The sequence below is a fragment of the Pleurodeles waltl genome, chromosome 8 (genome assembly GCF_031143425.1).
Source record: "Pleurodeles waltl isolate 20211129_DDA chromosome 8, aPleWal1.hap1.20221129, whole genome shotgun sequence".
In the NCBI taxonomy this organism is placed as follows: domain Eukaryota; kingdom Metazoa; phylum Chordata; class Amphibia; order Caudata; family Salamandridae; genus Pleurodeles; species Pleurodeles waltl.
Window position 1 is genome coordinate 186042474 of NC_090447.1, and position 288358 is coordinate 186330831.

Below are 288358 nucleotides of genomic sequence, written 5' to 3' on the forward strand. Positions count from 1 at the left end.
CTGGCGGAACCCCACCGATGTCATGGCGGCAGATGGCGGTAAGGTGGCGCTGCTGACATCAGCACCGCCACGCCAGCAAAACACTGCAGACCGTATAATGAGCAATGATACGGCTTGGCAGTGTTTTGCTGGCAGATGCTGTTGCTGACAGCAGCGCCGCGGACCGTCTCCAGCCGGAGGACCCCCTGCAAGCAGGTAAGTCGGGTTCTCCATCCCCAGACCTCAGAGACACTCAGTTTAGTGTGGCCGAAGACTTTCACCATCTTGGATGTGCCCTGACACAATTAATTTTGGGCATGTTTGCAGCAAGACAAACAGGAACTACTACAAAAGTAAGTAGGTGAAGGCTGGGAACTTTTACCCCCTTGTTAAGTCTTACCCACCCACTAGCTCATGCCCAGCATAAATGTGGCATCTCCAGGTACCCACTTCAGAACACTTTCTGGTCCTGACCAGTGGCAACTGGACTGGACCATGCTGTTGTCTTCTGCTTGACACCCTGTGAGTCTTTCAGTGCCTCACTTGAGTTCCTGGGGGCTTTAAAAGTGTACTCCTGTGGTGGGATGGGACTATAGTGCAAGGGTGCCTGGGTTGCAGGGAATGATTGCTTATGTACAGGAAGGTGTCCCTTCCAGCACCTAAACAATCAATAATGGCTATTTGTTACTCCTATGTGTGCTGCACAATGCAGCACACATAGAAGTGACTTTCAATGACTTTGGCTGCGTAGGGGAGCATGGAGATGGGTCTGAAGTTCTTGAGGTATGTTGGGTCGGCAGAGGGCTTTTTCAGCAGGAGGTTCATTTCAGTATGTTTCCAGTCTTCAGGGAAGGTGGCCATCTCGATGGAGCAGTTGATGGTGTGGTGAAGCTCGGGGGCGATGGTGGTGGCGACTGTGTGGAAGATGTGGGACAGGCAGGGGTCTGAGGGGGATCTGGAGTGGATGCCATTCATGATCTTGAGGGTGTCGTCTGTGGTGAGGGGGGCACAACTGAGCAGGAACTTGTGGGGTCCAGCATTGTTGGGTGCGTTGGTGGTGGGTGGAATAAGGAATAATAACAATGAGGAATGATCACAACCCTTGTCAGGGTGAACCCTCAAAGTCACTAAACTAAACTGATCTAAACTCCCTGGTCGCTATGACACAGAGCAGACTGGTTTAACATAAGGGCAAAGTGTAAAATATTTATACTGTACCAAAGCAGTAATAAAGTGTAAATGCAAAACAGTAAAAATCCCAAACCGAATTAGAAACATAGAGTAAAATTCAATTAACAAAATAAAGCCAAAATGACAAAAATCCAATAAGGAGGATCGGATATATTCATTAATACATTTGAAGTACAAAATAGTGCCACAAAGCACCAATGATAGTCAAGGGTCACTGTAGACCAGGACTGACAGCGATGGAGCATGGGTCAGACACATCAACCAGGTTTGCCCTGGTCAAAGTTTTTTTCCTTGTGACTGAGGGCATGATTTAGAGCTCAACGGATGGGTTACATGTCTATCCTGTCTGCCTTATTAAAGGTGTCATTGGATATAATGCACTTGTAATACAGCAGACGGGGTAGCCGTTACCTTTGTGATAGATTAACCCGTCTGTCAAACACTATGGGGCATATTTACAAGCCCCTAGCACCACCGGAGCATTACTTTTTGTGACGCTCCAGGGGCGCTGTGCCCTTCTCCATATTTACAAAATGGCGTTAAGCCAGTTTGTGTAGCTTAAAGCCGCTTTGTTAATATGACCCCCCCAACGCAGTTTTCTGCAGCAGAGTGACGTGCAATGGGTGTTGCTGTGGGCGTATCCGCGCAACACCCATTGCTTTTTGACACTGCCCCACATTTACATGGAAACATAAATCTGAGGCAGTGCCAAAAACTAATGCCACCTCAGGGGTGGCGTTAGCATGGCGCAATGAGGAGAAATACTTTTATTTCTCCTCGTTTTTGCTTTTTTTTATAAGTGCTGCATTCTGCACCACACATAGAAAGAGCAAAAGGCCATGAATGATTGTTTATGTGCAGAAAGGTATCCCTTCCTGCACATAAACAATCATTAAATAATGACGATTTGCTCCTCAAGAACTTCAGAGCCATCTCCATGCTCCCCTTCCAGCCAAAGTCATTGAGAAGGCCATCAAAGCCCAGCTCCTCAATTTCATCAAAGACAACCACACTCTGGACCTCTCCCAATCTGGCTTCCGAAGCAACCACAGCACCAAGACCACCCTCCTCGCCGCTACAGACAATTTCCGCTCCCTCCTCAACTGAGGCAAAACAGCATACCTCATTCTCTTGGACCTTTCGGTCGCCTTCAACACTGTCTCCCATCGCACCCTATGCTCAAGACTCCACGACACCGGCATCCACAACAAAGCCCTGGAATGGATCCGCTACTTCTCACCAGCCAAACACAGAGAGTCAGACTACCACCATTCTTTTCAGAACCCACCTCCCTGAGCCCCAACCTCTACAACATCTACATGGCCCGCTCGCAGCCATCGTCCGGAACCAGACTCAACATTGTCTCCTACGTCAAGGACACTCAGCTAACCCTCTTCCTCGCCAACTAACCCAAAGTCACCAGGAGCAATTTCCGCAATGGGATGAAGGCTGTCGCCACCTGGATGAGGGACCGCTGCCTCAAGCTCAACTCAGACAAGACCGAAGTCCTCATCCTGGGCTCCACCCCATCCGCTTGGGACGACTCCTGCTGGTCCACCATTCTGGGTGTCCCTCCAAACCCACGGACCATACACGAAACCTCAGCATCGTACTGGACTCCTCGCTCACCATGAACTGTCAGATCAACACCGTCTCATCATCCTGCTCCCACACACTGTGTCTGCTCTGAAAAATCTTCAGGTGGATCCCCACAGAATTCAGAAAGAGTTTGACTACAGCAATGCACTCTACGCCAGCGTCGCCCAGAAACTTGTCAGGAAACTTCAGACCATCCAAAATGTCACTGCCAGACTTGTCCTAAATGTTCCTCCCACAGACACATCCCAGAGCACCTGACAGAACTCCACTAGCTTCCTGTCAATACAAGAGTCACTTTCAAGCTCCTCAAACACACCTACAAAGCCCTCCATGACGCTGGACCTGCATACCTCAACTACCACCTCTCATTCCACGCACCCACCAGACACATCCGCTCTGCCTAGCTGGCCCTGGCATCTGTCCATGGATCCGTAAGACCAGCACCGGAGGAAAATATTTTTCCAACTGGGCCGCAAAGACCTGGAACACCCTGCCTCTCCACCTCAGGCAATCTCCGTCGCTGCCCCAATTCAGGAAGGACCACAAGACCTGGTTCTTCGACTGAACTACAGCTCCCAGTACGATCAGCAGCCCCCCTCCAGCACCTTAAGACCCTTACGGGTGAATAGTAGTGCTCTACAAACCCCTGATTGATTGATTGAGGTGGGTAGTCACCCACCACAAACAATGTTCCAATTGTTTCCTCCCCTGTTCCCAGTTCGTGTTACTTTGAGGTTTCCTGATATTACCTGGCCTGGCTTCATCCTTCTTTCTGACATGCTGATTCCTCTTGGCAGTGAGAAATGTATTACCTCAATGCTCCCTCATCCCAGAGGTACTGTCTAAGTCTTGTGAACTGCTGCAGCTATGGAGTACTAAGTCTTGTGAACTGCTACAGCTGTGGAGTACCAGAAGAGATTTCATGGTAGCGAAGACTGAGACTCTTTACTCCGTTGTGCATACTTCCTTATTGATCACTCTTGTGTATGTGTAAAACAGTAGACATTTTGCTTGCTACACCCTATAGAGGTATTGTTGACAAATCCAAGCCAGCTTCCTCAAAATTGTCACACCTGATCTGTTGTGGAAGTCATTTAATGACCTGACCTCCTCAAGACCATAGGGCAATTATAGGAAGCCGTCATTACCAAAGCCTGGAGGTCGCAACCAAATCCAGTGTTTTTGCTCCTTAACTCTCCTACCTTTTTACCTTTGTTTTCCCATGGAGGAAATGAGCAGACCAGCGGTACCATTCCTGCTTTGTGTGGATCCCATAGTACAGAGGATCAGCATCTGGGTTCCTGCCCCAAATTCACCCCATCCTGCAAATCCTGATAAAAGGCTGAGCACAAGGGGACCTTTCTGGGGCACTGCGATGAGAAGATAGAGCTTTTCTACTGAAGTAAATGTGATGCGTGTCTGTACTGAGGATAGTGACATCTAATCACAGGAAAGAGCTATGTTCTGTTGACAATTTGATATCACTCAAAACCATTTGTCGAAAACCATCCCCATTATTCAGAGTTATCCATCTATAATTCTATGTTACATAGTTATGTCATAATGCTGTTTTCTGGGCATAGTGAATCTGCATATCATTGATACAAGAATTGAACTTCCATATTGTGGAAGGACCCCTTACCTTATTTTCTCTGTATACAGCAAGATGGAGTAACGATCTACCAATGGAAATTGAATGTTTTCATGCACATTTCATTCTCAGCAGAGAGAACTGAGGCTGGGGACAGTGAGTAGGTAATAACCTTTAAGGCAGATATAGAGACACCTCCCACAAATAAATAAATGTTTTTAGGAGATGGGACAAAATGCTGCTTCTTAAAGCACATTTATCAAATATATTCCACAATATCCAGCATCAGTATTCCAATGTGTAAAAAATATAGTCAATTTCCCATCAAAAGAATTCTGTATTAGGTATTAAAAATGTTGCAGCTTCTATTATAACTTTGTAGAGTGCAATACGCTACACATATACAAGGAGAAACATGCTTTGCTCTCCTATCGTTTTAGGAGAACAAAAATGTTTCTCCTGGTATATGCCCAACTGAAATATATTTTCGCAGCAGAAATATTTGCCATTCGGGATATTAATCATGGACGAGGAGAATTACAACCATCTTATATTAAGTGAAAGAAGATACAAAGCTAGGCTGTTTGTAAACAGAGAGAGGTTCGGCCTGTGGTCGTGTCTAAAGAATCCTATGGGAATTTTTCTCAGACCCCACTTGAGGGATCACCCCGAAACTCTCCATGCGCAACACGAATCACTGCAACACTTTTTTGGGAAAATATTGTGAAGATTCTTCAAACGGCGACAAAGATATAGGCAAGTCAAAAAACGCTTTTTCTATGGAAACATGGTCCTAACTATAACTACCTAGTGACGACCGCCACTAGGTAATTTATATATATATTATATATATATATATACATATATATATATATAAAAACACACTTGAACATTTTGTAAAAAATTATATCAAATGGTAAAGTCGCCATACAACTCCCACAATGACTGATATGGAGTAGGTTTAGATTTAAATCTTTGCATTAAATTCGCACACAAGAAAATAAAAAGCATCCAGAAATATTTCTTACTGTAACTACCCATTGGGGAGTTTGTTGTGTCAGACATGGGCAGCAGCAGAAGATGTATGCTTCTTGAGTTGGAGTTATTGACTGTGAGAGCCTGTTATGTATCTCCCCAGGGTGTGCTAAGAAATAACTTAGATTTACTGTAATAACACACATGATGGTTTTTTCAGCAACTTTCCAAACTAAAATGTGCCACATAAGGGAAATAACCTTCAAAGTCAGTAAAATAAATATACTGAAGCCCTACGGGACAAGAAAAGAACGCGTCCTATTTAAAAACACAGGTTTTCAGTTTATAAAGGACACAAAAAGTGATTAGTCTGTGCAGGGCTGGCGGAATGAACGGACTTCAGAGGTGAGTGAATACCGCACGAGGAATCCCTCAATATACCTAGAACTCAGGTCTGGATTACAACCGAGATGGAGTTGTGCGGCTCTCCCTTCAGAGAAAATGCTCCCGTCTGAGATTTATAGTGGCTTTCAAGAGCCAGATTATCATTTTGTTTTTTATTTGTGCATCTTCATGGTGCAGAGCTACCCCGAGGGAGAGACAGCAGCGTTCTGAGGCATAGAGGAGCGCCCGCTGTGCAGCTGTGTGAGCTGGACTGATGTGTGGTGCATCTGAAGAATGTGGATTACAAGTCTTGTACATAAAAGAGATTTCAAAATTGCCAGGGAACATTATGGAGCGATAGGGGCAGCATGGCGCTGTACCTTACAATGTCGTGTTTATGACCAAAAGTCACGAGAGAAGGCCTATCTGTGAGGTGTTGGTGGAGACATGTGGAACTAAAAATAGAGATGCATATTTAATAGAAAGTGCCCCACTAAAGTCACCACTGTAGCGCTGTATTTAAAATACGGTGCACCATGGCGCATGTTAGCACAACAGCATAAAACGTTTTGATGCTATTGTGGCACCAGCACCAAAAATGATGGGGCTAGTCCAGCAATGCATGGGGCGGCCCATTGGAAACTATGGGAGCGTCACTTTAACGCCTGCCTTGGGCAGCCATTAAAAATGACAAGAATAATGATGCAGTGAAATCTCATAAATTTCACTGTCCCATTTTTCTGGGCCTCCTAACAGGGAACACCCCCCTTGCATACATTGTGCCTGGTACATTCATAATGTGGCACAAGGGGTTACAAATTGGCACAATGGTTGCATTGCGCGACTCTAAATGTGGTGCGGGGAAAAGGCCTCCTTGAGGCCGCCTTAGCGTAAAAAATATTACGCTAGGGTGGCGCAAGGAGGCACTAGGGGCTTGTAAAAATGCCCCAAAGAATTCAAAATGTACTGGAGAGAAAGAAATGGCAACCAGCCTAGATGTAAATCTAGGGTAGCATTGATATCCAAGCTATATAATATAGACGAGTGTCCTCTAATTACAGCTGGCTAAAATTAGTAGACACACTGTGAGGAAGCAAATATGAAAGGGTGGGTACAACACCAGGCTCATTTATAAAAAGAGCATCAGACCCACAGGGTACCCCAACCACAATGCCCAACTATACTTTCTAACGCAAAGACAAGTGATGGCCAAAAGCAGACTAGCAAACAGCCCAATATGACATGAGACACCCTTCCTCCAACACAAACATGAAAGACCCGTGCATACATGAAAATCAAACACACAATTAGCATGACACAGATGAATGAGGACTTTAATTTTCCTGCACAATTATCAGATGTGGTTGTGCATTATCTCCTTAGGTGCACAAAAAGCTCAGATGGCATTTTCTGTGTCTAAAACAGAACATACGCTCACCTAAAGAATGAAGACAAACACACAGGTTGCTGAACTCTACTCCGGTTCTGAACACAGCTTACATAACAGGATGATGACTTTAATGTACATAGCAGCAAAACTGTGTAGCCTAATATGGACCCAGTAAAACAAAAAAGTGATGGGAGGAGTGCTTGAATTAAACCCAAGCCCTGACCCATCAAGTTTTTGACCACCATTCCATCTGAGACAGAAACCAGCTACATGCAAATTAGCCTCAGTTATTCTCCAAAAGAAACAGTACAGCATGAAACGCCACCCCACATCCACCCTGAAGGGCAACAAGTCTAAGGGCCTGATAGCGTCTGATAGTCTGTCAGTCAGAAAGCCCAACCACCAAACTTGCGGAGAGGAGACCGCCGCAGAGCGGGCAGTCTCCCCACCAGACCCATTACAAGCTTTCCTCCGGGTTGACCTGCGGAAACCAGGTTTCCGCCAGTCAGCCCAGTGGGAACATGGAGCCAAGACCTATGCCGTCGCACAGGGTGGCGGTCCAGCACCCTCGGAAAGCGAACTGTCTGCAAAGCAGACAGTGCACATTCCAATGTTGCAGGGCTATATTGTTCTATTGGAGCAGGTTCAGGACTGAAATGTGTATGGCTAGTTGTCTACACTAACACAGTGGGTGACAAAATGACAGACGGAAATGTGGCCCTGAGAGGTCACTAGTGGATAATTCAAGCATTACTTTGATCAATTTGTTGTTTGTTGCAGTAGATTTAGATGGGCCAACAACACCTTTTAGTTGCCAAGTCTGTTTATCATTGCAAATCCCAATGCTAAACACAACAAAGCACTGTCACTAACTTGGCCTTGCATTCCACAGAACCACAAAAGTCACTAAATAAACCTGTGCTTAAACCTCTGGTAGTTTGGAACACAATCAGGCAGGCTTAACTTTGAGGCAATATGTAAAGTATTATGTAGCAGTAATACAGTGAAAAGACATCACAAAAAAATCCCACACTGATTTCGAAAAATTGAATAAAATGTAATAAATGATTTGACACCAAAAGGATACAAATCCAATCAGTATAACCAGAGTTATGCATTTTTAAAGTTTTTTGTAAAAACTAGCACCTAAAAGATATAAGCGCCAACTGCCAACACCCAGTTACGCAAGACCAGGGCAAAGTCCAAAGTTATGGATGACCACGACGTTATGAACTACCAAGATAGAGCATGGTTCAGGTTCCCGCCAGCTCTCCCGCTGCAGCCAGCCGCCCGACAGCCTCGCTGACATCCTCTTGGCCCCACTCTCCTTTCCAGCCCATTATTTCCCTTCTGAGCTTTATTTTTCTTTTGACAGCCCCCACCAGCGCACGCTAGGTTCCCGCTCCCTGGGTCCGTTTTTTTCCCCACCTCCTGCGCTTCCCCATGCCCTGCTCCCTCCCAGGTCTATATCATGGAGGGCAAAAGACGGCCACACAGCGATCGTGCACAGCAGACACATGCAGCACGCGCCCCACTGGTGCAGCAAAGGCAAGCCCATCTGAGCCCGTCCACACTCAGCTCGCGCCCGGCGCCAAGACATCCCCCAGGGCTCATCCATCAGCCCCACACTCTTCAACATCTACATGACCACTCACAGACATCATAAGAGCACGCAACATAAACATCATCTCCTACACCAACGAGACAAAGTTAGTCCTATCGCTCTCCGCCGATCCCTCAATAGCAAAGATCAACTTCCACAACTGCATGAAAGACGCTTCAGCATGGATGAGGGACAACAGCCTAAAACTCAACACTGAAAAGACGAAAGTCCCATCTTCAACAAACACATCACACTCTGGAACAACTCCTGGTAGCCGGAACTCAGACCCACCCCCACACCGAAAGACTCCTCTGGCAACCTCTGCATCACCCTAGGCAGCAAGCTCCCCATGAAACGACAGGTCAACGCCTTATCCTCAGCCTGCTTCAATATGCTCTGCAAAATCTTCAAGTTGATCCCCTTCGGCACAAGGAAGATAGTGATGCATACCCTGATCACCAGCCAACGCACTCTTTGTCGGCACCTCCACCACACTCATGCAAAGACTCCAGTCGATCCAGAATTCAACCTACCCAAAAGTACCCACATCCCAGCATGTGAAAGACCTCCAGTGGCTCCCCGTCCAGAGGTAATGCCTTTTCAAGGTCCTGACCCATGCCTACAAAGCCCTCAACGACCAAGGTCCTGCCTACCTGTATCATTGGCTACATTTCCACCACCCCTCCTGGAACCCCAGCTCCGCACACCTCACCCTTGCACAGATCCCCCACGAACGCCACTGCCGTACCAGAGGACATTCCTTCTCCCATCTTGCCACCAAAGCCTGGACCAACCTCCCCCTCCTCCGTACCTTGCCCATGCTATCAGACTTCAGAAAGGGGTTGAAGACTTGGTTCTTCAAATGAGACCCGGAGCAAGCGCCTGGAGCTATATAAAAAACACTTGATTGATTGATTGTGATACACGATTTGGACTGAGCCTGATCTCCACTTACCTTTAAGACTCAGAAGATTTTTTTTTTTTTAATTCTGAGAAAGAAAAGGTGATTGGGGCAAGGCAGTTGGATGTGCTTGCTGCAGATAAGAACGCAGCAGGAACTACCAACCAGTCAGGCCAAATGGCGAGCAGGTAGGTCTCGTCTACGTTCTCAGGGCACTTCTTGGCTGAACATTTTCTAAGTACCAAGTTTTGGTCTTAGGTTACTTGTGCACCTGTAGCACCTCTTCCAAGGATCCAGGTATGGGTGGGCATAACCTGGAGGGAAGGACTCACTTCAGGGAGGGTCCAATTGCAGGCTACAAGCTATTGGAGCTTGTGTCCCTGTAGCTCTTAACAGGAGGCCAGCCAACTAGTCCTTGGAGTCACTCTGGTAGTCCTGGTTTGAAGCAGCAAAGCAGTTGTCCAGCAGCACTGCAGTTATGAGGGTTCAAGGCAGGCTTCCAGCAGCAGGGCAGTCCACTGAAGTACAGGGCAGGCCTTCTGAGTGCTCTCCACAAGTCCAGGAGTGAACTGAAGAGTGAGACAGAGGGTCCTTTTTTAGGGTCGAGCCTGCGTTGCATGCGCTCGCGCATGCGTATCGCAGCAAGACGCTTTAGTTATTAGAAAAGGGCTCGGAGCCCTGTCGACATCACGTCAGTGTTAACCATTGGTTCATGGGCTTGACTATTAAAATCCGCTTGATTTCATTAGTCGAAGGCATGCTCACGTAATGCCTTTTCCGGTGGCTAGCCCTCCTCGAGCGCATCGACCAAGTACAGAAAACTTGGGAGGCTCGTGGACTACTTTTTTTCTCTATTTTACTAGCGCGATTTCGCTTGGCAGAAGTCGAGCGCTTTACACAGTTAATTTCACTTTTTCGGGTTACGTACATAAAAGCAATTTTGCCGATAGATGAAAAGTCCGGTTAGGAGTTTACAACGCGATCAGCTCTAACATGAGCAAACGTGAGACCCGTTGCATTGCAAATGCTTGTTATACCTGGTACCCGCTTTGAAATAAAAGAGACTTCTGGAGTTTTCTCTCCACAGATGATTCTGCAGTTTACTTCCTACCCTGTAGGGGTCTAGGGTGACAAAATGCATGTGAGAAGTTCTACGTGAGTGTGCTGGGAAAGCTCCCTTGAAAGGTAAGTGCGGCAGGGAACAGCTTCAGCCCAGAATTCTTGGCAGGATAGTCTGTCCTACCAGCACCTAGCCTACCTTTGTCTCACTGTCTGGGAAGAAAAGACAAAGGAATATTGCCATGCTAATCACAGTCATGTGACCCAGAATACAGGTTGCAGTCACCAAATGGTTAAGACAAGGAAATGCCAATTTTATAAAACTGGCTTAAAAACTCAACTTTCCCATTAAAGAGGATTTAAAATAACAATTCTTTAGAAACCAAACATGACATTTCTATCTGTTCCCAAACAAACGTTATCACTTATCAAATGTAATAAAGTAACCCAATATTATCCTATGGAAGAGGTTGGCCTTACAGTTGTGAAAACAAATGCAGGTGTTTTTCACCACCAGGACATATCCAGCTCTTAAAATACAATGCACTCTGTTTAAGGTCTACCGTAATTGTGACTTATATGTATTTAAGAGCAAGGTTTAGGCCTAGTAAAGAGATTTATATTGCCAAGGCAAATTGGCAGTTTACAACTGCACACAGATTGCAATGTTGGGCCTGAGCATGTTTTATAAGGCTACTTAAGTGGGTGGAAATAGGTGCTGCAGGCAAATTGTAGCATTTAATTTACATGCCCTGGGTACATGTTGCAAATTTACTACGCACTCATAGGTGAATAAATGTATCAATGAGGTGTAGACCACTTTTTACCATGTTATAAGGAGTGAACACAATCACTTTAACACTGTTAGCAGTGGTTAACTCAAGAGTGCTTAAGCCAACAAACATGAATACTAGCAAACACGAGGGGAGTTGGTAAAATGTTTGGGGAAGACCACCCTAAGGCTGACAGTGGCTTGATGTTTTTGTTTGCTGAAAAAAAGGACTAAACATCACAATGGATACAAGTGCTTATTTGAAATTATAAAGGGGATGTGATTAGCAATTGTGTTGTGCAGAGCAGACAGGTAATAATGGAAGATAATGTTCTGAAAACACCTGGTATATTGTGTGAGTCTACATTTTCAATGTTGTTTTTAGGTAATTTAAAAATAACATTTACTTACAAAAATAAACAGTTATTTCAACACACAAACTGGGGTAGAAGGTCCCACTACTAGCTGATAGCTCATAGCAGGGGTGCCCAATATATGCCTAGGAGGCTTAGATCCATAACAAACTATATCCACAGCTCTTTCAGTAGGAGAAGTGTAGAATAGCACTTGCTACTCAATCTATGCTCAGACAATTCAAAATAAATTCGGGTATAAAGGCAAAAGTACCATGAATATATGGTAATACACAACAATCTAACGTAATATAATATTATCAGGTGACAAAACAGACACAAGGTGCAGCAATGTATTGATCAGTGTAAAGTGCGAACTGATGTGAAAAGAGTCAATCAACTGAAATAAAAAAACTAATATTGAACATGAGGACTTAAATTTGTATATGACAACAATTCTTTGACAATCAATAGCTAAAGTATCCAATCCATTTTGACCTAAAGAGCGGAAATGGGGCGTGTCTCCCTTTGTATTAGAATGGCTTGGTAGCGATGTAGATTCTGCCTGTCCAATGATTTAGCAAAGTATGAAAGAAACATCTCACCGGTACATTGGGAACATTGATAAATGGATTTGAAGAAAGGAGTCAGTCAAAGGCATAGTGAAAATTCACCCGTTAATACAGTTGAAGAGTCAGTTAAGGTGACTCCAACTATGTACCGAAGACGGCAAGTGCAGCAGGACTATCTTGGATCAATGCTGAACATCCCTGATGAAGAAACTACTTAAAAAACACTGGTCCACCAAAGTAGGCCTACTCCGCCCCGGCCAAATGATGTGCACAAGTCTTGAGGGTTTCCAGGTGCCTTAGATGTCTCAGATGAGCATTGTATACACTATTAGCTGCGTAAAAGAGTTAGCAACAAGCCAAATATAGATTGACCAAAGATATTTCCTGAGGGTGATTGTTAATGACTAAATTTTAGCAGAAATGTAAATTGTATGGAACAAAATGTTTTCATGCAAAGCATTCATGTTTTTAATATAAATGTTTGAAATAGCTTGCATTGATCCTGGATAATAATCCCATTTTTCCCCCTGCAAATGCATTCTGAAAGCCAAAATAACTAGATTTACAGCTATTGGGTATCCAAGTAGGATAGTGAGTAGGCCTATTGCTCTGTAATTGTAGGCCACAACTACATACAATGATACAGGAGTAAACCCATGAAAGTGGTAGGGAAAGCAGGGCTTTAATTGGGCCAGCAGTAATTAAAAACAGACATCGAAACGGGTCACTATTGGGCCCTCTTTTCATGCCCTTAGAAATGGAAAAGCAGTGATTGAATACTAAATAATGAAGGTAAAAATGCTAACATAAGGTCAGAGAATTAGTTATAATTTATATTTCACATTTTACTTAGTCTTGCATGTACTAATTGTGAGAAAGGGCCTCTTTTGACGTGGTAGCCCCCCCTTTTTGACAAGAAAATTGTGTGATTTCAAACTATAAGTGCCGTGGGCCCCAGCTAAACAGGTTTCAAAGGCCAGATCTCTTTCCGCAAAACTGTACTATATATTGGTACTTCTGCCACCCTTGTAAGTCCCTAGTAATTGGTATACCTAGTACCTAGGGCATGGGTACTGAAGAGGGCCCCCCAGAGCTCCAGCACCAATTGTGCCACTTTGAGAGGCTCCACACCAGCCTCTATAGTTCTTGTATACTCAGCTATGCATTGTGCATAAGGGGCACAGGTCGAGCCCATGGAGTATTTTGGGCATCGCCATGCACAGCTAAGAGGTGCTCTGGGATAGTGAGCATCTGCATTTTTGTAATTTATTTCAAGCACTAATTGGGGATTTACTCATGCCAACAATGGAAGTAAATCTTTTTTAGGACTGGACCATGCAAGAAAACTCCCTAAAGATGTATTGGGATTTAGAGAAGGGGGTTTTCCACATCGAAAATAATTTCCACAAGGATCAAAAAATACATGCTCTCCTAGAGAGCATTTACACGTTTACATGTATGCGTATGAAGCTGCTTATAATTGTGAGCACTCCTGAAAAACTGAAACTGTCAAAGGCTCTGATGAGTGCTCCTGGGATTCTAGGAGTATGACACAAATGCATCAATCTATATCCAAACGTTGGTGTAACCCTACGGGGGTAGATATTTGATTTTGTGAGTCGATCCCACAATGAAAAATTCGATGGTTATTTTGTGTGTCATCTTACCTTCTCCACTTATCTGCTTGGACATAAACTTTCCTCCTATCGCAGACTGTTATCATGCTGTGATGCTGCAACATTGCTATCAAGCAGGAGCTGTAAATACCTACCCCCACTTGTGTTCTTTCTACACTAAAGTTCACATTCCAGGTCCCAACTCCTAATTTCACCCTGGGTAAATCCATTACCGCCCCTTGCGGAATTACCCTGGGCCAAAATTACCAGCCGATTCCACATTCCAAGGGCTGGAATGTGGAACAACCTCCACAATCGGACTTTGTACTCCCAATTACTGTAGAAGTTCATTATTTTCAATCTTTTTTCCCACATGTAATTTTTTCCAGTATTTACCTGATGAAGCGTGCATGGTGATGTTGCTTATGTAGTAAATTCGTACATCTGTGTGACTCAAGCACAGTTTGCACACAATCCTGGTATTTCCTTGAAACTTCTACTCAGGATTAAGAATCTTGTGAAGCATGTGTATTAACACACAAGGGAGTGTGATCAATGCGCTGTAGATCCTGAACTTAAAGTCATGTTACCTCCATTTCATAGTAACTTTCTTTCAGACAGCGCTTCATGCTACACTTTCTAAACACTCCCGCTCTTAATCGAACTGTGATGACTGCTTTAATGTCAGCAATATATCCTTCCTGTACATTCAGCACATTGTTCTTCCATTTTGGGTTCTAATTAAAAAGAAATCTACTCATTGCAAGCTTACGCTTAAAGTTAGCATAAATGTATACATTTCGATGACAGAGAATGCATTACAAGAGTATGTATGGAAATCTAGAAGATGAGAGACTTCCGGGCATAGCCCTTCATGGACACTCAGGCCCTCATTTGGGCTTTGGCGGTCAATTACCCTGACCGCCAAAGCCCAACCCCCCCAGACGACCGCCAGTGCTGGTGTTCAGCAGACTGCCATATTACGAGTGCTGGGGGCTTTCCGCCATCATTGAGGCGGAAAGCAGCCAGCAGTCGTGCTAGCGGTTGGCTCTGCAGAGGCGGGTCCCTCTCTGGCACCGCCACGCTGCAGCACTCTTCCCACCATATTACAAGCTGTAATACGGCTTGGCTGAGTCCTGCAGGCGTGGTGGTGGGGCGCGGGAAGACCGCCAGGACCCATCCCCTCCCAGACGCCCCCCTTGACTAAGGAGGTAAGTGGGTGTCCGATGGGAAGGGGGGAGGGGGCCTGTGTGTTTGGGTGTGTGTGTGCATGTTTGCGAAGGGGGTGCTGAATGCTTGCATGTATGTGTGCGTGAATGGGGGTGTCTGTGTGGATGAATGTGAGTGAAAGGGTGTCTCTGAGTGCATGTATGCGTATGCTGAATGGGTGTTTTTGTGTATGCATGCGTGCATGAAGCGGTACGGGGTGAGTGTGAGTGTGTGGACGTGTGGGAAGGATTTGTGCATGTGTACGGACATGTGTGTATGTGTGTGTTGGCAACAGGAACAGGTAGGCAGTTTGCAGCCTTGTAATCCGGAGGGCAGGTTAGGGCCTGTCCCCGGATTGGAGGTGCTCACCGCTGGCTGCGGCGGTGTGACCGCACCGGTGGGCCAGGTGGAGTTGTGGAGGCTTGGCATCTGCCAAGCCTCACAACTCGTAATGTGGCAGTCCTTACCGCCGGCTCCACAGCGAAAGGACAGCTACGGCAAGGCTGGCGGTCTCATGACCGCTAGCCTCGTAATGAGGGCCTCATTGGTTTTGTTTCATGGCAGAAAGCACACACGTGTACCTAGTTCATTGTAAAAGCAGAAACTAAATAAATGAGGAATAAACCACCTAAAATCAAAAAGCATCAGATGGAGAAAGTGATCATTGTGATGATTGAATTTTCCCTGTATTCAAGGATCAGCGTGCACAGGTCATAACAGCTCAAAGTAAGTAAGTAATATGTTTATTGCGTGATTACTTAAAATCATTGTACAGACAAGCATTAAAAAAATTATAAAAAGACAAAAAAAAACAGCATCAAAACTCATATCTGTCTATGTATCTCACACTATATTGCACAGATAGGACAAAATAAAATCACCATTTGCCTGTGTGCGAACAGATGGAGAAATTGTAAGAGCTGCATAACAAGTTTCGCTTGTTATGATATGTACATTTCTCCTGGGCGTTTCGTGGGTTCCAGGGAGGATATACATGAATGAGGCATGTTTCTCACTTCCTGCACTACAACGTCACCGATTCCTGAGCGTGTGAGCCCTGCCAGGGCGCGCGGTGAAACTTTTCACCACACACCCTGTTATGCAGAAGTGCTTATATAAGGAGAACTGAAGGGGTGCGATGAGTAACATCATTTATGACAATAAATATCTGAGCGCCCTGTATATTTTTAACCACTGATTTGACCGGAAAGAATGTGCCTGCTTGAAATAAACCAGATTGTGCATTCCCAGGGCAGGGCACTTGTGACAAGGTGTTTAATTCTGCCTGTCAAGGCATCTTAAATCAGAAAGATAAGGGGGTTCTCAGACACGTCTGCAGGAGGCCTCCTTCTCCAAACGTGGCATCTCCCAGCAAACAATGGGTGCTTGAGAACAAGGGCACCTTATGCTATTGTTCAAAGACAATGCTCTTAAAGGGGGAGGTGGCTTACTTGAGGTTCACATGACAGCTACATTTCTATTTATTTATTTATCAGCAATTTTATGCAGATAGCCAAGACCCAATTGAGACAGGGCGCTTTACATAGAAGCAGCTTCACAAGATCTAATATATATATATAAAACAGTTACATTGCAGAACATGATATGGTACTGTTATACAGAATCACTGTTTAGCAACTCGTAATTAAAAGGTGTATTTTTATATCGAACATAAATTTACAAAAAGCGTAGCAATGATTCGCTAAGATAAACTTAAACTGACATTTTTGTGTGAGTTCATACATTTTTTGCAATTCACAAAGCAATTTTACGAGTAGTATCTTTACGGCTGCCTGCAGCGTCTCCCCCATCAGTGCGGACACTCTGCGGTCCTAAATATACTGCTCGTAAAATTGCTTAGTGAATTGCAAAACATCGTAAACTTACAAAAAATGCAAGTTTATCTTTGTGAATCAGACCCTTATAGAGGGGGAGCATTGTAATGTTCTGCTGCATATCATAAAAACTAAGGCCCATATTTAAAGGAAAATCCCGGAGCGTGATGCAGTGTCAAAATTGGCAGCACCGCACGCCGTCATTTTTACAACACAGGGATGCGCCATATTTCTTTGAATACGGCGCACCCATGTATTATTCCCTGCGCTGGCGCTCAATTTAGCTGCCAGCGTCAACACAGGCATGCTTGCACAATCGTGCAAGGATGTCTGCGTTGAGGGGTTTGATTGTTTATGTGCAGGAAGGTGTCCCTTCCTACACATAAACAATCATTAATGGTGATTTGGCACTTCTGTGTGTGCTGCAGAATGCAGCACACACAGAAGTAACAAAGCGTCATTTTGAAATGATTGTTTATGAGCAGGAAGACATGCCTTCCCACACATAAACAATCATGTCTGGCATTTTGCTCTTTCTATGGGTGCTGCAGAATGCAGAACACATAGAAAAAGCAGAAAACGAGGAGGAATAAAAGTATTCCTTCTCTCTGCATCTTGGTAAAGCCACCCCTAGGCTGGCATTAGATTTTGACGCTGCCTCAGGTTTCGAAAACAGGTAAATCTGAGACAGCGTCAAAATGCAATGGGTGCTGCTGTGGCACACCCAGAGCAACACTCATTGCACGCCTCTTCCACGCAAAGGTCTGCGCGTGAATGGGTCGTATTTACAAGTTACCTTGCTGCGCTGCCCTCCGCCACAGGGACAGAGCAGAAATGCATCGTATTTACAAGATATGGTGCAGTTCTGTCTTTTCCCCCTGCGCTGGTGCACAAATTCGTGCCTAGTGCCAACGCAGGCTGTCTGCATTGTCAGCAGGATTGTTCTTGTGCAGGATGGGACACCTTCATGCACAAAACAAACCTGGGAGGCAGTTTCCTCTTTCTATGTGTTCTACAGAATAAAGCACACATAGAAAGAGGAAACAACGAGGAGAAATAAAGATATTTCTCCCTGTTGTCCCTGTCCTGGGGAGGAGTAGAGTTTTGATGCATTTCTAGGTTTGCAGACTCTTATAAATCTGGGAATGCGTCAAAACCCATGGGTGTTGCGTGGGAACACCCACTGCAACACTCATGGTATGCCTCCTTGAGGCAGTGTACAGCAACGCAGCAACTTGTGATGCGTTTTCTTACACCGTATTTACAAGGTAAGAAAAAGCCACCCAAAGTGGTTTTGCATGGCCTTGTAGATATGGGCCTGTACTATGCGCTGCCAGTGCGTCACAAATAGTGATGCACCGGCGGCGCACGAGGCTTGTAAATAAGCCCAGAGTCTTCAAATTTACTGGTGTAGTAGCAGAGGTTATCACTAAGAGTAGTGGGGATACTGGCAATCCCTAAACTCGAAACATCGAAACTCTTGCCCTTTACATATGGCAACTCTCTTGTAAAAGTTGCATAGAATGCACTTGCCCTATAGTTAGATGAATAGGGTCCACACTCTAAGATGCACTTACGGAACGGATTGCTTCCAGTTTATGTTTTACTGAAAGGCTGGAGTTTCAAGAAGAAGGGTGTTGGAGCTGTGGAGTTGGCATTGACCTCCTAGGGTGGCCGAATTTGGGCCAAATAGTTCTGCATTTTTTGGAAAATTGTTTGGGATTCCCACGTGTTGTGCCTTATGAGTGATACATTCTAGTTTAAAGATGCTTCCTGCTTTGACCGGATGCCAAGTCAGTGAGAACAAAATAGATAAGATGTGGTCAAACCTTCTGAAACCAGTTACTAGTCTGACTGCTCTATGAGGTGCTGGTTTGATGGGAGAAATCGTATGGGAGTTACTTTGAGTGAAGAGTTACCACAGTCCAAGTTCAAAAGCCCTAGGGACTGAACTACTTGTTTCAAATCAAGATTTGAGACTAAATATTTGATTCCTCAAGGGATCTGTAGCTTAATTTGTGGCCTCTTGCCCAGTGCATTTCTGTGAGCTTCTAAGTTGATGTCCTTGTCCAGAATGAAGCCCATAGATTTAGGACAATCTACAATAGTACGGCTACAGTTCTGCACTGTAAACTCATTAAGCTCATTTTACAATTATATGAAGCAATTGGAGGAGACCAGTATGAAATCTGTTTTCAGTAGGTTTAGCTTTAGATGGTTGAGAGCCACGGCAAATGCTGGGCCATGAATTCCACATCTTTCAAGGAGAAGATTTTCACATATAGCTTGATGTCGTCACCATAAAAGTGATATTTGATGTAAGAGCGTCTTAGAATGGAAGTACAAGATTTAATGTAAACGTTGAAAAAATTAGGAGAGTAAGGAGCCTTAAGGAACCCCATGCTACATAACATGGTTAGATATCGAGCTGTACATTTTAATGCATTGACCCTAGTTTTTTGTTTAGGTGATGCGAACCAGCTCAGGGCCGTCCCAATGACACCCTTTAACTCCTTGACTATCTTTAGGAGAGTGGAGTGGTCAAAGGCAACTGATATGTCAAGAAGGAAGAGAAGGCATGAATCTTGCATGTCCAGGATGTATGTGCCGTTAACTATTCTTAAAGTTTTAATCAAAAGCACTCTAATATGAAGACTAACTGGAGCTTGTGTGGAGGCTGTTTTCTTCTAAGAAGAGTTTGATCTTGCTTTCTACACAGTTCTCTACGACTTTGAAAAGGAATGGTGCATTAGATACTTGGTGAAATGTATTTGGCTCTATAGGATCCTCCTCTGTTTTTTTTAATGAGCGTAAGACATGTTCAGGGAATTATCCTGGAAAAATAACTACTTAACACGTATTAATATTTAGGTTTTGCCTGAACAGCGTGCATGTGCTGCCAATAAAATGTATTGTTAACAACTATATTGCTCTCCCAGGTATTCGGTTTCTGCAGTGGAGCACGGACTTAGTACAGCTTCTGGTTTATGAGTAGTGTACTTCCACTGGCCGTGCACATCTCCAAATACGTTTTTTTAACTTTCTGCCTTGCACCCTATAACAGTGCATGGCACTCTGCGGTCTCCCTCGCCCTCCTCCCTCTGTACATTATTGCTTCTGCCTCCCCTGCAGTTCCCTTGTGTTGCTTTCCTTCAATGCTTTCCTCCTGCTGTCCTTTGCTGCTCTCTTGCTCCTCCCATTTACTTCCCTGGTGTTGCCCCCCTACCCACTGTCTGTTATTTCTCTATGCTCCCTCCTTATCTGCACTTCCCTCTTGCTGCTTGTCCTCTGCTCTTTTTTAGACATATTGCTGCACAACATGGCTTAAAGAAAAAGCGACACAAAGCTGTCAAAGCTGACTGCCACATAGGGCTTTGTTTTCTTCACATTGAGCCGCGTTTCACAGCAGCGCATGCTGCTGCGCAATATGTCTAAAAAACATAGATTTTTAATTACTCCAGCATAATTGGCATAATTTAGTAATTCCACGTTACTCTTGTGACACGGGATTACTGATTATAATGCCATGACGTTTCATAACTGATTCTCCCGTTCACGGAAAATAAGTCCACTGGGATCGTGAGATGCACTGAAACAATGCATGAATGCAAGTGGTTGTTGTTGAATGCAAACATGCATCGGTCTTTCAAGAACGCGAGCAGCAGTACTTTAATGTGGGCGTTGTTGGGCAGCATTTCAAGTAGAAATTGTTCTCGAGCGACCAGAATGCATTTTCGAGCTGAAATTTTACCCAAACTGACAGTTTGGGTATTTTTTTCAGTGGCAAATGCATTTTTTTTCTTAAACAGGAAGGAAGTGCAATAGAGACTGGGAGGCTACCGTACATACAGTGACAACTTCCTCTTCCCGTCCTGAAGACTCCTCCCTCTGCTTTATCCAGCTATTGGCCACTCTTGATTTGGATTTTGGAGGGAAAGCATTACTCTCCCTCTTTGTCTGCAATTCCTGCTGTATGTATACCGTAGGAATCTTAACGTTTTGTGAGAAACCAAATAAGTTAAACTCAGCTGTTGGACATGACTCTGCAAAGGGCATTTTCCCGAAACGTTTTGTTTTTTTCTCCCAGTCTTTGCTGGCTCTCTGTGTGTGACCTTAGGACTCTGGGCACTTCCCCAGTGTCTGGCAGTGGGAACGTGGGTGTGCCCATCCTACCTATGATAGGAAGGTGCGTTTAAGGACATGGTTGAGGTGCTGTACCCAGATGGTCCCTGTGAAACAGGTATACCACATTACCGGGAGAGTACGCCCCTGGCTACCTAGGGAGACATGCACTCGGTGTGTCACCTCCTAGAAAACCCTGCTAACCATACCCTACACCTATGTAAGAGGCCTGCAGGGGCACTAGTACGCCTGCGCTCAGGTTGGCAGTCCTGATATGGGGACCAACTCTGAGCTGCCTTACGCCTTACCTGGAGGGCCCAAAGGGGGGGCTGGTGCTAGACGAAGGGCAATGGACCTTCGTCCACGTCCTTAAGTGTAGGATAGTCTTCGACTAGTGGCCATGGGCACTGTCCCCTTCTAAGGCGGGGGGAAGTGCGTGTGCATGTCCTCCCCTGGAGGGAAGGTGGCACTGACCAACGTGTATGGGTCCTGCCATTGCAGGGCCCAGGGTGTGCACCACGGTCATGGGGCCTTCTGAGGTACTGAGTCTAGCATACCAATCCAGTGAGTGCACACGTACACAATGGGGGATTTCATGTATGTTGCCCCTGGCACAGCTTGCCAATAGGGGCACCCTTGTGAAAGGGCGATGGATCAGATAGTGAGCCAGGCCCAGGGGAGCCTCTCCGTGCCCTGGTATATGGGGAGCTTGGCATAGCTGGCCTCGAGGTGCCTTTTTGCACCAGGGCATCATACGCTTAAATGAGGCTGACACAACTTATCAGTGTGTACATACGTGCACCCAGGTGTTGCCATGTGTGAGTGGCAACAAGTAGGACTCACCTGGGTGTGCAACTTGCACCCTGGGGATTTTCCTATGATGGTAAGGGAGCTGGCATGGAGTGTGCCAGGGTATATGTGTCAGGGAGTGCAGAACGCCCATGCGTGTTTGCACTACCTATGAGCCTTGCTCTACCAATAAGGTAACGTGGGAGAATAAATCTTGATAAATCTGATTGCAATAGTGGATTACAGGGGAGCAGCCTCATGATGTTTAGTATCGTTGGACTCAGGATGACAAACCCCTTTTGATGGTAAAAGTGGTTTTGTCAACAATGCCCTAGGAATGTCACTTCAAGGAAGTGGGCATTTTTAGGTTCTAAAGTGGTTCTGGTGTCTTATAAATTTGGCTTAATTCTACAGGATTTGGGTGTAGTGCACATCTGGGCACTCCCCAGGAGATAGCTATAAAACTTGGGCACACAGAATGACAGATCCCTGCCATTTGGGGCCTGGATAGATAGATTGGGGGAGAGGTGTTTGCCCCTTGGCCTCAGAGCCAGGGCCTGGCCCCACTAAAGATAAAGATCTGCATTCCAGAGCCTGAGGGTGGGCAGGGAGGAAATTTAGGTTGAGACTTCTGTGGTTCACAGGACAACCCTTCGAGCCACCCACCAACTTCAAAGGAGCCATCTAGTATAACTAAGGGTACTCAAGGTCTGCAAGGCAGAGTAACCCTTACTGCGACACGGGACCAGTGCTGCTAGATTGCGTGGGCACTCTGCCAGAGGAATCTGTTGTGATCAGGAAGATAACTGTCCAAGGAAGGGGATCCCCACTCTCCTTCCTGCTTAGAGAATGGCCTAGGGCTGATTGCCTTCTGCTGTGTAGCATTCCGAAGGGTAACTCTCCAAGGACAGGTTGACTTTCCCCCCATTCTCTGAGGAGGTTTCAGGGACATCAAAAACCTCCTGAGAGGGACTTACATTGACAACCAGTAATATCTGGAGAGCGGTGCCCTCTGCTGTGTCTACATTGTATACTATACTTCACCTGGCAACAGCGGCGTTAGCATGGCCTAAGTGTCTAGAGACCAGCATTGCCTGGTGCAGAGCTTGCCAAGGACTGCCCGCACTTCAGGAGGGTGGCCCTTCATTCTAGGGACCACTGCACCCCAAAACGTCTTGTTGGTGTGAACATGATCACTCGGTGCGGGACCCCGCGGGTCCAGCTATTGTCAAGTATGTAGCATTTCTCTCGTGTGAGCCTCGGCTGCATGCTCATTGTGTGTGGTGCTCTGTTCATTAATTACAACCCTTGGAGGTGGGGTTGCAACCTCAGCTGTGCTGTACTTAGCCTTGTATGGCATGACTGAACTTCGGTCGAAGTGTGTGACCGGGGAGTCCGGCGCGACTACAAGTCATTGTGTATTAGACAGTGTGCCTCATTCCAGAGAGGTACAGAATTCAAGTTCTGAGTGTGACAGGTTGGTCTAGTGTGACTCAAGTCATCGTGTACTAGACGTTGTGCCTCCTAGAGGGGTGCAGGATTTACATCCTTTTTGGGAGAGTCCAGAAGGGACTGGTGTGTTTCAAGCCATCATGCACCCAACAGGTGCCTCTGTCCAAGGAGGTACCATCTTGGGAATAGGCTCGTGAATGATCATACGGTCAGGGTGACTCAGATTAGGGGACCCCTGACATTGTGCCTCCTTTTTGTGGAGGTACAGCACTGACACTTTTCACGTGGAATCGTAACCGTATGGGATCACTCGAGTCTTCGTGCTCCAGATGCGGCATCTCATGGTACAAGAGGTGCAGGCCTATCAATTTGTCGTGTGCAATTCGGAGTGTCGAGGGGAACTCACATCAACAAGCCCCCGACGGCACCCCTCTGTTCCGGAGGTGCTGAAATTGGTAACTATTTGGTAACACTGAACTGTATGGCTGGGCTCGGTGCCTTGGTGTCTAACGGTGGCCCAGTTGACCCTCCACTGCGTTTTGCAGACCTATGAGTCAATCTCCTGTGGGGAGCCTGAACGTCTCCTCCTTGATTATTACCGGCTGTTGTCTTTCCTTTTCCCCACCGTGAGACTTGTAACTTAGCTGCAAGTGGCCCAGTAAGCATGGAAAGATCGATGCAATCTGTGGTTCATGGAGGGGCGGGATAGCTAAAGTTGGGTGGTGGGTGAGGGGTGGTTTGGGATCCAGGGTGCTTGCAAACACAGTGGCATCCACTATCCAGATATCAGGGAACCCCATTAGGGTCCCGGGAGTGAGTCTGTACGAGTGAGTGTGTGCACGTGCCAGCTGATACCCGTGGCACTGCAAAGCAGTGTAGAGTTGATTTTTGGGAGTGAATGCGGCTGAATGTGAAGGCAGTACCATGGGTGGTGCTGCTGGTTACATTTATCCTGTCAGGGAGTTTGTACAGTTGGCATTACATCTTACTAGTGTAGCTTTGGCCACAGTGCTATGCGAAAGTGTTGTAAACCTTTTATGTGCATTTTGCTGCTGCCGTTGAGAACCGGAGTCCTGAATTTATGTGCTACACTGATTGTGGGGAATTCTAGGGTGGGTCGTGTGCTGACAAAGTTTGACACCTTTTGTGGGTGAGGGAAGGGAATGTTTTGTTTTTGCATGTGTACATACAGTAGTAGTGTTTAAAAAAGCTGCACCTCATATTGTGACTTCCACTGCATATTGGGGCATAGGCCCAGAGTTACATTATACCCGTACTGTGCTGACAAGGTGTGTGTAAAGTCTCCTTTGTGCTGCGTAGAGTACTTGTAGTGGGGAAGTGCTGTGGTTTATACTTTACACATTGCCTCTGTGATAAGTCTGATTGCTCTGTGCCAAGCTACCCAAGGGAGAGCACAGGTTATACAGTAAGTGTAATCAGCCACCCTTGATGGGAGTGGCGGGACCTCCCTGTGTAGGGGCTTGCCTCAGACAACCAGAACATGCCACCTCCAGCATTAGCTCTTTGGAAAAAGATTTCTTGTTTGAAGGGGAGCATGCAGCAGTATTGTTTGTTCCGTTTGGTGTTTTTTTTGTACCTTTGTTGGTGGGAGGCCTTGGATTTGGACTGGAGTAAGGAAACCCATGTGGAATTGGATTAACTTTTTTAAGGGGAAATGTAAATGTTTGCACTTTGTTGATAGTAGAAACCTAATGCTTCATTAGAGATACATTTTCTCATTTTTTGTGTTTTTGTTAATGGTAACTGATTTGTTTATCATTTTACAGTAACGTTGTTTTATGATTTAGGTCCTAGTCTGCCCTGCAAAAGTCATTGGGTGTACTTTTGATGTTTGTTATGTTTCACATTCTCATTGCTACAGTGCTTTATTCTTTTGAAAAGAACATTTCAGATACTATGGGTGGCTGTGGATTAAATAGAAAAAGTAGGTTATTTTATTTTTTCTGGATGTGCCTGTTGATGATAATATCCTTGCAATCCTTTCCCTGCAATGCTATCAATCAATTTTTGCAAAGCACGGCTACTCACCCATGAGGGTCTCAAGGCACTGGGGAGTGAGGGAGGAGCCTCATCCGAAGAGCCACGTCTTGAGGTTCTTCCTGAAGATGGTGAGCAACGGGCTTTGTCTGAGGTGCAGGGGGAGGTTGTTCCAGCTCTTTGCTGCAGTGTAGGTGAAGGATCATCATCAGGCAGTGGTTTTGCGGATGCAAGGGATGGTGGCCAGGGCCATCTGGCCGGAGAGGAGGGATCTGGTGGGTGTGTGGAAGGAGACACAGTGGTTCCGGTAGGCTAGTCCTGCGTTGTGTATGGCCTTGTACGTATGGGTGAGAAGCTTGAAGGTAATTCGCTTCTTGAGTAGTAGCCAGTGGAGGGTCCTCAGGTGTTGGGAGATGTGTTCTCAGCGAGGGAGGTCCAGAATGAGTCTTGCTGCAGTTGTCTGGATGAGTTGTTGTTTTTTAATGTTTCTAGTTGAGGTGCTGGCGTAGAGGGCATTGCCATAGTCGAGCTTGCTAGTGACTAAGGCGTGGGTGTCTGCCCTAAGACAGTCTGCTGGGATCCCTCTGAAGATCTTCTGAAGTTTGCAGAGTGTGTGACAGCAGGAGGAGGTGACAGAGTCTATAAGATGTTTTTCTGAGGGGGTGCACTAGGCAGGATAGGGCAACTGTGATCTTTGTCCTCTGTGCTCTTTCTTTGCTGGCCATGTGCAGTGGCCATTTTATAGCCAGTCTGTGTATTTGCCTTAGGCTGCCATGTGTTCTTTGTTCTCCATGGCTCTTTTTTGCTGGCCATTCGGAGGTAGCTATTTTGTGTAGCCAATATGTATGTCTGGTCACGATGGCTATTTTGTCTTTGTTCTCCATGTCTCCTTGTTTGCTTACCATCTCATGACCACTATTTTGTCAAATCAGATAGTGTTTGTGTGAGTTTGGTGGCCATTTTGTCATTTGTCCTCCATGCCTTCTTCTTTAGTGGCCATATCGTGGAAAAGTAACTGCCACCATTTTGTAAAGTACGTGTGTGCTTCAATCCTTTTATTTCCTAGGACTCTTGTTAGAAGAGGGCTATGGATTTTTTTCATGTTTTTTTCTTTTTACCTGATATATTTATTTGTGCTTGTGATTGATAGTAGCATTATGTTGTAGGTTTTCTAATCATTTGTTTCATTTTTTCCCTGCCTCCCGTAGAGTCCCCATGGGTCCTAAGCCAGGTAGGTCACTCACCAGCAATTATTGAATGTATTTTTTTACGTCCCTTAGAATACAGTCCTCATGGGCCCTAAGTCTGGTGGGTCACTCACCAGCAATTTTTTTAATCTATATTTTTCAGTTTTTGCCTGCCTCCTCCTTCCTAACCATAGAGTCCCCATGGTCCCTGATAGGCACCAGCTAGTATTTGATGTTTTTTTTTTTTTTTTTTTGCCAATGTGTATGCTTGCCAATGCCATAAGTTTCCATCATCTTTGTTTTCCATGCCCTTTCTTTGCTGCCTAGAAATGAAAAAAAGAATTTCTTTGGCATCCTGCTTCACTCCCCATATGTCATATGTAAACCTAGTAGACCTATCAAACCGGCTGTGGCACTATAATGTCAAAGAGAGGCCTTCTGTGACTGGGGACGGACTGGCTGGAGGGAGGGAGGAGTGAGGGGAGGTCAAAAGAAGAGTGCAAGTCTGGGTGTTAGCTACATCTACTTTTGATGGAGTAGGCCTCTTGGAAGCTCACCAAGGGCTGGGCACAAGGCCTAGGCTACCCTGCCCTAGAAGCAGTTAACACCTCCCAGTGGGGGAGCCATCACAGCCAGATGTCAGTTGGAAGACATGGAAAGGCATTAGAAGCTTTAGCCAGGGGACATGTTACTTTCATAAAGTACCTTTTCTTTAATAGTTTGTCAGAAATTTGACTTTATCATAAAATTGGATTTCGTTTAACGTTTTAAAAGGCTCCTTGAAATGTTTTCCTAGCTGCTACCATACTGAAATTATCATTATATGGTGTAATCATTTAATTTAGTGCTTTCCTATGGAAGCAGCCAGCCTTACCGCGGTGAAAATAGCATTTAGGTGCTAGTCATTGTTTAACATAAAACATTTACATGTCCTGATTTTAAATATCATGCACCTTGCCCTATGGCCAATAAGGGCCACTTAGGTGTAACTTGTAAATATTTAAACAGAGTTTTTTAGACAGGTCAAATTTGTATTTAAAACCTGCAAAGCCGGTGGCTGGTAGCAGGCTTCCAGGCATATTTACATTGTCACTGTAGAGGATAGCACAATGGGTGCTGCAGGCCACTTGAACCATTTAACTTACAGGTCCTGGGTACACCAGGGTAACATACACCTTGGTACTAGGGACTTATAGGTAAGTTAAATATGCCAGTCAGGTGTATGCCAACGCCATTATGTTGAAAAGATGAGCACAATCACATTACTCCTAATTAGCAGGGATAAAGTGCACATAATTCTATAGCCTGCAAAAAATAGGGTTCCACAAACATGCAAAAAATCCGGTGTGACCCTACAGAAAGGGCAAATTTCCAATATACAGCAAGGCATCAGTAGAAAGTCAGGCATAAGCTCCGAGGTAATGCTTCCAAATTTCTTAAAGCTTCTCACCACTGTTCTCATTACCTAACAAATTCTTCATAAATACTGTGGTCACTAAGTTTGACAATCCAGTCATCAAAATTTCATATTTGAGGATTGTTGTTTCTCAGGGACCTTTTTTTGGTGACCATGATGGATTAAATTTTCATTTTTTTCCATAATTCTCCCTAATTGTAGTGCAAAACAATGTTATTAAATAACTGAGATTGACACTGCATCTCTTAGATGCACAAAGAGTGGTTGTCGTGTTTCAGTGCCTAGGCAGGGAAGAAGCTGTCCTTAATACCAGGTATCTGTTGAGACTGCACCTCCTCCTTCTTGAACAGAGGTAAAGCGCTAGCTTGCGTTCAGTCTCTCAATTCCTCCTCGAACCCCTCCTCTGGTGTCACTGCACTGTTTTGTAGGGTCAAGCCTACGAGTGCATGCGCTAACACATGCATCTTGCATGAGAGACACTGCTGTGTTCAGCAGAGGGCTCGGAGCCCGTCTGTCACTCACCATTTGTTGGTTTGCATGGCACTCTGGTTTACAGCCTTGTAATTCGTCATGGCATGTCTGGCATCATTTCGGTTCCTCTGTATGGAGCAGGGATCAAGAATTAATTGATTTAAACGTAATTAGGGCCAGTCCATGACTCCCAACATGATTGAGGTACTATTTTGTACTAACTACAAGTGCCCCACAAACAGAAGGCTTGTGAATGACAAAAACGTACTCAGCAGGACAAACAAAATTGCAAACTTTTATTTTTTTTAGCTAACTTTATTTTATTTTGTAGTCGCTTTTTCGCAGTTTCAACTCATTTTTTTTCTTTTTGGTTTTGCTCATGGGCGCTGTTGTCAAAAGATGACAATTAACTTGTTTGAAATATGCGAGACCCATTGAATTGCAAATGTTTGTTAATCAAGTGTCTTTATGTCCAAGGCCCTAGCTTGAAAGGCACGCTATAAATAGAGGAGGTCCCTTTAGGCTAAAGGTTCTTCAATGCTGTACCAAGGCAGAATCCAGTTTTATTTTTTGCATTTTTGCATAGCATCAACCTCGCTCAAGAACATAGGAGGGATTCAGATAAGACACAGATTTTATGCCTCACAGATAAAAGACATGCCTGGAGACCCACCTGCCTTGCGCGCCCTCCAAGGCAAATACTGTAGCAGGAGAAGGAGTGGGAAAAGTCTGTCTCTCTGCTGCCTTCAAGGATAACATACCTTACAGCGTAGCAATGGGGTAATATGTACCATGCTCAAGAGGGAAAGAGCTAGGGTGACCAGGCATCCTGGATTTTCCAGGACAGTCCCGGGTTTTCACCAGGTGTCCCAGCAGATTTCGGGGAACATATAGCTCATGTCCCGGTTTTTAGAAATGGTGGGAGATCATTTGTTTGTTTTCCAAAGCAGAGATAGTTAGCAGGTGTTATCAGAAAGAAATGTAATGTAACAGGCATTATACTGGTTTTAAACATTGCATTGTTTTATGTTCTTAGTGCCTCTTCTATAATTCTAATACTGATGAGCTCTGTCAATCTGTGTTCTTGGCTGAATTAAAATTGTAGTCCTTTTTCTATTTTTGTGAAATGTTTTTGGCTTTAAATTTCTGGTCACCCTAGGCAGATCCTCCCATTAATCTTCAATCACAGTGCCTCAGCCAGGCCTTCCTTGGATGGAGTAGCACTATTGGGTTAAATTTGGCCTACTATTTTTTTAATAGACTTTGTTTCCATTGGACCTTCGTTAATCTCGCAACACTTCCTAATAGTGCATATCCATGCTTGCAGCAGCAACCCTTCCTGTCTCATAATTCCCTCTGTCCGTTGTAGGCTGTCGCATCACGGCTGCTGTAAGGAGGGGATTAATTACTGTATTTCTTTTGAATGGACTCCAGCATCAGCCCTAAATAGACAAGGACTGATGACCACTATCCACCCCGGGCGGCTGGGAAAGTGAGTGGTGGCCTGCAAAAGCGGTCCCTAGTAACAAAACCAGACCCGACCTGCAAGCCTCTTGGGGAAACGCCTGGAGCCCAGTACAGCCAGCCCATGCCTGATCCCACCAGGGATACCACCCGTCCAACTCGTAATCATGGCCCAAGTGTGATCAGATTTAACATAGTGAAACTGTATGAGGTTGAAGAGAAGAAAATTATCAGTAACTGTTTAAAAGCTATGCAGCGTTCTAAAAGGCATGCCTTTCTGGTGGAGTCACTAACCGGCATACTGGCATGTTGGGCGAGAGGATACAGCACAGACCACTGACACAATATAGTGTGGAAAAGGCCGCTTTATTGAAACAGGGGCACAGCACCCCATTTTATGCTAGGCAAAAACGCCTTACAGAACTAACATTCTCACTATATATTAACATTCCCCTTATGCTTGTCCTACACCCCATCCCTAAATGTTCCCCCAATCATAATTCCAGTGAGCCTGCCTGTCACTTCACTTACACTCTACTTCCTGAACTAACTTTAACTTGCTATAAATGTAAATCTTTACTTCCTGCCTTCTGCAGGTGTAATCTCACCTCCCTCCCTCAAACTTCTTCACCTACCGCAAAATCAATGAAACCTATTCAGCCATGTAAACATCTCGGCAAACTGCCAAATACACCTGTTCAACAGCAACAACTTAGGTACACAATCCGTTTTACCATGTGCACCTATTCCAACCAATGGACTCTTTAAAGCCCTTTAAGCTTTTATGAAAGAGGGTTGGGCGGGGGTTATAGAATCTTGCCTCCTTTTTATCTGCTACCAACCACTGTGCCACTAACCACAAAATAGTGGCTGGCATCCCAATACACCCATTCATATATGTCTCACCTTCCTTCCGCCTGCCAAAAATAGCCCACTATCACCCACAGTTCTCTGGGCCTTACAACACCCACCCAAAAATCCCAGGGGGGCATACCTCCCCCTGATCAGCTGCCTCCAAACCCCTATTGTCTAATGGAGTGTTAGGTCAAAATTGTCCAGGGAGCACAAAGGTCACTTTCATGTCATGACATTTACTTCTAATATTGGAATTTTTGGTTAGAATTCATATAGAACCTTTTTCCAGTTTATGTGATGTAACTTCAGGTCATATCCTACTTATACTAATTAATGTTTTCCAAATGTGAAAAATTCTACCTCCTTCAAGTCACATAATATTAGAAAGTCTGAATGTACTGTGTTTAGTGTGAAAGATGTATTACATTCATTGATTTCTCTTTGCATTCTTGTATTTGCAGTTTGTTGTTATCATTATAAATGCAGTACTACAAGTGCCAGGATGCAAAAAATACCTGTATTTGCGAAGACAATGCTTTGTTTTTTGTATACCTTATCAAGCAAGCTGTGGGCTACACCAAGAAGCACAACCCCAACCTGGCTTGTTGTATGCTTCAAGAAAAGGTAGTACATGCCATCATTTCATACTAAAATATATCAAGGACAGATACAGCTTGTATATTTAAACATTAATGAACATATATGAGTGAGTAGAGTGAGTAGGGGAAGGATTTTTCCCATAATGCCAGAGCACCAAGGCCTTGAGGGAAGCTCATACTTAGGGACACTAGAACTATGCATTTCTGTGGCTTTGGCATTTTCCACACAATTATGAATGTGGCACATTTGCAACACAATCATCTGCGGCACAATCTGCAGGTTTTAACAAAAAATTATTTGTTTCCAGCTCAAACAGATCAAGTTACTAAAAACGCGGTGGCTCATGTTCCCGCGCAGTGGAGACTCATTCGCAGAGGTTAACTGGTCATCTTTTGATTGCCTATTGCTGTAGTGCAGTGGTTCCCAACCTGTGGTCCGAGGACCCCTACGGGTCCGTAAAGCCTCCTCAGGGGGTCCGTGACTGCTTAGAAAATTAAATAATATTAACAGATTAGGTCTCCAGCTTTCATTAATGACTCTGTAGGGGGTCCCTGGTTTCCAATAATGTTTCATTGGGGGTTCCCGAGGTCCAGTAATGATAAAGAGGGGGTCCACAGAAGTCAAAAGGTTGGGAACCACTGCTGTAGTGGGTGCTAAACCAGTACTGCTGAGGTGAAATCTTTGCCCAGTCTGTGTTACCATGTGTAACAAAGTAATGAAAACATAGTTTGCCAAAATGTGCCGAATTACACCATATAATTTGCCTTTTCTTGCTGCATAATTTAGTCAACCCTGCTGCATAATTCCAATGGCCCTGCTTATACTGCTCAGATAGCAACACCATTAAAAGAGTGAACTGCATGTACCAGTCGTCATGACCAATGCAGAAACTTGGCAAAAAAGAAGCTGGGTGTTATAAAAATGCATCTCAGGCACAGTGAATGTAAGACATCTTAAACTGGACGATCACATATGTTTATGAAAAGGAAAATCATGAATAACTGAACATCAAAGTCGCATCCACATGCAAAAGAAATTAAAGTTACGAAAAAAATGATTCATACCTGATACACAACCAATCCACATGTGGAAATCCTGGCTTCCTATAAAACCTTTCTCAGAGCCCCCATTACACCGGCCACCTTAAGTCAGGCCTTGATTTTTAGCAAACAGCATTTTGAAGGCTGCAACCTTTTGGTCCAAGGCATTGGTATAGTGAAACAATCAAAAAATGACTACAGAAAAGCATGCTACCAAAGTATTTTGTCAAAACATTAAAATACGGAGGGCCAAAAATATTGAGAAGGTAAGTGCACATACATAAGTGGAGATTTACTGTTCATAACTCCACATCTATATTCCATGCAGATATCTAAATCATCAAGGTGCATGGAAGTGGGGTTAAGCAAAGTAAACGTCTACTTACCTACATATACTTACTTTGTTGATATTATGCCTCTCAATATTTTCCATAATATTGTGGTTGCCCGATTTATATTAAGGTGGAGTAAATGTGAATCTACATACCCAGAATGCACTATTGCACATGACATGGGGGTAGCAGGCAGTGGCGGCCGGCAGCTTTAGGAGGGAGGGAGGGGGGCGGGCGGGATACACACATACACACACACACACACACTCATTCTTTCACACACAGATACGCACGCACACACGCACATCCATTAACAACACTCATACCATTCAAACATGCACGCACGCACCAAACATTCATTTAAAAAGATTGCACACACTCATTCTTTCACACACACACGCACGCATGCACATCCATTAACAACACTCATAACACTCAAACATGCACGCGCGCACCAAACATTCAATATAAAACATCACACACATACACACACACACACACACACACACACAGACTTACCTTCTGCCTCCAGGTCCCAGGAGGGTTGGGACTGCTGCCTTCCCTCATTGGCTGACCTCAAGTCAGCCAGTGAGGGAAGGCAGCAGTCCCACCCTCATCAGAGAGTGGGATGGGGTCAGTGAGACTGCTGACCCCACCCCACTCTGTGACGAAGTGTCACTGATTGACACTCGCCCTGGGCACTTCAGGGCTTAAACCTGAAGCGCCCAGGGAGAGTGTCAATTGGTCACGCTTTCCTCGTCACCCAGGGGAGGGCCTCGAGGCACCTTTGCTGAGCCGAGGAGGTCACGCCCATTGGAGCTGTGACCTCCTCAGCCCAGCAAAGTTCAGCTCAGGCAGCCAGGAGTCTGCGCAAATCACGCATGTCTGCTCCTGGATGCCTGAGCTGAACATGGAGAGTGTCTTTCAGGCTGACCTTTGTTCAGCCTGACAAACACTCTTCATGAGGGGCAAAAGGTGGGGGCGTGGCCCCTCTGCCCTAAAGGATGGGTCGCCACTGGTAGCAGGCAACCCTGAAGTCCCTACCCTGTGTGGCTTTGTAGTTGCTACGTAGGGGCCAACTGTTTCCAGGCTATCAGGGTGACCTTCAACCTAGAACTTGCTGTCAATGGAATTAAGCATGGTTGGATATTTAGTAACACTTTTGCCACTGCAAATATGCAATTAAGCTTCTTAGCTTCTTACTTTACCCTCTACTTTAGGGCAAAAGACTTGATGAAAATCACATTTTAGCCTTTCTTCCCCCACTGCTATCCTCTGCATGCCTTTGCTATCTCTGAGCACAAACATCTGTAAATCACTTGCATGTTTCTCTTAGTCTGCCTTAATGTATTTCTGCAAAATGGGCACAACTCGAGGCAAGTTGGATGCTGGAGGGTCAAGGTGAGCTCAGACACATCCATTCTGCAGGACATTGCGTCTGTTCCTGGGGGGCTGGGTGCTATTCTGGTGAGAACAGGGGACAGTACCAGTTAGGTGAATAGGTCACATAAACATTCACTGAATTTACTAAGGATAACTGCTGCTATGTGTATGGCTGTTTACGTAACATATGTTTTATGTTACATGTGTAGTTTATGTATGATGCAAATGATGGGCATAAACTGTACTAATACTTTGTACTACTGAATATATACTGGAATCCTGCATGAAAAATTTACCTGCACTGAAACTTTTACTTACTTTTCCATCCCTCATGCAATTTAAATGCAACCCTGAAATCTCATGCTTGTCTCTCTTAAGCTCCTGTTTTTGAAACCATGACAAGGTCTATTCCAGTAAGCATTTGCTTCCTCTGAGTCCTTTCTAATGATCACACCTATGGCAATCATAATCACAACAAAACTGGAGTAAATGAATGGAATGGTTTTCTTGGAATGCAAGACTATCCCCAATAACCAATGGACTGACCACTAACTTTGTGCTCCTGTGTAGTGTGTTACTATCTGCAAAGTGCTTCGGCACCTCATCATGGGTAATAAGAACTATATAAATGAAATTTCAGTTCAACTCATTTAAAAATCACACTTTCCTTTGTTGAAATCCATAACCCTGCAACCTACCAATTCCTATCTTCCTCTAGCTCATCTACTAATCCCACCAAAAATCTACTTAAACTTACACACCACCCCCACTAACAGTAACACTTACTGCCTATTAATTTAATCTAGCACAAGGAAACTGAAATAAATCCATAGAATGTTTTGGTTGAGCGCACAAGACTAATCTCAATAACACTATACTAATCATGAACCTTAAACCACTATTCTTTTAGGGCCCTCTACCTAGAGGCCAAGGGAGGTTTCTCTAATGAGAATCCCTTGCACCTGGCTCCCCTTCATCCATAAACTGGAATCCTTAATGGGGCTCGCCAGGCATCACCTACAGCTTTGGCAAGAAGCAAAAGGCTCTATAGCTGCACTTATGTATGGAGGTCAGACATCCTGGTGAGAGGGTGCGTGTGCTAGACCAGCATAGCAGCAGATATGGAGAGCATGCGTGATTAGTGTATGTGTACCTGTGACATAGTGCGGCAGTGGGCAATGGGCGCAAAGCCTGAACCAGGCAGTGATCCAGAGCTCAAATAAGGTGAGTGGGTTCCTAAAATGTCACTCACACTACTTCCTAGGCACTCATAGATATACTCAGGATCTCGTCCGAGGCCCTTGAGGGGCGAGGATCTACTTTATCACAGGGGTCAAATTAACCCACTGGAGCTGGGAGAGATTTCAAGGAGGCAAAGCAGGGAGCGCTTCTTCTATCCTGATATCAGTGTGGGAGAACAGGATGTCTGTCGCCCAACAGCCTGGCCCTGGGCAGACCAGGAGGTGAGTGTCTCGAAGTATTCTATATCATCTTACATAAGGTGTCTGTCACCCAAACAGCAGGGAAAGGCTCTTATTACAACCACTACAACTAAGTAGGGGAACTGTGATCATGAGTGCAATGGGGGTGGGTTCAAATAAGTGTGTGGGCGGGGTCAGAGACGTGGCTAAAAAAGAACAGAATATTCTGCAACTATTTTGCTGAACTCTTACTTCCAGGTAAATGCTTATAAAATATAACACGTGGCCCTTAAATACAAAATAAATGTAGTAGCGGGAAATGCACTCTTTTACAATATGGCAGCTCCATTGATTAATGTGATGACGCAGATGCCTGTGTGTATAACCAGACAGACACGGAATTGAATCTGGTTAGCGCAGTGGGGGATGTCACGTGTATTTATAGTGCTATGCACTCCCAGTCTGCGACTGATTGCTTTGTGAATAAGTCATTACAGCTCAAAAGAATAAATCTTTGTCACCATGAAGCCTTAAATGACCTCATCAATTACAGTCATATAGGGGCTCCCAAGCAGCATTTAGATTTTTGATTGTTCAATTTAAAATGTTTTCCGGTAGCAGGTAACCTGGAGAAAAGGCTTCTTCCTTCATTAGCTGCAGGTCCATTCTTTCCATTCCCTTCCAGCATGAGGCTCCTCAAGAACGTTCGTCTGATGTTTAACAAAACATTGGGGAAATGTTTTAGTAAAATTAAATACCCTAGGGTACGTCATTCCCAATAGATAGGGAACTCTGTGTGAGGTTTGAAATCTAAGATAATGGCCCTCTTTACAACCCTGGGGTCAGTGATAAAGCGGCAGTAATATCGCCAACAAGCCAGTGGTAAAAACATTTTTAATTATGACCACAGCGGAAACCGCCAACACAGACAGCCACTTTAACACACCAACTGCCACGGCGGTAGCAAAAAGCACTGTGTGGGTAACCACCAACAGCCCGGCGGAAGACAATATACCTCCCACTGTATTACAATAGGTCTATCCGCCACCTTTTCTGGGGCAGTACCAACAACAACAAAAGCACTGCGGAAACAGATCTCAGAAGTCAATGGACTCACCTCTGGAGACTCAGGGAAGAACCACGCCGCCATGGAGCTCGAACTGCAGGTGTTCTCCATGCTGGTCTACCTCCTCCTACACCAGGAATACCAACACCGGCGACAACGACCACAGTGAGTACTGCCGCCTAGCACACGGGGGAGGGAGGAAAAAGAGAGTGGCACACACATGCAACACACAACACGCAACACGCAACACCCCCACCCCCAACAACATACACACAAACAGATGCAACAACATTACACATCCACCCCGTACTCCTCAGGAATAATGCAAGGACAAAAGGAAGTGATTGAAGTGAGTGTAATAAGATAAAATTCTAGAAATAAGTCCTCAAAATTCAAAACAGTATTTACATATATACAAATGGAGGGACACTGCCCAGTCCATAATGTCCGTGGGCCACAGGGCCACATCACATAGGCTAAGGCCCCACCTTACCCCTGCATCAACACAGAGAGAACACTGCTGGGGCATCAGGTCAAAAATACACAGGCACCTCAGGGGGGCGGGGAATGGGGGGGCACCCCAGTCGGAAAATGGTACAAAACCACTTGTCCTGGAGGGGGCAACATGCCCTGTGAGGTGTCCTGGGGAATGCAAAGCCACAGTCTCTCAAGTGGGTGGTTTGCCCACTTTTTGGCCCTGGGAGTTCAAAGCCACAGTCGCTCTAGTGGGTGGTCTGCCCACTGCTTGGTCCTGGGGAGTGCAAAGCCACAGTCTCTATAGTGGGTGGTCTGCCCACTGCTTGGTCCTGGGGAGTGCAAAGCCACAGTCTCTCAAGTGGGTGGTTTGCCCACTGTTTGGCCCTGGGGAGTTCAAAGCCACAGTCGCTCTAGTGGGTGGTCTGCCCACTGCTTGGTCCTGGGGAGTGCAAAGCCACAGTCTCTCTAGTGGGTGGTCTGCCCACTGCTTGGTCCTGGGGAGTGCAAAGCCACAGTCTCTCTAGTGGGTGGTTTGCCCACTACTTTGTCCTCCAACCCATCCCCTGCAGCCTTGGACGGCTGCCCACTGGGGCTGCTGCTACTGGCAGTGATGCCAGTGCTGATGAGTGTTTCCTTAGAGCCTCTCACACCTGCAGTAGCTGCCGAAACTACATTGGCTGTGGACTGGGTGGCTGAGGTGCTAGCCTGGATTCTGGCAACCCTGGCCCGATGTGAAGGACGGGGGGGAGGGGTAGGGAACAGGTCAACGACTGAGATGAAAAGCTTCTTAGGGACACTGGGTCGGGAAGAGGGTGAAGGTTTGGGAGTGGAGGAAGAGGGAGTGGTTGTAGGAGGTGTCTGTCTGCTGTGTTTGAGTGCAGGTGCATGGGCTGGATGCTGTTGTGAGGTGGATGGCTGTTGGGTGTCTGAGTGCTTGCGTTTGTGTACTTTGGGAGGAGGGGGCACAGACACAGTGGGAGAGGACACAGGGGACGTGTGCAGGGATGTGGGGGTGGTGACTGCCAATGAGGGGCGTGTAGTGATGTTGTTTAGCCATTTTAGTTATAGCTCCATGCACGTTAGTTTAACACACTAGGCCGCTGTGCACTTTGACCTAGATATATTTTATTTGGCTTTGCATTGTTATTTTTACAATAACCAGTTTTACGTTCTTGTTTTATTTTCATTTATCTAACTGTTTTGCTTAGCCCAGCACTGTGTTCTCAAACAAGACATTCTTGATCACTTTGTACTTCAGTCAAGGCTACAGTTTGGTACATTGCCGGTGAACGTGGTAGAAGTTTAGTCTCCAACATTCGTAGAAAATACACATCCTTCTGTAGGGACATTTTCTTAGAACATCAGCTGTGTTATTATAAAAACACTTCCTAGTCCCATTACACATTAAGAGGGAGATTCCAGCCAGGGAACCACGACTGTATGCTATTTGCTGAATGCTTCGCTGCAGATGCTAACACAGACTACAGGCCTTTGCTCAGGTATGAGGGTTGATGTCCTCCTGGGGGAACCTGAAAGGCAGAATTAGAGCTTAACATGCTGTGCTCAGATTATGACGTAGATAGGAAGTAGTCTATAAATCCTAGTGACAATATGATAGCATTATTCTTATGCTTCACTCTCCTCGTCACCATTTTAATTTTGTCATGTTGTGTCATCCTGGTTATTGCAGCTCACGCTTTACTATCTAAAATGAAGTCATTTTATTAAACCAGTCTTTAAAACTCATACTGCTTTTTAATTGTCATTTATCTATGAGACCGAATTGTGAATGAGAGAACCGGATGCGACCTGAGTGACCACGACTTCCCTGAGAAGTATGATATGTCATGCACTCGGCTGCCCAATCATCTCTATCTCATGGTCGAGACTAGGATCTGCTAGATAGCCAGAGCAAAACCCGGATTTGGAGCGACAGGTGTCACCCACAGTGGGTCAGACTCAGTCTCCCACACCGTGGACGATCTTGCTGCTCAAAATCCAGTAGTCTCATTAGAATAATGAGAGCCTACGCGTCATGGCGCCGCCAACGTTTGGTCAGGCTCTAATTTTCGGGTCCTCCGGAGTATCTCTGTCTCATTGTATATAATGACACCTCAATGCCGTATGCGGAGACGTCCGTGGTGCTAAGGATTTCCACCACAGCTGTGTAGGTAATCCTACTACAACTGGCGGTTGTTCAAGCTTGAACTTTAAAAGGAAACCCCATTTTGGTGTGCCTTCTCTGAACTCATAGTGTTACTATCATGGCGAATCCCCTACATGTACAAATAGCTGTTAACATGAGACAACCTCTCACAGCACATTTACTAGCAAATGGCCTAACGGCCCAGGGAGATCCAGTCACATTCATGGTGGACGCCCATGCAGCTTACAGAACAGAACTTTTTTACTCTTGGGTCACATTTCCAGAAGTTGATGGGAAAACAAATACATTTCATCAATATACACCTGCGAACGCACCTGGACAAAACAGAGCGTACGCATAGTTAGAGATACCTCTATCTTATCAAGAACAGAATAATTGGCTTGATGGCGCCCTACCCCATACAATATTACCAATAAGGTTAGGTCCACAAAGTAATGACAGTCCTACCTGGCCTTTATTTGCCAGCTATACACCACATCCTGCGGTTGGAAATTTAGCAGTAGCTGAGGTTCGTCGCATATATATTAAATTAATAGCATTATATAGACGATTAGTACAATTTGTGATGCAAACATTAAATACAAGCCCAGCTCGTGCTACTCCAGCTCATCCACATGCAGTAACGCCAGGTATAAATCCTGCAACTGTACATTCCATTATGGGATTAAATACCTGCCAAACGAGAGGAAACTCCGTTTTGGTTAGCACAGAAAATTAATACGCTGGAGGCAGTATTTCCCCATACGGGACCTCAGGATAAACATAGAATATTAACAATGTGCTTGCCCTTCGGGATGGTCCTTACGGTAGAAAACTGTAATACTTGGGGCATGATATTTGCCACGCTCTACACAACTGCACACAGTACACCGACACTTGCCAATTTACCAGAAGTGTTGAAACCAATTCAAGATGAATATGGGGCTGCCCCGGCCCTAGATATGGGGATGCAATTGATGGGCAATTTTGCCACAGTATTTTCAATCATTTTAAGTAATCTTAAAGGGGAAGCAGTCGCACTTGCAGTGCGCATGCAGCTTCGTGACATTCCACAACAAGATCAAGAACAAGAGCTGCCTTAAATAATAGCAAAGACCTATTCAAGTATCGGTCGAGATAGCCTAGGGGCCACACCACAGAAACCTCAATTTTAGCGTAAATCAAATAAAGATACCCCCAAGCAAGCACCTGAGGGTATTAAGAAACGGTGGGATAAAAAGCAACAAACGCCTAAGAAAGAAAGGGGAGAATCTCCACGTATGGAGACCCCACAGAATAGGTATAATCTCAGAAATAGAGATAATATCAAAATGCCTGACAGATATCAATATACTGACACACGCCAGTCTCGTTCCTTTCAGGACTCATTGGAAAAGAGAAATGAGAGAGGTGGGCGATCAGAGCGAAGAACAGAGTACATGGAACTGAGACAGGAATCACAATGCTCTTCAGAGGTTTCTGTTAAAAAGGAAGAGAAACACTCCCAAGAAAAACAACAATTTAAAAAGAAAAAAGTGGCAGCAGTCGCAGTCCGACATGCCACACAGGAAGAGGGTCCTCTTGAAGAACAAGAATTGGGCTCTAGCCTTGCTAGACTGCACAGCAGGGGTCACAATAGTTTGACGGAATCTTCTAGAGCATCTGGAGGTGAAAGCAACTGATGACTTTATACAAGTGGAAACAGCGGACATGCGTGTCTCCAAGCCTGATAGGGTGTACAAGGTAACGCTACAGTTAGAAGGAGACATTGAACGCACAATAGACGCAATCTTTTGGGATCGCATAGTAAAAGTATATGATGTCTTGTTGGCCGAACAAGATTGCCCGCCTGACTTTGTCCGTACCTGCCCATATGGAGAAGATGTCATTAAGCCTTCCTTCTCGTCCCTTGTTCCAGAGGAACTAGCTGAATCCTATTCCATTGAATGGGCTCTAGCACAAGCACCTGCATTATACAGAAATCACGTAGGATGGGAGAAGGAATCCCCCTACCATGTAATTCCAATTAAAAGTGAACCTCAGCCACAACCGTAGTATCCTATAAAACATGAAGCAAAAGCACCAGTGAGAGAAATACTCACACAATTAGAGTACCAGGGTGTGATTGAACCCTGTGTCTCACCAATGAATACCTCTTTATTCCCCGTAGCTAAACCAGACCATTCATACAGAATAGTCTTAGACTACAGACATTTAAATAGTCATACATGTACCTATGCTATCCAAAACTCACATTTAAGAAGGGTAGCCCGCATTGTTGTAGGGTTTACCGAATTTGGCTACAAATTTAACTTAAAAAAAACAAAAATAGCCTTCCTCAGCGTTCTGTTTCTAGGATGTGAGCTGTCAAGTGAAGGGAAGAGCCTAGCGCCACAATTCTTAGAAAAGTGCGCAGAGTTACAACCACCGAATACGATTAAAAAACTCCAATCTTTATTGGGTTTCTTAAATTTTATCAGAACCTACATTCCAGATTATGCTACACGCATAAAACCTTTATATGACCTAATACATCCCGATTTTTCAAGTAAATTCTGGACAATTGAACATACATGTATTCTTAGAGAATTGCAGACAGACATGCTTGCAGCACAACATTTACACACAAGGGACAACAAAACACATTTGGTCATCAGAGTAATAGCTGGGGCCATCGGTTTCACCTATGTGACATTTAATGAAGGTGAAACAGTCCAGATTGCATACAAATAGCATTTGTACTCAGCAGCTGAACAACGCTTTGCTCCCTCCTTAAAGAAACACCTCTTGCCCAAGGAAAACGCATTATTGTCGTTTCTCCAATCCCAGCCCTAGAGGCTGTTACAAAAGCTAGCATTCCAAATGCAAAAGCATTACATCCACGTTGGACACAATGGGTTACGTCTCTGACAGCCACTGATGTAGACTACATTTTTGACCCAAAGCTACAAACTCAGGAATCTCTACAATATGAAGTAGAATATCCTGTTCCAGCAAATACTTTGCCTATTGATCAGTATCATAGAGTCATGTACACCGATGGCTCTGCACAACCTGCAATTGGAACTAAACATCAGACGCAGACATCATCGTGGCATGTTGCACAACCTTGCCTTACGTCGCCAGGTGACTTTTCTGTAGGAGGATGAGGCTGGAGATGGGCGTGTGGCAGCGGTGGACCCTGTGGACAGTGATGAAGATGAGGCAGAGGATGTGGACAACAGAACAGCAATCATTCGACAGTACTTCCAGTGACACACAGCCAAGATACTGTAACTTCACCTTCCATTGCAGTTTTGTATTGTAAATTTTCACTGGCAGGCTGATATTCCCACCACTATGGCCACTTAATGTACCCTTTGACATGTCTATTTACAGATATCTGTGCCCCACTCTGGCTCCTGGTATATTGACTGCAGCAAACTACAGGTCATACCTAAGTATACATTACTGTACAGTTGTTGAATTGCAATGTCTACAGATTGTGAAACAAATACATAGTTCAATCACTTGACAGACTCAATACTTGTATTTTTTACAAGGACGTTTATTAATGTGCTAATAAGTATTGCTATAGGCTGGGGGGTGGAGGAGAGTCCAGGATAGAGTCCAGTCTATTTGTATCACAGGTGCATTGTCCAAAGGGGAATAGGAAGTGGAGCAATGGCACTTCAAGATGGACAGGGTAACCGAGTGGGACACAAGGGTGACAATCAGGAGAGTCTTATTTCCTGGTGGGGGTCTTGGCAACGCTCTCTGGCTTCTGCCTGGATCACAGGGACCGTTTGAGGGGTGGTTCTCCTTCTGCAGGGGGAGGGGTGCTGGTGGCCTATTGGTCCTGTGGCGGGGCATCCTGTCCTCTAGCGTCAGCAGAAGTGGAGGGCTGTTCATCGGTTTGACTAGTGTCAGGGGCCCGTTGGTGTGCCACTGCATCCCTTATGGTGTTGGCCCAGTCTGCCAGCACCCCTGCAATGGGGACCAGGGTGCTGTGGATGTCCCTCGGGTCCTCCCTGATCCCCAGGAATTGTCTCTCCTGCAGCCGCTGGGTCTCCTGTAACTTGTCCAGTATCTGACCCACCGTCTCCAGGGAATCGTGGTATGCTCCCAGGATGGTGGTCAGTGCCTCGTGGAGAGTCGGTTCCCTGGGCCTGTCCTCCCCCTATCACACAGCAGTCCTCCCAGCTTCCCTGTTGTCCTGTGCCTCTGTCCCCTGAACTGTGTGCCCACTGACACTGACCTCAAGTCCCTGATCATCCTGTGTTTGTGGTGTGGCCTGGGGTCCCTGTACTGGTGGACACACTGCTGATCGACGTGTCCTGGGGACAGAGGTATGGGCCCTCTGGGTGGGTGCTGCGGTGGTATGGGACTGTACCTGGGTAACTGACTGTCCGGAGGTCCCTGATGGGCTGGGTTGGTCATCCTGATCCAGGCAACCAGAGCTGCTGTATTCATTGTGGGCCTCTTCTGGGGGGGACTGGGAGTTGCTGGCACCGCCTCTCCGGTGACGTTGTGTGGGGGAACCTGTGGGGATGTAAATGCAGTGTTATTGTTTCTGTGTGTGACATCGTATGCATGGGTGTGTTGGCCTCCATGGTTGTGAGTGCCCTGTCAGCTTTGCCTTGTGTGAGTAGTTATTTTGTGGGCTAGGTGATTCTCTCTAATCATGCTTTAGTGATGGATGTCCATGCAGGGCTGTGAGTGATGTTGATGCATTGGTGGTGCATGCAGTGCTGGGTACTGGGATGGGTGAGTTGTGATGGTGGGGTGTATGTGAGGTGGTGGGGTGATGGGGGTGAGGGTACGGGTGGGGGTATGTGATGGCATGCAGGTAGGGGGGTGAAAGTAGTAAAGATTTGACTTACCAGAGTCCAGTCCTCCTGCTACTCCTGTCAGGCCCTCAGGATGCAGTATTGCCAAGACTTGCTCCTCCCATGTTGTTAGTTGTGAGGGAGGAGGTGGGGGTCCACCGCCAGTCCATTGTACTGCTATCTGGTGTCATGCTACCACCGAACTCACCTTCCCCAGTAGGTCGTTCCACCTCTTCCTGATGTCATCCATTGTTCTTGGGTGCTGTCCCACGGCGTTGACCCTGTCCACGATTCTCCGCCATAGCTCCATCTTCCTAGCTATGGTGGTGTGCTGCACCTGTGATCCAAATAGCTGTGGCTCTACCCGGATGATTTCCTCCACCATGACCCTGAGCTCCTCCTCTGAGAACCTGGGGTGTCTTTGTGGTGCCATGGGTGTAGTGTGAGTGGTGTGTGGGGTGATGTTTTGAGGTGTGTGCCGTGAGGTGCGTAGATGGTGTATGGGTGATGGTGTTCTGTGGCTCTGGTTCTGTGGGTGCTCTTGCTGTATCTCTCTCTAGTGGCAATTTTTGTGAGTCGTAAAGGGATGTGGTTAATGTGGATGTGTGTTTTATAGTGGTGTGGTGTGTGTATGTGTGCAGGTGTGTGTAGTTTGAATTGTCCAATGTGGTGTTGTTTTGTATGTGTGTGTATTTTGAGTGCGGCGGTATGTACCGCCAATGGTTTACTGCGGTTGAACGTCCGCAGCGGTGATTTGTGGGTCATAATATTGTGGGCGTAGTTCTGTTGGCATAACAGTGTGGGTTTTGGTACCGCCAGTTTATCACTGACCTTTGGGCTGGCAGACTTGTGTGTGTCTTTATAGTGACGGTTTGCTATGTGTGGGTCATAATATGGGTAGCGGTATACCACTGCGGTAGAGGTATGTTGACGATAGTCAGCATGGCGGTAAGCGGGACTTACCGCCAAGGTCATAATGAGGGCCAATGTCTTTTACTGTGATGGCACTTATTGTTTAAATCATACAGAAGGAGGTAGTAAAGGGTGATGGGTGTGTTGCAACGTCTTAATTCCCATGGTTTTAGTCACATTTATTTGCCTCTTGCTTCTATGTTTGTCGCTCCTTACAGTTCCAATCTTCCTGCTGGAAGTCTTGGTTCTTTTCTCTTCTGTGATGTCAAGGACAGATTGGTGCCTTGCTATTTGCTTCAAGAATGGTGATACAAGGTGGTAGTATATCAGTTAAGGGGAAATGAAATAAATCAGGAGGTATGATACACTTACTCAAAGCATAATGGGCCAGATGTAGGTAGATTCCAATTTGCAACTTGCAAATTGCGAATTGCGAGTCAGAGCGAGTCGCAATTTGCGAGTCGCAAATTGGAATGTAAGATGGTGTCCCTGACACCATCTGCGACTCGCAAGGGGGTTGCAAAGGCCCACCTCATTAACATTAATGAGGTGGGTCGCAATTTGCAACCCCCTTGCAAGTGGCGGCATTCACAGGGATGGTGGCCTGCTGCGGACAGCAGACCACCATGTCTGTGACTGCTTTTAAATAAAGCAGGTTTAAAGGAAAACGAGATGCATTACAAAAACGAAAAATGAAACGTTTTAGTTTCATTTTTTCAAAGCAGGCAGTGGTCCATAAGTCCCCTGCCTGCTCTGAAAAAATGTTTGCAGTTCCATTCACAAAGGGAAAGGGGTCCCCTGGGGACCCCTTCCCTTTTGCGAATGGGTTACCACCCATTTCAAATGGGTGCAAACTGCGATTGCTTTGCGACCGCGTTCGCGGTCACAAAGCAATCTGGCATTGCACTGCAACTCGCAATTAGGAAGGGGACTCCCCTTCCTAACTGCGACCTGCAAACCCGTTTTGCGATTCGGTAACCAGGTTACAGAATCGCAAAACGGGTTTTGTGCATTGCAAAGTGCAATTTGCACATCGCAAACAGCTAAATTTGCTGTTTGCGACGTGCAAACTGTTTCCTACATCTGGCCCAATGTCACCTAATGATCAAGAAATAAGCAAGGAACCATGCACATTTCAATATGTCCTTCTTTAGCAGGTGAATTAAATGCATATAGGAAACGTACACATTAATCATAAAGGAAATGCTCAGTGCAAACAGGTGATCACTAGGGGAGAGCACAACTCGCATAATTTGGCGCAGTGAATTACACAATATTATGGAACAATTATGCAAGATTCTTCAGAATTGCCTGAGGAGTGTAACTCAGCATTTATCTCTATTTTCTTAGTGCAAAATACACCCACACATTCAAATAATTAGTAATATGCTGGCCTCACATGTAGGGCAACCAGATAATCTGCCAACAGTGTAAAAGCCCTCTGTTTAAAAAAAAAAACTTTATTTTCAGTTTTAGCATGAACAACAAAACAGCAGTTTTGGGGAAAGGAAGGCATGCAGCGTAGTGGGGTTGGTTGGGGAGTACACAAAAGTGACCATTCAGCCCACAGGTGACCCATGAGATCCACAACATATGACCGCCTAGGGGGGACGTGGCTAACCACTGATGGATTAGGATGCAATGACTCCGCCATTCATGCCCGACATGAGCGACAACCACTGATCTTGCCCCTAATAATATGGCGGGGTGTGTCATGCTGTGCCCTTCATGCTACTGGACCTGTGAAGGGGGGAGATTTGGGAGCTAACAGCAGAGAGAACAGGAAAAACAACCTAGAGCACCACAAAGCTGTCGCTTTCAAGATGGCTTGGTCACCTGTGGCAGGACTGTGGGAGCCGGGGTAGTGCTGCGGCTGTGCTTTCCCCCCACACCCAGGGGACTGCCTGTGACTGGGCTGACCGGGCCCTAGACGTTGTTGGAGCTGCTTTCCCTGCTGGCGGTGGGGACTGAGGAGAGCTGCATGCCCAGCGTGGTGAAGGGACGGCTGCCTCTCCCTCTGGGGCCCTGTAGGTGGTGGTGAGTAAAGCGTCCGCTACTGGCTTTTCCCTTCCCTGGCAACAGGGAACACTGCTGTCCCCCCAACGTCCATTGGAACTGTGTGTAGAGGGGGCTGCCCAGAGGAACTAGATCAGCATCTTTACTTGCGTACATACCATAATTGGCCCGTGAACCACTGCAGTACTGAAAGGGGATGTCCTAGCAGAAAGAGGCCAGCTTTCCAGGGGTGCCTTGTGGAGCACCATCTACCAGAGTATATTAGACCCTAACAACTATGCTGGTAATGCTTGGAAATACTGACCAGACCATATCTGGTTCTGCTTTGCGACATGGGGACTTCCCTGCACCCATGCCGAAAACTAGGGTATCGCCACCAGTGACCCTCCTTATCACAAAGGGCAAATGCAACAGAAAAAGGGATACTAGCCGTCCCTTCCTGCTACCATATCGCCCCCCCTGCCTTCTGAGCAGTGGTGGATGGAGAAAGGGCAACTCAACAAGGGGGGCACGGCGGAGCAATACTGGCTACCATTCTTCAGGCAATTGATGCGTCCAGAGAAGCACTTGAACTCAAAATCGACACTCTGGTCACCGACCTAGGACTGCTTCGAGAAAACCAGAGACGGCTCACAGAGAAGGGTCACCACTACTAAACAAACATAGGACGATCTCAGCCCGGATTTCCATACTTGGCAGGACCAAATGTTAAAAATGGGTGCCAAGGTAAAGACATTAGAACTAACATCTGAAGATGCGGATAACAGAGCAAGACTTAACAACCTTCATATAATTGACATGCCAGAGCGAATAGAGCAGAGATACTCAAAGTACAGCTCGGGAGCCGCATACGGCTCTCTTGACCTTTACATGCAGCACCTAGTTGAACAGCAGCAGCACTTGGCTGTAGTTTACTTTACAAAGCACTAACATTCACAAAGATATTAAATACTTGCAAGCACTTATTAACAGGGGAACTGAAGTGAAAGCAATTATGCACAGAAGGTGTCCTGTGCCACTTAACTATAAGAACACCTTCATTTTTAAAGCTATCATGCAACAAATGTGTAAACATTTATTAAAGTCCTTTCAAAGTTCAAAAAAGTGCATTTCATTTACTTGCAAAAGTGTTTCACCTTAGTGCATCAGATTTAAATCAGAGCATTGAGAAGTTTTCTTAAAAATCAGTTTTCAAACATGCAATAACAAAGATTCATGCCTCCCCCCGCCCTGACTCAATGCCAATAGTGAACTAAGAAGCAAGTCAGTTGTTATGTGCACCCTCTGGCTGGCCTGGGTTGCTATTATATATGGATAGTATAGTTTATTAAATCAAACATAAGAGAAGGTTTTATACAGGGCACATCTTGAAGTAATAATTCCAGGTCCTCTTATATACAGTGCTTAATTTGTGCTGGTGGTTTCCAGTGCGGGCACCGGCTCCTATTTTTGAGGGCCAGCACTTCTTTTTCTGCATCAGGCATTTACTGTGAAAAGACACATATGGGAAGGGCGGAGGAAGAGAGAAATTAAAGGCGTCACAATGACATAAAGCAGAGAGCTGCAAGAGTGAGCCAAAGGGGCAGAGAGTGGCTGTAAATAGATTAAAGGGGCAGGGGATGGCTTTTGGGATGGCTTTTGGATTACACTGCCTCAATATTCTGTGCTAGCACATTTAATTGCAGCAGACGGGTATTTCAGAGGAGAGCTTTTGGGCACCAGCACATTTTTATTTACAAATTAAGCACTGCTTGTATGTGATAATGCGGAATAAAGATGCTTAAAGTGAAATAAAACAGTTGCCAGGATCACACAATTTAGTCAAGTGAGGAAGCAGGGATTGATCCAGGGTGTAATTCAACCACGAGTTATACGTGTGTCGCTTCCCTAAGTCCACCTTACACCCCCCATCAAACCCTGACCGCCACACTTCTGGCATCCATGTGGCCCTTGGTCACCCACAGACTGAGGTTTTTGGCCCCTCGGGAAATGTTTGCGAGTACCTATGGTACAGAGGGACCTATAAATCATTAACTGCATTCTTGGAAGGATAGCCCTGAGGTGGTCCCTGAGGGTCTCTTCCCATTCTTTGCTCTTGAGCGTGCCCAACTGGTGCTCTCTCAACCTCTGCCACTTGACGCGGGTCCCAGGCCAGTTGTGGCTAGAGTACTGCACTTCAAGAACTGAGATCACATCTTCACCCAAGCACAAGTGAAAGGAAATATCACTGTACAAAAAAGAAGGGTCATGAGTTTTCCAGACTTTACCAGGGAAGTGCAGCAGCAAAGGACCTTTTTGATAGATGAAAAAAGAAACTCACTTCAGCTCTGGACACCTTAGTGGTGGTCCCAGCTGAAGTGGTCACTCCTCCTTGTTTCTCCTGAGATTCCCACCGAACTTGCCGCCAAAAGTGGTGCTTTGTCTGGGAGGCAGGCACCTCTACTAGCTGGACTGCCCTGGGGCACTGTAACAGGAGGTCTGAGCCTTTGAGGCTCACCGCCAGGTGTTACAGTTCCTGCAGGGGGGAGGTGTGAAGCACCTCCACCCATTGCAGGCTTTGTTTCAGGCCTCAGATAGCACAAAGGCCCTCACCCCATGGGGTCAGAAACTTGTCTTCTAGTGGCAGGCTGGCACAGACCAGTCAGCCCTACACTGGAGGATTGGGTAAAATACAGGGGGCATCTCTAAGAAGCCCTCTGTATGCTTTTTAGATTAAATCCAACACTGGCATCAGTGTGGGTTTATTGTGCTGAGAAGTTTGATACCAAACTTCCCAGTATTCACTGAAGCCATTATAGAGCTGAGGAGTTTGTAATGACAAACTCCCAGCATATACTTAGTATGGCCACACTGCACTTACAATGTCTAAGAATGGACTTAGACACCTTAGGGGCATATTTCTCAAACCTCTGCCACTTGACGCGAGTCCCAGGCCAGTTGTGGCTAGAGTACTGCACTTCAAGAACTGAGATCACATCTTCACCCAAGCACAAGTGAAAGGAAATATCACTGTACAAAAAAGAAGGGTCATGAGTTTTCCAGACTTTACCAGGGAAGTGCAGCAGCAAAGGACCTTTTTGATAGATGAAAAAAGAAACTCACTTCAGCTCTGGACACCTTAGTGGTGGTCCCAGCTGAAGTGGTCACTCCTCCTTGTTTCTCCTGAGATTCCCACCGAACTTGCCGCCAAAAGTGGTGCTTTGTCTGGGAGGCAGGCACCTCTACTAGCTGGACTGCCCTGGGGCACTGTAACAGGAGGTCTGAGCCTTTGAGGCTCACCGCCAGGTGTTACAGTTCCTGCAGGGGGGAGGTGTGAAGCACCTCCACCCATTGCAGGCTTTGTTTCAGGCCTCAGATAGCACAAAGGCCCTCACCCCATGGGGTCAGAAACTTGTCTTCTAGTGGCAGGCTGGCACAGACCAGTCAGCCCTACACTGGAGGATTGGGTAAAATACAGGGGGCATCTCTAAGAAGCCCTCTGTATGCTTTTTAGATTAAATCCAACACTGGCATCAGTGTGGGTTTATTGTGCTGAGAAGTTTGATACCAAACTTCCCAGTATTCACTGAAGCCATTATAGAGCTGAGGAGTTTGTAATGACAAACTCCCAGCATATACTTAATATGGCCACACTGCACTTACAATGTCTAAGAATGGACTTAGACACCTTAGGGGCATATTTCTCAAACAGGTATGCCCTCACCTGTGGTATAGTGCATCCTGCCTTACGGCTGTAAGGTCTGCTAGATGGGTGACTTACCAATGCCACAGGCAGTGTTTTGTGGGCATGGCACCCTGAGAGGGATGCCATGTTGACTTTGCCTTTTTCTTCCCACGAACACACAATCTGCAATGGCTGTGTGCATGTGTTTGATGAGGGGTCCCTTACACTACAGGCTGCAGCCCTCAGGAACCCTCCCTGGGCACAGGGCCCTTGGTACCACTGATACCCTTTACATGGGACATATCTGTGTGCCAGAGGTGTGCTAATTGTGTAAACAATGGTGCAGTCTTAGGGAAAGAACACTGGTGCTGGGGCCTGGTTAGCAGGATCCCAGTACACTCACAGTCAAGTCAGAATCAATATCAAGCAAAAGGTGTGGGGAGGGGGTAACTGCAACAAGGGCCAGTTTCCTACAATATCCCATAACTGGAATGGGCATCCTCAAGTAACCTGTTAATGAAGTAACAAATGGTTACTTTATGGCTAACGAATGGGGCGAGATTGGCTCATTTATCCTTTTTCACTATTATACCTAGATGGTGGGCGACGTGGCTGGGAGGCATCCACCCAAACTACCCGAACAGCACTAAGTTGTGCCTATGAAAAGAGCGCAAATGTTATTGCACTGTTTGCTAGTTTGGAAGGGGGTGAATGCATTTTTTGTCCTGGGATCGGGGATTTGTGGCATTAACGTTAACTGGTTGATGGAACTGAAAGATTCTGCTGCCTCTGCCAACAATAGTATGTCCTCTATATGGCGGGTAGATATCCTACTCCCTTCCTGGAGTTGGGAAGTCTGGGCAATAGCTCCTGGATATCATTGTAAAGATCAATAATGGCAACCCCCTTAACCTATACATTTTTTAGTTGGAATGTTAGTTGTCAAAAAGAAGGTATATGTGTATTTAAAATGACAAGGTGCCCATATTGTCCTTTTACAAGAGACCCACCTCACTCTCCCGGAGTGGGAGGCTCTCCACAGGAGATGGTGAGGGCAGGTATATGCCACAACTTACTCAGCCTTTACAAGGAGAGTTTTGATTTGGATCCAGCCTTGGGTGCCATTTCAAAAGACAGGGGAACTCATTGGTCCCAATAGCTGGTATGTCTTGGTGCCTAGCAGGCTCGCAGGACAGGATATTACTATTGTTTGGCTTTATGCCCCAAGTTCAGACCAGGGGGAATTCTTTCATGGCTTTCCCACTTGATGGCTCTGCATCTCACATATCCTATCATACATAATAGGTGAGGACTTCAATAGTGTGTCTGATCCCACAGTTGATAGATACCACCCACCCCTGAGGGACTCTCCTGTGATCTGGTTGACACGGACATTCCGGGACTGGCAACAACAATAGGGCCTGGTAGACTCCTGGAGGCAGCTGGGCTGAGGAACCAAGGGCCTATTCCTTTTTCTTGGGACATCATGACTTACATGTTCGATTGGATGCATTTCTCTGGGGGTGCACGTGGGGGTGCGACATGCAGAATATCTCTGCCCCAGGTTTTCGGACCACCACCGAATATAACTATCATCTGACTGGCACAGGGAGTGTCCCGAATCCCAAATACCCACCTACATGTAAAGACACTAGAGGACCCTGTGTTTAAACAAATCATAAGTGGGGCCATTAGCAATTACTTAGCAGAGAATGCCCATTTGACAAACTCAGCACTAACCAAGCGGGACACCTTTAAAGTGGTGATCAGGGGTTGATGTCTTGCTGAAATTATGGGTGTTAGGTGCACACTGCTGAGAGAGGTTAAGGTACAAGAACAAGATTTGAGAGAAATAAAGAGGGCCATCCCTCGGAATCCGGGACGTCAATAGCAGCTGCTGGACGCCAAACAGCAAGTAGCTGCATGCATGGAGACGTTTAGGTGCTTTGACCATCGTGAATATATGATTAAGGCTCACGCAGAGCATCGCAAAGCTGGTACACTGTTGGCATGGCTTACTAACCCCAACTGTAGAAGTTCCCCAATATTGGCATTAGAGTCACCACAAGGTGTGAATTGATATGGCCAGCTGAGATAAACAAGATATTTAAGGACTATTACAGGGACCTATATGCCCCTCCCATTGGGCCACCATGGGAGAGCCTAACTGATTTTTTGGGAGGAGCGGAGATCCCGTGCTTAGATGCGGAAGATACTGACAGCCTGGGAAGCCCCATCACCTTTCAGCTGTAAAATCTATGGCACCAGGCAAAGTGCCTGGAACAGATGGCTTCCCAGTGGAGTTCTACGCCACCTACATTGAAGAACTAACCCATAGGTAGGTGCAGTTATATACAGTGGCCCGGGAGGCAGGTAGACTGCTGACCACTACATGTGAAGCTCTGTTGGTCCCATTGCTCAAACTGGGATGATCCTCTTGGGATGTTCGGGCCTATCAGCCTTTATCCATGCTGAACCCACATGTCCACGCTTATAAATCCCGATCGAACCAGATTCATACCAGGTCTGAATACGGCAATCAACATTCATAGACTTCTCTATCTCTCTCTCTCCCTCTCTCTCTCTCTCTCATGGGCACTGCAAGCTCAGAGGAAGACAACATGGTGGTCGTCTCCATCGACATAGAGAAAGCATTTAATAGCCTATGATGGGATTACGTGTATGACGTAATGGACAGGTTGGGGCTAAGGGTGGGCTTTTTGCAATGGACCCAGCTCCTATACACAGCCCCAACCGCATGGGTCCTCACTGGCAAAGAGATCTCCAATTTCTCTGTGGTGGTGAGGGGTACCAGGCTGGGCTGCCCCCTCTCCCCACATTTGTTTGCCATTGCGGTGGAACCACTGGCCTGCAGGGCATGAACGGGGGGGGGGTCCTATCAGGGGCTAATTAGGAAGGGCCAGCTCCATAACATTGCACTTTGTGCTGATGACATGTTATTGTTCCTAGCTGGGACGGGGGGGCTACCTGGAACTATATCGTTATGGGAGTGGTTTTGCAACAGCTCTGGGCTTCGTATAAACTGGCAAATATCACTCATGTTCCCCCTTACTCACAGAAGGTGACAACTCAGGGACCAACACGGCCTCCTGTGGAAGGAAACCTTTATGAAATACCTTGGGGTCAAAATATATCACAACATGGGAGACATTTTAGATGGCAACATTGAAGCAGACCTGAGGGCACTTCGAGCTAGTGTGACTTTCTGGAGGACCCTCCCCTTGTCTGTGGCGGGACACATAGCAGTTGCTAAAATGGTGGCTCTCCCTTGCCTGCTTTTTTTTCTCCACCCTCCCTGTAATAGTCCCTCACAGATTTTTCAGGGAGATGGACTCTTTATCAGTTTGCACTCACCGAGGGAACTGTCAGGCGGAGGTTAACCATGACCAAACTCTGCAGACCTACAGCTAACTGGAGGGCTGGCGCACCCAATTTTGAAACATATTACTTAGAGGCCCAAATCCAATGGATGAATCACAGTTTACACACCTGAATGTGACCCGGGGGTGAAGCCTAGACGAGATCCCGGGATTACACGATTTGCTCTGAATTCTTTTGACTTCCAGATTACCTGTAATGGGGAGATGTATGGAACTACACACTGTTAGGCATTGCTGGCAATGCTGCTTGCCGCGTACCCGCACCCAGTAACCCTATGCACCGGATCTACCACGGGGGGCATAATGGTGTGGGTGACATTTGGCATAACAAAAGTGGGCAACCTGTTTAGAGACAGGGAGTTATTGTCCTTTGCCGACCTCTCGGAGATGTTTGAGCTACCCCCAGGACAATTGTTGTTACATCATGCACTGGCACTATTGCTGCGGAACCATTGGGGCCCGGGATCAACAGAACTTCTGGTTCATTATAGTAGATGGGTTCTTGGCACGACCACGGGCAGGGCAAGGGTGATCACCCTGCTGTACCAGGCACTCTGGACAGGTATTAATACACCCCTGGAGGAATTGTGCCTGAAATGTGAGGAGTGGCAGTCCCAATCCCAGAGGGGCAGTAGATATCTATCCTGGTGCACATTTATACTATCTCCCGCATTGCCCGGTTTAAGCTCATACCAAGATCATGCAAACATTTGAAGGCCAGGACATAAAGGCCCGTATTTATACTTTTTTTAGCGCCGCATTTGCGCCGCTTTTTGACGCAAAACGGCGCAAACCTACAAAATACAATGGTATTTTGCAAGTTTGTGCCGTTTTTGCGTCAAAAAACGACGCAAATGCGGCGCAAAGAAAGTATAAATACGGGCTAAAGTGCCCCAGTTGTGGGAAAGTGGAGGCGGAGATAATGCATATGGTGTGGAGTAGTCATGATTTGCACGAGTACTAGGAAGGGGTGGTATCACACATAAACAAGATCATAGAGAGGCAGCTCCCCTATGGCATGTTTACTGGGAGCATTTCCTCGCCCAGCTAAATTAAAACAACCATCAAAATTCATAGACTTGGCTTTGGTCCTTGCCAAAAGAGAAATCACACTCAAATGGAAGTCTGCCATAAGCCCTCTGGTACATAAATGAAAGGAGGTCCTCACCCAGTGAGCGACATATGAGGGTGCTGTATTGTTTCAGGAGGAGAGAAGAGGGTGCATCACAATTGATAAGGCAGGGCCTGGGATGTACTTGTTTAGTGCCTGAAAAATCCAGCAGTTGAGACCCTAAACCCTAAAATCACTATCGGCTATACAAGAGAAGGAGGGGAGTTGAAACATGCCCACAATTGAACAATACAGACATCAGCATATAACAGGATAGACAAGACATAAAACATCTTTGCTCTGACACTAATAAGAGGCAGGGAATGGGGTGGGTGGGGATTTAGTTACAGAATAGGTTGGTGTAAGGAACGAGAACAGAAAGGGTTGATTTCATATGTGTGACATATGTGTCATGCAAATTTCAAGGCGAATATGTTTATATACGAGCTACTATACTTGTACTTGACTGGCACAATACTTGAATTGTAATAATGCTGCCAGCCCTCATTTTATGTATTGCTGTTGATAAAACCTAATAAAATGTGTTTGAAAAGAAACATATGACGGGCTATTTTTACACATACACACACTTGTCATGAACCACCCTCTCTACAAGAGGATTCTCCCTGCCTCTCTGCCTCTGCTCCCTCGCTCCCTGCATCATCGGAGCCCTCACTGTCTTTTTAGGCAGTAGCAGCTTCTGGGTCTAAAAACACATCACATAGATCTCTCCAGGTTGCCAGATCTTCCTCCACTTTTTCACCTCTCCTACTGAGCCACATATGTGATTCCTCGGCTACATCTCTATGCACACAATCAAAATCAGGAGCCCTCTGTCTGATTGATGTGATAGTGACTCTGTGCCTGGCTAGAACTAGTGTGTGTTGCAAGAATTTGTATGTCATCTTCTTGACATTTGGTTGTATGACATTACTCAATAGACAGCACCGTGCTGTAAGATCAAGGTAAGTGTACTGTTCTCTGAATTTCCGCTACCACCTGGGTCCAATAAGACTGTACCTCCCAGCGCTGCCAGTGCAAGAAATCTGCTCCTGCAGTGCCACATCAGGGACAATTATTTGGTTGAGAGGTCATATGATGCAGGCCTCTGGGATTAAGGTAGATCCTGTGCAACAAATTATAGACTTACAGTGCACATTACAGGATACTGTGTGTGTGAGGTCGTTGACTCATGTCCAGTCCCCCTCTGCAAGTGGAGCATTCAGGCCAATGTCCCAGAGTATGCACGACCGCAGTGGGGGTCACACAGCATCCAAATGCATGTCCTTATGTAACAGGGTGATCCAATGACAGCCTGCACCGCAGGTCAAGAGTACACCAAGGGTGTGTGTGGATTTGGGGGCAGGTGGATAAAAGGGCCAGGCCACCCTAACTATGTCTGCCAGGCCAGATTGGTGCATGAAATGACCGGGTCCAAGAGTAAAAGTAAGCCGGGGCTCCGCAAATGAAATGGGTACAAATCCCCAAGGAGTTCACAACCACCCTCATGCCATGGCTGAAAGTACATATTGTCCATAATCCTCCAGACAGGTGTCAATATCCAGATTGAAAGTTCTTGGTGAAACGGGGCCCGTTTCAATACTGTCCAAACAAACCAGTGCCAAAGTATGGCCTTGTGTTTAACTATGTGGGGGGGAAATCCAGCAGAAGTACCGCCTTGGGTTCAGGCAGGCATTTAGCAGCAACCCTTCCGGCCAGTATATATATTTTTTTAACTTATTTTATTCGTTTTATTACAAACAAATCAGAAACCAGGTGAGTATAGGCACAAATGATTACATGGTGAATTTGAGACATCACTATGGCCCTCATTACAACCCTGGCAGCAAATCCCGCTTTCAGCCGTGCAGAAGACCACCACATACTGCTGTGGCAGCGGAATTCCGCTACAGGTATTACGACCCACATCATGTAATCCGCCACAATACAGACACCCACACAAGTCTGCCACACCAAAGGTCAGTGATCAACTGGCGATAGCACAACCTACACGTCACCCAATAAGAATACGCCCACACTATCACGACCCATGATTCAACGCGGCAATCATTCAACCACGGTAAACCATTGACGGTACACACCGCCGCGCTCAAAATACACACACATTTACAAAACACAACCACATTGGACAATTCGAAATACACACACCTGACACACATACACACACCACACCCACACACCCAATCCAATATAAAGCACACACCCAAATCACCCACAAACCCTTACAACCAAAAATTTGAAAGAAGGCCAGGGAGAGAGACTACCTAACACAACACCAGTATCCACAGACACACAACACCATCACTTACACAACATCCACGCACCTCAAACAACACACACCAACACATCCCCTCACACATCACAACCGACACCACCTCACACATCACCCACACCACATCATGGCACCTGAAAGATACCCCAGGTTCTCTGAGGAGGAGCTCAGGGTCATGGTGGAGGAAATCGTCCGGGTAGAGCCACAGCTATTCGGAACACAGGTGCAGCAGACATCCATTGCAAGGAAGATGGAGCTATGGCGCAGAATCGTCGACAGGGTTAACGCAGTGGGACAGCATCCAAGAACACTGGATGACATCAGGAAGAGGTGGAACGACCTACGGGGGAAGGTACGTTCCATGGTATCCAGACACCAGATTGCTGTACAGAGGACTGGCGGTGGACCCCCACCTCCTCCCCCACAACTAACAACATGGGAGGAGCAAGGCTTGGCGATCATGCATCCTGAGGGCCTCGCAGGAGTAGCAGGAGGACTGGACTCTGTTAAGTCAAATAATTACTACTTTATCCTCCCCACCCCACCTGCATGCCATCACATACCACCACCCTTACCCTCACAACCATCACCCCAGCAACCCACAGATACCCCACTAATACAACCACACATCCCAAAACCAAGCCCTGCATGTAACACCATTGCATGGACACCCATCACCAAAGCATGTCCAGTAGAGAGACTCACTCATGCCCCAAAATCGCCAATCACACACGGGCCATGGCAATAATGCAAGCACAGGAGTAGAGGGTCCCTCACCCATTGCACAAGATGGCACACACAGATACAATAACTATGCATTTACACCTCAACAGGACCCCTACCCCAAGTCACCGGACAGGAGGTGCCAGACATATCCAGTCCCCCCACAGAAGAGGCCCACAGTGACGAAGGGGGTGCCCATCGAACCCTGACCCCCCTGATGGCCTGCATACTGGCGGTGGCCTATCCAGAGCTGGATGGGTGCTTGAGGGCATCACAGCAGCCACAAGGGGGTGGGTACAGTGCCCATCACTACAACTTACGCCTGATAGTGTGGTATCCGGGTGGTGGATGTGTGTCAGTGGGTGCCCCTAGGCCTGACATAGCAGTGTAGGTCCTCTGGTGGCTAGGGTTCTGAAAGGATAATCCTGCCTACCTAGCTCGTAAGCATCCACTACTGGTCAGGCTGCGTGGGTCCCAGGTGTGCTGCATTTGGTGGTGAGTGCCCCTCCTCCTGCCTTGGTAGCTAGAGATATCAGTGGTGGTGCAATGCATAGTGCGTGGGCCTGTTCCCTGTGTGTGAGGGTGCTGTGTACGCCAACAGTGGTGTTGGTGCTGCCATTGTCCCATTGTATCCTTTGTCTCTCCCCCGCTTTTTTGTTTTGTCATCCTGTCCTTATGTGCATTAGCATCATCTGGCGGAGGAGCAGAGGCACCGGCAACAGGGGGAGCTGCATCCCACAGGACCCAGGAGGCAGAGTCCACTGATGCCGAGGGCACCAGTATGACGGAGGGTGAGGGGAACACCACAGTGGAGACTGGAGGGGACACTTCAGACACAGATACCTCCTCCGATGGAAGCTCCCCGGTGGTGGCGGGCATTCTGTGACCTCCCCAGCTACAGGTACAGCTGCCTCGTACCAGCACTGCCCTCACAGCAGCCCCTCAGCGAGTTTCCCATGCCCGCTCACCCAGGAGGGTGGTCATCTCCTTCGCCCCATTCACCTCAGGCCCTGCCCCAGATAGCCCTGCTGCCTTGAGTGAGGAGGCTATTGACCTCCTGCTATCCCTCTCTGTAGGGCAGTCAGCCATTGTGAATGCCATCCAGGGGCTGGCAACCCAGATGCAACAATCTAATGCATTCCTGGAGAGCATTCACACTGGATTGGCGGCTCAACAGAGATCGATTCAGTCTCTGGCCTCCTCTCTGGGGGCAGCCATTGTCTCTGTTTCTAACATCCCCCCTCCAACTTCCACATCCCAGTCCTATTCTCCTCAACCCCAACCCTTCCCAGGCACACATACAGATGAGCATGTACACAAGACAACACCAAAGAGTGGCAGAGGCAAACACAAGCACCACACTTCATCCCACAGGCACTCACACAAACACCATTCATTTGCATACACTACAACATCCACTATTTCCACTGTCTCCCCCTCCTCCCCCTCCACCACCTCCCTCGCAGCTATGCCCACACTCATACCTGCATGCACTACATCATCATCCACTACCAGCATCATCACCCCACCAAGCAGAACACACACCTCACTGGCAGACAACTCCAAAACATCAATGCACACATTCCCTGTGTCCTCTCCCAATGTGTCTGCCCCCCCTCCTAAAGTACACAAGCACTAAGACACCCAACAGCCATCCACCTCACAACAGCATACAGCCCATGCACCTGCACCCAAATCCAGCAGACAAACACCTCCAACAACCACTCCCTCATCCTCCACTCCCATTCACTCTCCCTCTTCCCACCCCAATGTCCCTAAGAAACTTTTCCTATCCACCATTGACCTCTTCCCTACTCCCCCCGTCCTGCACGTATGGCCAGGGTATGAAGAACCCAGCCAAGCACCTCAGCCACACCATCCATGGGCCCAATTCCATCCACACCTACTCGTGGCGGAAAGGAATCCAGGCCAGATTTACTGAAGGGGAAAGAGCCTGCACAAGCCAGCCTAAAGGGGAAGAAGCCTGCACCCAGCAGGCAAGAAGGGCAAGGAGCATGCACCTGCCACTCGAAAGGGCAAGGAGCCTGCATCTGCCACGCAAAAAAGGAAGGAGCCTGCAACAGCAGGCAAAAAGGGCAAGGAGCCTGCCCAATCAGGCAAGAAGGGCAAGGAGCATGCACCTGCCACCCGAAAGGGCAAGAAGCCTGCACAAGCAGGCAAGAAGTGCCAGGAGCCTGCACCAGCAGCTGTCACGGAGACCCCACCACCAACCATGGTTGTGCATCCATCCTAGGGTGCAGGGGATGTGCAGGAGCCTCCCACTACCACCACAGTGCATCCATCCAAGGGTGCAGGGGATGTGCAGGAGCCTCCCACCACCGCCAACACCACTACAGTGCATCCATCCGAGGGTGCAGGGGATGTGCAGGAGCCTCCCACCACTACCACCACCACAGTGCATCCATCCGAGGATGCAGGGGATGTGCAGGAGCCTCCCACCACCAACACAGTGCAGCCATCACCGCTGGCAGACACAATGTAATCCTGCCTCCATGGACTACTGTGCGGCCTGTCCACTCCAGAACCAGTAGGCAAGACACCCACTCCAGAGACTGTGACCTATCCCTCCCCAGGACCAAGCACAGGGCATGTTACCTCCTCCAGAACCAGTTGGAAAGTCACCCACTCCAGAGACTGTGGCCTTGCACTCCCAGGACCAAGCACAGGGCATGTTGCCCCCTCCAGAACCAGTGGGGTATTCACCCACTCGAGAGACTGTGACCTTGCACTCCCCAGAACCAAGCACAGGGCATGTTGCCCCCTCCAGAACCAGTGGGGAAGACACCCACTCGAGAGACTGTGGCCTTGCATTCCCCAGGACCAAGCACAGGGCATGTTGTCCCCTCCAGAACCAATGGTCTTGTTTCCGCTCCTGGCTGAGGTGCCGCCCCCTCCCCCTGAGGTGCCTGCCTATTTGCAAACTGATGCCCCTGCAGTGTTCTATCCGTGTTGCAGGTGACAAGTGGGGCCTTGGACTTTGACCTGTGGCCATGTGGCCCACGCAATGTGAGGACTGGGCGGTGTCCCTTGTTCTGTACATTTGTAATTATCTGTTACATTGGCTACCTTATTTTTTTTTTACTGTGTTGATATTATTACACTCACTTTGGTAAATTTGTGTTGTTCTTGCATTATTCAGAGGTTTAGGGGGATTAACTTGCTTTCTTGTTCATCTGGTTGTGTGTATGGGGGTGTGTGTTGTGCGTGTGTGTGTCACTTTTATTTTCCTCCTCCACCTCCCTTGTGTGCTAGGCGGCTGTACTCACCGTCATCGTCTTCTCTGGTGTTGGTGTTCGTGGTGGAGCAGAAAGTAGAATATCATCAGAAATACATGCAATTCGGGTTCCAGGGCGGATTGGTTCTTCCCTGTGTCTCCAGTGGTGAGTCCTTTCACTTCTGAGTTCAGTTTCTGCTGGGCTTTAGATGTCGTTGATACCACCCCGGAAAAGGTGGCGGATTGTAATGTTGTAATATAGTGGGTGGAACTTTGACTTCCGTCTGGCTTTAGGTGGCTACCGTTGTGGTGGCTGTTGTTTCTGCCCTGACAGTTGATGTGGAACATTTGCTGTCTTTCGGTGATCTTTCCGTCATGGTCATAATTTGGTGGTAATTACCGCCAGCCTGTTGGCAGTATTACCGCCACTTTATCATCGACCGCCAGGGTCGTAATGAGGGCATATGAATTGACAAGGAGGGTGCATGGCTTGACAGGCATCTGAGTCCTGGCAGAAAAGCACAGCAATATAAGGAGCTATTTACTAGTGATGGATGTATCACAACGCAGTCATTCCCTTATTTTTTCACCCTGTTGCTGCTACTTTGTTCCTGATTTTTGTCCTTGCAGTTGGAATCTTCCTTTGAATATGCTGTTGAATGCCTTTGCTTGGCTGGTTCATCTTTCCTGATGTCACAGCAGAAATTGGTTCTTTGCTATTTACAAGTTGCCCAATAAAGTTTTGCCGTTTGTGTGTTTTCCTTCTAAATGGGACCTACTAGAGAAGGCACTTCACATCTTTAACTATTTTTCACAGGGTAGCACTGTGGCCTCAGGGAGGCATTGCCCTTTCCTCAAGTAACCTTGACAAAACTTAGCAGACCATTTCAGTTTTCAGTCCTTGACATACTACCACTTTCACCATCACTACTTCCAGTAGAATCACCATCCTCGCCACAACTATCAGCAGTACTGCCATCACAACAGCTACCACCATCACCAAAGCTACTATTGTCACAATTGCCATCACCACTAATACCCTGACATCACCCCATTGCTACTACTGCCAGCACCACCACCTCCCAAAGCATTTGTGTGTGTGTGTGCACGCATGTGTGTGTGTTTGTGTGTGAGAGGGAGAGAATTGTGAGAGTGTTGTATGTGTTAGAGAGTGTTGTGAGGTGTGTGACAGACATTGTCTCCTTGCTATCAGTAGTGAAAAATGCCAGATTTACCAGACCTATTGACTTTTCCAGTGCTTATTACCTGTGGTATGACGTGAATTATAACAGATAATACATTGTCACATCTTTCAGAGGAGGAGGAGGAAAGTCAGCAGATTCCTTGTCTGCACCTCCCTGGTCATAACAGCCTGACCTGGGATTCAGGCACATTTTCTGCCTGAGGAAATTATTACAGCTCTTATATTGGTTCCGGAAATGTCAATCGTGATCTCCTCTAGACAATACAGTGGGTTAATCCACAGTGGTGGCTGGACCACTGTCTTGTGGAAGTTGACTCCTTCAACGATCACCATGGAACTGGTGGTGAACTTTTATTAAACGCCAAATATGGTGTTCTTAATGTGCTGGAAAAAAGCAGGAGACATTATTGGTTAATTTCCAGTGCTCAGATTTGGTGGTGTATGTTTGGCAGCAGTTACAGATGAAATGTACAGCGTGCTCTATATATGTTAACACATGACAATGCAGCTTCAAATTTGAAAGCAATATGTGAAATAGTTGCATCTCCCCTACTTTCAAAGCCAGTTATGTGGTTTAAGATAGGTGGCAACACGCTGGACAGTTCTTGCTATCTGTTCTAAATCCCAGCTAGGCTTCAACTCAAGAGGAGGCCATAAATACTTTGGATCGGCTAATGGACCACAAATTATCAGAAGAAGTGAGTTCAGATAACCAGAATCTCAAAAGCCAGTCGTCTGTCTTGAATAGAGATTTGTTGCCAGGAGCTGGTTTCCACACTACTCTTTGTTGTCGCATGTACTGTGAAGTCAGAACTAAATTGTAATCATTTTACTGCATAGTAGTGACATCATGTTCTTTTTACAGGTGAGTACGTGTGTAACAACAAGAATATCATTGGTTACTTATGTACAGTGTTTTCACAGTCTTGCATACACTATGTCCCCGTTCTTCGGTGCAGGTCACTTTAGTACTGTTGCTCCACATCACCTACCCATGAATGTGCAGCTTCCCCAGGGCTACTTTCAGCCCTAATGGGCTGAGGATGCGTCTGAAAAGAAGTGTTTTCTCCCAGCTGGCTGTACCACTGCAAATTGATCCCCTAGAACATCATGGTACAAGAATATTGAGGACAGAATATGAAGGGACAACAATGTTTGTGCAGATAGGGATCTATCTATCTATCTATCTATCTCGCCAAGGTACATATATGTGGATTTAGGTATAGAAAATCTAGACATACTCACCTGTCGATATCTTCGTTTTGAAATTTTGTCCTCAATATTGTGTCTCATTGATATCCTGGTATGGATATCCAGATTGCTCGCCCTCCCAACCCACTGTAAGTTTTCCCTGCTTTTCTTATGACTGGCCAGCCCTGACTGTGGTTTGTAAACATGCAAGATTCTATCATTTTGGTTAATGAGAAGCAAAAAGAGGTATTTCAAGATTGAGACTTCCTCTACAGTTCTGTCATCACTCAAATTTGACTGACCGTTTTTTGGTCAAGTAAGCCTCAGTGTTGTCTTACAGTAGTTCACAAATGAAAACATAGTTGGCAAAGCTAATTGGTCTAGCTTTAATGTGATGCTGTGTGTAAACACTGGCATAGTCAAATTCTGTGTGCACGTGTTGCATGCACAAATGCTGTTCATCACATGAAAGCTACACCTGTTACTTTTGCCAGTACTGGTAAAACAAATAGTAGGCAGGATTGAATTCTGTATAAAGTGCCTGCAGGACATATTGAATTGAATTTGAGAGCATGATATTACGTGATATAGGTTTTAAATGTGTCTTTTTGTATTTGTATATATATTTACAATGGGGGCTATATATTTGTGTTTTAATGTTTCTTCTATAGTTTTAAGGACGATAATAATGTAGTCTACGTTTTTATATGGTTTCATTGCTCTGCTTAAAAGTAGATATTTTTTATTTCTACGTTTTTGTGATGATATTGTGTGGATTCCGAGATTTTGAATGTAGATTTTTTTGTATTCGATATCACTGCATGTTAAAAAATTCAATATTTTTATAGTCAATGTTTTTGCGCTGATATATTGTTGCATGACACTTTTCTTTTTGTTGTCTTTGAATGGAATATGGTTACCGGGTGCACTATAGTTACACTTCTCAGGTGTTTAAAGTTCCTATGAGAGATGTCCAACCTAGGCTCATAAGAACCAGATCTAGAACTGATTTACATTATATACAGTGGTTAGTAAGATAATCGATATTCAACTTAATACAATGTGCATTTCTGTTATGTTGATATCCTTAAAAATCTACAAGGAAACTAATCCTAAATCTTCAGAGGACAACCCTAGTATATTTCGTCTCTCTCCTCTCACCTTTTCCAAGTTGTGCAGCAGTGCTACTGCCTTAATAAGATTTCTAATGCAGCAGTGCGCCATCTTCATATTACTCACGTGACTGTCATTAATCTGTCTTTATGCGTTTCTTGATATGACCCTCAGAACTGCATACAAAATGCATGATGACACATCCTCCGTTTTTGTGCTTGTTCCACCTCTTCAGAGGAGTCCCCGCATGCCACTGACTCCTCCTGCGATCTTGTCACACTGTCTGGGCACTTGAAGGTCATTTGCGAATACATTTTTCCTTTGACACAGAATGGGAAAAACCCTTTGGTACATCTGGCCCTTGGTTCCTCACCTGTATTATGACTTTAAATATCCTCATCACAATCTAAACCCTTTTTTACCAAATGTGTCATATACTTGAGTGAATTTGATGATTGCAGCATCTCCCTGGCTTCATTTTGCTGTTTCCTAATTCCATCATCATTTTAAATCATGCATGATATCCCATGTGTTGCAGATCCTTGCGTCATCAGTGAAGAGGCATAGCTTTAGTTGGAGTTCTTCACCAGTTTTGCTGACAGACATTAACAATGATGGATTCTTGTTACGGTCACACCCCTCTACCCACAGTAAACCAAGTTTATCAAGTTTATCAAGTTACTGATACAACTCACAACACGAATCTACACCCGAGCTAACTGGACAGGGATATCCAAAGATTTGCCAAAATCCAAATGGCTCACATGGTTCAACCTTTGTTGATTCTCACTACTTTACAAAGACTTGGCCTTATTCACAAACTGCACTTTGTAGTACGCTTTCAAGCACTACAAAACATACTACAGATTGCAATTCACAAACTACGTGCAGAGGTTTACTCCTTCATATTACCTGCACTTATGTGCGCGTGGAATCCTCCCTCCCGACTGCACTCACCTTCTGGACAAAGTCAAACATTTAGCACAATTGTAATGTAAAGGTCCAAGGTTGCTAGGCTCCCTGCTGCTTCATCCTCTAGAAAATGGGATTATATATATTTTAGAAACACATCTAAATGCAGCAAGAACAAAAGTACTCATAATATCATCCTTAGGATAGTTTGGCCAAGGCACACCTCTGATACTGTAGTAACTGTCAGGCGTCTGGAGGGAAGCACTTTGGAAAAGCAATCATATCATTTCCCACTGGATGAATAGATACAATGAAAACACAAGGCCAGGTTGCCCAGTGTGCTGATTTACTACTTATATCAGGTTAATCAGCAGATTTGACCTTTGATTTCCATTTGTCTGCAGACGAGTCATTTCCTTTGCAATATCCTGTCGGTTTATAGGGAAATCGTACCAGACTTACAGCCTTGAATTTACTGCAGCTGGTTAGAATAATCAAGCAAACAAGAAAAATTTGATCCGTGTACAAGAATAGGATCTGTTACCTAGTGACAGAGCCTGCAGGGCTGAGAATCTGAGCATCCAGGAGAAGCGCGGATCCTTCTGTCTTTAAAGAGAAACTTCCTACTTTAACAGAGCCAGCTGGCTTGAGCTGGAAAACGGGAGAAATGTATCTTCCACAATTTGGACCCTTTTGTGTATTAAGTACCTGTCATTTACAGGGAAAGCAGGAGGAACTGTATCGGATACACAAAGAAAATCATTTCAAATATGAGCTTTTGAATCTATCAAATATTTGTTGTTTTTTATATGTCCTTCTCCACTCTATAGTCTCCCTTGTCTCTCGTTCTGTAGTTTCCATTAGACTCGAGCAGTGGCGGCCCGTCCTTTAGGGCGGAGGGGCCACGCCCCCCCACCCCATGAAGAGTGTCTGTCAGGCTGAACAAAGGTCAGCCTGACAGACACTCTTCATGCTCAGGTCAGGCAGCCAGGAGCATACATGTGCGATTTGCGCAGACTCCTGTCTGCCTGAGCTGAACTTTGCTGGGCTGAGGAGATCACAGCTCCTATGGGCGTGACCTCCTCGGCCCAGCAAAGGTGCCTCGAGGCCCTCCCCTGGGTGATGAGGAAAGCGTCACCAATTGACACTCTCCCTGGGCGCTTCAGTTTAAGCCCTGAAGTGCCCAGGGCGAGTGTCAATCAGTGACACTTCGTCACAGAGTGGGGTGGGGTCAGCAGTCTCACTGGCCCCATCCCACTCTGTGACAAGGCTGGGACTGCTGCCTTCCCTGATTGGCTGACCTAAGGGAATGAGGGAAGGCAGCAGTCCCAACCCTCCTGGGACCTGGAGGCTAAAGGTAAGTGTGTGTGTGTGTATGTATGTGTGTTATGTTTTACATTGAATGTTTGATGCGCGCGTGCATGTTTGAGTGTTATGAGTGTTGTTAATGGATGTGCGTGCGTGTGTGTGTGAAAGAATGAATGTGTGTGATCTTGTAAAATGAATGTTTGGTACGTGCGTGCATGTTTGAATGGAATGAGTGATGTTAATGGATGAGCGTGCGTGCATGCGTGTCTGTGTGTGAAAGAATGAGTCTGTGTGTGTGTTTGTGTGTGTGTGCCCCGCCCGCCCCCCTCCCAAAGCTGCCGACCGCCACTGGACTCGAGTCTGGTCTAGGGCGGGGGAAGCGGGCAGATAACCTGATGGCCTAATCAACTGTAAAATGTGCTTCAAGCCGAGCTATTTTTTTAATATTGGGAATTCCCTTTAGGTTTGGGATTTGTAAAGTGCATGCATTCAGAGTTACACATCATATGGGCAAACGTGAGCACAAACAGCATGCTCACAGATCAATACACATATCGAGATAGTCATATTTTGTTTTATGTAAAGCTCATAGGTACACAGACATCAATGCACACAGACCAACAGTTATACAAACTCTTGTGGAGCAGCAGGTGACCGGTGATATGCATCAATGGAACATAGAATGAGATGCAACAGAAGGCACAAGGTGATGTGTACGCATGGGGCACTGGATATTGCCCATGAGACCAACCTTGGATGTTATCTACGAGGGGAGCACTGGGTTTTTAATTGAGGAGAGCACTGGGTGGTCTGCATGAGGTCAGCACTCTGTATTGTGTAGGTGATGTGCAGGTCAGAGGCTGTGTGCATTGTGCAAGTACAGGGCATTATGTAAGCACAGGGTGATGTGCAGCAGGTGACATGGGACAATGCACTATTGAGGTACACTGCAATGTGCAAAAGAGGCAGACCTCAATGTGCAGTAGGTGCACACAGGAGGCGGTCTTCAGTTATCCCTGATGCCCTGGCATAAACAACATAACCATTCAAGGTTCCTTACTTGGCATTCTGAAATGTCTAGTGGTACTAATTCTAAAAAGGATAAAACAGTGAGACAGCCTGTATGGGTGCAGGCACACAGATAGCATGTGTGCCTAAGGGAGTGAATGGAGCTCTTCTTCTAAAATTAAGGGACATATTTACAATACCCCTGCGGCTCAATTATGACACCGGACAGTGATGTATTAGGGCCCCCGCAACTCCTGCAGTGAGGGGGGCTCCTCGTATTGCATCGGGATGCATCATATTGCTGTAAATACGATGCATCCCTGTACTTTCCTAATGATGCAGCGCGGCGCAGCAACCTATCTTGCAACGCAACACTGTGTCATTTATTTTTAATATGGGCCTCTCTCTCTCCTTCTCCCCCGACTTTGCTACAGATGCACAATGGGCAATATCCTAGAATATTTGCAGATAATCATTAACATGAAACTGAAAGGAGTCAGGACAATAGGCACACTTTCTAAAGAAGATATAGCTGCTGTTGCAGCACCTCATTGATACTCTCCTGTTAATGGATTATCTAATGCAATGTATGATCAGTCCAGTTCCATCGCAGAAAACGTGCTCCATCGAACCAATGAGCAAACACCTCCTTTCCATGGGACCATAACAATGCAAATCACAAGCACAGAATCTGCAGTATTACAGCATGCCAGCGCTGGTTAAAGGTCATATAAAAAGATCTAATTTTGCTAAATGCAACATTCAATGTATAGGCAAGGACCGACCAGAGATACAGGAGAAGTCCCCGAGCATTGGGAACACCGGGATGACCTGCTACGCTTTTGTATCTGTCAGTCCAGGGATTATACCAGCCTCCTCACATGGATTTAGGGGACGTTACTGTGGGCCCTGATCTCTTGGGTCATTACATTTTCACTTTGGTCACTTCTTCCTGTAATTGACAAATCATGACACATCAATTTCTGAATATTTGGCTTTTTGTCATTATTTACCCTACACACAACCTTCTTCTAAGTGTTATTTCAAAATATCGACCTACAAAAGTATAAACTCCAGAAAATCAATGAACACAATGTCATGGAGGTCAATATTTATAGATAAGTATAGATTTATGTTGTAAGCACCAAAACACTAGTTGAAGGTAAGTACTTTATTAAGCAGACCTCACACACCCTAAAGCAAGCAAAGAAGGCAGGCTATTTAGAGATTTTTACATGGCTGAACTTCAAGGAATATTACATACTTTAGAAAGCAGAATGAGAAGACGGGTGATGCACTGAATGGTAAAAGAAGGAAAGAATAATCAACCAAATGTATTTTATACATAACATTTTCTAGAGCAGTAGAAGACCCACTATTACACATCTCCCCCGACCCAATAAAGTGAAGAATATTGATTTAACTTGAAGCCTTTTCTAGTAATACACAGCCTCATAACTTTCCAGATGCAGCCTGTTCTGTATTGGCAATGGATTTATTAAGCCCAGTGAATTGTTGGCTGCTGGCAAGGTGTATGTTCTTATTCTCATAGATGAATTTTCAAAATGGGTTGAGAGACAATGCCTAAATAATTTTAATATTGGTTCTGTGATTAAATTTTTAGATAAATGTACACTCTCTTTTCTTTTTTCTTTACTGGAAACATACTGCTCACAAAACCTGCCTCTACCAAGAAAAAATTCTCTATCAATCTTTTGTTTCTCATCTCCTGTACCTCCTTTTCTACCAAATCCTTTCTTTTCTCCTAATCTCAAAACTATAGTTAATGAGGGACATTTACCTGATCGACATGTCCGAAAGATCTATTTTGTAACCTACTATATATTAAAGGATCTTTGGTCACTCTTTTCCAAGAATCCAAATGAAATCTCAATCTCCCTTCCACCTTTGGCAGGAGACAATTCTCCTCTTCTCCTACCGTAGAACTGTTGTCTCTGATTGAAATATTGGCAACTAAATTATCCACAACTGTAAAAGTAACCTCAGGTATGCCTGGTCCTGACAAAAACTCCTCCCAAAAAAACTTTTCTCATTGCTCCCCGAATCTTATCCAGAATCAAAAAGGTAGTTACATATTTCCCTAACTCCCTTAGGAAATTATCCCCAAAGAATAAACCTGATTCCTTTGAGCCATTTTCCACTAAAGCCACATCAACCAATATAGGTTTGTTTCGAGTAAGGACTGATTTTCATCTTTGATTCACAATAGTTAAATTGGTGTTACCAATCAATAACACAGTACACTGGATACATCATCTCAAACAACTTATAACAAGATTGATAACCTTAAAGATTGCCTTTCCAGTCATGTCAAAGATTTGCAACCCCGAGCCAACGACATCCAGCAATTTAACTCCAAAAGGTATCAATGATTTTTTCAATCCTTTATTGAGGTATTTTGCCAGTTTAGGCACCAGAACTGGAGTTCGGCAAAATCTTCACTCACTGGTCTTGACCGTTTTGATCTTTAAACTTTCCTTTCCTCTGCCTCCAGTGGCTTCCTTAATTAGGAATGTATGACTCACAATCCACCACTTTTTGGATCTATGATGAAGGATCTCTCCAGACCTAAACATCTTTCCACTTTGGGGGTCCCTTATCACATCTTTTCCATATTCACTAATAACTATAGGACCTCTGACACCTTTGAACAAATCATCATCTAAACCTCGAGTATCCTGTGGAGCCTGAATATTAGATAAAAACTAATTGTCTGCACCAAAAGTTGATTCGTTCTTCCCACCTTTTTTGACTCACTTTTTGAGTATATTTTCAAGATCCTTCTTGTACTTCAGGTGGATTTGTCACTAACTGGAAGGTCATGTTTTGCAAAAACAGTTTCTGATTTCTCCTTAAGAGGTAATATTTCCTTGCAAGAGTGTGAATAATTGGGCCCTAACTACCAACTGGACATTATTAACATATCTACTTAATCATCTTCCCCTCTTCACCCCAAAATTATCAGCCAAACCAGTTAATTAAAACAAATATGTTAATCTTCATTACCTACGGACCAGGTTTCATGAGAACGGTGCTAATAAAATACTTGATTAATAAAAGCATCCTGACTCACAGCCATAGTCTTCAAGTGAAAAGTTGACAGAACAAAATTACAGCCTTCATTGGGTTCTCTGAGTTGTTGTCATATTTCGTCCTCTAGCACGAAAGACCCTTGACCTAGCCTTTCTTCATCTTTGGGCCTACAAACCGGAATTTCCCTTTCCTCTGACAAAGGGATGTTTCTGGTAATTGGTAAGAGGTCTGAGGTCTGTATTGAGCTCCACTGGGAGAGTGAACAGCCATCTCAAAAACAAGACACACAAAAACCTTTCTCATAGATAACTGAACCTTATCCATGTTAGTGAACGTTGCAGCACACTTCCTTCAGAAAATTATCCCTCAAAAAAGACCCTGAGCCATGGATCCATCATCTGTAAGAACCACATCTACCAATTGCAGCTCAATCCTTATGAGATTTGAGGACTGGCATTAATCAACAAACATAATGTATCCAGCCATTCAAACAATATGAATCCACACTGACACTTTTACCTTCTGAAACAAAACTCTTGGAGTCATGAAGAAAGGTTGAAAAGTGCGAGCTCCTGTCCCTGGTCAAACCTGTAAAAAGGCACTACTACTTCTGCTTCTAGGCTTGGTCTCCAACTGTAAAACCTCTGAGGCTGTCTCAAGACTCTCGATGCAAACAGATCTAAAACAGAGTACCCCATCTGTTCTTCACCCTCAAAAATATCATGCTGCTCAGCTACCATTCTCTTGAATCTATCGAGTACACCAAATTCCAATCCGCATCTACATTTAGAATCCCTGAAACATGCTTTGCTTTCACAGAAATCTGATGTTTAAGGCAATAATGCCAAAATTTGCTTGCTAACTCTGTCTACTTTTTTTACCTCACTCCGCCATATGATTGACATACCTGTCTGCTGACACACTGTTCGTTCTCAAAAGAAATAACATTGTTCCTTCTACAAAACATTTCACTACAAAAGAACCTGTCATTAATTCTAAACAATTGATATGCACATTTTGCACCTCATTCACCCACTTCCCGCCCATTTTCGCCCCCTAACAAATCTGACTGCCATCTGATTCAATAATCATCTCTATCATGTCTCCAAAAATCACTTTGCCCTTCCATACCTTCATCTTCTTTAACCACTGAAGGATCTCCGTTTTCACTTCAACATTCAATCTCACATGATGATGATACTAGCAACCTCTTTTGAAGATATAATCCTTTAAATCTCTGCCCAGGACCGATAATGCACAGCTGGCAGGAAAATTTGCCTGAACTGTTAATGACCTGACACCTCTTTGTCTCTAATAACCTTTAACCGGCCCCAGTTGCTTTAACAAGCATCATGGGTGCAGAAGAAACGCCAAAGTGTAAATAAGTAAACTGCCATCAATTGTCCAGCTAGCCAAAAACTAAGGCCCTCATTCTGACCTTGGCGGGCGGCGGAGGCCGCCCGCCAAAGTCCCGCCGTCAGGTTACCGTTCCGCGGTCGAAAGACCGCGGCGGTAATTCTGACTTTCCCGCTGGGCTGGCGGGCGGTCGCCTTCAGACCGCCAGCCAGCCCAGCGGGAAAGAGGCTTCCACGATGAAGCCGGCTCGGAATCGAGCCGGCGGAGTGGAAGCTGTGCGACGGGTGCAGTTGCACCCGTCGCGTATTTCACTGTCTGCGCAGCAGACAGTGAAATACATGTAGGGGCCCTCTTACGGGGGCCCCTGCAATGCCCATGCCAGTGGCATGGGCACTGCAGGGGCCCCCAGGGGCCCCGCGACCCCCCCTACCGCCATCCGGATCTCGGCGGTCCGACCGCCGGGATCTGGATGGCGGTAGGGGGGGTCGGAATCCCCGCGGCGGTGCAGCAAGCTGCGCCGCCGCGGAGGATTCAATGGGGCCGCGGTACACTGGCGGGACCCCGCCAGTGGTGCCGGTCCGACCGCGGCTTTACCGCCGCGGTCGGAATCCCCATTGGAGCACCGCCGGCCTGTCGGCGGTGCTCCCGCGGTCCTCCGCCCTGGCGGTCAAAGACCGCCAGGGTCAGAATGACCACCTAAGTGCCCTATTCACAAACTACATTTTGTAATACTTTTGTAATATTACAATAGTACAAAGGTTCTAAAAATGCTGTCCACAAACCTACGTGTGGAGCTTCCACCTCCACCTTTCCTATCTTTTTTCTGTGCGGAGATCGCCACCCCTAGTGCAGAGTCTCTGGAACAAGTAGTCTTAGTAGTAAATGTAGGAAGGACAAGGAGAGTGGCTCAAATATCGGGAATACTTACTACTAAGCAGAAGGGTTCAATACAGGAGTAAGGAGGGGTTTAGGGAGGAACAGGGAGGGGTTTAAAGAAAGACGTGTACCCACTCACAAAACAATAAGCCCATTGCTATTCACAAACTGCATTTCTAAAATTACCACAGTCGAAAAGGGACCCAATACAGTAGTAAATAACTGCAGCTCAAGCTGAAGTAAGTGCTGCACCACATGTGGCCAACCACTGGTACCTCAATGCTTTCCCAAAGAAAATAATAGAGATAACCCCTTAAAATAAATTCCCTTAGGAAATAATGCAAAATTTACTTTTTTTTACTTAGTAACAAACAGAAAGACATTTATGGCCAGATGTATCAAAGGATTTTGCATTCACAAACGGTGTGAATCACAAAATTCCACCATTTGCGAATGCAAAATCGCCTTTCATGATTTATGAAAGGAATTCGCAGTGCAATTTTAAGGAACCTCAAAAATAGAGATTCCTTAAAATTGTGATTCTCTAAATAGGAAATCGCAAATAGGGAATTCCTATTTGCGATTTCCAAAGCACATGTATCATGCATTTCCTAAATGCGAATTTGGCATTTAGGAAATGCAATTACCACAAACTCAAGTTTGGTGTTAAGCATGCCCCATTTTTAAAAATGCATAACAAATGCATTTTTAAAAATGATATGTAGCACACACATGCCCCAGGGCATGTGTGCGCTTTACATGTCCTCAATTTATTTTTGGGGTGCATCAAAGGGAGCCTTAGGCCCCCAGCACCCTGGGGTTTGCATTACCTAATTTGCGAATTCCTAGCAGGAATTCGCAAACTAGGTAATGCAAAACCATTTGCACCTATGGGCCTACAGGCCCATAGGGATGAATGGAGTCCCATTCCCTAATTCCGATTTGGTAATAGTGATTGCGATTTTTAAGAAATCACTATTACCGAATTTTCATACATCCCATTTTGCATTTCTTAAATAGCAATTTCTTAAAAATCTCTATTTAAGAAATGTAAACTGGGAGCTTGATACATCTGGCTCTTCATTTATTGTCAACAAAAATATATACCATGAATATGTATTTTTATTTTATTTTAAAATATGTTAACGTGGGGGCGTGGCTGGAGGTCACGCAAGATGGCTGCTGCTCTTTAGAGCCCGTGAGGCTTCAGCACTTCCTGGAAGGAAGGAGATGTTTTCACATCAAAATGATTAATTTCTCTAGAATTTTTTAGCACTGGAGCTCTGCCACTGCATAAATATGCCTTTATCTTACAGAGACATCCAGTTTTGAAGTCATTTCAAGGACTTCATGTGAGGGCCTGAGGTAATTATTTATCTGCGTCATTTGCATTTCACTCCATAAGCCTCTGCACAAACATAAACTTTCACAGAGATGTTTCTTTTTGACTTTTAACTGCTTGCCTGGATATCATTCTACAAATCTATTTTCCTCTGTAATGGAATATTTATTACCCTTTGACAGCCAGCTGAACTTTTGACCTCTCTCTTCAAACACATTTAGCTGAGGTTTTCAACTTTCAGTATTCACTGTCAGCTCTTGTTGTCAAGGAGATCTTTCAAATTGCTCTTCATAACATGGTAAATGCTTTCCTTTGACGGAGGGGATTTTTCCTTTTTAGAAGGTTCCCTTAAAACTAGTCACCAATTGTTTGACTATGTGCAGTAAAGTGCTTTGCTCTTGTGGTATCTGTCATGCCTGTTCTGAGAGAATAATTTAGGATTTTCTAATTATATATTTTTTATAAAATTTTGCTCTGTTGTTGGAAACTTCTCGCAGCAGCTTCTCATCGTAATATAATTTCATCATCACCTCACATTACTGGCTTCTTATTACCAAATTGCTGCTGGCTATTATGGGGAGACCACATAATTCTCAGAGCAACCAGTCATCCTCTTCCTCCAAGTCTAATAATCCTCTATGAGTGGTGCGTACACACATAACTAAATCTTCTCTACCATCAGCTTTAACAATGGAGAGTGCTACAGAATTTTTAAAGGATAGCGCCTCTTCATCTCATGCTGCTGGCGCGATTGTGAAAAAAACATCTAACAACTCCTCCATCAAGCGCCCAAAAAAAGACCTTGATTCTCCCTCAAAATCACCTACACATCTTACTCTAGATCAGTGGTTCCCAACCTGTGGTCTGGGGACCCCTGGGGGTCCACAAAGCCTTCTCAGGGGGTCCGCGAGAGCCTAGAAAATTAAAAAATATTAACAAATATTGACAAATTAGGTCCCCAGCTTCCAGTAATGACTCAGGCGGGGGTCCCCGGATTCCCATGATGATTCAGTGGGAGTCCCTGGGTTCCATTAACGTTAAAGTGTCATGGAGGATTTGCGTGCATTAAAGCCCTTTATGATGGACACTAATGCCTCTTTGCAATGTATTGAGAAGCAATGGTCCCAACACGAACAACAAATTTGTACTCTGGAACAGAGAGTCAGTAACCTTGAAGATTGTAACACTGTCAATCCTCAGATCGCCAAGGACATAACTCAACTTAAAAAGCTTACTGAAAACTTAGAAAATAAAAATAGGAGAAATAATCTTCGCCTTTTGGGGATTCCAGAAGGTTCGGAAGGCTCTAACATGATTGCATTCCTTCAAACAGCAATACCTTTAATTCTTCGCTTGCCTTCTACCTCTCCCCTCTCTATCCAATGGGCACATCGTTTAGGTCCACAGACTTCCACTGGCCCTCGTGCACATCCTAGAGGCATTATTATTTTCTTTCTCCAATTTACTGACTTGATGCAAATACTCTGGGAAGCCAAAAAGATGGGCTCTTTGCTTTGGTCAGGTCATAAAGTGTTTTTCACACAAGACTTCTCTCCTGCTACAGCTGCACGTCGCAAACAGTTTTTGGACTTACATCCAAAACTCAAATCCTTGAATATTCGATATGGTCTTCTTCACCCATGCCTTTTCAAAATTACGTTCAAGGATAAATCTTATTCGTTCGAGGAACCTTCGGCACTACAAACTTTTATTAACCAACACAAAACAGAAGCAATGGAACTAGGAGCATCTACAAATACTTGAAGATTTAATTTAATTTGTCTTTAATGTCCTTTCTTTTTTTTCCCGGACAGTTTAATAATAATGGTTACGTTTAGTATTTATATCCATGGTTTTCCTTCTCTGCATCTTCTTTTTTTTTTTTTTTAAGATAGTGTTCTTTGTGCAATCCTCATGTTCCTTTCCCAACCGTATCCCTTTCTCATCATCCAAATTGTTCTCCTACACGTTCCACTGGTAAGGTTGATTTTTATTGTTCTTCATGTCACACTCCTTTACTGTAGTTATTATGTTATTTGGTCTCCTGAATGGTACATTTTTCATTCGTATGTTTTTTTTTTCTTCCTTGAAACATGCCTTCATATGTTTTAATATCTAATATCACTTTTCTTGTGCTGAAGCCACTCTTTCCCGTCTTTCCAGGTTCTCCACTGTTCCTCTACCTTTCAGGGTATTCACTTTCTATCTTGTTTTCTATAGCTTTCGTAGACTTTAGTCCCTGTATTGCCACATCCATGTATATACAACTTCTGGAGGTCATCTTCCTCCTTTCCTTTTTCTTTCCTATCTTGTTTCTTTCCCATTTCTTTGCTTTTGCAAAATTGATATGCCTAGTTTTTTCTTTGGTACAGCAGTTGTTTAGTAATACTTCTTGTTATGCAACTTAGAACTGTTACTTGGAATGTTAAGAGGCATAAACTCCCCATTAAACGTCAGTGTGTCTTCTCTCACCTCGCTCGATTGAAATGCCACATTGCTTTGTTGCAAGAGACTCACCTCAACGACTCTGAGGCAATTAGGCTTAAAAAACAATGAGTGGGGGACATTTTCTACTCCCCTTCCACCACAAACAAAAATGGGGTACTTATACTCTGTCATAAATCTCTCAAACCTACCATAATTTCACAGCATCAAGATACAGAAGGTCGCTGGGTACTTGTTACATTTCCAATTGACAATATTTCTCTTACTATCCCAAATATATACGGCCCCACACATCCAGATCCAAATTTTTGGAAGAATCTTTCACATATTGGGCCTGATTCTAACTTTGGAGGACGGTGTTAAACCGTCCCAAAAGTGGCGGATATACCACTTACCGTATTACGAGTCCATTATATCCTATGGAACTCGTAATACGGTAGGTGGTATATCCGCCACTTTTGGGACGGTTTAACACCGTCCTCCAAAGTTAGAATCAGGCCCATTGTCTCTGAACTTTCCTCAAACAATTTACTAATAGGTGGTGACTGCAACCAAATTCTCGATCCATTTTTGGACAGACGTTCCACATCACGTTTCGTTCCACATGCCTCCCACAAAGCTTTTAAAAACTTTATTTTACAGCATTCCCTCTCTGATTCCTGAAGAATATGCAATCGCGACCTCTTGGAATACTCTTTTTATTCTCCTACCCACCACTCCCATTCTAGGCTTGATTATATCTTTCTGAGTAAAGGTTTATTGCAACATACGGTCAACTCTGAAATCGGTGCTATTTTGATCTCAGATCACGCACCTGTGATTACTGATCTTGATCTTTTTCTTAATATTAACAAAACATCTTCATGGAGGTTTAATAACTCTCTACTTTCAGATGCTACTTTTATCGCTTCCTACAGTACGTTTATAGAAGAATACTTCCACATCAACGATAGTGATCAACTATCATTTCATTTTGTGTGGGATGCATTCAAAGCAGCCTCTAGGGGTTTCATCATAAGTACGCTCACTCCAAAAAAAGTCTGCTCAACAAAAATCGACTTCCATCCTTGAAAATATAAAGTCCCTAGAACATGAATACTATACTCACAAAACTAGTAAATCACATCTTGAAGCACTAGTCTCAGGTAAAATGGAGTTTAACCAATATACCACTGAACAAGCATGCAGCACCCTCCTGAAAATAAATGCCAGATATTATGGTGGTAACAATAAAGCTGATTCTCTTGAAAAACAACTATTAAATCTATCACAGATAACAATGGTGTTAAACACTTTAGAGATAAAGATATAGCATTGTGTTTCGCTTCTTACTATAAGGACCTGTACAACCCAGAACACACACCAACAATTGAATCTCTCAACCAATATTTCTCTAATCTCAAACCAAGAGACCCATTGCAGATTGACCTTTCATCTTTAGACCAACCTCTACAACTTACCAAACTATATACAGCTTTACAATCTCTCCCCAAGGGTAAGGCTCCATGCCCAGATGGCTTCACAGTAGAATTATTTATTCAGTTTGTTAAGTCTCTCTTACCCAAACTCTTTCAATTACTTAATCACTTTATAATGTCAGGTTCTACATCTGGCTCTTTTACGGAGGCCATGATTTGTCTTATTCCCAAAAAAGATCGGGATGCGAGTGACTGTAAAAATTATAGACCCATATCTTTAATTAATACTGATTGTAAACTCTATGCCAAAGTTTTAGCTCTCCGTGTACTCCCATATATACCTGACCTTATTGATTCTCATCAATCTGGTTTTATCCCTAATAGAAATGTAGCAGATAATTCCCGTACTTTTTAAAATATTATTAACAAGGCATCTAAACTTAAGATTCCTCTGGCAGCTTTATCATTGGATGCGGAAAAGGCCTTCAATAGGGTCTACTGGGGTTTCTTGTTGAAGGCATTGGAATGGCATGGACTAGGTACTAACTTCTGACATTTTATATCCATTCTTTATTCCTCACCATGTACCTCGGTTATAACAAATGGTATCCAATCTCCTTTTTTCCCCTCTTAAAAGGGGTACTCGTCAGGGATGCCCATTATCTCCTTTACTATTTATTTTGGCTCTCAAACCTTTTCTATACCAATTAAAAACGTCTGAACAATTTACGGGGTTTCAAAGTAATAATGCACACATCAAATTTATTCCATATGCTTATGATATTCTTTTGTTCATGTCTCACCCTGACACTTCTCTTCCTGCATTCCTGCAGGAGCTCAACTTATATTCTGATGTATCTGGCTATAAACTTAATATAGACAAAACAGTGGTTTTACCACTTAATGCTCATTGCACTGGCTCTGTATTCCTTGATGCAGGATTATCTTGGAATTCTTCTAAGATTTAACGCCTGAGGGTATGATACTGCACTACTCTCAAGGATACATTAAAGACTAATTTAGAAATCTTATCTGCAAAGCATGTAAATCTCACACAGAAATGGTCTCCGTCATATCGCACGTGGTGGGGCCGCTTGGACACAATTAAGATGATACTTCTCCCTATCATTAATTTCTTCCTTATGATGCTTCCTATTAAGATAATGTAGTAATGATCTTAGAGGATGGGATTAGAATTAGAAGGGAGTGGAGATTCTAGAATGGAGAAACTGGGAGAAGGAGCTGGAAGCTGGAGGGTGAGGAGCTCTTACTGGGGGTTCATCACAATATTACTTTATTCAGAAAAATCATTCAAATAAAGGATCATTTCTTTCTATGTGCCGTGGAGTCTGTACATATGTCTAAACTATGTTTTAGTTCAATTGATAAAATTCTATCCAAGTTCCTGTGGAACGGTAAACGATCCCGAATCTCTCTCTCAAAATTAAAACTTCCTAAAGTACAAGGTGGAGTTAATTTTCCTGACTTTTTAACTTATCACAAATCTTTTGGCATTAAGCAAATACATCCCTATTTATCTACACTCAATGATGCCCCTCAAAAGCCATGGTTCTCTTTGGAAGAAACATTTATTTCTCCCTTTTCCCATAAACACATTATATTTATGTCTAACCCCCCAAAATTCTGGTTGCCCAGCACTATCTCCCATTCAGTCAACTTACTGAAACCTGTTTTTATTTCGCATCTTACCCCCGTTAATCATTTCTTTAACAGTCCTATTTGGCACAATAGTTCTCTTAGGAAACAAGGTAAAACCTTGTGTTGGAAGCCTTGGATGACTAAAGGTATTTTTCTAATTTCTCAATTATATCATAAAGACTCTCTCATCCCTTTTACTACTCTCTCAGCAATTTATAATCTCCCTATTCACATGAAATCCCAATATATCATTCTTTCTACTCTGGTCCAAGAGGCCCTCAATAAACTTATACATCATAATCATTCTTCTCTTGCATCATCTTCACACCCGATCGTGACTTCTAATTATCCTAGGGTAGCTGGAATTTATAAACTTTTAAGAACATCTGTTTCACCTAGATTCAAATCACCTATTAAGGCATTGTGGGAATCAGATCTTGGTGTTGTTTGGCCAACTTCTTTATGGGATAGAATATGCTATAAGATAGATTCCACTGCACGCACTGCAAGCCTCACGCAGACCCTATATTTTTTTTATAATAGACATTTCTACACTCCTGTATGCCTTCACAAACTCAAACTTGCACAAAATGACAATTGTTGGCACTGCCACATCAGCAGGGTACTGACTTTCACATGTTTTTTTCTTGTCCATCCCTATCTACTTTTTGGTCCTCAATATGGTCTTGCATTTCAGCAATAGCTCCGATCTCCTTACCAATGTCATATGAATTACTGTTTTTGGGTGGCATACACGATATCTGGAGTTCATTCAGGCCTCTTGGAAAATTGGTGGACCTTTTGCTTTCTATTGCAATCTCCATTATTACTTCTAACTGGAAATCTTCGGAGAACATTACTCTCAGACAGTGGTGGAATTCTGTATGTTATCATCATAGACTTGACAGCTACAAGCTTGATTCAACAAGAACTTTCTTCAAACATCATCAGCTATGGTTGCCATTAAGTAACTATCTCTCACGCACTGTAAAGGAAATGGATTTTTCTCCTCCTTTTTAAAAATGTCAATATATTTTCTGTTTTTCTTCTTTTACATACTTATTTCATCTTACATTCGCTGTAACTAATGTCTATTACTTCTCTCTCCACATGGCTATCACTTGATTCCCTTTTCTGTCCCTATAGCTCTTCTCCCTCTCCCTTTCTTTTTCTTCTTTCTTTATTCAAACTTGGAGTCTTTGATACTATATTGCTGTATATGCCTAATTCATTTACATGTTTAATATGCATTTATAAGGATAATATTCTTTATGCATATATATTCACAATTGCATATCTCTGTCCTGGCAATGTTAAGTTAATGTTCTTGTATTTGACTCAATAAAAAACATCTTTAAAAACAAAATATATATATGTTAACGTATTAAAATAAGTAAAAGTTTGGGTAAAATCTAAATAGATTTATTTTACTTAATTCTACACATCACTTCTATCAAACATCTGAAAAAACATATATAATATAATTTAAAATAATTGTAGAAATTGAATATGTTTAAAGTAAGCTCATCACCCGGTATCATTTGTTTTCTTTTGTTCTACATTGGATTATATAGCTATAGATAAACATACATCTCAAAGCAATACCCTTACAGGCGTAGATTGACGCATAAATTATGCAAAAAAAGAAAGTAGGGAGTTCTAGGCAGTTCCCAAGTTTTAGCCAGAGAGCAGCTCCGTGATATGGAACACTCTACTACACCATCAACACTCTTAAACTGCTCACCTCAAAGGACTGTTTTTCTAGCAGAGTTTTTAAGCATATGGGTAATATAGTGCCATCTACCACATCTACAAAAAGCTAGAAAAGTGACAAAGTCTTTTGCCTTTTGCCTGAAAGTGTATTGCTTTGACTTATAACATGTGCTGCCTAGTGTCCATACAAAGCCATGTCTCTCTGATGAGCCCTAATAAGAGTGAAACACATATGCCACATTCCGGGTTGGCTTGGATGGTATTTTACCAATCCAAAGCTATAATACGGACACTGGAGTGGGAAAACACTTTTGTAAGTTTTTGGTGCAGCATGGATGGCACTGTGCTAATCCTATGCTTAAAAACTTTGCTGCAAAAATGGCATAGGACTTTGGCCCATAATAGACCTCCTCATTCAGGTGACCATCATCATGATGCATCTTTCATGGGGTGGGGTGCTCACCTTCATAATATAACTGTGCAAGGCACCTGAACTGCTCAATACTAGAGGCATCACATAAACTACCTGGAACTACTAGTCATCAGTCTAGCCCTCAGAGCATTCCTCAACACCTGTGGGGCAAGACAGTTTTCATAAAGATGTACAACATGAAATCCATGTATTACATCCAGAAGTAGGCAAGGCCCCTCCCCCAGCTCTCTGCATTGGCTCACAAGATTTGGCACATAGCAACATGCAATGTCGTTTCAAACTTGAAACACAGAATTGTGAAAGAAGGAAAGCTGAATTAAAAATGTGAATTTTACATGTAACATTTATCCTGAGCAGAACAAAACCCAATACTACGCAACTACCCTCTCAATATAATGAAAAATATTGATTTAACCTAACAGAGAACAAAAAGAAAAGTACGAAAGAAATACAAAAATGATATGTTTAGTGTATAATATATCCTTATACCTGTTTGGCATGCACCTTTCCCTTACTTGTCAGGTGCTTGAGGGTATAGGAACAAAATTCAAGCATTAACCTTGTTGAACCCCATCAGCAATTTGAAACTCACCAGAGCTGTTGGAAAAATTGACAGTGTTATATGCAGAACCAAGAAGATTAGTACATCCAAAATCAGGTTCAAGACAAAAATCCGAAAGCTGGTCAGATAAACCAAACTTGACTTTGGCAACTGCACCCGCTGCATCATTAAAGCAGAACACCTGTCACCCAGGAGTTCAAGTCAAAGCCACTGTACACCAGTAGTTGTGAGTGAGGATCAGGGATTGTGAAAGTGTGAGTGTGTGCAAGTGCATTTGCGAGTGAGAAACAGTGAGTGTTTGGGTATATTTGTAAGTGAGCGCAACCACTGCTAATTTTGAAAACAGTGATTGATGGATCATCAGCCACCACTGCAGAAATGTAAGTTTTAAAATGCTCAATAGTCCAAACATGTGCAAAGCTTCTCTCCAATTAGTAGAATATTAAATTTAGTATGTGCTAAGGATCACTAAGCAAATACCATTGTAACCTCTTTTCCAGCTTTAAGCTGGCTAAAAACAGCTTCAAGACCATTAGCACTAACCTCCACAATAATAATACTGTTATTGTTTTGAGAAAAGATACTTAAGGGATGTACTGCAAGGAATTTTTGTTTGAGCATAATAACAAAATTCCCCCCCTTGAGCCCTCTTCCAATCCAATCTAGGTCCCATCTTAAGAAGACCTGTTAAAGGTGCCACCACCATTGATAAACTATGCATACACTGAGAATACATCCCAAACCTAAAAAGGATTTCAACTAATTTGTGTTGATCGGTTTACTAACATGAATGGCCTTGATATAATTCTCTTTCAGAAATGTATGCTTCCTATCTCATTGTAGAGTCATTCTTTTATCTTGAGGTGTGGAAAAACATCAAATACAATGTTGTACTTCTTTATATAATCTGCATACCCAAGCATGCAATCTTGTAACTCTACCACCCCTTCAGTTTCCCCAAACAATACGTGAATGAGCTTCTGGAAAACTAAAGCAGCAGAGGCCAAACCAGAAGGCATTCTTGGGTACATGCAGGCTCCAACAGGTGTAATAAATGTAGTAATGTGGTGGTCTCCTTTTTAAGATCAGTTTGTTGGCATAGGATCTGAGGTCTAAGGTGCCCAAAACTTGTGCACCATCCAATTTGTTCAGTAAATCTTGAATATGGGGAAGCAGCTGACAATCCACTATAATTTGTTTATTACCAAATTGACACACAATCTCATATCTCTAGATGTTTTTAACCAAACTATAGGAGAACTCCAGTCAGAACCATCGACTAGCTCAAGTCATACCAGATTAACACAGTTTGGCAAGTAAATAATGAATGTGGAGGAGCGAACAACATTTCTTTATTTACAGACCTCAGATCGACACAGAGTCTTAACCCCTTAAGTGCCATGGATGAGATGGACTCATTCTCAGCTCGGCCAGCTCTAATGGTACTAAAGATGAGAATATCTTGTTCTTTGCACTCTAGGGGTTACATTTCTAGATTTCATTTTAAGCACAACCATAGGAGAAACCCAGACAGAAGCATCAACTGCTGAAGCAGACCAGATAAAAACAATTTGGCCAGTAAGTACTGAATATAGGGAAGCAGTTAACAATCCACTATAGTTTGTTTATTACCAGACCACATATTAACACATAATGTTAAATGTCTAGATTTTTTCAGATCTTGGCCATCCCTTTGACTTATCAAAAATACCTTGATGTTTTTCAGGAGCCTGCCTGTGTCACTTGCTCCATGCAGAGATTTGAACTGTGCCATTTTGACCATACCTGAAGTCATAATTCCTGATGGATGGCTGTATTCGCTTTTGCAGCATCAGAAGCAGGTTCTGAGGTAATATTTGAATGATAATCTTAATATTGACCTTATTGTCTGGGCTACTTCCCTATGGGAAATATTCAAAAGAGCTGAAACCAAGTATGGAGTATCATGGGTTGAATAAGGGCACCATGAAGGACCGTTAGCCACTTCCAATCATCAGAGATATTACTGAGTCTGTTCAGGGTGCTAAATACCTTACTAGGTTAGATCTCCTTGGAGCTTACCATCTCCTCTGATTAAAGGCCTAACCAGTGCTCCAATGGGCTTTCAGAGATTTATCAACAGTATATTCTCTGATGTCCTCAACCACTTTCTTGTAATGTACCTTCTTGACATCCTGATCCTCTCTACTTCCCTTCCTCAACATCAAGACCATGTTTGCTCTGTGCTTCAACGTCTCCGGGAAAACCACCTGTCCACTAAAGTAGAAAAGTGCAAGTTTAAGAGAACAGAAGTGGAATATTTGGGATATCACGTCTCACTGGACCCTCTTCTGTGATCTCTGCCACCCAGGACTGGCTTGCTTCTAAGTCCATCGAGGAGACCCATAGGTTTTCAAAGCTGGCTAATTTGTATACACAATTCAATAGGAACTTTGCCAATATGAGTAGCCATATATCTGCTTTAGTGCTGATTGAGAAGTAATGACAGGACCTTTTGGGTCCTGAAGGACTCCATAGAACTATGACTTGAGTGTTTGGGGGTGATGACAGGATTTCAGTTTTAGTATGTTGAGTTTGCTTTTGAATGCGGAAGAATAAAGATGTGTCAGACCAAGTTCAGTGTGTGGTGTATTCATTTAAGAGTACCAAGACTGGCAAGGACACTACATCTGACACTTCAAAAAAGGAGAATCTGATTAAAGATTTTTTATACTCTAAAGCCCAGGAGGCTTTTCTCAATCTCATGAAGGCGTTCATTCATGCTCCAATTTTCAGACACTCAAATCCACCCAGAAAATTAATTGTTGTTATCAGCACTTCAGATGTTGCTGAAGGAGCAGTTCTGCTTCAGTTCCAGAAGGGGGACAGTTAGAAAGATCCCACTTTTTATCTTATCCATGTCCTGTCAACAAAGGAATTCAGTTCTTGAATGTGAGCTCTTGGTCCTCAAGCATGCATGTTTGGAGTGGTGGCATCTTTTAATGGGATGACTCAAGCCTTTTTGAAATCTCAACAAACCATTAAAATCTCCAATTTCTGCAGAGAATGTAGTGTAGAAACAGCAGACTAATTTGCTGGACCTACTTCTTTTCTCTGTATGGGCTTGATGAAAAGGTATTGGTACCTCTATCGCACTGCATATTCCTTTCTCCAGAATCCTCTAGGGAGGATTCATGGGATAAAAAGCAGTTCAACCCCAGATGGCAGTCATTCTGCTATTCGTTATGAAAGGTTCCCAATCTATCTCAGCATTACTATTCTGAGGTAGTTTCCTATATTTGGGTATGTAAGAGTGGAATTCCAATTTTCCCTTGCTTTGCAACATTCCTGCAGTTCCTATTGGTGAATTCCCTCACCCCTGAACGCCCCAGGCCTTCCAGTGATCTTCAGACCAGTGTTTTTCAGCGTGTTTAGTACTCCAGGTTGTTGCATCTTCTCCTTCTGTATGTAGTGGCCTTTTTTCAGGATACCCTTTGGCCCTCGTGGAGCCTTGCTGCCACCTTGGAGTTTTTTTGCCATCTGTTTTTTTCCTCAATTGGGGCTTTTTTTGGAAGGCACCATCTACTTAGGTGCTTTCAAGTGCTGGCAGCCTCATGGCTACTGTAAGGGGTTGCCCTTACCTCTGGCAGACCAAGATTGTAAGGTCCTGAGCTCCTAGATCTATCAGCAGTTAGAGATCTCTTGCTAGTTCTTCCCCTGGGAGACCTGACACATCCATGACACACTAGTTCCACTATCTATATTGTGGACTTACCCTCTTCTGGAGGAAATTGAAAGTGATCATGGTTATGGTAGACCTTTTTTCCAAGGTGGCTCATTCATGTTTCAGAAACTTTAATCTGCCATTGTGATGTTTATGAGATTTCTGGCTGAATATTCTGCCTTCCTGGGATCATAATTTCAGAGAGAGGCTGTCAATACACTTCAAGATTTTGGCTTTCAATGTGCTCTACCCTAGCAATCAATCAAGCTCAGTCCTCAGGTTACTATATGCAATCCACTGGACAGGATGACAAGGTGAACATTATCTGAGGTGTTTTTGTAATGCCACTTAAAATCACTGGACAGAATATATACCTTTAATAAAATTATGTGATAAACACTCTTGCCACTTTATTACAAGGTTATTTCCATTTTATTGTATCCAGGATTTCCATCCTCATTCCTTTCCGGCTTCCCATCTGTCCACTCTTCTTGTTCCTGCTGCCTCTGATTTTCTAGAAGAGGCTTGATTCTGAGATACAAACAAAGGCCTGGAATTTACAAGATTTACATGGATGGCTTAGTTGTCTTACAGGTTCTTACCCACTGTAAATGTACCAGTCCAGTTTTGACCCTGATATTCTTGTCCCTTTGTAATAACCAAATTGTCAGAGTCACCAGATCCTCGGGGTCTGTGCACGTTCCCAACACGTCCACCACTGAACAGCTCCAAGACTCTGATAGATAAATCACAGAGACTGAGAGACTTCAAGAGGGGAAGAGGAGATTAGGAAGGGAACAGCTGGGAAGGAGACCTGTAGTAAGAAAAAGGTTAGAACACACGATATGAAAATTATATCTCCTGAAATCAATACTAGACTATGATTCTAAGCCTAGTCACTCTGAAAACATGAACAATCTAAGAGTTAAGTTTAAAATGATTAAGTTTCAAGATGGCCGGATACCTGTAGGGGAATCAAGATGAATTAAATGAAAACTTTCTTATTCAAGTACTTTCCTTTACATGAGAATCAGAAAAACATTCTGACTAAATTTTAAACCAGTCATATAAATCCTGTTTTGAGAATGTATAATAGGACCATACAATATTGCATCTAGAAACTCTGGCCTTCTGTGTACTCTTAAAATTGCAGATATATATATATATATATGTATATATATATATATATAGAAAACACCATAAAAGGATTGTGCACCATGAATAACACGATATGGATTCAGGAAACAAATCACGTAACTTGTCAACTCGAATATTACATAATAAAAATCGTAGAATAGTGGCATACAATAAACAACATGAAATAAACTCGAGGAGAGAATTGTGCGTCTTGCCGATTCAAGTGTCACCATGTAAAATACCAAGAAATGGTAACACGCAATGAATATCAAGGTCAAATCATCATTAATCGAATCGCGCGCCTTGCCGATTCGTAAAACACTATGTAAATGTCAAGAAATAACAGCTCACAATAAATAACAATATCAAAGTACAATGAAACGAATCGCACTTCTTTTGCCGATTCTTAAGACACCATGTAAATGTCAAGAAATGGTAGCGCACAATGAACAACAAAGTTAAATCCTCATGAAACAAGTTGCACGTCTTGTCAATTCGTAAAACATCATGTAAATGTCAAGAAATAGTAGCGCGCAATGGACAACAATGTTTAAACACCATAAAACGAATCGCACGTCTTGCCAATTCTTAAGCCACCATGCCAATGTCAAGAAATGGTAGCACGCAATGAATAACAAAGTCAAACCTTTATGAAACCAATCGCGCATCTTGCCTATTTGTAAACTACCATATAAATGTCAAGAAATGGTAGCGCGCAAGTAATCTGTTACTCATTTAAGAATTAAACCAAGAATATGAAAATTCTCAATAACGGTGTCGGGACAGTCCAACCACCGTCTTACCGCCTGGAACAATGATCACCAATGAAGGATGAAGGGCAGAAGACTGAAAAATCCAAATAGGCTGCTGGAACAGGAGCTCAGGAAGAAGCTGCCCCTCTGCACCGGGACCTCTGAATAGTGAGCACTGGGAGTTGGGCTGGCTCTCTTTTATAGAGTCTTGGCCCAGCCCAGAACCATGCCCAGGCATGTTGCAGGGAAAGTCTCTGGAAGGCCCTGGAAAGGGGCCACACCCTAACACACTCTGAAAACCTGCAGCAATACATTGCAAAGGAACAGTATTTGTAAGCATATTAAAAATGAGTTTTCAGGATTTAACTCTGCAATGCAAAAGGTTAAACCACAACATATCAGCACAATGCATAAATTACTTTGTTTTGAGAGTGCTGGGTTTTGCATTTTTGTCACCAATAGAGCGTGTACTGCTCTGGTGTTGACACAAACAGAGCAATCCTGTTGTCTTTAGGCTCTGTCTTCTTACTTGTTGGTAAATTCATCCCACTTTTCATGGCTTTCAGCTGAATCCTTATGTGCCTGATTGTTTTCATCTGAGTTCCTCTCCTCCTCCTGTTATGGTGGATCAGTAGCCAGCACATGAAATTAGTAAGATCTGTGATTCCTGTATTTTGTTTAAGTCCATTCCAATATTACAATTTCTTGTTCACTGGAAAGGTTATCATGCTACTGAATGATCTTTGGTTCCTGCCTCTTCAGCTAATGCCGGGACTCCCAGGAGTAGCTGTGCATGGAATAAATCTATTAATTCATACATTCTGTAATTCATAGTTGGTTAGACTTTTTTTCTGGCCCTTCCTGCAAACCAGGGACCTCTGGAGGGGATATACTGCTGCATCCACAGTGTTTCTGCCTTCTGGGCTTCCAAGACCCATGGCTCCTTACATGATTCTGTGGTTCCTGATCATCAGGTAATGGCATAAGTCTCACTCACTTGGGGAGGCCTTTTTGCATGCTCCAGACCTCATAGCTGCTGTTGCTTGCCCTTTCAGCTCCAAAAATTGCAATCACCTGTCTGAGAGTTTGCAGCTGCCTTTTAAAGCTCCTCTGTAACTAGTCTAGTGTATGCTTTTGTTTTCTCTTCATTTCCTTTTCCATCAAGGCTGTCTCTTCCTTTGTCCCTTTCTGGTTTTTACGAATCCATTATAGTTCCTGTCATGTGGTGTTTGATGTAATTTCCTTTTCTTGTTCTTTTGCTATGAACAGACTTCTGTCTGGTTGGAGGGTGTGTGGCAACAAAGCTGTGTTCCTTAAGTTGTTTACTTGACAATTTCACTTGCTGGTCCTGACTCTCCTCTCCAGAAGAATTACACTGTTTGGTTCCTAATTCCCTGTTTTCTTCAGTCCTAAGAAGTCTTCATCCAACGAGGAGGTTGTTTATGCCTTTGTTTTTTTTTCTACTTGGAAAGTGGTAGCTTCTCAAGGGTCCTTGCCTACCACGTATTCTAGCGTGTGGTGGCATTGTGGCTTCAGGAAACTGTTAATCTTACCTCGGGCAGTGAAAGACTCAGATCAGGATTGCAGGTAAACGATCCAACCTGATCAGGAGTATATGGTGAGGAGAGTGTCATGTCTTTGTGGCAACATGTAATAGTTGTGTGCCACCTACGCACAGGACAGTTTGAAGGGGTGTGTTTCAGTCACATGAGGACCTAGAAGAAGTCTCCTTCTAGTGTTAGATGTTGATAGAGGGCATTCCAGAGTGAGGGGACCTGTATATAAAAAGTGTGTATTGATCTTTAGGGCGGAGCCCATTTCAATGTTTATAATGGATGGACTTGCCTGAAGCATTTAGAGAGTACCCATTTTAATTTACATGGAGTTGTCCAAGACCCTCAACACTATTGCTCACTTTAAGATACTGCACTACTATAGATATGTTTCCATAGTTGGTGATAAAGCTTTAAATTACTTTTTATATTTCAAGGCTAGACACAGACATTTTCCATTTTGAGGTTGAGCCTACCAGACAAAGCCAGCTGTCTGATTGCCAAAGACCTATTGTCAGCTTTCTAAGAACTTTCACTGAGTTTAAGGCCCACCCATTGCTTATCATTGGTTAGAGTTATTGTCAATCTCATGTGCTTTCACCTTATTCAATGGCTTGCCTTGCCCATCTTAAGATTTGTCACTGCCCTGGCATATAGGCCCTTTACATGTGTCCTTCCAGAGCTCACTTTTACAGAACTACCTTTTTCTTTTAGCTTGCGCACTCCAAGAGAGAGCACATGATTTCAATCTGTCTCCGTCTTGTACCTCATCCCCTCATGCTCTGTGTTGCACTCTCTGGAAATGGGAATTCCATTCTTATATACCTAAAAATAGGAAACTACCTCACAACAGTGATGCTAAGATAGATTGTGAACCTTTCATAAGGAATAGCAGAATGACTACCATCTTGGTGTGGACTGCTTTTTGTGCTAGAAATCGTCCCTAAAGGATTCTGGGGAAAGAAAGTTACAGCGTGATGGAGATATTAAAGTCCTCTAATCAAGCCCATACTGTGAAAAGAAGTGGGTCCTGCAAATTAGTCTGCTGTTTCTACACTGCATTCGCTGCAGAAATTGGTTCTCCCCCACAATCTATTTTGCTGTTTCGTCTGTGTGCTTCTCTGGCATGCTTAATGTTATTCCCACCAGTGTGCTTCTCCCTTTCCCCCTGGAATGTTGTTTCCCTTATGTGCATCTCCCTGCCCTCCTTTTTGCTTTCTCCCTCCCACTACCCGGACCCGCTGCTCCATTAACATACGGTATCCCCCTCATGCAGTGGTCATATTTTTGTTTTTAATTCTATTTTTTTGGGGGTCGGGGGGTCAGGCAGCAACTTGTGCTGGCCCTTCTGCTTTATAAATAAAAGTGCTTCTGTGCTACTTGATTTCATAGATTTTTTAATTTACATATCCATCTCAAATCGGTAAATAAAAAAGATTGCGCCATCGTCAAGTGCATGTGTTATGACATGTACATGCGCCTATAAAATGGATGTCATCATGCCTTAATTTCTTCTTTTGCTCATGTTGTATAGCATGACCAAAAGGTATTTGAAACATCAGTAGGTCTCAGAGGCATGACCTACTGGCTTTGCCAATGTCTGTTACTTTATGAGCCTACTCAAAATCTAGACTAACAGATAGAGATGTGGCTGATCAAAGCCATTGTTTTGCCATGTGGAGGGGTTATCACCTATCCCATGATCTCATTTATTGAATACATTTGGGGTAACTTTATGAGTACAGACAGTAGTACTACAGGAGTACATTTAACGCACTCTTACATTGCTTTCTGAATCAGCCCCGAATGGCTTAATCCCTATTAGTAAAAGTGCTAGTAGGAGTCCTTTCTATTTGTCCTAAATTTAAATTACTATTCATTGAATGTTGCCATTTTAGATGTTTTGAGCACAATTCCCAAAGTTCTGTACGAGTACATAAAAGAGTACCACAGAAATATACTTTGGGTAATCCAAAATACGTTTAAATGTAGTCCCCAATACCTTCGGACAGAATGCAGTATATGCAGCAGATTTTTGTGAAATTATTTTGAGATGTTGATGGAGATGACTCAGCAAGCACCCTTGCTGTATTTTTTATGTCAGTCGTGTCATACAAATAAAATAAAATAAATGCACATACATATAGAGGGTAATATGAAACAGTCAGTGCATGTGCTAGGTAGATGAGGGTTTGTCTAGAAATGAGCGGCAGTAGGTGCATTAGAAACATTCAGTCATTGAGTAGAATCCTCACCAGGTCTTCATCTGGACATAAAAACAAAATATGAACATCAATTCAACAATGTTCAATTCCACTATTTTTTATGCATATAAACGGTTTACATCAGTGTTAATCACTGCAAACTCGGGGAAATATGTAATTAATTTCCTACTGTCCTAAGAATATTGGCGATATTCATCCACAAATCCAGCAAAGCAAGGCCCTTCAAAGATAGTGGTTTCATAATAATTTGTGAACGAAGTTTATCTCGTACTCCGTTATTTCAGGAGGCATAGAAGGGCCTGAATCTTGGATAACTTGAATTGTGTTGAGGGAGTTGTGTAAAGCCACGTTTAGAGCAGAGGCAGTATTATGCTAAATTATCACAGTGGCTGATACTCCAGGCACACAGAAAGAAATCTTAATCTTGCCCCTTTGAGAGAAATCAAGAAAGACAATGGACAAAAAGAGGAGAGGGAGTGTTTGTGTGTGTGCATGTAATTTGCTTAGTGGATAGAATAAATTCAGATTATCAAATATCTCAATAACATGTGTCTTATTCAGAAGCACCCAATATACATGGGGAAAACAACACAACCATGATCTCCCTTTAATTCAAAGAAAAATCAGAGTGACGTAATGCCAGGGGTGCCCAGTGTAAACACAAGAAGGCTAGATATGGGTCATATTTTAAGGCTAATCGCTGTACATAAGTACAGTTTTGATACTTTGGGTCGGATTCACAACGCTATTTGCTAAGGTAAATTTAGCAAATTGCTCAAATGACCCTTTTATGAGTGCAAGGCCTTTATATTTCAGAAAATGTGCTTTTTCCACCAATAAAAAGAATTACTCTCACCTGGTGTGGGGAATGAGTAGTGAATAGGAGGTCTAAGTCATAAAGGACCTGAAAGTGTCGGCAAAAGCCGACACCTTCACTCTTTTGAGTACAAACACGTCTCTGGCCGATTCCCACCCTTAAAATGGTCAGTGATTTATCTTTGTGCGGGGAAGGAGTAAATTACATTTTAAGGCAGGAATGGAAAGCGCAGATCCGCAAAACTGACTGGTGTGTTGGAAAGGATCTGCACCATGGAGAAAACTATTTTCTCTGTGTAAAGAAAACGATAACAATGTATTTCCCAATTAGGAAGTCATTACACCAAGTGGAAAGGCACAGCATTTAAAACTTCACCTGAAGAAGTGACTCTAGATGAGAACAGATTGGAATTCACAAAAGTTTCCCAGAACTATGCTAGGAAACCCGTGACCATCGCAGGTGTCTGGTAAACCTTTATAAATTTCAAAAATTCAGAAATGTTGTTTTTTCTGTCTGTGCATCTTAAGCAAATTGATTTGTGCATGTGTTTTAGAAACTTAAATTGTAACTATAGTTTTGCTAATATCTTTGGCACTGTTTGATGAATCTTCACAAAATAATCCCCAAAAAAGTGTCAAGTCGGGTCTACTTGTGCATAGAACATTTTGGGGTGATCCGTCAAGCGGGGTCTGAGAAAATGAGGAGAGGGGTCAAAAAAGTGTTTTTCACATGTTAATTCCCTTTCGTATTTTAGACACAACTGCAGCCTGAACCGCTGAACGAAATTACACCAAATTTGGCAGAAAGGTAGCTCTCGGTACAGAAAGTGCCCTTTTCTCATTTGGTGTAAATCTGTTCAGCAGTTTTGGAGATAAAAAAATAAAAACAAATGTATATATCTAGAGGTGCAAACCCTTCACAAAACATCCTGAACTCATACAGAGATCTGATTGGCTGCCAACACTTCAACCAGGAAGTGTTGCCAGCCATTTTGAGACTCGGCTTCAGTCAAGTCTCATAGACGCATGTAAAAATTAGGGAGCAGGGTACATTTACCCTGACCCCTAGCCTTAGTGCAGTTGTCTCCCATGGACCCCGCCAGAGCAGAAAAGTATGTGTTTTATTTTGATTAACGGCTAACTTTGTGAATAAACATGAATGTTGCCGTCAATTCAAAAAGAAAAGAAGTGCAGGCTCACATGCTTGTTCTAATTGTAGCCCCTGCTGGGCCAGGTCCCAGAGGCATGCAGGCTTCTGTTTAAATAATGGATGGGGCACACGGAGCCCCATCCAAGAGGTTAATAATGGCTCGGGGACAACCACTTCCCTGGGCTATGTTAATATTAGGGTGGTGGCACTGGACCCCCCCAGACCCCGGGGATCCTGCATTTTCAGCAGCTCCCAGCATACAGGAGCAATTCCTGCTATTTCAGAAGGCGGGGAGCTGGCTCGGACCACTGGGGCTGTGAGGGTCACCCCCGGTTCCCTAACCTTCCTAACTTCGTGTGCATGGCCAAGGCAAAGCAAGTGTGTTTTCTATGTATTTCAACAGTGAACAGTTATCTGTAATTCTTGATGGAGGTGTATGCATCCTTGCTTTTTTCAAGTGCAATATCTCATGTAGTGTCTCAGAGGAGGGGGTTCTTTCTTGATATTTGCTGCTGAGACCAGAAATCATGTTCTAAACTTTTAAATACTACAAGTATGTAAACTTGCCTAGAAGACCTGCCCGTTTGGCCCCACTCCATATACATTAGTGATGTGTACCATCTTTCCACTAATTTTCCCTAAAAGATGGAGAGCTTACTAAAAGGACACCCCGAGCACGTCTCTCGCTAATTTTAGAGATGTGTTTTTGATGGGTAGGAATATGATCACATCTCCACCAAACAAAGAAGCACTTCTAGAGTGCTGTGGGGTAAGCTGTAGGGCATGGCCGCAGGCCAGGCCCCGTGGCCAAACCCTGTTGCACACAGCCAAAGGTCATGTGTGGCGCAGCATTGGGTGGTTATAGGGCATTGGCTGCTGGGCCTGGCCACAGGCACAGCAAGCCCCTGCCTTTACCTATGGGTGGCACAGGATTGAGTTGTTATTGGGCGTTGGCTATAAGTCATTTTGATATATCATTCATCAGCCACTGCCCATTCAATCAAGCTTTTTTTCCAAATAGCCACTTTTGGCGTACTGGGAGACACCCAGTGTATTACAATCCTGCATTTCACAATCACTGTCCCCAGTGACAACATTGGGAGGAGGAACACAGTTTATATCAAATTTTTTGGAATACACTATTCAACAGCTGATAACCATTAATTATAATTCCACAAGTTACCATCCTCAAACAGATGGTCATTGTGAAAGATTAAGCCAAACAATAGACCAATATCGACTTTGTTTTTTAACTGACCATCAGTTAAAATGGGTAAAGTGGGTTCTTCAGATGGAATTCACTCACGTTTTTTGCCTCTACGGAAACAATCCAAGAGCCTGGTGTGACAGACCGAACAAGATGAGGACAACTGAAACAAGAAGTTGTGGTGCTCAGGTAAGTGTTTTATTGTTCTCTAAACAAAAGGATAAATCAAGTGTGAGTTCGTTCTGCTGTTACTCTTAGTCTCTCCCAAGTTCTTCTTGGAAATGATGTGTCTTTCCCCTTTCTTCTCTTTAGGTGGAGGCACTGTCAGTCTCTCGGACGTCCCATGTGGATATCGGAAAAAGGAAATAAGGAAAACGAGGGTAAGTGGGACGTTAAGAGATACGTCTTTCTTATTAAATTTATCAGACTGGGGTAGACAACAAAGGGGAGGGGGGGTGGTGTCTGTGTGGAACAGAGGGAAGTGCTTATTACTAATTTACTAGCGTGTTATTGTGTCCCTAATGCTTCTTTGTGCTCTCCCACCTCTTTTCCCCATTCACCCTCTACCCCTTCCCTAGTTTCCTTCCCCAGTCCCCTTCCCTGTCGTGCACCCTTTATTGGCCCAGAAGGACCGTACCTTCGTAAGCCACGACCCTCCGGGGCCGTGGCTGGCGTTGAGGTGGTCCTCCCTGAGGTAGGCTTCAACACGGCTTCCTGGCTCCCGTTCTCCGTCCTCCAGGTGGTGTTCCCTCTCTTGGTCTCTTGTCGCGCTTGCCGTCAGATCCCTTGCCTCGGTCTCCCTCCGTTCTTCGTCCTCCGCGTCTTCTTCCTCCTTGTCTCCGTTTCCTTCCTCCTCCTCCTTCTCCCTTCTTGCCGGCTCCACCGGCTTTTCACGGGCGCCGTCTTTCCGTGGCCAATCCGTGGCCGGGAAACCTATCCAGGTTTCCCTGGCAACGTCCTGACGCCGGCCTCCATCGGGACGCGTCTCCCCGGTAACAGGGAGACGCGGAGATGACGTGTTAGAGGAGTCCGATACGTCATCTCCGGCCTCCCGTCTCGCGGTGATCGGGTTTACCCCGTCACATACCCCTTCCCAAGACAGGTCCTGCTCCAGGACCGAATCGGAAACAGGGAAGCGAGAGAGATAATCAGCAGGGACTTGCAAACTCCCAGGAACATGTCGGACCTGAAAGGAGAATGGTTGAAGTTCAAGGAACCATCTGAGAATCCGGGCATTCGTATCTTTATGAGCGGCAAGCCAAGTGAGGGGGGGCGTGATCCGTAAAAAGTACAAAAGGCCGGCCCAACAGGTAATACTGTAGACAATCTACGGCCCATTTAATGGCCAAACACTCCCTTTCTATTATGGGGAAACGACGTTCCCGAAGGCCCAGTTTGCGGCTGATATACACAACGGGATGATCGAGTCCCTCTGCTCCAGGCTGCGTCAGAACCCCCCCGAGCCCCACATCGGAGGCATCAGTGTAAAGGTGAAAGGGTTTCGAAAAATCCGGGCATAACAATATGGGTTCTTTGGTTAAAGAGTTCTTCAAGCGTTCAAAACTAGAAGTTTGAATAGCAGAGAAAGGTAATAGCTGATTTGGATGTGATTTGGACAGGAGGTCCGTAAGGGAAGCGGCTAGAGTGGAATAGTGAGGTATGAAACGCCGATAATATCCTACTAGGCCCAAGAAAGAGCGCAAGTCTTTTTTAGTTTTCGGGAGAGGGGCATGTAAGATCGCGTCCACCTTCTGAGCTTGGGGTTGAAGTGTTCCCTGACTGATTCTGTATCCCAGATATGAAATGTCGGTTTTCCCGATAACGCACTTCTTGGGATTGGCTGTCAAACCAGCCTCGGTGAGTGCATTAAAAACTTGGCTTAGATGGTCTAAATGGTTTACCCAGGTATCGCTAAAAACAACTACATCATCTAAGTATGCTGCTGAAAAAGCAGGGTATGGTTTTAATATACTATCCATTAACCTTTGGAAAGTGGCTGGTGCACCATGTAGTCCAAAAGGTAATACAGTAAAATGATACAGCCCGGACTGGGTAGAAAATGCAGTTTTTTCTTTATCTTCGGGGGCTAAGGGTATCTGCCAATATCCTTTGGTTAAATCTATTGTGGACATATATTTCGCCTTTCCTAGTTTCTCTAGGACATCGTCCACCCTAGGGATTGGATACGTGTCAAATAACGAATTCTCATTAAGTTTTCGGAAGTCTATGCAAAACCTGACCGTACCGTCAGGTTTTGGTACAAGAACTACGGGCGAACACCAGGGACTGGTAGAGGGCTCTATTACTCCTAGGGTCAACATTTTCTGTATTTCATCTTCTATAACCTGCTTCCTTGCTGCTGGGATGCGATAGGGTCTGACCCGGACTACTGTGTCGGGGTTTGTTCGTATTTTATGACGAATTAGTGTGGTTCTACCGGGGTCTTCTGAAAACAATTGTTGGTATTGCTGCAATAAGCGGTATACCTGCCTCTTTTCCGCTTCCTTTAATGCTTCGTCTATAGTGGGTAGGGTTGTCCCCTTGGCTAGTGTGGTAGGGCAAAATTCAATTTTCAATTCCTTACTCGGGCACAGAAGGCTAACCATTCTTGGGACAGTGTCGGGTGTCTCGGGTGTCTCCCACTTCTTTAAAAGATTTACATGATATATTTGGGTTTTCCTGGGGTTGGTCGTTATTTCCACTAGGTAAGTTACAGGGGAGACGGCTCGGATGATTCTATGGGGGCCTTGCCATTTCGCAAGCAATTTATGTTCGGATGTGGGTCGCATGATTAAGACCTGTTCATCGGGTTGGAAAACTCTTAACTTACTCCCCTTATCATAATAATGCTTTTGGGTTCTTTGAGCCTGTTCCATATTGTCTCGTACTTCGTCCCATAATCCCTGTAAATGCGTTCTCAAGTTATGAGCATATTCCAACAATGGAGTCCCTCCCTCCGTGGCTTCTTCCTCCCAGGCCTCCACCGCCATGTCCAGAAGGGAACGCGGTTGTCGCCCGAACACTAGCTCGAATGGACTATGCCCCGTGGAAGCCTGTTCGTGCGTTCGGATCGCGTATAACACCAATGGTAATTTCTGATCCCAGTCTCTCCCTGTGTCATGCACAATTTTTCGAAGTAATGTTTTGATAGTACGATTATATCGTTCGACCAAACCATCCGTTTGAGGATGGTAAACGGATGTTTTGATCTGAGATATGCCTAAAGTTTTACACACTTGTTTCATCAAGGTGGACGTAAAGGGAGTGCCCTGATCGGTGAGTATTTCCTGAGGGAATCCAAGACGCGAAAACACCGTTATCATCGCTTGGGCTACGGTCTTTGTTGTCATACTGGTCAGGGGAATAGCCTCGGGGTATCGGGTAGCATAATCAACTATGACCAGTATGTAAGTGTGTCCTTTTGAAGAAGGAACCAAGGGTCCAACCAAATCCATCCCTATCCGTCTAAACGGAATATCTATAATGGGAGGGGCATGAGTGGTGCTTTTTTTGGTTTACCTGGTTCAGTCAGTTGACACCTGGGACATTGGGCACAATATTTTCTTATGCTGGCAAAAACACCGGGCCAATAAAATCGCCTGAGGAGATATTCTTCAGTTTTGTCCCTCCCAAAGTGTCCCCCTCCCGGATGATTATGAGCGAGCGTAAGGATGTGATCCCTATAGTATTCAGGTACTATGAGTTGTTTTCTTTTTTCCCCTGTACGTGTGGTGTTTACCCGATATAGGAGATTATTTTTGATTAGGAAGTAGGGACCCACCTCATCCATTTCCTCTGACACTGCAGCTTTCCAGGCGTGAGACAGGGAGGGATCTTCTCTCTGTTGTTGAGCAAAACTGACAGGTGCTTCATGGATTTCTGCTACCAATCCTCTTATGGTGTTCTGACTAGTACTATTTCGGAACTGTTCTCTTTCTATTCTTTTGTCCCTTCGGGTCAGTTTCCTACGGGTTATTGGACATTCAATTGGACTTTCTGAAAACGGGGCTTCACCCCACCAGTCCTGTGAGATTTTAGAGTCTCTAACCTGATCCAATAGTTCTTGAAAATGAAGGTAATCTGTTCCCACGATACAATCCTCGATCAATTTTGGCATTATCCCCATCGGGAGACTATCCCGGTAGGGCCCCCATTCTATCTGTAGTATTTTTAACGGGTATTGTTCTTTGTCCCCGTGAATACAACAAATATGTACCCACTGACTTGTCTCTGAACCCAAAGTGGTTATCAGGTCTTCTCTTATCACGGACTGGCTGCACCCGGAGTCGACGAGGGCACACACATAACGTCCATTGATTTTGACAGTCTGTTTGAACTTGTGGTTACCTTTCCCTGTACATAGGACCCTACGCCTTGTAACCCCTATTTCCATTGGCTCACCTCCTTCGTGTTTCTGAGGACACATACGGGCGATATGTCCCCATTCCCCGCAGTGGTAACATTGGGGTCCCTGTACAGGGGGGCCTTCCGGTATTCTACGGGAAAATGTATTGTCCAGTGGATTCTTTGGGAGGGGTTTTACAGGTGGCAAGACAGGTTTTATGTTGGGCCGTGGTGGTATATTTCTTATGTCGGTGGAGCGATGATACGCGCAGGCCAAATCAATTGCTGTGTTAGTGTCTACTTTTGGATGCTGTCGTATCCAGTGTTTTGTGGCTAAGGGTAGAGCATCCAAGTATTGCTCCAGTATAATTATTTGTATCACTTCTTCACGGCTATCGCCAATAGGCCCCAACCATTTTAAGGCCAAATCTTTTACCCGGAAATAAAATGTCCGGGGGTCCTCATTTGGTCCCCACTTGACCTTGCGGAATTTCATCCGGTAGTATTCAGTATCATGCCCGACACGTTCCAAAATACTGGATTTTATATCCTTGTAGGGTGTGAGACCTCCGGGATTAGCAGCCTGATAGGCTGCTTGTAAGAGGCCAGTTAGTAACGGAGCAACATATTGTCCCCAGCGTTCTTCAGGCCATTGAGCTGACGACGCCACCCTTTCAAAGTTAGTAAAGAAAGACTCTGGGTCTTCTCCCTCTTGATATTTCTGCAATACTGAGCTGGGAACGTTCGGGTGGACTTTACTAGCGGCAATGGTCTCGGTTAATTTTGTCATGGCCGTTTCGTGTACCAGCTGGTTATTTGCAAGAATGGTGGCCTGGCTTTTCAAGGCCGATTGTAAAGCCTCTCTGTCCTCTTTTGCTTCCCGTTGGTGAGCCTCCCATACCAGCTGCAAATGTCTTTGTCCTTCTGCTAGCTGTTTGATCATATCCTCGAGGGAAGGGTTGTCACTCATTGTATACCCTGTTCGGTTGTCGTAGGGCCCCTAAGGATCCCACTTCTGACACCACTGTGACAGACCGAACAAGATGAGGACAACTGAAACAAGAAGTTGTGGTGCTCAGGTAAGTGTTTTATTTTTCTCTAAACAAAAGGATAAATCAAGTGTGAGTTCGTTCTGCTGTTACTCTTAGTCTCTCCCAAGTTCTTCTTGGAAATTATGTGTCTTTCCCCTTTCTTCTCTTTAGGTGGAGGCACTGTCAGTCTCTCGGACGTCCCATGTGGATATCGGAAAAAGGAAATAAGGAAAACGAGGGTAAGTGGGACGTTAAGAGATACGTCTTTCTTATTAAATTTATCAGACTGGGGTAGACAACAAAGGGGAGGGGGGGTGGTGTCTGTGTGGAACAGAGGGAAGTGCTTATTACTAATTTACTAGCGTGTTATTGTGTCCCTAATGCTTCTTTGTGCTCTCCCACCTCTTTTCCCCATTCACCCTCTACCCCTTCCCTAGTTTCCTTCCCCAGTCCCCTTCCCTGTCGTGCACCCTTTATTGGCCCAGAAGGACCGTACCTTCGTAAGCCACGACCCTCCGGGGCCGTGGCTGGCGTTGAGGTGGTCCTCCCTGAGGTAGGCTTCAACACGGCTTCCTGGCTCCCGTTCTCCGTCCTCCAGGTGGTGTTCCCTCTCTTGGTCTCTCGTCGCGCTTGCCGTCGGATCCCTTGCCTCGGTCTCCCTCCGTTCTTCGTCCTCCGCGTCTTCTTCCTCCTTGTCTCCGTTTCCTTCCTCCTCCTCCTTCTCCCTTCTTGCCGGCTCCACCGGCTTTTCACGGGCGCCGTCTTTCCGTGGCCAATCCGTGGCCGGGAAACCTATCCAGGTTTCCCTGGCAACGTCCTGACGCCGGCCTCCATCGGGACGCGTCTCCCCGGTAACAGGGAGACGCGGAGATGACGTGTTAGAGGAGTCCGATACGTCATCTCCGGCCTCCCGTCTCGCGGTGATCGGGTTTACCCCGTCACACCTGGTCTAACTCCTTTGGTCTTGTAAGAATGCCGTCTTTACAACGTTTAGCTAAAGCCCACAAGACAGCAATACAAAACATTTTAAAAGTCAAGGCCACCTATAGGAAATTTGCAGACAGACACAAAATCCCTGCTCTTTCATATAAGACAGGTGACTAATTGTCCTCAGCTAGGTTAGTAACTCCTGGTCCTTTCACAGTGGAAGGTCTGGTGGGAAAGGAAGCAGTAAAAGTGAAACCACTTGATAGGTGAAAAAAATCACCCAGTGGTCCATATCTCCAAGGTGAAGAGAGCCAGCGCGTCAAGCACAGCAAAGTTACCTCCCGTAACAAATTAAGAAGGGTACCATGAATGAATGAATGTCTGAATGAATGGATTTATTCCATGCGCAGCTACTCCTGGGAGTGTCCCGGTGTTAAGGGGAGAAGAACTGACAGACTCAGGAAACAGCATGTTTAAGTAAAAGCCATGTTCTGAGTGGCTTATGGACCTGAGTTTCCTTGCTAATGGTGTGAAGCTTGAGTGAGAAGCAATTAAATTTGAGGTAGAGGCTATTCCAGACTTTGCCTGGAAGGGAGAGATTTTTGCTGAAGGTTACTGTCATGATCAGGGGTATTAGGAGAGTTGAGATCAACCAGGGCAGTAGACAGGCATGGCAGGGAAGAAACAGAGGCAAGTGAGATTGAACGATTTGGGTGGGCTGGTCAATGGCAGCTGTTGCACAAAGGTATCAGGCAAACCTTCCAAGTCAAGCCCACTGATGGACTAATGAGAAGGAAACCCCAAGGGAAGGTTAAGCTTTCAGGGGAATTTAAGAACTATCAGAAAAAGCAGCCAGTTTCCTCACAACTTCTTAGTTCTTAATTACATGGTTATCTTACCCGTACTTCTTGCACAACATTTGCTCATTGTTTCCACTTTTGTTGTTTTTCAGTTACTATCTTCTTTGGCGTACTCACTCCTGCATCTGGGGTCTAACTATAGCTGAAACACACTAAAATTACTTGGCTGCCATGTTGTTCCAATACCTCCTCCTGTAGCATCCTTCTAGCTTCATAACTGCCACACCTGCACTCTTCTGATGCCCCGTCCTCAGCTTTCAGGGTGTCTAAAGATTCACTGGTACTCTTAGCCCATTACAAGCACTTCTTTACTGAGAACCTGGTAAGTTCTGGACTGGACTTGGGGTTGTGGCTGGAGGTTGTTCTGCCTTGTAGTAACTATCTCTTCTGTCCTTTAGGTAGGCGGTCCTGGGGGGACTTGTGCAAGTAGGTGTGTTTCTGAAGAATTACAAATACGTGCAAAGCTGGTATTGAACCACCAAGGACACAACAACTCGAGTGTGTTTTTCACACCCTTACCCTGTATTTTCCCACAATCAAAAGCATGTGCTCTGAGCTCATGATAACCAAACTGTGTCACTCATAAGGGTTGAGACTTGGGTGCTAGCATCAGAATTCACCAAACGTATCCTTTTGAGTCTCAAACCTCACAGATTGCAGTTTGTGGTACATAATATCTTTAGAGGTCTTTGTTTAACTTTGGACTCTGACAAGGGTACAACAACATTGATTTTGCTAGGCCCAATATTAAATCAGTACCTAAAAGCAATGATGAAGATATTCTGGGGGATCGCCAGAGATTTTCATTTATTTGCTCAGAAACATGATATGCTTTAAATTTATGATATTTTGTCTAGTTGATGGAGTCTTTATTGAGTCAGCTATTTTGGAAAATATTAACACTACTTCCATTTTAATAGAGCTGGTGGATTTAATGCGCTATCTCCTTTTGCCAAATGCAATATATAAACTGATTTTCAGACTAAAATATATCACTCCTCTATAATCAGCATGTTGTAGTGCTACATTTTTACATCAATATTGTGCATTCACAGCAGGTGTCATTGAAGGACCATATCCTTAGTTTTGTCACAAGCAAGAAAAGAGAAACAACTTAGGAAATTAAACATTAAGGAAAGCTGAAATCGGCAAATCAGCACTTTACTCATCCAGAATTAAGGCGGTCATTCCGACCCTGGCGGCCGGGGTCCGCGGGAGCACCGCCAACAGGCTGGCGGTGCTCCTTTGGGCATTCTGACCGCGGCGGTACAGCCGTGGTCAGAAACGGAAAGTCGGCGGTGTACCGCCGACTTTCCGCTGCCCAGGGGAATCCTCCATGGCGGCGCAGCTTGCTGCGCCGCCATGGGGGATTCCGACCCCCTCACCGCCATCCTGTTCCTGGCGGTTTGGACCGCCAGGAACAGGATGGCGGTGAGGGGTGTCGTGGGGCCCCTGGGGGCCCCTGCAGTGCCCATGCCAGTGGCATGGGCACTGCAGGGGCCCCCGTAAGAGGGCCCCACTTTGAATTTCAGTGTCTGCCTAGCAGACACTGAAATTCGCGACGGGTGCAACTGCACCCGTCGCACACCTTCCACTCCGCCGGCTCCATTCGGAGCCGGCTTCATCGTAGAAGGGTGTTTCCCACTGGGCTGGCGGGCGGCCTTTTGGCGGTCGCCCACCAGCCCAGTGGGAAACCCAGAATGGCCGCCCGCCAAGCTCGGAATGACCCCCTAAGTCTCAATTTAGAAGATGTGAAAAATGTAGAAATGGATTTGACAATTTCAAATACAGAAAGACTATGCATTTTCTACACAAACCAAAGAGCATACTTACAATCTGCTTGCGCCACCAGTGCATCACTGTGCCACTTTTTTGTGGCACTGGCAGGACAGTCTGCAGGCCCATATCTACAAGGCCACGCAAAGCCACGTTGTGTGTCTTTACAAGGCATTGTAGATATGGAGTAAGGCAACGCACCTCAAGCGCTGTGTTGCCTTACTCTGCGTCAAAGAGGCATTCCATGGGCGTTATGGTAGGTTTCCCCGCGCAACACCCATGGATTTTAATGCATTGCCAGATTTACATGGATTTGTAAACCTGGGATTGTGTCAAAACCCTACGCCTCCCCAGGAGAAGCGTAACGAGGAGAAATCATTTTATTTCTCCTCCATTTTTTTCTCTTTCTATGTGTGCTGCATCCACAGTACAGTGGAAGAAGACAGGTATGCACTGTATCTTTTAGATACGGCTCATTTCTGCCCTATTCTTTTGATGCAGGGCAGTGCAGCAAGAAGGCTTGCAGCGCTGCCCTGCGCCAAATTCTTTTAAATATAACCCCACGTTTTTTGTTACAAGGAGCGGTGGGTGCCACTTAGTGTGCCCAAGCTTTACTGAATGCAGCTCATTCACTAACCCATAGAGTTTCTGAGTTACAGTGTGCACGGCAGACATCACAATTTAGGTGAAAACGATCTCATTGAGCCTTCTGCACCCGAGGGATGAAGCACAATTGGACCAAAATACGGCCGCCGAGGAGCCCCCCCTTCAAACTCAGACATAGTAGTTCTTGGAAACATATTGGACTTACAGTTGGACAGGAGGTGAATACTCTTTATTTTTCTATATAAGGGCCCTTACTAAGATAAATGCAAGTTACAGGAGAAGTGTGTATACACACATACCAGTATGTACATACGCTCGATATTAAGATATATAGGCCATTGCTACTTAAATAGGCACAATATTATCTAATATAGCTGCATCTTCTTCATTCTGCTGTGTTTAGGGTAAAACTTCACATCAAAGCTCAATTGTAAATGTCATTGATCATATGGCCCTCCTACTGCGCAATCTGCCGAGAAACTTCATTGAGCTAATAATAGGTGCCAACCACTTCTGAAACACTTGTTAAAGGTTGTGTGATCAGGTCTTAAAAAAGAAAAACAGTGATGCACGCTGTGCCGCTTACTGCCTCCAGTACAGTAACATGGTGCAGATATGCGATTTTCTGTCTTCATTTTGTAATTAGGCACCAGGCTCTTACATCAACATAGGTAATGAATATGGGAATACATGAAAACATATTAGCTATTTCTTGTTTTCTCCGGCCTTAGCTACAACATGAACAACCTTAACGTTAATAGTATTGACAATAAACATCAATGACGGTAAAACCTTAAAACAGAAAAACAAAAGCACCTTTCCAGTAACTAAAATGGCTTTATGCGCAGCCCACATGAAGAAAGCAAAAACATCAAGGCATCATCGCGTCCGGGTCAAATACCACATTTCTTAAATAATGGGAGGAGCCATTCTCACCTTATCCCCTGGGTTTTGGGGAAAAATCATAAAGTACAATGTAGCATATTTTCTTCAAATGATGCAATTGTTGAAGTGCCCACTTATAAGGTGTTTGTCTCACTTTGCTTGATAAGCTCTAGCAGGGGGGACCCACTGCTTAATTTGAGCCGGTGACTGCCGGTTTGGGCCCCTGACACTCATTTTTTGGGACCGGCACTTATTTTTCCTGATTGGACACTTCCCAAGAGCAACAGAGAGAAAAATACTCAAAGGGGAAAGACGTTGGAGAGAAAGACAGAAAAACCACCACAAGGGGAGAAAGCAGGAATCTACAAGAGTGAGATAAAGGAAAAGGGGGTGTCTGGTAGTGGGCCATGAGGTTGATTCAAGACTACACATTCTTGGTAATCGGCGCACTGACATTTAATTGCGTCGGATGCAGGGTTCTGAACAGAGCTTTGGGTACCGGCACTCATTCTTTTACAAATTAAGTAGTGGAAGGACCCAAGCCTAAATGTTATGTACAGAGTGAGCTGTGCCTACATGTGTAAGTAGTCAAGTAGGGTTCTCACTGGGAAAATATTTTGATAGCCAGGTAATTAGATATTAGAGGACCTACCTTGGTGGTGCTGACTATGCTACTGAACTTGTATGACTCCTATACCTCCTCCCCATTAAGACACTATCAGGCCCGCCTGAAGCAGGATTCCCCCATACATTACTGAGTCTCGACTTAGTGAGCAAATGTTTCACATGCATTGCTCTGTGAATGCCATCAATTCATTTTAGAAAGATTATTTCTATTAGCTATCTTAAACATGAGCTAGCAAGATGGTTCTTGTTCAGTCATATCAGTATAGCATATGAAACAATGCAATTGTATCTGAAATTGCTTTAGTACCCACCTCCGTGTATATGAGGTCCTAGGGCATATTAGGACCTATCTTTAGCAATGAGCATATAAAGGTGTCCTCTATTATTTCCAATTATTCGCAAATAGTATAGTTCCAAATCTCGGTGCCATACGTAGCCACCACAACTGCTTTTTGTCCATATGCTTGTAGGATTACATTTAGGGGCAGATTTATGAAAAGTGGATCTGCATCTAGTGCAGCATCACTTTTCTCGCGCCCTTAGCGCCCCCCTAAAGCCACCATGTGTGGCGCTGTATTAAATATACGCCGCACCATGGCGGTAGTTAGGGAACTACCATCATAATTTTTTATGCTAGTTCGGCGCTTTGCAGGATTAGCATAAAAAATGTTGAAAAAAATTGAAACCAATGGGAGCCTCTTTTTAGGCGTTAAAAGTGATGAAAAAAATGCTGCATGAAAATCTGTTAGATTTCCTTGCACCATTTTTTTGTCCCCCCAATGGGGAAATGCCCCCTTTGCATACATTATACCTGCGTCAGGCATAATGTAGCACAAAGGGTGACAGAGTGCTACATTATGCCTGACGCATAATACAGAATGTATGTATTGTGCCACTTTGTAAATATGGAGCAGCATTTTTGGCCTTCTAACACAACATTAACATAAAGAAAATGATGCTAATGTGGCTTTGGAAAGGTGCCAGGCCCTCTTAAATCTGGGCTTTAGTGTTTGACTACTAATTTTGTTTGCCATTTTCAGGGCTGAGTTCAGTGCTTAATATGTAAAAGAAAATAAAGGGCTGGGGCCGGTGTCAGGAGGATACTGGACCTTACACCACTCATTGCCCTTGACAGCGCTGACAATGACAATACCAATATAACTAGTAACCATCAAACTCCCACAGATGCGAGGATTCAGACTATTCCAGTCCACCCAAAGCTGTAATAATGTCATAGGTGGCAGGTATTATTCATTGTTGGACATGACCCTTTCAGCAGGGTCATTCCAAAACCTTTTGCTTCCACTCTCCTAGATTTCTGAACCCATTTTGTATGGCTTTTAGCACTCTGCACACTTTACACCTGCTAATCAGTGATAAAGTGTTTGTGCTCTCTCTTTTAAACATGATAGGATCGGCTTACACCCATTTGGCACATTTGATTTAATTCTAAATCCCTTTTAGAGTGGTATACCATATACCTAGGGCCTGTAACTTACATGCTACTAGTGGGCCTGCAGCACTTACTGTGCCACCCACTTAAGTGCAGAATAAACATTTTGCCAGGCCCAAACCTTTATTTTTAATATATTTAAGTCCAACCTATGGTAGGCCCCAAAAGGCCCAGAGGGAAAGTGCAATGTTATTAAAATGTTGCACATGTACTTTAAAGTTTTACATGGCTTGGCAGTGAAAAACTCCTAGATTCGTTTTTCACTACTGCAAGGCCTACCTCTCCCAAGGATAACATTGGAACTACCTTATTATATCTAATCAGGTGTAACTTCCAATTGGAAGCAAATTCAGTTTGGTGTCTAAAGAATTGTAATTAAAAGCCTTCTTCAATGGTGAAGTTGGATTCTTGTTCACAATTCTGAAAATGTCACTATTAGAAAGATGGCATTTTCTCGTCCCAACCATTTGGTGTCTGCTGCCTGTATCCTGGGTCACATGATTAGGGGCAGCTGGCAGTTGGCCTTTGTGTATTGCTCACAGACAGCGAGACAAAGGGAAGTTAGAGGTTGACACGATAGGCCACTCAAAGTTAATGATGAGGAGGAGCTGTCACCTACAACTCTTGCACATCACAAAGACCCTGCCTGGGCACTCTCACAGAGGGTCTGTTGGCCTCTGCAGGAGTTCCAGACCCTCAAATGGTGCCCTTTAGGTCCTGGGCCCTTGGTGTGGGTCAGTCAAGCTCTCCTAACGTTTTTGGGCTCTTCGTAAATACAAAAGGACCTCTTTGTACCAAGACCACACCTCCCATGCCAACTGCAAAAGTAAACTTTGCCAGAACTAAAACCTTGCCTACAGCATCGACCACTGCAGCGACAGCCAATGCAAAGTTCCAGCCCAACCGTCCACGATAATGACAGGATCTTTGAGCTACATCAACGCCTGGCCGGCCCACTGCATCACTTTGACAGACACCAGCAACACTCATCAGTATGGCATTTGTTTTAGAAACATGAATAGTCTGCTCATTTCACCTACAAAAGCTAACAATGTTATCAAGCAGCTCAGATAAAGATAGCAAGACTGCACCACCCGCATAAAGTAGAATAGGTACTTTTGTGCCATCCAATTTTGTGACATCAAAATTTTATTCCATCAAATGTGACACAACATGAATGACAAAAATAATGATCAAAAGGAGGGGACCCAAAACATAGCACTGGCGAACCCCTGATGGTATCACAAAGATATCACTACAGTCTCCTTTTTGCCTGTCGTGCCCAAAGGCCTCTGTATGGTGTGGCTCTTGGAAGAGCTTATCACTTTCTAGTTGTTGTAATGTAATCCAAAGGTTCGGCCTGCTGACCAAAATGAAGGCTGCTTTTAAATCAACAAAGTTCAAATATAAGGGAAAGATTTCTTTATGTCAGCATATTTTACACATATGTCATGCAATCAAAGCACCTGGTCGATACTTCCTAACCCTTTTTCCAAATGGGGAGACCTTCTCACTCGTAGTGGAGATCTCCACACCTTTAAACTGGCTTACACCTGTCAGGGATCTCTCTGTGAATTCCTGCAGGCATAAAACAGGTCCATTCAGGCTTAAACTTAAATTTACAACCACATTTATCTTTATGTATAGGTCCCAAAAATCCACTCCACACTCTCACACATGCCAGATTCAGGTGACCTGTGTCGTCTTACCACACATCTTCCCCTTTTAGAAACACACACAAACTTTCACACATGACAACCAGGCACAAAGACTCACCACCGAAAACCATAACCTAAAATACCTTAACCTTACAGGAACAGGAAACTCATTGATTTTTTACAATTGCCTTTTCCAATGCTTGTTTGTTTACTACACTCCAGTCCCTGTCCTGTGAGGAACAGGGGTTCTGAGTCAGGTGGATGTGGGCTGTGATTGCACCCGCTCAGCAGTGGCACCAGATGGGTGGTGCACTAACTAGGGGCAAGTATTAATTACTTTCCTGAACTAACTGGAGAGAGTTCGGCACGGATAAAGTAGAAAGAGAGTTCCACCCTTTGACTGCTGCAAATTAAAAGTTTACCTGAGGTTTCTGGTGTGTGGGACCAGCAGTAATCATGTGTTTTCTGCCCATATTGGTTTGTGGTGATGATAGAGCCGGAATGTGGATGTCAGAAATTGAGGACTGTGATAATGCACTCATTTATACACAATATTGGGCACTTCATGGCTCCTCTTGAAAGAATCAGTACCCAGTGCAAGGATTTCAGCACCGGGATGATCCTGTCACATCTTGAGATGCGTGTGGAAGTCAAGCTATAACTTTAGGTGATAAATACATTTTACCAGTGTAACTGATTAGCAATGGAAGAGTAAGAGCAACAACTTAAGATCTGACCACCCCTTGCCTTTGTCAAATATTCAGAACAACAAAAATGTGGAACCAGAGTTTTGGATTTAAAAGAAGTAGCAGAGCTCTCTTAGCACAATACAAGGTTCTGCAGGGTATGCTATTTAAAGGAATGTGGAACCTTCGCCCTTAGTATAACTTGCTTCACTGGGTTTGTGCTCCTCGTTGAAGTCCTGAATGGTGAGTGTGATGGGCAGCAGGTGGGGACTGTGAAGGCCTCATTAAGACCAATAAGAAGCATCTGTTTTCTTTTCTTAACCTGCCCTTGATAATAACTCAATTGATGGGGATCATAGTGATGACAATGTGATCAAAGCAGAATAATTAACAAAACTCTACACCCTTAATTTCAAGCACCACATTCTGTGCAAACTCAAACAACTAGGTATAAAGGTAAAGGACACAGGTTGGTAGGGACACAGTCCTAAGAAAATGCCAATGACCCTGTCAGGCAGTATTGAGGCAAGGAACCTGTGAAAAGGACAGACAAGAAGGGTCATAATTAACACTTTCGTTTTTCACCTTGCTAAAGGGAGAAATAATTAAAGAAGGAATTTGTCTACTTTCAGTCGCACTTAAAACAAAGGAGCATTAACAAGCCGATCCTGTACAATGTGCTTCATAGCATGCTAAGAACTCCCTATGACGGGGAGTCCATCTCGGACATCAGCCAGGTGTGGAATGAGGAGTGGAAACCCGATGATGAAGCCTATGGTGTTTCACCACTATCGCTTCACGACTACAGTCACATCCCTGTCCTCAGGGACCTGGCACACATCAGTGCCTCCCCATTTGTGACTTTCTGAAGTATCACTGCTAAAGGTAGCCCCAGGCACTGTAGGCTTACGCCTTGTAGTGCCTGGGGCCACACGTCAATCAGCGTGTCACCCGACTTTTTCTCAACTCATCACATAGTTGGGAAAGGATGAGGTGAAAAAGTAGAGACTGGCACCTGGTAACTGCAACTGTGTGGGTTTGAGATTTCAGTTTCATATTCCAGTGCTGGTCCAAGTGAGCAGGAGCTGTGTGGCTGCCCTGAGGGTAAATGAAGACACAGGAAGCCAATGGGGACCTTTGCAGACAACAAGGTAAGAAAAAATGTCTTTAAATGTTCTGTGTGTGCATGTAGTTGAAAGTATGTTCTGTGAAAGAGCTTTTGTATGTGTAAGCGACTCTCTGTGTCTATGGGTGTTAGTGAAATTGAGAGAGTGAGTGACTTTGAGTTTGAGTGAGTCTGCGTGAGTGATAGTAAGATTTAATGTGAGTGAGAAAGAGTGAAAGTAAGAGAGAGTGTACATGAATGAGAGTGAATAAGAAAGAGTAAGCGTAAGTGCAAGTGACTAAGAGTGAGTAAGAATGAATGAGAATGAGTAAGAGTGAGAGTTAGTGAGAATGAGTGAGTGTAAGTGCAGTTGAGTAAGAGAGAGTGAAGATAAATGAACGAGAATGAATGTGAGGGAATGTGACTGAGAATGAGTGAGTGGGAATGACAGTGAGTGCTATATGTTAGGCTAGACAGGCCATTGCGGTAGGGGTATTGCAATCATCTTTAAACAAACGATCCTCTGCACCTTTTCGGAGGTAACTATAGCTGGCAGCGAGGCTGCATTTTTTCCCTTGCTTTATCATGTAGCTTCAGTTTAGCAGGGTTTTTAATATACCACCCACAGGGCTTAGCCTCAGATTTTGTAGTCTCTCAGCAGATACCCTACCAGCCTATGTCCTGAGGTACGGGAACTTCACAATCTCCATTTTGAGGACATTGAGTGATGAGTGGCGGCCGCTCTGGTGTCTGACTTAGAAGCCCTCCTGCTCGCGCAGGTGGTTCAATCCCCTACCTATAAGCTGGGACATACTTTGGATCACATTTTTTACAACTTAGCTAACCTAGTGGTAGATTCTCCTCTTCCTCATCCATGAACAGACCACTTTGCGCTTATTTTTCATGTCCCCAGTAGCATCCTGCTACGTTCGTCCATTTCTGGTCAACCAGTCAAATGGGCCAGAAATGGGCCAAGGTGTTCTCTGTTGCTTTTACCCAAGCTCTAGAAGTGAGACGTCCTGTTTTGGATGATTGTGTAGACACAGCTAATTCTCAACTGGTGGATTGGATAAAGGGTGCTTTGGACCCAATTGCATTGCAGGTCTAGTGCACCATCAGAAGAACTAAGCCTTTGGTGGCCTGGTTCAGTGGGAAGGTATCTGTTCTGAAAAAAAAAACCTGTAAACGTCTCAAACAGATCTGGCATAAAAACTTTGATCCTACTGATAAGGCTAATTACGGTGTGGCCCTGAAGGATTACCACAGGCATATGAAGACCATGCGCCATGACTACTATGCTAGCAAAATCGAGATGGCCTCCTGCAAACTCTTTTCAATAGTGAAATTACTTTCCGATCTTGACCGTGTAGCAGCATTGACTCCGCCATCAGAGGAGCGCTGTAATGTCATGGTTCAGTAATTCTCTGACAAGGTTGTGTCCATCTATTCTACCTTCCCCAAGGTGTTCAGAAATGTTCCCAGTCTCAATGTCTGGTTTGAGCCTCCAGGAGACAATGCTGGTCTTTCTGGTTTTAAATCTATTACCATAGATGTACTAACCCCTCAACTAGCAACTGTTAAATCAGGTGCCCCTATAGGCCCTGCCACCCCGGCTATTCTTAGCAGGGGATGAATGCAAAAGCACCTATGCTATGCGATCTTTTCAACATGTCCTTTAAGTCTGGCCCGATTACCTAGTCTTGGAAACATGTTACCATAGTGCCACTTCTTAAGAAGCCCCTACTTGACCCCACAAAATTAGAACATTTCAGACCCATCTCGCTGCTTCCATTTGTTTCCAAGATGGACGAAAAAAACATAAACCAACAACTCTCTACCTTCATTGAGGTGAGAGACCACCTCCACAAGTCGCAATCAGGCTGTCGTCCCCAGTACAGCACTGAGTCTGTACTTCTGCTCACTTCTGAGTCCATTCAGGAGACACTACAGCACTCTTGTTGCTGAACCTCGTGCAGTCTGTAACACAGTATCCACCAGCCTTCTACTCAAATGGCTGTGGAACTGTGGAGTTGGGACACAGCTCTGCTGTGGTTTGCCTTCTTTCTTCAGAACTGCACCTTTCAGGTGGCTCAAAGACCTTTCTTCTCCAAGGTTTTTTCGGTGCGGCAGGGGTTGCCTTAAGGCTGTACTTGAGCCCTACTGTTTTCAATCTGTATATGTGCCCCCGGCTGACATCATTGTGTGTTACAGTTTTAACATCATATAGTATGCCGATAATACATAGCTGATTATCACACTTTCTCAGGATGCAGCTATCACAGCAGCTCTCTTAAGATCTTGCCTGTCAGAGGTTGCTGAGTGGATGAACTTAAGTTGCCTCAAGCTAAACACCAGGAAACCTCAAGGCTCTTGCATGATAACCAAATCAGTAACCTATCAGGTGAACCTTAAAATAGATCCTCAACCTCCTTCCAAAAGCATCTAGGAAGACAGTAGTCCAGTCTCTAGTTGTGTCCAGACTGGATTATTGCAATGTCCTAAATCTTGGGGGTGCTCAGTCTCAACTGATGAGACTCCAGCGTTTTTAGAATGCTACAGCTCATCTGCTGCTAAATCTGCTGAGAAATTCCCCTGTGGTCCCTGCTCTGGTGCAATTGCACTGACTCCCTTTAAAGGAAAGGGTTTCCTTTAAATCCATGTGTTATTGCTACAGAATTCTTAACAACAAAGGCCCACGATATACTCACCCTCTAATCAAACCCTACTCCCCTGGATCAAATCTGAAATCAGCACAAGTCTTTCTGGCCTGCATTGAGAGTGAGAGAGAGTGAGAGTGGAAGTGAATGCACTTGTAAATGAGTATGCAAATGTGAATATGCAAACATGAATGAATGAGTAGGAATGTGTCAGTGAGAGTAAGTGTGAGTGCAAGTGAGTGTGAATGCAAGTCAGAGCAAGTTATTGAGAGTGAGTGTGTGAGAGAAGAGTAAGAGTGAGAATGTGTGTAAGTGAGGCAATGTAAGTGAGCATGAGTGAGTGAGTGTGATTCAATAATGTAAGGCAGTATGAGTGAGTGAGAATGTAGTTGTAGTGTTGTGCTTGCGAGTATGCAGTTGTCCCTGGCCCAATGAAGGCAAATCTTGGCTTACAAAGACAACCATTTCAAAATGCCGGTGCTGGCATAGAGGAGGTAATTCTTAGCACAGCAGCACATGCGAAACATTATTGTCACTGACATACTAGAGGTAATAATTGGAATATGGGACACCAGTATCAAAATGCTGGGCTGGCATACTGTAGATAATTCCTGGTATAGCAGGCACCCATGGAAAAAAATACTGACACTGGCATACTAGAGGTAATCCGTGGCATCCAGGGCATCAATGGAAATATTATGGCACTGACATGCAGGAGGCAGTTTTTGGTAATGGGGTTCTAGAGGCAAAATGCTGGCACTGTTACACAGTATGAGGTTCTTGGCTTATGGAAGAACAACAATCACATCTGGGACGAAGGCAAGGATGGCAAAAAGCTGACCTTGAAATACTGGAGATACTTTCTGACATAAACGTCAACGCGAACTATGGACCGCCTAAATAGCACATATCTGAAATTGCCATATTGTATGTAATATTTAGCATAAGGAGGCACTCATAGCATGTGAGTAGCATCCACGACTGTATACTGTCTTTGGCACAAAGCAATTAATTTTTGACAAATGGGTGTGCCCATAGTATGTTATGAAAAAAATGCTGTTAACTCCTTGGGAGCGCCTGGTTTTATTAGTATGGCAATCTTTAAAAGGACTTGAACATTTAATGACTACTCTTTCAAAGCCTATGGCATTTGAGCAAATGTACGTGCACATTTTGGCACCACTGTTTCAAAATCTTCTTGGGGGACAACCCTGAAATCTCTAAGAAGAAGTCAGGCTTCAAGTCAAGCATTACACTTCACCATTTTTAAAGGTCCCCAGCCACCACTGAAGCATACCACACTTAGGGGTGAGGGTTCTGCATCCTTTCAAATAATATACTTCACAGAACCTTGGGTTCATCTAAGTGAGGTCTGAACGTATGTTTAATACTGCTATTGGGTTTATGGTCAAGTGTGGATTGCGTTGTTACAAATGTACAGGAGCTGATCAGGGTTGGAGTGGGTGGCTTTTGTAGTGAGTTACTATATATGTTCTTTAAGGGCCCTGGCTGTGGGGTTAAGACGAATGAATCACCAGTTGCTAACAGGCCCCTTGGTAGAGAGAATAAAATAGGTATTTCCTCTTGTGACTGGGACCTTAGAGTGCCAAAGTGGTCAGTGCTTCTAATACTCTTTGTGGCATTTTTCATAATGGATCATGATATCTGTTAGGCTCCTTAAAGAACTTGTGGAGACAAATCAAGTCTTATTTTGCTCGCTAAGGGATGACCATGGGTAAGTTGGTGATGCATGAGGTCCCTTAGTTGTTTCCGCCCTAAATATGCAAGAGCTCGGCAAAGAGCCTTTACTTTTGTGTGATAAACTGAGGGCCTCATTTACAAGAAATTACGCATCACTGCTACAACGCAGCGATGCATCAACATTTTTAATGCAGTTGTACATGAAATCCTAATGCCATGCTTGTAACAAATTTATAAATTGGTGCACTAAGGCATTAGGATCTGGGCTGTGTAAAAAAAAATGATAATAGCCTGTGTGCTGCAATGGAAACAAAAATGATCCTACTGCTGCAAAAGTGACACTAGGCTGAATTGCAGCAACTAATTTGACACAAGCCGTCCCAGTATCACTTTTGATCACCAAAAGCATCAAAAAGACAGTCAAAAAATGCCATATCCGAAAAACAAACACAACAGGAGACACTCCAGAATCAAGCACAGAGAGCCCAGAACACTAGAGACTCCAGGACAACCCTAACAAACCCAGTACCAGCCAGGATGTCCAGACAGATTCCCAGGAGAAGGGGAAAAGGAAGTGCAAGGTCAGTGAGGAAGAGAATACCATCCTGATCACTGAGGTGACGTAGCACCAACATCAGCTCTTCATCTCCTCAAAATTGGCATTAGGGAGGAAAAAGGCCATATGGCAGTCCATTTTTAACAAGGTCAACAGTGTGGAAGAGAAAAAGAGTACATTAATCGACTGTAGGAAGCACTGGCACGATTGCAAGCGCAGAACAAAGGAGAAACTGGCCAGCAATTGAAAGGTAGCATTGCAGACCGGAGAGGGACGTCCCATCCCCCAGGAGCAGCTGGATGAGTTGGAGAAGATAGTGGCAGCCGTCATCCCTGTGGAGTTGGTGGCAGGAGCCACAGGACAAGAAAGTTCGGCAAATGACGAACAACAAGAACCACAGGGTAAGTTGCAGCGAGGGGCAATGTGGCAACTAGGCAATGTCATAAGGTGCAGGCAGCTATGTCCCAGTGCTAAAACTAAAAAACACTGCCTCAGGACAAAGGCTAGTATTCTGTGGCACTAATGGTGAAACAACAATTAATGCGCCGGTGCAACCCCTCAGCAGCAGCTCTGCGGTCACACCAGGCCACCACTGACATCTTCTTTGCGTCGAGTGCGCACTCCTTTCACTGTCCTCCACCCAGGAGCAGGGGGCAGAGAGAAACAGAGAGCCAGGCCGCTTGCAACCGGGACCCTCCTGGACCTAAGTAAGTCCTTGTTTCTCTTTCTCTTCTATGTGCACACGGGGGCCAGCATTGGGCATGGACAAGATATGCCTATGAGGGGGGTCTGTGCTGAGAAAAAAGGAAACTTGCAATTAGCGCTCCACTTGAAAAGAACCTGTCTCTCCAGAGTCCCTGGGAAAGGAAGTGGTGTTATGGGGTTAGGGTGATGAGGCCAGCAGGCAGAGCTGGAGAGCAGGGGAGCATCAGGCTGCTGGTGGTGAGCTGGTTTGCTGCTGCTAGTGCTGGGCCCTAAAGAAAGGGCAATCTGAGATTGTGCATAAGTGCAGACAAAGTGTTTGCAAGGCTGGTGCAAGATGGGGGTGTGCTTGGCCCTCCTTAGCAAGTTTGTGAAGGAGGGCAGTTTTTGAAGGGAGAAGTGTGCAGGTGTGGTTGAGAGCAGCAGGCCCCAGGCCAGTGGGCTGCATCAGCACAAGGGGCATGAAACTGCAGCTTTTTTCTGCCTAAGGCCCGGCATACACCCTGGCGTGAATGCGCCCGATCTCAGAAGCGCTAAGCAGGCCTTACCCAGCTTAGTGCTTCTGAGGTGGGTGCATTCATCACCAGGATGAGTGTGGCAGGCGGCAATCTGCCCCCCCACGTGGAACTCCACGTAATTCCCCCGAGTTTTTTCCCAATTCCACGGAGTAGAACTCTGAGTTCCTCCACCCCTAGTTAGGACCCATGGAAGACCTAGGCTGAAGTAGGTGGGCCTACTGATGTGGGGTTCAAAATGTAGGTACTTGCCACTAATTACACCACTACTACTATGTGGGGTAAGGACAACAATACCATTATATAACAAAACAACATATATGACCACTGGATATGTCCGTGGATTATACGCGTGCTACAGGCATGTGAGAATGAATGTATGATCTGTGTAGGATCACTGTGTGGCACTTACTCGTGTACCAGGGCCCAAAAGTGAGTAATCAGAGGAGACACATAGACATACAATGGCATGTGCCTGAGTCACATGACATGTGACACTGTGCAGATAAACAACTCTGATCCTGATGATATAGGTGGGAATGTCAGTAAGCTAAACTACCCAGTAGGACAGGGCCCACCCCCTCAGAGTAGGCACACAGAGCTTGTGAGAACAGTGCAGAGATACTGCCATTTATGATGGAAATACTGTGAAATTGGGCATCAAAACCCATGCCTAACAGATATACCACATACCACTGTGGAAATCAGGGCCTCATGTATGAGGAAATGATGCAGCTTGGCACAGCAAGGCAGCTTGCTGTGTTGCACTGCGTCATTTTAAAAGTGCAGGGATGCGTTGTATTTACTGAAATACAACACATCCCTGTACTATTCTCATTGCTGGTGGACAAACTGCTGCCTAGCCCCAACATAGGCAACCTAGCACCATAGTGCAAGTGTGTCTGCATTGCAGGGCTGATTGCTCATTTGCAGGAAGGGGTACCTTCCTGCACATAAACAATCATTGATGACGTCTTCCTCTTCCTTTGTGTGCTGCAGAATGCAGCATACATAGATATAGGAAAAAACGGAGAGAACATTTTTATTTCTCAACATTGCACCACTTAAATGCCACCCCTGATGTGGTGTAGGAAATCTGACACATTAGCAGATTTGGGGAATGTGTCAGATTCCTTATGATTCCATGGGTGTTGGGTGGGAACACCCATAGCATCACCCATGGAATGCACCTTTGATGCAGAGTCATGCATGAAAGGGTGCCAAATTTGAAGGGCCATGAAAAGCCACACAAGGTGGCTTTGTGTGGCCTTGTAAATATGGGTGGCACACTGTGCCACTGGAGCATAAGAAATAATGACACTCCAGTTGCGCAGTGTGCTGCTAGTGCCTCGTAAATGAGAAACCTTGAATGTCAAACTGATTACTCATGTCAACATCTAGCAAAGATCAACATTAACATATCTCCACCTCATTGCAGGACATGAGCCCATACCTCCTGGCTAGTTGATTGTCCTGGACTCTTCCGATGATGTGGTTGACCAGCTGCACACCATACATCCTGACACCCTCCAGCAAATCCTGGGAACCGTACAGACACCATCTCTGGATGCAGGGAGGCTTGACAGCATTGTGGGATGTCTAGATGATCTGCCCAACATCTAACATACACCACCTGCCAGCCCACCCACAGACCTGGACTCCCATGAATCCCAACTTAAATTCCAACAAACTGCGGTAGGAGTCCAGCAGGAGCTGGAAGATCATGTGCGGGTAGGGATGGAAACCATGGCGGCCACCTTGGAGGCAGTCCATAGGTGTCTCAGTCTGAATAAGGACAATTCGGTCCCCATATGAGGCACCTACTCTCTGCTCCATGGCCACCAGCAGTCCTTGGCTGATATCACGGGTGTCATGAGGCAAAGGCATGAGCAAATGCCCTGCCAAAGTTACACCAGTGAGGTTGCTAACAGGCTGGGGGCAATCCAAAATGGTCTTGGAGCCCATGGAGCGGGAGCATAATTCCTCATTGCCACCATGGGTGCCTTCCACCATTATGTTGCTGCTGTATTGCAAAATCAGCAGTTCCTCCTTGATGTTGTGCTGCCTTATGAGTTGTCACAACGAGAGCTGCCATGGACACGGGATCCATATCTTCTGCCCCTGATGTGTGTGTGTGCCTTCCACTCCTTCAACACCTACCACACCCCTTTTATGGGAGGCACTGCATACATCAGAAGAAGAAGATGTGGAACAAACATCTTTTACCAGAAAAATTGCCCGGTAACATTTCTCTGTGGCACATGCCCACTTTCTCATTTGCTCTGTGCTTAAGATCATGCCAGTGTACAAACGACTTGCACTGTCTTCAGTTTGACTCTCCCTCTCTGTTGACCTCTCACATTTGTGGCCTTTCATTGTGGCCCATCTACCCCAATAGCAATGTGGTCCTCCTCACTGGAGTAATCCTCTCCTACACATCTCATGACATGTTCTCCCCATGGGCTCTGTCTGGACATCCAGTGGCTTGATAACATCTGTGGGGTCTGTTGTCTCATGAAATGTACATCAGTACATTTCCACCTTAAATAAAACTACATCCTGCATGTTGTATGGGTGTCTGAAGCATGACAAAATTGGACATGTTGCATTGTGTGAAACAAACACTCTGACTACTTGCCAAAGGGACATGTGTGGATTGGAGCCACAGACAAAGCCACACAGACTGAATGAAACATATTTGATGAATATGTTATGTATCTTGACTATCGAGCAGTTCATGAGGCTCCCAAGCATGTAGTGCAACAGGTATCATGCAGGCATTGTTTAAGTTGATGTGACTCACACCACAGGTGGCGGGTCTAAGTATGAATCTTCGCAATAAAACCACATTGCTTTGACAACCAAATGATGCAAGTGTGAATGTGTGTGAGTAACAAATGCTAGATTTAGGGTGAGTGCAATGCACTCCCATGAGTTACCTACAGAGATCAACTACATATGAATACCTGTTTTTTGACATGTATCCATTCACATCCAGATTGTCACATGCACCGCTCAATGATGTTTGTAGATAGCTTATGTAATTCCATTGCCAACCTGACAGTTGCATGCCCATAGGGAATTCACCTAGTCATACATGTTGCCAAATACTGCCAGCAAAGCCAAAGGCATGTATCTAACATAAGCTGGGCAGACATGCTAACTCCTAGACAGTAACTCATGATGCAGACTCTAATGTAGGAAACATGCAAATTAATGAAACCATAAATACGTCATTAAAACTACCTAAACTACCAAAACCTAACTATCCTAACCTATCCTACACTACCTATAGCTAATGAATAATTCATACAACTACCTCAACTTTACCTAACTTATATCATGCATTTAATGAGAAGTTTGTGTTTCCTGTGGTGGTACACAGTAGACAGCACCATCCGTCTGGCTTGTAGTCATAGTGACTTGATCAAATGTTTCTAAGTTGCTTGTTGTTAGTGGAACTAATGCAAGATCATCATCATCCACCCTCCCCAAGCTCGGAGAGGCATCAGTGTTGGTATAAACAACTTGAAGCGGAACTTCTTCTCCAGTAGTGAGAGGGATTCGGGAACTACTGGACCTTCCTCTTGGTCGGCTGTGTAGAATCGGCCACATGTTGTAGTTTGAAATTGTCAATGGAAACAAAGCGATTTTCTTTGGCACCTGGCAACAGTGGTAGAATAACAGTTCTGGTACCGTGTATCCCCAACACAGGGAAGGGTGCTCGATAAGAAGGGCCAAATTTATTTTTCACTGTGACCTTTTCGCATACAAGATCCCAAACTCTGGGAATCCAGCCGGTAGGTGTTACTGGCACATCCTTAATTCCTGTGGAGGCAGCACTTTTAGAAGAGTTATCTTCACAGAACTGTTGTAAATCCTGTAAAACAGTGACACGATCATTTATGTCAAAAGGTGTCTCCGCTGCCTCCACACCAGGACCATCAAGATCCGGAACAAACATTTGTGTTCCGAACAGGCACTCATATGAAGTACGACCCCCCAGGGACCTTCTAGGCAGGTTATTTAGTGCTCTTTGAACTCCATGCAGGTGGGTTAGCCAACTACGACCCGTACCTAAGACCCTGGCCGTTAAGGATTGCTTTAAATCGCAGTTTAATCGCTCCACGACAGAATTTGCCTCGGGATGAAATGGAGACGAGTACTGGAGCTGGACCCCCAACTAAGCCTGAATGCCCTTGAGGCAAAAGCAGGGCCCTGGTCTGAATGGAATGCCGCAACTGCATATGTACCGACAAAGACTCGCAAATCTTTAATAACAGTCCAAGCGTCAGCCGAGCATTGTGGCCACACCCACACCAATCTGGAGCAAGAATCAACAGCGACTAACATATATTTGTATGCACTGTCAGGTGTTAATGGACCGCAATGATCCAAGTACACACATTGTAATGGTCTATTTGAGATTAAGAGGGGTGTCTGCGGCGGGCGCTTAGCCGTGGAAACTTGAATTTGTTGACAGATGTCACAACAAAGGATATACTGCTTAGTCTCTTTATAGAGACCTGGCCACCAATAACGGCCTGCAAGAGTGAGATTGTAGCCGCCACGCCAGCATGTGCAGATGCCACCCCTTCATCAATGCTTTAATCAATTGAGGTCTTACATCTTTATTGGTGGTGTCGCGTACACCTACGCCTGGAATTTTAACTTCAGCGTTCAGCATACTTCCCATCAAGTATTGATATTTATTAGGAAATCCTTTAGGATAAGGCGTACCATCAACCGTAGCTTTTATGGCAGCCATAATGTCTGTGTCTGGTTTGGAAATCTAACGAGTCACTGCAGTTACAGTCGCGACTGCCACTGGCGACTTAGCGGCTTCATCAGCCAAAGTATTTCCAGCAACGTGTATTCCAACGCGCTGGTGTCCAAGTGTATACACAACATGGACTTTGGGTAGCGTCTCTTTCAGGTCTGCTACCTTCCCCCACAGGAGTCTGTGTTTTATGGTGTTGCCTTTTGAATCTCTGAACCCATTCAAGCGCCAGTAATGTAGGTATTCATTAAAAGACTGGACACAATAATATGAATCACAAACAATCAGTGTGAACTGCGTCGGATCCGTATGTTCTAGGGCCATTAGTAGAGCTTTAAGCTCAGCCAATTGTGCTGTACAATCTCCTAAGGTCTGTGTATAGGTATGTTGGGGACAGAATTTCTCCCCCTCCATATAGCCGCTCACGACCGCACATGCAGCAGAATATTGATGTTTAGTTCCAATCGCTGGTTGCGCAGAGCCATCGGTGTACATGACTACATGATATTGATCAATAGGCAAGGTGTCAGTGGGAACTGGATATTCTACTTCATATTGTAGAAATTCTTGAGTTTGTAACTTTGGGTCAAACATTTAGTCTACATAAGTGGCTGTTAAAGACATAGCCCATTGTATCCATCGTGGATGAAGTGCTTTTGTGTTTGGGACACTAGCTTTTGTAACAGCCTCTAGGGCTGGAATAGGAGATACGACAATAATGTGTTTTCCTTGGGCAAGAGGTCTTTCTTCAATAACAGCCATCTGCACAGCAGTGAGAATTTTCTCCATGGGTGCAAAGCGTTGTTCAGCACGGAATACAAGTGCGATTTATACACAATCGGGACTGTCTCACCTTCGTTAAATGTGACATAAGTAAAACCGATGGCCCCAGCTATTACCCTTATGACCAAATGTGTCTTATTGTCCCGTGTGTGTAAAAGTTTTGCTGCTAGCATATCTTCCTGTTTTATTGGATACTGCGTTGTGGCTGAGGTTCACTTTTAATGGGAATGACATGGTATGGAGAATCCCTATCCCACCCTACGTGATTTCTATATAACGCAGGTGCTTGTGCTAGAGCCCATTCTATAGAATAGGACTCAGCGAGTTCCTCTCGAACAAGGGGCGAGAAGGAAGGTTTAATAACCTCTTCTCCATATGGGCAGGTGCAGACAAAATCAGGCGGCCAATCTTGTTTGGCCAACAAAATGTCATATATTTTTATTACACAGTCCCGAAAGATTGCGTGTATGGTGCGTTCAATGTCTCCTTGCAATTGTAGAGTTACTCTATACACACTATCGGGTTCGGAGACACACATGTCCCCTGTTTCTACTTGTATAAAGACATCAGTTGCTTTCACCTCCAGATGCTCTAGAAGATTCCAGCGAACTATTGTGACCTCTGCCGCGCTGTCTAGCAGTGCTAGAGCCCAGTTCTTGTTCTTCAAGAGAACCCTCTTCCTGAGTGGCATGTCTGACTGAGACAGCTGCCACTTTTTTCTTTTTAAATTGTTTTTGTTGTACTGGTTTGTCTTTCTTCTTAACAGAAACCTCCGAAGAGCGTTGTGATTCCAGTATCGGTTTCACGTACTCTGTTCTCCGCTCTGATCACCCACCTCTCTCATTTCTCTTTTCCGATGAGTCCTGAAAGGAACCAGATTGGTGTGTATCAGTATATTGATATCTATCAGGTGTTTTTATATTCTCTCTATTCCTGAGATTACATCTATTCTGTGGGGTCTCCACTCGTGGAGATTCTCCCCTTTCTTTTTAGGTGTTTGTTGTTTTTTTCTCCTAGCGTTTCTTATTACCCTCAGGTTGTTGCTTAGTATCATCTTTATTAACTTTACCCTGAAATTGAGGTTTTTGTGATCTAGCCCCAAGGCTATCTCGACCGATACTGGAATATATTTCCAGCTATTATTTTAGGCAGTTCTCGCTCCTGATCTTGTTGCGGAACGTCACGGAGCCGCATGCGCACTGCAAGTGCAACTGCTTCCCCTTTAAGGTTACTTAGGATAATGGAAGAAACTGTGGCAAAGTTGCCCATCAGTTGCATTCCCAAATCTAGGGCTGGGGCAGCCCCGTATTCATCTTGAATTTGTTTAAGCACTTCCGGTAGGTTGGCTAGCGTCGGTGTACCGTGTGCCATTGTATAGAGCGCGGCAAATAACGTGCCCCATGTATTACAGTGTTCAACTGTAGGAACCATCCCAAAGGGCAAGCACATAGTTAATATTCTATGTTTATCCTGAGGTCCCGTATGGGGAAATACTGCCTCCAGCATATACATTTTTTGTGCTAGCCAAAACGGAGTCTCCTCTCGTTTGGCTGGGACTTTACCCATAATAGAGTGTACAGTCACCGGATTTATACCTGGTGTTACTGCATGTGGTTGTGCTGGAGCAGCACGCGCTGGGTTTGTATTTAGTGTCTGCATAACAAACTGTACTAATCGTCTGTATATTGCTGTTAACTCAATATATAAGCGTCGAACCTCAACTACCGCCATATTTGCAACCGCAGGATGAGGTGTATGTGTGGCCAATAAAGGCCAGGTAGGACCGTCATTACTTAGTGGACCTAATCTTACTAGTACTATTGTATGGGGTAGGGCACCATCAAGCCAATTATTATGTTCTTGATAAGATAGAGGTATCTCTAAGTATGCGTATGCCCTGTATTGCCCAGGCGCGTTCGCAACTGTATATGTATGAAATGAATTTGTGTTCCCATCAACTGCTGGAAATGTGACCCAAGAGTAAAACAGCTCTGTTCTATAGGCTGCGTGGGCATCCACCACAAAAGTGACTGGACCTCCCTGTGCTGTAAGACCATGTGCTAGTAAATGCTTTGTAAGTGGTTGTCTCATGTTAAGAGCTATTTGTACAGCCTGGGGATTCACCATCATATAAGCACTAAGAGTTCAGAGAAGGCACACCAAAATAGGGTTTTTTCCTTTTAAGGTTCAAGCTTGAACAACCACCTGTTGAAAAATAGGATTACCTATACGGCGGTGGTGGAAATCCTCAGTACCACGGACGTCTCCGTATACGGAACTGAGGGGTCATTTTATAAAAATGAGACCGAGATATGCCGGTGGACCCGGAAATTAGAGCCTGGCCAAATGTTGGCGGCGCCATGTCACGTAGGCTCTCCTAATGAGACTACTGGATTTTGAGCAACAAGATCGTCCACGATGTAGGGGACTGAGTCTAACCCACGGTGAATGACACTTGCCACTCTAAATCCGGGTTTTGCTCATGTAACTAGCAGTGCCTCATCTCTCCCAAATGGAAGAGACAATTGGCCAGCCGAGCACATGACATCTTAGTACTTCTCAGGGAAGTCGTGGTCACTCAGATCACATCCGGTTCTCTCATATATAGTACGGTCTCATATATAAATGACAAAGGCAGTTTAAGTTTTAAAGATTGGTTTAATAAAATGACTGCATTTTAGTTAGCAAAGCATGAGCTGCAATAATCAGAACTATACAACACAGCAAGATTAAAATTGTAACGATGAGAGTGAAGCACAAGAATAAAGCTACCATAGTGCCGCTAGATTATTTTCTCTCTAAGTTATATTTCGAGCACAGCATGTGAAGCTCTAAGCCTGCCTTTCAGGTTTCCCCGGGAGGACATCAACCCTCATACCTGAGCAAAGGCCTGTAATCTGCATCAGCATCTGCAACGGGGCAGTCAGCATCTAGTTGTAGGTCCCTGGCTGGAATCTCCCTCTTGACGTGTACTAGGACCAGGAAGTGTTTTTACAACTAACACGCTGATGTTCTAAGAAAATGTCCCTACGTAAGGATGTGTATTTTCTACGAATACTGGAGACTAAACTTCTACCACATTTACCGGCAATGTACCAGACTGTAGCCTTGACTGAAGCACAGGGCGATCAAGAATGCATTATTTGAGAACACAGTGCTGAACTAAGCTAAACAGTGTGATAGAAGAAAGTAAAACAAGACCGTAAAAACTGGTTATTGTAAAATAACAGTGCGAAGCCGAATAAAATATATCTAGGGCAAAGTACACAGCAGCCTAGTATGTTAAACTAACGTGCATGAAGCTATATTAAAAGTGGCTACACTACACACTAACTTATCTAAACTAAGCTATCTAACAATAAAAACAACTATCTACAAGGGGAAGGGGCGAAAGGGTCCTTTTGGCACATCCTGCTCCTCATGGTTTGTGTTCCAACCGCTTCATTTCCCGGAGCAGGGTGAGCATAGTGTCCATTTTATGCTCAAGGCTAATGACATGGTATTTCAAATCAGCCATTTCCTTCCTCATGTCCTGTTCAAGGTCATTTGACAGTACCTGTTGGGTGCCATGGGATACAGGTTGGGCTTAGTGACTGGTGGTGGAAGTTGATGGACCTGCTCCGGCAGACCCACCCTTGTCTGCGGCCTGAGCCTTGCTGGTGGTTGCAGCTCCCAATGTGGGAACCTCTTGGGGAAAGGCACTCCAGGACCCTGATGCTTTTTCCTTTTAAAGGTATTTGCCATCCTCTTATAGGTCTTGCACACTTGTCAGATGGACGATAAGTTTCTCCCTCAGCTCATGTTTTTGTTTTTCTGGTCTGAGGTCATGTTACCTGTGAAATCATAAAGAAAACATGCCAAACAAAGGTTAACTTGGTAAATGAACATAAACCATGCCATGTAAATACTATCTTCAGACATCACATGTTGCACTACATAAATACATCTTGAAGGACAAAGTGAACGTACATCTGCACAATAACCATCATTTCCCAATTTTTTGTGGTCAAGGTACGTAGGCTAAGCTAATGTTGCAAAACAGCAATGCCCCGTCTTAGAACATCTTAGCCTGACCATGTCAGCAGTGAGTATGCTTAGGAACAATGCTGTTTTGAGACCATGGTATGGCACACTCAATATGTTGAATTGATCATTAATGTCCCTTCTGCATCCTGCAATGCCCTTGATTCCATTGGCATTAGCCAAAGTAATTTAAGCAAGGACTGCAAGTTACATGTATTGTTTCACAACAGTATGTGCCTGATATGGCAAGGACACATTTATAGACACATTGCTACATAGAATCTACATGTGGAAGGCATCATATGTGATATTGGAGGGTGGATATCTCACTCACTACACACAGAGATGTATGAAACTACTCCTGTATCAACTCCTGTCAGTACACGGTGGGCTGTGCCACAAATTCTTGCATACTCCCCAAGTAACTGGATGTGTCCTGCTATGCAGCCTATGGTTTGTACATTTGGTGTCCGATATTCATGTCACCTTGCTTCACACCACGACTCAGCACAACCATTTGATGGGTGTGTGCTTGCATGCCCTACATCTCAGCTACACAGGGATCTTGGGATGGCAATGGCTAATGCTGCTCATTGTATGATCCTGTTTGCAGTATATTTAGGAGGCTATAAAGGCCAACACTACCTGGAGATGGAGTGGACATTGCCATGTATGAAAATGTTGCACAGACATTCCTCTGGTCCAACACACATTGCCAGATCTGGGAAGTTGACGGAATAGCAATGTTGATACATCCAACATTGAATATGGGGCATCTCACCACATGAGTGGTCAATCCAACTGCAGTTCAAAGTGTGGAATGTTGACCTCTGTCTGACTACACGTGGGGTCTTATTCACAGGTCCCCCAGTCCTGGAAGAACATGATTTTTGGTGATGTTCCTCTGGCACACACAGCAGGAACATATAATGTAAACTACATGATGCCACCCTGGATAGATTTGTAGGACCCTGTAAATCTGGCACATGTCCTTACTGCCATCACTGTGTAGTGACTCATCCCCCCATGTGGGCTACACATACACATTGGACATAGATTGCACTGTGAGTAACAACAGCCTATCTGTGCATCTGAAATGCATTTGTTAGGTATACCATCCCCAGCCATGTTCACCTATGAACCAACCACCACATATGTTCATAGATCCTGGCCCTATGGCCATTGCTCTTTGTTCATACAGAAAACATGTGGGCTCTCAGTGAAAACAATCAGATCCTCCTTGACATTAGTCAAATGCAAATACACATCCTGTACACAACCTCTACCTTACTGTCCATATTCTTGTATTACATATGCAGTTTGAATTTGGATACATACACTTTGAACATGGTATTGCACACAGCATACAACGTCACACACAATCCTTGCATTACCCATTAGACATACAGGATGACACTCACTGGTAGCATCGGGTTTGCTGAAGCTCTCAACCTCTCCAGTGGTGTAAGGCTCTGGTTCACCGGCAAGACATAACATGAGACATGGCACTGTGATTGTTGAAAAATGAACACTGTGGTCAAACATTGCACATTACACATGACTTGCAAAAATGGCCATAGAACGCTTCTGGTTGTAACAACTGAAATAGCTTATTTGACATGTCTTAATGGTATACATTGATAGGCCAGGCTGACATGTACACACATATGATGAAACTATGTATACATATCTTGGGCGCCTTGTTTAAGGCTTTCACATGACTCACTACCCTAAGAATTTGCAAGGCTAGCTACGTTTAATGGCACTCTGCACCTAAATGACTCACAGAACACACTCAGCCAGGACTAGCAATAACTCTGTCTTACTATTTTCATCACATGTACATGTCTAAGCTACAAACAACAATAGTTGAACATTCTTGTACCCTAATTTCACAGACATTGGCCTATGTCACTGCTGCATAGTCACACACACTGAACATACATGTCTCCTGTATCCTCAACATTTTGAAATCAGATACACACGTGTGTTACCTATGCAGATATATGGCAGTACGCATGTCAGAACTATGTACAAAATCACATCATCATGCTCGTATACATGAGACATGAGCAACTCAAGTGTCTCAAAATAAGATAGCTCCTGTTAAAGCACGTCCCCAGGTTGGCACAAATTAGCAAATGTCCTGGCAGCAGGCCACGATTTGCAAATGTGCACACTTCCTCAGGCTGTCCACATCACATCTGTTGAAGTGCGCATCATGGTACTAACAGTGAAAGTGGCCAACAGGTATGCAAGGGACGATGCTCCGTTTGAAGGAATGACAGCTCAGTATTCAGAATCCTCTGTGTCATGCACTGTCCCTGAAAAACCTGTATTGGGGTGTGATAGCCTTTGTGCCCTGAAATATGTGAAGCACTGACATGATGGGCAACATTTACAAATCCAAGTGTCACACTGCACCACCAGAGCAACATTTCTGTGAAGTTTCTGTGGCACAGTGTGCCAGGGCAAGATCACAAGGCTGGAAATGCATGAGATTAAAATGCAACTTCAGGGATAGCATCACTCTGGCCCAATGGGAATTAAATACATGATTTCTCCACAATTTGTATCTTCCTTTGTGTGCTGCTTTCTACAGCACACATCCACAAATGAAAACGAAACTGATGATTGTGTATGTGCAGGAAAGTGTCCCTTCAAGCACATGAACAATCATCCCTGTCAACCATGCACCCTTGCACAATGGCACAAGAGTACCTGCATTGGTGCTCAGCAGCAATTTGTGCATCAGTGTAGGGGACAAGGACAGGAATGCGCCATATGTCATTGTTATAGTGCATTGCTGCACTTGTTATGTATGGAGGTCAGCGCAGCAATGTGACCTCGGGCCATCTGCTTCAACATGTCCTGCATTATGTAGCTCACACTGGCCATGTTGGACTGGACCATGGAAGGTACATGTGCATGAAGGTGTTGAATGAACTCTCATACAAAATGACAGAAGATTGTGTGGATGTGTGAGCCCCTTATACAGCCCCATGTTGACATCCATATGTTTACATTGGTCATCCAGGTTATCCATGTGGGTTGTCCAGCACTGATGCACTAATAATGTCCTTCCAATACACCCATTACACTGAGTGACACTTGAGAGCTTCTTGGGGTGTATTCTGTTACTCCATGGCTATGGGTCCATGATGTGCACACAGCTGGACTTTGCATGGCATCATGGATTTTGTTGAGAGGCTTGTGCCACCATATGGTACATGGGAGAGGAGACTCTAGCATCATTGGCCTGTGGTACCAAGGCTCATATCTGTCTGACTTGCCATCCTGGGGAGAGCCGACTAGCAGCTTCGTTTTGGCTTACAGGAAAGGAAGTATTATTACTTCTTTCTGGTATTAGTTATGATGAAGTCAACAGTGGCAGGTTGCTGAATTTCTCACTGCCAGTCTTTGGAGACCTGTCATGACACATGTAGCTCCTTCCTAGCGATATTTGGGTTTAAGTCATATATTTCCTTGTTAGCCTACAGAGCTAAGGCCCGTATTTATACTTTTTTAGCGCCGCATCTGCGCCCCTTTTTGAGGCAAAAGCAGTGCAAACTCACAAAATACAATTGTATTTTGTGAGATTGCGCCGCTTTTGCGTTAAAACATGACGCAAATGCGGTGCTAAAAAAGTATAAATATGGGCCTAAGTTTCTATTATGTGAATATACTTTGATGTGCATTGTTCCCCTCACCAGGGCATATCACTCATCTTTTGAAATATACCTGCTTATAGTTACATGGCACACCATCCCTGGGACACCTAGGGGAGACCTTAGCTATGAATGTCATGTAAGAGTATGGTCGATTTACACTTTGGAAGTACATTTTCTTCAAAAGTCTAATTTACACACACTGAGGGGCAGATTTATGAAAAGTGGCGCTGCACCTAATACAGCGCCAGTTTTTTTGCACCCCTAAGTGCCCCCCTAACGCCACCATGTGTGCACACGATTTAAAATACGGCGCACCATGGCAGTAGTCAGGGGTACTAGCATCATCATATTTCACCCTAGTCCAGCACATTTCAGGATTAGCATAAAAAATATTGACACTAAGCCTGCAAAGCAACCAGAGACCCATTAAAAACAATGGGAGCCTCCCTTTAACACCTACTCTTAACAGGTGTAAAAAATTGTGATAAAAATGACGCAAAGAAATCTCTTACATTTCTTTGCGCCATTTTTTCGGCACACCTCGTGTCGGAACGCCCCCCCTTGCATACATTATGTCTGGTGCAGGCATAATGTGACACAAGGGGTTACAAAGTGGCGCAATGCAAGCACAAGGGTAGGTCGCTCCCCCTGCCGCTGCAGCTCCTCCAGGTTCCTGAGTTCCTGAGACCCACCTCACAGTAAGTACCCCCCCCCCTCCCAGCCCCTCGCTCTGCCCCGCGCTACTCATCCTCTCTCCTGCTCCTGCTTCTTTTCTTCTTCTCTGTTCTTCTGTTCTTCCTCCTCGCTCCTCGTCTGTAATCTTCTTCTGTACTCTTCTTTCCCCCGTCTTCACTCTTCTTCTCTTCTTCCTCATCTTCTTCTGTGGTCTTCTGCCCTCTGTTCTTCGTTTTTATGTATCTTCTTCTGTGTTCTTCTGTGTTCTTCTGTGTTCTTCCGGTCTTCCTTTCTTCTCTCCTTCCGGTCTTCTGTTCTTCTGTTCTTCTGTTCTTCTTGTCTTCTGTTCTTCTTGTCTTCTGTTCTTCTTGTCTTCGGCTCTTCTGCCTCCTCCGTCCTCTTCTCCCCGCGCCTGCCCTCCTGCTCCTGCCTCATCCCCCTCCCCCACTCGCATCCCCCTCTCTATCTCTCCTATCTAACCCGTTCACTATCTACCTCCCTCACTCCTCCTATCTACCTATCTCTCTATCTCTCTATCCCACTATCTAACTCCCTCACTCTCCACCTCCTCCTATCTTCCTATCTCTCTATCTATTTCCCTATCTATCGATTTCCCTATCTATTTTCTCTATCTATTTCTCTATCTCTCACCCCCTCCCTCACCCCCTCTATTACCTATCTTCCTATCCTCTCACTCGTCTTCACTCTTCTTCTCTTCTTCCTCATCTTCTTCTGTGGTCTTCTGCCCTCTGTTCTTCGTTTTTCTGTATCTTCTTCTGTGTTCTTCTGTGTTCTTCTGTGTTCTTCCGGTCTTCCTTTCTTCTCTCCTTCCGGTCTTCTGATCTTCCTTTCTTCTCTCCTTCCGGTCTTCTGTTCTTCTGTTCTTCTGTTCTTCTTGTCTTCTGTTCTTCTTGTCTTCTGTTCTTCTTGTCTTCGGCTCTTCTGCCTCCTCCGTCCTCTTCTCCCCGCGCCTGCCCTCCTGCTCCTGCCTCATCCCCCTCCCCCACTCGCATCCCCCTCTCTATCTCTCCTATCTAACCCGTTCATTATCTACCTCCCTCACTCCTCCTATCTACCTATCTCTCTATCTCTCTATCCCACTATCTAACTCCCTCACTCTCCACCTCCTCCTATCTTCCTATCTCTCTATCTATTTCCCTATCTATCTATTTCCCTATCTATTTTCTCTATCTATTTCTCTATCTCTCCCCCCCTCCCTCACCCCCTCTATTACCTATCTTCCTATCCTCTCACTCTCACCCTCACCCACCTCTACAACCCCCCCTCCCCTATCTTCTCAACCCTACTCCTATCTTTCTCCCTTATCTCCTAAACCTCCTAACACTCACCCCCCTCCACCCTTAAACCCCCCTCTCCCAGCTCTTCTCACTCTACCTGTCCCCCCCCCTCGCGCTTTCCCGCCGCGACCTCCTGCACGCCCCCGCCCCCCAGCTCCCATTCGCCCCCACCTGACCCCTCCCCCCCCTCCTACCTCATATGGCGGCCGCTGCGCGACAGTGGTAGCGACCCTTGACCCAAGGGTAGGTCGCTCCCCCTGCCGCTGCAGCTCCTCCAGGTTCCTGAGTTCCTGAGACCCACCTCACAGTAAGTACCCCCCCATCCCAGCCCCTCGCTCTGCCCCGCGCTACTCACCCTCTCTCCTGCTCCTGCTTCTTTTCTTCTTTTCTTCTTCTCTGTTCTTCTGTTCTTCCTCCTCGCTCCTCGTCTGTAATCTTCTTCTGTACTCTTCTTTCCCCCGTCTTCACTCTTCTTCCTCATCTTCTTCTGTGGTCTTCTGCCCTCTGTTCTTCGTTTTTCTGTATCTTCTTCTGTGTTCTTCTGTGTTCTTCTGTGTTCTTCCGGTCTTCCTTTCTTCTCTCCTTCCGGTCTTCTGATCTTCCTTTCTTCTCTCCTTCCGGTCTTCTGTTCTTCTGTTCTTCTTGTCTTCTGTTCTTCTTGTCTTCTGTTCTTCTTGTCTTCGGCTCTTCTGCCTCCTCCGTCCTCTTCTCCCCGCGCCTGCCCTCCTGCTCCTGCCTCATCCCCCTCCGCCACTCGCATCCCCCTCTCTATCTCTCCTATCTAACCCGTTCATTATCTACCTCCCTCACTCCTCATATCTACCTATCTCTCTATCTCTCTATCCCACTATCTAACTCCCTCACTCTCCACCTCCTCCTATCTTCCTATCTCTATCTATTTTCCTATCTATCGATTTCCCTATCTATTTTCTCTATCTATTTCTCTATCTCTCACCCCCTCCCTCACCCCCTCTATTACCTATCTTCCTATCCTCTCACTCTCACCCTCACCCACCTCTACAATCCCCCCTCCCCTATCTTCTCAAACCCTACTCCTATCTTTCTCCCTTATCTCCTAAACCTCCTAACACTCACCCCCCTCCACCCTTAAACCCCCCTCCCCCAGCTCTTCTCACTCTACCTGTCCCCCCCCTCGCGCTTTCCCGCCGCGACCTCCTGCACGCCCCCGCCCCCCAGCTCCCTTTCGCCCCCACCTGACCACTCCCCCCCCCTACCTCATATGGCGGCCGCTGCGCGACAGTGGTAGCGACCCTTGACCCAAGGGTAGGTCGCTCCCCCTGCCGCTGCAGCTCCTCCAGGTTCCTGAGTTCCTGAGTTCCTGAGACCCACCTCACAGTAAGTACCCCCCCCTCCCAGCCCCTCGCTCTGCCCCGCGCTACTCACCCTCTCTCCTGCTCCTGCTTCTTTTCTTCTTTTCTTCTTCTCTGTTCTTCTGTTCTTCCTCCTCGCTCCTCGTCTGTAATCTTCTTCTGTACTCTTCTTTCCCCCGTCTTCACTCTTCTTCTCTTCTTCCTCATCTTCTTCTGTGGTCTTCTGCCCTCTGTTATTCGTTTTTCTGTATCTTCTTCTGTGTTCTTCTGTGTTCTTCTGTGTTCTTCCGGTCTTCCTTTCTTCTCTCCTTCCGGTCTTCTGATCTTCCTTTCTTCTCTCCTTCCGGTCTTCTGTTCTTCTGTTCTTCTTGTCTTCTGTTCTTCTTGTCTTCTGTTCTTCTTGTCTTCGGCTCTTCTGCCTCCTCCGTCCTCTTCTCCCCGCGCCTGCCCTCTTGCTCCTGCCTCATCCCCCTCCCCCACTCGCATCCCCCTCTCTATCTTTCCTATCTAACCCGTTCACTATCTACCTCCCTCACTCTTCCTATCTACCTATCTCTCTATCTCTCTATCCCACTATCTAACTCCCTCACTCTCCACCTCCTCCTATCTTCCTATCTCTCTATCTATTTCCCTATCTATCGATTTCCCTATCTATTTTCTCTATCTATTTCTCTATCTCTCCCCCCCTCACCCCCTCTATTACCTATCTTCCTATCCTCTCACTCCCACCCTCACCCACCTCTACAACCCCCCCTCCCCTATCTTCTCAACCCTACTCCTATCTTTCTCCCTTATCTCCTAAACCTCCTAACACTCACCCCCCTCCACCCTTAAACCCACCTCCCCCAGCTCTTCTCACTCTACCTGTCCCCCCCTCGCGCTTTCCCGCCGCGACCTCCTGCACGCCCCCGCCCCCCAGCTCCCATTCGCCCCCACCTGACCCCTCCCCCCCCTACCTCATATGGCGGCCGCTGCGCGAGCGAGCAGCGGGCGTGCGCAGCGGGCGCGCCAGAGGCAAGCCCGTCTGCGCCCATCCGCGCCCAGCGCCACGACCCCTGGTCCCCAGCTCTCCCAAGCCCCGCTGACACGCTACGACCCCACCACCCTCCACACCTTCAACCCAGGACGCTCCAACACCTGCTTCCAAGCTCACCCCAAACGCACCCATGGACCCTTCGCCTGCAACTCCTGCAAACGCACCTTCCACCACGCAACAACCACGACCACAAGCCCACGCGCCATCAACCACCTCAAGTGCATCCTAGTCAATGCTCGCTCCGTCCACAAACACGCCATTGAACTCTGGGACCTCCTGGACTCCATAGCACCGGACGTCGCCTTCATCACGGAGACCTGGATGAACGCCTCCTCGGCCCCTGACATCGCCACTGCCATCCCCGAAGGCTACAAGATCTCCAGAAAAGACCGCACCAACCAGGTAGGAGGAGGTATCGCCATCGTCTTCAAAGACTCCATCAGCGTCACCACCTCCACCGAAGACACCCCTCTCGCCGCTGAACACCTGCATTTTCAGATTCGCACCGATCCGAGGACCACCCTCAGAGGATCCCTTGTCTACCGTCCTCCCGGGCCACGCGCCCCTTTCAGCGACGCCATCGCCGACTTCATCTCCCCGCACGCCCTCGCCTCGCCGGACTACATCCTCCTAGGTGACCTCAACTTCCATCTGGAACAAAACAACGACCCCAACACCACCACCCTGCTCGACAACCTCGCCAACCTCGGCCTCAAACAACTGGTGAACACCGCCACCCACATCGCCGGACACAAGCTTGACCCCATCTTCTCCGCCAGCAAACACGTCTTCTTCAGCCACGCCTCCGCCCTACACTGGACCGACCACAGCTGCGTCCACTTCACATTCCGACGCGAGACCCGCCACCTCCGCACCCAACCCATCCCTCGTCGACAGTGGAACAAGATCCCCGAAGAGCAACTCTTCTCCGCACTCGCCGCCAACCAACCCACCCTCACCACCGACCCCAACGACGCAGCCCTCAACCTCACAAACAGGATCTCCAACTGCGCAGACATCCTTGCTCCCCTCAAACGCACGCATCGACAGACCAACACCAAAAAACCTCTCTGGTTCTCTGACACCCTCAAAGAATCAAAGAAAACTTCTTGCGCCCTTGAGAAAGCCTGGCGCAAGGACCGCACCGCTGACAACATGACCGCCCTCAAGAACGCTATCCGCGAACACCACCACCTGATCCACGCTGCCAAAAGGAACTTTTTCACCGACAGACTGGACAAAAACAGACACAACAGCAGAGAACTCTTCAGCATCGTCAAGGAGTTCTCCAACCCCAGCGCCAACGCCAACGCCGTCACGCCCTCACAGGATCTGTGCGAATCCCTCGCCACTTTCTTCCATCGCAAGATTAGCGACCTCCACGACAGCTTCGGACACCAGACCCAACCATACACCACCGAACCGGCATCCATGGCCATCACCCTCAACAACTGGTCCCACATCAACACGGAAGAAACCAAATCCATCATGAACTCTATCCACTCCGGCGCCCCTTCGGACCCCTGCCCGCACTTCATCTTTAACAAAGCCGAAGACATCATCGCCCCGCACCTCCAGACCGTCATCAACTCTTCTTTTTCTTCTGCTACCTTCCCCGAATGCTGGAAACACGCCGAAGTCAACGCCCTACTAAAGAAACCTACGGCTGACCCGAGCAAACTAAAAATCTTCCGCCCCATCTCTCTTCTGCCTTTCCCAGCCAAAGTAATAGAGAAGACCGTCAACAAACAGCTGACCACCTTCCTGGAAGACAACAACCTGCTCGACCCCTCACAAACCGGATTCCGAGCCAACCACAGCACTGAAACCGCCCTCATCTCAGTCACTGACGACATCAGAACCCTGATGGACAACGGTGAAACAGTCGCCCTCATTCTGCTCGACCTCTCGGCTGCCTTTGACACCGTCTGTCACCGCACCCTAATCACCCGCCTCCGCTCCACCGGGATCCAAGGCCAGGCCCTGGACTGGATCGCCTCCTTCCTCTCAAACCGTTCCCAAAGAGTTTACCTCCCTCCGTTTCGCTCAGAACCCACAGAGATCATCTGCGGCGTACCCCAAGGCTCATCACTCAGCCCGACACTCTTCAATGTCTACATGAGCCCCCTCGCCAACATCGTACGCAAGCACGACATCATCATCACCTCCTACGCCGACGACACCCAACTTATACTCTCCCTCACCAAGGACCCCGCCAGCACCAAGACCAACCTACAAGAGGGTATGAAGGACATCACAGATTGGATGAGGCTCAGCCGCCTAAAGCTGAACTCTGAAAAAACGGAAGTCCTCATCCTCGGCAACACCCCGTCCGCCTGGGACGACTCCTGGTGGCCCATGGCCCTCGGCACCGCACCGACCCCCACAGACCACGCCCGCAACCTCGGCTTCATCTTGGACCCTCTTCTCACCATGACCAAGCAAGTCAACGCTGTGTCCTCCGCCTGCTTCCTCACCCTCCGCAAGATCTTCCGCTGGATCCCCGCCGACACCAGAAAAACCGTGACCCACGCCCTCGTCACGAGCCGCCTGGACTACGGCAACACCCTCTACGCCGGGACCACAGCCAAACTCCAAAATCGCCTGCAACGCATTCAAAACGCCTCGCCCCACCTCATCCTCGACATACCCCGCAGCAGCCACATCTCCGCACACCTGAGACACCTGCATTGGCTCCCTGTCAGCAAAAGGATCACCTTCCGACTTCTCACCCACGCACACAAAGCCCTCTACGACAAGGGACCGGAATACCTCAACAGACGCCTCAGCTTCTACGTCCCCACCCGCCTCCTCCGCTCCTCTGGCCTCGCACTCGCTGCTGTCCCTCGCATCCGCCGCTCCACGGCAGGTGGGAGATCTTTCTCCTTCCTGGCGGCCAAGACCTGGAACTCCCTCCCCACCAGCCTCAGGACCACCCAGGACCACTCCGCTTTCCGGAGACTCCTAAAGACCTGGCTATTCGAACAGCGATAATCCCCCCCTTTTTCCCCTAGCGCCTTGAGACCCGCACGGGTGAGTAGCGCGCTTTATAAATGTTAATGATTTGATTTGATTGTGCCACTTTGTAAGTATGGTGCAGCGTTTTTGGCCTTCCAACACCACATTAACATAAGATAAATTAGCCTGATTTTTTTGAAGACAGTCTGCAAGACAAGACTGACTTCTAAAATGACAGCAGGCAACACAGGAGTGCACACCCCAGTGCAGGAAATCTATTGGGCCTCTAAACTTCCCTGCCCTATTATATGCTAGGGACTTACAGGAGCCTGTCATTGGCAATTGTAATTCTACCACCTTACCATGTACCTTTTATTCAGAGGAGTGGTCCTGGGCCTGGCTAGCAGACCCAGGGTACAGCCAGGGTCAGTCACCACCAGTATCAGTCATCACAATTTGGGTGAACATGCTAAAAGGATTGCTTTCTCACACTGTGACTTGGCAGGTAAATTGCCTACATGCCGGTTGTGCTTGTATGTGTTGTTTTTCATAGATACAATGATTCTTGTTGTCATACTCTTCTGACATTGTCATTCATGCATGTACCATACACATTACTTGTATATAGTACATCAGCAATGTTGCAACTATTTATGATAAATTTTGTGCTTGTTCCTCATCTTCCCCATACTCCTTGCCCAGTTGTTCCTGCTCCTCATTGTCATTGGGCCAAGGGAGATTATGACCTGCACATATTTTCTGCAATATGCAGCATACTACTATTAGTTTAAATACCATTGTTGGTGAGTAGAGTAAGTGACCCCCCAAACATATCCTGACTCCTGAAGTAGTGCTTGTGTACCCTGGAAGTCCCCTCCTCAATGTAACAGGCCCTGTTTAAGACATGTATGTGGCTCAGGTGGGCTTCAGTATGGGTGTGTTTGTGAGGAGTACTCACCCACAGCTGCAGACAATATCCTTTGTCAGCTGCCCAGTGAGTAGGGGTAACCGGGGGAATGGTCATTATAGATAATGGCCGCACATCCATATACAAATTATCCTGTTTCCTGATTGGCTCATACCCTTTGCCAATGGTATGAGATGTGCTATGACATTGTTTGGCAAATATGCAAGATGATCACTGTTTTGACTGACACTGTGCTACAGGTGTATTGTCCTCTGTCATACGCTTACTATTTGTCATACATGTGAGTGCAAATGCCGTGGATGTGGTGAGTTGTCACCAGTGAAAATAATTTTTCTGCCATTTACTTGTCACATATCTCATAATAGTCTATTTTTGCAGTTTATTACTACTATTGTCAGACCTTAGCCTACAGTTTGGGCCTAATGCATCAAATAGTGATATTAATCTGCATGTTTTTCTTTTGTACCAATAGTTATTTGGCTGATATGAGTGTTTTCAGTTCAACGTGTTTGTTCGACAGCCAATGCAAACATTACACACCCCACTTTTTAGAGATCAGTGCATTGTGTCTGGTACTTTGAGGACGATGACACTGTTCAAACTTGATTGACGACTGTTGTGGCCTACTTATGGTTTCCTGGATGTGTGTGAGTGACATAAACTCCAAGGCATATGTTAAATTAAATCATTTATTTACATGTTTGGCAATTTCATACCTGCAGTCACATGTACTCATGAAAAGAAATTCTGAACAATGTGGGCTTGTCTACATGGACCAGCAGCAGTGTTTTCTATTTCCCGATCAAGTGCAGGCTCATCTTCTACCTCTTCCCTTGGTTCCTCCTGTTGTTCACCCCAGGGGCATTCATCTGCACATATATATTGTGCAGTATAGCACCTGCCAAAATAATTTTGAAGACCAGGTTGGGGGCAGGGGATTAAACAGTCTACCCCCAGAAACATCCAGGCAATGAAACAGGGCCTTCAGCAGGCCAAAGGTCCACTCAACTATGTTTCATGTGTGGATGTATGCCTGGTTATAGGCCTCTTCTGGCTTGGTCTGTGGGTTGGCAAATGGTGTCATCACCCACTGCTGGATCCCATATACTTTGTCAGCTGTAATGTGAAAAAAGAACGGTGTCAGTGTCATTGTCATTGTTTAGGATTACTATAATTGCAAAAGTCCTGCCCATGTGTGTATTATATTGTCATGCACTTCTCACAGTTATGACCACATGATGTGTCAATGATGCCAGTGTACTGATGTTTACAGGGGCCTGTTCACTCACTCTACGTAATGTTAAATGCAGTGTATGAGCAGATACATCATACAATTCAGCATCCCAACTGTCATATTTCTGCAGCAGATATTGGTGGTGGCTGATTCCCCTTGTTCTAGCACTCAGTGTTATATGTTTACACTACATGTGTGGAGAGACAGAATGTGGATGTGAATCTTTTTTGTAGGTGCAGCCTAGGTAGGTGATAACATACTGCCATGGCTGACACAGACACATGCATCGGTCCATAGTTATCCCCAGATGTTGGTGTTGGCCTGCATTACATTTGACCATGTCTTTGACTGTCCAATATTGTCTAAGGCAATTGACATAATGCCATCCACATAGTATGCACTCCCACATACCAACTGAGTGACATGATGTCACAACTGTAATTTCCAAATCCAAGGTTGCATGTCACAGTAGGAGTACATTGTGTACATGTAAGACGGCCTTGTGCCCAATTTATGTACACAACACATGGATTGTGAAGATTTGTGTTTGGTCCTCTGTAGTCCAGCTACACAACTTCCTGCACTGACAACATCTCTGAGAAGGGGAACTGGTACACAATACTTGAGGCTTCCAGCCCTTTCTGGTTCCTTCAAACTAGACTTGCACAAAAGTTGACTAGGAAGTACACATTCACACTTGCATCAGGGGTTGTAGGGGTTCTTCTTTGCTTTCGGAATGGTATTTGTGTGTGCGTGAGTACCTTCTAGCCAAGGCTGCTACCTCAGTGGCATGGTGAGTGGTGAATGTGTATATCATTACACATCACACATGTGGGATGGGAGTGATATTGCAGATTGTTTTACATTTTTACAGTTAAGTGTCACCTGCCCATGGGCCATTGTTTGTCAGCTTACACCTAGTCCCTGGTGTGTGAACCATAACACGGCTGATGGCCCATGTGTGTTCCATGCGAACACCCTCCAGTGGACATGGAACACCTCCCTTGCACACAGGGAGATGTTGTGCAGATTTCCTGCCTGTCATGCATGGCTGTGTGCCGTTACATCATACAATGTCTGCAAAACTGGCTTGAGATGTATTCAAAAGTATGTCAGGGTGATTTACATTGCATATGTAAACAAAGCATGGTGTATGTATGTGTAATGGCCCTCATCCTGCAATCCCTGTCTGTACAGGTAGACAGTGATCTGTGTATTGTGTCTCCATATCAACTTCATAATGTCTGTTAGGTACTTGCTGTTTTCTTAACTACAAGTGAGCCATTTCCATACTGACAATCCTGGAATCGTTGGTTGATGGTGGACTGCCGGATTACGAAGGCATCATGCACTCTTCCAGAGTATTTGGCCACCACTTTAGGATCAACCCACGATGGTCAACAATGGCCTGTACATTGATGGAGTGGGTATGCTTCTTGTTGCGGTGTAGGTGGGCAGTTGCAGCAGGAAGAACGAGTTGCACATGTGTGCAATCCATGGCACCCAGCACATGTGGAAAGCCAGTGATAAAATAGAAACCTTGTTTGATTTCCTGCTGCAGTTGTTGGGTGTTGGGGAAGAGGATGTGGTAGGGTGTGAGCCATATAATGACATCTAAGACAGAGGGGAGGAATGCTGGGATTGATGGATGGGACACTGCTGCCACTCAGGCTGCAGTGGTCTGGAAGAACCCCGAGGCCAGCATGTGAAGCACGGCTTAGGCTTGGTCTGTGTTGGGATATTGGTGACCTTGTCAACTGCTGCTTGCTGTCTGGGTGCAATGAGGTGTAGCAGCTGTACGATGGACTCCCTCCGCAGACGGTAATATGTGATTACCTCTACCTCCCTGAGTCGAATCAGTGAGGTACGCTGCTGGTGGTGATTGTGGTGGTGAAGGTGGAGGTGGTGGTGATGGTGGTGGTTGTGGTGGTCTTCTTGGTGCTCCAAGCTGAAGTAGAAGTAGGTCCATGGTTTCCTAGAGCTTGCCAGGCTGATTGATGTCTATTCTCCCAATGTACCTGTGCTAATGCGTCATTTTTAAGCATGGTCTGACCAGGTGTTATTTTTGTGACGCATTGCAGACTGCATGACATTTGCAAAGGGTGTGTGATTTTCTGCAAAGCTTGTAAATACAGCTACGTCAGTCCTGCATGATTTTTTAAGGGGAAATGCCTACCTTGCATATCATTCTCAGTATCTGACGCAGCCAGATCTGACACTGAGTGAAAATGATGCACTGGGCTAAAAAGTGACAATAGAGGCCTCTAGTGTCAGTTTGTAGATATGGAGTTGTACTTGTGCTGCTCCTGTCTAAAATAATGCCACAGCAGCAGCAAAAGAGCCTTGTAAATGAGGCCCTAAATGTAGGCGCTTTTTAGGGTACAAACGCTCCCATTTCTTTACATATTTGTGCTCTAATGGTATGAGAGGAAATAGGGTCCCACTCTCAATAATATGATTGAAGCTATGTGAACCTGAACTCTTTGGAAATTCTATAATGGAAATAGCTGTTTATTGTATAACGTGGTGAAGAATTCTAATCTGAATTTCCTCTAAATATAGGGCCAAATTTACTAAAATGTGGCGCTGCACAATGCTGCACCAACATATGTAGCGCTGCACTGTGCCCCTTTAGAAACGCAGGAATGTGTCATTGTTACTGAAATACAGCACACTCCTGTGTTTCCCCCTGCGCCTGCGCTAAATGTATCTGCCAGAGCCAACGCAGGCATCCTTGCACCATACTGGAAGGGTGTCTGCATTGAGGGGATTGATTGTTTGTGTGCAGGAAGGTGTCCCTTCCTGCACATAAACAATCATTCATGGGCTTTTGCTCTTTCTATGTGTGCTGTAGAATGCAGCACACATAGAAAAAAGCAAAACCAAGGAGGAATAAGAGTATTTCTCCCCATTGTGCCATGCTACTATCACCCTCGAGGTGGCGTTAGTTATTTGCGTTGCCACAGATTTACGCCTTCTTGTTAATCTGTAAACACAACAAGTGATGGACGGAATGCTGAACATTGTCAAACATTCACCCCCAGTAGAGTGATCTGGGCCTAAATCCATCGTTTTTTTGCTGCCCATGCCATTCCAGTTTGGACCCAGCCATATGCAAATCAGTCTTGACCCTGTTCCCCATGGGAACAGTCCAGCCCGAACTGCTAGGCCAGGTCTTCCCTGGACTAGAAACAAGCATCCTGGGACCGGTTTCGGGGTTTTACCCCTCATCAGCCAGGCTAGCACTTCTGGGCATACCCTTCCCACTTAGGGCGACAAAGCAAACACAACAAGTGATGGACGGAATGCTGAACATTGTCAAACATTCACCCCCAGTACAGTGATCTGGGCCTAAATCCATCGTTTTTTTGCTTCCCATGCCATTCCAGTTTGGACCCAGCCATATGCAAATCAGTTTTGACCCTGTTCCCCATGGGAACAGTCCAGCCCGAACTGCTAGGCCAGGTCTTCCCTGGACTGGAAACAAGCATCCTGGGACCGGTTTCGGGGTTTCACCCCTCATCAGCCAGGCTAGCTTGAATCCAGTGGCATGGGAAGCACGGGACCCACGTCTGGGCATACCCTTCCCACTTAGGGCGACAAAGCAAACACAACAAGTGATGGACAGAATGCTGAACATTGTCAAACATTCACCCCCAGTACAGTGATCTGGGCCTAAATCCATCGTTTTTTTGCTGCCCATGCCATTCCAGTTTGGACCCAGCCATATGCAAATCAGTCTTGACCCTGTTCCCCATGGGAACAGTCCAGCCCGAACTGCTAGGCCAGGTCTTCCCTGGACTGGAAACAAGCATCCTGGGACCGGTTTCGGGGTTTCACCCCTCATCAGCCAGGCTAGCTTGAATCCAGTGGCATGGGAAGCACGGGACCCACGTCTGGGCATACCCTTCCCACTTAGGGCAACAAAGCAAACACAACAAGTGATGGACGGAATGCTGAACATTGTCAAACATTCACCCCCAGTACAGTGATCTGGGCCTAAATCCATCGTTTTTTTGCTGCCCATGCCATTCCAGTTTGGACCCAGCCATATGCAAATCAGTCTTGACCTTGTTCCCCATGGGAACAGTCCAGCCCGAACTGCTAGGCCAGGTCTTCCCTGGACTGGAAACAAGCATCCTGGGACCGGTTTCGGGGTTTCACCCCTCATCAGCAAGGCTAGCTTGAATCCAGTGGCATGGGAAGCACGGGACCCACGTCTGGGCATACCCTTCCCACTTAGGGCGACAAAGCAAACACAACAAGTGATGGACGGAATGCTGAACATTGTCAAACATTCACCCCCAGTACAGTGATCTTGGCCTAAATCCATCGTTTTTTTGCTGCCCATGCCATTCTAGTTTGGACCCAGCCATATGCAAATCAGTCTTGACCCTGTTCCCCATGGGAACAGTCCAGCCCGAACTGCTAGGCCAGGTCTTCCCTGGACTGGAAACAAGCATCCTGGGACCGGTTTCGGGGTTTCACCCCTCATCAACCAGGCTAGCTTGAATCCAGTGGCATGGGAAGCACGGGACCCACGTCTGGGCATACCCTTCCCACTTAGGGCGACAAAGCAAACACAACAAGTGATGGACGGAATGCTGAACATTGTCAAACATTCACCCCCAGTACAGTGATCTGGGCCTAAATCCATCGTTTTTTTGCTGCCCATGCCATTCCAGTTTGGACCCAGCCATATGAAAATCATTCTTGACCCTGTCCCCCTGTTGACTCGGGTGAGTGTTTGACAATGTTCAGCATTCCGTCCATCACTTGTTGTTTTTGCTTTGTCGCCCCAAGTGGGAAGGGTGTGCCCAGACGTGGGTCCCGTGCTTCCCATGCCACTGGATTCAAGCTAGCCTGGCTGATGAGGGGTGAAACCCCGAAACCGGTCCCAGGATGCTTGTTTCCGGTCCAGTGAGGACCTGGCTTGGCAGTTCGGGCTGGACTGTTCCCATGAGGAAATGGGTCAAGACTGATTTGCATATGGCTGGGTCCAAACTGGGGTGGCATGGTGAGCAAAAGAACGATGGATTAAACCCAGATCTGTAACTGGGGGTGAGTGTTTGACAATGTTCAGCATTCCGTCCATCACTTGTTGTTTTTGCTTTGTCGCCCCAAGTGGGAAGGGTATGCCCAGACGTGGGTCCCGTGCTTCCCATGCCACTGGATTCAAGCTAGCGTGGCTGATGAGGGGTGAAACCCCAAAACCGGTCCCAGGATGCTTGTTTCCGGTCCAGTGAGGACCTGGCTTGGCAGTTCGGGCTGGACTGTTCCCATGAGGAACAGGGTCAAGACTGATTTGCATATGGCTGGGTCCAAACTGGGGTGGCATGGTGAGCAAAAGAACGATGGATTAAACCCAGATCTGTGACTGGGGGTGAGTGTTTGACAATGTTCAGCATTCCGTCCATCACTTGTTGTTTTTGCTTTGTCGCCCCAAGTGGGAAGGGTATGCCCAGACGTGGGTCCTGTGCTTCCCATGCCACTGGATTCAAGCTAGCCTGGCTGATGAGGGGTGGAACCCCGAAACCGGTCCCAGGATGCTTGTTTCCGGTCCAGTGAGGACCTGGCTTGGCAGTTCGGGCTGGACTGTTCCCATGAGGAACAGGGTCAAGACTGATTTGCATATGGCTGGGTCCAAACCTGGGTGGCATGGTGAGCAAAAGAACAATGGATTAAACCCAGATCTGTGACTGGGGGTGAGTGTTTGACAATGTTCAGCATTCCGTCCATCACTTGTTGTTTTTGCTTTGTCGCCCCAAGTGGGAAGGGTATGCCCAGACGTGGGTCCCGTGCTTCCCATGCCACTGGATTCAAGCTAGCCTGGCTGATGAGGGGTGAAACCCGGAAACCGGTCCCAGGATGCTTGTTTCCGGTCCAGTGAGGACCTGGCTTGGCAGTTCGGGCTGGACTGTTCCCATGAGGAACAGGGTCAAGACTGATTTGCATATGGCTGGGTCCAAACTGGGGTGGCATGGTGAGCAAAAGAACGATGGATTAAACCCAGATCTGTCACTTGAGTGTTGCGGTGGAACCCCCACAGCAACACCCATTGCACGCCCCTCTGACACAGAAACCTGCATCAGAGGAGCCCACATTTACAAGGTAGCATTAAGCCACAAAAAGTGGCTTAGCTAGGGCCTTATAAATCTGGCCTATATTGCCTCTGCTTTCCCTAACCTGAAAGCTATGTGGGTTTCAAATGTTTTATGAGCTCATTACCTGACGAGCAAAGACATGACATCTGAAACTTGAATTGTAATCAGCAAATACATCATTGACAATATTTATTTGAGCGTAAACATTATTGTTTATATCTAAGATAGACAACTGAAACATACAGGTCACAGTCTCGAAGGGACTAATACTGTATTTTAAAAAAAACGTCCCTTCTCTTCCTACATGCAACCTCTAGAAAGGTGACACATTTCACTAGGTGCAAATTTCACTATACTTTCCATAGAAAAAGGAATAAGAATTCCGTATTTTATCTTTTTGCTCATTGGCTTCAACACAATGTACAGTTCACCCACCAGGTTTGGGGGGGTATATGCACCTCGTTTTCAATGTATTATTTACTCCTATGTCTGTGGTTAAGTTATGAGTAAAAGTGCAAACACGTGATCCCTGTTCAGTCTCCTTCATCTATACTTTTCACAATCATACAGCACCATGTAATCAGTCAATTCTCAGCAGCCCTCTAACCTACTACAGGCAAAAAGATAACTGTTGTTACCTGATTACAGCTTAATGTTTGCAACCATAGCAGTTCATCTAAAATACTATTTTCTCAGGGTCTATCTCTTATCTATGGGCATCCTGAAGGCTAAGGGAGGTTTCAGGAACCTGGGGGTCCTCTCAGGATGTGCTGATATCTTATCTCAAGGACTGTCACTATGGAGGCTTCAGACAGAGCTACCTAGACAATCTGTGGCTAAGCAACAACACTCCATAGATGGCATCGCAGGCACACAGGCTGACTTATGTATCTCCTGCATATCTGCCACACACCATCCTCCTCTGGCGTCCTCCACCCCTATGTAACAGCCAAACCAATGCTGCAAAAGAGGGTCGAACGGGTACACATTGCGCATCATCATTATCCTTGCTGTGCTAGTTACTCCCCTGCAAGCACTCGAAATGGTACCCTCACAGGAGTCACACCTACAGGCCAACCTTTTGACATAAGAGAGGAAGAAATAAGCTAATGTTTGGAACTAGGCAAACAAGCATAGAATCAAGGCAACTCGCCTTCTTCCACTTATTTAAATCATCCTAAATAAGGAAGCTGCGTTGCATCACCTGCCTGTGAACCAAATTTGGATATTTTGTGTCCCCTGTTGTGATTTTACGTGAAATGTGAAATCCTGGAAAACCAATCCTAGACTCCCTCTCAGAAAAATGAAAACATAGTATTTCCCTATTGTCTCTTTACATGACATTGCCACAGTTGATGAATTCAACCTGATTAATGATCATTTTGACAAAAATCGATTGTTTTCTATTCTAGATATTCCAAAGGTGTGAGCCCCTTCTCCTATTCTCTTTTTATCATTCTGTTCTTCGTCTTATTATTCTGTATTATGAAGGTTAGTAGCTGTCAATGCTTGCGAGGTTCCCTTTGCAATTTCTTGGGTGTACAGAACATCGTGTGGATTTACTGAGTAGCCCCTAAATCATAACTCACAGACAAGAGGGAGTCACCCTAGCCCATGCTGCTCAGTTGTAAAACAGATGTGAGGATGCTTAACAACCATGACTTCTAAAAGGAGCTTATTAAAATAATGTCTCCCTGAGCCTCCAGATAAATCATATCTTGGTAGCCCAACAACCAGTGTCAATGCAGCAGAGCTTGATGTTTGAAAATACTGATACCTCACCAATAAACTCGCCACACTGCAGCAATCATTGGACCCACTTTTTTTATGGCTGCTGAAGAACCACATGGACTAACGTCGACAGTAATTTAAAGTCTAGTGACAGGAAAAGATATGTCCTTTTTCAGTGTTCTGAAACTCCAAAGGCTCCTATCCTGGAATGGGAACGAGCAACAAGCCGAGTCTCAAGTGCAAAAAAAGCTAGTGTTCCTCTGCATCAAATGGACAAGGGGATATGGCAACCCATGAAGGTCTAAGCGATTCTCCTGCACCAGGAAAGAGGAACTGGAGACTCAGGAGGGAATCATACAAATCCAGTTGCCAAACTCCAGATTTGGGCGCACCGCCGGAGAGAGGTGGGCAGAGCTTGGGCATTGTTCACCAAACAGGATTAATTATATCTGCAATTAATATTAATTATGTGTCTGCAGTGTAAAATACAACAATAGCTACGTTTTATATGGGCTATGGTAATGTATTTTCTTTGATAACTTTGCCTATGCTCTATGCCTTATTAAAAAGTTATTTTTACCACTTTATCACTACTAGTCAACTGTCCAGCACTTCTACAGTATCTGTGTGTATTTACTGAAGGAAGCTGATTTCTTAACTTGTTGCAAAATGGATTGTGTTTGTATGGTTTTTAGGGATTCGTGCATGAAATATTTCAGGAAAACCTTTGATTCCGAGTGATAGCATGTCATTCTTGTACTATAAGCAAAGCACACCAACCATGATGTCTAAGATGGCCGCTTGGATCCGTTCCGTGTGTTTCACAGAAGCCCTGAGGGCGTGAAATACTGTATGGGAATGCATACGTAGAACTCTTTTGTAGCCTCTCCTGCCTTCCTTAACCCCATTTGCTCAGCCTCACACTGCTTTTAAACTGGGAAGCATTCCCCACCTTTTGGCTGACCGTGAACCCTATTATCAATGGTAGAAGGGTATTACATAAATGCTGTTAAAAGTAAATAACACAACTCAAGTTCCCACAGTTCCACACCCACTACCCTTAAACTCTTTCAGAAAGAAGATGATGGACGAATCCAGTTGCTTCCAGAAGATAATACATCTTGCCTACAGAATGTCTAAAGCACCCACTCTATGATTTTCTGAAATTAATACATTACTGCGATATGTAACATGTTTTGGCAATGTTTCTGCTATTCCATACCAAAGATGTATCTTAATATACTGCTATCTATGCTCATTAGTCCAAGATCTGTGCACACCAGTCTGATACCTTTGGACGCCATTCCGAGCTCTGTGTATGTCATTTTGAGCTCTGCGCATATCATTTTGAGATCTGTGCATGTCATTCTGAGATCTGTGTACGCCAGTATCAGATCTGTGCATACGAGTTTGATATTTGTGCATGGCATTCTGAGATCTGTACACAACAGTCAGATCTGTGTACACCATTCTGAGATATGTATGCATGATTTTTGCACATGAAGCAACAACAACAGGAGCATACCACGTAACATGCCTTTGTACCCCCCAACTCCCGCCCCACCCCATACTTCCCCCCAAACGCATCTGTCGCCCCTATAAAACACCCATTTTCAGAAATTATAACCCAAAAGAAGCAAGTAGTGGCAGACCCCTCCATTAAATCATTGTAAATAGAAATGAATCGATGTAGAGAAGAAAGATAGAAAGCAAGCAAATATAGTCTAGCAAGACCGCACCAGTTCTCCAGGATTGTTCATGGAAGGAGTGTCACATTATCAGACTCCGGACAAATCAGTATCACTAGGGGTCTCCCCGGTGGTGTCCCCACTGTGGAGAAACGGGTATCAGTCCTTGAAGGGTCTCCAGTTGGCTTGGAGCAGGAAGTTCCATCATGGGGATGAGGCGAAGGGGACCTCAACCCAGAACGCCGGTGTGATTTCCTACATGAGGAGTAAGTATGTTTCCGTTGGGTGTTGGGTCTCAACAGATGGTGCTCCAGTTCTGCCGCCATGTGGCCTGATGGAAACCTTGATCGCGGTGGGAGCGGGTTTCGGCAAGGGTGCAACCCTGTCTCGGTAATTAAAGAACCGGGGAATCACGGGTCTCGGTGATCCAGGAGGCGGCCTAGCTGTCAGTGCGCAGTGAGCCCCTTCAGTTACAAGATCGCCGGTTTCATCAGCAGATCATGTACCAGATTGATGGATAAAGTTCAGCATTCCAAAGGATTCAGCAGGGGGTTTAATACCCTTTCCGCTGGGTGACAGGGGAAACCCCAGGAGGCCCTGCGCATCTGCGATTCGGGGGCCCCATTCTCCCACCACCTCAAACCGTCCAGGCACGCAAGGGCAGGAGGGTGAGGAATGGCCAGGTCCAATGATGAGCCCACCCGAATGAACAGGGGCACCATCAAGGGTACCCCAGACAACAATGTTCAAAACTGGTTGGGCATGGCAGCAGAAGGGAGCCTCAATGCTCCTCACTCCACAGGGATCACTGGCCATGTATATGCCTTCCTGGTCACAGCAGCACCCCCATTGGTGATGGGTGAATGTATCACGACTTTCTGAAGTACAGTTCCTGCTTGGCTAAGTGGTCTACATCAGATCCTTACCTCACCCCTAGGTTCCTCCATCCAGGGCACTAGGTCTTAGTATTCAGTTTTTATTGCAGAACGAGGAGTGGGCAGCACTTTAACAGGAGCCACTCTTCTTTGTTATTCCAATTCTGTGTCTGAGTCTCTTTCAAGGGCAAACTACAGGATAGACATAAATATGCTGGAGACAAGCAGAGCCTAAAGTGTGGTCCTAGTCATGTCTTTCAAGATATTAGGGCCTACTCATGCTCCAGACCCAGGATCCCACCACACAGGAGAGGGGCCACATTGATCGTCAAATTGCCAGTGAAATTGGATCCGGAGAGGTGGATCAAGGCCATAATTCAACACCACCTAGCCCGGTAAGCTTGAAAAACCCCTTTAGGGCACAGCGATGGGCCACATGTTCCGGGAATATATCAAGGACTTATAGAAAGAAATTTCAGAACTAACCAAGGATATCTTAAAAGATACAGCACTCTCTAATGCCAAGGAAGCCTTGGAGGCCCTGAAAAAACTGCGGCCGAGTTTAACTTTGTTACACAATAAAAGAAACTAGATAAATTGACCAAAGATATAGTAAAATAAGACACAAATCTCACATACCCATACATAAGGGAAGATTATTACAAGCAGGACGAGACAGGGGGATACATCAACAGAGAAAGAGGTGAGTGGAGGAAATACACTACTTTCTCAGATACCTCAGCCTCTGACAGCTCTGACAACAAGACACAGGGCCCATAAACATCCAGTCAGGGTACTCTGGACCTTACAGGCCTCCAACCTTTTTTATCCAGGGTTCAGGGAGAGAGGGGACCCCAGAGGGGCAGGAGAAGTCATGGAAGAGGGAGGGGCCAGCAGATGTACTTTCAGGAACCTCAAGGAGAGGCAAACACAGCGCCAGCATTACGCTTGGTAGAACAAGACAATGATCCGACAATACCAAACCTACCTATTACAAATCCCAACATAGCTCCCATCTTTAACCTGCCTAAATACAGAATTAGCTATATTAAATAAGAGTATCTCCTTTGTGCCTACATCTAGAACTAATTTATTTGAGATCAAAATAGAATTGAAAACATTCTTTAGGAAGATCCGATTAAATCATTTTTTTGCCGGTTAAGGACCTCCTGCAACCTTAGACACCACAGGTTTAAGACCACCATCCACTTTTTTACCACAATCCCAAACTATGGCCAATTAGATATTGGTCTTTGAAAATATGTTAATAAAAGACATCAAAACACTTAGCAGAAAGCACAAATATGTCAAATACAATCTGACCTTTGATGAAAAAATAGGCATAGTGATCTTCGTACAAGATCCAAAATATAGGAACAACTTTCACTTTGTAGCCAACCAGTGCTCCAGGCACCTGATGGTTCTAGGAATAGATACTGCGTTAGAACATATCAATGAGTTTGAGTAAAGAATTTCAAAACTAACGAAGAACTCCTTAGAAGATACTGCACTCTCTAATGCCAAAGAAGCCTTGGAGGCCCTAGAAAAAACTGCTGCAGAGTTTGACTTTGTTACACAATAAAAAATAGATAAATTGGCCAAAGAAATAGCAAAATACGACAAAAATCTCACATACCCATACATAAGAGAACATTATTACAAGCAGGACACAACAGGGAGATACATCAACAGAGAAAGAGGTAGGTGGAAGAAATACACTACTTTCTCAGATACCTCTGCCTCTGACAGCTCTGACAATCAGACAAGGGGCCCACAAATATCCAACCAGTGTACTCTGGCCCCCAGAGATCCCCAACCTTTTTTATCCAGGCGTGAGCTAGAGAGGCGACCCCAGAGAGGCAGGAGAGCCATAGGAGAGGCAGGGGCTGGCACATCTACTTTTAGTTACCTCATGGAGAGAGGCAGACGCAACGCTAGTATTACGCTTGGTAGAACAAGACAAAGTTCTGACAATACCAAACCTACCTATTACAACTCCCAAAATGGCTCCCATCTTTAACCTGTTTACATACAGATTATCCCCTGAGGAATTATCTATTAAGTAAGGGTCCCTCCTTTGTGCCTACATCTAGAACCAATTTCTTTGAGATCAAATTTGAAATGAAGAAATTCTTTAGTAAGATCCTATGAAATCATTTTTTGGCAATGAAGGACCTCCTACAACCTTAGACACCTCAGGTTTAAGACTACCATCCACTTTTTTACCTCCATCCCACACTATGCCCAATGACATATTGGTCTTTGAAAAGATAGTAATGAAAGACATCGAAACACTAAGCGGGAAGCACACATATGTAAAATACAAGCTGACCTTTGATGAAAACATAGCCATCAATAGTTTAAAGATAAATTCAGAGATTGTTATCAAGGCCACAGAGAAAGGTGGTGGTATAGTTATACAGGACATATCTGATTATCGCAATAAGATCCTGACACAACTAGGGGCCAGATGTAGAAAGCTTTTTACATGACGCAAACTGCGAAAACGCAGTTTGCGCCATGCAAGAAGCCTTTTGCGATACTCATTCACAAATTGCGAGTCGGTACCGACTCGCAATTTGTGAATGTGACTCGCAAATAGGAAGGGGTGTTCCCTTCCTATTTGCAACTCGCATCGCAATTCAGGGTTGCTTTGTGACCGCGAATGCGGTCGCTAACCAACTCGCAGTTACCACCAGTGTCACACTGGTGGTAACTCATTCGCAAAAGGGAAGGGGTCCCCATGGGCCAAAAATATTTTTTCAGAGCAGGCAGTGGTCATATGGACCACTGCCTACTCTGAAAAAAACGAAACCAAAATCGCTTTCCTTTAAGGAAAACGGGCTGCAAAATGAAAAAAAAACTGCTTTATTTACAAAGCAGTCACAGACATGGAGGTCTGCTGACTACAGCAGGCCACCATGCCTGTGAGTGCAGGGACTCGCTATGGGGTCGCAAAATGCGACCCACCTCATGAATATTGATGAGGTGGGTCTTTGTGACCCCATAGCGAGTCGCAGAAGGTGTCTGAGACACCATTCTGCATCCATTTTTGCGACTTGCAAATTACGAGTTGCTCAGACTCACAATTTGCAAGTCGCAAAAACGGATTTTGCTACATCTGGCCCTAAATGATTAATTACACTACAAAAAGATAGAAGGTAATCCGACAAAGGAATTCCAATCGTTGATAACCAGTATCACCAAAAAGGGTTTAGTACATGGGTTTCTTCGTCACAATGAAAATTCATTCCTCAACAAAGAACACCCTAGGATCCCAGTGATTTACGCCCTACCCAAGATTCGTACATGTTGGTTTACGTCACAATTTCGAGTTTCTATATGGGAGTTGCATGTGAACATGTGCACTCAGGTTTTTTCATTACCTCTTTTTTAATGGTTGCCATAAGCACCACTTTTAATTTGTTTATCTGGAACATCTGTTCCCCCGGATCTGTTGTGGACCATGGAGGGTGACGAAACTGCACCTTTCCAGGGTAGATATTTGTTTTTACAGCATGTGTGTAGTGTTTGCTTGGAAGGAATTCCATCTCATCTTACATTTATTCTCTGTCTTCTTCAAGGTGCCTCCACTTAGATTTCCTTTGTTCCGATGATGACCCTGCATTGTTTAATCCTACAATAGGGTCTAAATGTTGAATAAAAAACACTGAATTGTGGACTGGTTTTCAGCTTGTTTAAATATGGATGGGGATATCCAAAAAGATAGATATCTCAGGACAGCACTATAATTCCTTCCAGTCACATATGTATATATATATATATATATATATATATATATATATATAGCATTTGCACACTTTCTTCACTTTGTCACCCTGCCCTGTGCCGAAAACGCACTTAATCACCCTATATATTTTATGTCATTATAATTTTGTTTCAACTTTGATAAAACCATATAATTTTTAATACCATTTCCTTCCAGAACACTCGCTCCATATATAACATATTGCCGTGGAAGTTAAGGGCTACACATGTGTCTGACATTGTAAATACCCAGGTCCCTGGGTTATGGGTCAATGCCCCATTTGCTAAATAGATTTCTCGGGCAGTCGCTGGGCTGTGAGGGTCATATATTCAAATTGTCAAAACCTAAATTAGATTTTAGAAAATATGACTAATAGAGATGTTCTCTACTGTACAAACGATTACATTGATAGTTTATTGAAAGGTCCCTCCTTCTTACAAAGGCCACAGACTAGAATTGTGGATGCCCTACAAGAAAAATTAAATGAACTCGAAAGGATCAAAAGGAGACTAGTGAGGACACAACTTCATAGCCCTCTTAAGTAGTACCTTAAAACGAATGCCATTCCCGTCGGACTACAAGTCAGGAACGAACCTGTGATCTTTTTAGAAGATCCAAAATATAGGAACACCTTTAGCTTTGTAGCCAACCAGTTCTCCAGGGACTGGATGGTTCTAGGAATAGATATTGCATTAGAACATATCCAGGAATTAGAGAAAGACATTTCAGAACTAACCAAGGACATCTTAGAAGATACAGCACTCTTTAATGCCAAGGAAGCCTTGGAGGCCCTAGAAAAAAACTGCTGCAGAGTTTAACTTTGTTACACAACAAAAGAAATTAGATGAATTGGCCAAAGATATAGCAAAATACAACACAAATCTCACATACCCATTACATAAGAGAAGATTATTACAAGCAGGACGAGACAGGGAGATCTATCAACAGAGAAAGGGTGGGTGGAAGAAATACACTACTTTCTCAGATACCTCGGCCTCTGACAGTTCTGACAATGAGACACAGGGCACACAAACATCCAACCAGGGTACTCTGGCCTCCACAAACCCCCAATCTTTTTTCTCCAGGGGTCAGGGAAAGAAGGGACCCCAGGGTGGCAGAAGAGGTCGTGGGAGATGAGGGAGCCAGCACGTCTGCTTTCAGGAATCTCAGGGAGAGGGGCAGACATGGCGCCAGCCTTACGCTTGGTAGAACAAGACAACTTTTCGACAATACCAAACCTAACTATTACAACTCCCAACATGGCTTCCATCTTTAACTTGTCTAAATACAAATTATCCCCTGAGGAATTATCTATTAAGTAGGGGTCTTTCCTTTGTGCCTACATCTACAACCAATTTCTTTGGGATCAAAATAAAAATGAAGAAATTCTTTAGGAAGATCCGATTAAATAATTTATTTTGCCAATAAATGACCTCCTGCAACCTTTGGCACCACAGGTTTAAGACCACCATCCACTTTTTTAGCTCCATCCCACAATATGCCCAATGACATATTGGTCCTTGAAAAGCCGGTAATGAAGGACATCAAAACATTAAGCGGGAAGCGCAAATATGTCAAATACAATCTGACCTTTGATGAATACATAGCCATCAATAGTTTAAAGAAAACATCAGAGATTATTATCAAGGCCGCAGACAAAAGTGGTGATATGGTTATACAGGACATATCTGATTATCGCAATGAGATCCTGACACAACTAAATGATGAATAAGGCTACAAAAAGATAGGATGTGATCCGACAAAGAAACTCCAATTGTTGATAAGCAGTATCACCAAAAAGGGTTTAGAACAGGGGTTTCTTCGTCACAATGAACATTCATTCCTCAACAAAGAACACCCTAGGATCCCAGGGCTACACTTCCCACTTGGGGACCACCTGTGTCTGACATTGTATATACCCAAGTCCCTGGGTAATGGGTCAATCCACCATTTGCTAGGTAGATTCCACTCTGACCATGCTAGCTGTCGCCACAGAGAGGACCAGCAGGGGAGGAGGGGCCAGGCAGTGTAGCATCCTCCCCAGACTGGCAGCATGTAAAGGACCATGCCACATATAGAGTTCGCTAACAGATGTCTTTATTCCTCAGCATACGATCACACACTACACTTTGCTTAGGTATAACCGTTAATAACCACACCTTATCACCTCCTAACCAGTTACGCAATTGCTTTACTGTGTCTGCCTAGAACCGCAGGTGTCCTAGTGCACAGTCTCACAACACTACAGGCAGCAGCAGGACAGATGAACATCAGCAGGAGGAGGGCTCCCGAACAAAAACATCATGAGATATGACTGGAGGGAGGCAGCGGGTGCATCAGTGGTTGGCAGGGTCAACAAGGAGGCCCAACCCACCCTCCTGACCTTTATGCAAACCTGTGACCTTGCTAGCCACTTCGCCAAGATGACCCTATCACAGGCTGTTGGCCTTTTTCACAGGCTTCCACCTGCCCTTGCCAATATTAAATAAATACAATGGCAGTGGCAGTCAAACGTAGCTGGCCCTTCTCGGAGTGGCCAGCACCAGTACACGGGATCTGCCATGTCGGCACCCCCTTCTTGGGAAATCCCCGATATCTCCTGGTTTTCATTAAAGTACTTGATGAAATGTGCATTTTAATGGACATCATAGATTAAAAATGAATTTACATCAAAGCTTTCGCAAAGAAATTAAAATATTTTAAGCCCCCATCTGTCCATAGCAGAGAGAATAACTGTTGGATGTTGGTTAAATATATATATAAATATATATATATATATGTAGTGATTAGAGCATTTTGCAGACACATTTTAACAAGCTTGAAAACGCAATGGGCGCAACTGTATTAGCAGCAACTGACAGAAGGATAAAAGCTATTTTTAATGGGATTCCACAGATGAGTTAATAGTAATCACACCTCTTAGGCAATGTGTTAAATGGAACTTATTGAAGATATGGAGCGCGTGACCAGCTGTAATGTTCTCTGCAGAGGAGAATACCAATATAAAATGGGGTGCAAACATAGGGTTATCATGCATGTTCTGCTGTGGGATGCCATAGGGTTGACTAAATGTCACCCAGCTCTATTTTCAGGGAATACATCAAAATATCACATATTGCTCCCTGGGGTTCTACCCATGCCTGGAGGTCTGACCCTCCCAATGGCTGCAACGTTTTCTCTTCCCTGGGGGCACCAATAGCCTCCTCTCTCCCCACCCATGGAAGGGAAAACATCACAATAATAAGTATGGCCTCATGAGGGGGTTGACCCATGCCTGTCAGATGACCCACCCCAAAAAAATCACCTCTCTGACATTTAGTATGATCACTGTGAAAGCATCACAATGTGTCTGTGTTCCATGAGCTGATATCAGTTTGAGAGAGACCACCAGAAAGGGTTGACTCTCCCCTTTCCAGCAACGCCTCCCTTAAATGGTGTGGAGACAGCTGGAGCTAGAAATCCGAATGGACATGCATAGAGCTCTACTCACCTGCTCTTCGTGGCACCGTCCAGTGGGATATGTAACATCAGCATGCTGTGCATTGTGCTGATGACACTGATTGGGTGGGAGCAGAGGGGTGGTGCAGAAGCCATTCTGTGTCAGCCCCCACAGGTGCCCACATGGCGAGTAGCCCTGGTGAGAGCAACAAAGATTTCCCAGTCCCTCCCGTACCCCAAGGGGAGGACCTGTTGACATTCTTTGTTGCGGCCCAATGGGGATCTCCAAATGGCCGCGGTGGGGGTGTGGCTGCATTGGCGGCCGCTCGGCGGTCTGATCTTGGCGGCCGGCTTCAGCTGCGTGGCTACTTTTATTCTAACATATAGCCATGCTGCACCGCAATACAACATGGCTGAAAAACATTGGCAAAGCCAATATCTCTCGCAAAGGCAAGACCTTTTGGCTTTGCCAATGCTTGTTCTAAAGTATCAGGGACTAATCTGCGCATACTTTTAAACAGAGGCTTTTCTTGGTCTTCATAGAGCAGTCTCATCATTTGGTGTGGATACAATAAGTAGCAGCAGTGCACAAGAGTCACCTGATCCTGGATATGGGGAGGAAATAGAAGCAACAGACCACAAGTGTAACAATGGACATTGGGCTAACTTCAGGAGACAGGGCTGCAGGGGAACTATCACTTCCACTGCTATATAGAGAATGAATTAATCACAGCTATATTTGCATTGTTCACCATGGAGAAATGTGTGGTGCCTTTGCTTCATCCGATAATGGCAGTAATACTGCATGTATGCTGCAAGGTCAATCAATCAGTCAATCACTCAATCAAGATTTATATAGCGGGGCTAATCACCCAATACGGTATCCAGGCATTTGCAGGTCCCAGAGGTTTAATTGAACGGCCAGGTCTTGAGGGCCATTCAGAAGTCCAGAAGTGAGGTGATGGCCAGGAGGTGCATGGGGAGGCTGTTCCAGGTTCTTGCCGTGATGTGAGAGAAGGAGCGTCCTCCATTTCTGCTTCGGTTGATGCAGGTAGTATGGGCAAGTGAAAGAGAGGCAGAGCATAGTCTTCTCCACATTTGGTGGAAGTTCAGGCAGTGGTTAATGTAAGCAGGTCCTTGGTTGTATTGAGCCTTGTGTGTGTGGGTCAGCAGCTTGAATTGGCATCTCTTCTGTATGGGGAGCCAGTGGAGTTTCCTGAGGTGGGGTGTGATATGAGTTTGTCGCGGAGGGCTGAGGATGAGTCAGGCTGCAGCGTTCTGTATGGTCTGAAGTCTCTGTAGGAGGTGTGCAGTAATTCCTATGTAGAGGGCGTTGCCGTAGTCCAGTCGGCTGGTGATGAGAGCCTGTGTCACAGTGCGTCTCATGTGTAGGGGTAGTCACTTGAAGATCTTACGTAGCATGTGCAAAGTGAGAAAGCAGGCGGAGGAGACGGCGTTGATCTGTGATTTCATGGTGAGCTTGTTGTCAATTAAGATTTTGAGATTTCTGACATGGTCGGAGGGAGTGGTTGCAGGTCCTAGGTCAGAAGAGTCATTCCATGTATTGCAGCTGTTGCCAAAGATCAGTACTTCTGTCTTGTCTGTGTTCAGCTGCAGGAAGTTGTACTTCATCCACTCAGCAACGCTTGTCATGCATCTGTGGAAGATGGTTCTGGTGGTGGAGGGGATTCAGTGAGTGAGAGGAAGAGTTGAGTGTCATCTGCATAGGAAATTATGTAGAGACTGTGGGATCTGCAATGTTGGTCAAGGGGTCATATATGTGTTGAAGAACTTGGGGCTGAGGGATGAGCTCTGCAGGTGATCTCCTTGGGTTTAGAGGTGAAAGGTGGGAGGTAGATTCTATGGGTTCTTCCAGTGGGCAAGGAGGTGATCCATCTCAGCACATCCACTTGGATGCCAATGTGGTGGAGTCTTTTGATCAGCATGTGGTGGGATATGGTGTCGAAGGCTGCCAAGACGTCGAGAAGAATCGAAGCTGCTGTTTCTCCTCGGTCAAGGAGGGTTCAGATGTCATTGGTGGCTGCGATCAGGGCAGTTTCAGTGCTGTGACTGCTGCATGTAAAAATGAAAACATGGAGGACAAATTACTATTCATGTCTAACAAGATGAACACACATTTTGTCCTTTATGGAGACTGAAATAAACTAATAGCCTACTCTAGCAGGGCTTTATACTGAAGGTTCTAACTTTTTAGAATTTATCACATTGTTCAATTTGTAAATAATAGTACACAGAAGGTTCAAAGTTTTCCTTATGAGCCCACAGCTGACACTGCTGGATACTGCTAAATACCTAGGTTGCCTAATCTTTGTTAGACTCCATGCCTTTTTCTTTCACCACCCTACATTTCCTCTTTAGCACACCCTTACAGGTTCTTTTAAATCCCTGCTTCGTCTCGTCACTATTTTGCTATCTTTCACCCCCTTGTCTTCTTTTCTATCTCTCTCTTGCGCAGGGTCAAAGTCTCTTGATGATAACAGAATGTCCTCAACAAATGAGTGTTAGTGCTCACTACAAGCAACCAGCCAACACAAATTAATTACTGACTGAATTATATATTATATGCAACACCTGTGTGCACAGAAAGCAGCATATAAACATATAATGTAGCATACAGCTGTCATTTCATTTTTGGCTCTCACCCTTCATCAATAGCCTTCATTAAGCAAGCCATCCAGATGCTCATTTCCTTTTCATATGGTTCAGATGGAGCTAGAAGTGAGACCTTCTCATTGGCACCATGACCACACTTTAGTCTCAAAGTACATTTACAGGAAAATACATAACCCCTTTTTGGCAATGTTATTTTTACATTTGAGCATGCAACCTCACAGAGAACTGGACCACCAGGATATCCCACAAAGAGATCTCCAGTGCAGTTGAAATATTTTGGAGGACAGTGGCACAATGAGCTGTCTATCAACTGAAAGTAGGACTGTCTTGAGGACAAACAAGTATTTAGTATCCCTGCTCTACACTGTTCCAGAAGAACTATCCCATGGTTTGTCAGAATTTTCAGAAGCCATCCGTCAATATCCTGAGCTTCTGGCAGCAGTCTGCTTACTGGGACAACAAGGCAGAGGAAGGCGATGCTGTCTGCCTCTACCATTCTCCAAGCCAGCTATTAATGTGGGAAGGTTTATTGTCAACAAAGCAGGGGCGGCCCCTCCGCTATGGCAGAGGAGCGTCGCCCGCTGCTGAAAGGCGAAAAATAAAGGGTTAGTGAAAGTATTTTACTATCCCTTTATTTTCTGCTTTCGTAGGGTGGGGCAAGGCCAGCACCCTCCACATCAACAAGTGCAGTGTCCCACTCCCTCTCTGAGTGGCATTTCTGCCCTCTCAGGTCAATTTTGGTGCTTCTTTCATACTGCACGACAGCATGAAAGAAGCTTCTGGTTTGGGTGGGGAGGGAGGAAGAAGACGAGAGGCGGATGGAGCGGCAGAACATGGGGGCAGCAGGTACGTTTATTTTTTTCAATTGCCCTCGCCCCATTCTGCCTGCTGCCCCTGCACCCACCGCTCTGCGTGATGCCCCCCGCACCTGCCATCCCTTCCTGGCAGCAGCCACTACTGCAACAAAGTGCTGCTGGCTGTGCAGAGGACTTGGATGCATAAACCGTTCTGTCTCTTTTAAAACCTGGACTTCTGTAATATGTCTACCATCTGCCAGTGATTGAACCATGATATGGAAATAGAGGCATATCGTATAAAATCATATCAAGCCAGAGTCAGGCTTCCTGCCACTTCCACTTTGAGAACACTGATTTTTTGTCTATAACAGTCGCCTCCAGCATGTATTGTTTAAGGAAAACTTTTCGACCTTAAGTGTTTACTTTCCCGATCTCAATTGTTCCCTGAATAATGAGTTGGCAGTTTTTGATCATTTGAATGGGGGCCTTCTTGACTGGTTTAATTGATTGTTGTTGTGAATCTGTATCTACAGGGTTGGAGAATGAAAGATTTGATTGGATGGAGACATAAAACTCTGCCCAAGCATTCTGCTTGCAAGGAGCTAAGCAGAGCCTTACCACTTGCGAATTATGTGCCACGGGGTTAGGTGAGCATATATCATTCTGACATCTCTCAGTGGAGTGGCCAATCTTCCCTGCGTCCCCCGTTCATAACTCCACCCAGGGCAGCTGCCTAACTTGCCCACTTCTCCCAGTCTATGATGGTCTGTGGTCTTTGACTCAACTACTGTAATTAGCTGGTGAACAGCAGATGCAACAGCAGAACCAGATCAGCTTGCCCCGCACATGACTGGTTGTCATGCCTGTGCCTTCATCACTAGTGACCAGACCAGCTAACCTGTTGCCAAGCCATTCACATTAGCTAGAAACAAAGGTCCAGCTTATCGTACTAGATGAGCCAGTGTAGAAAATTGGAAGTCTACAAGAAGAATAAAACGCACAACACTCTCACATCCGAATCTCACATATGAATTAATCCAATATCAATACATATTCTAAACAGAAAAATAGTTGTATTAATATACACTAAGAAATCTAGAAAATAATAACAACTATACATATATAAAGAAACAATTCCCCCCACATACCAAAACCTGAAACTCAATCATCTGAATTACAATAGAAAACAATAACAAATTCAACTGCAACGCAGAGAGACAGACATATATCACAGAGACAAAAAAGGAAATAAAAATTAGAAACACCAGACAAATTAATGATAGCAATATAAGCAAACAACTGGAAGTCTACCAGTGGTTGGGCCAGGTTCTCTTCTCACCTGGCTTTCAGGTAAACGTTTTGGGGCTTATTTACAAGCCCCTTTGGCGCAGAGAGGAGCAGCAGCTGCCCTGCGCCACCAGGAAAGGGCAAAAATGCACTGTATCTACATGATACGGTGCATTGCCTTCCTCTCCCCCTGCGCTGGCTTCAAAATTAGCAGCCTAGCGCCAACGCAGACACCCTTGCGCCATAGTGCAACGGTGCCTGTGTTGCAGAGAATGATTGTTTATGTACAGGAAGGTGTCCCTTCCTGCACAAAAACAAACAATAATGGTGATTCCTTAAGTCTATGTGGGCTGCACAATGCAGCACGCATAGAGGTAGCAAATTGTCATTATTTAATGATTGTTTATGTGCAGGAAGGGACACCTGCACATAAAAAATCCTTCATGGCGTTTTGCTATTTCTAGCAGCACACATAGAAAAAGCAAAAACGAGGAGGATTTGTTTTTATTTCTCCTCGTTGTGCCATGCTAACACCACCCCTGGAGTGGAGTTAGTTTTTGGCACGGCCTCAGATTTTCATTTCCTTGTAAATCTGGGGCAATGTCAAAAGGCAATGGGTATTGCGTGGGTACGCCCACAGCAACGCCCATTGCACGCCCTTCTGCCACAGAAAATAGCATCTGAGGGCCCCATATTTACAAGGCAGCGTTAAGCCATGCATAGTGGCTTAACACCACCTTGTATACATGGAGAAAGGTACAGCGCCACCGGAGCATCACAAAAAGTGACCCTCCAGTGGTGCAAGGGGCTTGTAAATATGCCCCTTTATTTACTAGGTTTGAGCAGCACCGTGTGCTAATATTTTTTAAATCTAATGGGGTTAATTTTGTGCTAAACTAGGCCAATCAGAAGTGGTTGGCACTATTAAAAATATACAAAATAGTGTGTTACTTGGAGTGTGGTCATTATGATGATTTAAGCATCTGCTACAGCTATTTACAGCTTGCAGTCACAGGCTTGAATCTTGGAAGAGTTTAGTCTTGCATCCTTATGAGTTTGAAAAGTTGAGCATCCAATTTATAGAAAGTTCTGTCATATGTGCTGTACAAAAATATATTATGAAAACAATGAAAGTGTATAAAATAAGGATGTGTGATATGAAAGTTGAAATGCTGATTATATGAAAAGAAATATAATTGCAAAGTGTGCATGAAGAACCTCTGAAAGATTTAGTAATTGTGGCACCGTGGAATACCTCATAGTGCTGCTTTCTGGACTATCACTTAACCTAACTACTAATCTGAAACATGTCCGTGGCAGCCATTAACAAGCTTTTTTGCAAAAATTGCTATTTGTAAAGGTGCACCAGGACTTTTTGCTTAGTTTCCAATGTATATTTTTTTAAATCAGTCTTTAAAGAGAACCTCTAGACACTGGGGTAGGATCAGGCATGCAATGCCTATTCAGCTGAAAGTGCTTCAACATATCCACCCTCAGCTTTCCTCGACCCCCAGTCATGTGCCGTAGCCTTGGCTGCACCTCTGAGGGTGCCTGTCCCAGGGAAAGACTGGGCTACATACAGCTCAGGAGAGCCAGAACAAACATTTTCTATTCTCTGAGAGACATGTTCAGCTTCTCCTGCGTCTGCAGTGTCCTCACAGGAATGTCCTGGCAACAAGACTGCTTGTTTCGGGTGGGAGCACAACCACATAAAAGGAACTGAGTCAATCCAACACTGTTTGGCTACTGTAGGCCTAACCCATTCGACTAGATAGCAGCACCTCACCCAAACCTAGAAGTAAAAGTGATTTCTGGCAGCCTGAGGCATGACAGTCTATGACTCCTCAGGGAAGTCATGGTTGGCAGATCCTGCCCCTTTCTCTCATTAGCACAGGTCTCACACACACATAGGCAGACAAAAAAGATGCAGGGCAGTTTTCAATACATTTATTGAAAGGACTGCAATCTATGATAAAATATATGAACTTCAATTATTAGGAAGTTGAAACATGCGCAATCAAAATTTTTGGCATGAGCGAAAAGAAAAGAAACATCCCCAGCATATTGGAATAAACATGTGCCTAGGAATTCCTAGCCACACTTCCTAGCATCTATGCGAAATCCTGGCAGTGATAGCCCTTTTCTCTGCCTGTGCTTAGTCTATGGAAGAAACACCTGCCCCCATACCTGAAAAGCAGGAGTTAGCCTGCCACCTCCTCGATTGGTTGCAGAGACAGGGCTGAGGCCAGCGCCGTGGCAATGAAATGGCATACAGCATAGGATGGATCCTCTGGCTGGAATGACCTCTCTAACCTTCTTTGGCCTGTGTGATATTTATATAATAAAACGTTTTGGTGTTCTGAGAAACAGACCTGACGTGATCATGCGTCTATGTGTCTGGCTGTCTGCGCACTCTTGTGGCGGCAACACTAGATAGGTTATCATGTACAGCCCTCTCAGCCACCTTGGGCAGAGGTACGCAGTGAAATGTCGTACCCTGAAAGTAACAACAACACTTTTGCAGAATAGCAGCTGAGTACAGAAAATGAAACATCCCAGCTAAAAGTAGGCTATGCTAAAATGAATGAAAATTAATAAATGAAAAAACAAGCCGGTAGCTGGGTAAAAGGGCACAGGCCTAAGCTAAAATATGTGTGCACAAGCAAGGCTCTAAAACGAACCCACAAAACTCTCCCCATTGTTGGGACGAGAGTGCAGGGCTCAAGACCTAAAAATAACTACACTCTAACACTATAATACTAAAAGCATAATAAAATGTACCTAAAAAGAGATAAAATGTCAATGGACAAGCCAAATTTAAAAGGACAATTTAGAAGTTGAAAATCAAAAACCCCAAAGGTCTAATTCAGCAATAATCATGGTCCTGCAGGATATCTCTGATGTCATCAATGGAGATTGAAACCAGAAAGGACCCCACTTCAGCAGGAGAGAAGGTGACCATCGTTAGATGAAAGATCCATGGAGTGCACATGAGCAGATGCCTCAGCCATAGGTCCGGCGAGAGAGCAGCATTCTGTACAGTGCTAGATGTAGAAGGAGCCATGACATCCACTAAGGGCGGCTCATAGGGTGCCGCACCCAACAACTGCAGTCTTAATAGGGAAGTCCATGAAAGAACCCTCATCGCGATCCATGTCCAAAGAAGGCACAGGCTGCACAGCAAGACACACCTTTGGTGTACATTCCAAGAAGCACTACAAGTACCACGAGCAATGGAAAACTGGCTGCACACATTTGAGAATCCGTTTGAATGACAGTGACCAATTCAATCCCAGTTCCTCCAACAGTGAAGCTCTGAAATACTACATCATGTGATCATGACACAGGTGGGATGGTGGAAGCTCCATCACTCTGCTTTGCTGAGATGGGAGAGCCACTGCAAATCAAAAGTAGCAACAGCAGGATACCACCAATCAGTGCCAAAGGTATAGGGAATCCACAAAAAACACACAAAAAAATGGAGTGAATGGCTGATGGTATAACTTCAAAGACAGTCTGGAAAGTGCTAACAAATCCAGAACCAAAATCCTTTAAAAAGTGTACACTCCCAGCAGTATTAGATGCATTAAAAATTCTGCTCACCAATTCTTCAAAATGTTTGGAGAGGTCAGTATTTAATAGGTACTGTATCACTGCAGATGGCCTTGCTACTTGATGGTCATAGGAGTCTCTAGCTGATGTCAGAACCACATGTTTTCGAAACAGAAGAGCCTTCAGTCTGCTCAGCTTGTCAAAATTTACATTTGAAGTAGCAATGTGAGGCCATAATTCTGCTACTTTTATTTCGTGTGGGGGGAGGGGCAATAACACATTGCAGCAGCAAGTTACAATTTGGGAAACCAAGATCACATAGGCAGTTCCAGGCTTTATATTACAGCAGCCTTTATCACTCAGCATTAAATAACTTCCATTTGAAAGTATTTGAAAAACAGGCCGAATCAAAGAAACAGGCGTACCCTTCAGATAGCAAGCCAAGTTTGCCACCGCCACATTGCATGTGCCATGAAAGGACACATGTTTACAAACCATAGAATGACTAACAGAAGTCTTGCATTCTCTTCTGCTAAGAAAGACCTGCATTGCCGTAGTCGAATCAACTGGAGATGAGGGCCGGTGTAACTGTATTCCTGTTAGAGATGGGGATCCATTGGAAGATCTTACAGAGCAGGCGGAGGCTGGGAAAGCAGGAAGAGGAGACGGTGCTGCTTCATGGTCAGTTGGGTATCTAGGATGATCCTGAGGTTGCGTGCGTGGTCGGTGGGGATGGGTGGGGGATCAAGGGTGGCGGGCCACCACATAACATCCCAGGGGGAGGGCTTGTCTGAATTTAGTTTGAGGCAGTTGGTCCTCATCCAGAAGGCGATTTTTTGTCATAGTGTTTTGGAAATTAGTTTGTGTGGTGGCGGTGTCATTTGTGAGAGATAGGAGATGGTGTTGAGTCTGTGGGTGCGTGCGATGCCTGCCAGTGGAGTCATGTACAAATTGAAGAGGATGAAGCTGAGGGAGGAGACCTGGGGGACAACACACATGATGTCTTTGGGTACGGCGACGGAGGTATGGAGGAGGATCCTCTGTGTTCGGCCAGAGAGGATAGAGGAGATCCAGTTGAGTGTGTTGTATTGGATGTCACTGCTGTGGAGTCTGGTGATCACAGTGTGGTGTGAGATGGTGTCAAAGGCTGCTGATAAGTCAAGGAGGATGAGGGCACTGTTGCCCCTAGGTCGAGGAGGCACCTGATGCTGTTGTTAGCTGTGGTCAAGGCAGTTCTGGTGCTGTGATTGGGCCGGAAGCCCAATGGGTCGAGCATGTAATGGGCCTAAGCTGACTCTGTCGAAGGTGTTAAAGTGACATGCCATTTTGAACAAAGTCAATCGCAGATGAGACAATGTTATTTAGTGTTTAAATGCATGTGGACGATGTGTTCATACCATTACCGACAATGGCTAGAGTCTTTTCCATGTTCCTTTCATCTATCTGCCTTAAACGTGCAGCTGCTTCCATTTGCGAAAGCTTCCATATCTTATTATATATGGTATTTAAACAAAGTTTTGAGCTTGGCTTTTGAGACCTAACAAGAAATCTTGTAAGTGAACATTTTCTGAAAGGAACTAAGGTGTTCTTTTACAGCTGTCAATGCGGAAGAGTATAACCACTGTTGGCACGTTTACCCACGGTGTATGCTGTGCCAATACCTTAGTTTTCTGCTGTGACATAACAAGGGTCTGGTTGGCTTGCTCTTAAACCCCATGTGGAGTTTACAAAATGTGCATGACAACCATTTGTATTTACTGGCCACACTAACCATCCATTGGGACGTGAATGTGATGAGTTAAAGATATAATTCTGAACTCAACTATTGAGCTGTTCTTCAGTGACAATTAAAGGTTTTTGCCAATTGCCAAAATTTGCAAAGGTGGGGATACTGAGAGCATTCAGTTCTTTTATTTTTGCTAACCCAAGGCAAGTTGTTTGCTGAACGGTGTCATTTAAAAATATCATTTGTAAAGGAATAAGGCATGATCTAAATACAGCTTCCCTACCCTGTGTTTGCCAATCTCATGTTCCCCACACACTCTTCAAATTAATTTTTTTCTCCCAAAACTCATCACCTTCAACGGCCAACTGGGAAACACAGTAATCTGAATAAATCAATTTGGTGTCGGTTAGCAATTTTCTTCTCACTTTAGAGACAGATAATTTGAAGTAATATGATTCAGCATTCTTAGGATCATGCTCAGTAAAATATGCAAACTTATCTACATATGTTTTAGAACTTCCACCCGGTGGAGTTGGACAGTGTTCCCACTGTGCGTAATTGTAAATCAGGGTACCAGCTTGGTGCAGAAAATAATGTCCATAATGGTGGTAGCAAAACATTTCCCCATAATTGGCAGTTGTCATATAACATCATCACTCTCAAATACAGTATAATATTCAAGCTCAGAAAGCATAAAATCAACTGATTTTACATCCATCCAAGTCATCAGAAACAACCCCGGTTAATAACATTATTCATATATACTTTGAAAATATATGGAATTTGAATGACTTCTGTAGGGACAAAAATATCATACAGTACTTTATTCCAAACAATCCCATGAGGAATCAGTACAGCTGAAATGTTCATAAGGGACGAGTATCTTTGGACCTTATCGGAAGACAGGTAATATGCTAAAATCCCATCCACCAGTTCGACAGCAGAGTGTTCAGGAAGACAGTTACAATTTATCATCAGAAAGAAAACAATGACAAAACCAATTCAAAGCAGAAAGGCAAGCAGTGTCAGTAGTATCCACAGATAGTACCATGGATGAATCAAATAATTGTTTTTAAGCCAGGTGGAAAGCTTATGTGCACTTGATACAGGTGGAGTTGGTGATGTTGAAGAGTTTCAAGAAAAGTTGTCAGTGTCGGCAAAATAACCAGAAGCAATCTGTGAAAAAAGTGGAGCCAGTGCAGAACTGGTAGATGTACGCAGTGTTAGTGGTTCATAATAAACAATGTCATCCATTTGTGTTGCATTGAAATATTAGTGCTCTCCATCTTGGGCATTTCTTGTTGATGAAGTGGTGACAGCAATTAACAAAGGTTAATTCTCCAGCCTTTCCAAGCTCGGGGAGACAATTGTAGCATTGTTGCATGTTGAAGCATTGTTGAGTGTCTGAAGAGGTATATCCCGTGGAGTAGTGAGAGACTAAGAGAACTACCCAGGAATCCTCTTGGTCAACTGTGTGGGATCGGCCACCAGGTGCAATTTGACGCTGTCAATTAAAACAAAGTGGTTTTCTTTAGAACCAGGCAGTGGTGGTAGAATGACAGTTCTGCTACAGTGTATTCCCAGGACTGGAACCAGTGCTCGATATGATGGGCAAATTCCTTTTTCACAGCAATATTTTCACGCACTAGATCCACAACTTTAGGAATCCAGCCAGAGGATGTTGTTGGCAAAGTTTGCATTCCCAAGGTGGCAGCATGTCAGGAATAAAACCATGCGTGGTCCAGGTCATGCCCGAAACTCCGCTGTGCGGCTCTGCGGCGCTATCTGTGCACCACTTGTCATCCCCTCTTGCTCCAAAGGTGGCCATCAGCATCGTCTGCCCTGTGGCAAAGCTCATAGAGCTGCAGGTTCAGGACATTGGTGGACAAGATGCACTTTTCAGTGCTGTTCCATGAAGGGACTACAATTCCCATGTTTTTAGAGGCAGCAGCCATTTTGGGGTGTGGCAGGCCTATAAAGCCCAGCCACACCCAAGCACATTGCTCACTATTTTGAAGACTATGATGCAGTCAGACCTCGTGGGGGATTCTCTAAAGAAGAGCAGAGTTCCAGCATGGCAGAGTGGCATCTGATCGAAGTATCCTTGTTTCCATGGTGAATTAAAAAATTAGTAGGTCGTACTCATAGCGGTAAGGCCTTGATGACTTCAATTTAGGAGGAAGTCATTATTTCCATAAGTAAAGCGTTCTTGGCACAACAATTCAGGCGCTTCTGCTCACAGATGTAAAGCGCTCCTGGCACTGCAATTCAGGCGCTTCAATCCGCAGATGTAAAGCGCTCTTGGCACGGCAGTTCAGGCGCTTCAGTCCACAGGTATAAAGCGCTCTTGGTACGACAATTCAGGTGCTTCTGCTCACAGGTATAAAGCGCTCTTGGCACGGCAATTCAGGCACTTCAATCCACAAATGTAAAGCGCTCTTGGCACGGCAGTCCAGGCGCTTCAGTCCACAGGTATAAAGCGCTCTTGGCACGACAATTCGGGCACTTCAGTTCACAGATGTAAAGCGCTCTTGGCACGACAATTCAGGCGCTCCAGTCCACAGATGTAAAGCGTTCTTGGCACTGCAGTTCAGGCGCTTCAGTCCACAGGTATAAAGCGCTCTTGGCACCACAATTCAGGCACATCAGTTCACAGGTGTAAAGCACTCTTGGCATGACAATTCAGGCGCTCCAGTTCACAGATGTAAGGCGCTCTTGGCACAGCAGTACAGGCGCTTCAGTTCACTGGTATAAAGCCCTCTTGGTACAGCAATTCAAGCGCTTCAATCCATAGGTGTAGAACGCTCTTGGCACGACAATTCAAGCGCTTCAGTTCACAGATGAAAAGCGCTCTTGGCATGGCAATCAAAGCGCTTCAGTCCACAGGAGTAAAAGGTTCTTGGTACAACAATCGAAAGTGATTCAGGCCACATAAGTATAGCGCTTCAAGTTCAATGATTAAAACCTTTTCAGCCTTTATGCTTGTTGATGTGAAAGTATTTCTGGAGATAAGCAAATCATAGTTTTCATTGTTTTTTGGAAAGCATAATATGTGAAAAGCATATTTAATTATTTGAGATTTTCTAGGTCATGATCAAAGGTTTATGTTATGAATGCATAGATGTTACAGGATTGATATTCTGGGTATAAGCACAGTCCAAAGATTTTGCCATCTCCTGGTTCTGAGGTCGTAATTTATTCTTGTTCCATGATTCAAAGAAGGGGCTTTGCCCTCATTTCAAAATGGGACTCCATCAGATAATGGAGACGCATTTGAGTCAAGAGTCTATTGATGAGTTATATTTCTATGAATGAGTAAATGCATATTTGTTCTAACCTTTTCTTTTCAGATCTCTCTCCCTGCTGTTCCCTACCCTAATTCCTTTCCCCCTGACTGGCTTCATCATAACTCTGTGTATAATAGCTTTCTGAGTTGGTGACGCCGGAAGGTGGGCCTTTTGTTCAGCAACGTGTAGATCCCGAGGAAAGGACACTGTGACACAGCATATGTGGATGTGGATTAATTTTCATCAATGGATTGTTGTGTTGCCTGTAAAACAGCAACACGTTCATTTATGTCAAAAGGTGTTTCTGCCACCACTGCGCCAGAGCCATCAAGATCTGGGACATATATAGGTATCCCAACTAGGACCTCATAAGAAGTACTTCCTCCTGAGATTGTTTATTGCTCTCTGGACCCATATAGGTGATGAAGTCAGCTACAACCAGATTCTTATAGTCTTGCTGTTAAGAACTGCTTTAAGTCTTGTTTTTTCCGCTCCATTACAGAATTTCCCTCAAAATGGTAAGGAGACTAGAAATGGAGTTGAGCACCCATTGTTGCCATGGTGTCACTAAATGCTCTGGAGGCAAAAGCAGAGCCCTGGTCTGAGAGGAATGCTGCAACTGCATATGTCCAGATGAAGACTTGGAGATCTTTAATTACAACTCGAGTATCAGCGGATTGTTGTGGCCATACCCAGAGAAATCTGGAGCATGAATCCACAGCAACTAAGATGTATTTTTATACACAATCAGGTTCTAAAGTACTGCAATGGCCCAGGTACACACATTGTAGTGATTTGCTTGACACTAAGAGGGGTGTCTGCAGTGGGCGTTTAGATGGTGGACCCTTTAATTTGTTGGCATATGTCACAGCAAAGGACATACTGTTTGGTCTGTTTGTATAGACCTGGCCACCAATAGCCTTTTTATAATAAGGAGATGGTAGTCGCCACACCAGCATGGGCAGAAGCAACACCCTCATGCGCTGCATTAATGAGAACTAATCTCTGGTCTTGGTTGGGAATCACACTATCACCCACCCCAGGAATTGTTGTAAATGCAATGTTTTAATGTTTTGGGCACCGCAGTAGTAGGAATATCTTGCAGGATATGCTTTTGATAAGGGCTTATCATCAGCAGAGGCTTTCACAGAAAGGCAGCATTTCATCATCCAGTTTTGTTTGAGAACGAGTAATCACAGCAATAGAATCCAAGGCAACTGCCGATTTGGAAGCTTCATCAGCCAAAGGGTTTCCTACAATGTGTATTCCTACACTTCGATGGCCCAATGTATGAACTACATGAGCCTGTCTTTAGGATCTGCTACCCTCCCCAACAAAACTTTATGTTTGATGGTGTTCCCTTTTGAATCTCTGAAATTGATTAGGCATCAATAGTGTAAGTATTCATTGATGGACTGGACACAGTAGTACAAATCACACACAATCAAAGTAGAACGTTCAGGATCTGTGTGTTCCAGTGCCAAAATTAGAGACTTAAGTTCTGAAAATTGTGCTGTGCCGTTCCCTAGGGTCTGTGTGTAGGTATACTGAAGGAGGAATTTACCATCCTTTATTACCCCATTAACGACTGTGCAAACAGCAGAGTATTAGTATTTGGTACCTACAGTTAGCTGAGCTGAACCATTGATCAAGAGGCAAGATATTAGTGGACATGGGGTACTCAAGTTCATGTTGAAGAAATTTTTGAGTCTGAGGTTTTGGGTCAAAAACATAATCAACATCAGTGGCCATCAGAGAAGTCACCGACTGAATCCAACATGGATGTAATCCTTTTGAGTTTGGGCACTAGCTTTGGTGACAGCCTCAATGGCTGGTATTGGGGTAACAACAACAATGCATTTCCCCTGGGCAAGTGGTCTCTTCTTGATGACAACCATCTGAACAGCAGTCTGTATTTTTCCTGTTGGTGTGAAACGTTGTTCTACATTTGGGTACAAGTGTAATTTGTAGGCTTTGGGTACCATGTCACCCTCATTAAATGTGATATAGGTGAACCAATGATACCAGGAATTATCCTGATGACTAAATGTATTTTGTTATCCAGTGTGTGTAAGTGTTTTGCTTCAAGCATTTCTTGTTGTAGTGCTCTGAGAATGGATATATTTTCAGGTGTCCAATGTTCGTTTGAGAAATCTGGACGAATTAATTCATTAAAAGGTTTTCTGCATTGTGCATATTCAGGAATATAAGTTCTGTTGAAATTGAAGAAGCCCAGCAATGACTGTAGCTTCCTGATGGTATGTAGAGGTTGTAATCACGCTCATTTTTCTAGAAAGTGCAGGGCAAGGCTCTTGCCCTCATCAGATCATTTGTATCGGAAAAATAGAACACTAAAAAAAGCAATTTTGGTTTTCTTAAAATTAAATTTATAGCCTTGGATGGAGAATCCTAAAATTATGAGATCCATTCTGTCTAAGTCTGTGTTGAGATCATCTGTGAGATAGGTGCCATCCACATAGGACAACACCTCAGAATCAAAATCCATGCAATATTGATGTCACATGGACAGAGAACAATCTCTTGGGGAAATAGCGAAATTTCCTTTGAGGGCCGAGCGCTCCAAAGGCGCTTAAGTCCTGGATTTCAGGTGCTAGATTTTGGCGGAAAAAATATTGGAAATATCAAAGGTTGTTTTGAATTTTTTACTCACTATGTTGTTAATGAGTGCTGTGGTAGGTGCATTTTGTATTGCAAATGTGCATGTGTGACTGTTTAGGTTTCTGTAATCTAGGACTATTCTATATGAATGGTCAAGTTTTGCTTCCAGAAACAAAACATTATTCATTGCAGAGACACAAGGTTGAATTACTCCCTAGTACTCAAGCTGTCATAGCCACGTCATAGCATCTTTTGTTTTACTTTCAGCAAAGCTCCCAAGCAGCTGCTCTGCTATGCAACAATGGCTAAAATATTTTGGAATGCATGCCTTGTGCACCATATGTACTCCACCTGATACAGATCATTCCCAACTGTAAGGATCAGTTTCTTGTAGTATAACCCCCCTAGGTACACTCACCCTCCACATCTATGATTGTAACATGATTCACAATACCTTAATGATCCTTGCCATTTTTTCCCTGTTATATATTTGTTTATCATTCATTGAGTATGCATAGCCCCCATTACCCCTACCTCTGGTAGTCTCCTTTCATGGCTTGAACACCATACGTGAAGCGTCATGAGACCTTCGCGCTGTCCAAATCGCGCAGCTACCTTGAGGATTCGGTCTAAATAAATGTTTCCTCAGAGCCCCCACGATGCTTAGTTATGGACCATTTCTGGAGGAGATCTTCCGCTTCCGACCTGGTGATTCCTCCCCCCTATGAGACCTCTTTGTCATCTGGCTTCCGCTGAAAGAATCCTTTGCATCGCTGGCACTCAGACCATAGCACCCTCAGTTCCTGGCTATTGCGAAGAAAACACAAACGGGTATCAAATCTTTGTGCTCGCACCATGCTAGGCGTTCATCTTCTATTTCCAAAGGGCAGTGCACTGTACTCCATGTGTTACCCTCTGGACAAAAACTCATTCCAACATTTGTTACCTTCAATAATTGTTTAGCCTATGACATTAATAGGTGCAAGACTGTCTTGGGAAGCAAAAACACCAAGCACAACATTTAAAAGCCTTTCTGGATAAACTACTGGCCTGTGGGTTCATTGTGCATTCTTTGTCTCCTGTGTCTTAAACATTGTTCATTGTCTCTTATCATTTATCTGGAGGACATATTAATATATTCCCAAACTGAGCTAGAACGTGAGTAACATGTCTTAGCAGTCCTTCAAAAGTTACGTGACTACCAACTCTTTGCAAAATTAGAGAAATGTCTCTTCCATGTCTCCCAAATTTATTTTTTGGGCTTCATACTTTGCCATAAGGGCATCCACATGGATGACAAGAAAAATGAGTTCATTTTAAATTGGCCAATGCCTAATTGTATGAAGGATGTCCAAACCTTTTTTGGGTTTGCTAATTTTTATCAGTTTTTGCTCTATGCCTGCTATTTCATTTTTGAAGAAAGCGGGTGGTTGCTCTTTCTCAGCTCTTGTGGCTGACTTGACTGGAGAGTTGTGGGTTGGTTTCATAAGTCAATACAGTGTACAGCATGTAGTGAATCACAGTGTATGACATCCTTGTTTTTTCAACTATCTACACCAGGGCCCACCTTCCCAATCTACATTGAGGTGTACTTCAGACAGTGCTGCCAGTCGTGGTCCAACTAACCATCCTCACAGTACTTTTGTGACCTCCTAATCTCCTTCTTTCCCTCCATTTTCCCTTCTTCCTCTCTTCTAATGACTAATTGCCTGAACTTTTAGTTGCTTTTCACTCCTACTGATCCCGGACTCCAGGTGATTGAAATTTGGCACCTGACAAAAACATTGAGAAAGCCAGTAAATAGTATAGGCGTGACCTACTGCATTTGTCAATGCTTTTTTCTGGCTGAAAGGGAGGATGGGGTAGAAGCAACAATGCAGGACGAAAGGGTGCGAGGGTGGAAGCAACAATGTGGGATGGGAGAATGTGGAGTTAGAAGCAGCAATGTACTACAGGATTGAGTGAATGGCAACAACACAGGGAAGCAACCAAGCAATGCTGAAGGGGGCAAACAACAACGGGGGCACAATACGGGGTGGGAGGTGGAAAGTAACAACTGGGACATGCAACAACACTGGGCGGGAGGGTGAGAGGTGGCAAGCAACAACACGGGATGGGAGTGTGGGGTGTGGGAGTGGGAAGCAACTATGTGGCAAGCAATAATGTGGGCTCGGATTGGGCAACCAACAACACGGGGTAAGTAACAACATGTAATGCAAAAGAATGCATGGGGCAAGCAACAACGCATGGCAGGAGGGTTGGAGGGGGCAAGCAACAACATGGAGTGGGGTGTGGCAAGCAACAAAAGGGGAAGGCAAAACAGGCCGGGATGGGAGCATTGAAGCAACAACGTAGACAAACAACAGTGTAGGGTAGGAGGGAGCAAGCGACAACCGGGGAAAGCAAAACAACCTAAGACAGGAGGGTGCAAGCAACAATGCAGTACCTTAGGGTGTAGGGATGGACACAACATCGCACAATGGGAGGGAATGGAAAGCATCAAAGTGGCAAATAGCAATGTGAGCTCCAAAAGCACATGGAAGTGAAAGGACACTAGCAAAGAAGCCGTACTTGGGCTATGCTCCAGGGGAGGGACAATCCCACACAAAGAGGAAGTGAAGCTGGTACACTCTGCCCAAAGAGAAGCAAGGAAATGTAACAATACAGCCAACCAATGGTAAGCAATGGGTGGGTTGTAAGCCCTCTGCAAGTAAACAAAATATCTCACAAGCAACAGCACATGCATTGTCTCAGATGAGACCCAAAAATAATAACATGCACAGTGATGTTGGCTATATAGAAGTGGTCCTAGTGGACAGCACCATCACCTATTAGTGGGGACAGGGACTCTTAAAAGATGATCCAATAAATAGCAGTCCTATGGCTCTGTGTAAATTGTCCTGGGCCTGTGAGACAGTATTGGCATCAGGGTGGTGGCTTCACAATGACATCATGTCGCACAGTAACTCTAACAGTTCTTACACATGGAGCTTGCTTCATGCTAGCTCTTTCTCTCAATCTGGGTAGGGACGGATACGCTTACACATCAGGGGCACATGTGTGATGCAACATTCTCGTAAGTATAGCTGAAGGCTGTTTGGGTGCTGGCCTTTCATAGTCCTTCTCACAGTAGACCCTTATGCTCCTCTCCCTCTTGGCGTTTAGAAGCCAGACATGTAATAGACTGAAGAGAGAGATCAGAGTGACACTGTGCCTGGGCAGCACCTGGCAGTGCAACCCTACAACTTTTCGGTTGCAGCAGCATGGTGTCCACCAGACCACTCTGTACTCATGTGGTCAACTTCGTGATCATCCTTACCATCTTTGTGAGTGGCAGTTGGTGGTTGAAAAACCTTGAGCCCAAGAGAGAAGGTTGCTTGTTCCAAAACCCAGACACATATACATTCCTGGCTCAAATTAAATGTATACTGGCTTTTCAATTGTGGGACCTCATCTCTTGCTCTGACCCCTTTGTGTTAGAGACCATTCTACCTTCTATTGCCCCATGCGAGCTCCAAATCAGTAAGTGTAGTCCTGTGGTTTAACACACCTGCTTCTGAGACATGATCCAGGTTACTCCCCTCCTTTCAATATCTGGCAATGGAGTGGATGTTAATGCTCGAGCTTGGTGCCGGGGCAAGACTTCACAATATTTATGTTTTTTTTTTACTTTGCTTTTCTGCACTTGCCTGCTCTTTCCTTACTATGGGGGTCATTCTGACCCTGGCGGTCCAAGACCGCCAGGGCCACGGACGACTGAAGCACCGCCAACAGGCTGGCGGTGCTTCATTGCCCATTCCGACCACGGCTATAAAGCCGCGGTCGGAAAACCGGGTCCGGCGGTGTCCCGCCGGATTTCCCCCAGCTGGGCGAATCCTCCATGGCGGTGCTGCAAGCAGCGCCGCCATGGGGATTCTGACCCCCTTCCCGCCAGCCTGTTTCTGGTGGTTTTTACCGCCAGGAACAGGCTGGCGGGAACGGGTGTCCTGGGGCCCCTGGGGGCCCCTGCACTGCCCATGCCATTGGCATGGGCAGTGCAGGGGCCCCCTAACAGGGCCCCAGTATGCTTTTCACTGTCTGCCTAGCAGACAGTGAAAAGCGCGACGGGTGCAACTGCACCCGTCGCACACCTGCAACACTGCCGGCTCCATTCGGAGCCGGCTTCAGTGTTGCAGGCCTCTTTCCCGCTGAGCCGGTGGGCGCTATTTTGGCTAGCGCCCGCCGGCCCAGCAGGAAAGTCAGAATGGCCCCAGCGGTCTTTCGACCGCGGAGCGGCCATATGGCGGTTCCAGCCAGGCGGGCGGCGACTGCGGTTGGAATGAGGGCCTATGTGTTATAGTATATTGTAACTTGTCTTGCATTGCCCGTAGGATGTCACCTGGATCTCAGCCAATGCATCCTCCTCTGCTCCCTGCCATACTCCCTTTTCATTTATCTCCTGTGTCCTACCCCTTACGTACCACATTTGCCTCATTTTATATTTAGTAATATCTCCTCGTCTCTGCCTGATCTTCCCTACCTTTTCTAAATCTCCTCACTACAAATGTAGATTAAAAAGACATACTTAAATGATATAGAAGTAATGAGCATCAAGAAGATGTTCACAACAAAAAGTACAAAGGGGGAGGGAGAGGTTCTGCTGTTGAGAAAGTATAAGATTACAGAGTAAAAAGCGATCAGAGGGGCAACCGCAGAGCAAAGCACCACATGTCCAAACTATTGCAACACATGGGACCAATTAAAGAGTGAGGCACTGCTTTTATGAAGATTGAGGAGAGGGAGCCAAAACTGTAATTGAGTGTTCTTCTGGCTATAGATTGAACACTTAGGCCTTCATTCCAACCGCGGCAGGCGGAATGAAAGACCGCTGGGGCCATTCTGACTTTCCTGCTGGGCCGGCGGGCGCTAGCCAAAATAGCGCCCGCCGGCCCAGCGGTAGAGAGGCCTGCAACACTGAAGCGGTGTTGCCGGTGTGCGACGGGTGCAGTTGCACCCGTTGCGCTTTTCACTGTCTGCTAGGCAGACAGTGAAAAGCATACTGGGGCCCTGTTAGGGGGCCCCTGCACTGCCCATGCCAATGGCATGGGCAGTGCAGGGGCCCCCAGGGGCCCCAGGACACCCGTTCCCGCCAGCCTGTTCCTGGCGGTAAAAACCGCCAGAAACAGGCTGGCGGGAAGGGGGTCAGAATCCCCATGGCGGCGCTGCTTGCAGCACCGCCATGGAGGATTCGCCCAGCCGGGGGAAATCCAGCGGGAAACCGCCGGACCCGGTTTTAAGCTAGGCATAATGGTAATTACCACATACAGGGGCAAATAGCACATGACTTTAAAAAATCATCTGACTACGATTTAAAAAAGGCATGTTATTTAGCACATGTGCTAAATAATGCATGTCTGTAGTCCACATGCACTATATAAACCATATGCTACTTAACACATGCACTATTTACCGTATGTGAAAAATAACGCATGTGGTAAATAACACCCAATGACAAGTATGAGAAGTCATTAAAAACCTTAAACTACCACCCATCAAAAGCAGGTAGTAACACCTCATGTGAGTATAGGGAATAAAAGAACAGCTGTAAAACTATAGAAAAATTCAAAGATCAAAGCAATAGTGCAAAAGAAGTACACAGCACATTCACTGTTTGAGCTGAAAATAATACAGTCTTAGACACATCTGCACACAGGGCCAGAACCGCATTAACAGCCAGGGGCAGCTGCAGTTGAAGCTCTCACAGACTGACTGCAGCAGCTCACACTTATAGTCTGAATTACACCATCATGGATGTAGCATTGCTAGCCTGCTATATCATGCTATGCCAAATCCATGTTCTCCTACAATAAACCATGCAGCACAAGGAAGGAAATCAGCAAGGCCTGGGGGGGAGGTTCCCCCCAATACAATTTGGAAGAATGGCCAAAACAGTGAATTCTACAACACATTTTTCATTATATATTCAATTGTGTTCAGTTTTTAAAGCATAGAAAATGATGACCTTACAGAGCACCAGGATACTGCAATATTTATTGGGGTTCTTCAATGATTCCCTCATCTTTTCCCTCATTATCACCCTCTAACAGTGCCTTTCATCTCTCCATAGCCCCTCTCTCACATGTATTTCATTTATTTTATAGCGCTTATCCTACCAGCTTAGGGTGTTGGAGCACTTTAAATCACACACACAGCTATGGGGACAATTAATCATATGTGTGTAATCAGTGTATAGAAAATGTTGACAAAGGGGACTACAAGGTGTAGGATTCACATGTCATCCATACTGGTAGACATGTTTTAAGGGAGCTTGGTCTGCAGAAGCAGAAACTCAGGATTCAGAACATAGCACAGTGGTTACAGTTGACTTTACTAATAATGTTTTTACACCCAAACAACCCCTTTCTAGCAAAATTAGGATAAACAAAGAGTGGTAAAAACACAGAACTTTCTAACCTTCATAAAGTTTCATACCTTTCAAGCCTAATTCATATCATGCAGTTTACATGCAGCTCCTTGATGGCAGTTCATAGCTCACTATGCTAGATTATGATTGTAACTTAGGAACTGCACAGTAACAAAAGGATCTCTATAACAAAAGCAGTATCCAACTGCCTATGCACATAAAATCCTGCTCTATAATCTGCATAGTACACGTTTTTTTGCAGCAGGCATATTAAACCTTTGCACTACCTTAGATGAGTCAAAACTGTCACTAGACACAACTCTGATCTCTCATCAGCAGGTACATTAATCACCAGAGTTATCTTGCACTTTTATTGTTAGCTTGTATTGGATATACATGGAACTCTAAAGTGCGTTAAAAACTGCTGCAGTGCCTCAAAACTGCCCCCCAGTAACAAAAGCAGGTCTCTATCTTCCAGCCTCCTGGGGAATCGCCCGATGCCCATTACAGTTAGTCCAGTCTTGGAAATCAGGGCACCATTCAATGACTCCAAATGGTGCAGTTATGCAGAATAAGAGCCTGGCTTGACAGAGTAGGGGTGGAACTCATAAACATGAAAAAGCTTGAGATCCACGATACACAGGCTCAATATGGCTCCACACAAAACATTTTCATTGTTACTGATAACCTAGAGCCCAACATAGGGATCCATTGAGTCCCCCTTGCTAAAAATGCTAGAAGCACTATGGGCCAGACTTAAAGAAAAGTGGTGCAGCACGGTGCTGCGCCAGAATTGGCAGCGCTACGATGCGTCACTTTAGAAACACAGGGATGCACCGTATTTAAGGGAACATGGTGCACCCCTTTGTTTCCCCCTGCGCTGGTGCTAAATTTAGCTGCACCATCGGCAAGGATGTCTGTGTTAGGGGTGTGATTGTTTGGGTGCGGGAAGGTTTTTTTCAAAAACAACATGTAGGAAGTGTGAATGAAGATGGTCCATTTTGTGTCACCTATATTGATGGGGTCGATGTGAGAGTAATGACTGATTCGGGGGCTCTGTATAACTTGGTTGAGGAGAGTACCTACGCAAGTTCCCTGATCATGAAATCAAGCCTTTTGATTTACATTTGGTGGCTTATGGAAATAAACCCATAGATTTGGTGGGATACATTAAGACCAAATTGGAATTCCAGGTGTTACGGTGCAGTCTAAAGTGTATTTTGTCAAAGATGGTGCATGTCTATTGGGATGGCCACAACAGAGAGATCTGTGTATACACCTTGATCCAAATCATCCTGATAAGGTGTTGGGCCCACAGACGGACATAGGGGTTTTGAAAGAGTCTAGTTTTATGGAACAGTTTCCCCAAGTTTTTGGAAAAGATCTGGGGATGTTGAAGAAGTTTATGCACAAGATTATCCTAAAACAAGCGGTTATTCCCAAAGCCCACAAGCCACGTCCTATTCTAATTGTGATGAAGGACCCTTTATTAAATTAATTGTTGAGACGGTGTGAGGAAGGAGTAATTGAAGAAACTGAGGCATCCAAGTGGCTGGCTCCAGTTATGAGTGCAAAGAAAAATAATGGAGAACTGCACCTTTGTGTGGACTTACGTGACCTAAATGCCACCATCTGGGTGGATAGGCATCCTTTGCCCAATATAGAAAAATTTTTAACCACATTAAAGGGGGCACGGGTATTTTCTACTTTGGATCACACATCCGCCTATCATCAGATAGTGAGTCCCATGCTTTAACGTCTTTTGTCACTCCTGAGGGTGCATATAGATTCAGATGTATGCCTTTTGGGTTGGCTTCAGTCTCAGCCGTGTTTCAGAGAGCCATGCATCACTTGTTCAAGGGCATACCACAAGTTACCTATTTCAAAGGATGCTATCCTGGTGTTTGGTGAAAATCAAATTGACCATGATCAGGCACTGAGAACTGTTATTGGGATTTTGCAAGTGAGTGGGCAATTCATTAAACAAGAAAAATTTAAGATTGGGGTGCTCAGCTCAGTCTTTTTTAGGATTGGCTGAACATTATTCGAGGTTCATTCCCATGTTTGCGGATAAGACAAAGACCATGAGGAGGCTCATGTGCAAGAATGAAAACAGAAAACTTTGTATGGTGTGAAGATTGTTCATTGGGTTATAAAAGGAAATTGCATCTGCACCTGCATTGAAACCATTTGACACCAAGGATCAAACCATTATTGATACCAATGCTAGATCTGTGGGCCTTGGTGCAGTGTTGTTGCAGAATCGGAATGTGGAGCAAGTATCAGTAGCGTATGCATCCAGGCCTTCGAGAGACGCAGAAAAGAATTATTCCACCATCGAGAAGGAAGCTCTCGCATGTTGGTGGGGTGTAAATCATTTTAGGAAGTATGTGGGAACAGTTTGTAATTCAGATTGACCACTGGAAAGGCTACACCCAGGAAAGCACGCTGGGTGATGAGGATGTTGGGATATAATTACACATTAGAATATGTCCCTGGAGATAAAAATGCAATAGCAGTGTGGTGGAGACAGAGGAGTAGGGAGAGTTGGTGGCAGAGGTAGGAATGGATTTGGCCAGGGTCACTGAAGGAAGAATTTCTCATGAGGAATGGACGTTGGAGGCACAGAGAGATTCTATCTTCCAATAAGTGAATAGATATGTGCAAGAGGGATAGCCATCAAGGTAGCTTGCTTCCATCGTGCAAAATGTTTTTGACAAGGGAGTGTAGAGTTGTCAATGGTGGGCGATGTTTTGATGAGAGGTGAATTGTTGGTGGTTTGAACTGCATTGCATGAGTGTGTAGTAAAACTCATACATGAAGGCCATTTGGGCATGAGTGCAACTAAATGATGCACCAGATCAGAGTACTGGTGGCCAAGGATGGATAGAGATGTGGAACATCACATCAGACAGTGTGTCTTATGTGCATGGAGTGATAAGCCTCAAAGGTGGTGAAATATTCCCTGGTTGTATCAAACAAGTCTGATGGCTCATGGAAAAAAATTGTCATTGATGCCGTGGGACCACTGTATGCTTTGGGCAAAATTCCTAAGTATGCCATTGTGATTGTGGAGTATTATTTATGATGGCTTGTGGTAAAGTTTTTTGATAATGTTATCACGCATGTTGTGAATGAGTATTTAAATTAATTGTTTGATGCTGAGGGTGTGCCAGAGACAATAGTCTCTGATAATGAAGTGCAATTTGTGTCAACAATGTGAAAGATTTTTTGAATGTGTATGGCATTGAACATATATACGGGTGTCTGTGTATTACCCTCAAAGCCATGGTAATGGAGAGATGGATTAGAACACTCAACGATGGGTTGCAGTTAACACTCAGCAATGGTGTGGGTTGGTGGAAAGCAGTTAAAGACTTGTTATGGTCATATCGTACAACCTCTTATGGGGTGACAGGGAAGACACCTTTTAAAAAGATGAGAAGACAGAAACCTAGAGCTTTGCTGTCACAAGTTGTTGAGAAAAAATGATGATGGAGACTATGGAAGGTGATTTTGTGGCAGGTGACTGGGTGCATGTTTTGAAAGGAGGCAGACTACACAAGTGTGAGTATAAGTTCTCTGAGCCTTTAATGGTTAAGAAGGTGTACAAGTATTCCATGTTGCTGAGTGATGGAAATGTATGGAATCGCAGAAAAATAGTCAAAATTCCAAAATGCAAAAATCAAAAGAGAGTTTCTTCATCTGAAGAGGGTGATTGTGTACAACAGTGGTTCCCAACCTTTTGACATCTGTGGACCCCTACTTTATCATTACTGGGACCCGGGGACCCCCACAGAACAATTATTGGAATCCAAGGATCTCCTACTAAGTCAATACTGAAAGCTAGGGACCTAATCTGTGAATATTATTTAATTTTCTAAGAGGTCACAGACCCCCTGAGGAGGCTTTGAGGACCCCTAGCGGTCCCCGGACCACAGTTTGGGAACCACTTGTGTACAATATCTCCATAGCAAAGCAATTATTAAGTTGCTCAAGAGACTAGAAGATTATGGATGGCAATAAGATCACATGGTCTGTATGATATGAATTAGATTGCATTTCTGAGTTGTTGAAAAATGCCCTTGTTACCTTGTTGTTGTTAGATCATTGGTGTTTTTTCCAGCTTATTTCTGCTTAATAACATAGGTGTTAGTACATGAAAATGTGTAGTTAATATATTTATACAGACTCATTTTTTTTATTTTTTATCATTGAGTAAAGGGGATGTGTTGCATTCTCGTGCTACTGAATTAAGTGCGAGTACGGCTTGATTTTGGAATGTAGCCAGAATACCGTTTGTGGTGAGTTGCTGAAAGTCTCCCTCCCGGTTGTACCTATGTTTATTAAACTCCTTACCTCTTATGCGTGCCTTCAATCATTTCACTTTGCCATAGTGTGGTAGCACATCACCCTTAAGATACCGGGGAGACAAATCAATCCTTCAACATCAAGATTACTGTGCATTATGATTGTTGCAGTCCAATCTCAATACATGTCAGCTGTGCCATTGGATAGTTGTTAGTCCCTTTGACATATCCATGGATCAGTGTGAATATGTCTAGCAAATTACATCAGCCACCCTTCAAAATGATGATGATTCTCAGCCTAGTCAACTTTCTAAGAACCACAGTACTTCCATTACAACTCTCATGACTGTTACCTTGGATTCCTCTGACCTTAAGATATCCTTTCATGGCTTCCACTCCAGACATGTTGAGGATGCTCACAGTTGTTTCTCCCACAGCTTGAGGTGAGCTAAGGTGGAGAACTATCATCAGTTGCCATGCCATGCTTTAGTGCTTGTGCTCGGCAGCCCGATCAAGTACCTAGACTTTCAAGGTTTAGAAACTGTTTTCAATGTTCTCAACATCCTGTGGATTTGTTGTTTCAGTGTTGATTTTGTCCATTATCTACTACAAGCATGTTTTTGTTTGTTTTTGGTGGCATCTTCAGCATGAGAGGGCACATTAGACAGTCAGGGTTGCTTACCACCTTTTTGTCAAGGACATCCAGCTCAGGATCTGTAAACCTGTACTTCATGTCCTACATGGGTCAATGATAAAAGTTTTGGCAGATTTCTAATGAGTGATGACCTAGTGATATCAGAGGATGGCTTTGCGTTCTGTTTGCCTTGTTTCAAGGTGCTTTGTCCACACAAAATTACTGTCTGCACACTCCTACAAGGGAAAGAGTTGTTGGTGTACTTTTAGGGTGTCCTAAGGTCATTTTATGTGCTACTCTGGCTGTTTCTGTTGAGATCCACATTCCAGCAATTTCCAAAGCCTGAAAATGGCCACTTCCTGATGTTTTATGCATGTGCTATTATTCAGGTGAGATATTTAGAACATACACTAACTAACATATTCAGTGCTTACCAAATGCACTAAATAACACATATTCATGATTTAACGCGTGCTAAATAACAATTCCACTGTACACAGTAAAAACTCATAGTCAGTGCTATTTAACATTTGTGTTATTTACCGAACCACGTGGTATTGCTATTTACCCTTTGTGCAACGTTGGTGGTATTTACCACCCAATTCGTAATCAAAGTCTTAGAAGACGTAAATGAGTTTTGTACAAATGGAAATGAGTTCCTGCACACACAGACACAGTGGGACTCTGCCACAAACAGACTCCTTCTTCATGTAGAGCTAAGCTAATTTGCAAATACAGCTGAGCTCTGGCACAGGTGCAGTCAAGTCCCTGCATACTAGGGCCCGTATTTATACTTTTTTAGCGCCACATTTGTGGCATTTTTTGACGCAAAAGCAGCGCAAACTTACAAAATACAATTGTATTTTGTACGTTTGCACCGATTTTGCATCAAAAAACTACGCAAATGCGCGCTAAAAAAGTATAAATATGGGCCTAAGTGCTGAACCCCTGCACAGATATAGTAGAGGCCGTGTAAACAAGGAATGTCTACTGAGCCAGTCCTAACTTCTCACATACATAGCCCTGTGGCCCTTGACAGACAGACCTGAGTTCTTGCAAGTATGCAGCTGAGCTCCATTGCAGGCAGAGCTGAGCCCATGAATTGACATAGATTAGAGTGAGTAAGTTTACACGCAGAGTTGACCATAATCAGCCTTCATCCCTATAATATAAAAGCTGAAGTTCTGTGAGGAATAAGAAAGCAGGATAAGCTAATTTTCTATGGAAATGTCACACACCTCTCACCCAAGTTATCCTTGCACATGGCCTGTTTCTGAAAGGGAGTGAGGAGGAGAAGGTGGAAGGGAAAAAGACAGTCAGATAGAAGGGATTTAGAACAAATACTGAAGAGAGAGAGACCAAGAGAGAGAAGGTAGTTAGCACTGAAAGAGACGTGTATGAGAGAATATGAAGAGAAAGGTGAGAGGTGAGAAAGTAATGAGGATAGTGGGACTGAGATGGGAAAAAGAAGATAATGAATGTAAAACAGCAGATGACATTGTGAGAGACGTGTGAGCAAGCAGCAAAACAGTGATGCTAAGGCACCCTTTACAGCAAATTCTACCCATTCCTTTTGCTCCCTTCTTCACCATAGGTATGACAGTCACATTGCCAGTGAGTGATGCTGGTGCTGCAAAGGGTATTACAGGTACCAATCCCCAAAGAAACATTTTGGTCACCAGCACAATTGTTTTTTAACAAATGATGCATTAGGTGGGAATGAAGGTCACCTGGAATTTATGTTTTTGAATTGTACAAGGGGGTCTAGTGACTAATCCATTTTAAAATTGTGCTTTATATTTAATATCAAATGTCAACCCCTTACAAATAGAAGGAGTTTGCTGCTTTGTATATTCACCTCCTTGGGCTTGGTTGGAGCAGTCAAACCGCAAAGTGAATAATAGAGGAGTAAAGCATAAAAGGCCTCATTACAACATTGGCAGTAAAAGGCGCTTACCGCCGTGCAGAAGACCGCCAACACACCGCCGCGGCCACGGAAATCTGCCACAGCTATTATGACCCACAGCTCGGAATCCACCGAAATTCAGACACCCACACAAGTCCGACACACCAAAGGTCAGTGATAAACTGGTGAAAACAAATCCTCCACCGTCATGCCAACAGAAATACGCCCACACTATCACGACACACGAATCCACACAGCGGTATTTCAACCACGGTATTCCATTGGCGGTACACACCGCCGCGCTCAAAATACACACACATATACAAAACACCGCCACATTGGACAATTCGAAATACACACACCTGATACACATACCCACACGAATCCCACACACCCATTACAATATAAAACACACCCCCACATCACCCACAAACCCCTACGACCAGAATTACAGAGAGAAGGCCAGAGAGAGACACCACAAACAACTACCAAGCATCCACAGGCACACAATACCATCACCCACAGAACTTCCACGCACCTCACACAACTCACCACTAAATATCACCACACTTATCACTACACACACCACCCCACACATCACCCACACCACCCCATGGCACCGCAAAGATACCCCAGGTTCTCTGAAGAGGAGCTCAGGGTCATGGTGGAGGAAATCGTCCGGGTAGAGCCACAGCTATTCGGATCACAGGTGCAGCACACCTCCATAGCAAGGAAGATGGAGCTGTGGCGCAGAATAGTGGACAGGGTCAACACAGTGGGACAGCACCCAAGAAATAGGGATGACATCAGGAAGAGGAGGAACGACCTACAGGGGAAGGTGCGTTCCGTGGTCTCAAGACACCACCTTGTGGTTCAGCAGACTGGCGGCGGACCGCCACCTCCTCCCCCACAACTAACAACATGGGAGGAGCAAGTCTTGGCAATTCTGCATCCTGAGGGCTCACAGGAGTACATGGAGGAATGGACTATGGTAAGTCAAATCTTAACTATTACATCCCCCACCCTACTTGCATGCTATCACATACCCCCACCCTCACCCTCAACCCCATCACTCCAACTCCTCACAAATGTCTCAACATCACAAACCACACATCCTAACACCAAGCCCTGCAATGCAACAACAAAGTATGGACACCCATCACTAAAGCATGGCCACTGCACATACACACCCCTAAACCACCATCACACAAGGTCCCACACAGGAATGCAAGCACTGGGGTACACGGTCACCCGCCTATTGCACACCATAGCACACACAGATGTGATAAACATCCTTTTAAACCCCTGCAGGACCCCTACCCAACGTCACTAGACAGGAGGGTCCACATATGTCCACACCACCAACAGGAGAGGCCCACAGTGATGACAGAAGCTCTGTCCAACTGGATCTAGATGACCAGCCCGGCCCATCGAGGACCTCAGGACAGTCGGTTCCCCTCACACAGTCACAGGCCACCACAGAGCTTCCCCCCTCTGGAAACACCAGCACAGCACCCACCCAGCGGGCCCATACCTCTGTCCCCAGGACACGTCAATCAGCAGTGTGTCCACCACTACAGTGAACCCAGACTAACCCACCACCCCAACAACAACAGGGACCTAGGGGCAGTGGTAGTGGGCACACGGTTCAGGGGACAGAGGCCCAGGGAAACAGGGGAACTGGGAGGGCTGCTTTGCGACAGGGGGAGGACAGGCCAAGGGAACCCACTCTCCACGAGGCCCTCTCCAACATCATGGGAGCCTATCACCACTCCCAGGAGACAATGGCAACGGTACTGGCCAAGTTTCAGGAGACCCAGCGCCTGCAGGAGGAACAGTATTTGGGCTTCAGGGAGGAACTCAGATCCATCAATTCCACCCTGGGCACCATTGTAGGGGTGCTGAAGGAAGTACTCAACACCAGGAGGGACACTGTGGCAACAAGGGGCCCCTGACACTAGCCTGGACGATGAACTGCCCACCACCTCCGCCGGCGCTAGTGGACAGGTCGCCCCACCACAGGACCACCACACCAGCACCCCACCCCCTGCAGAGGGAGAACCACCCCGCAAACGGTCCCTGAGATCCAGGACAAAGACAGAGAACAATGCCAAGACCCCCGCCAAGAAATGAGACCACCCTGAATGTCATCTGTAAAGAAATGGCTCCCTGTTGCAGCTACCCCCCACTTTTTGCCTGATACTGATGCTGACTTGACTGAGAAGTGTGCTGGGACCCTGCTAACCAGGCCCCAGCACCAGTGTTCTTTCACCTAAAATGTACCATTGTATCCACAATTGGCAGACCCTGGCATCCAGATAAGTCCCTTGTAACTGGTACTTCTAGTACCAAGGGCCCTGATGCCAAGGAAGGTCTCTAAGGGCTGCAGCATGTCTTATGCCACCCTGGAGACCTCCCACTCAGCACAGACACACTGCTTGCCAGCTTGTGTGTGCTAGTGAGGACAAAACGAGTAAGTCGACATGGCACTCCCCTCAGGGTGCCATGCCAGCCTCTCACTGCCTATGCAGTATAGGTAAGACACCCCTCTAGCAGGCCTTACAGCCCTAAGGCAGGGTGCACTATACCATAGGTGAGGGTACCAGTGCATGAGCATGGTACCCCTACAGTGTCTAAACAAAACCTTAGACATTGTAAGTGCAGGGTAGCCATAAGAGTATATGGTCTGGGAGTCTGTCAAACACGAACTCCACAGCACCATAATGGCTACACTGAAAACTGGGAAGTTTGGTATCAAACTTCTCAGCACAATAAATGCACACTGATGGCAGTGTACATTTTATTGTAAAATACACCACAGAGGGCACCTTAGAGGTGCCCCCTGAAACTTAACCGACTGTCTGTGTAGGCTGACTAGTTCCAGCAGCCTGCCACACTAGAGACATGTTGCTGGCCCCATGGGGAGAGTGCCTTTGTCACTCTGAGGCCAGTAACAAAGCCTGCACTGGGTGGAGATGCTAACACCTCCCCCAGGCAGGAGCTGTAACACCTGGCGGTGAGCCTCAAAGGCTCACCCCTTTGTCACAGCCCAGCAGGGCACTCCAGCTTAGTGGAGTTGCCCGCCCCCTCCGGCCACGGCCCCCACTTTTGGCGGCAAGGCTGGAGGGAACAAAGAAAGCAACAAGGAGGAGTCACTGGCCAGTCAGGACAGCCCCTAAGGTGTCCTGAGCTGAGGTGACTCTGACTTTTAGAAATCCTCCATCTTGCAGATGGAGGATTCCCCCAATAGGGTTAGGATTGTGACCCCCTCCCCTTGGGAGGAGGCACAAAGAGGGTGTACCCACCCTCAGGGCTAGTAGTCATTGGCTACTAACCCCCCAGACCTAAACACGCCCTTAAATTTAGTATTTAAGGGCTACCCTGAACCCTAGAAAATTAGATTCCTGCAACTACAAGAAGAAGGACTGCCTAGCTGAAAACCCCTGCAGAGGAAGACCAGAAGACGACAACTGCCTTGGCTCCAGAAACTCACCGGCCTGTCTCCTGCCTTCCAAAGATCCTGCTCCAGCGACGCCTTCCAAAGGGACCAGCGACCTCGACATCCTCTGAGGACTGCCCCTGCTTCGAAAAGACAAGAAACTCCCGAGGACAGCGGACCTGCTCCAAGAAAGGCTGCAACTTTGTTTCCAGCAGCCTTGAAAGAACCCTGCAAGCTCCCCGCAAGAAGCGTGAGACTTGCATCACTGCACCCGGCGACCCCGACTCGGCTGGTGGAGATCCAACACCTCAGGAGGGACCCCAGGACTACTCTGATACTGTGAGTACCAAAACCTGTCCCCCCTGAGCCCCCACAGCGCCGCCTGCAGAGGGAATCCCGAGGCTTCCCCTGACCGCGACTCTTTGAATCCAAAGTCCCGACGCCTGGGAGAGACCCTGCACCCGCAGCCCCCAGGACCTGAAGGACCGGACTTTCACTGGAGAAGTGACCCCCAGGAGTCCCTCTCCCTTGCCCAAGTGGAGGTTTCCCCGAGGAACCCCCCCCTTGCCTGCCTGCAGCGCTGAAGAGACCCCGAGATCTCTCATAGACTAACATTGCGAACCCGACGCCTGTTTCTACACTGCACCCGGCCGCCCCCGCGCTGCTGAGGGTGAAATTTCTGTGTGGGCTTGTGTCCCCCCCGGTGCCCTACAAAACCCCCCTGGTCTGCCCTCCGAAGACGTGGGTACTTACCTGCAAGCAGACCGGAACCGGGGCACCCCCTTCTCTCCATTCTAGCCTATGTGTTTTGGGCACCACGTTGAACTCTGCACCTGACCGGCCCTGAGCTGCTAGTGTGGTGACTTTGGGGTTGCTCTGAACCCCCAACGGTGGGCTACCTTGGACCAAGAACTGAACCCTGTAAGTGTCTTACTTACCTGGTAAAACTAACAAAAACTTACCTCCCCCAGGAACTGTGAAAATTGCACTGTGTCCACTTTTAAAACAGCTATTTGTCAATAACTTGTAAAGTATACATGCAATTTTTATGATTTGAAGTTCCTAAAGTACTTACCTGCAATACCTTTCGAATGAGATATTACATGTAGAATTTGAACCTGTGGTTCTTAAAATAAACTAAGAAAATATATTTTTCTATACAAAAACCTATTGGCTGGATTTGTCTCTGAGTGTGTGTACCTCATTTATTGTCTATGTGTATGTACAACAAGTGCTTAACACTACTCCTTGGATAAGCCTACTGCTCGACCACACTACCACAAAATAGAGCATTAGTATTATCTATTTTTACCACTATTTTACCTCTAAGGGGAACCCTTGGACTCTGTGCATGCTATTCCTTACTTTGAAATAGCACATACAGAGCCAACTTCCTACATCATCCTTCTGCCCCACTTTGTCACCGTGTCCATCCTCAAACTGCCCAAGCTCCACTTCCTATGCCCATTTGGGCAATGCACCTGTGAGACTAATAGACTGGGCTCTGCCATGGACATTCCTCCACCATCACCCCTCACCATTTTACAACCCCCTTAAATATTGAGCACTTAAATAAACAACCTTGAAGCACAAAACAATCTGGAGTCAGTCTGTGATTTCGAAATAGTGTATTAGCAATTACAGTGTCAAAATGCTCTTTCAAATGTACATACCTATGTCACACAGCTCTAGTCCATGAGGAAACACAGCAGATGTCACACAGTGGGACCCACATCTGTGAAATGGTAAGGGAAAGTGACAACTCAGTGACCATACACTGGGTGAAACCGACTGCAACAACACCGCCATCTGGACCATCCTCCTGCAGAAAAGGCACCTGTCATCGCAAAGCTAAGTTGTGAAGCATACAGCAGGCCACGATGATCTGGCACACCTTCTTTGGTGAGTATAATAGGGATCCACCTGTCATATGGAGGCACCTGAACCTGGCCTTCAGGAGGCCGAAGGTCCGCTCTATTATCCGCCGAGTTCGCCCATGGGCCTCATTGTAGTGTTCCTCTGCCCTTGTCCTGGGATTTCTCACTGGGGTCAGTAGCCATGACAGGTTGGGGTAACCAGAGTCACCTGTAAATGGAGAGGGACAACTGTTAGACACACACTAACCTGTAGGGATATCCCCAGACCCTGTAAGCCATACCCACTGACTTGCTTCCAGGTGCTCACCTAATAGCCACACATGGTGCCTCTGGAGTTGACCCATCACATAAGGGATGCTGCTATTCCGCAGGATGTAAGCGTCATGCACTGAGCCAGGGAATTTGGCATTCACATGGGAGATGTACTGGTCTGCCAAACAAACCATCTGCACATTCATGGCATGATAACTCTTCCGGTTTCTGTACACCTGTTCACTCCTGCGGGGAGTACCAAAGCCACATGTGTCACATCAATGGTGCCTATGATGTTGGGGATATGTCCCAGGGCATAGAAGTCACCTTTCACTGTAGGCAAATCCTCCACCTGAAGGAAAACGATGTAGCTCCGCATGTGTCTCAGCAGGGCAGACAACACTCTGGACAACACGTTGGAAAACATAGGCTTGGACATCCCTGATGCTATGGCTACTGTTGTTTGAAATGACCCACTTGCAAGGAAATGGAGTACTGACAGAACCTGCACTTGAGGGGGGATTCCTGTGGGATGGCGGATAGCTGACATCAGGTCTGGCTCCAACTGGGCACACAGTTCCAGGATTGTGTCACGATCAAGCATGTAGGTGATGATCACATGTCTTTCCTCCATTGTCGACAGGTCCAGCAGCGGTCTGTACACCGGAGGATGCCGCCATCTCCTCACATGTCCCAGCGGACGCTGCCTATGAATGACAACAGCGAGCACAGAGTCAACCAACTCAGAGGTACGTACCCACAGCTTACACAGAACACAAATCCTAATCCGAAATTTGCCCTGTATGAGTGTTGAGGCAAGGCCTTGGTATGTGTGACGCAGTTAAAAATTATGCCATGTGGGCCCCTAAAATGGCAGCTGTCTGACCTGTAATGTGGGACAATGGGATGTGAGGTAACTGCGCTGGCGTTGTACACCATCGCGGTAGGTGGTCGAAGACCGCGACGCAATTCTGCATTGGTAAACCTGGGTCCCAGGAGCCAATGACGATGTACGCCAGCGGTGACGGTACGCACCGCCACGGACGTGACCGCCATTTTCTATCTGTTCAATCACTCGATACCTGATCTTCGACAGGAGAGAACCTACACTGCAAGTGCTGCTGTGACCTTGGTCTGGAAGAGATAATGGCTCATGCGTCTGGGGAAAGGGCCCCTGCCTTCACATCGGAGGAGTTGGAGAAACTCGTGGATCGGGTCCTCCCCCAGTACACGCTACTCTACGGTCCTCCAGACAAACAGGTAAGTACACTGGCAGCATGCTGTATGGGCTATGCCTGTGTGGAGTGGGGTGGATGAAAGATGGGGGGAGGAGATTGAGGCGTGCATGAAACGACGGTGAGTGCATGAGCCACCTGGCAAGGGTAGGGATGGGGGCCAATGACTGACGGTGCAGTTGGTAATAACTTTTCTTTTTCCCCTGTACAATTCATGTAGGTCAGCGCCCACCAGAAAAAGGATATTTGGCGTGCCATCGCCAAGGACGTCCGGAGCCTGGGGGTCTACCACAGACAGAGCACCCACTGCCGTAAGAGATGGGAGGACATTCGCCGCTGGAGCAAGAAGATGGCGGAGACCCAGCTGGGGATGGCTTCCCAACGTGGGAGGGGTGCCCGTCGCACCATGACCCCCCCTGATGTTCAGGATCCTTACGGTGAAGTACCCGGAGTTGGATGAGCGCTTGAGGGCATCACAGCAACCACAAGGGGGTGAGTACACTCTCATTCTGCTGATTTTGCGCGCAGTGACGGTGTCTGGGTAGGGGAGGTGGGGTGTGGGTTTCCCTAGGCCAGGGCGAGGGTGCTAGTTAGGTCCCCTTGTTCTGGCAGACCCTGTGGCACCCCACCCCACCTGTGTACAGTGCCAAGTACACCTAGTCAGGCTCCTGTGTCATCCATGTGTGCAGATGTTGGCCATAGCCTTGTAGGCCATGTCCCAGGGATTGAACAGTGGACCCCAAGTGCGTGGTGTAGTGCAGGGGGCTTCTGTGTCTGTCGTGTCCGCCAACGGTAGCGGTAATGCATGCACTCAACATGTCTTTCTTCTGTCGCCCCCCCCTTTTTGTGGTCTCCCTGTTCTTGTGTGCATTAGCATCATCAGGCGGAGGAGCAGTGGCACTGGAGCAGGAGGGAGCTGCATCCCACATGGCCCTATAGGGCGAGACAACGGACTCAGAGTTCACCAGTGGGACAGAGGGCGAGGGGAGCTCCACGGCGGGAACAGGAGCTGACACCAGTGGCACGGACTCGTCCTCTGATGGGAGCTCCCTTGTGGTGGCGGCAACATCTGTGCCCCCGCATCTACAGGTACCACCGCCACCCCCCTACCAGCACCGCACTCCCAGCAGCCCCTCAGCCTTTGCCCCGTGCCTCCGCACCCAGGAGGGTGGGCATCACCTTCACCCCAGGCACATCAGGCCCTGCCCCAGTCACCCCTGCTGCCCTCAGTGAAGAGGCCATTGACCTCCTCAGGTCCCTCACTGTTGGGCAGTCTACCATTTTGAATGCCATCCAGGGTGTAGAAAGGCAGTTGCAACAAACAAATGCATTCCTGGAGGGCATTCATTCTGGTTAGGCGACCCTTCAGCAAGCTTTTTGGACTCTGGCCTCAGCACTGATGGCAGCCATTGTCCCTGTCTCTAGCCTCTCCTCTCCAACTTCCTCCACCCAGACCCAATCCCCTCTACCTCAGCCTATCCCAAGCACACCTTCAGACCAGCATGCACACACCTCAACACACAAGGGAAGCTCAGGCAAACATAAGCACCACACATCCCACAGGCACTCACGCAAGCATCACACACATGCAGACACACCAACATCCACTGCCTCCACTGTGTCCCCCTCCTCCTCGTCTCCCTCCTCCCTCCCAGTCTCGTCTCCACTCAGACCTGCATGCACTACATCTACAGCCACTACTTCCATCACCAGCACACACACCACCACATCCCGCTCACGTGCAGTCACCACCCCCACTGCCATTCACACGTCACCTGTGTCCTCTCCCAGTGTGTCTGTGATGCCACCTCCCAAGATACACAAACGCAGGCACACACCCACCCAACAGCCATCCACCTCACGACAGCCTCCAGCGCATGCACCTTCACCCAAAGTCACCAAACGAACACCTCCTACAACTACAACCTCTTCCTCCACTCCCAAACCTCCTCCAGCTACCTGTCCCAGTGTTCCCAAGAAACTTTTCCTGGCCTACCTTGACCTCTTTCCCTCACCTCCCCTACCCTGTCCGTCTCCTCGGGCCCGACTCTCCAGGTCCCAACCTAGCACCTCAGCCACAACATCTCTGGGACCAGTGGTGCCTGTAGTCACCGGAATCTGGAGTGCACCGGGCAGCCAGTGTGGCACCGAGCCACAGCACGGACAGTCCCCCACCTGTCAAGCATCAAAAGTTGGCCAGTGCCCGGCGGGAGAGGGGGAAGACTCCAGCCACCAAAGCCGCTCCCAGGGTACAGGTGCGAGTGTGGAGTCAGCTGCGACACCTTCCAAGGTGGGGAAGGGCCACAAGAAAGTCAGCAAGTCTGGAAAGAGCAGCACAGTGGAGAAGACCGCCATCATCCCCGCTGCCCAGGAGGCCACCACCACCCGCCCAGCTGCCCAGGAGGCCACCGCCAGCACCAGCCCTGCTGCCCAGGAGGCCACCGCCATCATCCCCGCTGCCGAGGAGGCCACCGCCAGTACCAGCCCTGCTGCCCAGGAGGCCACCGCCATCATCCCCGCTGCCCAGGAGGCCACCGCCAGCCCTGCTGCCCAGGAGGCCACCGCCAGCACCAGCCCTCCTGCCCAGGACAGGACCGGCAGCACCAGCCTCGCTGGGCCAGACAGGACCGCCAGCACCAGCCCCGCTGGGCCAGACAGGACCACCAGCAGCTGAGTCACTGCAAAGGACCCCTATGCCACAAGCACCGCTGAACAGGGCACCGCCGCCACAAGCACCGCTGAACAAGGCACCGCCGCAACAAGCACCACTGCCAATGACACTGCCACAACACGCACCGCTGGCCCATGAGCGCCAAGGGCACTGACGCTACTGAGTGTGTCACGAGCAGGATGAAGCACTCTGGGCACCAAGCCCCCCTCCAGAACCAGTGGAGTATCACATCCACTACCTCTGTCCTTGGCAGGATGAAGCACTCTGGGCACTAAGGGGGTTATTCTAACTTTGGAGGAGTGTTAATCCGTCCCAAAAGTGACGGTAAAGTGACGGATATACCACCAGCCATATTACGAGTTCCATAGGATGTAATGGACTCGTAATACGGCTGGTGGTAAATCCGTCACTTTTCCGTCACTTTTGGGACGGATTAACACCTCCTCCAAAGTTAGAATAACCCCCTAAGTCCCTTCCAGAACCAGTGGAGAGATACATCCACTACCTCAGTCCTTGGCAGGATGAAGCACTCTGGGCACCAAGCCCCCTCCAGAACCAGTGGAGTATCACATCCACTACCTCAGTCCTTGGCAGGATGAAGCACTCTGGGCACAAAGCCCCCTCCAGAAACAGTGGAGAGATACATCCACTACCTCTGTCCTTGGCAGGATGAAGCACTCTGGGCACAAAGCCCCCCCCAGAACCAGTGGAGACAAACATCCACTACCTCAGTCCTTGGCAGGATGAAGCACTCTGGGCACCATGCCCCCTCCAGAACCAGTGGAGTATCACATCCACTACCTCAGTCCTTGGCAGGATGAAGCACTCTGGGCACAAAGCCCCCTCCAGAACCAGTGGAGAGATACATCCACTACCTCTGTCCTTGGCAGGATGAAGCACTCTGGGCACAAATCCCCCTCCAGAACCACTGGAGTATCACATCCACTACCTCAGTCCTTGGCAGGATGAAGCACTCTAGGCACAAAGCCCCCCCAGAACCAGTGGAGACAAACATCCACTACCTCTGTCCTTGGCAGGATGAAGCACTCTGGGCACAAAGCCCTCTCCAGAACCAGTGGAGACAAACATCCACTACCTCTGTCCTTGGCAGGATGAAGCACTCTGGGCACAAAGCCCCGTCCAGAACCAGTGGAGTATCACATCCACTACCTCAGTCCTTGGCAGGACGAAGCAATTTGGGCACAAAGCCCCCTCCAGAACCAGTGGAAACTGTTATCCACTTGAGAGACTGTGGCTTTGCACTCCCCAGGATGGAACAGTGGGCAACCCACCCACTGTAGAGACTTGAGAGACTGTGGCTTTGCACTCCCCAGGATGGAACAGTGGGCAAACAACACACTGTAGAGACTTGAGAGACTGTGGCTTTGCACTCCCCAGGATGGAACAGTGGGCAAACCACCCAATGTAGAGACTTGAGAGACTGTGGCTTTGCACTCCCCAGGATGGAACAGTGGGCATGTGGCCCCCTAGTGGATTTGGCGTAGTGCACTTAACTGGCTGAGGTGCCCCCCCTTTCCATTCCCCCTGAGGTGCCTGTTTTATTGCTATCTGATGCCCCTGCAGTGTTCTCTCCGTCATTTCGGGGATTGAGTGTTGGCCTCGCCCATACCGTGTGTGCCCAGTGTTCCACAGACTTCAATGGAGCACTACCTGGACTACTAATTTTGGTGTATATTTTGTTTATAGTGTATATATATATTTTTGCGCACTGGAGTTTAATATATTACAATGGTTTCACTCATTTCCTTTTGTCTTTGCATTCTTCCCGGGGGGTTGGGGGTGTAACTGTAATGTATCATGCTGTATTAGTGTGTGTGTTGTCGTGGGTGAGGGTGGGGGTGGGGATGTTGCGTGTTGCGTGTGTGTGTCCCTGTTTTTTCCCTCCCCCCTCCCCTGTGTCGTAGGTGCAGTACTCACCGTGGTCTTCGCCGCCGGCGTTCGTGCTCCTGGTAGAGGAGCAAGAAGATAAGGGCTGGCAGGATGTGGAGTTCGGGTTCCATGGCGTCCGGATTCCTCGTGGGGTGTGTAGAGGTGAGCGTTTTCCCTTCGAAGTCCTGTTTCCACTGTGTTTTTGTCTGCGGTGAATCCGCCCCGGAAAAGGTGGCGGATTGGTAGGTTGTGATACTGTGGGCGGTACATTGTCCTCCACCTGTCTGTTGGCGGTGACCGCCAAGCTGTTTGTTTGGACCGCCGTGGCGGTCGGAGTGTTAAAGTGGCTGTCTATGTTGGCAGTTTCCGCAACGGTCGTAATTCAATTTTTTTTACCACCGGCCTGTTGATGGTCTTACTGCCGCTTTAACACCGACCTCCAGGGTTGTAATGACCACCAAAGTCTGTGAGAGCAAGTCAACAACAAGGTTACAAAAGGAGGAATTTCCTCTAGTACAATCAGTTAATTCATGTTAATCATTTGTAAATTGCTTGATGGCACCACAAATCATGGTGACCACAGCGGACAAAGGCCCTGTGCACTCAACCTATACGTAACCCACACTGCTAGCTATACTCTCTATCTTCCTGTGAAAAGGCATGAGACATCTGTTCAGATGAAGAGCATCAGCTCTGCACTGGCTGGGGTGCACGCATTGTTTTTGTACATTGCAAACCAGTATTCAGCATGTTATTCTCATGGATACCGCTTCATTTTGAGCCGTTGGTGAGCCCCACTCATTTTATGACAGCCCATTAGTAGCTCCCCGTGATTTTCTTATTTTTGTGAAATTTTTCATACCGAAATGGGGTTCATATAAGTCTACTTCTCAATGTCTGTGGGAGCAATTTCATGAGCTCATTGTGAGATGCTGACCACACACAGCGGCGACGGGTAGAGGTAAGCTAATTTTTAAAAATATTTTTTATATCCACCCAGCTTACCCCATCCCTGTCCCCATAACCTCCCCCACCCATCCCTCCCCTTGAGATTTGCGGCCGCAGCTCCCAAACCAATGGATGTGGGTTATTTGTGCTAAAGCATGAAAGAACAGGCATGCACATATACTGTTTGTATGCGTTAGCACATTAAAGCCAGACCTATTAGCTTTCCCAATTTGTATTCTAATACTGTCTTCAAGCATGTATTGGCCCCCACTGTGTGTATTGGTAGACCCCCCCACCACCACTGCCTGAAGTACTAACTCCCCCGCTCCTGAAGTTTGGGTCTAGTTGCACCCCTTGGTAAAATTATATGTAAATCCCACTGAGTTTTAGACAATATTATCAGGTAATGAGCTGCGACATGCACAACTTACAAATACATTTCCCATATATGCTTTGTAAAGAGGTATGTAATATGTGAAAGTAGTACATTGTGCTTGAGCATGTGGGTAAATGGCCTGTAAATGGGTCTTTAATTTTTACCTCGCTATGGCAATTTTTTTCCTAATGTGTTTAAAATGGGGGAGAAACTCAAACTTCCCTGTAAAGTCATCTTTACATTACATAAGATTTGGAACAATACATGCATATTTGCCCCAACATTCTCCAACCATCTTTTGGTGAAACCACCAAACCTCCTGCAAAGTGTTATTTTAATTTTTTCAAAAGTTGGACAAATGGTACCGACCTAAATTGCTCAAGAATGAAATGCAGCATTTGCTACATGATTTTCCGGGCATACTCCCGATTTCCCTTTAATGTCATCCTTAACCCCTACAAATTGTTGCATAATGCCAGCCTAATGTGAACAAAATTGCACCTTCTGTCACTAAACAAATGTTCACTTCTGGGAGAACCCTTGGGCCACCTTATATACTGAGCTTTAAGTTTTATAAAGTGTTTACAAATGATGGCACAAAGTGCTCAAAGACTATGGCCCTCATTATGACATTAGTGGTATTTTCCGAATACCGCTGTAGTGACGGCTGCTAACATACCGCTGCAGAGGCGAACCCCTGCCTGCCAGATTATGACACACACACACAAAACTAACAGAAACCAGCCACAACCACAAATCTGCCAGACCCAACAAATGTGAAAAACTGTCGGAACTAGCACCTATACCGTTATGCCAGCAAAATGACCGCCCTCCAAATAATGACCCACGAATCACTACAGTGGACATTCAATGTCAGTAAACCATCAGCGGTGCACACTGCTGCACTGGAAGGGGCCACACAAAACAAAAACAAGCCAACATTGGGCAGTCCAAAAAAAAAACACCTGACACAAATACACACACACCGCAAACACCCAACAAGAGCACTATATAACACCCCCCCCCCACATCACCCACAATCCTTTGTAAACACAAGAAGACCGCTGCACCTTGCCAGGCCAATCCCAGAGATAACTGCACACACACACCACAACTACCCATTCATCCTTCATGCACCATACACCACAACATATCACTCAACACCCTCTGCACAACACACACAACACCCATGTCGCCACAAAGGCATACCTGTTTCACTGATGAGGAGTTGCAGGTGATGGTGGTGGAAATAGTCAGGGTAGAGCCACAGCTGTTTGGAGCACAGTTACAGCAGATCTCCATTGCCAGGAAAAGGGAGCTATGGTGTAGGGTCGTGGACAGGGTGAAAGGCGTGGTGACAATACCCACACACAAGGGATGACATTCGGAAGAGGTGGAACGACCTACGGGGGAAGGTGCGTCCCATTGCAGCAAGGCACCAGCTCGCCATCAGGAAGACTGGCGGTGGACTCCCACCTCCTCCCCCACAGTTGACAGCATGGGAGGAGCAAGTCTTGTCAATACTGCATCCTGAGGGCCTTATGGAGTAGCCGGAGGACTGGACACTGGTGAGTCACCATTACCAACCAACCACCACCCATATCTGCATACCCTGTCACCACCTCACCCTGACTCCCTTCACCCCACTCCATCACACACAGTGCACCACCCCAATTACCACAACTAAATCTCTACCCCTGCATGCTATACAAACTGCAAGCATATCCCTCTGTGCTCTGCATGCACATTCACCAGCAATGCATGGCTGGCATGTAGAACTACCAATCCCACAATCCATCACTATACACTACCAAAGGTAGAAGGACAACACCTATATCATTGTGAAAAGTAGAAATGTGGAATATGTGACAGACAATTATCCTAACAAATCACTTACATACCCACAGGTGCCCCAGCCAATGTCAGCAGCAAGGAGGTGCCACGGCAACCCAGCCCTCCACCAGAAAAAGCCCTCAGTGATGACAGCAACTCTGGAGTTCTTGATCTGCATGGACTCCCTGGCCCATCTGAGACCACAGTCAGCTACCACATCCCACAGCCAGTCCACCACAGCCCCCCCTCAGACTCAAACACCACAGCAGCCAGTCAACACCCCCAAACCTCTGTCGCCAGGACAGGTTAATCAGTAGTGTGCCCACCTGTAGAGGGACCCGAGTCAACACCACACAGGCAAGACAGTTAAGATCCTGGTGTAAGTGGGAGTGAGCACACCATTCAGGGGACATAGGCACAGGGGGGGCCAGGGACAGTTGGAGGACAGTTGTGCGCCAGGGGGAGGGCAGACCCAGGGAACAGACTGCCAGGAAGCACTCACTAATGTCCTGGGGGCATACCAACAACTCCAGGACTGGGTCAGGTGATCAACATCATGCAGGAGACCCAGCGGCTGCAGAGGGAACACCACCAGGAGGTCATGCAACAATTGCAGGCCTTGAAAATCACCATGGCCTGCACTGCGAGGGTGCTGAGTGACATGGCGAACATCATGCATGAGTACACAACACACCAGTGGGCCCCTTCCACTAGCCAGTGTACTGACCAGCCCTCCACATCTGCTGCAGCTAGTGGACAGGAGTGCCTGCCACAGGACTCACTGGCCACCATCATCCCTCCCCTGGCAGAATGTGAACAACCCTGCAAACATTACCTGTGACCCAGACAGACACCAGAGACAGTTGCCAACACCAAGACCACTGCCAGGAAATGAGCCCCTCCAGAATGTCCCCCTTGTCTTCCACTGATTCAACTTGTTCACTTTAGACTGCCATTGCTCCTCTTCCTATGGCCCCATGGACACTGGACCTGTGCTACTAACAGGCTGGGCCACTACACTGGACTTTTCCCAATCATCACCCCGCTCTATTGCACTTTCCATTGTTTTTTTGTTATTCAAATATACACCCTTTGAGTAATGGTGTTTTATCAGAAAGAAATGTGCAATGTATTGAACTGCATTATCCTGTGCAAATGTCCAGCGATGTGTTAATCCATCCAACAAATGTGTCTCAGAAGTCTATAGTCATCACATCAGTACACTGTCCTCAGTGTCCACTGCTGCCACAGGTACATTGTCACCCCCCTCCTCCTGCAGATAGGAAACATGGCATCTGAGGGCCAAATTGTGCAGCATGCAGCTGACCACCACAATATGGCAGACCTTCTCAGGGGTGTAGCATAGGGATACACCTGTTAAATGGAGGCACCTGAACCTGGCTTTCAGGAGACCAAAAGTGTGTTTCACAATCCTCCTGGTACGCCCATGTGTATCATTGCACCGATCTTCAGCCCCTGTTCTTGGATTCCTAACAGAGGTCAAGAGCCAGGACAGGTGTTGGTAGCTGGAGTCCCCTGGAAGAAGGGATGGACACACATTAGCTATGCACAATGGCATGGGGTATGACTCCTGTAGGCATACGACATACATTGGGTGAGGACTCAAGCTCACCTATAAGCCACACTCTGTGCCTCTGTAGTCATGTCATCACGTGTGGGACGCCGCTATTCCTCAAGACATAGGCATCATGCACAGATCCAGGATACTTGGCAGAGACATGGGAGATGTACTGGTCAGCATGGTACACCATCTGAGTGGAAACTCTCCTGTACACCTGCTCATTTGCCCTGGGAGGGACTAAGGCAATATGGGTCCCGTCAATGGCTGCAACCACATGTGGTATGTGTTCCATTGCATAGAAACCAGCCTTCACAGTGGGAAAATCATCAACCTGGGGAAATGCGGTGTAGCTGCTCATGTTTTTGAGCAAGGCAGCCAAAACCCTTCCAAGCACAATCAAGAACATTGACTGTGACATTCCTGCAGCCAAGTTCACAGTCACCTGGAAAGAACCAGTTTCCAGGAAATGGAGCACTGACAGTACCAGCACAAGATGGGGAATGACTGTGGCGCTACGGATAGCAGGTAGCAGATCAGGCTCGAATTGTGCCCACAGCTCTGTGATTGTGGCCCTATCCAGACAAAAGGTGAGTATAATGTGCCGGTTCTCCAGTGTAGCCAAGTCCACAAGGGTTCTATACACAGGTGTTTGCCTCCCCCTCCTCCTATTCCTCCACAGTGGTTGGTATCTAAGTGAGCCAAAAGTAAAATGGGTGTGACAACAGGACCTATGGACACACAACATCATAGTACACAGAGCATGTATGTATGTAGGACACTAAAGTTTTCTAGTTGTGTACAGTCGACACCAATGACACACATATAAATTCAAAACATGAGTACTAGCAGTAGGAAATGGCAACTGCCTGTCTTGTATGCAGGAACAGGTGGAAGTGACCTCACTCCGCCGCAGTTAGGCATCGTGGCAGAAGGCGGGCTGCACTGCTGTGCTATTCCTCATTGGCTAAAATGGGGCTCTATGGAGTACAGGAACCAATGATGATCAACGCAGGCAGTGAAGGAGTTCACCGCAGCATACGTGACCAACATGTTCTTTCTACCACTTCACTTGATTCCTGACTTTCCACTCAACGACATCTCCACTGCGTGTGCTGCTGTGACCTGTGTCTGGAACCTGCCATGGCCCATGCTACAGGAGAAAGGGTCCCAGCCTTCATGTCGGAGGACTTGGAGAAGCTCGTGGATGGGGTCCTAATCCTAAACCTGTACGGGCAGTTGTATGGGCCTCCAGACCAACAGGTGAGTACATCATGGGTATGTTGCATACGACATGGCTGCATGTAGATGTATGTGTGTGCTAGTAGGGTGTCATTTGGGGGTATGGCTGCAGGCAATGTTAATGCAGAGGTACGGGTCATGTGTGTGCTTGATGAGGGGCAAATGCAGTGTGTAAGCCATTTGTGTGACAGGCTGGATTGTATGGCTCATGGTGTCCTTCTGTCTGTGTTTTCTCTGCAGGTCAGCGTCCATCAGAAGAAGGGATTGTGGCGTGCGATAGCCAAGGGCATCTGCACCCTCGGGGTCCATAGCCGGCAGACCACCTACCGCAGGAAACGGTGGGAGGACCTGCGATGGTGGGCCGGGAAGACCACAGAGGCCCAGCTGCGGATGACCTCCCAAAGAGGGAGGGATACCCGTCGGAGCCTGACCCCCTAATGGCCCACATACTGGCAGTGGTCAATTCTGAGTTGGATGGGTGACTGAGGGTAGCACAGCAGCCACAAGGGGGTGAGTACAGACTGTGTGGTATTTTGTAAAAGCTGCCTGCCATGGAGTTTGGGTGCAAGGTTCTAGTCAGTGAATGCCCCAATATGCCAGTTTAGCCGTTCCTGTGTGGTCCTGCTTAGCTATGTAGGGTAGTATGCATTTTTGGTATTGCTGAGTAGCTTACGTACCATTGCAGACAGGGCTTAGATGGTCCCCGTAGGTGTGCAGGTGGTAGTGCTTGGGTTCCTACCTAGGCAATGGTTTGTCACTGTGGTCCATACTGCCCAAAGTAAGTCCCAAGGAGTGATTGTGATGTGTATGCCATATGTGCTGTTGGTGCTATGATTGACCCTGTGCTCCCTTTCTTTCTCCCCCACCCTCTCTCCCTTTGTCATCCATTGTCCTTGGCTGTCGTCAGAGAAGAGGCCAGAGCCTTAAATGATCTCTGTAGGGCCACCAAGCCACCGTGAATGCCCTCCATGTAGGCATTGCATTGCTGCATCTGGGATGCCAGCCCCTGGATGGCATTCACTATGGTTGACTGCCCTACAGAGATGGATCTCAGGCGATCAATAGCCTCCTCACTGAGGGCATCATGGGTGACTGTGGCAGGGCCTGAGGTGCCTGGGGCGAAGGAGACATCCACCCTCGTGGGTGAGTGTGCATGGGCAACTGGGTGGAGGGCTACTCGGAGGGCGGTGTTGGTACCGGGTGGCGGAAGATCTTGCAGCTGGGGTTTGCCACCACCAGAGAGCTTCCGTCAGAGGAGGAATCAGAGTCTGTTGTCGTTGATCCCCTTGCCCTCCAACCCACTAGCCCCCTTGTCGTCAGCGGACTCTGCCTCCTGTGGGCTGCAGCTCCGTCACTCGACGGTGCACCTGCTCCTTCCTTCCATCATAGGTCGTTCCACCTCTTCCGAGTGTTTTCCCTTGTGCGTGGGTATTGTCCCACGCCGTTCACCCTGTCCACGATTCTCCACTATAGCTCCATCTTCCTGGCAATGGAGAACTGCTCTACCTGTGCTCCAAATAGCTGTGGCTCTACCATGACTATTTCCTCCACCATCACCCGTAACTCCTCATCAGTGAAACGGGGTGCCTTTGTGGGGACATGGGTGTTGTGTGGTGTGTGTGTGTGTTGTGCAGAGGGTGTTGAGTGATGTGGTGGGGTGTGGGATGTGTGGTGTGTGGTGCGTGACGGATAAATGGGTAGTTGTGGTGTTTGTGTGTGCAGTTATCTCTGGGACTGACCTGGCAAGGTGTAGTGGTCTTCTCATGTTTGCAAAGGATTTGTGGGTGATGTGGTGGTGTATTTTATAGTGTTGTTGGTGGGTGTGTGGGGTGTGTGTATTTGTGTCAGGTGTGGGTTTTTTGGACTGGCCAATATTGGCTTGTTTTGGTTTTGTGTGGCCATTTCTGCTGCAGCAGTGTGCACCGCCAATGGTTTACCGCTGTTGAAAGTCCACTGTGGTGATTCATGGGTCATTATTTGGAAGGTGTTGTTTTGCTGACATAACATATATTTGCTAGTTCTGACAGTTTTTTGCATTCGTTGGGCCTGGCATATTTGTGGTTGTGGGTGGTTTCTGACGGTTTTGTGTGTGTGTGTGGTAATTTGGCGGGTGGATGTTCACCTCCGCTGCAGTATGTTGCTGGCCGTCACCACGGGATATTCGGAAAATACTGCCAATGTCATAATGAGGGCCTATGTGTCTGCTTGGGCAAATCATGTGTAGTAAGTTGACTGATAGGTGACGTTAGGTGTCCAATGTTAGCTCACTATGTCATGTAGTAATTTTGTTGGATGAAGCAGTAAGGACAGTTTGTTGCATAGTGAATGGGTTGTTCTGTTGTGTGATTGAGAGTTGGTTTACTACAATGGAAATCAGTGGTGCATGTGAGTTTAATCATGTAAGCTCTGTTGAGAGATGGTTTGCAGTGGCGGTCCGCAAGGAGACACATACTCACACTCATCTACATGCACACTCACGCCCGTCTATTCACAAGGACACACACATACATCAACATTCACAAGCCCAAACCCATTCACAGCAAACATTCACAGCATACACACATACAAAGATACGTGCACATGTGCATCCAAACATTTTTTTTAAATACTTACTGGGTGACAGCAAGTCCAGCCGGTGGTGGGATGGTAACCGGAGGCACTGGGAGGAGCTGGATGCATCGGGGAGGGAAGGGAAATCAAGTTGTTCACTCTGCCCCTTCTCGCTGGCTGATCTTGTCATGGGTCAACCAATGAGAGGAGGACCTTCCCTACCCTCTCACAGAGTGGGATGGGGTCAGTGAAAGTTACTGACTCCACCCCACTCTGTGACGAAGGGGGGGGGGGGAACCTCACAGCACTTTGCCTTGCTGAGAAGATCACACCCACAAGGTTGTACAATCTTCAGCATGGCAAAGCTTGTCTCAGGCTGCCACGTGCCTGCACATTTTGTGCATGTACAGTGCCTGTCTCCCTGACCTGCCATTGAAGAGTGTCTGTCAGGCTGGCCTTTGCTCAGCCTGACAGACACTCTTCATGCTTTGTGTAGGATGCTGGCTCTGTATACACTATATCGAAATGAGATATAGTGTGCACAGAGTCCAGGGGTTCCCCAGAGGCTTAACAGAGGCTAAAGTAGATAATACTAATGCTCTCTTTTGTAGTAGTGTGGTCGAGCAGTTAGGCTTATTGGAGGTTAGTGCAAGCATTTGTTTTACACACACAGACAATAGAAGAAGCACACACTCAATGACTTAACTACAGACCAATGGTTTTTATATAGAAACAATGCCTTTTCTTAATTTATTTTTAGAACTACGTGAGTCAAGTTGCAGGTAATTACTTCAATAGATTCGTATTTCACACGTATCAACAGTACTTTGTTTGAAATCGATAAGTTATACAGTTTTTGAAATATTGACAATAATTTGTTTTAAAAATGGACACTGTGCAATTTTCAGAAACAATTCCTGGGGGGAAGAAACGTTAGATTGTTTTCCAGGTAAGTACAAAACTTACAGTTTCAGTCTCTGGGTTTTAGGAAGTCCACCGATTGGGGTTCAAGTTAACCCCAAACACCCACCACCAGCAACACATGGCCGGCCGGGTGCAGAGGTCAAAGATGAGCAAATTTAACTTGGGCTACTATGGAGACAGGAGGTACTCGGAATCAGGTCTGCCTGCGGGTAGGTACCCGCAATTTAGAGGGTAGACCAGGGGGAGGAGCACTGGAGGGGCCACAAGTCGGCACCAAACACACACCCTCAGCGGCACAGGGGCGGTTGGGTGCAGGGTGCAAACAGGACATAGGGTTTCCAATGCTGGTCAATGAGGGGACCCCAGGGGGTCACTCAGAGGCTGCAGGCGAGGTCCAGGGGGGTGTCTCGGGCACACGACTGGTTAGACAGGGAGGAGGGCTTCCTGCTGAATGTGGCTGCACCGGGTGTCAGGTTTCTCCAATGCCTGGTGGCTGCGGGTGCAGTGGGTCCTTTGGAGTCGGGTATCTTCGTCCGGCGCGGTTAGGGGGGTCCTTGAGATTCCCTCTACAGGCATCATTGTTGAGGGGTAGAGAAGTCAACCCAGGGTGGGCACTTGCTTGGAATCGCCTGGGAATCCTTTCTACCTGGTTGGACCACCTGGACACGTGCCATGGGCGTCGGGTGTAGAGTGGTTAGGACTCACGCATTCGGAGTGAGGGATGAGTTCTTGGTTGTTGGTTTCTTCTTGGACAGGGCCACTGTCCACTGAAGTTCTTGGTCCTTTAGGGTTCAGGGCAGTCCTCTGGAGCTTGGCAGATGTCGCTGGTCCCACTGGATGCGTCTCTGTTCTTTAGCAGGTTCTTTGAAGCAGGAGACAGGCTGATAGTACTGGGGTCTAATTAGTTGTTGTCTTCCTTCTTCTCTGCTGGGGTTTCAGCTTAGCAGTCCTTCTTCTTCTTGTTAGGTTGCCAGGACTCTGGTGAGCTGGGTTCAGTGAAGCCCTTAAATCCTAGATTTAAGGGCATTTTAGGGGTCAGAGGGCAGTAGCCAGTAGTGTCCCTGAAGGTGGCTACACTCTCCATGTGCCCACTCCCTTTGGGGAGGGGGCACAAACCTAATCCTATGGTCTCTGTCCTCCAAACCAAGATGGAGGATTCTGCAGGGAGGCGGTTACCTCAGCTCTTGAAACCTTAGGGGTGGTCCTGGCTCGGGTGGTCACTCCTTTCTGTTTTCCCTAATTTTCCTGCCGGACTTGCCACCAAAAGTGGGGCTTTGTCCAGGGGGGTGGGCAGCTCCACTAGCTGTAATCCGAGGCTTGAGCCTTTGAGGCTCACCACCAGGTGTTACAGTTCATGGGGGGGGGGGAACCACCTCCACCCAGGACAGGCTTTGTTTCTGACCACAGAGTGCACAAAGGCACTAACCCCATGTGATCAGAAACGTGTCTGAAAGTGGCAGGCTGGCACAGACTGGTCAGTCTTACACTAGCAGTTTGGCTAACACAGAGAGGGCATCTCTAAGATGCCCTCCTTGTGCATTTTTCAATAAAGCCCACACTGGCATCAGTGTGGGTTTATTGTGCTGAAATATTTGATACTAAACTTCCCAGTATTCAGTGAAGCGATTATGGAGCTGTGTAGTTCATAATGACAAACTCCCAGACCATATACTCAATATGGCTACACTGCACTTACAATGTCCAAGAATGGACTTAGACACTGTAAGGGCATATTGCTCATGCAGCTTTGCCCTCCCCTGTGGTAAAGTACACAGCCTTAGGGCTGTAAGGCCCTTCTAGATGGGTGACATACCTATGCCACAGGCAGTGGTTTGTGGACATGGCACCCTGAGAAGGGTGTCATGTTGACTTTGTTTTATTCTCCCCACCAGCACACACAAGCTTCAAGGCAGTGTATATGTGCTTGGTGAGGGGTCCTCTAGGGAGGCATAATACATGCTGCAGCCCTTAGAGACCTTCCCTGGCCACAGGGCACTTGGTACCATGGGTACCTTTTATAAGGAACTTAACTGTTTGCCAGAGTTATGCCAATTGTGGAAACAAAGGTACAGTTTTTGGAAAAGGGCCTGGTTAGCAGGATCCCAGCACACTTCCAATCAAAGTTGGCATCAACACTAGGCAAAATGTGGAGGGTTAATCATGCCAACAATGGTACTTTCCTACACAACCCCCCCGCCCAAACAAAAGAAGATGAGACTATCCTTTCCCAAGAGAGTCTTCATTATGTAAGTGGAAGAACCTGGAAAGGCCATTTGCATTGGCCTGGACAGTCCCAGGTCTGTGTTCCACTACAAAGTCCAATCACTGTAGGGATATGGACCACCTCAAAAGTTGAGGGTTCTCACCTTTCATATGCATTAGCCATCTGAGAGGTTTGTGGTCAAAGTAAGTACCAAACAAGTATGGTCTCATCTTTTTCAGGGACCAAACCACAGCAAAGGCCTCCCTCTCAATGGCACTCCAAAGCTGTTCCCTGGGGAATAACCTCCTGCTAATGAAAGATGCAGGCTGGTCAAGACCATCATCATTGGTTTGGGATAGGACTGCTGCTATCCCATGTACAGAGGCATCTGTCTGTGCAATGAACTGCCTAGAATAATCGGGAGCTTTAAGAACTGGTGCTGAGCACATTGCTTCTTTCAGGGTGTCAAAGGCGGCCTTTTGACAGTCAATAATCCAGTTTACCTTCTTTAACATCTTCTTTGAGGTCAGTTCAGTGAGGGGAGTCACATTGTACCCATATCCCTTCACAAACCTCCTGAAGTACCCAGTCAAGCCAAGAAATACCCTAACTGGAGTCTGGGGTTTTGGAGCTTCCCAGTCCAGAATTGTCTGGATATTGGGTTGTAAAGGTTGCACATGGCCTCTACCTACAAGGTGGCCCAAGTATACAACTGTGCCCTACCCTCTTTGGCACTTAGATGCTTTAATAGATAGGCCTGCTGATTGCAAGGCCTGCAAAACCTTCCCCAGGTGGACCAGGTGATCCTGCCAGCTGAAGCTAAATACAGCAATATCATCTAGATATACTGCACTAAAGGACTCCAAGCCGGCAAGGACTTGATTCACCAACCTGGTGGCAGAGGCATTCCTTAAGCCAAAGGTCATACCAGTAAACTGATAATGCCCATCAGGTGTAGATATGCTGTCCTTTCTTTTGCTCCAGGTGTCATCCTAATTTGCCAGTACCCTGCAGGTAAATCAAAGGTTCTTAGAAACTTGGCTGCACCCTAACTTGTCAATTAATTCATCTACTCTGGGTATAGCTTGTGCATCTGTCTTAGTGACAGAGCTGAGCCCTCTGTAGTCCACACAGAACCTAATTTCTCTCTTGCCATCTTTGGTGTGAGGTTTTGGGACCAAGACCACTGGGCTAGCCCAGCAACTGTCAGAGTGCTCTATTACCCCTAACTCCAGCATCTTGTGGACTTCCACTTTGATGCTCCCTTTGACTTGGTCTGACTGTCTATATATTTTGTTTCTGACAGGTAAACTGTCTCCTGTGTCCACATCATGTGTACACAGGTGTGTCTGACCAGTGGTCAAAGAGCTCAGCCTACTGCTGTAGGGCATGCCTGCAGTCAGCTTGCTGTTGGGCAGTGAGGGTGTATGAATAGACAACTCCATCTACTGACCCATCCTTAGGGTCAGTTGAGAGGAGGTAAGGGAGAGGTCCACTCTCTGCTTCCTGATCCTCATCAGTAATCATCAGCAGGGTTATGTCATTATAGAAATTCAGGCGGTTAACCTCTTAGGTGCCCTGCTAGTGCCCAGATCCACTAAGCAAGTGCCTGACTCTTCTTTTCTAGGATTGGGCAAGGGCCACTCCATCTGTCCTGAAGTGCCCTGGGAGCCACAGGTTCCAGAACCCAGACTTTCTGCCCTGGCTAGAATTCAACCATTGCAGCCTTTTGGTCATACCACAACTTCTGGAGTTGTTGGCTTGCCTCAAGGATTTTGGATGCCTTTTCCATGTGTTCAGCCATCCTAGAGCAAAGGCTTTGCATAAGGGTAGAGGGTGAGGCCCCTCTGTTATTAATGATAGGCCAACACTGGTACTGGGTTGTTTGTTGAAGACAGCAGTCAAAATGCACCCAAACGTATGGGAACTGTGATGCTGAGCACAATGGGAGCAGGGTGAGTGAGCATGGTGCACCAAAGGCATGGCTAAATAAACAAAATACTCTCTAACATTTTGGTCTTCCACCTTTCTAATCAGTGGGAAATGCATAATTGTACATTATGACACTCTATTAGTGCACTGCAGAGGTCTGTCTGTAACCAGAAAACCATAGAATTGAATTGTGATAGGTGCATTGAATAGTGACTTGCATATGTTTAATGTTATGAGGTCAGTCTGTGACGGAAAGCACTATGAATATGAAAGTCATTATTTTAAACGTGCATGACACACATTATAAGATAGGCTGCTACAAAATGTGCAAAAGGTTTAAGTTAAAACGTGCTTCCAAAATATAGGGGCTCATTTATAAGCCCTGTGCCACCAGTGTCACTTTCAGCGATGCTCCAGTGGGGCTGTGGCTGTTTCCATAGTTACAATGTGGCACTAATCCACTTTCCGTGGCTTAGCGCAGACCTGTACATATGGCCACCCTAACACAGTTTTCTGAGGCAGAAGGGTGCGCAATGGGTGTTGCAATGGGTGTTTCCACACAACAACCATTGCTTTTGACACTGCCCCCTATTTACAAGAAATTGTAAACCTGAGGCAGTGCCAAAAACTAACTCCACCTATGGGTGGTTTTAGAGTGGTGCAACAAGGAAAAATACTTTTATTACTCCTCGTTTTTGCTTTTTTATGTGTACTGCCTTCTGCTGCACACATAGAAAGAGCAAAATGCCATTAGTGATTGTTTATGTGCAGGAAGGTGTCCCTTCCTGAACATAAACAGTCATTAATTAATGACAGTTTGCTACTTCTATGTGTGCTGCATTCTGCATCACACATAAAAGTAACAAATCGCCATTATTGATTATGTGCAGGAAGGAAAACCTTACTGCACATAAACTATCATTCTCTGCAACGCAGGCACCCTTGCGCTATGGTACAAGTCTGTCTGCGTTGGTGCTAGGCAGCTAATTTTAGCGTCAGCGCTAGGGAACACACAGGAGTGTGCTGTATTGTTGTGAATACGGTGCATCCCTGATATCCTGCATTTTTTTAAAGTCGGAGCATGGCGCTGCCAAATTTGGCGCAGCTCCGTGCTCCCCTGACATTTCCTTGTAAATGAGGCCCATCGATTTTAATAATACCCATACTGTATGTAGTGCAATTTTTTTATCACTGTCTTTTAAAACCACACAGTTCACAACTCAGATGGTAACATCCTTGCAGTGCCACTCAAAATTAAAAAATCTGTGTTAACAGGAAGCTTCAAGTGATTCTGTTAATTAAAATCAATACTAGCTTCCAAGCACACTTTACATTTTTTGATTGATCAGTTGCACACCTTTACATTTTTTTCAGGCAAGAAACCACCTTAGCAGGAAGGCTTATTTAGCTGTCTGCCCCTCTGTCGGTTTCATAGCACAGGATACTCCATGCCTTACACTTCAGCTGAAGCATTTCAGCTGTCAAAATTAACTCTTCCGGTATGGTTATCTTAGCACAAAAAGTAGGGGAACTGTTATCTCAAATTAGAAAGTATGGGGATGTTGTGCCTCTCAGATCCTTCCCACTTTCAACCACTGGTTGAAAACAGCTAAGCAAGCAAGCTTTAGAATAATTGGGAAATAAAGTATAATACAGTAATGTAGTCTGTTAACATATTGGCTCAGTGATATAGAATAATCCATATTACACACGTTTAAATGCTAAAGTTGTGGTTTATGTTACACAATAAACACTTGCCAAACACAGCCCTTCCTCATGTGTGGTTCTTCATGCATGGGCATTCTTTATGGTCCCGGATTCCCATCGACTGAAACTACAGCGCTCTGTGGACATAGTTTTCAGTTCTGGTAGGTGCTGTTTGCTATTCTATTTGCTTATTTGTATACAGATTTATCCCACCTGAAAGAGTGTGTATGTGGAGAGGGCAGGAAAGATTAAAAAGCAGGGCCAACAGCGAGACAAGCATTGGCAAAACCAATAGGTCTTCCCTATGCAAGAGCTATTGGTTTTGCCAATGTGTTTCAGCCAAGTTGTTCACCAGCGTGGCTGCCGTTCAGCATGGCTGAAAATTTGTGGCATAGAGGAGAGCTGCCTGGAGTGTTGTAGAGTGGAATGGCGAAGAGTGGGGTAAAGTGTTATAAAGTGCAGTGGCAGAGAGTGTCCTATATTGAAGTGGCATAGCGTGGAGTCATGTAGAGTGTCATACACTAGAGCTGCATAGAGTAGAGTGGACTGGTGTATGGTGCATGGGCGTAGAGTATTACAGAGTATACTGGTATAGAGAGCAGTGGCATTGAAAACATTGGTGTACAATGCAGCATCATAGAATACAGTGGTGTAGATTAGAGTGGTGCATAGTAGAATGCAGTAGTGCATAGTGCAGTGGTGCAGAGTGGAGTGCCACAGAGGAGAGTGGTGCAGAGCAGAGTGGCACAGAATAGAGTGGCCCAGAACAGAGTATAGTACAGTGCTGTAGAGTGCAATGGTGTAGAGTGGCACAGAAGGGTGCAGAGGAGAATGGCATAGAGTTGAGTGATGCAGAGGGCAGTGGCATAGAGTAGAGGCAAGTGGCGTAGAGTGCAGTGACCTAGAGTGCAGAATAGAGTGGTGCAGAGTTGAGTATCATAGAGTAGTGCAAATTAGAGTACAGTGGCATAGAATGCCATGGCACAGAGTGGAGTAGTGCAGAGTGGAGTGACGTACAGTTCAGTGATGGAGAGTGCAGTGTTGCAGAGTAAAGCGTCAGAGTGCAGTGGTGTAGAGTGGCATAAAGAGCAACAGCGTAGAGTACAGTGATGCAGAGTAGAGTACAGTGGCGTACAGTGCAGTGGAACAGAGTGTAGTTGTGTAGAGTGCATTAGCGCACAGTGCAGTTGTTAAGAGCACAGTGGCGTAAAGTGCAGTGGCATAGAGTAGATTGTTTTGGAGTAGAGTGAAGTGGCATAGAGTGTAGTAGTGAAGGGAAGAGTGTAGTTGCACAGAGTGGCATAAGGTAAGGTGGCATACAGTGGATTGTTGTAGAGTGCAGGGGCATGGAGTTGAGTTACAGAGTAAAGTGCATCGGCGTAGAGTGTATTCGCATGGAGTACAGTGGCGTAGAATGCAGTGTTGCAGAGAGGCGTAGAGTGGAGTTGTTCAGAGTAGATTGGTGTGCATGGACTAGAGTGTGTAAAGTGCAGTGGCGGAGAGTGCAGTGGTATAGAATGGGGAGGAGTGAATTGGCATAGAGTAGAGTAGTACAGGGAAGAGTGAAAAAGCATAGCTTCAAGTGGCGTACAGTGCAGTGGTGTAGAGTGGAGTGGTGTAGGGTGCAGTGGCATGGGGTAGTGTAAAGTAGACTGGTGCAGAGTAGAGTGCAGTGAGGTGGAGTGGTGCAGAGTAGAGTGGTGTGTTGCAGAAAGGAGTATTCATAGTGTGGTAGCACACTGTTATTACAGACAACATATTTTCAATTGAACTGACCATTACATTTGCGCAGATATACAGTGTTACAAATAAAACTTTACAGTGTACGAATGAACATGTATGGAAATTGCATCACCTAGTTTAATTATTAGTGTTGATCATATTAAAGCATTCGTTTCCAACACATTTCAGAAAAAACAAAAAAAATTGCTTCACAATTCTGATATATACTTACACTGCTCATTTAAATGTTGTTGCGCACTAGAAAAAACTCTTTCCTACTAAACGTATCTCGCAGTACTGTCCTACAAATTCTCTCATAAATGATCTTGTTTTGGAGGCAACGAAAGAAAAGTAAACAAGCACCCTTGGAAGACACCGCCTGATATAGGAACTCAGTCTTTGAATGAACAGCAAATGTGACGAGATAAAAACAAGTTTTAAAGATCTATTAACAGAAAATGGGTTTGTGGAAGAATACAGAAAGCACTGTTTAGGCAACGGGAGGGACGAACTGAACCTGGAGAGCCTAAAGCAAATAAAACCAGCAAATGGAAAGCCAGAAAGTGAGAGCTACAAACCACAAAGCCAATAGTAATCAATGATGAGAATGCATTCCGAGGGCAACTTTCTGAACGTCCCCAATATGTCTTTAGCAAACTAGACAGCTGCACTGTCTGGTAGGCTGCGACCTAAAAAGGGGAAGATTATACAAAAGGAATTAAGAATAGTTTTATGATGTGGTTACACCTATATTTTGCTTTTGTTTTTTTCATCTATATGCTGGTTGTTTGTAAAGCGGATCGCCTTGATGTATTGTGAAATGCAAAAGAGAATTACATGGGTAACACTGTTCACCAGTGAACAATGGTGAGCAACTGTAACCTCTTTGAAGGTGCCACCAAAATTTGGATTGATGCTTGCTGGTTAAATAGCAAATATGCATATACAAAAACTAAATACATACCGCTTCACGCATACAGTTATTATATGTATTATTTTAAAAGGTAACAGTGTAGACCCAAAGCCTCGACAGTTTAATTTCGCAATGCTGTCTCTGCCCCTCCGTCCCCACCTTGCCTCCCCAGTCGTTTAAAGGGCTATCTTCCTTTTCGTTAATATTTCAGCAGCTTGAGCTATATCAGTTTATAAAGATCAACATCGGCGTCTAGAAATATTGCAGGATTAAAGGCGGGCGAGAGCCGTGATGGCTGCTGGTTGGTTAAAAATAGTCACACTACACGCCACAGAATGAGCGATGGCCTGCACGTTAACAGCCCTAGCGCAGGCAGGCGTGTGGCCTGGGTTGTTGCCTAGCAACTGCTGAAAGGTTTCAGAATCGAGGAAACAAAATAGTGGCACGATGCTAATGCAGCTCGTGACTCGCAGAGCTCACGGCGAGCGAGCACAAAACATGCAGGACGACGATATAAGAATATTAAGCACATTTTGCAAACAGTTTTTTTCATATTCGCAGCCTCTGATGAATAAAAATGCCCCCCCTACTTACCGAAGGAGTAAAATATTTATACTGCGTCATGGGAGCTTCAGGTCCACGGCTCGGCCATTTCGAAAGGAAGCGATGTAAGGATCGCAGGTCAAGGCTACATTATCCGTGTTTTCTTTGTTCAGGGTTGGCTGTAAATGCAGGCTTTCTTACATCATTTGAAAGAAAGTGCAAGACGTGTAATGGGCTTTTGATTTATTTGCAACCTCCACTAACAGCCCGCTGGCCGATTTTACGATAGTGTGTTTCGGGTCCGGCTTTAAGGCGGTGCGAGCGGTGCGCCCGCACCAGATGCTGACCTGCTATTGGAGGGCTCTGACCTCAGGGGGTGCTGTATGTAGCACTAAACTACAAAACTTGCGATTTAAAAGTACCTGCTGAAAAGTTTCTTGTGGTCCAGCCTTCAGGAAACAATTAAAATGTGAAGATACCTCCTGTAATAAATGTTTTTGGTAGAGAGAGAGAGATCAGAGGGTTGTCTAGCGGCAGCTTTGACTCGCCATAAAAAAGCACAGAGGGCTAATATGCCTGCTGCAAATAACATAACTATTTTGATGTGGATAGCTGAGTGGATTAGTAAAGCCAGCCTTTATAAGCGCTTTAAAACGAATGTATGTCAAAGAGGGGCTCTGGAGAGATGAGGGGCACATTTGCTGGGGTGGTAGTGAGAGAATTCAAGGAAGTGGTCATGGGGATTAGGGGTGGGGCACCAAAAAAAGACTGTCGCACATGGTGCTATGCTACCAGCGCTAAAGCCGGCCCTGGCGTGTAATGTATCAAAGCGCTGTAAATAAAGGTCTTTGTGAGAACATTTGTTTACTTGGGAGTTTAGAGCTGCAGCACACAAACATTTTTATGCATACTGACGGTGACAAAAAATGTGACCACATGGAGGTGATGACGCGGAAATGAAGGTTTTACATTTATTAGCGCATAAACGTAGTGTTGCAATAATCAAGTGTGACTTTAACCGAACTAATAAAGATTGTACGGGGACAAATGTGCCCTCAGAGTAGTTCGCCAACATTTATAAGCGTGCTTTATATAACGTGATGTATTAGAATTGTACTAATCTGACCTAACCGTAAACGAGTGCCATGATTTGCTTGTTTGAAATGTTTTAGCTTAGCATAACTTTAGTGGAGGCTTCGGCCTAGTGCCTTGTCTCACGGTTTAGATGCTCGTGTTTTTCTAATGTGCTAATAAACGTGTATTTCTGCTTGAAGCTGTACTTTTCCAGTGAGATCGGTTCACATGCTTATCTTTAAGGTTTCACGCCAGCCTGGCATCTTCTTCTTTGCTCCAAGGTCAATCTGCAGGTGCGGACAATGGAAGCTCTGAAAGTGAGTTAATTGGTAAAATATGTTGCAACTTACGTTCCCGACTCCAAGGATAATGTATGCCTAGGTAGAAGCTTGAGAACTGTTGTTTTTGATTGGACAATTTGAAGCCAACCTATGAACCCTCCAATGGAAGACCCTACTGGATTTGAACTGTTGTCTATTTAAACCCGGTGCACAAGAAGAAAGCAGCCATTTTGCAGCCATTTTAGCCATTACCCATCGGACATTACAGCCATTTTAGCCCATTACCTATTAGCCATTAGACATTGGACATTAGCCATTTGCAGGACATTGCAGCCATTATGGCCCATCTTGCCGACTTCGTCATTTTGCCATCTTCTATGATGCCAATTGATGTTCGACGCAAATTTTGAATGAGACTTTGATGCTTTCTCTAATCGAGAGAAAGAGACTTTAAGAAATTCTTGCCCTAGAGACTTTAACTTTGAACTGCCCCTTTGCATGAAGTAGTAGTTTATCTTGCCGCCGTGAGGCAATTGCCCCGTCCACCCTGCCCCTTTGCCCCCGTCCCATGCTGATCGAAAACCGGTACCTGTGAGACGAAGACTTCCTTGAATGCTGATTGAAATTGGTAAATATGAAAGGAAAATGTACAATTGCATTGTGTTTCTTTTAGGTAACCAACTGCTGATTTTGATGAGAGCCCTAGCTAGGAGTTTTCTAAATTAATGTTGCTAAATTGTATTTGCTTGAAGTCCCACATGCAGATGCTAATTTGAGGTTATAGGAGGATTCATTTGTTGCACGATGCAATTTGAGACCTTGTTATGCTGACTAATGTATGCAATTAGCTCATTACAGATTATAGTTTTAGTGATTTGCGTTGCTATTATCGAATGCATTGTTATTCAAATGCTGCATAGATTGCATCTTTTTCGCCGTTATGGACAGCTATTAATGTTCATTTACATATATCATTTGGTGTTGAGACACATCTATATTGTGCTAGCTTTGTTAATATAGGGAAATAAATTCATTAACTTTGAATAAACTGGTGTGGTTATTCATGGCCGAAAGGTCATGGTTCGCCGAAATGTTTTCTGGATTAATTGTTAAGTGTTATGTTGATCAGGGTATTGCTTATGTTCGTTATTGATTATTGATTTGATTAAATTGATTGATCTCGGGTGAAGAGAGTCCCACTTGGTCAAAAGATTCATCGACACGAAGAGCGTCCAAATACAGGTAAATTATTAATACGTAACGCTCTATCAGAGGTGATGTGACACCACCAGGCGACTAGACCTAAAGCACTTCATACAACCGGACAAACCAGACTTAGCTTGAAATGGTTAACAGTCAGTCTACCTGTGGGACTACTAATTAGTTGAGCAGGTGTGTGGGTGGGCTGCAACCCCGGCACAACACTTTTCAAAAAGAACCCCGAGAGCACATCTGTATTCTCGCCATGGCCCATTTTGTAGACTGATTTAATTAGGTTTTTTCAAACATTTGCATGCATGCAATCAGGTTTCTTTCTGCAGGACTGAATAAAGAAAAAGAAACACATGCATTTTTTTTAATTATTTCTATTTGCTGGTGTTTAGTTATTTCTGCAAACGGATCTTTACTCTAGAGACTTGCTTTATTTTTGCAGTTTTTATATAGCACATGCTCGTCCCAGGAGCACCGGAAATCTTTACATGAGCACCTGTTGCATTATACAAAGCCGGATTCATTTTTTTGGCTTGGGAAGATTTATAATTTTCCCAGATGTTGAGTGGACCCCAAGCCTTAAACCTGGTTCCCGGTTGTCAAGTCGGCAGCTCCGGACGTAACGCCACATCCTCTCTTGGTTAGCAGCATAAGCAAAATCTCTGAGGTGATATTGTTGGGTTACCCTAGTGTGGAATCATTAAAGTCAGCCTTGTGGAGGTGGATATTCACTGATATTGGGTGACAGTGTGCTGACCCTGATTTACAAAATCAGTTTAGTGGACAATTACAGTCTCAGTTCAAACTTATTGATGCTTACAGCTTACAGTAAAGAGGAGTTTTCACAGCCGTGGGAATTATTTCAGTGGTAGGACTGTGCGAAATATTTCGGGCATCCACAGACTTTCAAGTTTGTAAGTATTTATAAGCCATTCCAACTTTATTTTCTACTTTCGGGGACACAAAAATCTATTCATTTAAAAAGCTGGAGTTAGTGCCTTTCAGTCTGTGGTGGGGAGGTGTTCACCTTTGCCATTGATGGGATTGCTGTTGCTGAAAACACATTTCATGAGCTCTGCCCAATGTAAAGAAATTGGCTACACACCAAATCAAAGTCACTAGCCTTTCAGAAATATTCAGTGACAACCGAATGTCTCTCTTTCAGGGGAAATCAGGCACTCAGATTATGACCATGAAACATAAAGTTTTATCTGTTGTGATTTTTCGTATTCTTTGTACAGTTTCTTTGTATACCTTCACATACGTTTGTGGAAAATTCACAGGAAAATGTATACAAAAAGACAGTGTTGCTAAAATTAAAAGGAGGCAATAGCAATGATATTTGGGTATGATGGGATGCAGTCCTTGATGAAGCTGTATGAAGCAAAGGCAAATATATGATTTTTCCACATCACCACAAATACCTTGTCAATGTTTCTCAAACCTAGAAATGTGTTAAGGATGGGCTTTCATCAGGACAGGCAGTTAACATGATTATTAGATTAGGTATCATATGAAATGACCATCAAAAAGATCAAGCCTATTCAATCTGTGAGCCTTTTTGAGTTAGTAGATTTTAATGAACTTACTGGTGCCAAACTGAAAGCAGAGCCCAGTGAGACAAATAAGCAAGCCTGTGGGGGGAACTAGAGGATGAAAGTTCCCACCATACCACTTTAGGGGATATCCCTCAGAAATCAAAACATATTACTGCCACCCATCTTTTAAAAAGAAAAGAGAAAACTCAGAATTCACAGCCACTTGCTCGGCTTACTGTGAACTGTCAACACTCTAGATTTTCATAATAACTGTATTCACATAGGGAGACAAATGGAATGGCAAGTGGCTTCATAATTGGGTTTTGGCTTTGCTGTGAGACTTACTCTTAAACAGGGGACATGAATCACAATTATCCAGAAACTGAAGAAAGACATGTATCTTAATGCTACTTGTTAGAAATGGGGTCTCTAATTGGCAGTCAGTTTGCACCCTGTACAAGGAGGGACCCTCACTCTAGGAAGGATAAGGGAGATACCCGCTCAGATAACCCCTGCTCACCCCTTGGTAGCTTGGCACGAGCAGTCAGGCTTATCTCAGAAGTAATGGTTAAAGCATTTGCATAAAACGCACAGTAATGAATGAAAACACTACAAAAGGTCAACATACCAGTTTTAGAAAAATAGCCAATATTTATTTGTGTAAAACAAGAACAAAACAATAAAAATCCCACCTACAATGTTAAAGATATGAATTTTGAAGATTTACTCAAAAATACAATTTCTTGAAGTCGATAGCTCCACCTGGGGCTATCACGACCTCGTGATCAGCAAACCCAACAGTTCAGACCAGCCACGGAGTCACTGGCCAGCTACGGTGTCACGGAGACCCGCAAACAGTACCTTTGGAATTGCAGGGTGTCGTGACCCTCGCTGTGAACTCCGGAGAGCGGCATCGCTGACGCAGTGTTGGTTCCGAAGTCAGTGCAGGGGTCGTCAGGCCCTTTAAGTCACAGGCGTTGCAGATCGAACTCCGGGCTCACGTAGTCAGGAGCGCTGGCGTGGATTGCGTCGGGACTGCGGTGCGAAGCAGGTAGATGCGACATGCGGTGCCCAAAGGTCACAGTTCAGGCAGAGGCTCGGTGACGGTGTCTAGCGGCGTCGGTGAGACTAGGGCTGCGGTGTGAAGTGGGGCGCTATGACGTGCGGTGTTCCCAGGTCATGTGCAGGCAGCAGCAGCATCGTTGCTGAAGCGATGTCGTTGATAGGCCCAAGTCGGCGGTGCGGGGCGGTGCTGGTGACCCTCATGAGCGGTGTCCACAGGCCACAGTGCAGGCAGAGATGCCTGGTGACGACACTGGAGTTGATGGTGCTGGCGTCGGTGGACCGGGGCTGCAGTGCGGGACTACATGGTGCTTTCTGTACCTCACGAACGGTGTCCACAGGCCACGGTGCAGGCAGTGGCACCAGTGTCTGAAGGAGCAGCATTGACGGGGATGCCCATGCTATGGTGTGAGCAGGCAATGCTGGAATGTGGAATGTGGGGCCCACAGGTCACGTTGTGAGCAGCGGCTCGGTAAAGTCGTTGATGTTGGGGTCAGTGAGACCAGAGTCGTAGTGCGGCTCTGTGCAGCGTCAGCAGGTCACGGTACAGGCCAGCAGTGTCATTGACGGCGTTGCAATGGTTTTTCTCCTTGCACAGCAAAAAATACACAGTTCCCAGTGCTGTAGGAAGAGGAAACCGAAGTCTTTGATACCCCTGAGACTTCCAAAAGGAGGCAAGCTCTACTCCAATCCCTTGGAGAACTTTCTCAAGCAGGACAAACAGCAAAGTTCACCCTTTGCACTCTTTTCAGGCAGAGGCAACTGCAGGCCAGTCCAGCAAAGCAACACAGCAGAGAGACAGTACTCCACCTCCAGCTCTTCAGCTCTTCTCCTGGGCAGAGGTCCTCTTGATTCCAGAAAGATTCTTTTTTTTTGGGTCTTCTTCTTGTAATCCATTCTGCCTTTGAAGGTGGCAAACTTCAAAGCAAAGTCTAAAGTGTTTGCAAGATCCTTCTTTTCCAGGCCAGGCCCCAAACACACACCAGGGGGTTGGATACTGCATTGTGTGAGGGCAGGCACAGTCCTTTCAGGTGTGAACGACCACTCCTCCCTCCCCTCTAGCTCAGATGGCTCATCAGGATATGCAGGCTAAACCCCACCCCCTTTTGTGTCACAGTCTAGAGAGGTGTAAAACAGCCCAACTGTCAAACTGACCCAAACAGACAATCCACAAACAGGCAGAGTCACAGAATGGTATAAGCAAAAAAATGCCTACTTTCTAAAAGTGCTATTTTCAAACAGACAATTTAAAAACCACGTTCACTAAAATATGTATTTTTAAATTGTGAGATCAGAGACCCTGAACTCCACATTTTTAACTGCTCTCAAAGGGAATCTGCGCTTTAAGGATATTTAAAGGCAGCCCCCATGTTTAACTATGAGAGAGATAGGCCTTGCACAGTGAAAACCGAATTTGGCTGTATTTCACTGTTAGGACATATAAAACACACTAGTATATGTCCTCCTTAAACATACACTGCACCCTGCCCCTGGGGCTACCTAGTGCCTACCTTAGAGGTGCATGACATGTAGTAGAAGGGAAGGTTTAGGCCTGGCAAGTGGGTACACTTGCCAAGTCGAATTGGCAGTTTAAAACTGCACACACAGACACTGGAGTGGCAGGTCTGAGCCATGTTTACAAGGCTACTAATGTGGGTGGCACAACCATTGCTGCAGGCCACTAGTAGCATTTGATTTACAGGCCCTGGGCACCTCTAGTGCACTTTACTAGGGACTTAAAAGTAAATCATATATGCCAATCATGGATAAACCAATCAACAGTACACTTTACACAGAGAGTATATGCACGCTAGCACTGGTTAGCAGTGGTAAAGTGCATAGAGACAATAAACCAGCAAAAACAGACCTGAGAAAATAGGAGGAAGAAGGCAAAATGTTTGGGGATAATCCTGCAAAAAGGGCCATTTCTAACTCTACTCAATGTCTCTGTAATCTTGAACACAAAGAGGGCATACCATTGTGTGAAAGATGCTTGAGGAAAAGTGCTGGAGCATTTTAAATCCTCCTTCAAAAGGCAATGAAAATTATTAAACTTGTTCTCCAAGGACAGCACCATTTTAGAGGGGTATCAAAATGAGTCAGCTCATTCTTGATCCTCTCAACATCTATGTGGTTTCATTAGACCATATCTTGAGCTTCTTGGACACAGGTTTGATCATATATGGTAATGACGGCAGAATCCATATCAAAATAACTGGGGACTCCTGGATTCGAGAGGTAGCTTTAGCTTACATGTAATTCCTGCAGCCAGTGCTAAGTATGCCTACAAGTTGTGCTCAGCTCTGACATATGAAGCCTGAGTTCTATACTTGACATTTGAGTCAAGATATTATGATTAGCTTGCTCGGCAGCTAAAGTTTACATTTCTGTTCCAGATCTATTTGAAGGTTGTCTACAAACGTTTCTCTGACTTTAGAATCTTACACGTGTATTACATCTTTGTTTCAGTTTTGGCACATGGTCTTCATTGACGCCCTGTATATGAAAACCTATACATTTGCATCTTGTCTTTGCAACAAAAATATAATTAGCATGCTATGCTTTCTGAATACAGACAAATGCTCTTGAATACCACTAAGGGAATGCCATGACAGAGCTGAGGGTGGAGGCCGAGAGCTGTGAAAATAATCTAGTACAATGGTGGAAACAGAGAAAATATTAAAACTGGCAAAGACGACGAGACAAACAGAATTCATGTGTGTGAGAGATAAAGAATAGGAAGAACATGTAAGTAATAAAGAAAAAGATGTGTGAGACTTGGCATAGGGTTTCCCAATGCAATTGTGAGTTACCTGGCTTGCACTGTGCCAATACCAGTAGTTTACCTCTGCTGTCCTGATGCATCCTTGCTATTGGAACTAAACCAAATACCAAGTACACCTTATTAACACTTGACTTTCACAATAGTGAAGTAAAGCAGGCAAAGACCTATGCAGGTATGTGGTGAGAATTAGAAACAAAGAACTCCCCAATAAATGACTGTTCATGCACTGCTTTGCTTTTAAGAAAAAATACTTTATCACATACAAGACTCAAAACTGTATATAAAAAGGAAGTTGAAGAATGGTACCTAGTAGTCTCCAGCCCCTTCCATGTCAGAGAGTGGAGATCATATGGCCCTCATTACAACATCGGCGGTAAATGCCGCCTACTGCCGTGCTGACGGCCGCCAGCATAGCGTGACTGCGGTGGTATACCGCTACGGGTATTATGACCCACACAGAGAAGTCCACCACTATACAGACACACACACAAGTCCACCAGTCCAAAGGTCAGTGATAAACTGGCGGTACCAAAACCCACACCGTTACACCAACAGAAATACAGCCACAGTATCATGACCCATGAATCACTACATCGGTCTTTCAACCGCGGTAAACCATTGGCGGTACACACCGCTGCGCTCAAAATACACACAGACAAAACTACATCACATTGGACAATTCAAATTACACTCAATTGACACACATACACACACCACACCCACACACCCACACCACTATAAAACACACACCCACATTACCTACAACCCTTTCAACAAAATAAAAAGTTTGCTAACAGAGAGAGACAAGCCAGGAGCACCAACTCAATCTGAGCCACAGAACTCCATCACCCATACATCATCCATGCACCTCACAGCACACACCACAACACATCACCCCACACATCCTCACACATACCACTCACACCACATCCATGGCACCCCAAAGACACCCCAGGTTTTCAGAGGAGGAGCTAAGGGTCATGGTGAAGGAAATCATCCGGGTAGAGCCACAGCTATTCGGATCACAGGTGCAGCAGACGTCCATTGCAAGGAAGATGGAGCTATGGCGGAGAGTCATGGACAGGGTCAACGCCGTGGGACAGCACCCCAGAAAAAGGGATGATATCAGGAAGAGTTGGAACAACCTAAGGGGGAAGGTGTGTTCCGTGGTTGCAAGACACCAGGTTTCCGTACAGAGGACTGGCGATGGACCCCCACCTCCTCCCCCACAACTAACAACATTGGAGGAGCAAGTCTTGGCGATCATGCTTCCTGAAGGCCTCGCAGGAGTAGCAGGAGGACTGGACTCTGGTATGACAAATCTTTACTACTATATCCCCCACCCTACCTGCATGCTATAACAAACTCCTACCCCTACCCTCACCCTCATCACTCCACCACCTCACATATACCCCACTATCACAACCCACCCATCCCAATACCAAGCCCTGCATGCAACAACAATGCATGGACACCCATCACAGACCTGCATGGACACCCATCCTTAAAGCATGCCTATTAGAGAGAGTCGCCTAGCTCACAAAATCACCACGTACACAAGACAAAGCTGACAGGGTAATCACAACTATACAGGGAAACACACCCATGCACAAGATGGCACATGCAGATAAAATAACACTGTATTTACATCCCCACAGGACCCCCACTCAACGTCACCGGAGAGGATGTGCCACCAACATGAGTAAAGCTGGGAGGACTGCTGTGCGACAGGGGAGGACAGGCCCAGGGAACCCACTCTCCACAAGGCACTTGCAGGGATCCTGGGAGCATACCACCATTCCTAGGAGACCTTGGGCCAGATACTGGCCAAGTTGCAGGAGACCCAGTGGCTGCAGGAGGGACAGTACCTGGGGATCAGGGAGGACCTCAAACACATCCACACCATCCTGGTCACCATTGCAGGGGTGCTAGCTGACATGGCCAACACCATGAGGGAGGCAGTGGCACACCAATTGGACCCTGACACTAGACACACCGAAGAACAGCCCTCCACCTCTGCCAGCGTTAGTGGGCAGGAGGCCCTGCCACTGGAACAAAAGGGCCACCAGCACCCTAGCCCCTGTAGAAGGAGAACCACCCCGCAAACGGTCCCTGCGATCCAGGCGGAAGCCAGAAAACATTACCAAGACCCCGCCAGGAAATAAGACTCTCCTGATTGTCACCCTTGTGTCCCACTCTGTTACCCTGTCCACCTTGAACTGCCATTGCTCCCCTTCCTATGCCCCATTGGACAATGCACCTATGATACAAAGAGACTGGACTCCACCATCACCCCAGCCCATTGCACATCCCCCTCAACCTCTTAGCACTTAAATAAACACCCTTGGAACAAATACAAGTCTGGAGTCTGTCAATTGATTAAAATATGTATTAGTTCAACAATCTGTATACATTGCAATTCAATTCATATGTACAGTTATATATTGTAGGAAGTTGGCTCTGTATGTGCTATTTCAAAGTAAGGAATAGCATGCACAGAGTCCAAGGGTTCCCCTTAGAGGTAAAATAGTGGTAAAAATAGATAATACTAATGCTCTATTTTGTGGTAGTGTGGTCGAGCAGTAGGCTTATCCAAGGAGTAGTGTTAAGCATTTGTTGTACATACACATAGACAATAAATGAGGTACACACACTCAGAGACAAATCCAGCCAATAGGTTTTTGTATCGAAAAATATCTTTTCTTAGTTTATTTTAAGAACCACAGGTTCAAATTCTACATGTAATATCTCATTCGAAAGGTATTGCAGGTAAGTACTTTAGGAACTTTAAATCATAAAAATTGCATGTATACTTTACAAGTTATTTACAAATAGCTGTTTTAAAAGTGGACACAGTGCAATTTTCACAGTTCCTAGGGGAGGTAAGTTTTGGTTAGTTTTACCAGGTAAGTAAGACACTTACAGGGTTCAGTTCTTGGTCCAAGGTAGCCCACCGTTGGGGGTTCAGAGCAACCCCAAAGTCACCACACCAGCAGCTCAGGGCCGGTCAGGTGCAGAGTTCAAAGTGGTGCCCAAAACACATAGGCTAGAATGGAGAGAAGGGGGTGCCCCGGTTCCGGTCTGCTTGCAGGTAAGTACCCGCGTCTTCGGAGGGCAGACCAGGGGGGTTTTGTAGGGCACCGGGGGGGACACAAGTCCACACAGAAATTTCACCCTCAGCAGCGCGGGGGCGGCCGGGTGCAGTGTAGAAACAGGCGTCGGGTTCGCAATGTTAGTCTATGAGAGATCTCGGGATCTCTTCAGCGCTGCAGGCAGGCAAGAGGGGGATTCCTCGGGGAAACCTCCACTTGGGTAAGGGAGAGGGACTCCTGGGGGTCACTTCTCCAGTGAAAGTCCGGTCCTTCAGGTCCTGGGGGCTGCGGGTGCAGGGTCTCTCCCAGGCGTCGGGACTTTAGGTTCAAAGAGTCGCGGTCAGGGGAAGCCTCGGGATTCCCTCTGCAGGCGGCGCTGTGGGGGCTCAGGGGGGACAGGTTTTGGTACTCACAGTATCAGAGTAGTCCTGGGGTCCCTCCTGAGGTGTTGGATCGCCACCAGCCGAGTCGGGGTCGCCGGGTGCAGTGTTGCAAGTCTCACGCTTCTTGCGGGGAGCTTGCAGGGTTCTTTAAAGCTGCTGGAAACAAAGTTGCAGCTTTTCTTGGAGCAGGTCCGCTGTCCTCGGGAGTTTCTTGTCTTTTCGAAGCAGGGGCAGTCCTCAGAGGATGTCGAGGTCGCTGGTCCCTTTGGAAGGCGTCGCTGGAGCAGGATCTTTGGAAGGCAGGAGACAGGCCGGTGAGTTTCTGGAGCCAAGGCAGTTGTCGTCTTCTGGTCTTCCGCTGCAGGGGTTTTCAGCTGGGCAGTCCTTCTTCTTGTAGTTGCAGGAATCTGATTTTCTAGGGTTCAGGGTAGCCCTTAAATACTAAATTTAAGGGCGTGTTTAGGTCTGGGGGGTTAGTAGCCAATGGCTACTAGCCCTGAGGGTGGGTACACCCTCTTTGTGCCTCCTCCCAAGGGGAGGGGGTCACAATCCTAACCCTATTGGGGGAATCCTCCATCTGCAAGATGGAGGATTTCTAAAAGTTAGAGTTACTTCAGCTCAGGACACCTTAGGGGCTGTCCTGACTGGCCAGTGACTCCTCCTTGTTGCTTTCTTTGTTCCCTCCAGCCTTGCCGCCAAAAGTGGGGGCCGTGGCCGGAGGGGGCGGGCAACTCCACTAAGCTGGAGTGCCCTGCTGGGCTGTGACAAAGGGGTGAGCCTTTGAGGCTCACCGCCAGGTGTCACAGCTCCTGCCTGGGGGAGGTGTTAGCATCTCCACCCAGTGCAGGCTTTGTTACTGGCCTCAGAGTGACAAAGGCACTCTCCCCATGGGGCCAGCAACATGTCTCTAGTGTGGCAGGCTGCTGGAACCAGTCAGCCTACACAGATAGTTGGTTAAGTTTCAGGGGGCACCTCTAAGGTGCCCTCTGTGGTGTATTTTACAATAAAATGTACACTGGCATCAGTGTGCATTTATTGTGCTGAGAAGTTTGATACCAAACTTCCCAGTTTTCAGTGTAGCCATTATGGTGCTGTGGAGTTCGTGTAAAACAGACTCCCAGACCATATACTCTTATGGCTACCCTGCACTTACAATGTCTAAGGTTTTGTTTAGACACTGTAGGGGCACAGTGCTCATGCACTGGTACCCTCACCTATGGTATAGTGCACCCTGCCTTAGGGCTGTAAGGCCTGCTAGAGGGGTGTCTTACCTATACTGCATAGGCAGTGAGAGGCTGGCATGGCACCCTGAGGGGAGTGCCATGTCGACTTACTCATTTTGTTCTCACTAGCACACACAGGCTTGTAAGCAGTGTGTCTGTGCTGAGTGAGGGGTCTCTAGGGTGGCATAAGACATGCTGCAGCCCTTAGAGACCTTTCTTGGCATCAGGGCCCTTGGTACTAGAAGTACCAGTTACAAGGGACTTATCTGAATGCCAGGGTGTGCCAATTGTGGATACAATGGTACATTTTAGGTGAAGGAACACTGGTGCTGGGGCCTGGTTAGCAGGGTCCCAGCACACTTCTCAGTCAAGTCAGCATCAGTATCAGGCAAAAAGTGGGGGGTAACTGCAACAGGGAGCCATTTCTTTACACAAGCCCCCCCCAGCCCACAGGCCAGGAGACTCAGCCCAAGCTGGGAGAGTCTTCCTAGTCTGTCAGGCGAGGAAGAGTAGGAGAAATAGGCTGGTTAGTTGCAGGGCCTACTCTGCCTTACATCCTTCTGTTCAGGTCATTCCCTTTGGGGAACTGACCCACTTCCACAGTGATAGGACCTAGTCTGAATTGCCTCTTGTCTGCCTCTTCAATGTCTCCACCCATTCTTTTTATTTTGGGTTTAGAGGTATCCACCTCTGCTAATCTTATCTTAGCTAGGGTCATCCCTAGCTTACCCAAAGAGGTTACCCAGAGCTGGAGTAACCCCACCATGACCAACAGGGTCAGGGGGCCTAACTTGCTATTTGGCATGGGGTCTGACCACCATGCCAAGGATAGTGCAGCCATAAAGGCTAACACCCAGCAGAGGCCACTGACAGCTGTCAGTGCCCAGAACCACACCTTTAGCTCTTCACCTAAAAGGGAAGGGGCTAAGTTACAGGCCTCTTTGGGTTCAGGTTGCCTGTCTGCTGTATTAGAGTGGGGGGTTACCACATCTTGTAGTAAACACCCTTCTTCCACTCTTTCTTCTGTTAGCTGAGGAGCCACCCACTCAGGTTTAACAGTTGCCTGACTAGCCAGGACTTCTTGTGGGTCAGGTTGGACTTTATCAGGGCCATTTTTGGAGTTCTCCCCTACTGGAGCAGAATCTCCTTGGCTTGCTGTAACCTTGGCTAAAGGTTGTCCACCCTTCCTACTCTGTTTTCTTTTCTTCTTCTTCTGGGGCCTGCTTGCATTTACTGCAGAGGCAGGACTTCCAGAATCCTTGGGAGAGGACTGGCACTGGACCAGTTCCTCTCTTGGGCTCTGACTAACCTCTGGGTAGTCATTTCCAAGGAGACAATCAAGGGGGAGGTCTGTACTGACTACTACCCTTCTCCAGCTAAGAGTGCCACCCACTTCTATGGGTACTAAAGCCACAGGCCTCTTAGTGACCCTGTCTAGGCTAACTCTTACCCTGGCAGTCTCACCTAGGATGTACTGGTTTGAGAGCACCAGCCTGTCATGCACAATAGTGCGACTGGCACAAGTGTCTCTCAGGGCAGTGGTTGGGATTCCATTCACCAGTAGGTGGTGGAAGTGTCTACTTCCCTCTGGAATCTCCAACTCACCTGTTGGGCCCTGTTTCCAGTTGAAGGCTATGAAGACCTCCTCATCTGAGGAGTCATCTCCCATGGCTACACTGGTTACTCCTGGAATTTTGTTCTGGGGTTTGTTTTTGGGACAAGAAGTGTCCTTGGTGTGGTGCCCAGACTGTTTACAGTTGTGGCACCATGCCTTAGTGGCATCCCAGTTCTTACCCTGGTACCCACCTTTGTTTTGGGTTGTGTCTTGGGGCCCACCCACCTGTTCTGGTTTTTGGGGGCCTACAGAGGACTCTTTTTCTTTGTTTCTAGTGTCACCCACTTTCTCCTGGGGAGTTTTTGTAACCCCTTTCTTTTGGTCACCCCCAGTGGAAGTTTTGGTTACCCTAGTCTTGACCCAGTGGTCTGCCTTCTTTCCCAATTCTTGGGGAGAAATTGGACCTAGGTCTACCAGATACTGATGCAACTTTTCATTGAAGCAGTTACTTAAAATGTGTTCTTTCATAAACAAATTATAAAGCCCAACATAGTCACACACTTCATTTCCAGTTAACCAACCATCTAGTGTTTTTACTGAGTAGTCTACAAAATCAACCCAGGTCTGGCTCGAGGATTTTTGAGCCCCCCTGAATCTAATTCTATACTCCTCAGTGGAGAATCCAAAGCCCTCAATCAGGGTACCCTTCATGAGGTCATAAGATTCTGCATCTTTTCCAGAGAGTGTGAGGAGTCTATCCCTACACTTTCCAGTGAACATTTCCCAAAGGAGAGCACCCCAGTGAGATCTGTTTACTTTTCTGGTTACACAAGCCCTCTCAAAAGCTGTGAACCATTTGGTGATGTCATCACCATCTTCATATTTTGTTACAATCCCTTTGGGGATTTTTAGGATATCAGGAGAATCTCTGACCCTATTTAAGTTGCTGCCACCATCGATGGGACCTAGGCCCATCTCTTTTCTTTCCCTTTCTATGGCTAGGAGCTGCTTTTCCAAAGCCAATCTTTTGACCATCCTGGCTAACAGGGGGTCATCTTCACTGGAGTTATCCTCAGTGATTTCAGAGGTGTTGGTCTCTCCTGTGAGGGAACCAGCATCTCTGACTATTATTTTTGGAGTCAGGGTTTGAGGGACCCTGTTCTCCCTAGATAGGACTGGTAGGGGGGAATTTTCCTCCAAGTCACTATCCTCTTCCTCTGAGTTGCCACCCTCAGAGGGGTTGGCCTTTTCAAACTCTGCCAAAAGCTCCTGGAGCTGTATTTTGGTAGGTTTGGGGCCCATTGTTATTTTCTTTATTTTACAGAGTGACCTTAGCTCCCTCATCTTAAGATGGAGGTAAGGTGTGGTGTCGAGTTCCACCACAGTCACATCTGTGCTAGACATTTTGCTTCTAAAAGTTGGAATACTTTTTAAGAATCTACAACTAGTTCTAGGTTCTAATTCAAACTTTTACAAACTTTTAAACTCTAAAAGAAATGCTAAACAGGATCTAACACAAGGCCCTAGCAGGTCTTTTAAGAATTTAGAAAACTTTTCAAATTGCAAAAATCAATTTCTAATGACAATTTTGGAATTTGTCGTGTGATCAGGTATTGGCTGAGTAGTCCAGCAAATGCAAAGTCTTGTACCCCACCGCTGATCCACCAATGTAGGAAGTTGGCTCTGTATGTGCTATTTCAAAGTAAGGAATAGCATGCACAGAGTCCAAGGGTTCCCCTTAGAGGTAAAATAGTGGTAAAAATAGATAATACTAATGCTCTATTTTGTGGTAGTGTGGTCGAGCAGTAGGCTTATCCAAGGAGTAGTGTTAAGCATTTGTTGTACATACACATAGACAATAAATGAGGTACACACACTCAGAGACAAATCCAGCCAATAGGTTTTTGTATCGAAAAATATCTTTTCTTAGTTTATTTTAAGAACCACAGGTTCAAATTCTACATGTAATATCTCATTCGAAAGGTATTGCAGGTAAGTACTTTAGGAACTTTAAATCATAAAAATTGCATGTATACTTTACAAGTTATTTACAAATAGCTGTTTTAAAAGTGGACACTTAGTGCAATTTTCACAGTTCCTAGGGGAGGTAAGTTTTGGTTAGTTTTACCAGGTAAGTAAGACACTTACAGGGTTCAGTTCTTGGTCCAAGGTAGCCCACCGTTGGGGGTTCAGAGCAACCCCAAAGTCACCACACCAGCAGCTCAGGGCCGGTCAGGTGCAGAGTTCAAAGTGGTGCCCAAAACACATAGGCTAGAATGGAGAGAAGGGGGTGCCCCGGTTCCGGTCTGCTTGCAGGTAAGTACCCGCGTCTTCGGAGGGCAGACCAGGGGGGTTTTGTAGGGCACCGGGGGGGACACAAGTCCACACAGAAATTTCACCCTCAGCAGCGCGGGGCGGCCGGGTGCAGTGTAGAAACAGGCGTCGGGTTCGCAATGTTAGTCTATGAGAGATCTCGGGATCTCTTCAGCGCTGCAGGCAGGCAAGAGGGGGATTCCTCGGGGAAACCTCCACTTGGGTAAGGGAGAGGGACTCCTGGGGGTCACTTCTCCAGTGAAAGTCCGGTCCTTCAGGTCCTGGGGGCTGCGGGTGCAGGGTCTCTCCCAGGCGTCGGGACTTTAGGTTCAAAGAGTCGCGGTCAGGGGAAGCCTCGGGATTCCCTCTGCAGGCGGCGCTGTGGGGGCTCAGGGGGGACAGGTTTTGGTACTCACAGTATCAGAGTAGTCCTGGGGTCCCTCCTGAGGTGTTGGATCGCCACCAGCCGAGTCGGGGTCGCCGGGTGCAGTGTTGCAAGTCTCACGCTTCTTGCGGGGAGCTTGCAGGGTTCTTTAAAGCTGCTGGAAACAAAGTTGCAGCTTTTCTTGGAGCAGGTCCGCTGTCCTCGGGAGTTTCTTGTCTTTTCGAAGCAGGGGCAGTCCTCAGAGGATGTCGAGGTCGCTGGTCCCTTTGGAAGGCGTCGCTGGAGCAGGATCTTTGGAAGGCAGGAGACAGGCCGGTGAGTTTCTGGAGCCAAGGCAGTTGTCGTCTTCTGGTCTTCCGCTGCAGGGGTTTTCAGCTGGGCAGTCCTTCTTCTTGTAGTTGCAGGAATCTGATTTTCTAGGGTTCAGGGTAGCCCTTAAATACTAAATTTAAGGGCGTGTTTAGGTCTGGGGGGTTAGTAGCCAATGGCTACTAGCCCTGAGGGTGGGTACACCCTCTTTGTGCCTCCTCCCAAGGGGAGGGGGTCACAATCCTAACCCTATTGGGGGAATCCTCCATCTGCAAGATGGAGGATTTCTAAAAGTTAGAGTTACTTCAGCTCAGGACACCTTAGGGGCTGTCCTGACTGGCCAGTGACTCCTCCTTGTTGCTTTCTTTGTTCCCTCCAGCCTTGCCGCCAAAAGTGGGGGCCGTGGCCGGAGGGGGCGGGCAACTCCACTAAGCTGGAGTGCCCTGCTGGGCTGTGACAAAGGGGTGAGCCTTTGAGGCTCACCGCCAGGTGTCACAGCTCCTGCCTGGGGGAGGTGTTAGCATCTCCACCCAGTGCAGGCTTTGTTACTGGCCTCAGAGTGACAAAGGCACTCTCCCCATGGGGCCAGCAACATGTCTCTAGTGTGGCAGGCTGCTGGAACCAGTCAGCCTACACAGATAGTTGGTTAAGTTTCAGGGGGCACCTCTAAGGTGCCCTCTGTGGTGTATTTTACAATAAAATGTACACTGGCATCAGTGTGCATTTATTGTGCTGAGAAGTTTGATACCAAACTTCCCAGTTTTCAGTGTAGCCATTATGGTGCTGTGGAGTTCGTGTAAAACAGACTCCCAGACCATATACTCTTATGGCTACCCTGCACTTACAATATCTAAGGTTTTGTTTAGACACTGTAGGGGCACAGTGCTCATGCACTGGTACCCTCACCTATGGTATAGTGCACCCTGCCTTAGGGCTGTAAGGCCTGCTAGAGGGGTGTCTTACCTATACTGCATAGGCAGTGAGAGGCTGGCATGGCACCCTGAGGGGAGTGCCATGTCGACTTACTCATTTTGTTCTCACTAGCACACACAGGCTTGTAAGCAGTGTGTCTGTGCTGAGTGAGGGGTCTCTAGGGTGGCATAAGACATGCTGCAGCCCTTAGAGACCTTTCTTGGCATCAGGGCCCTTGGTACTAGAAGTACCAGTTACAAGGGACTTATCTGAATGCCAGGGTGTGCCAATTGTGGATACAATGGTACATTTTAGGTGAAGGAACACTGGTGCTGGGGCCTGGTTAGCAGGGTCCCAGCACACTTCTCAGTCAAGTCAGCATCAGTATCAGGCAAAAAGTGGGGGGTAACTGCAACAGGGAGCCATTTCTTTACATATATACATTGGTATGACCTGTAGTGGGCAGCAGTAAACACACCAGGAGCCAGAGTGGGGCACAGAGATCTGAAAATAGAGATGCCAAAGGGTACCGTAAGTGGCATAGACATAGGGAAAAAATGCTGCCATGTCCAATGTCCAACAGAAAACTGCAATGTAAAGTGAAGTTACAGTGTCTTACCTGTGTGTCACTGGAAGTATTGCTGTATGGTAGAACTTCTGTTTTCCACATCTTCATCCTCTGCCTCCTCTTCCTCACTATCCACAGGCTCCACCACTGCCACAAGACCATCCCCAGGCTCATCTTCCTGCAGAAAAGGCACCTGGCGTCTCAATGCCAGGTTGTGCAACATGCAACGCTAATCTGGCACACCTTCGTGGGTGAGTAGTACAGGGATCAACCAGTCATATGGAGGCAGCTGAACCTGGCCTTCAGGAGGCCGAAGGTTCTCTCAATTATCCTCCTTGTTTGCCCATGTGCCTCACTGTAACATTCCTCTGCCCTTGTCCTGGCATTCCTCACTGGGGTCATTAGCCATGAGAGGTTGGGGTAGCCAGAGCCACCTGCAAATATCGAGGGATACCTGTTAGCCACACACTTTAAGGGACAACCCCATACCCATACACCAACATACACTGGGTGGGGACCTTGGGCTCACCTATTAGCCACACCCGGTGCCTCTGGAGTTGAGCCATCATATATGGAATGCTGCTATTCCTCAAGATAAAGGCATCATGCACAGAGCCAGGATACTTGGCATCCACATGGGAGATGTACTGGTCCGCCAAACACACCATCTGCACATTCAGAGAGTGATAGCTTTTTCTATTCCTGAACACTTGTTCATTTCTCCCGGGGGGGGGGGGGGACAAATGCTACATGTGTACCATCAATGGCACCAATGACGTTGGGCATATTTCCCAGGGCATAAAAGTCAGCTTTCACTGTGGCCAAATCCTCCACCTGGGGGAATACGATGTAGCTGCGCATGTGTTTCAGCAGGGCAGACAACACTCTGGTCAACACATTGGAGAACATTGGCTGAGACATCCCTGATGCCATGGCCACTGTTGTTTCAAAGGAACTACTTGCAGGACCTGCATTCGAGGGGGGATACCTGTGGGGTGACGGATAGCTGAAATCAGGTCTGGCTCTAATTGGGCACACAGATCTTGGATTGTGGCCCAATCAAGTCTGTAGGTAAGGATTATGTGCCTGTCCTCCATAGTTGCCAGGTCCACAAGGGATCTGTACACGGGGGATGTCTCCATCTCCTATTCACCATCAGCGGTTAAACTCTAGGGTGGAAAACCATGGGCAGAGGGTCATATTCACACATATGTTGCAATAAAAATGCATTTCTTCCTTTACAGAAACTGTATGTGAATTTGAAATTCAGTTGATTTGCCAATGTCTGCTGTTACGCAGTTAGGTGCCATGGCCTGTGCCTCCCTGAAATGGCAGCTGCCTGACCTTTGAGGAGAGACAAGTGGAAATAAGGTAAATCCGCTGGCATTGTGTGCTGTTGCGGTCGGCGGTCGATGGCCGCCGCACAACTTCGCATTGGTTATCATTGAGCCCTATAGGTTCCAGGAGGCAATGACGATGTACGCCGGGGGTGACGGTACGCACCGCCGCAGACATGACTGCCATTTTCTAACTGTTCATTCACTTGCTACCTGACCTTCAACAGGAGAGGACCTATACTGCAAGTGCCTCTGTAACAGGTGTCTGGAAGCGACAATGGATCGAGTGTCTGTGGAAAGGGTCCCCGCCTTCACTTCGGAGGAGTTGGAGAGACTGGTGGATGGGGTCCTACCACAGGATACTTCACTCTATGTTCCTCCAGACAAACTGGTGAGTACACTGTGAGCATGATGCGTGGGCCATGAACGTATGGAGTGCTGTGTGTGTATGCCTTGTGTAGGGGGGGCTTGAGGGGTCCTGGGTAGAGTGCTGCAGGTCTGGTGCTCAATGTCTGTCTGTAAGGGGATGGGAGGGATATTGTGGGACTTGAGTGTAACAGTCTAGACGATATTACTAATCCCTTTTTTCTATGCATATTTGCCTGCAGGTCAGCGCCAAACAGAAAAAGGGTATTTGGTGTACCATCTCCAAGGAGGTGCAGACCCTGGGGGTCTTTGACAGACGGAGCACGCACTGCTGAAAACAGTGGGAGGACCTGCGCCACTGGGCAAGGAAGACGGGGGAGGCCCAGCTGGGGCTGGCCTCCTAATGTGGAAGGGGTGCCCATCGTACCCTGACCCCCCTGATGTTCCGCATCCTGGCGGTGGCCTATCCGGAGTTGGATGGGCGCTTGAAGGCATCACAAAAGCCACAAGGGGGTGAGTACAGATTCAGAATCATGACTTTGCGCGTGTTAAGGTTTTACCTGGGTGGGGGATGTGGGCTGTGGGTGCCCTAGACCAGGGCAAACTGGCAGGGTAGGTCCCTTGTTGGGCAGGCTCTAAAGCACTCCAACCCCAATAGTGTTAGTGGGCATCTACTACTGGGCAGGGTCCTATGGGTTTCAGGTGTGCAGCTCATGGCGTTAGGCATTGTACCCCATGGGCTGGTGACTAGCTGTTTAACTGGTAGTGCATGACCTCCACTCCCAACACCTTCACCCTCTTCTCGCCCCAGTGTCCCTAAGAAGCTTTTCCTCGCCACCCTTGACCTATTCCCTATCCCTCCCCCCACGTCCTTCACCTCGGCCTAGGGTGGCCAGAACCCAGCCCAGCACCTCAGCCACCAAGTCCACGTCCGCTGTGGTTTCTGGAGCTCTGAGAGGCTCTAAGGAGGCAACCGTCAGCCCAGCCGGTGTGCCACAAACACCTGCCAAGGACAAGAAGGTTCTGCCACCAAGAAAGGGCAAAAAGGGGACAGCATCCAGCAAGGAGAAGGAGGCACAACCAGCCAGCAAGGCCAAGGCAAAGACTTCAGCTGGCAGAAGCAAGGAGGCACCACCATCTGCCAAGGGCAGGAAGGGGTACAGAACACCAGCCAGGGCATTTCAGCCATCCGAGGCTGCAGGGAAAGGGATGGAGCCTCCTCCCTCCACTGGCAACATTGCCACATGCACCGCAGCCAGCACCGCCACCTGCACTGCGGCCACTACTGCCAGTTTCCCCGCAGCCAGCACTGCCACCTGCACCGCGGACAGCAGCACTGCCAACAGCAGCAGCATCCCCAGTGGGCAGCCGTCTGAAGCTGCAGGGGAAGGGCTGGAGCCTCCCCCCACCACTGGCAGCACCGCCACCTGCACTGGCACAGCAACCACTATACAGCCGTCTCCGTCGGCAGAGAGACTGTAGTCATGCATCCATGGTGTGTCATGCATCCTGCCAATAGAAAATCGTGTGGATCTGACACCCAGGTGAGTGACTCTGACCTTGCACACCCCAGGTGCTGCATCAATGGGCACCAAGCCCCCTCCAGAACCAGTGGAAGAAGGCATCCACTCACCCTATCCTTGGCAGGATGAAGCACACTGGGCACCAAGCCTCCTCCAGAACCAGTGGAAGAAGGCATCCACTCACCCTATCCTTGTCAGGCTGAAGCACACTGGGCACCAAGCCCTCTCCAGAACCAGTGGAAAACCGGCACCCACTAGAGACACTGTGTCCTTGCACGCCCCAGGACCAAGCAGTGGGCACACCACCCACTTGAGAGACTGTGGCTTTGCACTCCCCAGGACCAAGCAGTGGGCAAAACACCCACTTGAGAGACTGTGTCCTTGCACTCCCCAGGAGCAAGCAGTGGGCAAACCTCCCACTTGAGAGACTGTGGCTTTGCACTCCACAGGACCAAGCAGTGGGCAAACCACCCACTTGAGAGACTGTGGCTTTGCACTCCCCAGGACCAAGCAGTGGGCACCCCACCCACTGGAGAGACTGTGGCCTTGCACTCCCCAGGACCAAGCAGTGGGCAAACCTCCCACTTGAGAGACTGTGGCTTTGCACTCCCCAGGACCAAGCAGTGGGAACCCCACCCACTTGAGAGACTGTGGCTTTGCACTCCACAGGACATCACTGTTGGCATGGAGCCCCCTCCAGGAGCAGTGGCGTTGTACCATCTTCTGGCAGAGGTGCCTCTCCTTCCCTGTCCTCCTGAGGGGCCTGTGTGTTTTCGACCTGATGCCCCTGCAGTGCTCTCTCTGTATTGAGGCAGGAATCCAGTGTGGGCTTGGCCTATGTATTTTGTCTGAGTGGGCCACGGACATTTTGAGTTGACATTGTCCCGCCTTTTGTACATATTGTATATTTAGTAAATACTGTTTTTGAATTATTAATGTACTTCTAACTATTTCTAATATAACACTCAATTGACTCAATTACTTTTGTCCTTTCGTTATTCCAGAGGGTTACGGGTGTATATGTAATGTTGTTGCATGTGTTTGTGTGTATGGTGTTGGGGGTGAGTGTGGGGGTGTTGCGTATGTGTGTGTCACTCTCTTTTTCCTCCCCCCTCCCCTATGTGCTAGGTGCAGTACTCACCGTGGTCGTTGCCGCCGCCGTTGGTACTCCTGGTATATAAGAAGAAACACCAGCTTGGGGAGGACATGCAGCTCGGGCTCCATGGCATCCTGGTTCTTCCTTGAGTGTTGGGAGGTGAGTGGTTTCCCTTCAAAGTACTTTTTCCGCCGTGCTTTTGATGGTGTTGGTACCGTCCCGGAAAATCTGGCGGATGGGCGGATTCTAATGGGGTGGGCGGTACATTGTCTTCTCGCTGCGGTGTTTGTTGCTACCGCTGTGGCGATCAGAGTGTTAAAGTGGCTGTATCTTGTAGTGAATCCTAGTTTGTTTTAATGGGATAACAGGAGTTAGCTTAGCCTTTGGCTTGCAGACTCGTGCCCCGTCATCTAGTGACTTTTAACCTACTTAGTTTGCTCTGTCTTAGCCCATTTAATTATTTATTTCTTCTAAGATGGCTGCCTTGTTTATAGTTAGGCCGCTTGTTATGGGTAACATTATCAGTGTCACCGCGCCAAGGCGTCAAGATCAAGCACCAAAGACAAACAAACAGTAGGTGTTCACACTTAGGGATTTTCCCTCTCTATACTTTCGAGGGAATTGTTTGTATTAATTGCCGTCCCAAGCATGTCTGTTATCTATTGTTTAGAAAGACACTTATGTCAGGGGACCTTGTAGATCTGTATAAATACATCACACTTTAGACAGATAATCAGAGGGATTCCGACCAGAGGGCATCGCCACCATTGCTGATACCGATGCTGCAGTCATCTTGACGCTGACCCAGTCTTTGTGTCCCTGCGGAGTCTGAGATAGAGACCTCATTCCAAGGTAACGAGGGTTGGGGGCTCCTCTCATGGACATGGCATTGGCAGATTTGGTTTAAAAAACCCAGCTCTCCTTTAGGTAGGAGGTTAGGCCTTTACACATTAGGGTATTAGGGCATATTCCATCTCAGATATCTTTTTTATGTATTGCAAAATGGTGGGGGTCTTCGTAACAATGACTCTCGTCTTCACACTACTGTTACTTGCTTTATTCATTATCCTAATCATTGCAGTCCATGAAACTTTTCGCAAATTGCAGTTATGTTAAATAAAAACTATTATAACTTTACTGCATCTGTGTCATTGCCTGTGTTTGTATGAGACATAATATATCTGTGAGAAAAGGGTAATCTCAGTTTAACCACGGCACTCCCTGAGATATCTTATTCTTGAGTCCATGTGTAAACGGCTGCCATAAATCACCTTTTACTATTGTGTTTCTGGTGGGGTGCTGCTAGTGAGCCGGTAAGGTTGGGATAACAGTTGCGACTTGTTGTAGGAAAGACGCAGTCGCCTACAAACAAAAGTACTGTCATCCTTAGACCAGCAGTCTTGCTCAGAGCAAGAGTCCAAACTATGACAATCTGTTGGCGGTTTCCGCCATGGTCATGATTCCATTTTTGTTACTGCCGGCCTGTTGGTGGTATTACCGCCGCTTTAACACCAACCGCAAGGGTTGTAATGAGGGCCTATGTCTCTACAGAGTTTAGGCTCTAAGATGGTAGGCTGTTCCATCCAAGTTGTGGTTTTAATACCTTATTTAATTTTATCCACTTATTTTTAATTCTTTTTGACACCTTGTTTGGCACTTTGCTTTTGCCTGTTTCTCCCATCTGGCGTTTGGCACTTTGTTTGTGAGTGTTTCCCCGGTCTGCTGCAACATTTTACCTGCCGATGGAGCGGAGGGAAACAAGCCTTTCTGCATATACTTCCGGGGCGGTTAGAGGGCTAGTGTTTCAGGGGGAACTCCCTCATCATGCCTGAATGGATGTGTGCAGTCGGCACGCCACCTGTGCACCAAAGGCAGGCCCGTCTGTGCATGTCCATGCCTGGACTGTGCCATACGCTGGAACCCCTTGCAGTTTTGTATTGGAAAAGGCCCCTGACCTAACCTACTCACGAGTGCAGCTTTTGAGTTGGCATAATGAAGGTAACCTATCAGCATGTGTATCTATCATTGGTTGTTAATGAACTCTATTTTAATAGATGCAGTAGTTGTCTCCTGTGTGATTTTCACATCATCTACCCAGCCTTTACTCTCTGTTCAGCTCATACCTCCTCTGCTAGTGATTTATTGTTCCTAAAATGGCCAACTAGCTGGGATTTCTTATTAATGCTAGGTCTCTTATCAAAAATAAAGTTGAGTGTGTGGTGTTTATTATCTCCCATGAGCCTGAGTGGGTCTTTGTGACAGCGAGCTGGGCTAAAGAGTCATTTGATACTAACCTGATGGAGGCTATTCCCCCAAAATACACAATTACTAAACAGGACTGGATAGGCAGGGCAGAGGGAGGGTTGGCAGTCATACACAAAACTATCCATACATACCTGATGGAACCTCTTAATACATTGGTCCTCATGAAACATTACACTTCTCTGTAAAATTAATGCCCACCAATTCGTTTTCAGAGATTTTAGTATATAGATCTCTTGGACCAAGGTCCACTTTTATTCCAGAGCTTGCACATTTAGTAGAACTCTACCTAGGTAAACACAACATTACACTGCTGGTTGATTTTAATTCACACTTGGAAAGTGTTATTTGCAAGGAGTCCTGTGCCTTCTGGAATAATGTCTTGTTGTGGACTCTCACAACTAGTATTGTTACCTGCCCATGGAGCAGGCCATATGCTGGAAGTTATCTTCTCCAATGACTTTCGTCTTAAAGTCTCTGAGCCCCTACCCCCATACTTGGTCCAATCACTATGCTGTTCCCTTTTCTTTACCCTGGCCTAGCACATAGGGAATTGTTAATGGCGGAACCAGTAGAATGTTTAATCGAAACTGGAATGAGATTAGTAAAGAATCTTTATCCCATGCACTTACTAATTGTAACTGGACAAATTCTGAGTACACAAAACTGGCAGCTGTAGAGTTCTCCTCTTTGCTCACTTCAGCAATCAACACTGTTGTTCCCTTGAAGGAAACAGTTATGTGGAGGAGGACGCCTACCTCTCAGTGGTTTTCAGAGAGACTGAAACTGCTAAGACAGGCCTGTCATCATCTAGAATAGGCCTGGTAAAATTTAATGATCCTTGTGAAAGAGCCAAATATAAGACTATTTTGGAAGAATATAAAGCAGCAATTAAGGAAGAGAAATCTATCTACTGCTCCAACAAGCTGGCATCAGCAAAATCTTCCAGACATCTTTTTAAATTAGTTAATCTACTATCCCCACCCGAAGCTCTTTCCAGCACATAGGGTTCCCAAGACTTTTGTAATCAAATGGTGAAATTTGTTTGACACAAAAATCCTTAATATCTATAAGGAACTTGATTACCTTAATTCTGAGTCTCCTATTCCCTTCCAACTTGACATTAATGCTAAATTGTCTATCAGACTAGGATTTCTAGTGAAAGTCTGACAGCTCTTCTCCCTGGTTTTACTCTGCTTAAGCATGATTTGACAGAGCGTTACCTCCTTAGTATGAAATCAGGCTCCCCTTTTGATCGTTGTTCTCCCAAAATTCTGCAATTAGGAGCTAACATCATTGTCCCACATCTTACACTAAGCTCGAATAATGCGATTACCTCAGACTGTTACCCTTAACCTTTGAAAAAGTGGCTGTGAAGCCTATTCTTAAAAATCCTTACCTGGAACGGTCCAATTTAAAAAACTATCAATCTATTTCACTGGTGCCTACACCCTCAAAAAGTTTGGAAAAACACTTCAATACTCAGTTGATGGTCTGTGTAGAAGAACTGCTGGATGCCTCTCAGTTTGGTTTCAGAAGAAACCATGCAGATTTACATTTGATCCATGATGGATGCAGGGCAGTCTGTGGCTTTGATCCTTTTGGATCTGTCTGCAGCCTTTGATACCACCTCTCCAACTGCTGGTCTGGCTTCTGCAGGATTTGGGGGTCACTGAGTGTTAACATCCTTCTTGAGTGATAGATCTCAGATGATTGTTGTGGATCAGTTCTGTTCGGAGTCCACTCCTCTGTCATGTGGGGTTCCTCAGGGCTCTTCATTGAGCCCTACGTTATTCAACTTCCATGTTTCCCCACTGGTGAAACTTATAAGGTCCTTTGGGTTTCAGGCTTTGTCCTACACCAATTTCACACAAAGAATTGTGTCTGTCTTTAGGATACAGAGGAAATTGTCACCAACTTTAATAACTGCATTCAGGCAGTGGGCAGCTGGATAGGAAACAACTATCTTAGACATAATGGAGCCAAGACAGAGGTCTTGATCGTAGACAGTCAACCATCCATTTGGACTCACTCTTTGTGGCCTGGTTTGTTGGGTATATTACCTACTTCAATAGATTCTGCAAAGAACCTGGGAGTACTAATTGATTAGAGCTTATCATTTGGGCTTCAGATTATATTACTTTTATCTCTACAGTTTCTGTCTGATTAGGATGTTAAAGTGCTCTTAGTACATTGCAATGTCCTTAAAGTGCTCATGTTTTTTTAGATCTTGCTAGACATGCTTACATATGTCTGTTGACTTCCTTGCTCATCCACACATGTCTAGCACCTCTAGTGATTTGACTAGTGAGAACATGTGTGGGTGGGAACATGGTAGATGGGAATGGAAATAGAGGAAATACATGCAAGAAGCTGTGTGCTTCCCTGTACATGCAGATACAGTTAGACCTCTGTCCGTGCTTACCTGTACATACAGGTACATATATATGTACTTATATGTATGCTTACCTTATGCATGACTGTTGACTTCTTCAATCACCCACAGACACCTGGCCCATCTTGTGACTGGTCTCTAAAACTTCAAGCTAATCCCCTTCCGCCATTTATAGATTCATATATCTCCATGTATACGTGGACCTCTACAATCCCATGAGAACTTGGGATGGGGGAGTGAGCAGATATAGATGAAATACATACACGAGGCTATGTGCTTTACTGTACATTTAGTTACATTTAATCCTTTGTATGTACTTACCTGTACATGCATGTATATTTAGACCTTGAGACCATCCAAACACACAAATGAAAACAATCTTTCTAGCACCCTTTTAGATACTCTATTAAACAAGTTCTTGCACCTGATTTTTTGTAGTAATTTTGATTGTGAATTCTAACTGTTCAGACTTAGTAATGACGCTGGGTTAAAAAAGTGAACCAAAATTTAGTTCTGTGTCGATGTTGACAACGGCCTTATGAGAAATTATGGCAATTACAAGTTGCGGGGGCTCTTGCCCTCAAATTGTTTTAGTTCATTCTGTATATTTTCGCTAAGCATTTTGATTGTTTGTTGCTTCCTGTAAGTGACGTGCATTGCCCCACTCTTTAAATCTCATCTTTTCAGACATTATTCTATCCCATGGGTGATGTCTGCCCCACCCATGGTGCCTAACTGCTGTCCAATTATATGTAAAATCCAATTCCATTCCCCTATCGCTTACATTATACTGCCTGCTTTCCGACTAGAGACAGGACTCACTTCCTTTACTTCAGTAACACTATGCCAACTACCTTTCCACTCAACAGCAATGACTAATCCAAACACTAGTATGATGAAAGTGATTTCCCTCGATGCTACGGGTCTTAATCACCCAGTGAAATGGAGAAATTTCTCTGATTAGTGGCATTCCCTGAAGAGCAATCTAATTTTCTTACAAGAAACCAAAATCGGGTACAAAGAAGTCCTATCTCTCTGCTCAGTCGTCTGTTTTAGACGTTGCCTGCTCCCCTACTATCTCAAAATAGAATGGGGTTCTTACCCTAATTTCATGCTATTACAGCCCACAAATCCACGTGGCGGTCTTTCAACTGCGGTATTCCATTGGCGGTACACACCGCCGCGCTCAAAATACACACACATCTCCAAAACACCGCCACATTGGACAATTCGAAATACACACACCTGATACACATACAAACACCACTCCCACACACCCAATTCAATATAAAACACACACCCACATCACCCACAAACCCCTACAACCAAAAATTAGAGACGAAGGCGACAGACAGAGAGCACAGCAATAGACAACCCCACCACACAGAGGCACACCACACCATCACCCACACAACATCCACGCACAAAACACCCCACACCACTACACATCACCACACTCATCACCACATACACCACCCCACACATCACCTACACCACCCCATGGCACGCCAAAGACACCCCAGGTTTTCGGAGGAGGAGCTCAGGGTTATGGTGGAGGAAATCGTACGGGTAGAGCCACAGCTATTTGGATCACAGGTGCAGCACACCTCTATAACTAGGAAGATGGAGCTATGGCGAAGAATTGTGGCAGGGTCAACGCAGTGGGACAGCACCCAAGAAATCGGGAGGACATCAGGAAGAGGTGGAACGACCTACGGGGGAAGGTGCGTTCAGTGGTCTCCAGGCACAACATCGCGATTCAGCGGACTGGCGGCAGACCCCCACCTCCTCCCCCACAACTAACAACATGGGAGGAGCAGGTCTTGACCATTATGCAGCCAGAGGGCCTCGGAGGAGTCGGTGGAGGAATGGACACTGGTAAGTCAAATGTTAACTATCATATCCCCCACCCTATCTGCATGCTTTCACACACCCCCACCCTCACCCCCTCCCCTATCACTCCAACTCCTCACTGATGTACTAATAACACAAACCACCCATCCCAACACCAAGCCCTGCATGACACAACAAAGCATGGACACCCATCACTAAAGCATGCCCACTGCACATACCCATAACACCCCCGAACCATCATCACACAAGCCCCCACACAGGAATGCTTGCACTGGGGTACACGCACACCCACCCATTGCACACCATGACACACACAGATGCAATAATCATGCTTTTATACCCCTGCAGGACCACTACGTAATGTCACCAGACAGGAGGGTCCAGACGTCTCTACCCCACCCACAGAAGAGGCCCACAGTGATGACATCAGCTCTGGCCAACTGGATCCAGATGACCAGCCCTGACCATCGTGGGCCTCGGGACAGTCGGTTCCCCTCGCACAGGCACAGCCCAACACTGACCTTCCACCCTCTGGTAACACCAGCACAGCACCCACCCAGCGGGCCCATACCTCCGTCCCCAGGACACGTCAATCAGCTGTGTGTCCACCACTACAGGGAACCCAGGATAACCCACCACCCCAACAACAACAGGGACCTGGGGGCAGTGGTAGTGGGCACACGGTCCAGGGGACGGAGGCACAGGAACACAGGGGAACTGGGAGGGCTGCTGTGCGACAGGGGCGGACAGGCCAAGGGAACCCACTCTCCACGAGGCCCTCTCCTCCATCATGGGAGCATACCACCACTCCCAGGAGATGATGGCTACGGTCCTGGCCAAGTTTCAGGAGACCCAGCGCATGCAGGAGGAACAGTATTTGGGGTTCAGGGAGGAGCTCAGAACCATCAGCTCTGCCCTGGGCACCATCGTAGGGGTGCTGAAGGACATACAAAAGACTATGAGGGACACCGTGGCACTCCAAGAGGCCCCTGACACTAGCCTGGACGATGAACTGCCCACCACCTCCGCCGGCGCTAGTGGACAGGACACCCCGCCACAGGACCACCACACCAGCACCCCACCCCCTGCAGACGGAGAACCACCCCGCAAGTGGTCCCTGAGATCCAGGAACAGGACAGAGCAAGATGGCAAGACCCCCACCAGGAAATGAGACCACCCTGATTGTCCTCCCTCTGTCCCACTTTGTTACCTTGTCCAGATTGGAACTGCCCCAGGTCCACTTCCTATGCCCATATGGGCAATGCACCTGTGAGACTAATAGACTGGACTCTGCCATGGACATTCCTCCACCATCACCCATCACCATTTTGCCACCCCCTCCAATAATTAGCACTTCAATAAACACCCTTGAACCACAAAACAATCTGGAGTCAGTCTGTGATTTTGAACATTTGTATTATCTATGACAATGACAAAAACCGTTCGAAAATGTAATGTCAACATACCTATGTTACACATCACAAGCCTATGAAGGATGCAAGCAGATGACACACGTTGGTAACCACACCTGTGAAACCGTAATGGAAATGTATCACTCAGTTAGCAAATACTACTTCAAATTGACAGACAGGATAGAGGTAGAAGTGTGAAAGAAAATGTAATAGTAAAAAAAAATGTCTCACCTGTCTGTCACTGGAAATATTGCTGTATGACAGAGTCCCTGTTGTCAATGTCTTCTTCCTCTGCTTCTTCCTCATCACTGTCCACAGGCTCCACAGCTGCCACAACACCGTCATCTGGACCATCCTCCTGCAGAAAAGGCACCTGTTGTCGCAAAGCCAAGTTGTGAAGCATAGAGCAGGCGATGATGATCTGGCACACCTTCCTTGGTGAGTAGAATAGAGAACCACCTGTCATATAGAGGCACCTGAACCTGGCCTTCGGGAGGCCGAAGGTGCGTTCGATCACCCTCCTAGTCCGCCCATGGGCCTCATTGTAGCGTTCCTCTGCCCTGGTCCTAGGATTCCTCACTGGGGTCAATAGCCATGACAGGTTGGGGTAACCAGAGTCCCCTAATAGCCACACACGGTGCCTCTGTAGTTGACCCATCACATACGGGATGCTGCTATTCCGCAGGATGTAGGCGTCATGCACTGAGCCAGGGAACATAGCATTTACCTGCGAGATGTACTGGTCTGCCAAACATACCATCTGTACATTTATCGAATGATAACTCTTCCGGTTCCTGTACACCTGTTCACTCCTGTGGGGGGGGGGGGGCAAAGCCACATGTGTCCCATCAATGGCACCTATCATGTTAGGGATATGTCCCAGGGCATAGAAGTCACCTTTAACTGTAGTCCAATCCTCAACCTGAGGGAAAACGATGTAGCTCCTCATGTGTTTCAGCAGGGCAGATAACACTCTGGACAACATGTTGGAAAACATAGACTGGGACATCCCTGATGCCATGGCCCCTGTTGTTTGAAATGACCCACTTGCTAGGAAATGGAGCAGTGATATCACCTGCACTTGAGGGGGATTCCTGTGGGATGGCGGATTGGTGACATCAGGTGTGGCTCCAACTGGGTACACAGTTCCTGGATTGTGGCACGGTCAAACCTGTATGTGATGATTAAATGTCACTCTTCCATTGTTAACAGGTCCACCAGCGGTCGGTACACTGGAGGATTCCGCCATCTCCTCACATGTCCCAGCTGACGGTGCCTAAGAAGGACAACAGCGACCACAGAGTCAACCAATTCTGAGGTATGTACCCACAGCTACACAGAACACGACGCTAAATACAAAATTCTTCCTGTATGTGTGTTGAGTCTAGGCCTAGGTATGTGTGACGCAGTTGTAAATGAAGCCATGTGGGCCCCGGAAATGGCGGCTGCCTGACCTCTAAACTGGGACAATGGGATGTGAGGTAACTGCGCTGGCGTTGTACACCGTCGCGGTAGGCGGTCATAGACCGCGGCGCAATGCTGCATTGGTTAACATTTGACCCTATGGGTCCCAGGAGCCAATGATGAAGTGCGCCGGCAGTGATGATACCCACCGCCGCGGACGTGACCACCATTTTCTATCTGTTCAATAACTCGATACCTGATCTTCGACAGGAAAGGACCTACACTGCAAGTGCTGCTGTGACCTCGGTCTGGAAGAGACAATGGCTGGTGTGTCTGGGGAAAGGGCCCCTGCCTTCACTGCACAGGAGTTGGAGAAGCTTGTGGACGGGGTCCTCCCCCAGTACACGCTACTCTACGGTCCTCCAGACCAACAGGTAAGTACACAGGGAGCACGTTGTATGGGCTATGCCTGGGTGGAGAGGGCTGGATGTTAGTAGGAAGGGCGCAGAGTTCTGCAAGCATGAAGTGTGATTGCATGTGCCACATGGCAAGGGCAGGGATGTGGGCCACTCACTTCGACGGTGCTGTTGCTAATGACTTCTCTTCTTCCCCTGTACATGTCATGTAGGTCAGCACCCACCAGAAGAAGGATATTTGGCGTGCCATCGCCAAGGACGTCCGGACCCTGGGGGTCCACCAGAGACGGAGCACCCACTGCCGGAAAAGATGGGAGGACATTCGCCACTGGAGCAAGAAGACGGCGGAGGCTCAGCTGGGGATGGCCTCCCAACGTGGGAGGGGTGCCCGTCGCACCATGACCCCCCTGATGTTCCGGATCCTGGCGGTGGCCTACCCTGAGTTGGATGGGCGCATGAGGGCATCACAGCAGACACAAGGGGGTGAGTACACTCACATTCTCATGACTTTGCGTGCAGTGGAGGGGTCTGGGTGGGGGAGGAGGGCTGTGGGTTTCCCTAGGCCAGGGCGAGTTCGGTAGGCTAGGCCCCTCCGGAATGCAGGCCATGTGCCACTCCACCCCACCTCTGTAGAGTGCCAAGTACAGGTATACATGCCCCTGTGTCATCTATGTGGGCAGATGACACTCATAGCCATGTAGGCCATATCCCAGGAACTGCATCTGTGGAGGCCAAGAGCACGGCGTAGTGCAGTGGGCTGCTGTGTCTGTATTGTCCGCCAACGGTAGCGGTAAGCCATGCACTAAACCTGTCTTTCTTCTGTTTCCCCACCCCTTTTTGTGGTCTCCCTGTTCTTTTGTGCATCAGCATCATCAGGCGGAGGTACAGTGGCACCGGAGCACGAGGGGGCTGCATCCCACATGGCCAGGGAGGGCCACACCACGGACTCAGAATACACCAGTGGGACGAAGGGCGAGGGGAGCTTCACGTCGGTCACCGGATCAGCAACCAGCGACACAGACTCGTCCTCCGATGGGAGCTCCCTTGTGGTGGCGGCACCATCTGTGCCCCCCACTTCTACAGGTACAGCCGCCACCGCCCCTACCAGCACCGCCCTCCCAGCAGCCAATCAGCCTTCGCTCCGTGCCCGCTCATCCAGGAGGGTTGGCATCATCTTCGCCCCAGACACCTCATCCCCTGCCACCCCTGCTGCCCTCAGTAAGGAGGCCATTGACCTCCTCAGGTACCTCACTGTTGGGCAGTCTACCATTGTGAATGCCATCCAGGGTGTAGAAAGGGAGTTGCAACACACCAATGCATTCCTGGAGGGCATTCATTCTGGTCAGGCTGCCTATCATCGAACCCTGCAATCTCTGGCCTCAGCACTGATGGCAGCCATTGTCCCCGTCTCTAGCCTCCCCCCTCCAACTTCCTCCACCCAGACCCAATCCTCTGTACCCCAGCATATCCCAAGCACACCATCAGACCAGCCTGCACACACCTCAACACACAAGGGCAGCTCAGGCAAACATAGGCACCACACATCCCACAGGCACTCACACAAGCATCACCCCCATACAGACACAGCAACATCCACTGCCTCCACTGTGTCCCCCTCCTCGTCGTCTCCCTCCTCCCTCCCAGTGTCGTCTACACTCTCACCTGCATGCACTACTACTACAGCAACTAGGACTCGCACCAGAACACCCAGCACCACAACCCGCTCACCTGCACTCACCACCCCATTACCATTTACACGTCCCCTGTGTCCTCTCCCAGTGTGTCTGTGACGCCCCCTCCCAAAGTACACAAACGCAGGCACCCACACACCCAACATCCATCCACCTCACGACAGCCTCCAGAACATGCACCTGCACCCAAATCATCTAAAGTTACACCTCCTACAACCACCTCCTCTTCCTCCACTCCCAGACCCCCTCCAGCTACCCGTCCCAGTGTTCGTCAGAAACATTTCATGAGCAACCTTGACCTCTGTCCCACCACCCCTCCCTCCAATTCATAGGTTCCGTACTAGCACCTCTCCCAAAAAAGTCCGGTACCAGTGGTGCGTGTTAGAGGTATGTGGAGTGCCCCGGGCACCAGGGCAGCCAGTTTGACACTGAGCCAAAGCACTGCCAGTCCACCCCCTGTAAAGCACCAGAAGTTGGACAGTGCCCGACGGGAGAGGGGGAAGACTCCTGCTCCTGCCGGCAAAGCCGCTCACAAGAGTCCCGGGGGGAGTGTCGAGTCAGCTGTGACTCCTCCCAAGGTGGTGAAGGGGCAGAAGAAGTCTCCAAAGTCCGGTAAGAGCAGCACGGCGGAGAAGGCAGCCATCCTCCCCGCTGGCCAGGACGCCACAGCCAGCCCCATCGTCACTGGTCCGGAGACCACCGCACTATTGTCACAGGTCCGGAGACCACCGCCAGAGTCAGTGCCCTGGAGGGCAGCACTATCGTCACTGGCCCGGAGACCACCGCCAGAGTCAGTGCCCTGGAGGGCAGCACTATCGTCACTGGTCCGGAGACCACTGCCAGAGTCAGTGCCCTGGAGGGCAGCACTATTGTCACTGGTCCGGAGACCACCGCCAGCGTCAGTGCCCTGGAGGGCCCCGGCAGCCACACACCACTGCACAGGTCAGAGACAGCAAAGTCAAGCCCCGCTGAACAGGGCAAGCACCGCTGAACAGGGCAAAGACCACCATGGCAAGCACCGCTGAACAGGGCAAGCACCGCTGAACAGGGCAAAGACCGCCATGGCAAGCACCGCTGAACAGGGCAAAGACCGCTGAACAGGGCAAAGACCGCCATGGCAAGCACCGCTGAACAGGGCAAGCACCGCCAACTCAAGCATCGTTAGCCCATGTGCGGCTGGGACAGCGACGGAACTGGGACCGTCACGGGGAGCGTGATGCACTCTGGGCACCAGTCCCCCTCCAGAACCAGTGGAGAACTGCATCCACTACCTAAATCCTTCACAGGATGAAGCACTCTGGGCACCAGTCCCCCTCCAGAACCAGTGGAGAACTGCATCCACTATCTGAATCCTTCACAGGATGAAGCACTCTGGGCACCAGTCCCCCTCCAGAACCAGTGGAGACTGTTATCCACTTGAGAGTCTGTGGCTTTGCACTCCCCAGGATGGTACAGTGGGCAAACCACCCACTGGAGAGACTTGAGAGACTGTGGCTTTGCACTCCCCAGGATAAAGCAGTGGGAAAACCACCCACTGGAGAGACTTGAGAGACTGTGGCTTTGCACTCCCCAGGATAAAGCAGTGGGCAACCCACCCACTGGAGAGACTTGAGAGACTGTGGTTTGCCTCCCCAGGATAAAGCAGTGGGCAAACCACCCACTGGAGAGACTTGAGAGACTGTGGCTTTGCACTCCCCAGGATAAAGCAGTGGGCAACCCACCCACTGGAGAGACTTGAGAGACTGTGGCTTTGCACTCCCCAGGATAAAGCAGTGGGAAACCCACCCACTGGAGAAACTTGAGAGACTGTGGCTTTGCACTCCCCAGGATAAAGCAGTGGGCAAACCACCCACTGGAGAGACTTGAGAGACTGTGGCTTTGCACTCCCCAGGATACATCAATGGGCATGGAGCCCCGTCGTGGATCTGGCATGGTGCTGTCATCCGGCTGAGGTGCCCCTCTTCCCTTCCCCCTGAGGTGCCTGTTGTATTTCTATCTGGTGCCCCTGTAGTGTTCTCTCCGTTTCTGGACAGGTATCGTGTGTGGGCCTCGCCCATGCATTGTGGGCCCAGTGGTCCACGGACATTGAATTGTGCATACCTGCACTACTAATCGTGATGTATATATTTGGAATGTGTATACATTTCTGTATACATGAGCTTACTGTATTTTGATACATTACAATGGTTGCACTGATTTCCTTTTGTCTTTGCATTCTTCTGGGGGGGGTTGTTCCTGTGATGTTTGGAAATGCATTGGTGTGTGTGTTGTAGTGTGCGAGGGTCGGGTTGGGTGTGGGGGTGTTGCGTGTGTGTGTCCCTGACTTTTGCCTCCCCCCTCCCCTATGTCGTAGGTGCAGTACTCACTGTTGTCTTCGGCGCGCCGTTGCTGATGTTTGTAGAGGAGCAGGAAGACAAGCGCAGGGAGTATTTGGAGTTCCGGCTCCATGGTGCCCTCCTTCCTCGTGGAGTGTGTTAAGGTGAGTGTTTTCCCATTGCAAAAGCTGTTTCCGACGTGTTTTTATCCACGGTGAATCCGCCCCGGAAAAGGTGGCGGATTGGCCTGTTGTAATACTGTGGGCGGTACATTGTCTTCCGCCTGTCTGTTGGCGGTGACCGCCGCGCAGCTTGTCTGTACCGCCGTGGCGGTCGGAGTGTTAAAGTGGCTGTCTATGTTGGCGGTTTCCGGCACGGTCATAATTCCCTTTTTTTTTCCACCGGCCTGTTTGCGGCATTACCGCAGCTTTAACACCGTCCGCCAGGGTTGTAATGACCCCCATAATCTTTACCATCCTTGTAGTTTACCATCCCCCACACCCTACGACTTATTTCCCCACCATATTTCATGATATTTCATGCTCTTTACTGATTAATTGTAAAAAAGTGATTATAATGGGAGATTTCTGTTATTGAGCTGATAAACCCATTGCAAATCCTAAAGTCAAAAGTTCATGGACCTTATGAATTGAATACAATTAACTGAATATATTTAAAAAATGTACACATTGTGAAGGCCATACACTTGACCCAATTTAGTACTTTTATTGTCTAATTGAGAATTGTACAATAGAACCATGTTTTTGGTCAGATGGCCCTAATTACTCCCTGGAATAAAATCAAACAGGCTCTTGAACCCCAAATTTATCGGAAGTGGAATAAGATTGATACAGAAAGATGCTAGGGGCACTGGAAACAGCCAAGCCAACATTAAGTAGCAACACTGATAAAGCTGAGTTTGAATGTATTAATTGGCATGCTAAAGTGGGAAATAGGTTTGCACCACTTGTAAGCAGTCAAGTAAATAAAAGAATGGCGCCAGCCCTGTGGCTTAAAAAATGAACTAGTAGGGGCCAAGTTACATCTAAGACACTGTGAGCGTCAATGACAAAAAATATGATGAACTGAGTTACTCTCTTTTTAAGCAGGTGTGACAAATTACAAGAAACTACTTACCCAAGCTAAAGTTACATATTACTCTAACAAAACGTGCGAGGCCCAAAGCCCCCAGGGGGAAAATTTTAATATTATGTGTAATCTTTCAACCATGGTTAGAATCAGACAGGCTTTGAAACATTCACAAGAACTATATGAAGAACTGAATATGTTTTTCATTTAGAAAATTAAGCTAATGAAGGATGCCATAATAAATAATCCTAAAACTGGATGAGATTGGCTAGAGGAGGAGCAAAATCAAATAAAGTTTGTCGCCTTCAGGTCATGAGATCAAGAATCCTCGCAGCACTTGAGGTATGCATTGCATGACTGCGGCCATAATAGAACCATTTCCCACTCTCTTAAGTTCTTCATTGAATTTAGGAAAAGTGCTGGATGATTTAAAAAAGCTACAGTATTAACATTATTAAAGAAACTGGTGATAATCCCAAAGAATTAAAGAATGATCACACTATTTCGCTGCTGCCTTATTGTGCTATACATCTCAGGCCCATGAAGTACATAAAGTTAGCACTCACTTGTACAATTCTAATTGTCTTGATCCCATTAAGCCTGGTTTTGCCTTAGACATAATACCAAAACAGTAACTCTATGTCATTGACGATTTAATAAAGTACCTGGACAAAGGCCATACCCTGACCTTGATCTTGCTTGACTTATCTGCAGCCCTTGATACTGTAGACCATAAAATCCTACTCTACCAATCCCAGGATGCGGGTGTTCCTGACACTGCCCATAAATGGCTTGCTTTGTTTTTGGAGGAAAAGGCACACACAGTACATCTTATTTTATTCAGGGTGGCGGAAATCAAACTTGACTGTGGGGTTCCACATCCTTCGGCTCTTTCACCTCATTTTTTAAATATCTGTATATAGAGGAATTGTCTAATCAAGGGTGTCAGATCTTTAAATATGCAGATGATTCTCAGATTTTACTGTCTTAATGAACTGGCTCCTTCTGAAGATACATTTCAAGACATGATGTGTCTCATCATTAGGTGGCTGGGGAATAACCATTTTAAACTGAGTGTGAAGAAAACAGAAATTGTGGTTTTAAACAAAAAAATCATCCATCTGGTCCAATCAATTATTTCTCACAGAAATGGGCACACTTTATTTTCCTAAGCCAGGCACCAAAAGACTAGAAGTTCTTGTAGAACAACAGAATTTATTGAGACCACAAATTAGCGCTGTGCTCTCAAAGTGTGTTTTCATCTTGCCGATTACTAACAAACTACAAACCTTTCTCTCCTTTGAAGCCTTAAAGAATTTTATGGCAGTGGTTACTGGAGCAAGGTTCAAATATGCTAATAGAATATATCTTGGTCTTCCCAATTGAGATGTCATTAGGTTACGAATGATCCCGAATTCAGCGCGTAGGTTGATTTTTAAAGCCCCCCCCCCAAACAAAATATACACCACACCTCTCGTGAAACTGCTTCATTGGCTACCCATTAAACAACACATACAATTAAAAACTTGCTGTCTAGTCTTTAAAGCCTTGCAGAAACTGGCTCCAGAATCTATAACTGACCGAGTGTCAAGACATGGGGATGCGAGAGAACTATCTTTCTCTACAGCAAATCTATTGGTCATTCCGAGATTTCGTAAGACCAAATCTGAGGCCGAAGGGTTTCAGTGTTGGTGCTCCCTGAATGGGACTCCCTTTGATCAATATTCGGTCACTCACTGAGGGAGCAATCTTTAGAAAAGCCTTAAAACTTTACAAGAAAGTATTTCATTTTAATTCCTAAAGCCAGTTCTCTTTTATGATACTACTTAGGTGTACAGCAGTGCCAAGGAACCCTTGGGTGAATATGCATTTTATATCATTACGTTTGCCATTATAATTAACATGTGAATCTTTAGCATGCTTTAGTGGAGGTCCTGTCTCAGAATCTGTGGGCGCTTTAAACACACTAAAATATAAACATATATACCTTCAAATAAATTGACTGTGGTGGGACCTTTCCTGAACTAATTGCCAACAACTCAGGGACACGATGGCAGGAAAAATAAGTTTGATGAGGGGCTTGAGAGGATTTTATATCCAGGACTGTGTAATATATTAGGATGAAGTTGTTGGACGGAGCTCAGCGTTACTTCCATAGCTGCCCTTCTGAACGTCTCCAGACCCAGGGATCAAATTGAGGCATGCTGAAAGGTCTGGTGGAGCGAACTAGGCATACTCTGGTAGGGTAAGTGACAAATGGGGCTCACCACATGATGCTGATGGTGCTGATCCTTTCCCTGCCCCCTAGGTGTGTTGATGAAAGTTGATGCTTATCTCTCCCACATAGCACACAACAAGCTTCAGGGTGCTAGGTATATTGCCTGCATGACTTCTCCTGGTATATGGTTACAACCTTTAGATTCTGATGACCATGTGGTCTTCATATTGGTTGTTTACAGAAGCACGTGATGGCCATCTGTGGCATTTAATTGTGATATATGAGCCTGTGGGGCAGATTGTGATCAATTGTGATCATGTGGACCTGTAGTACATGTAAATATTTGATGAAAATGATAGGCTGGTATTGGGAGTGAGTGGGCGCAATCTCATGAATTTAGTACAAAAAGCTGGTATCTGTGTAATAAAAAAGAAATTACAAACTGTAGTCTAGTCTTTAGAGGGAAAGTGAGTCTATTTAAAATGATGTAAAGGCCCTTGGACACAGAAGTTGTGTGTCTTTTCACAAAATGTCAAGCTAATGAACAGGGACATAATGATTGTACTCAAGCATTATAAAACCCACATTTTGAATGATAATTCATGCTAAATTGAACATTGCGCCATAGTGCCGCTCTCAGGTATGACTGGTATTTCATGATCCAAGAGGGGGCATATTTTATGATCTATAGTGAGAAAGCCCTTTAAGACATCATAAATACTGCTGTCTGAGGCCAGATTGATTGACGTTACCTTATGCATTTGTATATTGCTTGAATGTGTTCACCAGTGACCTCCACAGTCTCCCTAGGGTATGAGATATGTGTTACTGTTTATTTTCCCACCTTGCCCCCTAAAGAATAATGTAGGAAGTTGGCTCTGTATGTGCTATTTCAAAGTAAGGAATAGCATGCACAGAGTCCAAGGGTTCCCCTTAGAGGTAAAATAGTGGTAAAAATAGATAATACTAATGCTCTATTTTGTGGTAGTGTGGTCGAGCAGTAGGCTTATCCAAGGAGTAGTGTTAAGCATTTGTTGTACATACACATAGACAATAAATGAGGTACACACACTCAGAGACAAATCCAGCCAATAGGTTTTTATATAGAAAAATATCTTTTCTTAGTTTATTTTAAGAACCACAGGTTCAAATTCTACATGTAATATCTCATTCGAAAGGTATTGCAGGTAAGTACTTTAGGAACTTCAAATCATCAAAATTGCATGTATACTTTTCAAGTTATTCACAAATAGCTGTTTTAGAAGTGGACACTTAGTGCAATTTTCACAGTTCCTAGGGGAGGTAAGTATTTGTTAGGTTAACCAGGTAAGTAAGACACTTACAGGGCTTAGTTCTTGGTCCAAGGTAGCCCACCGTTGGGGGTTCAGAGCAACCCCAAAGTCACCACACCAGCAGCTCAGGGCCGGTCAGGTGCAGAGTTCCAAGTGGTGCCCAAAACACATAGGCTAGAATGGAGAGAAGGGGGTGCCCCGGTTCCGGTCTGCTTGCAGGTAAGTACCCGCGTCTTCGGAGGGCAGACCAGGGGGGTTTTGTAGGGCACCGGGGGGGACACAAGTCCACACAGAAATTTCACCCTCAGCAGCGCGGGGGCGGCCGGGTGCAGTGTAGAAGCAAGCGTCGGGTTTTCAATGTTAGTCTATGAGAGATCTCGGGATCTCTTCAGCGCTGCAGGCAGGCAAGGGGGGGATTCCTCGGGGAAACCTCCACTTGGACAAGGGAGAGGGACTCCTGGGGGTCACTTCTCCAGTGAAAGTCCGGTCCTTCAGGTCCTGGGGGCTGCGGGTGCAGGGTCTCTCCCAGGCGTCGGGACTTTAGGTTCAAAGAGTCGCGGTCAGGGGAAGCCTCGGGATTCCCTCTGCAGGCGGCGCTGTGGGGGCTCAGGGGGGACAGGTTTTGGTACTCACAGTATCAGAGTAGTCCTGGGGTCCCTCCTGAGGTGTTGGATCGCCACCAGCCGAGTCGGGGTCGCCGGGTGCAGTGTTGCAAGTCTCACGCTTCTTGCGGGGAGCTTGCAGGGTTCTTTAAAGCTGCTGGAAACGAAGTTGCAGCTTTTCTTGGAGCAGGTCCGCTGTCCTCGGGAGTTTCTTGTCTTTTCGAAGCAGGGGCAGTCCTCAGAGGATGTCGAGGTCGCTGGTCCCTTTGGAAGGCGTCGCTGGAGCAGGATCTTTGGAAGGCAGGAGACAGGCCGGTGAGTTTCTGGAGCCAAGGCAGTTGTCGTCTTCTGGTCTTCCGCTGCAGGGGTTTTCAGCTAGGCAGTCCTTCTTCTTGTAGTTGCAGGAATCTAATTTTCTAGGGTTCAGGGTAGCCCTTAAATACTAAATTTAAGGGCGTGTTTAGGTCTGGGGGGTTAGTAGCCAATGGCTACTAGCCCTGAGGGTGGGTACACCCTCTTTGTGCCTCCTCCCAAGGGGAGGGGGTCACAATCCTAACCCTATTGGGGGAATCCTCCATCTGCAAGATGGAGGATTTCTAAAAGTTAGAGTCACCTCAGCTCAGGACACCTTAGGGGCTGTCCTGACTGGCCAGTGACTCCTCCTTGTTATTCTCATTATTTTCTCCGGCCTTGCCGCCAAAAGTGGGGCCTGGCCGGAGGGGGCGGGCAACTCCACTAGCTGGAGTGTCCTGCTGGGTTGGCACAAAGGAGGTGAGCCTTTGAGGCTCACCGCCAGGTGTGACAATTCCTGCCTGGGAGAGGTGTTAGCATCTCCACCCAGTGCAGGCTTTGTTACTGGCCTCAGAGTGACAAAGGCACTCTCCCCATGGGGCCAGCAACATGTCTCGGTTTGTGGCAGGCTGCTAAAACTAGTCAGCCTACACAGATAGTCGGTTACGTTTCAGGGGGCACCTCTAAGGTGCCCTCTGTGGTGTATTTTACAATAAAATGTACACTGGCATCAGTGTGCATTTATTGTGCTGAGAAGTTTGATACCAAACTTCCCAGTTTTCAGTGTAGCCATTATGGTGCTGTGGAGTTCGTGTTTGACAGACTCCCAGACCATATACTCTTATGGCTACCCTGTACTTACAATGTCTAAGGTTTTGTTTAGACACTGTAGGGGTACCATGCTCATGCACTGGTACCCTCACCTATGGTATAGTGCACCCTGCCTTAGGGCTGTAAGGCCTGCTAGAGGGGTGTCTTACCTATACTGCATAGGCAGTGAGAGGCTGGCATGGCACCCTGAGGGGAGTGCCATGTCGACTTACTCGTTTTGTCCTCACTAGCACACACAAGCTGGCAAGCAGTGTGTCTGTGCTGAGTGAGAGGTCTCCAGGGTGGCATAAGACATGCTGCAGCCCTTAGAGACCTTCCTTGGCATCAGGGCCCTTGGTACTAGAAGTACCAGTTACAAGGGACTTATCTGGATGCCAGGGTCTGCCAATTGTGGATACAAAAGTACAGGTTAGGGAAAGAACACTGGTGCTGGGGCCTGGTTAGCAGGCCTCAGCACACTTTCAATTGTAAACATAGCATCAGCAAAGGCAAAAAGTCAGGGGGCAACCATGCCAAGGAGGCATTTCCTTACACAACCCCCCCCCAAACGAAAGAGGATGAGACTAACCTTTCCCAAGAGAGTCTTCATTTTCTAAGTGGAAGAACCTGGAAAGGCCATCTGCATTGGCATGGGCAGTCCCAGGTCTGTGTTCCACTATAAAGTCCATTCCCTGTAGGGAGATGGACCACCTCAACAGTTTAGGATTTTCACCTTTCATTTGCATCAGCCATTTGAGAGGTCTGTGGTCAGTTTGAACTAGGAAGTGAGTCCCAAAGAGGTATGGTCTCAGCTTCTTCAGGGACCAAACCACAGCAAAGGCCTCCCTCTCAATGGCACTCCAACGCTGCTCCCTGGGGAGTAACCTCCTGCTAATGAAAGCAACAGGCTGGTCAAGGCCATCATCATTTGTTTGGGACAAAACTGCCCCTATCCCATGTTCAGAGGCATCAGTCTGCACAATGAACTGCTTAGAATAATCTGGAGCTTTGAGAACTGGTGCTGAGCACATTGCCTGTTTCAGGGTGTCAAAGGCCTGTTGGCAGTCCACAGTCCAGTTTACTTTCTTGGGCATTTTCTTGGAGGTGAGTTCAGTGAGGGCTGTCACAATGGATCCATATCCCTTCACAAACCTCCTGTAATACCCAGTCAAGCCAAGGAATGCCCTGACTTGAGTCTGGGTTTTTGGAGCTACCCAGTCCAGAATAGTCTGGATCTTGGGTTGGAGTGGCTGAACTTGGCCTCCACCTACAAGGTGTCCCAAGTAAACCACAGTTCCCTGCCCTATCTGGCATTTGGATGCCTTGATAGAGAGGCCTGCAGATTGCAGAGCCTTCAAAACCTTCCTCAGGTGGACCAGGTGATCCTGCCAGGTGGAGCTAAAGACAGCAATATCATCAAGATAAGCTGTGCTAAAGGACTCCAAGCCAGCAAGGACTTGATTCACCAACCTTTGGAAGGTGGCAGGGGCATTCTTTAAACCAAAGGGCATAACAGTAAACTGATAATGCCCATCAGGTGTGGAGAATGCTGTCTTTTCTTTTGCTCCAGGTGCCATTTTTATTTGCCAGTACCCTGCTGTCAAGTCAAAGGTACTTAGAAATTTGGCAGCACCTAATTTATCAATGAGCTCATCAGCTCTTGGAATTGGATGGGCATCTGTCTTGGTGACAGAATTGAGCCCTCTGTAGTCCACACAAAACCTCATCTCTTTCTTTCCATCTTTGGTGTGAGGTTTGGGGACTAAGACCACTGGGCTAGCCCAGGGGCTGTCAGAGCGCTCAATGACTCCCAATTCCAGCATCTTGTGGACTTCCACCTTGATGCTTTCCTTAACATGGTCAGACTGTCTAAAGATTTTGTTCTTGACAGGCATGCTGTCTCCTGTGTCCACATCATGGGTACACAGGTGTGTCTGACCAGGGGTTAAGGAGAAGAGTTCAGGAAACTGTTGTAGGACTCTCCTACAATCAGCTTGCTGTTGGCCAGAGAGGGTGTCTGAGTAGATCACTCCATCTACTGTACCATCTTTTGGGTCTGATGACAGAAGATCAGGGAGAGGTTCACTCTCTGCCTCCTGATCCTCATCTGTTACCATCAACAGATTGACATCAGCCCTGTCGTGGAAGAGCTTAAGGCGGTTTACATGGATCACCCTCTTGGGGCTCCTGCTTGTGCCCAGGTCCACCAAGTAGGTGACCTGACTCTTCCTCTCTAGTACTGGGTAAGGGCCACTCCATTTGTCCTGGAGTGCCCTGGGAGCCACAGGCTCCAGAACCCAGACTTTCTGCCCTGGTTGGAACTCAACCAGTGCAGCCTTTTGGTCATACCAAAACTTCTGGAGCTGTTGGCTGGCCTCAAGGTTTTTGGTTGCCTTTTCCATGTACTCTGCCATTCTAGAGCGAAGGCCAAGTACATAGTCCACTATGTCCTGTTTAGGCTCATGGAGAGGTCTCTCCCAGCCTTCTTTAACAAGGGCAAGTGGTCCCCTTACAGGATGACCAAACAGAAGTTCAAAGGGTGAGAATCCTACTCCCTTCTGTGGCACCTCTCTGTAAGCGAAAAGCAGACATGGCAAGAGGACATCCCATCTCCTTTTGAGCTTTTCTGGGAGCCCCATGATCATGCCTTTTAATGTCTTGTTGAATCTCTCAACCAAGCCATTAGTTTGTGGATGGTATGGTGTAGTGAATTTATAAGTCACTCCACACTCATTCCACATGTGCTTTAGGTATGCTGACATGAAGTTGGTACCTCTGTCAGACACCACCTCCTTAGGGAAACCCACTCTGGTAAAGATACCAATGAGGGCCTTGGCTACTGCAGGGGCAGTAGTCGACCTAAGGGGAATAGCTTCAGGATACCTGGTAGCATGATCCACTACTACCAGGATATACATATTTCCTGAGGCTGTGGGAGGTTCCAGTGGACCAACTATGTCCACACCCACTCTTTCAAAGGGGACCCCCACCACTGGAAGTGGAATGAGGGGGGCCTTTGGATGCCCACCTGTCTTACCACTGGCTTGACAGGTGGGGCAGGAGAGGCAAAACTCCTTAACCATGTTGGACATATTGGGCCAGTAGAAGTGGTTGACTAACCTCTCCCACGTCTTGGTTTGTCCCAAATGTCCAGCAAGGGGAATGTCATGGGCCAATGTTAGGATGAACTCTCTGAACAGCTGAGGCACTACCACTCTCCTAGTGGCACCAGGTTTGGGGTCTCTGGCCTCAGTGTACAGGAGTCCATCTTCCCAATAGACCCTATGCGTTCCATTTTTCTTGCCTTTGGACTCTTCAGCAGCTTGCTGCCTAAGGCCTTCAAGAGAGGGACAGGTTTCTTGTCCCTTACACAGCTCCTCCCTGGAGGGTCCCCCTGGGCCTAAGAGCTCAACCTGGTAAGGTTCAAGCTCCAAAGGCTCAGTTCCCTCAGAGGGCAGAACTTCTTCCTGAGAAGAGAGGTTCCCTTTCTTTTGCTGTGTTGCAGTTGGTTTCCCAACTGACTTTCCTGTTCTCTTGGTAGGCTGGGCCATTTTTCCAGACTCCAGCTCTACTTTTTCACCCTGTGCCTTGCATTGTGCTCTTGTTTTCACACACACCAGTTCAGGGATACCCAGCATTGCTGCATGGGTTTTTAGTTCTACCTCAGCCCATGCTGAGGACTCCAGGTCATTTCCAAGCAGACAGTCCACTGGGATATTTGAGGAGACCACCACCTGTTTCAGGCCATTGACCCCTCCCCATTCTAAAGTAACCATTGCCATGGGATGTACTTTTCTCTGATTGTCAGCGTTGGTGACTGTGTAAGTTTTTCCAGTCAGGTATTGGCCAGGGGAAACCAGTTTCTCTGTCACCATGGTGACACTGGCACCTGTATCCCTCAGGCCCTCTATTCTAGTCCCATTAATTAAGAGTTGCTGTCTGTATTTTTGCATGTTAGGCGGCCAGACAGCTAGTGTGGCTAAATCCACCCCACCCTCAGAAACTAGAGTAGCTTCAGTGTGGACCCTGATTTGCTCTGGGCACACTGTTGATCCCACTTGGAGACTAGCCATACCAGTGTTACCTGGATGGGAGTTTGGAGTGGAACCTTTCTTGGGACAGGCCTTGTCTCCAGTTTGGTGTCCATGCTGTTTACAGCTATGACACCAGGCCTTTTTGGGATCAAAGTTTTTACCCTTGTACCCATTGTTTTGTGAAGAGGCTCTGGGCCCACCCTCCTGTGCAGGTTTTTGGGGGCCTGTAGAAGACTCTTTACTATTTTTAGTTTTGGTTGTCTCATCACCCTTCCCCTGGGGAGTCTTTGTGACCCCTTTCTTTTGGTCACCCCCTGTTGAAGTCTTGGACACCCTTGTCTTGACCCAATGGTCCGCCTTCTTTCCCAATTCTTGGGGAGAAATTGGTCCTAGGTCTACCAGATGCTGATGCAGTTTATCATTGAAACAATTACTTAACAGGTGTTCTTTCACAAATAAATTGTACAGCCCATCATAATTACTTACACCACTGCCTTGAATCCAACCATCTAGTGTTTTCACTGAGTAGTCAACAAAGTCAACCCAGGTCTGGCTCGAGGATTTTTGAGCCCCCCTGAACCTAATCCTGTACTCCTCAGTGGAGAATCCAAAGCCCTCAATCAGGGTACCCTTCATGAGGTCATAAGATTCTGCATCTTGTCCAGAGAGTGTGAGGAGTCTATCCCTACACTTTCCTGTGAACATTTCCCAAAGGAGAGCATCCCAGTGAGATCTGTTCACTTTTCTGGTTACACAAGCCCTCTCAAAAGCTGTGAACCATTTGGTGATGTCATCACCATCTTCATATTTAGTTACAATCCCTTTAGGGATTTTCAACATGTCAGGAGAATCTCTGACCCTATTTATGTTGCTGCCACCATTGATGGGTCCTAGGCCCATCTCTTGTCTTTCCCTCTCTATGGCTAGGATCTGTCTTTCCAAAGCCAATCTTTTGGCCATCCTGGCTAACTGGATGTCCTCTTCACTGGGGTTATCCTCAGTGATTTCAGAGGTGTTGGTCTCTCCTGTGAGGGAACCAGCATCTCTGACTATTATTTTTGGAGTCAGGGTTTGAGGGACCCTGTTCTCCCTAGATAGGACTGGTAGGGGGGAATTGTCCTCCAAGTCACTATCCTCTTCCTCTGAGTTGCCACCCTCAGAGGGGTTGGCCTTTTCAAACTCTGCCAAAAGCTCCTGGAGCTGTATTTTGGTAGGTTTGGGGCCCATTGTTATTTTCTTTATTTTACAGAGTGACCTTAGCTCCCTCATCTTAAGATGGAGGTAAGGTGTGGTGTCGAGTTCCACCACAGTCACATCTGTGCTAGACATTTTGCTTCTAAAAGTTGGAATACTTTTTAAGAATCTACAACTGGTTCTAGAATCTAATTCAAACTTTTACAAACTTTTAAACTCTAAAAGAAATGCTAAACAGGATCTATCACAAGGCCCTAGCAGGTCTTTTAAGAATTTAGAAAACTTTTCAAATTGCAAAAATCAATTTCTAATGACAATTTTGGAATTTGTCGTGTGATCAGGTATTGGCTGAGTAGTCCAGCAAATGCAAAGTCTTGTACCCCACCGCTGATCCACCAATGTAGGAAGTTGGCTCTGTATGTGCTATTTCAAAGTAAGGAATAGCATGCACAGAGTCCAAGGGTTCCCCTTAGAGGTAAAATAGTGGTAAAAATAGATAATACTAATGCTCTATTTTGTGGTAGTGTGGTCGAGCAGTAGGCTTATCCAAGGAGTAGTGTTAAGCATTTGTTGTACATACACATAGACAATAAATGAGGTACACACACTCAGAGACAAATCCAGCCAATAGGTTTTTATATAGAAAAATATCTTTTCTTAGTTTATTTTAAGAACCACAGGTTCAAATTCTACATGTAATATCTCATTCGAAAGGTATTGCAGGTAAGTACTTTAGGAACTTCAAATCATCAAAATTGCATGTATACTTTTCAAGTTATTCACAAATAGCTGTTTTAGAAGTGGACACTTAGTGCAATTTTCACAGTTCCTAGGGGAGGTAAGTATTTGTTAGGTTAACCAGGTAAGTAAGACACTTACAGGGCTTAGTTCTTGGTCCAAGGTAGCCCACCGTTGGGGGTTCAGAGCAACCCCAAAGTCACCACACCAGCAGCTCAGGGCCGGTCAGGTGCAGAGTTCCAAGTGGTGCCCAAAACACATAGGCTAGAATGGAGAGAAGGGGGTGCCCCGGTTCCGGTCTGCTTGCAGGTAAGTACCCGCGTCTTCGGAGGGCAGACCAGGGGGGTTTTGTAGGGCACCGGGGGGGACACAAGTCCACACAGAAATTTCACCCTCAGCAGCGCGGGGGCGGCCGGGTGCAGTGTAGAAGCAAGCGTCGGGTTTTCAATGTTAGTCTATGAGAGATCTCGGGATCTCTTCAGCGCTGCAGGCAGGCAAGGGGGGGATTCCTCGGGGAAACCTCCACTTGGACAAGGGAGAGGGACTCCTGGGGGTCACTTCTCCAGTGAAAGTCCGGTCCTTCAGGTCCTGGGGGCTGCGGGTGCAGGGTCTCTCCCAGGCGTCGGGACTTTAGGTTCAAAGAGTCGCGGTCAGGGGAAGCCTCGGGATTCCCTCTGCAGGCGGCGCTGTGGGGGCTCAGGGGGGACAGGTTTTGGTACTCACAGTATCAGAGTAGTCCTGGGGTCCCTCCTGAGGTGTTGGATCGCCACCAGCCGAGTCGGGGTCGCCGGGTGCAGTGTTGCAAGTCTCACGCTTCTTGCGGGGAGCTTGCAGGGTTCTTTAAAGCTGCTGGAAACGAAGTTGCAGCTTTTCTTGGAGCAGGTCCGCTGTCCTCGGGAGTTTCTTGTCTTTTCGAAGCAGGGGCAGTCCTCAGAGGATGTCGAGGTCGCTGGTCCCTTTGGAAGGCGTCGCTGGAGCAGGATCTTTGGAAGGCAGGAGACAGGCCGGTGAGTTTCTGGAGCCAAGGCAGTTGTCGTCTTCTGGTCTTCCGCTGCAGGGGTTTTCAGCTAGGCAGTCCTTCTTCTTGTAGTTGCAGGAATCTAATTTTCTAGGGTTCAGGGTAGCCCTTAAATACTAAATTTAAGGGCGTGTTTAGGTCTGGGGGGTTAGTAGCCAATGGCTACTAGCCCTGAGGGTGGGTACACCCTCTTTGTGCCTCCTCCCAAGGGGAGGGGGTCACAATCCTAACCCTATTGGGGGAATCCTCCATCTGCAAGATGGAGGATTTCTAAAAGTTAGAGTCACCTCAGCTCAGGACACCTTAGGGGCTGTCCTGACTGGCCAGTGACTCCTCCTTGTTATTCTCATTATTTTCTCCGGCCTTGCCGCCAAAAGTGGGGCCTGGCCGGAGGGGGCGGGCAACTCCACTAGCTGGAGTGTCCTGCTGGGTTGGCACAAAGGAGGTGAGCCTTTGAGGCTCACCGCCAGGTGTGACAATTCCTGCCTGGGAGAGGTGTTAGCATCTCCACCCAGTGCAGGCTTTGTTACTGGCCTCAGAGTGACAAAGGCACTCTCCCCATGGGGCCAGCAACATGTCTCGGTTTGTGGCAGGCTGCTAAAACTAGTCAGCCTACACAGATAGTCGGTTACGTTTCAGGGGGCACCTCTAAGGTGCCCTCTGTGGTGTATTTTACAATAAAATGTACACTGGCATCAGTGTGCATTTATTGTGCTGAGAAGTTTGATACCAAACTTCCCAGTTTTCAGTGTAGCCATTATGGTGCTGTGGAGTTCGTGTTTGACAGACTCCCAGACCATATACTCTTATGGCTACCCTGTACTTACAATGTCTAAGGTTTTGTTTAGACACTGTAGGGGTACCATGCTCATGCACTGGTACCCTCACCTATGGTATAGTGCACCCTGCCTTAGGGCTGTAAGGCCTGCTAGAGGGGTGTCTTACCTATACTGCATAGGCAGTGAGAGGCTGGCATGGCACCCTGAGGGGAGTGCCATGTCGACTTACTCGTTTTGTCCTCACTAGCACACACAAGCTGGCAAGCAGTGTGTCTGTGCTGAGTGAGAGGTCTCCAGGGTGGCATAAGACATGCTGCAGCCCTTAGAGACCTTCCTTGGCATCAGGGCCCTTGGTACTAGAAGTACCAGTTACAAGGGACTTATCTGGATGCCAGGGTCTGCCAATTGTGGATACAAAAGTACAGGTTAGGGAAAGAACACTGGTGCTGGGGCCTGGTTAGCAGGCCTCAGCACACTTTCAATTGTAAACATAGCATCAGCAAAGGCAAAAAGTCAGGGGGCAACCATGCCAAGGAGGCATTTCCTTACACAACCCCCCCCCAAACGAAAGAGGATGAGACTAACCTTTCCCAAGAGAGTCTTCATTTTCTAAGTGGAAGAACCTGGAAAGGCCATCTGCATTGGCATGGGCAGTCCCAGGTCTGTGTTCCACTATAAAGTCCATTCCCTGTAGGGAGATGGACCACCTCAACAGTTTAGGATTTTCACCTTTCATTTGCATCAGCCATTTGAGAGGTCTGTGGTCAGTTTGAACTAGGAAGTGAGTCCCAAAGAGGTATGGTCTCAGCTTCTTCAGGGACCAAACCACAGCAAAGGCCTCCCTCTCAATGGCACTCCAACGCTGCTCCCTGGGGAGTAACCTCCTGCTAATGAAAGCAACAGGCTGGTCAAGGCCATCATCATTTGTTTGGGACAAAACTGCCCCTATCCCATGTTCAGAGGCATCAGTCTGCACAATGAACTGCTTAGAATAATCTGGAGCTTTGAGAACTGGTGCTGAGCACATTGCCTGTTTCAGGGTGTCAAAGGCCTGTTGGCAGTCCACAGTCCAGTTTACTTTCTTGGGCATTTTCTTGGAGGTGAGTTCAGTGAGGGCTGTCACAATGGATCCATATCCCTTCACAAACCTCCTGTAATACCCAGTCAAGCCAAGGAATGCCCTGACTTGAGTCTGGGTTTTTGGAGCTACCCAGTCCAGAATAGTCTGGATCTTGGGTTGGAGTGGCTGAACTTGGCCTCCACCTACAAGGTGTCCCAAGTAAACCACAGTTCCCTGCCCTATCTGGCATTTGGATGCCTTGATAGAGAGGCCTGCAGATTGCAGAGCCTTCAAAACCTTCCTCAGGTGGACCAGGTGATCCTGCCAGGTGGAGCTAAAGACAGCAATATCATCAAGATAAGCTGTGCTAAAGGACTCCAAGCCAGCAAGAACTTGATTCACCAACCTTTGGAAGGTGGCAGGGGCATTCTTTAAACCAAAGGGCATAACAGTAAACTGATAATGCCCATCAGGTGTGGAGAATGCTGTCTTTTCTTTTGCTCCAGGTGCCATTTTTATTTGCCAGTACCCTGCTGTCAAGTCAAAGGTACTTAGAAATTTGGCAGCACCTAATTTATCAATGAGCTCATCAGCTCTTGGAATTGGATGGGCATCTGTCTTGGTGACAGAATTGAGCCCTCTGTAGTCCACACAAAACCTCATCTCTTTCTTTCCATCTTTGGTGTGAGGTTTGGGGACTAAGACCACTGGGCTAGCCCAGGGGCTGTCAGAGCGCTCAATGACTCCCAATTCCAGCATCTTGTGGACTTCCACCTTGATGCTTTCCTTAACATGGTCAGACTGTCTAAAGATTTTGTTCTTGACAGGCATGCTGTCTCCTGTGTCCACATCATGGGTACACAGGTGTGTCTGACCAGGGGTTAAGGAGAAGAGTTCAGGAAACTGTTGTAGGACTCTCCTACAATCAGCTTGCTGTTGGCCAGAGAGGGTGTCTGAGTAGATCACTCCATCTACTGTACCATCTTTTGGGTCTGATGACAGAAGATCAGGGAGAGGTTCACTCTCTGCCTCCTGATCCTCATCTGTTACCATCAACAGATTGACATCAGCCCTGTCGTGGAAGAGCTTAAGGCGGTTTACATGGATCACCCTCTTGGGGCTCCTGCTTGTGCCCAGGTCCACCAAGTAGGTGACCTGACTCTTCCTCTCTAGTACTGGGTAAGGGCCACTCCATTTGTCCTGGAGTGCCCTGGGAGCCACAGGCTCCAGAACCCAGACTTTCTGCCCTGGTTGGAACTCAACCAGTGCAGCCTTTTGGTCATACCAAAACTTCTGGAGCTGTTGGCTGGCCTCAAGGTTTTTGGTTGCCTTTTCCATGTACTCTGCCATTCTAGAGCGAAGGCCAAGTACATAGTCCACTATGTCCTGTTTAGGCTCATGGAGAGGTCTCTCCCAGCCTTCTTTAACAAGGGCAAGTGGTCCCCTTACAGGATGACCAAACAGAAGTTCAAAGGGTGAGAATCCTACTCCCTTCTGTGGCACCTCTCTGTAAGCGAAAAGCAGACATGGCAAGAGGACATCCCATCTCCTTTTGAGCTTTTCTGGGAGCCCCATGATCATGCCTTTTAATGTCTTGTTGAATCTCTCAACCAAGCCATTAGTTTGTGGATGGTATGGTGTAGTGAATTTATAAGTCACTCCACACTCATTCCACATGTGCTTTAGGTATGCTGACATGAAGTTGGTACCTCTGTCAGACACCACCTCCTTAGGGAAACCCACTCTGGTAAAGATACCAATGAGGGCCTTGGCTACTGCAGGGGCAGTAGTCGACCTAAGGGGAATAGCTTCAGGATACCTGGTAGCATGATCCACTACTACCAGGATATACATATTTCCTGAGGCTGTGGGAGGTTCCAGTGGACCAACTATGTCCACACCCACTCTTTCAAAGGGGACCCCCACCACTGGAAGTGGAATGAGGGGGGCCTTTGGATGCCCACCTGTCTTACCACTGGCTTGACAGGTGGGGCAGGAGAGGCAAAACTCCTTAACCATGTTGGACATATTGGGCCAGTAGAAGTGGTTGACTAACCTCTCCCACGTCTTGGTTTGTCCCAAATGTCCAGCAAGGGGAATGTCATGGGCCAATGTTAGGATGAACTCTCTGAACAGCTGAGGCACTACCACTCTCCTAGTGGCACCAGGTTTGGGGTCTCTGGCCTCAGTGTACAGGAGTCCATCTTCCCAATAGACCCTATGCGTTCCATTTTTCTTGCCTTTGGACTCTTCAGCAGCTTGCTGCCTAAGGCCTTCAAGAGAGGGACAGGTTTCTTGTCCCTTACACAGCTCCTCCCTGGAGGGTCCCCCTGGGCCTAAGAGCTCAACCTGGTAAGGTTCAAGCTCCAAAGGCTCAGTTCCCTCAGAGGGCAGAACTTCTTCCTGAGAAGAGAGGTTCCCTTTCTTTTGCTGTGTTGCAGTTGGTTTCCCAACTGACTTTCCTGTTCTCTTGGTAGGCTGGGCCATTTTTCCAGACTCCAGCTCTACTTTTTCACCCTGTGCCTTGCATTGTGCTCTTGTTTTCACACACACCAGTTCAGGGATACCCAGCATTGCTGCATGGGTTTTTAGTTCTACCTCAGCCCATGCTGAGGACTCCAGGTCATTTCCAAGCAGACAGTCCACTGGGATATTTGAGGAGACCACCACCTGTTTCAGGCCATTGACCCCTCCCCATTCTAAAGTAACCATTGCCATGGGATGTACTTTTCTCTGATTGTCAGCGTTGGTGACTGTGTAAGTTTTTCCAGTCAGGTATTGGCCAGGGGAAACCAGTTTCTCTGTCACCATGGTGACACTGGCACCTGTATCCCTCAGGCCCTCTATTCTAGTCCCATTAATTAAGAGTTGCTGTCTGTATTTTTGCATGTTAGGCGGCCAGACAGCTAGTGTGGCTAAATCCACCCCACCCTCAGAAACTAGAGTAGCTTCAGTGTGGACCCTGATTTGCTCTGGGCACACTGTTGATCCCACTTGGAGACTAGCCATACCAGTGTTACCTGGATGGGAGTTTGGAGTGGAACCTTTCTTGGGACAGGCCTTGTCTCCAGTTTGGTGTCCATGCTGTTTACAGCTATGACACCAGGCCTTTTTGGGATCAAAGTTTTTACCCTTGTACCCATTGTTTTGTGAAGAGGCTCTGGGCCCACCCTCCTGTGCAGGTTTTTGGGGGCCTGTAGAAGACTCTTTACTATTTTTAGTTTTGGTTGTCTCATCACCCTTCCCCTGGGGAGTCTTTGTGACCCCTTTCTTTTGGTCACCCCCTGTTGAAGTCTTGGACACCCTTGTCTTGACCCAATGGTCCGCCTTCTTTCCCAATTCTTGGGGAGAAATTGGTCCTAGGTCTACCAGATGCTGATGCAGTTTATCATTGAAACAATTACTTAACAGGTGTTCTTTCACAAATAAATTGTACAGCCCATCATAATTACTTACACCACTGCCTTGAATCCAACCATCTAGTGTTTTCACTGAGTAGTCAACAAAGTCAACCCAGGTCTGGCTCGAGGATTTTTGAGCCCCCCTGAACCTAATCCTGTACTCCTCAGTGGAGAATCCAAAGCCCTCAATCAGGGTACCCTTCATGAGGTCATAAGATTCTGCATCTTGTCCAGAGAGTGTGAGGAGTCTATCCCTACACTTTCCTGTGAACATTTCCCAAAGGAGAGCATCCCAGTGAGATCTGTTCACTTTTCTGGTTACACAAGCCCTCTCAAAAGCTGTGAACCATTTGGTGATGTCATCACCATCTTCATATTTAGTTACAATCCCTTTAGGGATTTTCAACATGTCAGGAGAATCTCTGACCCTATTTATGTTGCTGCCACCATTGATGGGTCCTAGGCCCATCTCTTGTCTTTCCCTCTCTATGGCTAGGATCTGTCTTTCCAAAGCCAATCTTTTGGCCATCCTGGCTAACTGGATGTCCTCTTCACTGGGGTTATCCTCAGTGATTTCAGAGGTGTTGGTCTCTCCTGTGAGGGAACCAGCATCTCTGACTATTATTTTTGGAGTCAGGGTTTGAGGGACCCTGTTCTCCCTAGATAGGACTGGTAGGGGGGAATTGTCCTCCAAGTCACTATCCTCTTCCTCTGAGTTGCCACCCTCAGAGGGGTTGGCCTTTTCAAACTCTGCCAAAAGCTCCTGGAGCTGTATTTTGGTAGGTTTGGGGCCCATTGTTATTTTCTTTATTTTACAGAGTGACCTTAGCTCCCTCATCTTAAGATGGAGGTAAGGTGTGGTGTCGAGTTCCACCACAGTCACATCTGTGCTAGACATTTTGCTTCTAAAAGTTGGAATACTTTTTAAGAATCTACAACTGGTTCTAGAATCTAATTCAAACTTTTACAAACTTTTAAACTCTAAAAGAAATGCTAAACAGGATCTATCACAAGGCCCTAGCAGGTCTTTTAAGAATTTAGAAAACTTTTCAAATTGCAAAAATCAATTTCTAATGACAATTTTGGAATTTGTCGTGTGATCAGGTATTGGCTGAGTAGTCCAGCAAATGCAAAGTCTTGTACCCCACCGCTGATCCACCAATGTAGGAAGTTGGCTCTGTATGTGCTATTTCAAAGTAAGGAATAGCATGCACAGAGTCCAAGGGTTCCCCTTAGAGGTAAAATAGTGGTAAAAATAGATAATACTAATGCTCTATTTTGTGGTAGTGTGGTCGAGCAGTAGGCTTATCCAAGGAGTAGTGTTAAGCATTTGTTGTACATACACATAGACAATAAATGAGGTACACACACTCAGAGACAAATCCAGCCAATAGGTTTTTATATAGAAAAATATCTTTTCTTAGTTTATTTTAAGAACCACAGGTTCAAATTCTACATGTAATATCTCATTCGAAAGGTATTGCAGGTAAGTACTTTAGGAACTTCAAATCATCAAAATTGCATGTATACTTTTCAAGTTATTCACAAATAGCTGTTTTAGAAGTGGACACTTAGTGCAATTTTCACAGTTCCTAGGGGAGGTAAGTATTTGTTAGGTTAACCAGGTAAGTAAGACACTTACAGGGCTTAGTTCTTGGTCCAAGGTAGCCCACCGTTGGGGGTTCAGAGCAACCCCAAAGTCACCACACCAGCAGCTCAGGGCCGGTCAGGTGCAGAGTTCCAAGTGGTGCCCAAAACACATAGGCTAGAATGGAGAGAAGGGGGTGCCCCGGTTCCGGTCTGCTTGCAGGTAAGTACCCGCGTCTTCGGAGGGCAGACCAGGGGGGTTTTGTAGGGCACCGGGGGGGACACAAGTCCACACAGAAATTTCACCCTCAGCAGCGCGGGGGCGGCCGGGTGCAGTGTAGAAGCAAGCGTCGGGTTTTCAATGTTAGTCTATGAGAGATCTCGGGATCTCTTCAGCGCTGCAGGCAGGCAAGGGGGGGATTCCTCGGGGAAACCTCCACTTGGGCAAGGGAGAGGGACTCCTGGGGGTCACTTCTCCAGTGAAAGTCCGGTCCTTCAGGTCCTGGGGGCTGCGGGTGCAGGGTCTCTCCCAGGCGTCGGGACTTTAGGTTCAAAGAGTCGCGGTCAGGGGAAGCCTCGGGATTCCCTCTGCAGGCGGCGCTGTGGGGGCTCAGGGGGGACAGGTTTTGGTACTCACAGTATCAGAGTAGTCCTGGGGTCCCTCCTGAGGTGTTGGATCGCCACCAGCCGAGTCGGGGTCGCCGGGTGCAGTGTTGCAAGTCTCACGCTTCTTGCGGGGAGCTTGCAGGGTTCTTTAAAGCTGCTGGAAACGAAGTTGCAGCTTTTCTTGGAGCAGGTCCGCTGTCCTCGGGAGTTTCTTGTCTTTTCGAAGCAGGGGCAGTCCTCAGAGGATGTCGAGGTCGCTGGTCCCTTTGGAAGGCGTCGCTGGAGCAGGATCTTTGGAAGGCAGGAGACAGGCCGGTGAGTTTCTGGAGCCAAGGCAGTTGTCGTCTTCTGGTCTTCCGCTGCAGGGGTTTTCAGCTAGGCAGTCCTTCTTCTTGTAGTTGCAGGAATCTAATTTTCTAGGGTTCAGGGTAGCCCTTAAATACTAAATTTAAGGGCGTGTTTAGGTCTGGGGGGTTAGTAGCCAATGGCTACTAGCCCTGAGGGTGGGTACACCCTCTTTGTGCCTCCTCCCAAGGGGAGGGGGTCACAATCCTAACCCTATTGGGGGAATCCTCCATCTGCAAGATGGAGGATTTCTAAAAGTTAGAGTCACCTCAGCTCAGGACACCTTAGGGGCTGTCCTGACTGGCCAGTGACTCCTCCTTGTTATTCTCATTATTTTCTCCGGCCTTGCCGCCAAAAGTGGGGCCTGGCCGGAGGGGGCGGGCAACTCCACTAGCTGGAGTGTCCTGCTGGGTTGGCACAAAGGAGGTGAGCCTTTGAGGCTCACCGCCAGGTGTGACAATTCCTGCCTGGGAGAGGTGTTAGCATCTCCACCCAGTGCAGGCTTTGTTACTGGCCTCAGAGTGACAAAGGCACTCTCCCCATGGGGCCAGCAACATGTCTCGGTTTGTGGCAGGCTGCTAAAACTAGTCAGCCTACACAGATAGTCGGTTACGTTTCAGGGGGCACCTCTAAGGTGCCCTCTGTGGTGTATTTTACAATAAAATGTACACTGGCATCAGTGTGCATTTATTGTGCTGAGAAGTTTGATACCAAACTTCCCAGTTTTCAGTGTAGCCATTATGGTGCTGTGGAGTTCGTGTTTGACAGACTCCCAGACCATATACTCTTATGGCTACCCTGTACTTACAATGTCTAAGGTTTTGTTTAGACACTGTAGGGGTACCATGCTCATGCACTGGTACCCTCACCTATGGTATAGTGCACCCTGCCTTAGGGCTGTAAGGCCTGCTAGAGGGGTGTCTTACCTATACTGCATAGGCAGTGAGAGGCTGGCATGGCACCCTGAGGGGAGTGCCATGTCGACTTACTCGTTTTGTCCTCACTAGCACACACAAGCTGGCAAGCAGTGTGTCTGTGCTGAGTGAGAGGTCTCCAGGGTGGCATAAGACATGCTGCAGCCCTTAGAGACCTTCCTTGGCATCAGGGCCCTTGGTACTAGAAGTACCAGTTACAAGGGACTTATCTGGATGCCAGGGTCTGCCAATTGTGGATACAAAAGTACAGGTTAGGGAAAGAACACTGGTGCTGGGGCCTGGTTAGCAGGCCTCAGCACACTTTCAATTGTAAACATAGCATCAGCAAAGGCAAAAAGTCAGGGGGCAACCATGCCAAGGAGGCATTTCCTTACAAATAATTCTTAGGCAATGACTGAAAATGTACATGGAAGGCACAAGAAGGAGAAAATGTGGGAGACAAGGAGACACAAGGCAATATGCCATTTGTTATTTAACTGTCTGTACAATTTACAGATTTTTGGCAATTTTTAGGGTAATTAGACTGAAAAATGCAAGCTGTGTGGTGGGAGTTTGATCACGCACAACCATTAGTTTTGGCACAATTTTCTGCTTGTGATGTGTAAAGTATCTCTCTTAAACCGATATGTATGCTTGTTCTCATAGCAGGGATTCTAAAAAAGCATGCTTGCATTACATGCCGTACTGCATAGACCTTTACCAGCAAAGGTTTCACATATGCAAAGCCCTTAGTGGCATACTTAAGAGCCCTAGTGCCATTGGAACGCCACATTAGTGTCATTCTGACGCTAATGTGGCGTTAGAAGGCCAAAAACACTACGCCATATTTACAAAGTGGCACAATGCATGCATTGCACCACTTTGTAACCCTTTGCGCTACATTATGCCTGTGCCAGGCATAATGTATGCAAAGGGGGCGTTCACCCGTAAGGGGGGGCAAAAAAATGGTGCAAGGAAATCTGACAGATTTCATTGTGTTTTTTTTTCAGCACTTTTAACGCCTGCTCAGAGCAGGCGTTACAGAGAGCACGCCATTGAATACAATGGACCCCTATGTACTCTGCAGGAGTAGCACCAAAATGTTGTCGCTACTCCTGCAGAGCAGATCAATAGCGTAATAAAAATAACACTATTGGCCCACCCTGCCATGGTGCACCATATTTTAAATACAGCGCACACATGGTGGTGGTACAGGGGTGCTAAAGGGCGCAAGAAAAGTGGCACTGCATAGTGTGCAGCGCCACTTTTCTTAAATATGCCCCTTTGTGTCTGTGCTCCTCATTCTGTAAATTACATGTCACCTGCAATGCTCCTCTGTAGGGAAAATATCCAATCCAAATATGACAAAATATGCAATACATGCAATTGTGGCATGAGCAGGATGGTGATGTTCAGCAGTCTGACTGCATGCCATCTTTGATTCTGAACAGAACGTCTTGGCAGAGAACTTGACAGTGGTTTGGGAAGAGAACAGTGAGAAAAAAAGTGGTTCTCTGAGTAAATAGGCCTTGGAAAACTATACAATCTGAAAATTGTGCACCTCTTTATAATTTTCCCATATGTCTAATGTTTGCTTTGAACAATCTGTGTTGCAAATAGCAAAACATGTTTTTATATTTTCTCTCCTGTTTGAAATCTTCCTTTCGGAATGGTCTCACCATATTTTTCAATGGACGCTATGGCCCTCATTAGGGCATTGGCAGTCTTTTCCAAAGACTGCGTGGTGACGGCTGCAGGAAGGTAGCCTCTTTCTAGCCTTGTTACCCCCACTTTTGGCCTGTTTGTGACTATATGTCAGGGTGTTTTTACTGTCTCACTGGGATCCTGCTAGCCAGGGCCCAGTGCTCATAGTGAAAACTCTATGTTGTCAGTGTGTTTGATATGTGTCACTGGGGTCCTGCTAGCCAGGACCCCAGTGCTCATAAGTTTGTGGCCTATATGTGTTCCCTGTGTGGTGCCTAACTGTATCACTGAGGCTCTGCTAACCAGAACCTCTGTGTTTATGCTCTCTCTGCTTTTAAAATTGTCACTGCAGGCTAGTGACTAATTTTACCAATTCTGATTGGCACACTGGAACACCCTTATAATTCCCTAGTATATGGTACCTAATTACCCAGGGTATTGGGGTTCCAGGAGATCCCTATGGGCTGCAGCATTTCTTTTGCCACACATAGGGAGCTCAGACAATTCTTACACAGGACTGCCACTGCAGCCTGAGTGAAATAACATCCACGTTATTTCACAGCCATTTTACACTGCACTTAAGTAACGTATAAGTCACCTATATGTCTAGCCCTCACTTGGTGAAGGTTAGGTGCAAAGTTACTTAGTGTGTAGGCACCCTGGCACTAGCCAAGGTGCCCCCACATTGTTCAGTGCAAATTCCCCGGACTTTGTGAGTGCGGGGTCACCATTACACGCGTGCATTACATATAGGTCAATACCTATATGTAGCGTCACAATGGTAACTCTGAACATGGCCATATAACATGTATAGGATCATGGAATTGTCACCCCAATACCATTCTGGTATTGGGGTGACAATTCCATGCATCCCCGGGTCTCCAGCATAGAGCCCGGGTACTGCCAAACTAACTTTCCAGGGTCTCCTCTGCAGCTACCGCTGCTGCCAACCCCTGAGACAGGGTTCTGCTCCCCTGGGGCCTGGGCAGCCTGGTCCCAGGGAGGCAGTAGAAAGGATTTCCTCTGAGAGAGAGTGTTACACCCTCTCCCTTTGGAAATAAGTGTGAAGGGCCTGGGAGGAGTAGCCTCTCCTGGCCTCTGGAAATGCTTTGAAGGGCACACATGGTGCCCTCCTTGCATAAGCCAGTCTACAGCGGTTTAGGGATCCCCCCAGCCCTGCTCTGGCGCGAAACTGGACAAAGGAAAGGGGAGTGACCACTCCCCTGACCAGCATCTCCCAGGGGAGGTGCCCAGAGCTCCTCCAGTGTGTCCCAGACCTCTGCCATCTTGGATGCAGAGGTGTGAGGGCACAATGGACAGCTCTGAGTGGCCAGTGCCAGCAGGTGACGTCAGAGACCCCTCCTGATAGGTGCTTACCTATCTCTGTAGCCAATCCTCCTCTGTGGGCTATTTAGGGTCTCTCCTGTGGGTATCTCACCAGATAACGAATGCAAGAGCTAACCAGAGTTCATCTGCACTTCCCTCTTTGACTTCTGCCAAGGATCGACCGCTGATTGCTCCAGGACACCTGCATAACTGCAACAAAGTAGCAAGAAGACTACCAGCAACATTGTAGCGCCTCATCCTGCCAGCTTTCTCAACTGTTTCCTGGTGGTGCATGCTTTGAGTGCTGTCTGACTTCCCCCTGCACTGGAAGCCAAGAAGAAATCTCCTGTGGGTCAACAGAATCTTCCCCCTGCTAACGCAGGCACCAAACTTCTGTGTCACCGGTCCTCTGGGTCCCCTCTCATCCAGACGAGCGTGGTCCCTGGAACACAGGAGCTGGGTCCAAGTGTCTTTGACACTCCAGTGGCCCTTCTGTCCAAATTTGGTGGAGGTAAGTCCTTGCCTCCCCACGCCAGACAGTAATCCTGTGTACTGCGTGAACTGCAGCTGCCAGGGCTTCTGTGCACTTTTGCAAGATTTCCTTGGTGCACAACCTAGCCCACTCCGACGTTGTGGGACCCTCTTTTGTTGCTTTGAGTCGACCATCATCCTCAGATCTTCTAAGTGCCTGTTCAGATGCTTATGCGGGTGCTGCCTGCTTCTGCGTGGGCTCTCTGTGTTGCTGAGTGCCCCCTCTGTCTCCTCCTCCAAGGGGCGACCTCCTGGACCTTCCTGGGCTCTAGCAGCACCCAAAATCCTCAACCGTGACCCTTGCAACTAGCAAGGCTTGTTTGCGGTTCTGCGTGGAAACAACTCTGCATCCTACAGCACACCGTGGGACATCTTCTGACCAAAGGAGAAGTTCCTGGCACCTTCCGTTGTTCCAGAATCTTTGTCTTCTTCCACCCAGAGGCAGCCCTTTTGCACCTTCATCCGGGGTTTAGTGGGCTCCTGCCCCCCCGGACACTTGCGTGACTCTTGGACTTGGTCCCCTTCCTTTACAGGTCCTCAGGTCCAGGAATCCGTCTTCATGCTTTGCAGTCAGTTGTTGTCCTTGCAGAATCCCCTATCTCGACTTTACTGTCTTTCTGGGATAGTAGGGTAACTTTATTCCTACTTTTCAGGGTCTTGGGGTGGGGTATCTTGGACCCCCTTAGTGTTTTCTTACACTCCCAGCGAACCTCTACACACTACACTAGGCCTGGGGTCCATTCGTGGTTCGCATTCCACTTTTGGAGTATATGGTTTGTGTTGCCCCAGGCCTATTTCTCCCTATTGCATTCTATTGTGTTCTACAGTGTTCGCACTATTTTTCTAACTGCTTACTCACCTGATGTGGTTTGTGTGGGTATATTTTGGGTATATTACTTACCTCCTAAGGGAGTATATCCTCTGAGATACTTTTGACATATTGTCACTAAAATAAAGTACCTTTATTTTTAGTAACTCTGAGTATTGTGTTTTCTTATGATATAGTGCTAACTGATATAAGTGGTATAGTAGGAGCTTTGCATGTCTTCTAGTTCAGACTAAGCTGCTCTGCTATAGCTACCTCTATCAGCCTAAGCTGCTAGAACACCTCTAATCTACTAATAAGGGATAACTGGACCTGGCACAAGGTGTAAGTACCACAAGGTACCCACTATAAGCCAGGCCAGCCTCCTACAACGTCCACCAACAGACCGCTGCTTAGGTGGCAATCCGCCCACCAGATTATGACACACAAACACAAAACCAATAGAATTCAGCCACAACAATAATTCCGCCAGTCTCAACGGAGTCAAAAAACAGTCGGACCCACCACCCTCCCCACTACACCTGCAACACACTGCCCTCCAAATTATGAACCACGAATCACCACAGCGGACACTCAACGGCAGTCAGCCATTGGCAGTACGAACCGCCGCAGTCGATTTGGCCACTCCACACCAACAGAAGCCAACATTGGCCAAATTGTAAAAACCACACCTGACACATATACACACACCGTACACACCCACCAACAGCACTATAAAACACCCCCACACAACCCACAAGTCTTTGCAAACTCGACAAGTCTGCTACACGTTGCCTGCACATACATTGACAGAATTGCACACACACACCACAACCACCTATAAACCTGTCACACATCATACACCACACACCATACCTGAACACCTAACACCCTCTGCAATACACACACACTACACAATAGGCATGTCCCCACAAAAGAACCCCATTTCACAGATGAGGAGTTGCGGGTGATGGTGGAGGAAATTGTCAGGGTAGAGCCACAGCTGTTCGCTGCACAGGTCCAACAGATATCCATTGCCAGGAAGATGGAGCTATGGCAGAGGATCATGGACAAGGTGAACTCCATGGGAACCTATCCATGCACAAGGGAGGACATTCAAAAGAGGTGGAACGACCTACGGGGGAAGGTGCGTGCAGTGGCCTCCAGGCACCATATTGCCAAAATGAAGACTGGTGGTGGACCCGCGCTCCTCCTCCACAGTTGACAGCATGGGAGGAGAACGTCTTGGCTATCCTGCATCCAGAGAGCCTCACTGGAATCACTGGAGGGCTGGACACTGGTAAGTCACCATTACCACCTCAACATCACAATACCTGCATGGCATTGTACCCCTTCACCCTGACTCCCTTCACTCAACTCCATCCCATACAGAGAACCCCCCCATATCCACCCTCAACTGTGTACCCCTGCATGCCCTACCCATTGCAAGCACACCCTTCCCAGCTCTGCATGCACATACAGGAGTAATGCTTGGGCAGCATGTAGCACTACCAATCCCACAATCCATCACCATACACTAACCAAACGTGGAAGGACAACACCCATCCCATAGGGAAAGTTAGAAATGCTGAATATGTAACTAATAATGACTGTAACAAATCTTATACATGTCCACAGGTACCCCAGCCGATTTCAGAGGCAAGCATGTGTCACGGCAACCCAGTCCTCCACCACAAGAAGCCCTCAGTGATGACAGCCACTCTGGATGTCTCGATCTTGATGATCTCCCTGGCCCATCTAGGACCACTGGTCAGTCAAACACTACAGCCAACACCCAGTCCACCGCAGCCCCTCCCATCGGACTCCGATAGCACAGCAGCCACCCAGCATTCCCAAACCTCTGTCCCTAGAACACAACAATCAACAGTGTGTCCACCTGAACAGGGACCCGAATCAACACCACACAGGCAAGACAGTGAAGGTCCTGGTGTCAGTGGGAGTGGACACACAGTTCAGGACACACAGGCACAAGGGGCAAGGGCCAGTGGGAGGTTAGCTGTGCACCAAGGGGAGGCCCAACCCAGGGACCCGACTGCCAAGGAGGCATTCACATATGTCCTGGGAACCTACCAGAAATCCCAGGATAGGATGGGCCAGGTGATTACTATCTTGCAGTAGAACCAGCGGCTGCAGGGGGAACACCACCAGGAGGTCATGCAGGAGTTGCAGGACTTAAATTCCAACATGGCCTCCATTGTGGGGGTGCTAGGTGACATGGCGAACATCATGCGTGTGTACACAACACACCAGTGGGCCCCCTCCACTAGCCAGTGTACTCACCAGTCTTTCGCATCTGCTGCAGCTAGTGGATAGGAGGACCTGCCACAAGACTCACAGGCCACCATCACCCCTCCCTCTGCAGCAACTCGTTCCCTGCAATCCAGACAGACACCAGAGACTGTACCGCCAGGAAATGAGCCTCCCCTGAATGTCTCCCTTGTGTGCCACCTAGACACTTGTTCACTTTGGACTGCCATTGGTCCTTTTCCTATGGCCCCATGGATACTGGACCTGTGCTACAAACCAACTGGGCAACTACACTGAAGTTGTTGTCCACCATCACCCCACTCTATTGTACTATACCTTCCTTTTTTGTCACTTCAGTAAATCTACTTGAACACAACTCAAGTTTTTGGGCTTTCATTACAACAATATGCAATGTTTTGACCTGTATTGTCCTGTGCAAATGTCATGTAAAGTGTGAATCCATCCAATGGACAGTCATTTTGGGGTACACATAACCAGTGTGAGAGCATGCCACAAGTCACCATCCACCGAACAGTGTGAAAGCAGTCTGTAGTCATCACATTAGTCCGCAGTTGCGACCACACCAACATCTGAAAAAAGGGAATTCCTTAGTGACAGTCAATTGAGAAGTATGAGAAGTAAAGGAAGACAAGCAACATGAGCCCCTGTAACATAATACCCTACATTCAGCTGGTCACTTCTACTCAGTAATTTGCACAGCAATTGACTCATAACACCATAAGTGAGGTGAAACAACTTATTTCAAGCCCTCACACAATGCCATGTTGTCAGCATGCCAACCCCTCCTCTGGACCACATAGTCTGGGCCACACTGTCAGGGAAATTAAAGTCACAGAGCGGTTGTGTAAGCACATTGCAAGTCACATGACATTCCTAGCAACATATGCTACATACTGTTCGGGATGAGGACACAGTTTGCAGTGGGCATGTATTTGAGGAAGCTAAACTACTGACACATTGCATGGGCTGAATAAGCTTGTACAACATCACCATAACACTGACACGATTGACCACAGATGGAACAGTGTCAGGTCACCTAATGCACACATTTGTGCTTGGCACACAACAGCAGCGACACAGCACTTAACTGTAATGGAGGTATAAATAGAAGTACAGCCTCACCTGAGTGTCACTGGAAGTGCTGCTGTATCAGATGTGTCCTGTTGTCCACATCCTCCTCCTCCCCATCCTCATCACTGTCTTCAGTGTCCTCTGCTGCCACAGGTGCATGGTCTCCCCCCTCCTCCTGCAGGAATGGCACATGGTGTCTGAGGGCCAAATTGTGCAGCATGCAGCAGGATACCACTGTCTGGCAGACCTTACCAGGCGCGTAGAGTAGGGATCCACCAGATACATGGAGGCACCGGAACCTGGCTTTCAGTAGCCCAGAAGTCCTTTCAATTACCCTTCTGGTATGACCATGTGCTTCATTGTACTGATTTTCTGGCCCTGTCCTCGGATTCCTAACTGGTGTCAACAGCCAGGATAGGTTTGGGTATCCGGAGTCACCTGGAAGTAGTGAGAGACACACATTACTCAAGTACAATGGCAAAGAGTACAACTGCAGGTGGCATACAGTGACATACATTAGGTGAAACCTCAAGCTCACATACGAGCCACACTCTCTCTCTCTGTAGTCGTGCCATCGCCTATGGGACTCTGCTATTCCTCAATACATAGGCATCTCGTACAGAATCAGGAAACTTGGCAGTAACGTGGGACATGTATTGATCTGCAAGGCACAACATCTGGACATTTATTGAATGGTAACTCTTCCTATTTCTATAGACCTGCTCATTTGTCCTGGGAGGAACCAAGGCAATATGGGTCCCGTCAATGGCCCCATTCACATGTGGTATGTGTCCCATGGTGTAGAATGCAGCCTTCACAGTGGGAAAATCATCACTGTGGGGGAATGAGATATAGCTGTTCATGTGTTTCAGCAAGGCAGCCAAAACTCTACTCAGCACATGTGAAAACATTGGCTGTGGCTAGCCCACAGTCACCTGGAAAGAACCACTGGCCAGGAAGTGGAGCACTGACATTACCTGTAGTGCAGGGTGTATTGCTGTATTGCTATGAATAGCCGGAATTAAATCTGGCTCCAGTTGTTGACACAGTTCAGTAATTGTGGCCCTGTCCAGACGATAGGTCATTTTAATGTGCCGTTCCTCCAGTGTAGCCAAGTTGTCTAGGGGTCTGTACATGTGTGCATGTGTGCTTGCCTCCTCCTCCTTCTCCTCCTCGGCGGTGGTTGGTATTGAAGTAAACCGAACATCAGAAGTGTGTGACTACGGGAAGGATGGACCCACAATATCACAGTACACAGAGCAGTCACATCCAATTTACGCAAAGTGTTTGGAATTTACACTGGGGTCCTCTACATGCAAACTGACTTCCTAAAAAATACCAATACTTTTATTTGCCATTGTGTCTCACAGATGTAGTCGGAGTTGTATATCATGATTAGCACCATCTCATTTGAAATGTTCTGTCAACTACTGATCTGGAAGCAGTGCACTAGTATGAGATCTAATTTGAGTGTCAGAGTCTACGCCCAAACCGAAGTAAGTGGTGGATTGGAAGTGCCTTAGTGTCTATAGTCGGTACCTATGACGCACATTAAATTGACCGCCATGATTACCAGCATCAGGAAATGAATGTATGAAGGGACAGGTGGAAGTGACCTCACTCCGCCAGCGTTTGACGTCATGGCGTGCAATTCCTCATTGGTTAACATGAAAGTCTGTGGAGCACAGGAACAAATGATGATCACCGCCTTTTTCTCTATCCCACTTCACTAGATTCCTGACTCTCAACACATCAACAGTGTGTCCACCTGAACAGGGACCCGAATCAACACCACACAGGCAAGACATTGAAGGTCCTGGTGTCAGTGGGAGTGGACACACAGTTCAGGACACACAGGCACAAGGGGCAAGGGCCAGTGGGAGGTTAGCTGTGCACCAAGGGGAGGCCCAACCCAGGGACCCGACTGCCAAGGAGGCATTCACATATGTCCTGGGAACCTACCAGAAATCCCAGGATAGGATGGGCCAGGTGATTACTATCTTGCAGTAGAACCAGCGGCTGCAGGGGGAACACCACCAGGAGGTCATGCAGGAGTTGCAGGACTTAAATTCCAACATGGCCTCCATTGTGGGGGTGCTAGGTGACATGGCGAACATCATGCGTGTGTACACAACACACCAGTGGGCCCCCTCCACTAGCCAGTGTACTCACCAGTCTTTCGCATCTGCTGCAGCTAGTGGATAGGAGGACCTGCCACAAGACTCACAGGCCACCATCACCCCTCCCTCTGCAGCAACACGTTCCCTGCAATCCAGACAGACACCAGAGACTGTACCGCCAGGAAATGAGCCTCCCCTGAATGTCTCCCTTGTGTGCCACCTAGACACTTGGGTGGTCATTCTGACCTCGGCGGTAAAAGGCGCCTACCGCCGGTCAGAAATCCTCCATAATCCCGCCGCGGTCGCGGAAACCCGCCACGGTCATTCTGACCCGCAGAAGGCAAACCTCCGAAAATCCGACCGCCACAACAGACCGCCAGACCAGCGGTCGGCGGAAAGGTGGAGGTGACCAAACCTCCACCGCCACGCCAACAGAAATACGCCCATGCCATTACGACCCACGAATCCACGCGGCGGTCATTCAAACGCGGTATTCCATTGGCGGGACACACCGGCGCGGTCAGAATACACACAAACGAACAAAACTCACCCACATTGGACGATTTGAATCCCACACACCTGATACACATACACACACCACTCCCACACACACAATACAATATAAAACACCCACCCACATCACCCACAAACCCCTACGCTTAAAAATTCGTAAAGAAGACAAGAGCGAGACACCAGCATCCAAAACATAACAGCCACAGCCACTCAACACCATCACCCACACACTATCCACACACAAAACAACACACACCACCACACTCAACTCACTTAAATACACATACTCCACCCCACACATCATACACACCACCCCATGGCACCCCAAAGACAACCCCGCTTCACAGACGAAGAACTCAGGGTCATGGTGGAGGAAATCGTTCGGGTAGAGCCCCAGCTGTTCGGCACACAGATACAATACACCAGCATTGCCCGGAGGACGGAGCTATGGCAGAGGATTGTCGACAGGGTGAACGCAGTGGGACAGCACCCCAGAAATCGGGAAGACATCAGGAAGCGATGGAACGACCTACGGGGGAAGGTGCGTTCCATGGTATCCAGGCACAACATCGCCGTGCAGAAGACTGGCGGAGGACCCCCACCTCAACCCCCACAATTCACATCATGGGAGGAGGAAGTCTTGAACATCCTGCATCCTGACGGCCTCGCAGGAGTCGGCGGAGGAATGGATACTGGTAAGTTGAAGCTTCAATACTGCTTCCCCCCCACCTGCATGCCAAATCAGACCCCAACCCTCACCCCCATCCTCGAACCCCACCCTCACCCCCACCCCCATCCTCACCCCCACCCTCACCCCCACCACCATCCTCACCCCCACCACCATCCTCACCCCCACCCCCAGCACACCTATTCCCCGCCAATGTCTCACCATCACAACCCACACATCCCAAAACCTAGGCCTGCATGCGTCCACTAAGCATGGACACCCATCACCAAAGCATGCCCAATGCATATACACATCCCCCCCACAAGCCACCCTCACCAAAGCCCCCACACACGAATGCCAGCACTTGGGGACACGGGAACCCACAGATACACCCATATGCCACACATTGAAACTATAACCATACCTCTATACCCCTGCAGGACCCGACCGTCAACACACCGCGGCGGAGGGGCCAGAATTATCCACACCCCCCACCCAAGAGGCCGTCAGCGATGACAGCAGCTCTGTCGATCTGGACACCGATGACCAGCCCGGACCATCGGGGACCTCTGGACAGTCGGTTCCCCTCACACAGGCACAGGCCACTATAGACCCTAACCCCTCTGGGAACACCAGCACAGCTCCCACCCAGCGGGCCCATGCCTCTGTCTCCAGGGCGCGTCAATCTGCGGTGTGTCTACCACTACAGGGCACCCAGGATAACCCACCACCCCAACAACAACAGGGACCTGGGGGCAGTGGTAGTGGGCACACCGGCCAGGGGGCAGAGGCCCAGGGAAACAGGGCAACTCGGCGGGCAGCTGTGCGACAGGGGGGGGAGGAGAGGCCCAGGGAACCCACTCTCCACGAGGTCCTCACCACCATCATGGGAGCATACAACCGCTCCCAGGAGACGATGGCGACGGTACTGGCCCGGTTCCAGGAGATCCAGGTGCTGCAGGAGGAACACTATCGGGGGTACAGGGAGGACATCAGAGCCATCAACACCACCCTGGTTACCATGGTAGGGCTGCTGCAGGACCTCGTAAACAGCAGGGCGGACACTGAACAACACCCAAGGGCCCCTGCCACTAGCCTGGACCAAGAACAGCCATCCACCTCCGCCGGCGCTAGTGGACAGGAGGCCCCCGCACAGCAGCAGCCCACCAGACCCCCACCTCCTGCAGGAGAAGAACCACCCCGCAAGAGGGCCCTGAGATCTCGCAAGAAGACAGAGTAGGATGTCAAGACCCCCGCCAGCAAAGGATACCACCTGATGTCATCCCACTGTCCCACATTGTCACCCTGTCCATCCTTGAACTGCCCATGCTCCATCTCTCCACAGGCCTCTGGACAATGCACCTGTGTGACTGTTACTCTGGACTCTGCCATGGACATTCCTTCACCATAGCCCCCACCCACTTGAAACCACCCATCCCATTTTGAGCACTTCAATAAACACCTATTTTGCACCAAAATATCAGGAGTCTGGCTGTGATTTCAATAGATTGTAATTGACATGACAGTGCAAATATGTCCTTGTACATGGTGAAGTCAACAAACAGCTGCCACAAAGCTGTAGTCCATGGGGAAACGAAGCACAGGACTCGTAGTGGGGACCCCAGATCTGAAATAGGGAG